Genomic DNA, 212,840 nt, shown 5'->3' with positions numbered 1-212,840 from the left:
GAGAGAAGATTTGTGGTCTAGTACTCAAAGCATCACGTGGAGAAGAAGCTAGCCATCTTCAATTATTTGGAGAATTAATTAGGTATTTATCTACTCCGTATAAAAGCATGTTTTATGTTTCATTATTCTTAAAGCATGATTAATTCAAGTTATGAGCATGATACATGTGATAATTACGCGAATAGGTTTTGTCTAAATAATCTGCTAAATAGATCTGATTATTATGTGATTGTTATTTATGCGACTGCTTCCACTGCCAGTACCATCAGTAGTACCATATTTATAGTAAATTAATATTTAACAAATCAATTTGTGGACTCTCGGATATCATGTTGTCACTATCTGCGCACGTACTAGTAATATTTTTGTTTGGATTCTAAAATCGGAAATCCTAGATACATCTACTACTATTATTATTAGATATGTTCTAAGGGCATCATGCGTGTTGCTGTATTTGTTATTAAATTTTAGCATCGGTTCTTTTCAATTTCTAGTTCTGTCCTGCTTGTGAAAAATGGATATATTGAAACATTCGACTTGAGGAGTGAGGTGTTTGGGAGGATAGAGCTTCCAACCAAACAAATGGTTGGCAATCACCTCTGGTTGAAGTACTGAACTCACTACGACCTTTGTATGGTGTACCGTGATTCCGACAAGAAAATGAGGAAAATTTTGGTGATATTGCCGCAACTTGGAGAGGAGGCGGCTTGGTTTGAACTGGATATGCGCGGTGCTTGCCTTCCTTATTTTAAATCGAAACCTTGCTACTGTTTTGAGAGTCTAGTGCCACCAGTTCAATAAGAGTTTGGTGTCACCAGTTTAATTAATTTGTGATTGGGGACCATTATTGTTTCCATGTTTAATTTTCTGATTTGTTTATGATTTGCTGCTTGATAGATAATAATGTCACCCTTATATTTATAAATTAACTGGACTGTTTATATTTTGATTTGATTTTGATATATATTTTCTTTTAATATTTAGAATGAGGTTTGATTTTGATTTATTAAGAAAGACACGTGTCATGCAATTATAACAAATTAAGCAATAAAGTATTTGCGAGAATGTTACTAACTGAACTACGCGCTATGCGGTCAACAAATATAGCAATTTCCCTATAGTAGCAATAATTTTAGAACAAGTTACTCGATGGCATGACATGATAACACATGAACCTGTCATCACGTGATAGCCACGTGATAAACATGAAAGTATACTATTTAACGACACAAGGATGTTGGTGATGTGGGGAAACAAAGAAACTCTTTATTTCTCAAACTTTTTAACTCATACAAAATGATACAACTATCCCATATTTATAGGCATTCCAGAGAATTATATATCTAGATATTTCAACTAAAATATCTAGTTATTCTCATACTTAATTCTAGAATTTTACAATATCTAGATGTTTGCATCACATATAGATAATTTAATTACAAAAATCAAGTTTATTATTCCAAACTAAATTATTTCTTGGACATATATCTTGTGCTACCCCATCCCACAATAATTGTCATTCTTTTTCATCTGATCCGTCCCACAATAATTGACCACAATAATTGTCACACTTCATTTTTATCATAAATGGTAAATAGGTCTCACATTCCACTAACTCACATCACTCACATTTTATTATAAAATTAATATAAAAAAATGGATTCCATATTCTACTAATTTTTCCATAAACTTTTCCTTACATTTTTTAAAACTCGTGCCACTATCAAGAGTGACAATTATTGCAGGACGGAGGGAGTCTTTGATCATCGGAAGTGGATCCAAAATTTTATGTTCGAGGGTGCAATAAATAATTTAGTGATTTGATCAATCCCCTTTTCCAATCCTCCTTTATACTATTATTCGTTTTCTCAATTAAAATTTATGATTTCAGAATCGAAAAGATTAATTACGTACTAGTACTCCTATATTATGGCATGAATGCATTACAATATTTAAATGGAACTGTAAAACAAAAAGATAAAAATATAAAAATGCAAAGATTTTGAAAAATAGTTTTGATTTATATAAAAATATAAGAGTCATGTTAGAGTATCTCCAAGGAGAGAGTTAAATGAAAAGATAAACTAATATAACTAACATATTTATTTATTTTTTTACTGAAAAATCATCTTCTAAGGGGAGATGTATTTGAAAAGTTATTATACCTTTTCCATTTTGAAGAGGTATCTTTACCTCTCCATCTTACTTCCCTATCAATGGTAAAATATTATAATTACCATATTTGCCGGAAAAATATATTTGAGAAGGTATTACAATTTACTACTATTATTTTATTTTTAAAAATTAATTTACCCTTCCTCCGTCCGCCATTAGGAGTCCCATTCATGGGCGGCACGAGTTTTAAGAAATATTAAGAAAAGTGGTGGAAAAAAGTTAGTGGAATATGAGTCCCACTTGTTTATATTAGTTTTAAATGAAATGTGAGTGTAATGAGTTAGTGGAAGGTGAGACCCTATTACCATTTATGGCATAAGTGAACCGGGATTCCTATTCACGGACGGACTAAAATGGAAAAACGAGACTCCTATTCGCGGACAGAGAGAATATTACATTTTAGAAGAATAGTAAACACACAGTGTACATTTTCTATATACCTTCTCGACTAAACCACACTCTCGAGCCGTACCCAAATCAAATTACCGGGTGAAAGTGCACATCTGTTTTTTAATGAATTGAGTGAATAGGGTTTTGTATGCAAAATCTCAACTTTGATAGAGAAGAAAATGGAGCACAACATATACACTGATTCACGTAGAACCGCCTAGCCTCCACCTCTCTCTTTATGTTTCTCTTTCTCCGTATATCTCTCTCTCTACTGGAAACCCTCCCTCACCCCACTCTCTCCACTTCTATAGGCGACTCCCTGTCTCTCCACACACAGTCTCATCACCTCGGTCTAATTAGGAATTTATAGTACGAGTAACTCTGAATAAGCAATGCTGTGGAATAAACAACAGTTGTTGAATGCGATTGACTTGATCAATCCCCATTGCCGTGGACACGTTGTGAATTGACGTTTTTATCTTCATATGATCGATACACACACTTCTATTTCCCGTGAATGTCTGTTTCGCAGAGATTTTTCGGCGCTTTATCCAATACACTTCATTCTCGCTCGCCCTTTTCCTATAGAATCTCAATCCCGTTTCGCTCTTTCTCTCCCACTCTCTCACGCTCATCCTTCCCCCCGCTCACAATGCCTCGCAAGCAGGTATGTCGCTCTTCATCCAATGGACTCGTGTTTTTTATCTATGCTCGGATTCTACGCTCTACTTTTTATTTGCTCTCGATAATTACTTCCAGTTTTTGTTTGTATTGGCGCTCGACTGCTAACAATATGGATTGACTGACCATCAGCGATTAACTGTCAGAATTAATCTCCTTGAAATTAATTGTATGATGATGTGAAGCATTTTTGTTCTGTCCGTTAATAATATTTTTGTTTCTGCATTCGGAGTTTGCACAATCCATGTATGTTTGATCGTTTTTCCTATTATTGTCGCAGTTAGGGCTTACCGTTTTTCTAACATAGCCGCACCTGGTTTTTTCATCTAGCATACTTGCTCATAATATAGTTGTACCTTGCTTGTGTATTTTGCTGGCTGCATTAGTGGTAATTGATATGTAATAATGAAACAACTCAGCGGCAGGGAGCCAGTAAAGAACACAGATGGGTGGAGAAGTCAAAAGTCAATGAGTTATCTGCCTCATTGTCAGCTTCGTCGTTGTCAGCCTCAGGGAGTTCCTCAAATACTGGCAAGAAAGCTGCCACGGATATGGTTGCAGAAGAGCCTGTTATGCCACTAGTAATCCCGCAGTTTGGGAGCATTGGGAGGGTAATGGACCATGTACCTGCTTGTTCACAAAAGTCTGCATCGAAGCCCAAGGCATATGGAACCATAAGTGGGTCCACAACAGTAGGACCGAGTTCAGCTCCAGCCGATCAAATGACAGTACCAGATCATGGAAACCAAACTGAATCTTCTGGGGCACCTGCTGCCGTTTCTAGTAAGCTGTTTAGTGAAAAATTACTGGAAAGCTTCACCACTGACAGCTTGACGTACTCACGAGCCCAAGTTAGAGCAACTTTTTACCCTAAATTTGAAAATGAGAAGTCTGATCAAGAGGTAAGCTATTTCATCTATTCTTTTTTTCTGGATCGAACAAAATACAGAATATGCTAAATTCTGGTGTTATGATTATTTTACCTTAAGTAACAGATGATTATCAATCGTTTCAAGTGAACTTTATGATATAAATGGCCCATATCTTGTAGTTTTAGTAAGTGTTTGGTAAAAAACAGATACTACTTCGGAGAGTGCGATATACATGCTTGGCTTTTCTTAATCTGATTCTTGCAGGTTAGGACAAGGATGATAGAGATGGTTTCCAAAGGTTTAGCTACTATGGAGGTAGGGTAATGTACTTTTTAATGTTTCTCTTGATCTTACTGATACAAGAACCTTTGTTCTTCTGTTTCTCCTTTGTTTTCCCTCAAGTTATGGCCTTACTTACTGCATCGAAGATTTATGTTAACTTTGACTTTTACAGGTTTCACTCAAGCACTCTGGCTCACTTTTCATGTATGCCGGACACGAGGGAGGAGCATATGCCAAGAATAGCTATGGGAATATGTAAGTCTATCATTGATTGTCCTTTTATCCTGCACTCCCTTTCATTATTCTTTTTGGTATCCATTTTCTCATGTACCGATTTCAGTGTAACTGTCTTGTCCAGAGGTAAAAGTTAAAATATGGTATTTTTTACTAGGATGGATTATGCAAGCCTTTTATTTACATGTTAATACATGTGATTTGTAACTGCTGGAGCTACCCAAAAAAAGGGAAGACACAGGGGCCAACTTAGTAGCACTTATTTAACTTGTAGTTAATATTGATCACGGCTTGAACTATTTGCTTAGAGAGTATCAGGCGTCTTTCATGCATTATATGTTCGGGTATTTGAAGAGCTGAGGGTATGTTTGTCGTACATGTAGTATGATCCAGAAATAAGAGAAGGCCTTCGAAATGGTTTCTATTGGTCTTGTGCTTTGCTACTTTCCTTTTATCGTTTATTTATGAAAGACTGTAATTTGATGTGTGTACTACAGTTACACTGCAGTTGGTGTTTTTGTACTTGGACGCATGTTTCGTGAAGCTTGGGGTTCACAAGCTAGCAAGAAGCAAGCCGAGTTCAATGAGTTTCTTGAGGTAAATCTGGAATGACACAGCTATTACGTATTCCAAGTAAAAAAATTAAATTTACTGACCTTGTGTTGGTGAAATGTTGATATAATTTTTTGAGATTGCCTTTAGTTTTGAGATCGAATTACCTATTAAGACTTGTTACCATTTAAGCTTCAGTATTTATATGGTTTGTAGATTTTTCATCATTTTCATTCCTAAATTTTAATGAAGATGCCCTGTCATCCGGTTGTTGCATGCATTGCTATATTAAGAATGGCTACTTGATAAGTTTTACTTAATTTATTTAAGCATGTGGTAAAATTGTATGTCACTTCATGTTCTTCTTGGTTTTCTTTGTCATCTAAATAAAGAACCACTTTTTTGTTTTTACTCAAGAGGAATCGTATGTGTGTGTCAATGGAGCTGGTAACTGCTGTATTAGGAGACCATGGGCAACGTCCCCACGAAGATTATGGTGAGTGAACCAGTGCATATTCTCTTTAATTCCTTTATATTCACTTTGAGGATAACCATGAACGATATTCTTGAAATAGACTTACTAAGCTTACTGTTCTTTCGTGCTAAAAAATCATCTTGCTGAAGATGCCAGTATTCCTTTTAAGAGCCCACTTTCCTCGTGTCCTTAATTTGCAGTTTTTCTTGCTTATCATTTTCACAAGTTTAGAAAATTGAAGGTTTATTCTTAATAATTATACACTTCAGAATGTGTATTCCTTGTTGCATCAAAACTAGTATTCCCTTATAAATGGAAACTTCATGTTTCTTCTTTCACACTATTTTCTTAAAAAAAACATGAGATTGGATTAAAGATGGGCGTCACTTGTATATCAAGCAGTTGATTTGGTCATGTGCTTTGAAGCAAACATGATTGCATAATTTCTTCATTTGTCATGCTTTTTTATGCAGATGTTTTTTCGATTTTAGTCATCTGGTTGAAGGGCATAATAACATTATTTCCTGTTTTATTTTCCGTTGCTTTTATATCTGTACTTCTTTGAAAGTATTGATGAATATCTCTCATCTTTATTCAATTTTTAATGTTCATCCAAAAAATCGAGGCTTGTATTCCCTAATTTTGCAGATACCCTTTTACCTTTTTTCCACAGTGGTTGTGACTGCAGTTACGGAGTTGGGTAATGGAAAACCAAAATTCTACTCTACCCCTGCTCTTATAGCTTTCTGTAGGAACTGGCGTCTACCTACAAATCATGTGTGGTTATTCTCAACAAGGTGAGTTTTGATCTATGATCTATCATCACGAGTTAAGACAATATTCGTTGATACGTTGAACTTTACTCTGATATTGTATTAAAAAAAAACAAATATTGACTTAAATGATTGCATTTGATGGATACATTAGTCTTCGTTTTGACATATGAAGACTTCAAATAAAATACTAAGTACTTTGTTTTGAAATATGAGGAATTTTCTATCCGTATTGCGTATCATGAAAAAATATCACTAAAGGTTCAGCGTAAAATCAGTTTGAGAAATCCCGGAAGATTATCATAGATGACAGGTTTTCTTTAGGCTTATGAGCTTATCCTGTCATTGTATGTGGATTTTCTTGTCCTTGATGCTTTGAGTTTCAATGTGAGGCTGTGAGTTTATTCCAAAATCTGTTTGTTATTGGTCCAATAGAACGATAAAAAGAATTTGATACTATTTTTTTTTCATATCCAATACAACAATAGACAAATAAGATTTTCAGAAGCCAAATCTGTAGATGACAACATGTTATGTCCTGAACTCTAAGGCCACAAGACCCAATCTGATAAGCGTAAAAGATAGGAACCTCTAACTCAATCCAAAACCATGGTCAAAGTAAAGGTTGACTCCCTCTTATATGCAATTCCACATATTTGTGTGAAGCCGATGTGGGATATGTATCACAGTCCAACTTTGTTTGTGCCTCCACATATAAGTTCAGAAACACGTTGATTTGTTGTGAACATTTGATTGGTTTAATTTGTTAGGGACCCTATGTATTATGTAAATTGGGTTTAGGGTTTGGGGTTCAAATGGTGATGAAGAAAGATACTTTATGGTTCAGGTCTCTGGCCTTTTAAGTTGGTCAAAGTTTAAAATAAACATCAGAAACCTCTTTTAAGGCATTTATTTGTATACTATCTCTCTATCTCAGGAAATCTGTAATGTCATTTTTTGCGGCTTATGATGCCCTCAGTGAGGAAGGAACTGCCACGACTGTATGCAAAACACTTGATGAAGTTGCTGATATATCAATACCTGGTAAAGTTGGATCTAGATTGAGAATGCAACTCACTAAATGTTTGTTACAATTTTGTCATTTGTCATGCTTTGATATTAGTTGCTAACGGATAATTGTGGTTTTATTCTTGCTTTGCCATACAAAGTTAAAAACTATAATTATATAGTCAGGCCTCTTCCTTTACCTCGTCCCCTTCTCTGTACTCCCTCCCTCTCATTATGCCTCCTCGTAATTCTGTTGTGCTTCTTTTCTTGCGTGATTTTCGCTCCAACTCCCTGTGCCTCCATTGTGTTATAGGTTATTCGAAAAATACTTATTTATTTACTATGCCACTATTTTAAATGTAAGTCATGCATGCCGATAGCTTCTTTCCATATGGCATGTGTATTGTTCAGGATTGTGTGATTTTGGAATCTGATAGCCGTAACTTGATGAAGAAATGAGGCTGACGATGTCTTGATGTTTCAAGTTGTATGAGTTTATTTTGTTTGTTGAGCTTCTTGCATGCTGCCAATCCCATCCTTGATGTTCACATTAGTAAAACTATACTTAGATTAGTATTATAAATGCTGATCGTTATTCTTTTCTCTTACCTGCAGGATCAAAAGATCATATAATGGTGCAGGGTGAGATCTTGGAAGGTCTAGTGGCTCGGATAGTAAGCCAGGGTAGCTCAGAACATATGAAGCAGGTTTTGAGAGACCATCCTCCACCACCAATAGAAGGAGGTAATCTGTATTTATCCAAATTAAAATCTTCTTTCATGCCATATCACCATCCTTTTATATGCTGGCTTTCTGGGTTTACTGTCAAAGCTATTAATCCTAAAAAATTGTAGTAACAAGAACCTATGATGTGTTCGAATTATCTATATTCAGGACATATTTAACAGCCAGGAAATATCATGGCCCATAGACTACAGTACTATGCATATAATTTGAAAAGTTGTACATCTAGTCTCAAACTTATTTTCTCGTTTTGTTTCTCCATGGTACTATCAATGTATGCATTTGCTAATTTACATTTTACATGGACAATTGAATAAACAAGTTAAATCTTTTTGAAGGTGGCTTTGGGCAAGAACTGTTTCCAGGGTTGAGGGTTCATAGTTACATGACAAAATAATAGCCTCTTGTAAATTTCTTATTTCATTTATTTTGCAATGGGGGAAAATTCTTGCTGCTAATTCCAAATTCTATGGCTGATGTACGTTGTTCATTCCGTGTCTTTCTGCTACATGTAGTCATGTATTGTGCACAACTTGAACTTGATTTTGTGTTGATGCATGCTCTTCTGTCCAAAAATTGCACAGGTGACCTAGGATCCAGCCTGCGTGAAATATGTGCTGCGAACAGAACCAATGAAAAGCAGGTTATCTGATATTTCTTCTATCAATAATTCAATATGCTTAATTTTGCTAAACTGTCTTTGTAGTGTACTTGGAAGGTTAATTTTCTTTATGTTATTTGGTTCTGCAGCAAATAATGGCGCTTCTTAAGAGTGTTGGTACATCTTTCTGCCCAAACTATATGGACTGGTTTGGAACTGATGCTTCCGATAGTCAATCAAGAAATGCAGATCGATCTGTGCTGTCAAAGTTTCTGCAAACCCGTCCAGCAGATTTTTCTACTACCAAATTACAGGTTTCTCTTACAACTAATTATTGACTTTGCAAACTGGGAGAAATGGTGAAATTTGAGGGAGAAATGGTGAAATTTGACAAATAAGTGTTCTATTATCTTTCATGGACAGGTGGATCGGGAGTTAGTTTATTGACTCTTCCTTGTTATCTGTTAATCATGTTGATGCTCTACTATCCTGATAGTATTATTATTAGTTCAATGTTGACAACTCTTTTCACCTTTGCTTCAGGAAATTGTTCGTCTGATGAGAGAAAAACGCTACCCTGCCGCCTTTAAGTTTTACCATAACTTTCATAAAGCAGATTCAACCACAAAGGACAGTCTTCATTTTAAGATGGTTATCCATGTCCATAGTGATTCAGCTTTCAGAAAGTACCAGAAAGAGATGAGGTTTGATGAAGTCTGTAAATCTAATGATGCTATACATAAGCTGCAAATCAATTTTGCTTCTTGTTCTACTCATTCCTATATAACTACTCTAGGTGTTATGCATTGCATATAAATCTTCCAGTAGTCTGTTTTTATTTATGAACAAATATGTCTAACTGCAGGATCAATCCTGGTTTGTGGCCATTATATCGAGGTATATAGTTCATTTTAAATTTCAGCATTTATCTTTGTTTTTATTCGCTTATTGGTCCTGAACCTGAAATTGTATCTTTAAAGTCGAGTGAGCATTGCTTATCTCATGAAACATAGACGTGGCGTCTGTTAGCCAAACTAGTGTTGCATGCTTCAGAGAGAACTATCTCTATCTTTATTTTCTATGTTCTTCCCTTTGATATTCCTTGCTCAATGTAAGTGATTCATCTTTTATTTTATGTAATGGTTGCTGATGCTGACAATTCCAGAAATTATTTTATTATTTGTTACGTTTCCAGGTTTTTTTGTCGACCTGAACTTATTCAAGGTTAATGAGGGAAGATCCGTAGAGTTCCCCAAAAAAGCTAGTTCCGGGAGTGAATTAAATGGCGAATCAGCAAAAGATGATTTAGCAGATGAAGATGCAAACCTGATGATCAAGTTGAAGTTCCTTACATATAAGGTTTGGGATGTTTGCATTCGTCAAATCACTCAGATAATTTTAGGTTGTTAGAAAAGATTTCACCTAATTGTCTTCAGTAGCTTGAAACTATGTCTAAATTTATCTCTGTCATCTTTATTCATAGTAATTTATTAGTTATAATCACTGTGGGCTTACTTGGATGTTGCTAATGGCCAATTAGGCACTTTACCCTGCCCTTGGGCATATATTTTTTATACAAATTCTGAGAAAAACCTTTGAGCATTAAACCTAAATTACCTCAGCGTCCTTAAGTTAAGTTATCAGGTTTAAATTTTATTCAATTGCTTAACTGCAGTTAATGCTTGATATTTTTGGAGGACTGCTCATTATTCTTCATTTGTTGATTTTTTCTACTGATATTTTAGATTTTTATTTACAGTGGCTCCTTTGCTGTGGATACAAGTATAGAAATATGTGATTTTCAATGTCAATGAAGTACATCTAATGCAGTGATATGATAAAATTAAGTTTAGGCTGGTTTATGGACTCAAAAGCATGACAAATGTAGGCACTTGGATATTGAAGATTGACTGCTTTATAGCTGTTTGTTTAGTTTTGACTTTCTTTTATCTAATAAAAGTGTTTTGTTCGTTTATTAAAGAAAACTTGGTGCTATTAAGGATTGTTGATTATTACTTCTATTGTTGCGCATGCTCTTATTATGTGCCAGATGATATCAGGGTCCATTGCTCTATGTTATGTTGATACAGCAAGTAATGGATGAATTTATTTTCTTTTTCCAACATACAGATACGGACCTTTTTAATTCGGAATGGCTTGTCTGTTCTCTTTAAGCAAGGTGAAACTGCGTACAAAACCTACTACATGAGGTATGTTTTCGGAATGGCTTGTCTGTACCTCTTCATCACTGAACGTATTGTATGAATAGCCATTTGCTCCAGAGTAATGTTCTGAAAGAACTTTGGCCCTTGTATTGAGTTCATGCTGGTTCTTGTTTTCATAAAGTTGTTTTGAAGATTCCTCATGATTTTGTGGAGTAAATTAGTTTTACAAGTTCCATTTTTGAATTTTGGTCAGTTTAAGTTTTACTTTTCAACTGCTAACCTATTAAATCTTGGGAAACTTGACAAGGGCCAAGAAAGGACTACTTTATTGGGATATGACAGTCTTGTATCTTCTGCAGTCCATATTAATGTCAATGGAAGTAATTCCTAGGACATAATGCCTCTTATGATTTGATTTTTACTGGCTTCCTTTGTTTATAAGATTTTCCTGAAAATCATTATACTTTAAAGGTCCAAAGATATCAAGGTCCTCTAAACAAATATATTGGCACACCTGAGTTCTAATAATAAAAATAGTGTTATTTTCTGTTGTGTCTGTAACTAATGTTTGGTCAACCTAGGCAAATGAAGATATGGAATACTTCACCTGCAAAGCAAAGGCAGCTCAGCAAGATGCTGGATGAATGGTATCTATCTACATTCTTTCAAACCTGTAATCCAGTATCTGATTCATTTTTTTGCCCCTGTTAAGGGCTGTGTATATTCGCAGAAAATGTGGACACAAACAACTGCCCTCATCCACATATCTTAGTGAAGCAGAGCCATTCCTTGAGCAATATGCAAAGCGCAGTTCCGAAAATCAAGCTTTAATTGGTTCTGCTGGTAGTTTTGTTAGAGTTGAAGATTTCATGGCCATGACTGGGGGAGGTCAAGATGAGGAGGGTGACCTTGAACCAGAGCGAGATATGACACCTTCAAGTCCATCTCCCATGGTTAAGGAAACCGTTGCTAAGGATCATGGACTTATTGTTTTCTTTCCAGGTAGTAATTATATTTAGTTTTATGGAGGTTCGTATCACTATATATTATAAAAGGGCTAATGCATGACATACTGCTTGTTATATCATGAAACAATATCCATGCCCACACAACTGTAGCTGAATTTAAAATATTAGTTCAAAACAGAAGATCATGTTGATTCATAAGGATTTTTCCAAAAGTAAGGTTCTTGTCCTCGGAACTCTATATGGTATAATATGTTATTCCAGTGTAATGCAAATTCAGCCCCAATCTTAAATTTCTAAACTGTTCTACAACATTGTGCATCGGGTTTGCTAATTCAAGGAATTTCACAAATAAAAAGGTTGAGCATAATGCATTTCCATTGATTTCTCTGTGTGTGTGTGCATGCATATTTGCACAGTGCTTATATGGTAAAGGATCTCCTACCTTATATCTGTCATGTTATACTAGTTCCTAATATTTTATTTTCTGAAGTGCACTGTCAATTTCCTATGTAGGAATCCCTGGTTGTGCTAAATCGGCACTCTGTAAAGAAATAATGAGTTCTCCTGGAAGGCTTGGTGATGATCGTCCAGTTAAAAGTTTGATGGGTGATCTTATCAAAGGTACATAGGATAGCTCAATCTCATTTGAACTGTGCAATAACTTACAGTAACCAGTTTTCGGATGATATAAAATGAATGTGTTCGATCATAACTAGAAATTTTTATTTGGAGTGCTATAAATGCCATGTTACTTGCACAACCCTGACACAATGCTAAGGAAATGGGTATTGTGTGTGTTGCCTGATGCAAATTATGTGGCCATATTGTTCCTTAGGTTAGGCCTCTCAGGTGAGGGCTCTACATGGTATTGTTACTTTGATTCTAGAGTATCATGTTGTTTACCTATATCACGATTAACCAGTTGTGACATAATTAGCGAGATACTGGGTGAAGGTTGATCAAGAGTACCGCAAGAAACCATACTCTATTATGCTTGCTGACAAAAATGCTCCCAATGAAGAAGTTTGGAGAAAGGTCATACTTTTTCTTTCCATCCCAGCTTTTCTATTTCATCCAGCAGCATGTTTCTACTGTTGTTAAGTTTTTAAGATGGCATTTATCATATAAATATAAAAGGAACTGCTAGTTATTTGAGCACTTCACAATGTTATAGTAATGCACCGTCAACTGTCATCACCACATAGTAAGCAAAAAAAACAGTATACGTGATTTCAAAAATACGGACACAGTTTTTTCTCTGTCGTGGGAAGATATGACATTGAGCCTTTTCATGCACTTTCTTATCAGTATGGTTGACCTCTCCTATAAAAGAAACTCCCCCCCCCCCCTTTTCTCATTCTTCTTCTTCTTCTTCTTCATTCCTGCTTTTGGGGTAGGGGGACTAGTTGATGGCAGGTAAAATTTTGTATTTTGTTGAGTTTTAACTTAGTTTGTATGTTATTCATTTTTTTACAGATTGAGGACATGTGTCGCAGCACAGGGGCATCTGGTGTTCCAGTCATACCCGACTCAGAAGGTCAATTTCTTTCATGGATTCTTATCAGCAATTTAGGAACCTTATTGTTCTTGTGAAAATGTTGCTTCTGTTTTATATATTTGAACTTGCTTCTGTCCTTGTGAAAACAATGCTTCTTTCTTCAATGCTCTATTCTTTACAATTTTCACTCTGATAAAGACTATCTGGTCATTATCAAAAAACTATGAGTCTACTGACCTGCAAGCATTCATGTGTTGTCTAGTTCAATTATATGCCGTAAAGTGTAAACTAAACGCCGGAGCTTATAACAACATGGGAACTCAAATTTGTGAACTGTATAGTGTTTGAAATGCCACGATCTTCTGCTCGTACGAGAGCTGATTGGTTGATGGGCTGATAGTTCATACACTTCATCACAACTAAAACTTTGATTATTTTTGTTTCTTAAGGGGTTCTAATTATTTTTCTATAGTTTATCCTTTCTTTCATATTTCTGCTTATCGGTTTGTGCATCTATTTGGTCCCCTGAAACTGTGCAGGGACTGAATCAAATCCGTTCTCGCTTGATGCTCTTGCTGTTTTTATATTTCGAGTGCTTCACCGTGCTAATCATCCGGTAATAATGATATTAGCTGTTTTCATGTTAGGTAGCCCAATTCTTCCTTCTTGGAAAAGTTACACTTGATAATTTATAGTCATTTGCGTCCTCTAGGGAAATCTTGACAATTCATCTCCAAATGTTGGTTATGTGCTGTTGATGTTCTACAATCTCTATGAGGGCAAGGTAGAGTTGTTTCAGTCTAATCTAGCAAAACTATTGCATAAAAGAATCATTGATGGTGCTATTTTCTACAATCTTCAGGATCGTAAGGAGTTTGAAACAGAGCTAATAGAACGCTTTGGCTCTATTGTGAAGATGCCTTTATTGGAACCCAAAAGGTCAGTGTTTCATATAGTATATGACTAACTGACAAACTCTTAACTATTTAGGTAATATCGATTGGTTTAAATCATTTGTCTGCTCTATCTTCCTCCTTGATCATCAGTCTCTCTCTCTCCCTCCCTCCCTCTCTCTCTCTCTCACACACACACGCACACATTTGCTTAGGACTCACAGTATTTTTTATACAAATTTGCATGTGAAAAAGACCTCCTCTACCCGAAAGTGTGAGATCTATCTTGGAGGAAGGATTAAGTTTATATAAGCTTCATTGCCGACAACATGGAAAGTAAGGTCCCAGTTCCATCTCTGTACATCTTTAAGCTGTATGTCGCTTCTTGTTGGCTCTGTTGAATTGTCCTGGTGCATCACCTATTCACCTCTCGTATCTGCAATTTAGTTAGCCTCATCCCGCATGTTGACTGTCGTCGATTTAATTTTTTAATGCTTCTGATCCGCTAGATTGGAATCCACAAAAGGCCAATATGCAAAGGAGTGGACCAAATGGGAGAAGCAGTTACGTGATACTTTGTCCACAAATGCTGATTATCTCAATTCTATTCAGGTCAGTGTTATCACTCTCTTTGAAAAGCAGAAATCTCTTTTTCATTGGTGCTTTTACTAAATCATGTACTCTTATTCATAGGTCCCATTTGGCGTCGCTGTTGAAAAAGTTATCGAGCAGCTTCAAGCAATCGCGAAGGCAGATTATAGCCCACCTAGTACTGAAAAACGGAACCTTGGCGCCATTGTCTTTGCTGCTGTCACTCTTCCTATTTCAGAAATCATCGATCTCATTCATAACGTAAGTGGTACTCCTATAATGCTAGCAGTGTTATTTTTGAGGACTGTATAAATTTGTGCTTTCTAGTTTATCATCTGGAACTAGCTTCGAAGGATTGCAGACAAGTGATCAATTGTTATCATTTGACAGTTACGTATGAAGGATCCGAGAGTCGAAGGTTTCCTCAAGGACAAGGATTTGAAGAGCAGCCTCAAAAACGCCCATTTAACTCTGGCTCATAAGAGAAGCCATGGTGTAACTGCTTTAGCCAGTTTTGCCCCGCATCTCAACCAAAACGTTCCTGTTGCTGTCAGCTCATTACTATTCAGCGACACGTTGGCAGCATTGGAAGCTGATCCTGGAGTAGTTGATGGAGAGAAAATAGATTCGAAAAACGAATGGCCACATGTGACTTTATGGACTGCTGAAGGTGTTAAGGCAAAAGAAGCGAATGCGTTGCCTCAGTTGCTTGCACAAGGAAAGGCAACTCGTGTCGAGATCAATCCACCCACCACCATAACGGGAGTTCTCCAGTTCTTCTGAGTCTTCTGTGACTCTTAATCAATTTTGTTCAAGTTGAGATTATCTTTTTGCTGCATGGATGCTCAATTAGGATACTCATGAGTCGTGATGAATGTAAAGAAACTGATTATCCTATTTAGATGTAAATTTTTATGAGAAACAAAAATTTGATCCTCTGTAAACTCTAACATCATCATCCACGAATGCCAAGATTAGCTTGAAAGCTTGAATTCAACATGGACCTTCCAATTTATTTTGCAAATTGTTTGTAAATATTTCTCAATTTAACATCAAAACTAATCAGTTTACTTTTAAAAGATACTCCCTCCGTCCACGAATAGGAGTCCCAGTTGAGTTGGGTGCGGGTTTTAAAAAAAGTTTGAGTGTAATAATTTAAGTGTGTGATAGTGGAATGTGGGATCTATTTATATTATTATTTGCAATCAAAGTGGATTAAAATTAATTACAGCTTTTAAATTAAGGGAAAAGTGGGGTCATTTTTTATACTCCCAAGATAAAATGTCTAACCGGAATTCCTAATGGCGGACGGATGAAAATGGCCAACCGGGACTCCTATTCGCGGACGGAGGGAGTAGTATTTTCCTAAACATGAAAGATAGCTTTCACGCTCAACTTGAAAATGTGTACTAGTATTTAAGTTATCTCTAATTACAAAGTTACAATGTATGGATGTACCTATGTTTCAAAGGAAGCATGTCCTATTTTATTTTATATATTTTTTTTCCTAAGTGGAGAGGAAATGTAAATATTCGAACTAAAATTAGGAATATGGCCCTCGTCTTGTAGTATAGTATTTCATTCGATCATGATTTACTTTAAAAATGTTTATATGGTAAAATTAAATTGAACATACATAAGTTAAGTAACAACCAAGTTCCACCTTCAAAAAAATACTACTACTAACATATTACTATGAATTATATTATTAAATATAAGTATATACAATATTTAGTCTAAAAACATCAATTCATTTCAAAGTTCAAACTACTTCTTTGACAATTTTTTCTACTACCTTGTAATAACTCGGTTCAGTAAGTGAGCTAGCATATGGTTGATGACGGAGTACAAAGGAGAAAAGAGAAATCGAAACCGTGGAGGTGGAGGGTGTGGGTGGGGTAGTTCCAAACAAAAGCAACCTCTGTTCTTTCCCTCTGCACCAAGGTAGATAGAGCGTATGAAATGAATAAACACAAATCTTGACAGAAGAAAAACAAACACGATAATAAAAGAATATCTATCGCCAAAGAAATGTCAATCAACGCTACTTCATGCTAATATATAACATGCGTATATGTTCCATTGATTCTCATTCATCCAACAAAATCAATAAGCAATATACTCCTATCTAGCTATGGATGCAAGTGCAGCAATCAACACCAGTACCTTTCAGCCGGCTTCCGATTTGATACAAGAGGAAGATTGCAACACTCTCCTCCTCTATCTCCCCGGTATGTCATGTGTGATTCATCAATTTATTTCAATTTAGGCAAAATTTCAGATCACCAACCTAAAATTGCACAGGATTCACGAAAGAGCAGCTGAAAGTGCAGCTAAAGACCACGAGAGTCCTGAAAATCAGCGGTCAGCGCCCGCTGCCAAACAACAGGTGGAGCAGTTTCCAGAAGGATTTCCCCGTCCCCGAAAACTGCGATACCAACAAAATAACCGCCAAATTCGAGGAAGGAATACTGTACGTGAGGCTGCCCAAAGAGGAGAAGAAACTCGCACCTGCAGAAGCTCCGCAACCGCATAAACCGGCGGCGAAACTACCGACGCCGCCGGCTCCTGCTGCGAAGATCGATACGCCTCCACCGCCAGCACGTCCACCAACGCCAATTAAAACGCCGAAAACTAGTGGTGAGATCAAGCAGAGTAGTGCTCCAAAATATTCTCCCGAAAAACCGGCTGAGAGCAGAGAAGAAACGAGATCTGATAAGAAAAGACGTGAGGCGGATGGCGGCGATCGGAAGGCGGAGAAGCGCGAGAAAGGCTCGGGAAGCGGCCGCGGCGGCGGATCTGGTAGAGTTGAATCGGATTACAACAAGCTTAGCGCGGAGAGCCCTGCGGCGAGATTGAAGGCTGCGAGGGAGCGGATTAAGAATATTGTGGTGCTTCTCTTCGTATTTGGGCTTGGGATTTATGTTAGCAACCTGCCATGGTTTTCAAAGAGAGCTCAGGACTGAATTTGTAAATGTATTTCATTTTATTTGAGTGAATAAAGGGGGGAAATGTAATTTGTTTATAGACTCATTATGTTAGAAAAGTTACTTTATTATAATTTTAATATTCATGTCATTTTACAAGATTTAACTGTCACCTAATATTGGATCATGATACAAAATTGATAATGTGGTTATTAGTTACTCTTTGTCATTAAAAACTGTTTTTTGTCCTCTTAACACCTCCACAAAAAATTTTCATCTATATAGATCAACTCATGTCATACTATCATATAAGTATAAAACTAATTTTATTGACTCATTATTTTCTTCCATTCACAATATGTTTATTGATAGTATAGGATTATTTATTCATTTATTTTAATATAGATTTTGTAATTGTTTTAAGAGTAAAGGCTAAAATTGGTCCTGAACATATGCCTATTTTATGATTTTGGTCCTAAACATTATTTTTTGAATTTTTTGGTCCTGTACATTTCAAATCGAATCACAATTGGTCCTCCGTTAACAATTCCGTTAATTTTATAACGGTCAACGGATATACCCAATTTTGACCAACTTAAGCTCTTAATTATGATTTTTAACTCACTAATTATATCTTTAATTATTTTAATAAATTATCATTTAACATATAAAATAAATAATATTAAACATAATGAGAAATTAAAAAAACAACATCAATCACATGACTTTTTTTTCATCGTCCCAAATAATTTCTGTATCCTCCACAAAATCAACATAGGATAAGCTGAAAAATTTGCTCAGAGATTCATCACCATTCACCATCAAACAATCAAAACAAAACCCCTCATACCAACCACCAAACACAAAAAAAAAAAAAAAACAACAAGAACAAGACCTAATTTACTTTTTTCCCCCTTGTATATTTACAAGTAAATCTGCATCACTAAAAAATCAAGATGCCGCCGGCAGATTAGGATGCGCCGCTGCCGCCGCTTGCGGAAAAGGGTAAAATATGTGTCTCGCCAGCGGAAACGGAATAGCCTTGGGAGATAATAGACTCTGCCTTCGCGGCAGCGGCGGGCGGAACGGAGCGGCGGCGGCGGCGGTGGTGGTGGAGGCCACGTGCTCACAAGAGGGGCACATGCTGAGAGTGGTGGCGGGGAGTTGCATGTGGATTTGAAGTCTTGAGAGCTCTCAGCTCTTGTAATTCCTTGTGAAGTCTCATGTTTTCCTCCGTCTGCTTCAGCTTCGTTCTGCAAATTCATTTTCTTTTTTTAATACTTTTATTTATTTTATATGTTAAATGATAATTTATTAAAATAATAATAATTAGGATATAATTATTAGTTAAAAATCATAATTAAGAGCTTAAGTTGGTCAAAATTAGGTTAAATCCGTTGACCGTTATAAAATTAACAGAATTATCACTTAGTAACGGAGGACTAATTGTGATCCGATTTAAAATAGACATGACCAAAACATTCAAAAAATAATGTATAGAACCAAAATTATAAAATAAACATATTTTTGGGACCAGTTTTGGCAGTTTTGGCCTTTATCCATGTTTTAACAAATAAGTTACTCCAATTGTCGAATTACATTACTCGATAAAAAGGCCCAATACCATACCAGATACCATATGGGCCTGTATAATCATTCTGGATTGGCCCAATGATGAATAAATCACAATTCAACCTTCATCAAAACTAGCTAACAACACCACTTCTTATTTTAGTTTGTGTAGATGCAATATTAACTACTTTTTCAATTTAAATTATTTCATATTTTGCTCATTATAGGGCTTTTAATCACCAAGCTTTTGAACGTTTGATTACATACATTTAGTTGGGACATATAATCCCATTGGAATAGTGAAAAAACTCAACCTTCCAAGTCCCATTTCAGATGTACATGGACAGCCAAATAAAATAAAAAGTATTTATTCCTCAATTAAACATCATCACTAATTTGTATTTGACGGAGATTATTAGAATTGTAAATTATTTAATTATTAAGAATGTCCTTAACTTCGCTTTCTCTTCAAAAAAATCTCAACTATGAATTTTTTAAATGTAAATGTAAATTGGAGACATTTTATAGGAAACGCTAGAAATTAAAAAAAATACTCCACAAAATAGGATTTCATCATAAAAATTTTGCATGTGTGTGACAAATGTATTGCAATAATGGAAGACTAGAGAGTCTAGATATGACTATGTGAACTTCATTTGGCAAATCAATTCTAACTTAGGACCTAAATTATAGATAATTTTGCATTAATTTGGTGGTGTATGATGGACTCTTGTTCCTATAATGCTCCTCTTCTTTTGATTTAATCTTCCTAGCCCTTTTCATTTGTTGGTTAGTTAAAATAGGGAAATTTAGATTTTGAGAAAACTACGTGATAACAATATATAACCAAAACCTATTCATTTATCATTTACATTATAGTATTTTTTTTACTAACTGAGTATACGAGGAATTAAAATATGAAGAGAGAGAGAGAGAGAGTTAGAGAATACAAAGAGAGGGAGAGAATCAGAGAATACATCCATTTTTGTGCATATATCTATCACGTATATTTGTGCATTTAACGTTCGATCTAATTGGCATAGAATATTGAAATTCTGTTTTTCTTTCCACTTTTCATAATTGATATACATAAATTTTCTATTGTTTTACTATTTTAGTACTACTGTAGTATTCAAGTAGTATATTTAATACGGAGTAGTACATTTTTGGTTATTTAACAAATTGGGAATGGAAGGACAATCGTTTCATAACTTCATTCATATGTTAGATCGAAAACTAAAATAACTTAATGCCTGTTTTCATTTAATTTTACTATCGTATTAATGCCTGTTTTGGTGTACCGCTACTATTTGATGGCTTTAAGTAAAGGAGCTAATAAATTTTGATTAGTTGATGATTATTTTATTGATGACCTTTAGTCTTTATAGTTGTTAGGAGTTAATAAATTTTGACTGGTTGATGAATATTTTATTGATGACCTTTAGTCGTTATAGTTGTTAGGAGTACTTTTTAAAATAAATATAGTTGAATTAATGCGCGTATGTAGAGAAAGTTAATGAATTCAATAAATATTTTCAAAGTAATTAAATATAGTCAGAGAGATTTTATTCTCAGTTCTCTTGTCTCTTGCTCTTTTCATCCGCGAATAGGAGTCCCGGTTCACATTTACTATAAATAGTAAAAGGACCCACCTTCTACTAACTCAATTCACTCACATTTCACGTAAAACTAATATATTAAAGTGAGACCCCTATTCCACTAACTTTTCTACGCTCACTTTTCTTAACATTTCTTAGAACTCGTGTCGCCAACAAATGGAACTCCTAACGCGGACGGAGGGAGTATATATATTGCCAGACAATTTCCTTTGTGTGAACACAAGTATTTATTTTTGGACTATCATTTCTCTTTGAATTTTTTTTACTACAGCTGAAAAAAAGGTGAATACTTTTGATTAATATTCACGTCGACAAATTATTAAAAGACTCTCTAAGCTAGTGAATGTCTGTTTCGCGTCAGTTTCGCAGGGATTTTCAGCGCTTTGTCCAATAAACTTTATTCTCGCTCGCCCTTTTTATATAGAATCTCAATCCCGTTTCGCTCTTTCTCTCCCTCATCCTTCTCCCCGCTCACAATGCCTCGCAAGCAGGTATGTCGCTCTTCATCCAATGGACTCGTGTTTTGTTATCCATGCTCGGATTCTACGCGCTACTTTTTATTTGGTGCTTGATTTTGTGTTGGAGATTCCTTAATCGGGATTACTTCCAGTTTTTGTTTGTATCAGCGATTAACTGTCAGAATTAGTCTCGTTTTCCATCCGTTAATGGTATTTTTGTATCTGCATTCGGAGTTTGGCGCAGAAAAATGCATGTTTGATCGTGTTTCCTATCATCGTACGCAGTTAGGGTTTACCGTTTTTCTAACATAGCCGCACCTGGTTTCTTCATCTAGCATACTTGCTCATAATATAGTTTTACCTTGCTTTTGTGTATTTTGCTGCGGCAGGGAGACAGTAAAGAACACAGATGGGTGGAGAAGTCAAATGTCAACAAGTCAGCTTCGTCGTTGTCAGCTTCAGGGAGTTCCTCAAATGCTGGAAAGGAAGCTGCCATGGATAGGGTTGCAGAAGAGCTAGTTCTGCCACCATTAGCGATCCAGTTTGGGAGCATTGGGGAAATGGACTTTTTGCCTGCTTGTTCACAAAAGTCTGTACTGAATCCCGAGGCATATGGAACCATAAGTGGCGCATCAACAGTAGGACCGAGTTCAGCTCCAGCCGATCAAATGATAGTACCAGATCATGGAAACCAAACTGAATCTTCTGGGGCACCTGCTGCCCTTTCTAGCAAGCTATTTAGTGAAAATTTACTGCAAAGCTTCACCACTGACAGCTTGACGTACTCACGAGCACAAGTTAGAGCAACTTTTTACCCTAAATTTGAAAATGACAAGTCTGATCAACAGGTAAGCTATTTCATCTATTCTTTTTTTCTGGATCGAACAAAATACAAAATATGCTAGATTCTGGCGTTATGATTATTTTACCTTAAATAACAGATGATTATTAAACGTTTCAAGTGAACTTTAGGATATAAATGGCCCATATTCTTGTAGTTTTAATAAGTGTTGGGAAAAACTCAGATACTCTTCGGAGAGTGCGATATACATGTATGACGTTTCTTAATGTGATTCTTGCAGGTTAAGACAAGGATGATAGAGATGGTTTCCAAAGGTTTAGCTACTATGGAGGTAGGATAATGTACTTTTTAATGTTTCTCTTGATATTACTGATACAAGAACCTTTGTTCTACTGCTACTCCTTTGTTTTCCCTCAATTTATGGCCTTACTGCATCAAAGATTTATGTTAACTTTGACTTTTACAGGTTTCACTCAAGCACTCTGGCTCACTTTTCATGTACGCCGGACATGAGGGAGGAGCATATGCCAAGAATAGCTATGGGAATATGTAAGTCTACCATTGATTGTCCTTTTATCCTTTCATTAGTCTTTTTGGTATCCATTTTCTCATGTACCGATTTCAGTGTAACCGTCTTGTCTAGAGGTAAAAATTAAAATGTTTTTTACTAGGATGAATTATGCAATCCTTTTAATTTACATGTTAATACATGCTACCCAAAAAAAGGGAAGAAACAAGGCCAATTCAGTAGCATTTTATTGTAGTCAATATTGTTCATGGCTTGAACTATTTGCTTAGAGAGTATGATAGGAGTAAAGGTTGAGGAACAAGAATATAAACTAGAAAGAAGCTCAAAGATTTAATGAACACACACTGACACCATTAGAATTAATTGAACAGAAGAAATTCAAGAAAATAATCCTCACGTCGGAGCCCAATCCTCACGCCGGAGGTCACGGTCTACATACCGTTCTATTTCTGATCTTTTCCCAAGATAGCTTTTCAATGTCCAGGGTCCTCTCTATTTATGATAAAACTAATGCAACAAAATAGGAATAATAAAGTTGAAATAACAACCTAACAATCCACTGATTTGTCTCCCCCATATCTCTCCATTGGTTAGCATAGCTGACCAAGTCAATGCATGTTTGTCGTACGCGTAATATGATCTAGAAATAAGAGAAGGCCTTCGAAATGGTTTCTATTGGTCTTGTGCTTTGCTGCTATCCTTTTATTGTTTGTTTATGAAAGACTGTAATTTGATGTGTACTACAGTTACACTGCAGTTGGTGTTTTTGTACTTGGACGCATGTTTTGTGAAGCTTGGGGTTCACTAGCTAGCAAGAAGCAAGCCGAGTTCAATGAGTTTCTTGAGGTAAATCTGGAATGACACAGTTATTACGTAGTCCATGTAAAAATGAAATTTACTGCCCTTGTGTTGGGTGAAAAGTTGATATAATTTTTTGAGATTGCCTTTAGTTTTGAGATTGAATTACCTGTTAAGACTTGTTAACATTTAAGCTTCAGTATTTATATGGCTTGTAGATTTTTCATCATTTTCATTCCTAATTTTTAATGAAGATACCCTGTCATCCAGTTCTTTCATGCATTGCTATATTAAGAATGGCTACTTGATAAGTTTTACTTAATGTATTTAAGCATGTGGTAAGATTGTAGTATGCCTCTGTTCTTCTTGGTTTTCTGTGTCATCTAAATAAAGAACCACTTTTTTGTTTTACTCAAGAGGAATCGTATGTGTGTGTCAATGGAGCTGGTAACTGCTGTATTAGGAGACCATGGGCAACGTCCCCACAAAGATTATGGTGAGTGAACCAGTATATATTCTCATTAATTCCTTGATATTCACTTTGAGGATAACCATGAACTATATTCTTGAAATGGACTTACTAAACTTACTGTTGTTCAGTGCTAAAGAATCATCTTGCTGAAGATGCCAGTATTCCTTTTAAGAGCCCACTTTTCTCGTGTCCTTAATTTGCAGTTTTCGAATTCGTTTTCATGCTTATCTTTTTCACAAGTTTAGTAAATTGAAGGTTTATTCTGAATAATTATACACTTCAGAATTTGTATTTCTTGATTTCCTTAAAACGAACATGAGATTGGATTAAAGATGGGCGTCACTTGTAGATCAAGCAGTTGATTTGGTCATGTGCTTTGAAGCAAACTTGGTTGCATAATTTCTTCATTTGCAGATGTTTTTTTTTTCGATTTTAGCCATCTGGTTGAAGGGCATGATAACATTATTTGCTGTTTTATTTTCCGTTGCTTTTACATCTGTACTTCTTTGAAAGTATTGATGAATACTCTCATCTGTATTCAATTTTTAATGTTCATCCAAAAAATCGAGGCTTGTATTCCCTAATTTTGCAGATACCCTTTTACCTTTTTTCCACAGTGGTTGTGACTGCAGTCACGGAGTTGGGTAATGGAAAACCAAAATTCTACTCTACCCCTGATCTTATAGCTTTCTGTAGGAACTGGCGTCTACCTACAAATCATGTGTGGTTATTCTCAACAAGGTGAGCTTTGATCTATGATCTATCATCACGAGTTAAGACAATATTCGGTTGATACGTTGAACTTTACTTTGATATTGTATTATAAAAAAAAACAAATATTGACTTGAATGATTGCATTTGATGGATACATTAGTCTTTGTTTTGACATATGGAGACTTCAAATAAAATACTAAGTACTTTGTTTTGAAATATGAGGAATTTTCTATCTGTATTGCATATGAGAAATCCCGGAAGATTATCATAGATGACAGGTTTTCTTTAGGCTTATGAGCTTATCCTGTCATTGTATATGGATTTTCTTGTCCTTGATGCTTTGATTTTCAATGTGAGGCTGTGAGTTTATTCCAAAATCTGTTTGTTATTGGTCCAATAGAACGATAAAAAGAATTTGATACTAATTTTTTTCATATCCAATACAACAATAGACAAATAAGATTTTCAGAAGCCAAATCTGTAGATGATAACATGTTGTGTCCTGAACTTTAAGGTCACAAGACCCAATCTGATAAGCCTAAAAGATAGGAAGCCCTAACCCAATCCAAAACCATGGTCAAAGTAAAGGGTTGACTCCCTCTTATATGCAATTCCATATATTCGTGTGAAACCGATGTGGGATATGTATCACAGTCCAACTTTGTTCGTCCACATATAAGTTCAGAAACACGTTGATTTGTTGTTAACATTTGATTGGTTTAATTTATTAGGGAGCCTATGCATTATGAATATTGGGTTTAGGTTCAAAAAGATAGTTTATGGTTCAGGTCACTGGCCTTTTAAGTTGATCAAAGTTTAAAATAAAGATCAGAAACCTCTTTTAATGCATCTATTTGTATACCATCTCTCTATTTCAGGAAATCTGTAATGTTATTTTTTAAGGCTTATGATGACCTCAGTGAGGAAGGAACAGCCACGACTGTATGCAAAAAACTTGATGAAGTTGCTGATATATCAATACCTGGTAAAGTTAGATCTAGATTGAGAATGCAACTTACTAAATGTCTGTTGCAATTTTGTCATGTTATCATGGTTTGATATTAGTTGTTAACGGATAGTTGCGGTTTTTGTAGCTCAGAACATATGAAGCAGGTTTTGAGAGACCATCCTCCACTACCAACAGAAGGAGGTAATCTGTATTTATCCGAATTAAAATCTTCTTTAATACCATTTCACCATCCTTTATATATGATAGCTTTCTAGGTTCACTGTCAAAGCTATTAATCCTAAAAAAGTGTAGTAACAAGAACCTATGATGAGTTCCAATTATCTATATTCAGGACATATTTAACAGTAAATATCATGGCCCCAGTACTGTGCATATAATTTGAAAAGTTATACATCTAGTCTCAAACTTATTTTCTCATTATGTTTCCTCAATGGTACTATCAATGTATGTTCTTTATTTGCTAATCACATTTTACATTCTCAAGTGAATAAACAACTTAAATCTTTTTGAAGGTGGCTTTGGGCAAGAACTGTTTAGACTTAAGAGGGTTGAGGGTTCATAGTTACATATCAAAATAATAGCCTCTTGTCAATTTCTTATTTCATTTATTTTGTAATCGGGGAAAACTTTTGCTGCTAATTCCAAATTCTATGGCTGATGTATGTTAGTTCATTTCGTGTCTTCCTGCTACATGATATCATGTATTGTGCACAACTTGAACTTGATTTTTGTGTTGATGCATGCTCTTCTGTCTAAAAATTGCACTGCAGTTGACCTAGGAACTAGCCTGCGTGACATATGCGCTGAAAACAGAACCAATGAAAAGCAGGTTATCTGATATTTCTTCTATCAATTATCCAATATGCTTAATTTTACTAAACTGTCTTTGTAGTGTACTTGGAAGGTTAATTTTCTTTATGTTATTTGGTTCTGCAGCAAATCATGGTGCTTCTTGAGAGTGTTGGTACATCTTTCTGCCCAAACTATAAGGACTGGTTTGGAACTGAAGCTTCTGATAGTCAATCAAGATATGCAGATCGATCTGTGCTTTCAAAGTTTCTGCAATCCCGTCCAGCAGATGTTTCTACTACCAAATTACAGGTTTCTCTTGCAACTAATCATTGACTTTGCAAACTGAGAGAAATGGTGAAATTTGACAAATAAGTGTTCTATTATCTTTCATGGACAGGTGGATCGAGAGTTAGTTTATTGACTCTTCATTTTTATCTCTTAATCATGTTGATGCTCTACTATCCTGATATGTATTATTAGTTCAATGTCGTCAACTATTTTCACCTTTGCTTCAGGAAACTGTTCGTCTGATGATAGAAAAAAACTACCCTGCTGCCTTTAAGTTTTACCGTAACTTTCATAAAGCGGGTTCAACCACAAATGACAGTCTTCATTTTAAGATGGTTATCCATGTCCATCGTGATTCATATTTCAGAAAGTACCAGAAAGAGATGAGGTGTGATGAAATCTGTAAATACATAAGCTGCAAATCAATTTTGCTTCTTGTTATACTCATTCCTATATAACTACTCTAGGTGTTATGCATTGCATATAAATCTTCCCATACTCTGTTTTTATTTATGAACAAATATGTCTAACTGCAGGATCAATCCTGGTTTGTGGCCATTATATCGAGGTATATAGTTCACTTTAAATATCAGCATTTATCTTTGTTTTTATTTGCTTATTGTTCCTGAACCTGAAATAATATCTTTAAAAGTCGAGTGAGCATTACTTATATCTCATGAAACATAGACGTGGCCCCCCGTTAGCCAAACTAGCGTTGCATGCTTTGGAGAGAACTATCATCTTTATTTTTTGTGTTGTCCCTTTTGATATTCTTTGCTTAATTCTGTAGGTGATTCTTCTTTTGTGAATAGTTGCTGATGCTGACAATTCCAGAAATTATTGTATTATTTGTTACTTTTCCAGGTTTTTTCGTCGACCTGAACTTATTCAAGGTTGATGAGGGAAGATCCGCAGAGTTCGCCAAAAAAGCTAGTTCCGAGAGTGAGTTAACTGGCGAATCAACAAAGGATGATTTAGCAGATGAAGATGCAAACCTGATGATCAAGTTGAAGTTCCTTACATATAAGGTTTGGGATCTTTGCATTTGTCAAAATCACTCAGATAATTTTAGGTTGTTTGATTAGATTTCACCTAATTGTCTCCAGTAGCTTGAAACTATGTCTAAATTAATCTCAGTGATCTTCTAATGTTGCACATGCTCTTATTATGTGCTAGGATGATATCAGGGTCCATTGCTCTATGTGATGTTGATACAACAAGTAATTGATGAATTTATTTTTCTTTTTCCAACATATAGATACGGACCTTTTTAATTCGGAATGGCTTGTCTGTTCTTTTTAAGCAAGGTGAAACTGCATACAAAAACTACTACATGAGGTATGTTTTCGTAAACCTCACTTATTGATTGTAAGCGTAAATTGAAAATAAGAATAAGAACTAAACTTTACCTCTTCATCAGTGAACGTATTGTATGAATAGCCATTTGCTCCAGAGTAATGTTCTGAGAGAACTTTGGCCTTTGTATTGAGTTCATGCTGGTTCTTGTTTTCATAAAGTAGTTTTGAAGACTCCTCATGATTTTGTGGAGTAAATTAGTTTTACAAGTTTCATTTTTTAATTTTGTTAAGTTCAATTTTTACTTTTCAACTGTTAACCTATTAAATCTTGGGAAACTTGACAATGGCCAACAAAGGACTACTTTATTGGGATATAACAGTCTTGCATCATCTGCAGTCCATTCACTGGCTTCCTTTGTTTATAAGATTTTCCTGAAAATCATTGTACTTTCAAGGTCCTCCAAACAAATATATTGGCACACCTGAGTTCTAATAATAAAAATAGTGTTATTTTCTGTTGTGTCTATAACTAATGTTTGGTCAACCTAGGCAAATGGAGATATGGAATACTTCACTTGAAAAGCAAAGGCAGCTCAGCAAGATGCTGGATGCATGGTATATCTTGATGTCTATCTACATTCTTTCAAACCTGTAATCCAGTATCTGATTCGTTTTTTTGCCCCTGTTAAGGGCTGTATATATTCGCATAATATGTGGGCACAAACAACTGCCCTCGTCCACATATCTTAGTGAAGCAGAGCCATTCCTTGAGAAATGTGCAATGTGCAGTTCCGAAAATCAAGCTTTAATTGAGGAGGGTGACCTTGAACCAGAGCGAGATATGACACCTTCAAGTCCATCTCCCATGGCTAAGGAAACCGTTGCTAAGGATCATGGACTTATTGTTTTCTTTCCAGGTAGGAATTATATTCAGTTTTATGGACGTTCTGTGTATCACTGTATATTATAAAAGGGCTAATGCATGAGATAGTGCTTGTTATATAGTATCATGGAACAAGGTGAGTGATCAATTGCTAACTCATCATTTAACTGCCAACCACAACTAATTTAAGACTATAGGATTTTAGAAAACTTGTGGTCTACAATTTGCCACGTGTAATTTTTGTTTTTATTAATTAAATCGAAAAAGATAAAAAAAACTATCAAATTAGGGTTTTGGATGAAAATGTTAATATAGTGTTTCGTAAATATCAACATATTGCTTTGAGAATGTCAACACAATGCTTTGAGAATATTAACCCATTGCTTATATTGACATTCTACATGTATTATATTGACATATTTTATATACTATGTTGACATTTGTGTTGTACGAAAAAATTAAAAAATTTTGAATTTTTTTTCAAATTTTGACGTCGGAACATATGCAAGTGAGATCTCGTTAGAATCCTTACGAAATTATCTTTAAGTATTGAGTTAGCAATATAACACTCCCTCATGAAATAATATTCATGCCCACACAACTGTAGCTGAAATTAAAATATTACTCCAAAAGTAATGTCCTTGTCCTCAGAACTCTTTATGGAATAATATGTTTTTCCAGTGATGCAAATTCAGCCTCAATCTTAAATTTCTAAACTTTTCTACAACATTGGTGCATCGGGTTTGCTAAATCAAGGAATTTCACAAATAAAAGGGTTGAGCATAATGCATTTCCATTTATTTCGATGCGTGTGTGTGTGTGCATGCATATTTGCACAGTGCTTATCTGGTAAAGGATCTCCCACTTTCTTAATGCACTGTCAATTTCCTATGTAGGGATCCATGGTTGTGGTAAATCGGCACTCTGTAAGGAAATAATGAGTTCTCCTGGAAGGCTTGGTGATGATCGTCCAGTTAAAAGTTTGATGGGTGATCGTATCAAAGGTATATAGGATAGCTCAATCTCATTTAAACTGTGCAATAACTTACAGTAACCAGTTTTCGGATGATATAAAATGAATGTGTTTGATCATAAATAGAATTTTTTATTTGGAGTGCTATAAATGCCATGTTACTTGCACAACCCTGACACAATGCTAAGGAAATTGGTTTTGTGTGTGTTGCATGATGCAATTTATGTGGCCATTATTGTTCCTTAGGTTAGGCCACTCGGGTGAGGGCTCTACATGGTATTGTTACTTTGATTCTGGATTATCATGTTGTTTACCTATATCACGATTAACCAATTGTGACATAATTAGAGGGATACTGGTTTGAGGTTGATCAAGAGCACCGCAAGGAACCGTACTCCATTATCCTTGCTGACAAAAATGCTCCCAATGAAGAAGTTTGGAGAAAGGTCATACTTTTTCTTTCCATCCCAGCTTTTGTATTTCATCCAGCAGCATGTTTCAAACGTTGTTAAGTTTTTGAGATGGCATTTATCATATAAAAGGAACTGCTAGTTTTTTGCTCACTTCACAATGTTATGGTAGTGCACCATCAACTGTCATCATCACATAGTAAGCAAAAAAGACTGTATACGTGATTTCCAAAATACTGACACAGTTTTCTCTGTCGTGCGAAGATATGACATTGAGCCTTCTTATGCCTTCTTCTTCATTCCTTCTCATGACTAGTTGATGGCAGGTAAAATTTTGTATTTTGTTGAGTTTAACTTAATTTGTATGTTATTCATTTTTTGCAGATTGAGCGCATGTGTCACAGCACAGGGGCACCTGGTGTTCCAGTCATACCCGACTCAGAAGGTCAATTTCTTTCATGGATTCTTATCATGAGTTTAGGAACCTTACTGTTCTTGTGAAAACATTGCTTCTGTTTTTATCTATTTGAACTTGCTTCTGTTCTTGTGAAAACAATGCTTCACTCTTCAATGCTGTATTCTTTACAATTTTTACTCTATTAAAGACTATCTGGTCATTGTCAGAAACCTATGAGTGTACTGACCTATAAGCATTCTTGTGTTGTCTAGTTCAATTCTTGCACCCTCCAGAAACTGTAAAGGTTATGCTAATAGATGTTATGTTGCGAAAATGAGTTGCTTGACTTGCATCACTGATTTGTTTTCCGGAGTATCATAAATATCATTATTGATCTTGAGGTCATTCGTGCGATCTTTAGTTAAAAAAAAAGGCGTTACTGCCTAGCAGTAATTTTAATATGCATATTCTGGTTTATATGCTACAACGTGGTTTGTAAGATCGGGGGCTTATATTTGGTAGGAAAATTTTATTTTTAATTCAAGATATAAGCTCCAGAGATGAGTTCGACTCATCCTCGAGGCCATCAGTTGGCACCAAGGTCAAGCATCTCTTTATAGAAGGTCAGAATATGACATTTAATCACTTGTGCACTTTGTATATATATGCCTGTAAGGTGTAAAGTAAACACCAGAGCTTATAAACATGGAAACTCAAATTTGTGAACTGTACAGAGTTTGAAATGCCACGATCTTCTGCTCGTACGAGAGCTGATTGGTTGATGTGCTGATAGTTCATACACTTCATCACAACTTTACTTCGAACATTTTTGTTTCTTAAGGGTTCTAATTTATTTTTATATAGTTTATCCTTTATTCATATTTTCCGCTTATCGGATTGTTCATCATCTATTTGGTCCGCTGAAACTGTGCAGGGACTGAATCAAATCCGTTCTCGCTTGATGCTCTTGCTGTTTTTATATTTCGAGTGCTTAACCGTGCTAATCATCCGGTAATAATGATATTAGCTGTTTTCATGTTGGGTAGCCCAATTCTTCCTTCTTGGAAAAGTTACACCTGATAATTAATATTCATTTGACCATTCATCTCAGAATGCTGGTTATGTGCTGAAGTTCTACAATCTTTATGAGGGCAAGGTAGAGTTGTTTCAGTCTAATATGGCAAAACTATTGCATAAAAAATCATGAATGGTGCTATTTTCTACAATCTTCAGGATCGTAAGGAGTTTGAAACAGAGCTATTCGAACGCTTTGGCTCTATTGTGAAGATGCCTTTATTGGAACCCAAAAGGTCAGTGTTTCATATAGTTATATGACTAACTGGAAAACTCTTAACTATTTAGGTTATATCGACTGGTTTAAATCATTTGTCTGCTCTATCTTCCTCCTTGATCATCAGTCTCTCTCCCTCTACCTCTCTCTCTCTCTCTCACACACACACAAACACACACACACATTTGCTTAGGACTCACAAGTCTTTTTTATACAAATTTGCATGTGAAAAAGACCTCCTCTACCCGAAAGTGTGAGATCTATCTTGCAGGAAGGATTAAGGTTATATAAGCTTCATTGCCGACAACATGGAATGTAAGGTCCCAGTTCCATCTCTGTACATCTTTAAGCTGTATGTCTCTTCTTGTTGGCTCTGTTGAATTGTGCTGGTGCATCACCTATTCACCTCTCGTATCTGCAATTTAGTTAGCCTCATCCCGCATGTTGACTGTCGTCGATTTAATTTTTTATGCTTCTGATCCGCTAGATTGGATTCCACAAAAGGCCAATATGCAGAGGAGTGGACCAAATGGGAGAAGCAGTTACGTGATACTTTGTCCGCACATGCTGATTATCTCAATTCTATTCAGGTCAGTGTTATCACTCTCTTTGAAAAGCAGAAATCTCTTTTTCATTGGTGCTTTTACTATATCATGTACTCTTATCCATAGGTCCCATTTGGCGTCGCTGTTGACAAAGTTATCGAGCAGCTTCAAGCAATCGCAAAGGCAGATTATAGCCCACCTAAGGCCATGGTCTTTGCTGCTGTCACTCTGCCTATTTCAAAAATCATTGATATCATTCATAATGTAAGTGGTACTATAATCTACGATAAGAAATTATTTAAATGGCCACTATATATAGTATCCTCACCGGGCTCACCGTCATCCGTCTCATCCAAATGCTCATGATAAAACGCTATTATTTTTTAGGACTGTATAAATCTGTGCTTTTGAGGTATTGCGGACATGTGATCAATTGTTATCATTTAACAGTTACGTATGAAGGATCCGAGAGTCGAAGGTTTCCTCAAGGACAAGGATCTGAAGAGCAGCCTCAAAAACGCCCGTTTAACTCTGGCTCATAGAGGAAGCCATGGTGTAACTGCTTTAGCCAGTTTTGCTCTGCATCTCAACCAAAGCGTTCCTGTTGCTGTCAGCTCATTACTATTCAGCGACAAGTTGGCAGCATTGGGAGCTGATCCCGGAGTAGTTGATGGAGAGAAAATAGATTCGAAAAACGAATGGCCACATGTGACTTTATGGACTGCTCAAGGTGTTGCGGCTAAAGAAGCGAATGAATTGCCTCAGTTGCTTGCACAAGGAAAGGCAACTCGTGTCGAGATCAATCCACCCACCACCGTAACGGGAGTTGTCCAATTCTTCTGAGTCTTTTGTGGCGTTTAATCAATTTTGTGCAAGTTGAGATTATCTTTTCGTTGCATGAATTCTCAATTAGGATACTCATGAGTCATGATGAAGGTAAAGAAACTAATGATCCTAGTTAGATGTGTAATTTTTATGAGAAACAAAAATTTGATCTTCTGTAAGCCAAGATCAGCAACTACCAACATGAATTTATATTTTTGGCCTATAGTATTATTTTAACTTGAAAGCTTGAATTTAATATGACCTTTCCAATTTATTTTGCAAATTGTTTGTAAATATTTCTCAATTTATACACAGGTACACAACACCCAACACACTATACAACTTTGGAAGGACACACCCGACACACTTGACCTATTCTAGATTAATCTCTAATCATTACATGATTTAACTGTCACCTAATATTTGATTAGGATACAAAATTTATAATGTGGTTATTAGTTAATCTTTGTCATTAAAACTGTTTTTTGTCCTCTTAACACCTCCACAAAATTTAGTCAATTTTCATTTATATAGATCAACTCATGTTGTACTCTAAATCTAATTTTTTTATTGACTCATTATTTTCTTCATTCACAATATTATTCATTAATCATAATCTTGATAATGTGGGATCATTTATTCATTTATTTTTATATAGAGTTTGTAATTGTACATTACTTTGTTATATATTTCACTATTTGCTATATGCCTATTTTAACATTTAATATTATAAGCTAAATTACTTCAATTGTCGAATTACATTACTCGATAAAAAGGCCCAATACCATATCATATGGGCCTGTTAATCATTCGGGATTGGCCCAGTGATGAATAAATCGCAATTCAACCTTCATCAAAACTAGCGAACAACACTTCTAATTTTAGATTGTGTAGATGCAATATTAACTACTTTTTCAATTTAAATTATTTCATATTTTTGCTAAATATCGGGCTTTTAATCACCAAGCCTTTGAACGTTTGATTACATACATTTAGTTGGGACATATAATCCCTTGGAATAGTGAAAAACCTCAACCTTCCAAGTCCCATTCAGATGTACATGGACAGCCAGATAAAATGAAATAGAAAAAGTATTCATTTCTCAATTAAACGTCATCACTAATTTCTATTTGACGGAGATTATTAGAATTGTAAATTGTTTAATCATTAAGAATGTCCTTAACTTCGATTTCTCTTCAAAAAAATCTCAACTATGAATTTTTCAAAAGAAAAAGTAAATTGGAGACATTTTATAGGAAACGCTAGAAATTAAAAAATACTCCACAAAATAGGATTTCATCATAAAAATTTTGCATGCGTGTAAAATATATCGCAATAATGGAAGACTAGAGAGTCTGGACATTACAATGTGAACTTCATTTGGCAAACCAATTCTAACTTAGGACCTAAATTATAGATAGTTTTGCATTAATTTGGTGGTGTATGATGGACTCTTGTTCCTATAATGCTCCTCTTCTTTTGATTTAATCTTCCTAGCCTTTTTCATTTGGTTAGTTAAAATAGGGAAATTTAGATGCTGAGAAAACTACGTGATAACAATATACAACCAAAACCCATTCATTTATTATTTACATTATATTTTTTACTAACTGAGTAAAATATAAAGAGAGAGGTAGAATTAGAGAATACAAAGAGAGGGAGAGGATCACAGAATACATCTATTTTTGTGCATGTATCTTTCACGTATATTTGTGCATTTATCGTTCGATCTTGGCATTGGATATATTTTTTTTTTATACGAAAGAAAAGGCTCAAACCGCTTAGAGATCGGTGAGCAAAGGAACCAAAGTTCAGTTTCAACAAACTAGTCCAAGACAATATTTTTGGCATTGAATATTTTTGGCATTGAATATTTTAATTATGATTTTCTTTCCACTTTTCATAATTGATATACATAAATTTTCTATTGTTTTACTATTTTAATACTACTAGTGTAGTATTCAAGTAGATCTTGTGTCATTGTTGAACTTAATAGTAGTATATTTTTGGTTATTTAACAAATTGGGAATGGAAGGACAATCGTTTCATAACTTCATTCATATGTTAGATCGAAAACTAAAATAACTTAGTGCCTGTTTTCATTTACTTTTGTTATCGTATTAATGCCTGTTTTTGGTGTACCGCTACTATTTGTTGGCTTTAAAGTAAAGGAGTTAATAAATTTTGATTAGTTGATGATTATTTTATTGACGCCCTTTAGTCTTTATAGTTGTTACTTTTAAAAGTAAATATAGTTGAATTAATGCGCGTATGTAGAGAAAGTTAATCAATTCAATAAATATTTTTAAAGTAATTAAATATAGTCAGAGAGATTTGATTCCCGTTCTCTTTATCTCTTATATATATTCCTAGACAATTTCTTTTATGTGACACAAGTATTTATTTTTGGACTATCATTTCTCTTTGATTTTTTTGTACTACAACTGAAAAAAGGGTGAATACTCTGTGTATAATCACGTCGACAAATTATTCAAAGATTGTAAATTTGTAGTAATTTATTAGATGGAACTTCCAAGGAAGATTTTCTTTGAAAAAATAAGATATACTCCAATATATTTGAAGTTGAAATATTTAACTTGTCACAGTGTGTAAATTTCCATGTGGCACGTGATCTACATTTAACCCAAAAAAATTATTGACTATCCATGTGAACTTTTTATCAACATGTGGTGTTCTTGTTATCCCATATGCTTCCCTTGTTCATTCATATTTCTCAAATATATATTGAATTTACATAAATAGATGGCATAAAGTGAGAGTATTATTATGGTTTTAGAGGTTAAGAAGTCGCTGCAGTTTGATTAAAAAACTAAGAGAATTAATAACATTAGGTGATGTGTATGGTTTAGCAATAAACTACACTATGCACTCTGCAGTCTTTCTATAAACAAAAGAAAGATAAAGAAAAGAAATTAAAATATACAGCTACACATATTGGAGTGATAAAATTAAAGAAATAAATGAAATGTGATTCTAACATCAAAGTCAAACTAGCAGTTTGCAATATTTTCTTCATTGCTTCATAGCTTGTCCTACTTTGATTGATTGCATAATTTTAAAATATCTTGGTTTGATCCAAATTAGAGTAGATACTAATATTAATAGGAATTAAAAAAGAGTTGCAAATTTAATATCGACTCAATGCCAGATCATCGCCCATATGATGTGGTCGGGAGAAGTTCGAATATTGTTTTTCATATTTTGCAAATTTAATCTCTTTGAAATTTTGAATATAACTCAAAACACTTAACTTATTAATCGGTGAGAAAACATTAAAACATTCACAACGCTCCACACTTATAGAAGTAATCATGGATTTCACATATTTTTCTATTTTATTATTATTTTTAATTATGTAGTCAAAATAAATATTTTTAATAAAAATTACTAATTTTATTAAAAAATAACTAAAAAATATATATAAATGAATTAAAGTGGGTAAAATTGAGGTGTTAATAAATGAAAAATTAGAATAAAAAGGGGGAAGTTTCGCACAGTGCAGAAGCTGTTGGGCGATAATTTTCTTTTATCTTATTTTAGATTTAGTGAAAAATTAGTGTCATGTGACGCCCGTGTGAATGTGCAAAGCAGAATGATTGATGCTCAAGCCTTCTCAAGCATGCAACAACGTGTTTCCCAACGTGATTAACGTTGTGCTTCAGCGTTTGGGCACGCCGACTCCTGCTCACTATACACATGGTAGTACACATGCTCTTGCCACTAAGTTTCGATTTGTCATATTCTCATATTATGCCTACGTTGGTGCTATGTGAATGGTACCCATGACAATGTAGCATTGTCGCACGTCAAATTTTCTCATCTTTTAAAAAAAAAAAGGATTATGGTTGAAAATAAAATTTTAGGAGAACCATCTCTAACCATACATCAAAAATGAATTTTGGTGTAGCAATTTCTCCAATCACACATCAAACTCAAACCTATTTTTAGATGTTTCTATGAAACAACACCAAGTATGGTGCTACTGCAAAAATTTTGTAAGACATATACTAAAAGATATGCAAATAGTTGGAGTAAAACTATTTTCTGGTGTGACATATACACAAAATTGAGTTTGAATACCGTGCAAATGGTTGAATGTGGTTAGTACGTAGTTAGCCATACTTTGTTTCTTATTTCACATGCCAAGAATTTGATAAGCTTAGTGGACTAAGTAAGGTATATTCGTGTCGTTAAATCCTTATTTATTTCTTTATTTTTTTTCTTATTTATTTATACTTAGGATAGGCGAGTATATTTCAACCCTGGACCTTGCTCCATGTAAGCTACACCCTTTAAATGTTCATTTACAGACTACTATATTCTTTAAATATTTTGTCTTGTTCAGTTTGTAAAATCTAAAATATTGGAGTAGATGAATGAAAACCTAATGTATGTAGACATGATTAGAATAAATTGTATGATATGAACTTGTTTATTTCAGTGGATAAGGGTGGATGCTAAAAAAGTGTATATAATTTTGTCCATTGCCTCTTATTGGTAGATAATCATTATATGAGGACGTCTATTTTGAGTGAGATAATCGATAATCATTATATGAGGACGTTTATAATCAATAGATAAAAACAACGAAAATGCATTTACCATTTATATTTATAAAATGATTAATTTTGAAGTTGTTATACTTTTTACTCTTCAAATAATCAATTTGTGTGTTTTATCTACTATTTTATCACTCAAAATAAATAATTTTAAGTAATTGGCTTAGTTTCGAGCCATTATATGACTGATATGTGAGTATCATTTAAAAAAAAAAAGTAAGATTTCTCAATTATCATTTCATTATATATATCCTTTTAGTTTCTTTCTCGATTATAAATAGGCCCACAATCAACTCATATTTTATTAAGTATAAAAGTGATGTATAATAGTAAAATTTACATTCTATCAATTTTTTTAACTCATAGGAGTATTTCTTAACATTCTGTTCACAAGCGATAAAGTTTTATTGCTGAACGAAATTTACTTCTTATGTCCTCTTAAATTATGTCCTACTTAAAGTGACTGTTTTTTTCTTTTTAAAATATTCCATTTAAAATGATATATTTTCTAAAATATTTTTTTTATTATTCTATTATCATTTAACTCGAAAATAGTGCAAGCAGTCTTACAAAATTTTGTGTCAAAAAGAAAAATGTTTTGCTTTAATGATTAGATGACAAAAAAGAAGATAGATGACAATTAAAGTTTAATATCTGATATTTGACTTTTTTGTGGGGTCCAATTGATATAACTTTGGGATTAGGTGCGCTTCAATTCGTTGATATAAAGATTGTAAAGCAAACGCGTATATAAAGAAAAAGAATCATTATCACAGCAAAAGTATTATTCTATAATAATAATAAAAATCATAATAAATAAGTGTGATTCATAGGATAATTTGCAAGTGACAAGTTTTCTCTAACAATTGTATAATCTAACCACAAAAAATTCCTTACTTGAAATGGAAAAAAAATATTTGAACTCTAATATCACAAACTTTGATCGAATTTTGATATTTTTTATTAATTTTAAAATTTGCCTAAAATATAATAAATTTTACATTTTGTTTGTTATTCCATAACAAACCAATCACTATATCTTACTAGTAATAGATATGTGTTTTTATCCCACTTGGCACTACTAAGTCAACACTGCTTTCTACGTGCCTTTTATCCTAGGAGTACTTGCCAAGAATTTAAAAATTAGTTTCAAATATCATAAATATTTCATGTTGTTGACGTAAACTAAGTTTTCGCTGAATATATCTTATTTTTAGTTGTTGGGAAATAACAAAGAAAACGTGAAGTTTATGATATTGTATACTACCAATTTTAAACTCAATAAAAAATACTCTTTCTGTCCATTAGTATTGACACATTTATTTTTCGCATTCGTTTTGAAAAATTAATACAGTAACAAATAGTGAAAGTGGAGAGAGAGTACTATGTAATAGAGAGAATAATGTTGTGAAAATTCTTCTTAACACTATCTTCTCTCTTACTTTACTTTGTCTCTACTTTAACAATTTATTAGTATAATTTTTCAAAAAAAATGTGTCTTAACACTGATGGAATGGAGGGAGTATCATATTTTTCTAATTTAGTTAAAATTTATGATTTTAATTATTAATTTTTTTAAATAATTAGCAGTATTTAGTTATAGCAAGATCATCTGGAAATCAGGGCCACACATTGTTAATCTGGATGTTCACCATTTTCATATCAGGCTACCACATATCATCTTATCTCAATTCTATTATCAAATCCAATTTTTGACCATATTCCAAACCACGGGCAACATATTTCAAGATGAGGCTAGATAAGGCATTTTATAATTTTCTTGATAAATTTATTTTGAATTAAATATAAATTTAATTTAATTTATAAAAAATAATAAATTGTTAAATTATTACTCCTATAACTTATTGATATTAATCTTAAATCAAACAGGGTGCAAAGAGATGTAAATTATATAGTCAGAATTCGTAACATTTAAAACATATAATTGTATCATAAAATTATTAAATATCATTAGAAAATTTATTTTAGGATCATAAAATTCATTGATATACATAATAGCCGATTAGCATATATTTTTTTCTAAAATGATTCATAGTTTCACATGTTACCTTTGCTTAAAAATGAAATTACTAGTTTTGACAGGTGCTCATAATTATGAGTTATGACAGATTGTTGGTAATTACATGGATTGAGTGCTAAAAACTAACCAGTTCGTTGATACTATATCATACTGTATTAATCATAACAACACATTAATAATGTGGATTTATAGAAAAATTATGTCGTCCGTATAATTTACAAAAGTTTCATTTTTTTTCAATACCAGTCAACAACCTTTAATATTTTTCACAATCTAATTAATGGAATAACTACATAGTATTTTAAAGTGGCAACGCCATGTTTGAGGAATATTTTGTTTATTAAAATTTTCCTCATAAATAATGTGTCAAGTTTCAATCGTGTACAAATTTAATGCTTTTGTTCATAGTTGTTATGAGGCAAATATCAAGTAACACAATTTTAAAACTTAAACCCCAATTATTTGTGTACTAACTACAAGAAACCCAGGACGATGCAAATTTTTGTTAAGCTATACAGTTAATAGGCTCTATTTATTTATTTATTATTCTTATTCTTTTTTGGTTTTACGTGATAAATCAACCGATAAATAAAACGACCCCATTTTATAGTCTTATGAAAACGACGGCACTTTCATGGATTAAGTCTTGATAATTGATGTGTAATATTAGGATTTCAATTGGATTACAAATAGGCTTTAGCATGCCAAAAAGAGTGGCAATCAAATTTTTTAAAAACAGACGCTAGGCTTTCTTAAATAATCAAAATCATTAATACAGTAATGACTAATGACCAATGATTAAGACTATTAAACATATACCTTTGAAATATTTGGACATAGCTTCAAAGTTTTACGAGGACAATCACATTTGTTCAAAAATAAAACGCTAGGCTTTATTTAAGCCTTGAGCCTGATAATGTTATTTGACATTCTTATACTAGTATTTAATTTGAAAATTTAACGATTTTCTGAAATACTCCTATGATCTTATCTTTTAATAACTTTGGACTCTTTCGGCTTGACATTAGCTTTTCCCGTTTGATATTTGAGCGTTCTTTGGATCACTGTTGAGATCTTTGTGCTTTATTTTAGACTTTATAGCACAAATAAATATGAAGGATTTTCAATTTACGAATCTAACTTTGACTGATATATCAAACACTGTATAGTACTCCTATTACTTATCTTTGAGCTTTATAATGTCAATTGATGAACAATTGCTTTTGAACACTAATATTCGATAATAATGCATTGCTTCCATGACAGTTTCGACTCCTTCAATTTTAGAGTTCTCCTTTGATCATTGAGCTTTCAAATTGAGTTTTTTCAATTGTGATTAGGTATACATCTTGTAGCAAATTTATCAATGTTTGATCTTAGCATGTTAATAAATTGGCATAATACGATACTACTATTATTTACTTTGCGAAACAAGAGAATAAAATTTGATAGAAAAGATTGCATATCAACAATAAAAATACAAAATCATTTATTTGTGCCACAGTTGTAGAGTATAAAAATAGATAATATTTACAAATCAACAACTGAAATACATCTTTGGACGCTAATTATATCAAAATTTTAAGAAGGTCAATGATCTAGTTTCTCCATTTCATATATTCCCACACATATGTAAAGAACTAATTAAATTAAAATTTAAAAATGTTAATAATATGGTAAATATGAAATTACTCCATTTATTCATAAAAGTAGTTTTATTTATAAATGATTTTAATGTACAATTACAAGAATAAAGAGAAGAAATAAATAAAACAGGTAAAGAGAAAAAAATCGGCAAGAAAGTTTCAATAAGAAAATATAACTAGTTTTAGTAATATACCAAAACAAAAAATATGACCATTTTTGTGGAATTATTTAAGAAATGAGGTACTATATGTAATTAGCGAGATGTAATGTAATTAGATCATTACCGCATCTTTGGGTTTGAGCCTAATAATGTTAATTGATATTTAATTTGATATTTTAATAATATTTTTAACTAATTTTAATATTTTCGGACACTTCCGGTTTGAAATTATCTTCTCCAGTTTCACCTTTAAATGATCTCCGGACAACCGTTGAGATCTTTGTTTTTAGCTTAGACTTTATAACATTGATGAGAAGGATTCGCCTATTTCGTATCCGACACTAACCGACATATTTAACACTATACTTTGATTCTCTGATCTTTATAACGCCAATTAATGAATACTTGCTTTAGGTTTTACACACGTTATCTAAATTGAGTATTGACATTCAATAACAATCATTGCTTTCATGAGAATTTTGGCTCCTTCAATATTGGATTTGTGTTCTATTCAGTTTTACACGCGTCGTCTAAATTGAACATTGACATTCGACATCAGTAATAACTTTCATGACACTTTCGGCTCCTTCAATATTGGAGTTATCTTCTAATCGGGTTTACAAGCGTCATCTAAATTGAACAGTGGCATTAAGCAAGAGTAATTACTTTCATGACACTTTCGGCTCCTTCAATATTGGAGCTCTCTTCTAATCAGTTTTACACGCGTCGTCTAAATTGAACACTGACATTCGACAACAGTAATAACTTTCATGGTGCTTTCGGCTCCTTCAATATTGGAGTTATCTTCTAATCGGGTTTACACGCGTCATCTAAATTGAACACTGACATTCAGCAAGAGTAATTACTTTCATGAAACTTTCGGCTCCTTCAATACTGAAGCTCTCTTCTAATCGGTTTTACACGCGTCGTCTAAATTGAACACTGACATTCAGCAAAAGTAATTGCTTTCATGACACTTTCGGCTCCTTCAATATTGGAGTTCTCTTCTTGTCGTTGCACTTTTAGTTCGAGCTTTTCCGTTATGATTCGGTAAAAATTTATACCAAATTTGCCCTCAAACATTTAATCTTAGCATGTTCCTAATTTATCATAACACACTATTTATTACTCCTATTTTGTGAAATACTTATAAAGGAACTAAAATTTGTCAAGGATTACAAATCAAAACAAAATCAATTATTTTGTGCTATTATTTTAGAGTATAAAATTAGATAAAGATAGCAAATCTACAACTGAAAATAGACCTTATAGAAAATATTTACCTTAAAGTTTTAAGAAGGTCAATGACCTTGTTTAACCCTGTTTCATAGAATCTCATCCATTAGTAAGAACTAAATCAAAACGTAAGAAAAATTTGCAAAATAATAAAAGTATGAAATTATTATTTAGAAAATAAGGGTTAGGTGTAATGAAATTAGTGAGATGTGAAGAAATGATTAACGCCGTTAATCAGAATATTGACCGTAATTACCCGACAAAGCGGACGTCGTTAGCGAAGAGGACTAGGGCATTGAAGGGCATTCGTGTCAATTGAAGAGGCGGAGGGGTAAAGTGGTCATAATGGAAAGCATAAATTGGTGGTCAGTGCGATGCAATTAATCCTCCAATGCTCTTTCATCATCTACGCATTTCTTCTCTCTCCTCTTCTCCGAAAGGCGAAGAAATATTCCAGAAGCCAAGAGATATCATCCGACGGCTTCTCGGCGGTTGAAGATCTGGAAGACCTCGTTCGCCGGTTCAATTGTCGCTGCGGCGCCGGCGCATTCGGTTGTGTGAATAAGACTTGGAGCGGAGGGGGATTTTTGCCAGGATTTCTGGTGGAGTTATACGTGTGCGCCAGTTTTTGTGAGATTTCACCATCGGAGGGAGGTTAATCGGTTGAAAGGTGGAGATTTAGGTTTTTTTGGAGCGTTGATATACAGGTATAGCGAAACCCTAAGTTTTTTGATAATCTGCGTGATTTGTGCTTTGGTTGTTTTTCTCTTGTTGTCTTCACCGGCGTGTGGCGAGTAATCTGCTTCTCGGTAGCAAGATCTGTGGTCTCCGACACACTCTCTAGCTTTTTCTCATCCGGATTTGAGTTGTTCAAGATCTGAATCTGTTTGTTTCTTCGGCAAAGTCTTCGTTCGGCTGAGCATATGAAGTTGCAACTTAATGAGATTTCGGTTGAAGGATTTGCGATGGACATGTTGAATTCAAGGATGGATTTCCACATGTTCTCCTGCTTTTTCCCGTTAATTGCTTGTCGCATCCTGGTTAAATGCATAATGTACGCCTGGAAATGTGGCCCAGATCGGGATCTGGCTGAAGGAAATCATTTTTAAACTAACCACGGAGGAGTTGTTGTCTGATTTGCTCGGCGTTCTGTTGTCGCAAGATTTATTTGCAAAAAAAACTCTCCGGTTGAAGATTGATGTATGCTGGAGATTTCTTCAAATTTCAGAAAACTTGCTACAGAAACTTGGAACTTTTTCCTTGTTTTTTCTTGCGTGTCTTACCCCTTAGATCTAGATCATAACAAAATGCTGCCATCCTTCTGCTAAGTCTTGCTTTAAGATGGATTAATTCTTTAATCCGTTCCTTTTATACTGGGCACTGCATATGATTTGAAGACTCTCTGATGATAATTTCGGATTAGATCTTGTGTTCATTATCTATGCTCACCTGAAGGTTGCAAGCTATCAATTTAATGGGCGAGAGGCCATTCAAACCCTTTCTATCGTCATGATTTAATGGTTCACCTAAGCATCTAGACATTCTACTTTTGATCTGCCATGTAAATAAGCAAAAAAGAACCGAGAGCTATATATCAGGAATTTTATGTGGAACTAAAATATACTACAAGAATGATGTGCTTATGTGTATGAGAGCTATATATGTTTTACAGTATCGCCTTTTGCTAGGTGAAATTAATGAATCTTAATCACTGTACTTGTGCATTGCTTCTTGGTTGCGTGCCTGATGCAATTTTTTGCTTTGTTGCAGTGAGCTCGTTTTTGTGAAGGTTCAAAGAGATTACTGTTTATGACCTATGGTAAGATCTAAGTTTTAATCATCAAATGATTAATCGACAGGGTTGCTATTGGTATTCACATTTATAATACAATGCTTTAGTTATACCAAGCCGTTTTATGTTTTTAATTGTTAAAAAATTATCCTAAAAATGTGTTCTTGTTGACAACTTATGAATCTATCCTAGTGAGTTAAAGGAGAGGGTACAGTTTGTTTCATGGAATATAAATTTTGTGGTGACTGACAGATGATTTTTTTCGAAAACACAGAATTGTACCTTAATTTCTATCCTCGTATGCATTTTTAATCAAGAACTTTATATTCACTTTTTCCTGAATTTACTGCATGTCCGGCAGAATTGTTCTTCCAGTTGATCCGGGACTGTGCAAGTTTGTTGAATCAGAAAGCAGGGAGTGAATTTGGTGGATTCATCGTGTATGGGATAGAGCCCACATCTGCAAAATATTGCTAAGTGCGGGTAAGTTATGAACTCCACCAATCCAGAATTAAGTTGGAAACCAGTGACGAAAGGGCGACGCACACAGAAGTCAGTTGCCAGAAGCTTGAATAGTGTTGTAAAAGCAGGAAATTCTATAAGCCCCAAAAGAGTTGGAGATTTCTCAGGGTCTGATTCTGACAAGGTAATATTGTAAAAGCTGGTTACTACAGCTATATTTTTTGTGTTATTCTTCAAGACCTGAGCATACTTTTGTTACTATTGCAGTTCGGCGAAGTGATTATTGGACAGGCAACCTCTGGAAAATCAGAAAATGTTCCTCTCAAGAAAAGAAGGCATTTACTTCAATCACCATCACCTCATCCCTGGACATCCTCTCTACACAATCAAGATTCTGCTCCCAAGAGAACACGCTCTTGTTCACCACTTTTGGAAGATCACGTGCAACTTCAGTATCCTAACTGTTCCTCAGGTCAGAGGCTCTCTAACTAGCATTTAAGAGTATAAAAATTTGTGAACCTGCTAATATATATCGGTTATGGCTTTGGTGACGTGTCTCTATGTTTACTAAAGCAGAGTGTAAAAATTGATTGTGCAGGGGACTTCTCGGGAATTGAACTTCTTGCAGCGGCTGCTAGCATGGATGCTGACATCGATGATGCAGATAAAAAGGATATTGTTCCAAATGACACTACAATCCAAAAGAACTCTGATGCATCAAGTCCTGCCACTCTGTCTGAACAAGGTTTAAAAAATAACAAGCCATCTTTGAGTAACATTGATGTCCTTGGAGCTAAGGTCGAGTCCCAAGGTGACAATTCTGCTGCTGCTTCACGGAGCTTGCTAACTGGCTGCCTAGAGGATGACACCATGCCAAAGGTAAGCCGAGAGTATTGGGATTTGAATACTCCAATGGATGCTTGGGGCGAACCATGTGATGATTCAATTGCTGGGGGCACTGTAAAGGATGTCAATGAAGGCATGCATGAGGAAGAGAGTGAGAACCATTTTTCAGATCAGTTACTAGCTAAGCCGACTGGCACTCCTGTTCAGACATCAAGTCTAAAAGTAGTAGAAGATAAGTCAACAGCAGTTTCAGAAGATGGAATTTGCAGTGTGCCTCCTCTCGATCAAAATTTGCATGAACCACCAAATGTGATCTGTCCTCATATTGTCAGAGATACTTCCCATCAATCTTGTGAAGAGGATCCTAGTTATAGAAACTCATTTCAGGCTTCTAATTGTGCATCTGAAATGAAAACATTGAAACAAGTAACAAGCTCGGATGTCATTGTCGGCAGTTCTCCTTTCAGTATGCTAGTATCTGAAGATAAAAACAATGCTACTATGTTACGGGATGAAGATTCTTCTTGTAACATCAGTGAATGCGAGAGAAGTGCAGCTCTAGATGTAAGTCATGCTGGGACTCTTGAAGTCAATACTCATGACACAACCGCTTCTGAATCTGCGATTGTTGTCCAGCCTAAAGATATGGAAGTTTTCAAGAGGACGTCTGAATTACCTGGTATTATTACAATCTAAATTAGTTATTTACTCTTTGATATGCTATTTATTAAGTCATTTAGGTATGGTAAACTCTTAATTCCAATGTGTTAAATCTTTTTCCTGCAGGCACCTTTACTATAGATGCTCAACCTATTGCAAGTACTGATTCAAATAAACAAATTGATGGGTCCCTTCTTTCGAGTTCTACAAAAGCTGATTGCAAGCAGTACTCAGAAGTAGCTGAACATGTTATTGAGCATGACGAGGATAGTAATCTTCCCAAATCACAATCGAAGAGAGCTGTGGTCGAGGATACTAGCAAGAGTTGTAGTGCTGGAACAAGAAGTAAAGGACCCACTACTGTTGAAACTATTGGACTTGGGCTTGAAGGCCAACACAATTCAGATGTTTTTGGGGGCAACCATGTTGATGCTGTTGATGGAGATGACTCGACTGGTTTCAAGGAAGGGTATGATTCTCCATATGAGGATGGGGAACTGAGGGGTTCTTGTTTGTACTCATGGGAGGAAAATGAGATGGAAAATGAGTCTGTTGACTATGAATCTGATGGCAGGAATGGAGCTGGTTCTGATACTGCTGACTACTACCATGGGTCTGAGATAGTTGAAGGTGGTTCTGAGGGTTCCCATGGAACTCAGAGAAATTTGTCCCTGAAATTATCTCCAGAAGATAAAAGTAAGAGTGGACCAGTTAATCATTCCTTGAATGGCCATATTGCTAAAAATGAGTCTGACAATAATGAGATAGTTGGAAAGGGATCCAATGCTGGGTCTGGTTCTACAGTTGAACAGGGCGTGGAAATGACAATGGAGTCAAATGATGGCATGCGAAGATTACAGTTGCTTGATCACAAAGATGCTGTAAAGGATAAGAAGGCAGCATTGAAGATCTGACTTGACATATTTTCTGTGGTAGAGAGTTTAGATTATGTGCATCATCAGCGAAGAGAAATGAGGTTTCCTTTCCTCTTGATGGCCCTTTTTAGGTAGTAGTTTCATACCAGTTTCAACTTCTATAGCACCCCAAGAAGCTAGTCTTTATTTTGCTGATTATTTTTATTGTTTTTTACATTTTGGGAATGGCCCCGTTTGATTTTAGAACGCAGCCCCCTTTTGTTTGATTTTCCATTGTACATCCTTTGGAAGAAAAAAAAGATGTCTGCAATTTTCCTTTCTTTTTGCATTTTAATAAAAATTACGGTTTCGTAATGTTGTGTTGTTTTTACAGTTACGTTTATTGACACCATGATTGATGGTTTCTTGCAACTGTAATGATGAAATAAAAAAGTGGTGAATAATCGATGGTTGCAGTGTATATTCATGCTGCAATCGATTGGTAGTATGCAGGATTGGTTAACCAGGCTTATACTGTTTGAGCCTGACCCTACTAACTGGTGCCCACTAAACCAGATGAGAAACGTCAACAAAGGAGTAGATTCAGCATTGCGACTTGCTGATCGCAGCCACAAGAACATAGAGGGCGTGTTTATGAGGAAAATTAACAGAGCTCCTTCACTTTTCATGACAATGAGTGGGATGACATTGTAGTTTAGATGTGCTGCTCTTCTCATTGATGGATTATTTCAAAGCACATAAATTAATGTACAATCAAGACATACCTATCAAGGAAACAAACTCTAGATCAGAGAGTTGTTTGGAAGAACCAAACAAACTAAATTCTGATACTTAATTGGGTAGGGGCTGCGCGAACGCATGCCCCCTCTATCACAAATTATGACGCAGGCTCGACCACTTGAGCCGACCTTAGGCAGGCACCCCTCCATAGTGCAATGGAGGTCACAAGCCTAGGCCATGGGCCTTATGGATCGCCCATCGACCCCGTCCAGGTAAGTATGGATCAAAATGTCCCTGGCTTTCCTTTTATATGCAATTCCTTCCACATCTAATTACTACTCTCCATTATGGGATCACAAATTCATCAAATATTAAGTTATATATAAATGTATCCCCACTCACCAACATCATTCAATCCAGAATCCAAGTATTTATAAGTGAAAGAGCTGTATGTTTCTTCGTCTAACCTTAGAAACAAGGTGGACGCGCATAGGGTCCTTCGATAGACACTTGAAGGCGATCTCCAGTGGATGACAGCTTTGATAGAAGCTCCTGAGACAACCTTCCTTCACTTCTCATGACAATGCTGAGCTGGTCTGTATCCATAATTTCATATTCTTGTTGTAGGTTACTGTGAGTGATCTTCACATTACACTTCATCAGTATGTATGATTCAGCCCTCAATGCACAGAAATATTGAAAAAGATTCCTGTTGAATGATCAGTGTTCGCCACACCATCTATATAGCGCTTACATGGATTTATACGAGCAGAGGCGATCCCCAAATTTTTTGTTGGGATCGCAATAATCTTAGAAACTGATCAACCAAGAAAACTACTTTGTTCAGAAAACTATTGAATGCCTGTATCTCCCTTTGCTCTGGAGATCCTTACCCCTCCTATCTTCATTTCACCTATTTATGGGATAAAAGATATCATGAACAACCAAGTCAAATTGTAAATTAACACAGCCTCATTTTTTGGAATAATAGATGTAGTAATAATACTACATCTATTGTTCTTAAAATTCTTTATTTTGATACTCTGTTGTTCTTAAAATTCTTTCTTGTGCTGAACTTAACCCAATCTGACGTGATGCAAACATGTTCAGTGCTTGCTCCTATACATTTTGAGATCATGAACAAACTACTATACCTCTTTAGATTTTATCTAGTTTAAACTAGAAATATACATCTATTAATATTTGAAGTTGAAATGGGGCAGGGGCCGCGCGAACGCAGGCCCCCTCTATCACAAATTATGACGTAGGCTCGACCACTTGGGCCGACCTTAGGCTGGCACCCCTCCGTAGTGCAATGGAGGTCACCAACCTAGGCCATGGGTCTTATGGATCGCCCATTGACCCCGTCCAGGTAAGTATGGATCAATGTGACCCTTGCTATTCTTTTATATTCAATTTCCCCAACATCTAATTACAATTTCCCGATGTGGGAACCACAAATTCCCAATTTTATTTCTAGTATAAAACTTCAATTCAGTTGGGTTGTGTGCATACTTTGATAACAAGGCTTCAAACTTCATAGCATTTTCTTACCTTTATTTAAACATCACTTGGTAAACAGACATTTTTTCAAATACAACATTATATTACATCATGACCAAATATATCAGCAAAAAACAGAGATCAAACATCTTTAGTGAGCAATCTGAGAAACAAATAAAACAGAGAAGTAATCAGCATCGCATTCATCACCAATCGAAGCTCATGGCCTCGAAATGCAGGTTTTTAGCTAGACCAGAGGCGCATATTTTGGCAACTGCGTGTCTCATAGTCTTAGGACCGGAAACGAGAACCCCAACATCTGATCCTTTGCAATCAAACAGTATCCCTGCATACATATTTGCACACACAAAATCAAGTTCAGATTCTCTGTCTTAACATAAGAGAAGAGACCAAGGAAATAACTCACTCTTGAGATCAGGCCTTGCACCATAGTGCACTTTTGTGGATTGGACAAGAGACTGATGAGGCAGGCTCTCCAGTTCCCTATCCGGAGGGGTTAGCCACGAAGATGGCGACATTGTTGGAGATTGCAGTTCGACATTCTGGACTTGATTCCCTTCTGATGAACCTTTCCTCTTCTGCAAGAGGAAAATGGCACTAGTAGCTACAAAGATGCTAGCACAAACAAGAAACATGTCCCACATGATTTTGTAGCTGTAATGGTAGTTCCCTCCCCTTTTCTCGACAGGGTATATGTGGTAACGAGTAACAAGCCCGAGAAGCAGCAGAAACATGAGGAAGGATGATGAGATTATTGCACCAAGCCACAGCCAGCTGTTCTTCCCAAGCACTGCAGATATCGGAGAGTCTGATGAATTTGGCCTAAACAGTTTTATCTCTATTTGGTTTTTGGCATCCTCAATAGGCTTTTCTGTCTCTTGAGTAACATAGGCTTCTATCTGCAGCTGCAGTTTCGAGAGGTCTAGAGAAGCTCCGGAGAGAGGGAGCAAGAGATCGAGCGTGGTCAGATCACTTGTGTTCTTGAACGCAGCTACTAGGAGGAGTTTTGGAACCTTGGTGTCTGATTCTGCAGTAGTACTTTTGTGTATGATTTCGCGGATAATGGAGATGAAAGGGGCGATTCCGCTTCCTCCACTTATCATCACCAACGACTCGTGGCTGCAAACAAGTTGTGATTATGAGCAAGTTGTATATTGTTCAAAAAGAATGAGCAAGTTGTGTATATGTAGAAATAGTGGAATTTGTGTGAGGTTTACCTTAGATAATGAGAGGAAGCCGGTTCATAAGGGCCCTCGGTCGATACTTGAAGATGATCTAAAGACATAGAGAGGTGTTTATAGAGCTTCTGTGTCCAACCTCCATGAGATTTGATTGCAACACTCAGTTTATCTTTCTCCATATTGGAGTTGGAGATGACTGTAAACGGATGCCACTGCAATTTGCATATGCTCGGAACACGCACGAACAGCGTACTAGCAGTATTATACGACAGTCCTAAAAGGAAATCAAACTCCATAAACATTAATATTGCTAAAAGGTGAGACAGCTGCTTCTGTGTATAAAGACTCACTTGGATTCTTGGCAAAGGTGAGTTCCATTGTTCCATTAGGCAACATGCGCGCGGAATCCAGCCTAGTCCTCTCTCTGGATTGGAGGAATCTCAAGTAACGATCGATGAGGAAGAGGAATATTCCGGGGAGGATCATACAGAGATAGGCAACTCCAACATGGAACATGTAGAAGAATAAGTAGATGGTGTAGAGATGGTGGGCGTAGAAGAAGAGCTCGAACATTTTTCGCCTAACGCGTTGCAAGCTCGTCACCCAGATCACCAGCAGCAGCACGAACGCGATCACTCCAGCTACATTAGAGAGGTAGGTGCTGCTCCACTCAAGCATCTACATGAATTTAAACAGAAGATGTGATGAAATCATCTTATTATTTATGCACATTCTTAGGTTTTGAATATTACCAGGTACATTTGATCACTCATCGCCCACCAATATATAACGAATCCCACGCTATGAAGGGTGAAGAGCACCGAGGAGAGGTGGCCGAGCCAGATGTGGTACTTGATGCTGGAATCAGAGGTGAGGCCCACCAGAGGCAGCAGAGACGAGCCTCGTGTGACGGGGAAAAAGAGGAAAGCATAGCAAGTGTTTCCGATGTATCCCAGCCTCAGTGACACGCTACGGAACTTGGCTTCCCATCTTGATTAATTAACCCCCATCCACCCACACACCAAAAAAAGTCTTACGTCAAGAAATGTTAATGCAACTATAGACGAGGAAACGCAACTTAGTTGGTATGGAGACATACACTTTTACTCCGGGGGTGTGCATGTGGAGATGCCCAAAGCTGACATGCAAGTAGTTAGCCAAAGACCAGATCATGAGTACTATAAACATGGCTGCGAAGGTCAGCTCGACCGCATTCACTATGCCTAGTGGCGCCGCAACCATTGCCGGCCGCTTCAAGGAGAGGTACAACCTCTTGCGACTGCAGTGCAACAACCCAAGTTAACTACTAATTCATTTTTCAGCCATTAGAGATGAATGAATGAGCTAATGAGGATAACAAAAGACCACCTCTTAGAATCCGATTTCGTCTTCTTTAGATGCAGATAAACACATCCCATTGCAGCCACCAGCATAGGAGGATAACTAAAGAGAAGAAGATTAACACCTGCATCAAAGTAAACATAGTCAAGGAAATATAAAATAATATTAGAACTTAAACACAGACAGCAATACAAAGCTGAGTAAAACCTTGTTCTCTGAAGTATGTGGAGTTGAGTTTCTCCTTCAATTTGGGAGTCCATGAATACTTGTAAGTGTTTGTAGGCAGCAAAATCCATACTAGCATATACCCTACAAACACCAAAACAAAGAAAGACTGCCATGCTGCACCATATCTCATCTTTCCTTAATTTCCCAAGTTCAGTAATCACAATGTGTTATTACTTTTGTGGAATTACATGTATATATATAAAGGTGGAGATTGCAATTTGCAAGAGCATGTTACGTAACCGAATAGCATGAAACAAACTGCATGAATCATGCACAAGTACTAACACTACACTACTAATATCCATTATTCAGGCTTCCCAATCTGTGTAAGCTACTTGTTGCATATATAATCTTTCTTTTCTTTTTTTCAATATAATATGAAAGTCAAAGGCTCGGATGTCTGTTATACACTGCCTTTTAATGCCAAGGGGAGTCAAATTCATTTATGAAGTACTGTAATTTGCATTATTCCCATCATTTGTCGTACAAGAGACAAAGTGTATGAGCATGGTCATAGGCAGTCTCTTTGCCTAACTACCTTTGATTCCAAACCTAAACTAATATGAGTTGTGACAGATGATTGTTTTGTAACATACGCCAACAAAGTATATTCTTGTACAAGTACGATTAGAAGTACGCACGGTTGACTTTTAGAACTTTCACATTTTGATGCTGTAAGTGAAATATTTTATGCCATATAGACTATTGATATACTACTGTACTTCCATTTAATTTGTTATACACATAATAATTCAACTTGGTAATATTTGCATTTTCAACTTTCACAAGATATATTTGATTATTTATTAGACGTAAATCCCATTGGCATCGATACTCGCAGCAGGATAATACACCCTTCCATTGCTGTTGTAGTATTAATCTGTTTCGCGATGCACGTGGTTTCGGAGTTTCAAGTCATCTTGATGGAATAGTTGAAGTCATTAGTCATACTTTCCATCTGAAAATTCATGTCTAGTATAGGCTGGAGTTTCGAGTCATCTTTTGATGAATTAGTTGAGGTTAAATTCCAAGTTTCGAACCACCTAGCCAGGTTTTATGCCTGTTTAAGAGCAAAGATATTTGGACGAATTGAAATAAGTGCAAGGCCCAATCCAGGAACTCTTTTAAGGCAAGCTAAAGCCAGGCCAACCGACAACACGAGTCCATGTTACTATAAAACGAAAATTTAAAATAAATTGGGCAGGGGCCGCGCGAACGCAGGCACCCTCTGTCACAAATTATGACGCAGGCTCGACCACTTGGGCCGACCTTAGGCAGGCACCCCTCCAAAGTGCAATGGAGGTCACAAGCCTAGGCCATGGGCCTTATGGATCACCCATCGACCCCGTCCAGGTAAGTATGGATCAACATGTCCCTTGGTTTCATTTTATATGCAATTCCCTCAACATCTAATTACTATTTTCCGATGTGGGAGAACAAATTAATCAAGTTATAACCCCACTCATCAACAACATTCCATCCAAGCTTTGAGAAGTGACTGATGATACAAATCTTTTGTTGGGATTGCAAGGATCTTTGAAACTGATGCAAGAATATGAGGATCCCACATGACTATCCCACAAAGCATAGCTACTTCTCCAGCCAGATGCAACAACTTCAAGCTCAGCAAAGTCACTGCTAAAATTTGTTGCTTCTATGTTGAATAAACTCTAGAAAGCACAGTTTATATATATACATAGAAGATCTGATCAGTATTAGCCAAGAAAGTCACATAGCATGCACAGGCCATGTGAGAGGAAGAGTTTTAGAACTCCGTAGATAAGAATAAAAGCATTCTTCTTGATGAACAAACATGGAACAAAACAAATATTTGTAGTTGAATTGGAGAGGGGCCGCGCGAACGCAGGCCCCTTCAATCACAAATTATGACATAGGTTCGACCGCGTGGGCCGACCTTAGGTGGGCACCCCTCCAAAGTGCTATGGATGTCACCAACCTAGGTAGGCCATGGGCCTTTTGGATCGCCCATTCACCCCGTCCAGGTAAGTATGAAGCAGCATGTCCCTTAGTTTTATTTTATATGCAATTCATTCCACATCCAATTACTATTTTCCATTGTGGGAACACAAAATCATCAAGCGTTGTTTTCTATTCCCACTCAACAACATTCAATCCAGAATCAACTCTTACAAGTGAATGAGCTTTGTATGCCTCTTCTTCAATCCTTAGAAACAAGGTGATTGCACCTTCCACAGATACTTGAAGTAGCATAGACCATATGAGAGGAAGAGTGTGGCCAAGCCAAATGTGATACTTGATGGAGGACTCTGAGGTGAGTCTAATGAGGCTAACTGGCTAAAGATTTGTTACCCACTTACCCTCATGCCACCGCGAAGACGAGGAGTGACAAACATATGTTGCCAACGAGTCCCAGCAGAAGAGCTAGTCTAGAGATCATCAGCGGACCATTAAAACTTTAAAAGACACAATTGTGATTGTCTGCTGTTCTTGGGCTAAATAGTTCTGAACGATATGACTTCACCACAAACCCTATGATTAGTACCTTCACTATGCTTCCACAAAAGAAAACATAGGTAGTATCTGTTTAAGAAAGGAACTAAACAAATGAAAATTTGAAGATGAATTGGGCAGGGGCCGCGCGAACGCAGGCCCCCTCTGTCACAAATTATGACGTAGGCTCGACCACTTGGGCCGACCTTAGGAGGGCACCCCTCCAAAGTGCAATGGAGGTCACCACCCTAGGCCATGGGCCTTATGGATCACCCATCGACCCCGTCCAGGTAAGTATGGATCAACATGCCCCTTGGTATTCTTTTATATGCAACTCCCCCAACATCTAATTACTATTTCCCGATGTGGGAAGCAAAAATTATAGTATTCCCAATTTTACTTGTGCGAAGCTTCAAATGTGCAACAGTCTTACAAATGAAACAGATTGAATATGATCCAAAATTTTCAAACCATAACTTAGTAAATACATTTATCAAGTATAGCATGTACACTACTTTACAGCATCACCAAATCTATATATACATGGGAAAGCAAACAATAGGAATAAGCAAGGCCTAAAGACCTCGATGAGAAATCTGAGAATAGAGACGGTCGTTCTAATTAATCAGCAAAACATTCATCACCAGTCGAAGCTCATGGACTCAAAATGCAGGTTTTTGGCCAAACCAGAGGCACATATTCTGGCAACTTCATGCCTCATAGTTTTAGGCCCACAGACAAGGACTCCAACATCTGAACCTTTGCAATCAAACAGTATCCCTACAGATATATTGCAAACATAAAATCAAGCTCAGATTCTATGACTTAACATGAGAGAGAAAAGCAAGAACAAAAAAAAAAACTCACTCTTGAGATCAGGCCTTGCACCATATTGCACTTTTGTGGATTGGACAAGAGACTGCTGAGGCAGGCTCTCCAGTTCCCTATCCGAAGGGGTTAACCACGAAGATGGCGACATGGTTGGAGTTTGCAGCTCGATATTCTTAATTTGATTCCCGTCTGCAGAAACACTCCTCTTCTGGAAGATGAAAATGGCACTAGTTGCTACAAAGATGCTTGCACAAACAAGAAACATGTCCCAGAGAAGTTTGTAGCTGTAATGGTAATTCTCTCCCCTCTTCTCGACAGGGTATATGTGGTAACGAGTAACAAGCCCAAGAAGCAGCAGAAACATGAGGAAGGATGATGAGATTATTGCACCAAGCCACAGCCAGCTGTTCTTCCCTAGCACTGCAGATATTGGTGAGTCTGATGGATTTGGCCTAAAAAGTTTGATCTCGATTTGGTTTTTATCATCCCCAACAGGCCTCTCGTGCTCTTGAGTTATGTATGCTTCTATCTGCAGCTCCAGTTTGGAGAGGTCTACAGAAGCTTCGGAGAGAGGAAGCAAGAGATCTAGCATTGCCAAATCAGCTGTGTGCTTAAAGGCTGTGACTAGGAGGACTCTTGGGACCTTGGTGCCTGATTCTGATGTGCTTTTGTGGATGATTTCGCGGATTATGGAGATGAAAGGGGTGATGCCGCTTCCTCCACTTATCATCACCAAAGACTCATGGCTGCAAACAAATTGTGAAGATCATGTGAAATGAATAAGTTGTGAGTGGAAATAGAGGAATTTGTGAGGTTTTACCTTAGAAAATGAGATGATGCAGGTTCATAAGGGCCTTCAGTTGATACTTGAAGATGATCCAAAGGTGTAGAAAGGTGTTTGTAGAGCTTCTGTGTCCAACCTCCATAAGGTTTGATTGCAACACTCAGCTTGTCTTTCTCCATGTTGGAGTTGGAAATCACTGTAAATGGATGCCACTGCAGTTTGCATATGCTCGGGACACGAATGAACAACGTGCTAGTTGTGTTATACGACAGCTCTGAAAGATAGTAGCGTTTGCATAAGCTTTTTACCGGAGCTATGTATTGTCTCATTTGTTCAAACGTATTTGATGTTTTTTACCTGGATTCTTTGCAAAGGTGAGTTCCATTGCTCCATTGGGTAAAAGACGGGCAGAGTGGAGGCGGGCGCTCCCTCTGGATTGGAGGAATCTCAAGTAACGGTCGATGAGGAAGAGGAAGATTCCGGGGAGGATCATGCAGAGATAAGCGACTCCAACATGGAACATATAGAAGAAAATATAGATGGAGTAGAGATGGTGTGTGTAGTAGAAGACTTCGAACATTTTCCGCCTCACACGGTCGAAGCTCGTCGCCCAAATGGCCAGCAGCAGCGCAAAGGCGATCACTCCGGCGAAATTAGAGAGGTAAGTGCTGCTCCACTCAAGCATCTGCATATACATAGACATTATTAATTACTTAATTTACACTTATTGAATAATTCATTGATCAAACTTGTTATCATGTTACCAGATACATTTGATCAGTCATGGTCCACCAATATATGATGAATCCCACACTGTGTAGAGTGAATAGCAACGAGGAGAGATGGCCGAGCCAGATGTGATACTTGATGCTGGAATCGGAGGTCAGCCCGATCAGAGGCAGCAACGACGAGCCTCGTGTCACAGGAAAGAAGAGGAAAGCCCAGCACGTGTGTCCGATGTATCCCAGTCTCAGCGAAACGCTACGGAACTTGGCTTGCCATCTTTGTTAATTAAACCCCCACCCACGCCACCAAAAAAAAGTCAAAGTCAATAAATATAAATATCAACAATGAAGCGCAACTCAGTTTGTAAATAGAAGGCATACATACACTTTTTCTCCAGGAGTGTGCATGTGGAGATGGCCAAAGCTGACATACAAGTAGTTAGCCAAAGACCAGATCATAAGTAATACAAACATGGCCGCGAAGGCCAGCTCAACCGCATTCACTATGCCTAGCGGCGCCGCCACCATCGCCGGCCGTTTCATCAAGAGGTAAGACCTTTTACTACTCGCGGAACTGGATTTTTTGTGCAGATGTAGATATACGCATCCGAGGGCGGCGACGAGCATCGGAGGGAAGCTTAGCAAAAGAAGATTAACCCCTACAGATTAATGTGTTACTACTTTTTAGCTAAGAAAAATGTGCAAATCAAATCAAAATAGTCCATTACCTTGTTCACGGAAGTAAGTGGAGTTGAGGTTTTTCTGCATTTTGGGAGTCCATGAATTCTTGTAAGTCTTTGTAGGAAGCAGAATCCATACCAACATATATCCCACCAAAAACACTAGGAAGAAAGACTGCCATGCTGATCGATATCTCATCTTCTTTGATTTCTAGAAGCTTCACAAGTTGATTATTTGTTGGGTGTGCTGAGACATCATTTAATATCTGTGTTTATATATATATATATATATATATATATATATGTGTGTGTGTGTGTGTGTGTGTGTGTGTGTATTGGAAGCTATGAGAGAAACGGCATGTTTCATGCGCAAGTACAAACATTACCGTACAAAAATTCATTATGCAGGCTTGTCAACCTTACAGATATTATCTGTAATAGTTTTATAATTTTTTAAAATATTAATGAAAGTCAGAGACATGTTGGGTGCTATGGTGACTCTTGTGGCCAATGAAAAGTCAGAGATGTGATCAATTTATCTCTTTAATCATATAGGAGTACTGTATTTGGTTCATTGTAGATTCAGGATATTTGAAGTGAATGTATTAATAAATATTTAATAATAGTATAATAATACTATATGAAAGTGGGGATTTTTTAATTGATTTTGGGAGTGCATAATAAGATATGTAATACTAATAATTAGTAATTGTAGTAGTAATTAATAACACATTGATCTGAGATGGATTAATAAGATTTTGCATTTGTGTTTTATAATTATAGGTCAATTTTCTTCAGCCATATACTAATATCTTTCCAGTTGTTTTGGTAGTGGAGTAATATAAATGGCATAATATTATTCTACTGTCTCTATCTCTAATTTCAACTTCATTGATTCCTTCTGTTTTTTTTTTCATTTTAAAGTACAATTCCCTCGCGTGTATTGATATCTATCCAACTAATATTAGTGGCGACAAATATATTTATGTAATAGATCTTCAATTGGAGTACCATTTTTAGGCAAAATTATGTACTATGTGATAGTACCATTTGGGAGTACAGTTGACATTTTGGATATTCAAATTCAATCGATGGCCAATTCTAATTAGGTGATGATCAATGAATTGTTTTTCCTCTTCTAATTAGTTTGCGACAGTTGAAATCATTCAGGTCAAATGCAATATTTAATTAATTGAAAAGAAGGGGTAATTGTATAATGTACGTACTATGTGCATTGCTCTATCTTTTATTAACAAATTATAAGATATGGTGGTGGTCATATCATGATGATTTTTGTTTAAGTCTATAGCTATTTATGAGGTTCGATTATTGGTAGTTACGTTTACTGTGCTCGACTCCATACCATTGGGCATTGGGTATTCGGTTCATCAAATTTAATGTGTTGAATAATTGTTTTAGATGAGATTTAGTGCCTCATTCATAGTGTCAGTGTGTCACGTCCCTAAATAATTATGTTGTTCGTGTTTATTATAAAATAAATTTATTATTATACATCATAATTAGGAATATATATTTTAAAAAATGGAAACTATAAAATTATTTACGACACTTTTGGATTTATCAACTCTACCTAATAGTAATTTTTATTTCACAAAAGTGACAATAATTTAGTAAAAAATAATTATATGTCCTAATTATGTAGTAGTAAACTCTCGATAATAAGTACTACTACTAATAAAATTCAACTAAACATCAAATTGATATAAAAAAAATGTGAATAAATTCAAAGTATAGTGCATTAAGTAGGACACAAAAAGGACTAATGAATCCCATAGAAAAGAATAACTAGTAGTACTATATTTGAGACTAAACTTTTCCAAAAACATTTCCAATTTATTCTCTTCATGTTGATACATAAAATGTTTGACGTGTATCATTAATAGGAGAAGTTTAGGTTAATTCTATATTTCTTCGAGTAAAGAAGGTCAAAATTATTAATTTTCCTAATTAACTAGAAGGCAAGATGCCTTAGCAAATTGCAAAAATTGATGCAACTTCAATTTTAATCAAGCATAAACTGTATACACACATTGCTGATTATAACATACAAACAAGCAAAACCACAATCTCAATCCTTTCCTTCTTTACAAACAATAAAATAGGTTTCTGCAGCAGATGCACATTTATCACCAGTTGAAGCTGATGGACTCAAAAAAGAGGTTTTTGGCTGAAGCAGAAGCACATGTTCTTGCAACTTCATGTCTCATGCTTTTAGGCCCGGAAACTACAACTCCAACGTCTGATCCTTTGCAACCAAGGAGTATCCCTGCAATTGTATACAGCACAAAATATCAACATTTTTGAAACCCAGAAAAGGAAAGAGCTCAAAAAAAAAGAAACTCACTCTTGAGATCGGGTCGTGCTCCATAGTGTATATTTGTGGATTGAACAAGAGACTGTTGAGGCAGGCTCTCAAGTTCTCTATCTGAAACGCTCAACCAAGAAGAAGGTGATCTCGTTGGAGTTGGCAGATCGACATTTTCAATCTGATTCTTCCCTTCTCCAGATATACCGTTCTTTTGCCAGAGGAAAATGGCACTAGTTGCTACAAAGATGCTTGCACAAACAAGAAACATGTCCCACAGAATTTTGTAGCTGTAATGGTAATTCTCCCCCCTTTTCTCCACGGGATATATATGGTAACGTGTTACAAATCCGAGAAGTAGTAGAAACATGACAAAGGAGGATGAGATTATCGCACCAAGCCACAGCCAGCTGTTCTTCCCCAGTACAGCAGATATGGGTAAATCTGATGGACCTGGTTTGTACACCTTCGTCTCAATTTGATTCTTGGCTTCCTCGACAGGCCTTTCGTGTTCCTGAGTAACATAAGCTTCTATCTGCAGCTGAATCTTTGAAATGTCTAATAGAGAGCCAGACAGGGGAAGCAAGAGATCAAGCATAGTTAGATCGGTTGTGTGCTTAAAGGCTGCGATGAGGAGGATGTTCGGAACCTTTCTGTTGGATTCTGTACTTCTGAAAATGATTTCGCGTATGATGGAGATGACAGGAGCGATGCCACTTCCTCCGCTTATCATCACCAAAGACTCATGGCTGAACAAGTACAAACTTTGTGAGCACAAAGAACTTTAAACTGGAAAACCTAATCATTTATGCAGTTATTACCTTAGAAAATCAGACGAAGCAGGTCCGTAAGGTCCTTCAGTGGACACTTCAAGATGATCCAAAGACGAAGAAAGCTGTTTGTAGAGCTTCTGAGTCCAGCTTCCCTCGATCTTGATCATGATGCTTAGCTTATTCGTCTCCAAGTTGCTGTTTGACATCACTGTAAAAGGATGCCACTGCAGTTTGCAGATGCTCGGAACATGCATGAACAAGACGCTTGTGGGAGTATAAGAAAGCCCTAAAAGGAGTGGATGAGGTTTTATCAGCATTTAGTTTTTCCAGAGAATGGTTAACAGTTATTGACACTTCACCTGGATCCTTGCTGAAGGTCAGTTCCATGGTGCCATTAGGTAAAAGGCGTGTTGAATCCAGCCTAGCGCGCCGTCTAGATTGTAGGAACCGCAAGTGTCGGTCAATAAGGAAGAGGAAGATCCCAGGAAGAATCATGCAGAGATAGGCCACTCCAACATGAAGCATGTAGAAGAAGAGATAGGGAAGATAGAGTTGGTGAGCATAATAGAATACTTCAAACATTTTTCGCCTAACACGATCCAAGCTCGTCGCCCAAATCACTAGAGACAGCACAAATGCAATGACTCCAGCAAAATTGGACAGATAAGTACTGCTCCACTCGAGCATCTGCATTGGGATTTACTTCATTCTTTATCAAGATTCGGATCAATTGTGATGGATTAGCATATTTGAAACTGAGAAAAGTACAAGAATGTTACCAAGATCATTTCATGAGACATTGCCCACCAATAGATAACGAACCCTATGCTGTGGAGAGCAAAAAGAACATTTGAAAGATGGCCAAGCCAGATGTGATACTTGATACTAGACTCTGATGTGAGGCCAAGGAGAGGCAAGACTGATGATGCTCTTGTCACAGGGAAAAATAGGAAGGCCCAAGTTGTGTTTCCAATATAGCCAAGCCTCAGGGATACGCCACGGAAGATAGTTTGCCACCTTCAGAAAACAAAGACAGAAGCTCATAATGGCATATCACGGAACAAAGAGTTTTAGCAGTATTCAGAAAACAAAAACAGAAGCCCAGAATGGCATATTCACAGAAAAAAGAGTTTTAGGAGCTTTCTAATACTTACTGGGCCACTCCATGCCTCATCATGAAGGGGTACTTTATGCTGACATACATATAATTTGCTAGAGACCAAATCATAAGTACTATAAACATGGCGGAAAATATAAGCTCCATATAGTTGACTATTCCAAGTGGCGCCATTACCAATGCTGGTCGTCTCAGGAAATCAAAGTAACTCTTACTACTGCAACAACAAGAATAATTTATTTGATATGTTTGGTGGGTGTGGGGGAAATGAGTAGTCCAGAAAGGCCATACCTCTCAGCATTCGACTTCTTAAGGAGATGTAGATAAGCACATCCCAAAAGAGCAGTGAGCATAAGAGGAAAACTGAATAAAACAAGATTCGTCCCTGCATATATAAGAATGGGAGTGAAGTGAAGAAAGTATCGAATATGTTAATAAGCAAATGGATGTACATTAGCGCAGAAAACTTACCTTGTTCCCTGAAGTATGTGGAACTGAGTCTTTTATTCAATTCGAGAGACCATGACCTTTTGTAAGTTTTTGTAGGAAGCATGACCCATATAAACATATATCCTATAAACACTAAAAGAAAGAAAATCTGCCATGCTGCACGATATTTCATCTTCGCTCTTGAAGTTTCTGCAAAGCTATGATCTTTTGGAGTTCAAAGTAAACACATCAAAATTGCTTGGCTTGCACATGTATTAAATGTACTCTGTCTATATATATGTGAGTGTGTGTGGAGATGCAAGTTTTATGCGTCATCATATCAAATCAAAGAAATGGCATGTTTCATGCACAAATACAGACATAGTAGTGCTGAAGATTGCTTGATTGTGCTTCTTAAACTGCAAACAAGTGGATAATAAAGTATAAATGTCTTTGTAGATTGAAAGTCAAAAGCTCTTTATATGAGTCGCCATTTATGCAAATTCCAAAGGTATAAATTAATAAGTTATTCTCGAGAACCTAACCGTTAGTTTTTAGTCAGCAATTGAACTTTTGAATCTTCTTCTACACAAATACTCCTGAGGTAACAACTTATTATGAATGCATATTGTGATGCTCCTGCGCTAGATTAATAAATGGAGGTTCTTTCTATGTCATGATATTATCTGCTATTTAGCAATGTGAATAATCACTATTTCAAATAAAAAATGGAACATTTCCCATACTATTGGTTTTAACACTGAAAAAGACTGATCTAAACAATTTGTATATTATATTCAACATTATAGATAATCATGCTATATTATCTTTACACCAAACAGGGCAGCATAACAAGTTGATAATATCAAGTAAGTTTGCAATATAAAGTCTTCCCAAGGCAAGGAAAGACAGTACCACAAAGATTTTAAGTACCAATGAAGTACAGTTGACTTCTGGGTTTTCAATTTATGGCAGTACATATTGGCTAATTTATCATATGATTGTGGCCTATGATATTTCATGTCAACGCCAACGGTAATAAGAATTAGCATTTTTAAAAATTAAACAGCCAGGCATATCCAGAGCACAAGACGATCATAATGCGGAGACTCTCGATATAATGGTTGAAATTAGATTTATTTAATGTATTTGCAGTGATACATTACTGTTCTAAACTAACATGACAACATCCGATGCACTCTGACTTTTAACTCAACGATATTTGCTTCTACAACTAAATTTTTCTTCCTACATAATGATGCAGACTTTATTAATATTAAGTTATCATATAACACATCTGAAATTTAATGCCATTGACATGTGACTCTAGTAGAAGTACTAACACATGGTATTTAGCAGAAAACTTTAACAAAAATTTTTTGGGGTTATATAGATAGATAGATAGCTCTCTCTCATTATTGAAATTGCTCAGCTTCATCTTTCTCAGCCTCTATATGAAATAAAAAGTATTTGTAAAAAGTGAGTGACATAAATTAAATTTTAACCTACTTAAAAGATCCTGACCGTGAAACTGGATATGCATGGATAAGATAAGATCTTGAATTGTTCTTCGTAAATAAGATATTTGCCAAAAAAAAATTCCTTTAATCTCTTCATGACAACAAGCATGCAAAACGTGAACTGAATGCAGACTGATTAAGTAGGATCTTTTTACGATATAAGACTGGTTTCCATTTCTAGAAACTAATTGTCCCTTTAAAAAACTTCAAAATGGACAGACTGTTTAGAAAATAAAATGGAAACAATCAAAACGTATTACCTGCATAGCATGCTTTTATTCCAGACTGGAGTAGACATGAAGTTGGGGATTTCAGTAGTGATGTATCCAACTCCATAAGCGAAGTATTAGACTCAGATTCAAGTCAGTCTGTAAATTCTAGAAAACCAATTATACTCAGGCAATCAAATTTCCACATAAACACACAGAAAAGAAACAGAGAGAAGTAAGATGATAGAGTAGAGTGCTATTATTAATTTTTGATTCTCAACTAACAGTTACAGCAGGTGCAAAGAAGAAGAAGAAGACAGCTAAACTGGAAAGTGTTACACATATGATAAAAAACACATTCAGTCTTTTGCTTCACATGTATCTGAGAACCATCTTTCCAAAACCAATTCCTAAAAATGTTGCAATTGATATTCCAAAAATCCCTACGAGAATGCCAGGTACAACTAAAGTGCTCCACCCTTTCGCTGTGGCCATTCCACCTGCTGTAGTTGGACCGCCAATGTTTGCATTTGACGCAAGTAGTAATAGTTTTTTATCGATTCTAAATAATTTTCCCAGCCCAAGTATCACAACAAGATGAACAGCCACTTGGACAAAGGCAAAAACAAAGATACTCGGAGCTGTGTTGATTACATTCGACACACTCCCACTTGCACCAAGAACAGCAAAAAATATCTGTATAAAAAAGAAGATATAATCACCAAACTGTAGTATGTAATATTGGATGACTGTGAATCCTCAATACACAACAATCTTCATAAAAAAAAGGATTCGAAATTAACATAGGAAAATTGTAGTAGTAGTTAATTAGTGACCTGTATGAGTACGAGAGAAAAAGCATCACCAGCAGGAGCCAGGTAGCGAAAGAAACTCGGAAGCAAGGTTGCTAAAAGGACAACAATTGCTGTAACTGCAGGAAGTTCACCTCCTTGAATTCCAAAAGTTTTGGAAAAAGAGTTGGCTGCTTTACAGATAGCAAAGGAAACAGCAAGTGATGTAGCCATTTGGGACACTGAAACTTTGCTCTCATCCATCGCCGGATATGAAGCATCTGTACATGGGTCGAACCAAAACTTTACAGATTTTAATGAGAACTATGTCTAAAGTAGAACAGAAACAGCTTCATAAAGCATGGCAGACATGGTAATTCATTGAAAATGTCCAACAGATCGTGGAGTAACTGACGCATGCTGAGCATTCCAGGATATGAACTTAACAAAGTCTACATACCATCAGGCACTTTTGCAACATCTGCGGGTATTTTGGAGGCCAACGCAAATAAGAGAAAAAAGTACACAGCACATAAGACATTGTCTGCTGCTACACCTGCAGCAACAACCGAAGGAGAAACAGCGAGTGCCTCACATATTGCTATGTAATTTATTGCTGCATTCATAGATACAAACTGACGTTACATGAATGACGAGGAAAAAACATTTACTGAACCAACAATAAGTAAATGTTAAGATGGAGAGACGGTCTGAAAAGGTGAATTTTTGGAGGCCAGAGCAGTCCTAACAAGAAACTGAGGGACTGATATTCTTTTCTTGCTAATGCTAACAATATTTGGTGTTTATAACAGAGGATATACACCTTTTGGGTATACAGGGAATAAAGAGGGATCATCTGGGGAAGTCTAATGGAAGTAGATATCATGTACAGTTTCTTTCTCATTGCCTCACGTTTGGGAGATGCAACAGTGATTAAATTTGCAAATAAGTATTCTGTCAACCTGAGCTATGTGTATGTCTGCCTTACTTGTTGTCTACATCCATTATTGATTGCTCTTAATTTATCAAAAGAAAAGGTCTGCTTGAATATCATCTCAAGGTGTCTGCTTTATTCTGGAACAAAAATGAATAGGGGACCATAAATTCTATTTGTATTTGAAACTACAAGAAAAAACAGCATTAATAAAGTCAAATAACTAAAAATGTTTTGTACGACTAAATATACAACCACATAATAAGATATTAACAAAATGTCACCGAACACTACATATTTTCCAGCTCAGCATATCGACCACATTGGATTAGCCAGAGTACATTCTCCAATAGTACAATTTCCAGAAATCCGAAACAAAAACAATCAAGATTAATGTGTATTTGAGACTTAGTGCTGCTATTCAAGAAGGTTGTAAGACTGCAATGTAAGTTTTAAATTACTTGCCTCCACCAATATAACTGCCCATCAGAGCAGAAGCTATTTTCCAGCTATCCTGACCAAGGGACCGCATGGGCACAATCAAGAAAGCAACTGCTGTCCCAACAACTGTTGCAACTGAAGCATCAAAGAAGCAATTAAATGTTTAATGGCTTCCAACACAATATATAGCCCTGGAATATCTGTATGAGAATTAATAAACCATAATCAATTGATAAAGCTTAGCAAAAAAATATAATTCTACAACTTCATGTGCTTTAAAGAAAAATTTCTCATTTAAAAACTCAAATACAGTTTTAAATAGTTTATCTCTATTCCCTTGATCCATATTTCTGTCTAAATCCAATAAGAAGGCAATTTGACTCAAATGATGGCAATGAATTTGGTCCTATAAGTACAACACAATGACCGGCATCAAGACCAGCCATAAAACAAAGAAACTTAGAAGCGTGGTCTAAGTGGTACATATAAAAGCTCCAATCATATGTAACAGTCTCGCTGTAGATATCCCATCCTATGCAACCTTAGCGGCCATTGAATCAACCATGCATAGCTCTTGGATTCGTAAAGGTGCAAGGAGAAGAAAGCATCTATGTCCATTGACCCTTATCGCTTGTATTAGACTGCTACTCAAGAATCATGTTCCATAAACTCTTTAGTAGTGCTGGCCTCAATATGTCACTAACTAATGGAATTCGTGAGATGCTAAGCTTACTTTTGGCAACAATTAAACAAGTTTGGTATAAAAATAAGCAAATGGGGATATGAATAATAAAAGTATAAATAAAGGAAGCACCTGATCCTAGCAAGAAAGCCAAGAATAAAGTCCCTGTAGTCCGTACGACTTGGCGTAAATCAGCTCTAAACAGCAGCAATGGTATCGTTAGTGGCAATAAATACTGAAACACAGCAGAATAAGCTGGCGCATCGTGCGGAATAATCCCCAGATTACTGGCTGCAAGCCCAACCAAAATACTCACTAATGCACCACTAATCATGCTCCCGATCTTCGTCTTCTCCGACCTAAACGCACCATTTTAAGCATCTATTTTTGCATCGAAAGAAAAGCGGACGAATTCATATTACCAGAGACCGAAAGCGCCGGTGGCGAAGAGAGCAGTCCAGACGCCCCAATTGTCGTCAGCGGAGACCACGGGAGAGTTATTCGAAAGGGAATTGGCGGTTAAAGGATTGGTAGGAGCTGTGAGATTGCGACAAGTCCTGATTGATAAATTGGAAGTGGAATTAGTGTTTGAATGGTGATGGTACGGAAATTTGGCGGCATTGCAGAATGAGTGGTGTGTTCGAGAGGGTTGTGAGAGAGGCGTTAGACTTAGCGGCATCGGTGAGGAAGCCATAGCCGGCGATTGAGCGACGTTGCCGGCCACGCTTTGAAATTCTACTGCTATCTTTTCTCTTATCGGATGCCTGTCCACGTGGCATATACTTGCAATAATAAATGTGTTTCGAAATTATGACGTCATGAATCACATTTAATAATTTAATATACTTCAATCCATAAATTAGGAATTCAAATCACTATGCTGTAAAAAGTTGCCCCTGGATTAGGAGTTGGATTTATAACCAATTTATTACCTTCAACATAGTGCTAGTATTTTATATTGATGTACAACATGGAGTATTATTTTCTCCATTCATAAATAACCGTCTCACTTGTAGTATAACATTTAGATTCACATTAATACTATGTCTTAATCTAAATTGAGTAAATTGATTCACATGTCAATCACATTATCACATACTATTATCACATTCTACTCACTTATTTTTTTCATATAAAACTTACTGCCCAAAAAACAAATAACATTTCCAACTTTGAACGGAAGAAATTCAAAATTTCAACAATGATGATAAAGTTTACAGAATCAGTCCTTTACAGTCTGCTTCACTTTAATGTCCAAACTAATGGCATATTCACATGAATCTGAGAACAGCTTGTCCAAAACCTATACCAAGAAAAGTGGCGATTGCAATGCCGAAGATGCCAGCAAGAATGCCAGGAACAACTAGAGAAGTCCACCCTTTTGCTGTCGCCATCCCACAGGCCGTTGTGGGACCGCCCACATTCGCATTAGATGCTATCAGCAACGACTTGAGCTCAAACCGCAGCAGCTTCCCCACCCCGAGGATGATAGCTAGGTGCACCCCGATCTGGACTAGACAGAACAAGAAGATGCTGGGCGCCGTGTTCATAACACTCATGATGCTTCCTTTCGCCCCAATAACCGCAAAGAACACCTAATACAGGATCACATTACAAATCACTTTCTCAACTTGTGTTTCTCAGCTTAAAATGGGACTAGCAATGCTGACCTGCATCAGTATCAACGCCATAGCTTCACCAGAAGGCGCGAGGTAAGCAAATAGTTTCGGGAATATAGTTGCTAGAACAACCACAATAGCTGTAATGGCTGGAAGGCTGCCTCCTTGGATCCCAAAATACTTTGTCAAAAAACTGCCACTTTTGCATATAATAAACGATACAGCAAGGGACGTAGCAGTCTGAAGCACAGGTAGCTTGTTCCCAGATTCTTTTTCTTCATTAAGTTCAGCATCTACCACAAAGAATTAAGTGGCTATGAAACAAACAATAATTTTTTTGGCCATGTATCTATATGATCTCATATTCATACATACATAAACCTCCACTGATTCAGAAGATATTCCGACTCACCAGCTGTTGATTCTGATGACTCTGCAGGTATCTTAGATGCCAATGCGAATAATGAGGCAAAATATAAAGCACAGATCACATTATCTGCAGCAAGTCCGGCAGTCACAACTGACGATGACGTCTCAAGAAATTCAGATATGGCCACGTAGTTGACAGCTGCAACAGAATAGAACGCGCGCACCATGAGTTACAAGATATGGAAATCATCAGTGAACATATAACAAAAGCATACGACTAGTTGAATTTTTTATACAAACAGCAACCCTTTAGTCTGCAGGCAAAAAATATCGAAAAATGGTTCTTAGATTGCGTAGCACTAGCACTACGACAAACAATGCCGATACCATCAGAGAACCAGCAGAAATCACTTGGCCATAGAAAAGTATCCAAATAAATGCACTAAAATATTTAGTCATTGTCTTGCAGTTGGGAAATTAATAGTCCTTGATTTCAATTCATGAACAAAGTCATCAACACAAGGCAATAAATGCTGCATTATATTGGAAATATGTTACTTATACAAGCAATCAACATCATATCAAGAAAGCAATCAACAATACCTCCACCAATATGCCTTCCCATTAGAGCAGCTGCAATCTTCCAACCATCTCCACCAAGAGATCGCATCGGCACCAACAGGAATGCCACTGTCGTCCCCACCGTCGTCGCCACTGCCTCACAATCAAGATAAATAACAGCTCAAAGGGCTAACTTGCATCTCGAATCCCCACAAAAAGGTCAAAATTTACTACCTGATCCAAGCAAGAAAGCGAGCAGAAGCGTTCCAGTAGAGCGAAGAACACGGCGCATGTCAGCTCTGAAAAGCAGCAGAGGAACCGCTAATGGCAGAAGGAACTCCAAAACGACGTCGTAAGCAGCCGCTTCACTCGCTATGATTCCCAAATTACTCGCCGCCAAACCCACCAGAGTGCTCACCAATGCGCCGCTCAGCGCGCTCCCAATCTTGGTCTTCTCCGACCTTGAATAATTCATTCACAAAATCAAGGGGAAAACATCAAATTAATTACTCCCATTTTGTGAAAATCGATTTACCATATGCCGAAAGCGCCGGTGGCGAACAGAGCGGTCCAGGTGCCCCATTGGTCCTGCGGCGAGATGATCGGGAAGTTCAACTGTGATCTGATTGCTGAACTCTTGCGACTTCTTTCCCGAGGTGAGCTTAAAAATGCGAAATTTAGAGATGGGGTTTTGTTATTTGGAAGTGAGAAGGCGTTACGGTGGGTTGGGAGACGAGGCCGCCTCGCCGGCGGCGGAGGGAGGTAAGTTGGGTGTGTGAGAAGATGCGTCGCCGTCATTCTTACAAAATTATCAGGAAAGTTTTATTTGTTAGATGAGGAGAGCTTGGAGATGGAAACTAACTGTGTCGGCGGCGGTGGCGATGGGTGGCTCCGCCGTGAAACACTTATCTTTCAGCTGAAATTTCAGTTATTTTCTGATGCAGTTTACTTCAAGGTCAATTATTGCTCTCTTTTGACGTTATTATATCAATGGTAGTAAAATATTTATATGAACGTAAATATTTTTAACATGTTTCTAAAATAATGGAGTACTAATTGATCATATAAATAATTAAGTATAAAAATTAAAGAATGCCAAAATCCTTAATAATTAAACATAAAAGGTAGTACTAGTATTTAATTTTATCAATATTAATATGTTGTTTCATTATTCAATTGTAAATACAGATTACAAAAGAAGAATGAATGCATGCATGTCTAATTTATTTTTGAAGAATCATCACTAGTTGAGAGCTACTGACATTTGACAATGTCGCTATTAAAAACTTTTAAAAATGAATTATCACACTCAATGAAAGTGACCAAATAATTGTTGAAAATTGATCACAAAATATATCTCTTAACTTAGACATTCATAAACTCAGTCCCTATAATCAGGGACGGAGAAAAAAAATTATATATAGGTGAGCCAAAAAAGAAGGGACATAAATAAGGATATTTAAAAAAAAATAAAACTAACAAACAAAAGTAGCCTAAATAATTTTCTTAGGTGGGGCATTTGCCCCTTTTGGCAACCGTATAGATCAGCCCTGCCTATAACTCTGATGCGATCGATTTTCGCATCAAATTTCCATGGCGAAAAACCTAATACTTCGGGAAGTGGCAATTTTTTTTGGATAGATTAAACGAAAATTGTGATAATTTATTTTTAAATAAGAAATAAAAAAAAAATCATGGTACAATAGTATCCGACCTTCATTTATTAGATTCGTCGTGAATTCGTTGACCTGCTCTATAAATATGAGAAATATGAATCGGCATCCCAATACATAATGATCTTGATAAGATTGTGGGATGCATTGAGGTTACATTTATAAATCAGTTGGAGACAACTAAGCACCCGCGTATAGACGTTGAGATACAGACAGCAGTTGTAAAAATATTTGTTAAGTTTAATAGAGCTTTGTTTAATTATATGGTTTCTAATATTGTGGATGTTCAAGTAAAATTTATCCTACTTCCTCCTCCTCATAAATATATCCATTATTCAAGGAGGCAAAATAGTGTCGGCACGGCTCACGTGCTTTTAGATTTTAAGTTATTTTTCTATTGTTGCATACATTGTTTTCCCCTTTTTATAAGATAGAAGTTGCTGTTCAACCTGATTTTTTATATACATCAAATCCTATTTTTAAATTGATTGTTCACCTGCAGGAATTGTATCATACTACTATTGTATAGCTTACTGTACCTTCACAATAAGATAAACAGTAAACAGAATAGTTCAATCTGCTACTGATTAATTAAGAATACTATTTTTGACAAAATTCAGTTAACTACTGGTGCTGATCACGCTGGCAATTTTGTCACTACATCAAATAGAAAAAATCATCCATGCTAAACTTATACAACTAAGAAAGAGATCTAGTAAACTCACTCTTTACTTCATTTTTTTTTTCCTATTAATAGATTGAGGGTTCGAAAAAAGTTTTTTTTTTTTTTGAGAATTTGGACTAAAATTTAATGCCACATTAAAACTCCACATGCAAAGCTACCTAAGTCAAACTTAAGCTGCTCACTCTTCACTTCTCAAGCATTTTCACCCATGTTTTATGGTTCGGTTCTGCACAAACAAATGGTCGTGTAGTAGCATTCTTGATTATGACCCCATCATCAAAATCTTGAATTTTTTTATGGAAATTCTCAAAATCTTGAATTAGCAAAACCCTCCACCTTTTCAAGAACTTGTAGTAATCATATCTACTGTATTCATTATATTCCCACCAATTCGTAAATTTCAGTGCAAAAAGATTCAATTTTTGGCTAAGCAATCATGGCTGCAAGAGTCTTTCCACTTCTTCTATTTCTAACTACTTCATATGCTTTCACACCCCAAGACAATTTTCTCATCAGCTGTGGATCCGATTCCACTACAGAGATGGTTTACAACAGACACTTTGTTGGGGATTCTTCACACAAGGGTTCAACTTATCTGTCGGAAGGTACTTCATCTTCTCTCACAAACCCAAATTCATCTTCCAATTCAACTGTTATTTACACCACAGCTCGAGTTTTCACTTCTTCCTCGACCTACACTTTTGATATCAAGAATCTTGGCACTCATTTAGTTCGTCTGCATTTCTCTCCCTTCACCTCTCTGAATTATGATCTCAAAAATGGGAAATTTAGTGTTTCCTCAAATGGGGTTTCTCTTTTAACTAGCTTTAGTGCTAATGCTACTGTTGTGAAAGAGTTCTTTGTCATGGTGGATAGAGATGAGCTTGAGATTGTGTTCACACCTGATTCCAATTTTGCATTTGTGAGTGCAATTGAGGTTTTCTCAGCACCCAGAGATTTCTTCATTGATGCTGGTGGGATAGCCTTGATTAGCCCTGGGGAGATTAGTGAGTTTAAGCAGAATGTTTCAAGCCAAGTTTTGGAGACTGTTCATAGAGTTAATGTTGGGGGTTTGTTGATAACACCTTTCAATGACACTCTTTGGAGGAGTTGGATTCCTGATGAGGATTTTCTTGTGATCAAATCTGCTGCTAAGGTTGCTAGGACTAGTGATCCTCCGAACTACCAGCAGGGCGGGGCAACGAGGGAGGTTGCCCCCGACAATGTGTACATGACTGCACAGCAGATGAATGTGTATAACGGGAGTTTGATTAACCATTTCAACATCACATGGGATTTCCCGGTTGGCTCGGAGGGTGCTATGCATTTGGTCCGTCTCCATTTCTGTGATATCGTGAGCGTTGCCCTCAACACGCTGTACTTCAACATATATATAAATGGTGTTACTTCATACAAGGATGTGGATCTCTCTGTGCTTTCACTTCACAGGCTTGCATCTCCTTATTACATTGACTTTGTGGTGAAGAATATGAGGGGCTCTGGTGTTGTTTCGGTCAGTGTTGGCCCCTCGGACTTGAACATCGCGATGAAAAAGAATGCTATTCTCAATGGGGTGGAGATTATGAGAATGGTGAACTATGTGGCTCCATCTCCCCTGAGGTCCAAGAAGGATGGCAAGTGGATCGTGTTAGGTTGTGTCGTTGGTGGAGTTTTCATGCTGATTTTGGCAGTTGTGATGGTTTTAGCCATACTGGGATGCAGGAGGAGGAAGCCCAAGCCAAAGACGAAGCGTGCAGAGAGCGCAGGCTGGACTTCTCTGCGTGTGTTTGGTGGTGGCAGCTCCCATGCCACGATATCTCAGGGCACGGTCCTTGCCACTCCCAGCCCCTATGGCCTCTATGATTTGAAGATCCTATTTGCTGATCTACAGCTTGCTACCGATAATTTTGACAAGAGTTTGGTAGTTGGCTCGGGTGGTTTTGGCACCGTGTACAAAGGTGTACTCAAAGACAGCGTAAAAGTTGCTGTGAAACGAGGCGTGCCTGGCTCAAGGCAGGGGCTCCCGGAGTTTCACACTGAGATCACTGTACTATCCAAGATTCGCCACCGCCATCTTGTCTCACTTGTTGGCTACTGTGAGGAGCAATCCGAGATGATACTTGTCTACGAGTACATGGAGAAGGGGCCGTTGAGAAACCATCTCTATGGTAGCGACGCACCACCTTTGTCTTGGAAGCAACGCCTTGAGATATGCATCGGGGCAGCCAGAGGGCTTCACTACCTGCACACCGGCTCAGCTCAAGGCATCATCCATCGCGACATCAAATCAACCAACATCTTACTCGATGAAAACTGTGTTGCTAAGGTTGCTGATTTCGGCCTCTCAAAGTCCGGGCCGTGCCTAGACGAGACTCATGTCAGCACTGGCGTGAAAGGCAGCTTCGGCTACTTGGATCCTGAATATTTCAGGAGACAGCAGCTCACTGACAAGTCAGACGTCTACTCATTTGGGGTCGTGCTCTTTGAGGTTCTCTGTGCTCGGCCTGCAGTCGATCCATTGCTGAACCGCGAGCAAGTGAACTTAGCTGAATGGGCGATGGAATGGCACAAGAAAGGAATGATCAACGAGATCATAGATCCTCACCTCAGTGGTCAGATCAAGCCAAGTGCCCTCAAGAAATTTGGGGAGACTGCTGAGAAGTGTTTGGCTGAATATGGCGTGGATAGGCCGACCATGGGCGACGTGCTGTGGAATTTGGAGTATGCGTATCAGCTACAGACTAACGATAGGCCAAGGGAAGAAGTGCAACGGGCAACAGATGGTGATGGTGGCGATGGTGAAGCACCTGTTGCTGTTCCATCGAGGCGTGTAGATGTTGGTGGGGATGGTGGCTCGAACATGTCAACGAGCCGTGTTTTCTCGCAGCTCATAACCAATGACGGCCGCTAGATCACCACATCAAATAACAAGATGCAAGCATATATATACAAACGAGAAACGAAACGATGTCTCTCTTCGAAAACGATCAAACCTACTTCAAGTTCATTGACAATATGGACATAAGTACGCTTCTGCTTTTTATCGCTCGTATTCGACATGTATTATGTGTGAATCGTTAATTCGTGATTAACATTCTCTACTTTATTATACTCAATAATAATGGTTTGCTTAATTACCTGTTATTTTGTGCAAAGATTATAATCGAAAGAATGTTGATATGATTAAACTAGAAAAATTACAATTTACCCTTTGATGGTTTGCAAAGAAAGAAATTGATACATCAACCAATTAAGATACATGTCATTTTATCAACCAATCAAAATCAAATTAAGGAAGGGTCTTTGTCTAATAATCCACTCGTTTATTAAATTAGTTAAACACTGATATTTCTTAACAAGTCACTGATGCAATCAGTCACTCTAAAGTCTTATCCAAGAATGAAGTCGTCATGAATTAATTGAATCAACGTACGTAACATTTTTTGGATGATGCCAAATAAAATGAATGAGATCATAATAATGTTTCGTTATGATTGTACAAGTTTTCACATAATATGATATGTATATATTCTAATCCTATCTGAATGACACCAACCCAATTGTAACAACCACACAACTTCAATTATTGAAGGCTCTTAATAATTAAATTTTAATATGCACTGATGTTGGATATTGCGATAGAACTGTCAAAATACAGAACATAGCCCACCATTTTGTCTACCTGCATTCCATTTAAGGCAACACTAATGTGGCCAAAATTAACATTTAATTAAATAAATACGAAGAATAATAATAATAATAATAATAATAATAATAATAATAATAATAATAATAATAATAATAATAATAATAATAATAATAATAATAGTTCATCGTTTAGTCACCATAATTATTTAAATCAGTGACGTAGCCTGAATTTTGAAGTTGGAACCACCAAGAAAAATCCATGGGTTGCAACTGCTAATAACAATAAGAAATTTAGTTGACGCCCCACCATTATCGGAAGCGGATCTGTCATAAGCAATAGAAGAAATTATATAAAGAGAGTGAAATCAAGTAGGAGTAACTCAATATAGACAATTACGTACTCCATAATTTATGATGATAAAAAAAATTGATTCTAAAAAGAAAAATCACAATAAAAAAATATTAAATTATTTATACATAGTATATCCATCAATTTATTTCCTAATTCTAAGGATTTTCACTCGCCTCACAACGAATTTTCAATTTTGGGTCAGAAATTCAATGAGACAATAAAAATTACTAATAATGCTCAATAAAAATTCAAAATACTTTCAAATTTCAAATTCCAAATTCAGACACTCGGTTAAAAGTTTAAGACAAGGCAGGTTTATAAAGTAGTTAATGAAAAATGCAAAGGATATGGTGCACACAGATTCTACAGTAGTAACTCACATCTCTTAAATTCATAGTCACACCGCCATCTGCTCCCAAATCTCATCACTCTCTTAAATTACTTTCACCTAATCTGATTTGTTTCAAGTGCCCATCCTCAATCATTCCTCCTGATTCAACTTTGAAGTGGAGATACCATACAATTCGTGGACGAGAGGGGTTTTTTGAATTGAATCGAAATTGTGAAGGGGAAAGGGAAGCGCTGAATTTGAGATGACGGAAGTCATACTCCATGTCTACGACGTCACCAACAGCGGCAGCGACAAAACCAACAACACCATAATGCAGATCAACAAGATTTTCAAAGACGGAATTGGCCTCGGCGGCATCTTCCACAGCGCCGTTCAGGTTTTGCACTCCCACTCTGCTTCCTGTGTGGGGTTTTGGTGGTTAATTTTAGTATTGTTGTAGCTACTTTTGGGCTGATGCTGTTTTAGGTACTTGCATACTCTAATTTGTTCTCAATTTGGGAATTTGATTTTTGGGGATTCCTCTGTTCAAATACTTTTCTAGGACGAAGCAGTTCTATGCTAGGTGGGGCTGGATTTGGACTTGTTTTGGAGAAAAGTCCCAAAAGGATGCCCTGATTTGGGTTTTTCTTAAAAATGTTTGTACTTGAATAAGGGCTCTATATATAGGTTCTATATATATATTAGTTTTATGGATTGAGCTTTCACCTTAGGGGGTATAATTAATTACCTGTGTTAACATCAAGTTAGTGTTAATAGCTTAGGGAGTACTCCATAAGTTATCATGAAACATTTGGTTGGCATTGAGAAAATGCATCAATTTTGTTGGATGGATTGGGGTTTGACACAAAGATGAGTGTAATTCTTTGGTGGGAAATCCCCAATGGCTTCTTGAAAAACCACTCAACAAGTTTTCTCAGTCGTCAACGGAAATGGAGTGTAAAACGAAACAGCATGTAGCGGGTGTTAGTTTTTCTACCAAACAGATAATAGCCCCTCCTGACCTCATTTTAATCTCCACCTTTCTTAAGATGTTAAGGCTGTTTACCTTAATGTTTCCATGTTATGCACACACTGTAGATTTAAACAGTTTTGTGTCTATGACTCTTTGCATAACCTTTTGGTATTAGTCAACCAAAACATGTCAGAGGTTCTAATCCAGTTAATTTTGATGAACTTACAAGTTTTTTATATATCTGGATGTGATATGTATGAAGCAATATTATTAGGAACTAGCTCTTCTTCATCATCTATAGAGTTGTTCGTTTGTTTTCACTATTTGGTTATGAGCTTTATGGCAAGCCAATGTATCTAATGTGTTACAATCAGTAGTGGATGTTTTGACTGTACCGTATTCGTAGTTCCTGTAGTTAAGTATGTGCGCCGAGTGGATGTTTTGACTGGTGTTACAAGAACACCGTGTGTAAAAGGATACTGATTTTGCCATCTGCGGATCCCTTATAACAAGGTTGCATATTGTGTATCTCATAAATCTTTTGGGTCTTGCAGTTTTCACCATTTTGATGCTTACTCATTTTCTTCTATATCTACATTGTCTCATAAATTTCAGATTTTTTTTTTGCTCGAGCAGGTTATGGGGGATCTTTCTGTGTTTTCACTTGATATGTACTCCATATCTTTTGCCTACCTGACTTTCAGTTCACTCTTGGATACAGCTGAGTTATGATCATGCTATTGCTACTGAATTTTCAATTGCTCGACAGGTTTATGGTGATGAAGAATGGTCTTTTGGGTTCTGTGAGCAGGGTACTGGTGTCTTCCACTGTCCTTCAAAGCAGAATCCAATGTATACATACCGTGAAAGCATCAAACTTGGACAAACCACAAATTCTGTCACTGAGATTAACCAAATTCTCATGGAACTGAGCAGAGAGTGGCCTGGAGAATCATATGATTTGCTAGCAAAAAATTGCAATCATTTCTGTGATGAATTTTGTGAAAGACTGGGTGTTTCTAAGTTACCTGGTAAGGCAGTCCCTCTTACTGACTAATGTTCTTTTTTTATTGCAAACATTTCATTTTGATAATTGTAGCTCTCCTTTGTTTGTCAGATTCTGGTTAGAAGTTATATTTGGAAAATGGGCATTATATAGTATCAGCTTATGTAATAACTTGGCAGTGTTTTTGCTCATATATGCTTCCTTGAACTTCGACAAAGATTCCCTAGGTGTAATTATGTGGGACTATTTGTGTGAAATATATACTTTTCTATGACTTATCAGTTATCAGACTAGCTGTGGACATAATTTTTTCACTTGGGAACAATTGAAAATCATAGATTCTCAGGGTCTTCGGCTCTATCGTATGCCTCTCTTATTTTTCTTGATTAAGTTTGTTTACTTCTTATAACAGCTTGGTTCTTTTCTTTAGTCTGCACAAGGTTTTACATGTGTGTTTAATTGCTAAGTAACTTTTTGCTTCTCCTGGATTAAGGAACTCCCATCTAATGATTCTTGGTTCGCATGACCAATGTCATTCTGTAATTAGGTGTATCGAAATGGCATGTTGTACTGAGTAATTGTAGGCAGCATTTTCACTTCTTTACTCTTGGCCTATCGTATAACCCCTTTTCCACTTCTTGGAATCGTAGTAATCTTTTCACCTCCATAACAGGTTGGGTGAACAGGTTTGCAAATGCTGGAGACACTGCTGTAGAAATAGCCGGAAACACAGCATATAGAGTAAGGCTCCAATCTCCATTTGCTGATTCCAACAGACTCATATACATAACTGTTTTCCACAGCCTCATTTATGTTGAAATTTCTGAAGCCCCTTAATTTGATTGTGGTTGCAGTTTAGGCAAGCCAAAACTGAAATCGTCACTGCCAGTAAAGTCGCATATCGATTTTTAGCTGGAATTGCATCCAACAACATGATTACAGGCCCAGATTCCCCCAGCAACTCTAATGGTGGAACCCCCCGATTCCAACCTACCTGGTTCAAGAACCTCGTTGCACCCGGCGAGAAACCTTCTAGTAGTTCGGAGCTGGAAGATGAGGATCAGCGACTTAGACAAGACGCCAAAACACCTCTATGATCGGACTCTCTACCTGACCGCAATGTTCAGCATCATTACCTGTGAACTTGTATGCCAGAATACCAAAACATTTGGGACTCTTGATCTTGCAAATTGTTGTAATATGTGTCGCAACTTATATAACATTTGGAAATGAATAGATTGTCGAACTTTTATGTCAACCTAATTTTCTGTGTCAGTAAGTCGCAAAATTCTTTTATCTTAAAAGATGGTTTCTTATCATATCACCCACGAAATAGACTTCTTAGCCTGGAACTTTTATCAAGAGATCACAACTCTTTTAGGTACCTCCTGCTGTCACAAACAAATACTACCAGATTAACTCGTATCAAGCTAATTACAGTGAATTTGTTTGCTTGGGAAATTTTCAGGTATAACAGAAACAGTAAAATATGAAAGCCGAAAGTATGAAAATGTGACGATACAAAATATGATATCTTATAAAAAGGACAGCCGAGCTCACTCCACATGTATGTACAGAAAATTATTGAAAAAACAGAACCTAGTGCTTGCACAACTTGACCGATCCTCTCGGATCTTTTTTGCACCTTTTCACCCTCTTAGCATCTGGTTGAACATATAAGCATCCACATGTGCATCGTCAGCTATTTTAAGTGACGAAACGGCCTGAGCAGCAAGATGACCAGCAGATAAACCCACGGAGCCCCATCCCTGTTCAGCAAAATATTGAGGGTAGACGTCTCTTCCAAAACGATGATCAGATGAGACCATCAGGTTAGAGTTACCCCAGTGACTCCACACGCGCCCATATCTATGAGCATCAGAAACCAATCCAATATTTTCAAGGGAACACTTAGGGAGATCTTGGTAAGGAACCAAAGAGTGTCTCCCAACAATGATGTCCATGTTATTAGCATGATCCCACGAGGCCAGCCCCTCATCCTTCTCCAACATTAGTTTACTCGAATCATCTGAGTCTTCGCCAAGTAGGACATGCAGAGCAACCGCCTCTGCTATGGCAGCACCTTCTTCGTCAAGTCTTTCCTGTTCTTCTTTCTTTCTCTGTTTCTTCTTTTCTAGCTCAGAACGGATGGCTGCAGAAGTAGCTAATGCCTTCTCCAAGCGTCTCTTTTTCTTCTCAGCCTGTTTAATTCGGTCAATCTCATCTTTCACCTGCTTCTTCTTGCCTTTCCTTACACCAGCTGTGGCTTTAGCACCTTCCATGATGTCCAATCACACACAACTCAAACCCTATTGCTACACTGTCCTAACAGCCTAATTTCTTTCGAGAATTTCCTCTTTTGTATTCCCTAGTAAACTTCCCTATGACGTATACATTATCTAAGCAATATATGCTTCATCTCCTTTTGAAACATGTTATTGAATACTTAATAAACTGAAATTAAAAACCTGAAAACAATAAAGCAGTATAAAACTTACACCTACACCCACTCAGGTCTGAATGAGTACCTCATCTTGCGCACACTACATTCCCAAAAAGAAATAATAGGAGATAAAAGAAGTGAAAAGTGGTAAGCACTCATTAATCCTGACTTCATCATTGTTCTCAACCTTTCCCTTTGCCACCCACTAACAGAACACTTAGAAAGAGTAACTCAATTAATACCAAATCTTTTCCGTTTCAAACAACTCACATGGCCTTCCCCCCTGCAATAAACAAGAATAACCTTAGCATTTACACAACCGCTAACAAAAAGAAATGTACAATTCAAGGGAAAACACACAAATATATTTAAATACTGTAATACTCAAATAACTACCAAATGAGAGTCATAAATCTTGCACATACCTAGTTACTAAATGCCATGGAATCAATCAAGAGAAACATGCCAAGGAAAATATTGACAGTATAGAGACACAAAACAACATCAGGAAAGAAGAAACATTACAAAGCATACTGATTCTAGCATAAGTAACCCTACAGATTGACTGGATAAAGGAAACACAACACACAGTTAAGTGATACTGAAATCTAAGATAAAACGTTTCAGGATTGTGCAATTTACACACAATTTGGTATTCGAAACGACGCCGATACAAAAATGATCCTTCATGCAAACAAATAAACGATGATAAACAACTAATGTCCAACTAAGCTAGGATGAGTAACCAACTTTAATCGAATAGATAACTTTGAGTAATAATTAAGCAATTGATTCACACATTGTTTCTGCATTCTATGCAATTGTTCGAGTTTCGCCTAACAGAAACATATGCCCAAATCTCAGATCCCTAAAACAGGAATATATGCCGCTCATTAGGCAACTCCGAAGGATCGGCAGATCTGAATACACCTAACTCAATAATAAACCCTAACTCAATTCCACAATTCAATAAGAAAAAACTCATCAATTTGACATACGATCCGATCCAGTCAGCCCTAATGCCGGAAATTCAATCAATTGCTCAATAAATCATTCAGGCCCAGATCAACATACCCACATGACATATTACCAAACTTCAGAGATCAATCTGAAAAAAACGACAATTCTCTTCAAAACTATTAGTAACAAATAAAGCGGACCTGGTGGAATCAAGGAGAATGAAGAAGGCCTCCCGACAAAGCAATTGGAAATAAAAATTGAATAAAAAGCCGTAGATAAAATTAAAGATTGAAGTGTGTCTGGATCTGCAATCAGTCGCGTTTTGAGAGAGAGAGAAAAAGATATTGATAAAATAACTGATCACATGAGATTGCCGGTGAGAAGAGACGGGGATGAGTAGGAGAAGGAAGGGTATTTTTGGAACAACAGATGGAAACTGCCACGTGTCGGTCAAGGAGAGTGATCCAGAATTTCTGACTTTTCAATATTTTAATCGGGCCCACTATCCTCTTCATTCTAGTCGACGATCTTCAGCCGTTCAATCCTTTGTCAATTGATGGATTAACGGCCACGATGCGCACCGGATATGTGACGTCATACTAAACTTTCTTGCTTGGCTCATTAAATTGACGTGAAAAGCGAAACGAAATTATAGTCTTGGATATCTTCACTCGATTAGAATGTCGATTGCTGAAAATATAAATATTTGATTTTCTCTAATTGCATTTAATAGTAAGAGCATCCACTATAGGAGCGGCGTGCCGGCCGCCCCGATCGCGGCTAAGTCGCGGCGGCCTATTACGGTGGACGCGTCCGCTCCGGAGGCAGACGGATTTGGTGGGGCGGAAGGGCAATCGCCCCGAATGCGGCGAGGACGAGCCGGAGGAGAGAGAAGCGCGGCGGCCGCCGCGCCTATCTATTGCGCGGCGGTCGCCGGTTCCTATTTTTTATTTTTTTTTTAAAAATTTGATTTTTTAATTATTTTTTGGCTTATTTTAATAAATACCCCACCAATTTGTTTTTCACTCCACACCCATTTTCACTCCACCTCCAATTTCACTCTACAGAATTTTATACCAAATGCACGGGAGAGAAGAAGATCCACCCGGCACGGAAGAATCGAGATACAGATACTATCCTTTTTTTATAAAATGATCGTTGTATAATTTTCCGGTATCCATTAATACAACGAATATTTGGTCTCATCGCACTTCTTAATTTTATTATTATCTCGTTTTCTAATTATTTTTAGTCCGATAATTTTAATTCTAATTGAATTAAAATATACAAAGAATAAAAATAAAGTGAAATGTGGCTAACAAAAGTGTCCACTATTGTTGCGGAAACTTTTTTTGTGGCCGTGGACAAATAAAAAGTGGCTACGGACAAAAAAAAAGTGTCCACCAAAAAGTGTCCTCCTATAGTGGATGCTCTAACAAATTCCAACCTTCAGAATAATTATACATATAAATATCTAAAATATGACTCAATTTAGTTGAGACCGAGGAAAGATTAGTTATGGGTTATTTTGTCCCACAACTTTTTTTGACCATCAAAATTTAACGTTACATCTTCAAATCTCATCGGATCTAACAAGCTTACATCACCTTCTGATACATCTTTGGATTCGGATAATGCCCTTTATGTCCTCTATCCAGCAATTTGATTAAACTCCATCATTTATGCATCACCCCGCACAACATGTCAAAACTCGATGGTCAGAAATTTGTTATGCAATTATCCTAAAAACTAGGATATTCTGGTTAAAAGAGTATAATGGTACAAAATCGAATATTTACCTAACTAAATCTTTTGTCACAATCATTGAATTTAGTACCATCAAAGTATGTTCAGAGCCCAATTTCATTTTGAATGTTTAACTAAATCTTTTGTCACAATCATTGAATTTAGTACCATCAAAGTATGTTCAGAGCCCAATTTCATTTTGAATGTTGTTCCTCTTCGTACAATCGTAATTTGATGATAATTTAATTGTAGTACCCAATAGTAATTGATAACACTTGTTAGCATAAATAAAACACTTGTTAGCATAAATAAATAATTGTGATCTCCATGTTACTTTTTTTTTGTTACCATGAAATAATCTGTATAAAAAAAAATCAAGGTTATTCTTCAAATTTAAATTTTAGATGATCCTATCTTCCATATTTAAAATAATTACAAACATAATTTTAATTTATCTACACTGTTCATTTTATAGGTCGAACTAAACTTCTGTCCCAATTTGTGATAGTCCCACCATATGCATGGCCTATTATTGTCAATGATAGATGAGGCACTTTTTGTTCGACAACTAAAAGTGTCATTTCGCTAGACATCGAAATTACAAATCTTGGATAGCAAATACGAAATTTAGACTTTTATCCAAACATTATCTTAACTTAATATTGGCTAGCACACAAAGACTTAAAAACTAGACCTACAACATAGGTAAGTTATCCTTTTTGGAATAATAATACTAGCATGTGTAGCTAAAAATAGGAGTAGAACGTGTGGGGTAGGTTAGGTTAAACTTTTCAAAATTTAGTAAATCTAGCAACAATTTACTAGGCACCAAATTGACATACTAGCAATTTACGGGGGTCATATTATAAATTTAGGAACAAAATTTTGGCACCAAATTAGCATATTAGCAATTTATGGGGTCATATTATAGTTTTAGGAACATAATTACCTAGATTTAGTTATCTCTTGCAGAGCTCTCACTGCAGCAGATTTCCACTTTAGCTCAATCGTCACTCTCCCACCATTTCCGATTTAGAATAAACACACTCACACCCACACATTGTGGCGGCGGCCGTCGGAATATTTTCCGGCGATAGCCAATCGTAACAATGATATCCATCCACACAATCACCAAGCCCTCGACCCTCCAATTCCGCCCCAAAAGGCCCTCCAGAAAACCGCCCAAAACCCTAGCTCCGATCCACGCCCTCCTCCAGTACAACCGGAAGCCTCAGCTCGCCGGCGACACCCCGCGAGTGGTGGTCATCACCTCCGGGAAGGGCGGTGTCGGCAAGACGACCACCACCGCCAACATCGGCCTCTCCCTCGCCCGCCTCGGCTTCTCCGCCGTCGCCATCGACGCCGACGTCGGCCTCCGAAACCTCGACCTCCTCCTCGGTCTCGAGAATCGCGTCAACTACACCGTGGTGGAGGTCCTCAACGGCGACTGCCGCCTCGATCAAGCCCTAGTCCGTGACAAGCGGTGGTCCAATTTCGAGCTCCTCTGCATCTCCAAGCCCCGCTCCAAACTCCCCCTAGGGTTTGGCGGAAAAGCCCTAATTTGGCTTGTAGACGCCCTCAAAAACCGGGAAGAAGGCCCGCCCGATTTCATCCTCATCGATTGCCCCGCGGGGATCGACGCAGGGTTCATCACCGCCATCACGCCGGCCAATGAGGCAGTGCTGGTGACGACGCCGGACATCACGAGCCTCCGCGACGCGGATAGGGTGACGGGGCTGCTGGAATGCGATGGGATTAGGGATATAAAGATGATTGTGAACAGGGTGAGGACGGATATGATCAAAGGGGAGGATATGATGTCGGTTTTAGACGTGCAGGAAATGCTCGGGTTGCCGTTGCTGGGGGTGATCCCGGAGGATACAGAGGTGATCAGGAGCACGAACCGAGGATATCCGTTGGTTTTGAACAAGCCACCTGCGTTGGCTGGGTTGGCCTTCGAGCAGGCGGCCTGGAGGCTGGTGGAGCAAGACAGTATGAAGGCTGTGATGGTGGAGGAGGAGCCCAAGAAGAGAGGTTTCTTCTCTTTCTTCGGAGGCTAAACCGAATTCAGTGATTGCAGAATGTGTACAGTGTAGGTTTGCCTCGTTTTCGTTGTTTGTGAGTTTTGGTTAGGATTTAGAGTGATCAATGGGGTGTATCTTGATCAAAAGGTGAGAGAGATCGCTTTGGATTTTGATTTCTTTATACATGTGCTTCATTCTTTCGCTCTCACATTTATTTCAAGACATCATTTTTGTTGAGTTGAGAACTTGGTTTTGTGTTTCTGCTATATGGTTTTCGTTTTGTGTTTCTGCTATATGGTTTTCTGCCTTGGTATGTTATGTTTGATTCTTAGGGAAGTCGTGTGTTACCATCTTGATCAACTCCATACTAGTATTATTTTCATCCATTAGCCAAATTAGAGTTTCCATCTTAATTGGATAATGGTTTTGTAGTATCATAGCATCATAAGCCACTTACATTTAACTGTTAGCACAAAGCTATAGAGAACAACAAATATAATGACAGTTGGAGGCAAATCTCAAACATGTACGTATTTTATAGCAGCTAGAGTATTCATCTTATCTTGTGAATTGCAAAGGCAATCAACAAAACCTGTGGGAAAATTCGAATATCAGCAACAGTAAGTCATAGAAGGGCATCTTCATTCTACAGAAATTGCAGGCTTGACTCCTGATTGAACTTTTGTTCCAATTCTCGGAGCACCTTCCGTCCAACCAGAGTTATATCACCTGTTAAAGCACACGAACATTATGGAGCCTTATATTCTTCATAGAGTTTAGTCACGTAAAATAGCCTACTCACCCGCTCCTAGTGTCAAGATCACAAGCTGACGATGGCGGTTCTCAGATACCATATTCACCAGCTCACTGATTACATTCTCCTGATAAATATTATATTGATCAGTTTTCAGCACTTATTTTCTCCAGTAATGTAGTTGGAAATTTTTGACATGATTTCAAATGCCCTTTTACAACACCACTTAAACGTGGATAAGGGTGTCACAAATGTTCATCATCCTCAACATATGATTAGACTTAAACTCTAAGCCATGCACTGACAACTAGTAGTATTTTTTGCTCAACACTCATTACCTCAGACTAAAGATAATGCTGTACGAAATTCCACAATCTTGAGCACTTGCCCAATTGTCAAATTGTGCTTTGTAGATGAAGATTAGTTGCAGGAAATTATGCTTCAGAGCCATAGGCTCATGAATGTGCTAAAAAGAAAAGCTTACTCATACCAGGCATGGGATAAAATCGCATGTTGGACTAGTTACAAACATAGCCAGATTCTCTCCGCCAATTTTCCAAACGTTAGTTTCCCTGGCAGCATAGACCTGTTGTGGATCAGATGAGTTGTCAGACCTGTTGATAATAGTAACTGCAGAATTTGCACTTAATTACCTCAGTAACTATGACTTGATCTGCTTCTCTGAATGCAGAGGCGAACTCACTCATCAATGCTGCCAGGCGACTGCAAACAACATTGTTAAGAAGAGCTCTATAACTGAAAACACAATTGGTGACTCTCATGCATCACGAAATAGAGACCTGTAAGTGTGAGGCTGGAAAACTACCAAAAGCTCCTCTGAAGGAAAAAGCCTTCTTGCTGCTTGAAGAACACAGCGGACCTCAGTGGGATGATGAGCATAGTCGTCAAATATACGACATCCATGAATTTTGCCAATATACTCAAAACGTCTGGAGATGCCTTTAAAGTTTTTCAAATGTGACTTCACTTTATCAATTGATTCATATAGTTGTCTACCGTCACCAAATAAAGCATTTAATGCAGCAATCACCTGTAGACTTGAAAATGTGAAATAAATTTCAGAAAAAAGCGGGCCATGAAAATGAGTGTAAAACTGACAAGGACAGCAACACCTAGCCTCCAGGCAATACTTGGAATTAGTAAGCAGATTAATGTTGAAATATGAATGATCTAGTTAACAGACTTGAAATCCCTAGAAAATGAACACAAAGAGGCATATTTAGAAAACAGAAAACAGAATTAATGTTACACATTGGTACTTGGAATCTCTTACCGCTAATGAATTAAGTACATTATGGTCTCCAGGTATTTGCAAGCTGATCTCAGTGACAGGATGTCCATTGTGACACTGAGAAAGACCATGACAAATGATATCATTGATACATCAAGATGTATTCAAGGTACAACTAGATACAAGATTTTAGTAAGTATTAGGAAAAAGAAAGACTGTTCCAGAACCACACATGACAAATATGGACTAATAATATGCAGAGAGAAACCCAATACCAGAAGACCTTTTTCATTTAAGCAATGGTAAGAAAATTTTCAGCAGAAAATTACGGATTGGTGCTTAGAACCATTTGCCCTCCCTCTAACAAAGTCTGTTAGAATCACGCATTAGAAGCCTACCAGTTGATAGTCACAACCACCAAGAGAGTTTGGAGAAACTGATGAAGCCTGCCAGTTATTATAACTTGACATTCCAAAAGTAGTAATATTGTATCTGTTGGCGCATAGCTGGTCAGAGAGACTCTTCACATAATTCGGAGCATCAGATTCCTCCATGGGGTGATTCAGCATAGAAAAAGCACCTAGGCTCTGGCCATGCCTACAAATGTTCATTCTCAGCAGGTTATCACTTTAGTTATGATTGCTTAAACATGAATGTGAGATCATGACAGCATGAAGAGGAAGAGCTGATATTGATGGAAGATCAGAGATGCATACTTATCCCCATAAACAATAAGGTGGCCATCAGTTCTTACTCTCTCAAGGAACTTCCTGAAAATTTCTTCGACAGCCTCCTACTTTGGAAAAAATATCATGTAAAATAATAGGGGAAAGTTAAAAATGTTGATAACTTGCATTATGTTGTCAAAATAACTGCAGTAAACCTCATCTTGATATATATCCACATGCTCCCAGTCCAAATTTGTTACTATGGCTATATGAGGTAATAATCCAAGGAAGCAACCATCATATTCATCAGCCTACATACAAAAGAGCAAAGAAGTTTAGCAGCCACAAGATTACCAAGGTGCAGACAAAGTTGTGTTTTGCAGTTCTCACAGAAATAAGAAACTAGTCTCTACTTACAGAAGATTTTTTTATATCTTACAACTAAGATCGCAAATAGAATTACATCTAGCTGGTTTCTCATGCAGATGAACTTAGGAAGGTACATTTTGTCCGAAAGGAAAGGACACAAAAGTAAACAGCATTTTTTGGCATAAACTATATATGCTAAGTTCTAACCTTTCCTAACTACATCACGTTTTACTAGAAAAACTCCACATGTACTTAATAGGAAATTGCATCTCATACCTCTAGTACGAAGTTGTGAGAATCCCCATAAATAACATTACCTCCAGAAAACTGTGGAATTATCAGATCAAGGCTCAGCCTATAAATTAGAGACCCATAAAGTATGCAACAACTATTTACTTGTAAGCTATATGAAAAGCTTGTCATCAGCAAATCACAAGTCAATGCAGGGAATGAATAGAATTAAGACGGTCATGGATATAGAAATTATAAAAGATAATCCGTGCTCTACTCATGAACCGAATACAGAACCTGCGGCACTTGTGCCCCAATGACAGCTGTCAGATCATCTCCCATGGCCTTTAATACATAAGCGAGCATACTCGCTGTGGTACTCTTGCCTACAAGTGTAACAAATGGTGTTTTATTTGTAAGAGAACACCAACTCACGCAAAAGAAAGAGGACCATGTAAGTAAGATCCACTCATAACTAAGTCAAGGCAGACAATCAGCATAGATAATCTTTATTATCCCTTGTATATTGCATATATAGAAATTCAGTGCAGAGATTCATCAAAACATTGTCAGTAGTTTAATGGTTTTTCATACTCCTCGTTAATAGAATTAAAACCAAGTATGAAACAGTATTTCATTTCCAGACTTGCCTTTTATCACTTATTGCTTCTCTACAAGTTTTGTTTTGTTCACTCTCTCACCCTTCAGAAATGAAGAATTAAATTACTGGGCATACTGCATAACAGTGCATACAACCTCAGAAACTAGATGTCGGTGTTTGATTCACAGCCCTTCAAGAACCACATATAATTCTCATCTCACTGATTTTGGCAACTATGACTTATTTTTAGGAATCTTGCCCCCATCCGATTTCATCCGATTTATCTCCTCACTATCGTGAATTCTCTAATACCAATTATCGAGGCTTTCTTAGATGTCATACACTTCAAACATACACGAAAATCCCTGCACTCATATTAACTAATTGCAGCAAGAACAAAGTTAACTACCGTGGCTCCCACTGACAGCAATCAAGTTGTAATCCTTGGTAATTTTTCCCAACCATGCACCTCGTTTGTACCTAAAACACAGGATGCAGTTCACTAACCATGCACATCATACAGCACAAAGTCCAAAAGCAATATAGTAAGTTCTTTTTCCAGATATGAAATGTCTCACATTGGTACTCCACGAGATTTGGCAATCAAAACCTCCACATTTTCAGGTGGAATCGCACTCGACACAACAACTGCCTGAGGAAAACTCGATATCTCGCCATTCCAGTGCAAATTTCTCTCAGAGTGACCCACAAACAGCGACGCGCCTGCTTCCTTTAATGCATCCATGTAGCTACTCCACGCTATATCCGAACCACTAACCATGTAGCCCTAATCAGTAATCAATTGTTTAAAACGTAAGTTTCACCCCAAATAAAACACACTATGTAACGCACACAAGTAAAATTACAAAAATACAAAATCCATATCACTTGTTTAAGCGCAAGCATAGCGAGGGCGGATAATCCACTGCCTCCAACTCCGACGAAGTGAATGCGCCCCTTCTTTCCAAAACCACGCGGTTCGAAATCGACCACCTCACTTATACAGTGGGGAGAATTAGCATAGGCCGAGATTCCGCGAGGAAGTTTCCAAACAGGAAGGTGTAGACGTGACGATGTACCGATCCTTTCCCGCCGCGGAGTGCCGCACCAGATATATGAATCCAACGGAGATAGAGATTCCAAGGAACGGCGGATCTCCGGATGGAAAGTCGACGCCGGCAGCTCCATTTGCCGCGCCAAATTTCCAGTTCTGAAACGCCGACGGAATCACAGCCCCATTGCCGCTAAAGAATTACAGTAATTAATTTGAATATTTATAATTTTTAATTGAAGTTTTTTGTACTAGTAGTATGATTAAACGACATATTGAAATTTATTTAATTGAGTATTGAAAATTCGGATGACAGACAATTCTTTTGGGCTTTTAACACATGGCCTTATTTCCAAAACAAACAATATAAAAGACACTTTTCACAGTTGTGGAAGAAAGCAATTATGAAACTCATATCATACGCACTATTAATTGTTCACTTTGGTTCCGGTGCGAGTATTTTACTCTCTTCATCTCAATAAATATGAAACATTTGCTTTTCGACATAGAATTTTATATAGTGTTGTTTTGTGAGTTAAAGAAGAGAGAGTAAAGTAAAAGAGAGAGAAAAGTAGAGATAAAATTATTTCTATTTTAAGAAACATTTCATTTTTAATGGGACAACCCAAAAACGAAAACGTTTCATTTCTATTGGGACAGAGGGAGTATAAAGGAAAGTGAATTAAAAACTAATGGAATATAAGTCTCACTTTTATATATTAGTTTTATAATAATAAAAGGTGAGTGAAATGATTTAGTGAAACGAGGGATAGACGAAAATGACAAAATGAGACAATTAATAAGAGACAGTGGAGGGAGTATATTTCAAAAATAAAATAAGAATGTTATAGGTGTTGTTTACTTAACTCGATATGCATATATACGGGTATAAAAAAAAAGAAATAGATAAAAATATTTGAAATGACTAAAAAAGATGTCATAATTATTGGGACGAGGGACTAGAATATATTATTCCATGTCACACAATTATTTGTAAATACAATTATAACTATAATATAGAGATTATAATATGCAATCAATTTTTTAACATAACTCTTTATCATAGGTATAACACTCAAGTCATTGGGTTAAACAATTAGGAGTGTGTTTCGAGTTATTATTAACAGAAAAATAAATAAAGTATCCCTAATTGTTACTTAAAAATCAGATCGTTTGTGCTCTAACAAGAAAGAGAATGATCTAATTTTCATGTCCCATTTCATTTGTTAGCCAAGTTTGAACGCAAGATTAAAAGAATACGTCAAGAAAGCAATTTCTCGACCATGAAACGCCAACAATTTATTTTGCTTGTTTGTGACAATTTTATGGATTATTTTAAATATACATTGACCAAGCCACCAACAAGGCTACAACTAATTATTAGAAATGAGCCACTAACCTCTTAAAAAGGCCTCATAAGGGGGGAGAGTTACCCATCCTTATATAGAAGAGATAGAATCATCACCAATCGATGTGGGATAAGGATTTAGAGATTTTAACACCAATCTTAAAATTGTTCACTGCGATAATTTGTTGGATTAATTAATTAAAGTATTTATTGACCAAGGAACGAGACTTTCTACCGTCTATCTTTATTTTGCTGACGTTTATGATAATTAAAATCTCAATCTTCATATTGGACATTATACAATCGCTTTTACGTCCTTAATCTTATCAAGAATGCATCCACCCAAACACAATAATGCCAAGAATGTATTGAAAGTGTTTCAAATTTCTTGCTAAGTTGTTTTCCTAAAATACTATAACTTCAAATATTTTAAGATAATTACTCCTCAAAATATTGGAGATGAGTTTCGTTTTCAATAGATATTTTAAAAGGTTATTTCTTTAATTAATTAAAAGTATCTATAATGATTTTTTATTTATCTATATGGACTTTGGTGACCCGATCCTCTGACTCATTGATTATATGAAAAGTAATTACTGCTGAGTTTAGAAGGGCGAAAGGGGACAGTCACCCCCATACCACCAAGAGGGTCTATTACTCTATTTCCCTTTAGGCTACGCAAGAAACGCCATGACCATCCTCAATCTACACGTATTTTGAAGAAAATATCATATTATAACATTGTTTCGGGACTATTATATTAATATTGTGAGATTATATTAGTATTATTTTTTTCTAAAATAAAAAAAAGACGTACCCCAATTCTTCCTTCATGTATTCATTCACTTCTAAGTTGCAAACTATTTCGACCAATGAATTCGCCCCGAATATATATTATGGGGTCTATCAATGAAGTTGAGTATTTAAGCATACAAGCAGTTGTTCCATTCATAATGTTTTTAAAGATTTTATCCGAAGTCAACACAAATATCTTCCAAAAACTCTAGAATCCCACCTTTCCCTTTACAAAACTTTATAAGACATCCTTCGCTTCTTATCCCAACAACTATAGTCGTAAAGTGGATGATCCACTCCTTTTTCTTTTCACTAAAATATGGATATCATACTTTATGTTGATGTGTGGAATCGATAGACAATAATTTAACACGTACAGCCTAAGGTGGCACATATAAATCATTGTTAGGCCAATTATATGAGGAGTTTCCACATTTGCTTTAGTTCTAGTGTCGACAAGCATGCATTATATTGGGAGGTTGAACACTATTTACATTGCAAAATTTGATGGGATTGACATTTGCCAAAAGATATTCAAATAATCTATCTATGATGCTGACCATTACGTTAATTTTTATATATTTATCGACCAAACCATCTAAAAGTCAGTCGAATGCCACCTAAAGACATTATTATTGCAAAATGCAAATGGTATTGATATTTTTACTTTTATCTTAAATGTTTTTGGACCAAATTGCGCTAAATACTGCAGAGACAATTTGACACGAAAATTTTTGGAAGGAACATTTTTAAGTTAAGATTGAAACATCGAATATTTTAAACATATATACATTGTAAAAAATGTAATGGGACAAAATTGAAGTTTTATTCTTCCAATAAAAAATGTAAGCCGAGAAACAAAAACTGTTTTAAACTTGTACAATGAAAATTGACATGTAACTAGGCATATATCACTGGATTAATTCAATTTTTTTAGTTTCTTTTATTCCTATACTTGAGACAAGTGTTCATTTTAGAAACCATGTCTCTATTTATTTTACCTTGCCATTTCCATCATCACTACTGTCTACTTCTTGGACGATTTAATTCTTCTGCCAATTTCCTTATCCAACTCCCCTAGACCTCCAACTTTCTCAAGTTCCTGCAAAATATAAATCAATAATTCAGTTCAAAAATAAATAAAAAAAGTTTATTTTTTACATTTAAAACCACCAAAAAAAAGTTAAGGTTATAGGACAACCTCTGGTCCTAAGAACAATCCAAATGGGACTCCGTCGTACTTGTCCGAGTGGTGTATCTGAAAATTGATAATAAAATGAATGAAACTAACAGTTATTAAAATATTAAATAAGGAGAAATTAAAAATATAGCTGCAACGTATTTAAATGATTTTTAATAAGCACATAATATTACCTGATGAGCTGCGGCAATTTTTCTTAAATAGGGTACATCTGCAATGGGCCCCACGGGGAATCTCTTGTGGACGAGTCCATCGTGGACGAACATGTAGGCCATCCCAAAAACAGTAATGCCGAGACCCTGCACCCAATCAAACGCCGTCTCATTCATTCGCATCGTTAATACTACTATAGTAGTAGTATTAATTTCACGTTAGCTAATATAAAAAAGTAGCACATGATTAAGCATCTTATTTTAAAGGTGGAGATGACTATCAAAATTAACATAATCAGATAATAATTGGAGGCGGCCGCGTTGAGCTTGACTTCTATTTGCTGGAGACTCGGTTATCTTCTTTGAATCAAGAAAAGTGTATTTTATATTATAAATTACAGTAGTTTGATTTAGTTAAAGACCCAATCTAATGCATATTTCAAGATGTTGGAATATACTAGTATGAATTAAACATACATGCAATGAAGAGATTTAAAGGGGGAAAAAAACTCACAGCACCAAAACAGAGGCCGGGAATGAGACCCTTATTGAAGAAACCATAATACATAAGGGAAATGGCGGGAACAGCATTTATTATAGCAAAAACATCGTTAAGTTCGAACGGGCCTTCTCTAGGCCTGTGGTGTGACTGCAATAGCAAAACAAAACATATTGTTAACATACTGATATATTTGATTCAATAAAATTTATAACTCTCAGTATTCTCGAAAAATAAGCTTAATCAAGTATGATACTACTAGTTTTAATAACATTCATTAGTATACTATGCCATTTTACTTAATAATAATTAAAAGATTGTATATTATGAATGAAAAAAAGTGTTGGATGATATATATAGAAAAAGAAATTGATATATAAATACACTAGAGTCTGAAAGTGAGCTAATTTTAATGGACATGCCAACATATTTAAAAGAAGAATTTTTAGGAAATGAAAGGAGTATATAATTTATCATGATTAAACCAACCTTGTGCATGTGCCACAACGAATCGTGCCAAAGAGCCCGGTGCGCCCATCTTGCCCACATTTCCATTCCCACCTGAAATTAAATACACCAACATCAATTAAGAAAGTCCCAACTCGTTATAAAAATTCGAAATAAATGTGAAATCATTATTTTCTTTCTAAATTAAATGTATGAAAAATAGGAAATAGTTGAATCATAGGAATACTTACAACTGCGCCAACAACGAGTGCAAACGTACCAAACATTTCTACGTAAGGTACCTCTCCACCCTGCACCATATATAATTCCACAATCAAACATCAAACACATCCCTTAATTGCTATCATTAAGTTTTGGAGAATCTTTATTAGGCGAAATAATATTCTTACTGAGATTAAATAAAGACGCAAACTCCATTCTAATCGAATTATAATTAATTAATAAAGCATGATTAAGGATGATCGGTGGATAAATTAATTGATTTACTGCGAGGTAGTAATTATTTAATTAAATTTTCACTGAGAATTTGAAGTTTTACTAGTGAGATAAAACAGGGGTAGAAAAAAGTTTACCTCCATTTGCCAAGAGAATCTCGAGTAAACGGCAGCGGCGGCCATGGATGTGATCCCTAAGCTCGACATAAGCGCCGCGATCAAATAAGTAGACCGCTCCGATTCCTTCCTCGCTAGCTTCTCCGTCAATCGCGCTGCCGAGGCGATGCGTTCCTCCTCCGCATCTCCTCCGCTTTGATTCTCCGGCGCATCTCGGATCGCCAATTCCGTCAATTTCTCATTCTTCAGCAGGAAGCGTACCGTCAAATTAGGTTTCTTCCTGGAAACAGAGGGGGGAAGCGGTGAAGGTGATGCGGCTAGTGAGGTCGATTTTGGAGCGAGAAATGACGAGTGTTTGAATTGGAAGAGTGCTAAAGAGGAGACGGGGACGGTGGTTCCGGCCGACATGGACCACGATTTCTGTATCGCCGGCGAATTTCGACGACGGTTGCAGTTTTTATTTATTTTTTATTTTGAGAGAGTTTTGTTTAAACTTTATACTCCATGTGAGTATCGTGGACTTAGTTTTCTGATTTATATAGTGACCAGGGCGGTATGCGCTGGAAATAAATTTCTATTTTAATCAAAACAATAAGATCATTTTTTAGGAAAAAAAAAACAGGACACGATTATTGTGAATATAAAATAATAAGAGTGGCTAAATTAGAAAGAAAAAATGAATTAAGATATTACAAAACGTTTACTTGTATTCTAAAATATATACAAGTATTATAGAGATAATATTAAAAGTATAGAGAATTTGAAAGTAGAAGACGACAATTTGAAATATCTAAAATATTTGTAAATGTACATGCTTCCAAAAATTATAGTTGGAGTGGCGAAAATTACATGCTGCATTTGAGGTTGGTGGTGACGCGAAAAAGGATTATGATGACAAACGTAATTGCGCTGGCTCATAAATTAGCGCCTGTTTGGATTAGCTCGAAATGATTCAAAATGCACAAAGACACAAATAAGAATAATGGGATATCTAAAAATAGAATTTGTATAGCTAGACACATTGAAATTTGAAAGGGTCATTGCGTCGGAAATCAACGTGGTGCAGTGGCCGTCACTAACAATAGACGGTGGATAAAAATGAACGTGAACTCAAATCTGAAACTATTGTGGTAGAGTTGTCGCAGGGTAGACAACAACTTTAAAAGTCAAATTTAATAATAAAAAAAATTTATACTTCATATTTGATTGAATATATTCCATATGCTAAAACTGTGGCACATAATATCATCTATGAATGATGGAGCAGTATTTATTTATTATGATCGATTATATAAATTATTAAGTATTTTTAATGATACAAATAAAATATAAATAATAAAAAAATCTTAAGATATCTCAAAATTTCATTTCATCTAAGAAAGAGTTATTACATTTTAAAATCTATTTAGACTAATTCTAAAAAGTAAATCCCTATAAAATAATAAAATTTATGACGGGATAATGAAAGCGTTATCAACACATAGGGATGTCAATGTAGCCCGCAACCCGTGGGCTAATCCGAATAGCCCGCCAAATTTATAGGGTTAGGGTTGAACTTTTGTAACTCGAAAGAAATCACAACCCGACTAGCTCGCACCCGATTAACCCGCAACACCTGAAAACTCGATGGGCTGGCCCGAAAACCCGATAAAATTTTTATAATTCCAATTTTTACTCCTAATTCGACACTTCATTGATTGATTTTATAATTATAGATAACTAAAAAAAGTAACTTTCAATTTTATATTAAATATATAAATTATATATTGAATTTTTATTAATATAATAATTGATATATAAACTAAAAACTTTAAATTCACTAAAAAATTATTTAAATTTCTAAAATATACATTAAAATTTTACGAAATATCTCAAATATTAGTATTTGATTATGTTTATGATTGAGTTTAATCATATATCTCAAATTTATCATTATTAAATATTTTACATTTAATGAATATAACTAATTTTCATCATTATTTATGGGATTGATCGCATGTTAATCCTATCGGTAGCAACCCGATTAACCCGCTGGACTAGCCCGAAACACGAGCTTTTAGGGTTAGGGTTGAACTTTTATAACCCGAAAGAAATCACAACCCAACTAGCCCGCACCCGATTAACAACCCGATAGGGCTGGCCTGAAACCCGATGGGCCGACCCGATTGACATCCCTATCAACACACATGTTCATCTTAAAACTCTCTTCAGACAATTTTCCTAGGATTACTATTAATAATAATAGCAATAATAATAATAATAATAATAATAATTATTATAATAATTATTATTATTAATTATTATTATTATTATTCTTCTTCTTCTTCTTCAATAGGGGAAAAATAATTTCAATTAACCATCAAGGTTTTGTATTGAACAATCATTAACATCCATATCAATATAGTTGAATAATTTGATTCACTTGTTTTATGTTTAGTCTTTAGATATTAAAACGATCTTGGAGGTGAAAAAATAGATAAATAGTAAATAACCTTTTATAATACATTTTAAATACATGTGAAATTGGATTTTCTTCCGATATGTTGATATTCGAAATTTATATTTACTCAAACTTATTTAAGGTTAAAAATTTGAATTCATGTCAAAATTAATATATTGTGCACACAGAGACAGATTCCACCAAATCAATTGTCACATGTAATGACGTAAATGACATATTATTGAAAAAAGGTAGGCCCTCCTTTATAAGATTGCAATGCAATATGCATTTAAGAATAATGCTCATAAATCCATCTTAAAATTTAAATTTATATTACGAACTTGTCACGTCAGTTTTTTATACTAGTATATCATAAACACTAGTACAATCTGTATGTAACAATAACCAACACATACTTTGTAACTACTCATGTTGCCCCAACTTAATTTTTTAATTCATTCTCTTAATCTTTTACACTTATATTAAAATGTCAAGAAAAAAGAGAGTAAAATTCCAAAAAACTTTATTTAAAATGTCACAATCAGAAAACTATGTATAAGTAACAAGAGTAAAAGACTTAAATGGAGTAATTTTTTTCAATAGAAAAACTTAAATGTATCACTGCATTTGATTTCTACAACACTGGCTTACATAAATACGATGCCCAAATGCAACAATATCAGCTCCATTTTCTTTTATTTGTTTGTCATTATAAAAATCATATCCACTATTTGTATTAACAAAGATATTATAGATTATAATATAATATAAATAGAAATACTAATAAATGACCAACCAATGGTGATGTATCACATGCGTATTTATTCACAATTGCACTATTTAGGAGTACTATTAATTTCTTAAACAGAAAATTCTTGATTTAATTCATGTTTTATTAATATACTAGTAAGTTGCATGGATAGTAAATTTTGTTATATATCAATACTTATTCTCTTGTTTATCAAAGATAAATTTGACATGAATTTGCAGAGCTGTAGGAAGCCTAAGGTCTTCTTTCAAAATGGGCTGCAGGCGGCATGCAGAGCCTCTTGATGTCGCCATTGAACGGCTTCTTGAACCGTTGCAGCTTTATCTCGTACAGCTTGGGCCATAACTTCCCAGTTACTGTCAAAGACAAACACCAGATTAACATTTTAGGCTATCTTGTTTGTCTGCATAAATATAAAAATGGTTGGAGGACTCACTAAAAATCCGGTTCTGCGCCTGATCCCAGGCGATACCATTCAATACATCAATTCCCTGAAAAATGGATCAATATATTTTTACAAAATGATTATCCTAAAACTAAATATCTCGATATTAGTTCAGGGAGAAGGAAGAAAAAGAACCTACCGTGTTTCCAGACGCGATTAGCTCTTCCCTGTAATAGATTCGGACAGTTGTGCAACACGGAGTTGATTATTGGGGAAGAAGAGGTATATTTGACTGATGAATATAAAACATGGAGAGAAGGCCAAACCTCAATTTTGGAAGGTATATCCATCCCAAGACAAGACCAGTTTTTCCTGAGATTCTTGCTATGCAGTTAGTCTAGCAGAATGAACTGTGTATTATCAATGCCAAGGTAAGAGGGAAAGATAAGAAATACTCGATGATAGAATCAGAGGCTTATTAACATACCTGCCAAACATTTGCCCATATTTCACCAGCAACATACTCTAGTTCATTCAGGTTATGTACTTCATCGCCTTTATACTTGACAGTATGATTTCTAATAACTGCATCATCCAAACCAACTATGTTACGAATGAAGATGACATACAAAACACCAACTGAATTTGTGGGGAGAAGACTTGACAGGTAATATAAACAATGTCTTTTGACATATGATAGATCAACACCCCATTACTTCCTCGTCATACTCCAATAGTAAAATTTAGAAGACCCCCATTTGGTTTGAACTAAGGTAGAATAGGATGAGAAACACTTAAAGGATCAGTTCACATATTGAGAATGGATGGTAGGACTAGGAAGAGTTCAGAAAGAGAAAGCTGGCAATGAATGCCTCAAAGGACCAGATATAAAAGTAGCAACTCAGATGATGCAAACCTAACATTGTCTGAGGGTCAATCTGATACAATGTTGATGTTCCATCACTTCCAAATAGAACTTGTCCATCAGCTGCCAACCCCCAACCATCTTTCATTCGATTAATAAACGTGCTAACCTGCAGTGGATGCCAGAATTCAGAGACCCAAACCAGTAATGATTAACAAACAATGCTTATCACAGTATGTATCTAAATCGAGAGCCCACATTCAGATGCAAAGCAAATAAAAGCTTGCTAACTTCACCAATTCAGATAGTGGTCACATCTTTTCTTTCTCCTGTTCTAAGTGCAATTACCCAACCCAATTGGTTGCTATAAGGATTGAACAGAATATAAAGATTCTATTGCAGTATCACTGATGTCAAGATATAGAAGTCTGAAATAGAAATCTATAACAGTATTTTACGTTGTTGTCTTGACTACACCATTAAACCTAAGTAAAAAAAAAACATAATGCTTTTACATTTAAACTTATCAATGCTGACTAAAGTGGTTAATATCAGAAGGAAAGGTTGAATGGTAGAAATATGACATTTCTTATTGAATTCTTACAACAAGGAACAAATGGAACAGGCTACCCATAACCTTTATTTTCCCTTCCAAATTACTCAAAATATTGTTGCAGTTACAGGGTTCGGTGTCTGATTGTTTATCAGACAGGTGGAATAATATCTCTAACAACCAATGCAGCTTTGGCCTTTGGAGCAGAATTGATTTCTTTAGCTTAAAGTCCATATTATAGTTTCACATGTAACTAAAAAAGTACCATTTCTAATATATCTATGGGGTACATACAAGAACTTTGTTGTAGATAATATGCAGGAATTCAGAGAAATGATGAACAAAAAATCAGATACTTGAAGTTGAAAGATGCGCTAGAGAACACTTTTTGGTAAATAGTGACAGAAATATGCTACTACTAAAATATAATTATTGCACAAGCATTATACAGAGAAGAAATGACTTTAAAAGGAGTTAAAAAGTGGAGCACAAACTTTACTCAAGTTATTTCTGTCATATATGAAACCAGTTTTTGTCATCCAATTGACTTGAAACAACCTACAAAGGTACATGATACAATACCATTAGAATATACCATAACACTAACTCTTAAATTAAAGCAACATTCAGCTTAAAGTGGTTTTAATCACCATATCTTAAAAGGAACTGGTTACGCATGAGATAGAAAAAGAAAATACTGCAGAAGGTGAGAGCAGTTTTACTTTATTAAATAGGAGCAGAACATTCAGAAAGCTTCTCCAGTTTAGACATCGTTTACTTAATTACTTCAAATAAAAGTTATACTAGTACTTTTTAAGATTTTCATCCTGTGAAAATAAAATCATAATTTGAAAACATAACCAACACATATTATCCACACAAACCTGTCATCAAGAAGGGTCAAACCCTCCCCAAAGTAAGAGTAGTCCATCTTATGGATAGCCTCAACCTGAAAACAGTAGTTATTGATATATGAGGTAAACAATTCAGATGTTCCTTAATGCTTGGAAATTCCATAAAGAAGGTTCTTCTCTTCCAATAAAACATGTTTTTAAATTATCAGAAATTGGTAAACATTTACAAATCTTTTTGATGTTATAGAAGAAAACATCCAGGAAACAATAACTCAGTTATTCCAAGCAAAACAAAGAATAGCAAGACATTATGGATCAGTAGGTGATCATTACTTTCATACCTTCCCTGTCCGAATAGCAACTTTCCGAACTGATGACTGCCATTTAACATAAGAAAATGTGAAGTTAGGACTTTGGAGAAGCTCTTCATCTATGAGACTAGCTCATACAAATAAAATGTGCATTTAACTTTAAATAAGAATAAGAGAGAAGATATCTCACACGACCGGTCACACGACTCACACCCTGGGAATTGGTCTCGCCCGAAGCATCGGACCAATGATCATCCATTATAAATTTAAAAAAAAAGGGATTGCTAGGCTATGCAAGTTACGATTCCATTGCTATATTTAGGTTACAGAAAAAAGTTGTGTAATATATAATCCAGAGGCTCTAATGAAGCCAGCTTGGCTAGTTACTGTATCTATGAGACATAAGATCACTGATCTGACAATACGACAACCATACTCATCAAATATAGCTATCATTCCTTCAGGTATATTATACCGACATGGTCACATGCAGGTTAATAGGTAATTTTCACATTTTAAAGCCAATATCTCTATCTAGCAAAAAACACCTCAGTGTGGAAGTGCATTTGTTTAACAAACATTCTTCGATAACAATACCGGCACTTGTTCTAGATAGCTATCCATCACAGGTATGTCTCAAATTATGCTACACTGGAAAATACATAGTGACTTGAAAATATATAACTTATATCTTAAATTTATCGCAAGTGAAACATGGAAAGACAGAGGAAGAGCATACTCACATGTCCATAGAGCCCAGTAGATTCAAAAAGAGCATCATTCCCTGCGTACAAGAGCCCCTGAACACCAAAGCTGTTATTGCTGAATAGAGCAATAATGTTGAACATTTCACTAACAGAATGGAAGACCATGCTACAATGACTCAAAACATTTAAAATCGATCACTCTAAACACCATAAACAGAAGAGTACATATTTTATTCCACTCGAAAGTCAATATAGTTACTCTTTGAACACAATTTCATGAATATGGAAACAAAAAATAATGCAAATATTTGTTCTTTTATTGTTACCTCTAATCCAAACCAAGAAGGAATTTAAGATAGTACCAGTGAATCAGTGATTACAGAATTATTCAAACCAATAAAAAACAGGGGACTCGAACTCGATCACAAATGACGAAGACACGCATACACATCAGCAACAACCATAGTGATCAGGAAGAAAAAAGAGGATCAATAAAATTAGAGCAGAAAATGTACATACATTCAGTAAGCGGTATCGGTACCACCTCAGTTAGGTTCACAATTAACCTTGGCAACGATTAAATAACTGATGGATCCTTTTCAACGAGCACTCCGTTGAACAATTAAACAAAACCGATCGTGAAAATTCATAAAAAAAAAACCTAGATTAAACGGAGCAAACCTGAGTGAAGGCATTTGGATCGTGAGGAAACTCATTCACAACTGTAACGTCGTAAATCCGATCAATACTCGGCTCCACACCGACGACGCTACCCATGTTCGACGAAATGCAGAGAAAAATCAGAGCAAACGCAAAAGCAACAGCTGAAATCAGCAAAACGGCCATCTTATATTTGGCAAACGACCGGGCAGAAGGCCGGGAGGGACTGGTGGTGAGATTAGTCGGGCTGGGATTTGCTGGACGCTTTTCCGATTTCTTCCTCAGAGATTTATTTGCCATAGCAGGAGAGAAGAAGTCATCGGCGGCGGCGAGTTGAGAGGAGGAGAGGTGCTCCGGCGTCGGGATCAGTTCGTCAACAGGTTTGACTCGAGAAAGATGGGAGTTTGGCTTCCGCTTTTGCCCCTCTTAACTTTATTAACAGTTTTTTCATTAATGCAAGTATACTTCGAAAATTAGATTCCAGCCTTTATATCTTTTTTAATTGTACATTGATAATCATAAATTCATAATCAGAATTGGCCTCATTTTACTTTTTCAATTCGGTTCTTTTTGCCTTATTTGTACAGGATAGTAGGTGTGATTGTGAAAAAAGAGATTTTCTATTTCATGCGTGTATTTGGTTGGGAGTACTTATTAATATTCGACTTGCTAACTAGATAAAATGGGCTTGATTCTCGTAGCCAATACATACTCATGAATCTGTTAAAAAGGGTTGGGCCTGACTTTTTGAAGTGGTAAATATTGGAGAGCTGGATGGTGTTTACCTTTGGGATTAAATACTTATTTTGAAAGGTAAGAAGGTGGAAATTCCATTTGATTTTTTTTTTTTTTTGACCATGGGTGTACTTGAACCCGAGGCCTTAGGTCATCACAACGCGCTGCCAACTACACTACGCTATAAGCCGTTGGCCATTTCTATTTATTTTGATTTCTCTTGTAACCTTGTTCAATTTTTATATACTCCCTTTGCTCCAAAAGAGCATAAACTATTTTTTTTTTCGTCCGTTCTTTGAAAGTATGAACTTTCTAATTTTGAAAAAATCAAACAACATATTATCTCTACATATCATTTTATTTACAACTTATACCATTATTTTTAACAACTTATACCATTACAATAATGTGGACCCCTCTCAATTAATATTATTTCCACTAGAGGTGCCAACGTCGTTCTTGGAGTCTCAGTAGAGAGACCTCCAACCTAGGGATAGGGAATTATACTGAAATACCGGAAAGTCAACTACAGATTCCAACGTCGTTCTTGGAGTATCAGTAGAGAGACCTCAAGGGTAGGGAATTATACTGGAATATCGGACTTAACGTAATTTTCTTATACCGGCATATACCGGTATTTAATAGCCCTCGTCTTATATACCGCTATTTAATAGCCCTCGGCTTATACCGGTCTCTGAAGAAGCCTTCTATTCTTTCTGGTTTTAGACTCCCCACCTGAGCTATTATTTAGTTCTTGATTTTTTTAAAATTGAGCTACTGCCTCTTCTCAGATTGTTGTGACAGAGATTAATTATTGCTGAAACAAAAAATTTATTTCTGAGGTTGCATAAAACATTTTCCAATTATTGAGTTGAAAAAGACAAAACTAAACGAGTAAGATATCAACCTAAGAAGTAAGAACACTAAGCAGAGGTCAACAAATCCACCATCTTCCCGAGCGCCGCAATCGAAGATCCCCCTTTGGCCATGGCTTCCCTCGCCTCCACGCTCTTCTTCTCCACCTCCCTCCTCACCTCCTCCGCCCCCTCCATCAGCTCCACCACCCGCCTCTCCACCTCCTCCGCAGACACGAACCCCTCCTCGTCCTCCACCACCCTCACAGCCACCTTCATGTCCTCCACCAACACCACCCTATTGAAGTGCTGCTCCGCGTACATCGGCCACGCCGCCATCGGCACCCCCGCGCACACCGCCTCCAGTATCGAGTTCCACCCGCAGTGCGTCACGAATCCCCCCACCGCCGCGTGCCCCAGCACCGCCACCTGCGGGGCCCACGACTTCACCACCATCCCCCTATCCCCCGTCCGCTCCACGAACCCCTCCGGCAGCAGCTCCTCCAAATCCGGCTCCGGTGGCTTCAGAAACCGCCTGCTCTTATCCTCCGTCGGCGGCGATCTCACCACCCATAAAAACCTCTTCCCGCACCTCTCCAGCCCCACCGCAAGCTCCCTCAACTGAGCCGCTGATAACAATCCTAAACTCCCAAAACATATATAAACTACACTCTTACTAGGCTGCTTGTCCAGCCATCTCATACACTCGACCTCATTGTACTCTTCGCGCTGGTTCTCAGTGTTCAAGAGTGGTCCCACGCAGAAAACCGGAGGAGTGGTTCCGCCAGGGTTGCATTTCCCTTCCCGGATTGCTTGAAGAGGCTTAGGTTCTAAGCTTTCAAATGTATTGACGATCAAACCAGCCGAGTTTGGTATCTCATTAGAGAAATTAAGGAAGTTTTGATACTCCGACCATGTCCGGTCGAGCATGGGCCTCATCATGTCTGAAGACGGGATGGGAGGGAGGCCGGGGATATGCAGAAGCCGGTTCATGTCTTTGAAGCTTTCAGTGGTGGAGTTATGGATGACGGGGAGGTATGTAAAGAAGGCGACGATGCAGGCACCGGAGGTGACGAAGAAATAGGTGGGGATATGGAATTCTGCGGCGATGGGGAGGGAGATGGTGCAGAAGAAGTCGATGATGAAGGCGGAGGCGGGGAGGGAGGCGAGGGCGGAGCGGACGTGGGGGTTGCTGAGGCGGATGAGCTCGAAGATGACGGCCTCCATGGAAGGGAAGGAGAGGAGGTCGAGGGAGACGGTGGGAAGGTGGTGGAAGGAGATGGAGGGGACGGTGGCGGAGATGTGGTGGACGTAGTCCATGGTGGAGCCGGTGTTGAAGGAGGGAGGGGAGATGAGGACGGTGATGGAGAGGGAGGGGTGGTGGTGGAGGATGAATTTGCCGAGCTCCACCATGGCTACGAGGTGGCCCATTCCTGGGGATGGGTAGAGGATTACTGTCATCTTAATTTCTTGATGTCTCCTTCTCATCTATCTTCATTAGTCTTTATATAATTGTGGAGAGAGGAAAGTATCGAATAAATAGTTCAAGCAGGCAAACTATAGGAGGTACACTAATTGACGGAGAAAAGCATTCCTAATTGATATAGTAGTAATTAATAGTACTCCGTATGTGATTATTGTCCAAACCTGTATTGATGCATGAATATATTATCCCACAAATACCCTTATTCTTCTTGGGATTATCATCCAAGACTTTATCAGAAGTATCGATAAATATCGGGTGGAGAAAACTTCATGTGGAAAGCCATCGATCAACATGAGTCGAATCTGAGAAGTGTGTTATATAGATTATAATGACGAAAATACCAAAAAAGAAAAATAAGACACAAATTGTAGAACAAAAGGAGTAGGAGAGAAAAGTTATTTGACCATAATATGCTGTGCGAGAATCAAAATATATTTACTACTCCATAAGTAATGACTAAGTACAGTACTAAATAGGATGTGGACTGCTCATCCCCCATCATAAATTATTGTGGAAGTTTGAACACCAGTAACAATTTCCACATTTCTCTTTCGTATAATATCAACCAATCAGTTTTTTGTGGCTTATCTGGAGAAGCAAACAAACCAAACCCCATGCTACTATATACGACTCCCTTCGCCAATAAATACATCATTCTATTATAGAATTATTATTATTATAAAAATAGACTCATGTTCTATTACCTTCTCTATTCAATTCTCTTCATAAAGTCAAATATCTTAAAATCAAAGTCGGTCAACTATGTACTAGTACCATTTATTCATGAGTAACTTTATAGTGTCAGTCTTGATATAGGACTTAGTCATAAAATTCAAAATAAATTTCGCTTACCATTAAAGAATTAATAGTTTCCATTCACCATCTATAAAATTTTACTCCCTTCGTCCACGAAATATTATCCAAATTTGACTTGGCACAGAATTTTAAAAAATGTGAAGAAAAGTAAGTGGAAAAAGTTAGTGGAATATATACTATTATTTTTATAATAGAATGTGAGTGTAATGTTAGTTGAAAGTGAAGTCCATTTACTAAAAATGAAAAAAAAAAAACAAAGTGAACAACATTTCGTGGAGATGAATCGAAATGGAAAAACTGAACAACATTTCACGGACGGAGGGAATATCATCTTGGAACAAATATGAGTGGAAGTATCCCGCTTATAAAATTGTGTCATAAATGTGGTGAATTTGATGATAGAAAGAAGGGAGTAATTTGCTGTGGAGGAGGGAACATAGCTTCCTTCTACCTTCATTATTTCCAGTTTGACTCAACCTATGGTTATTTTTGGCTTTGGCACCAGAACAAAATGCACTAACAATGTTCTCATGAGGCAAAGGATAAGCAGTTCTTACGAAAGAGTTGCTCATTGCTCGTGTTGTGTCTTCGTCAGCATCAAACAAGGCAAATGTCTGTGAAAAATTTGTTTAGAGCTGCATCACCGTCAACTTTCTCATCCTTTCACAATTAACCTTGCCAACGATTGAATAACTGATGGATCACAAACAAAACGTGAGTGAAGGCATTCGGATCGTGAGGAAATTCATTCACAACTGTAATGTCGTAAATCTGATGACGCTAACGAAATGCTGAGAAAAATCAGAGCACACGCAAAAGCAACAGCTGTAATCAGTAAAGCGGTTGGAAAACGATCTGCTGCTGAGATTAATCGGATTGGGATTTGCTGGACGCTTTTCCGATTTCTTCCGCAGAGATTTACTTGTCATAGCAGGAGAGGTGCTCCGGGTTAAGGCTCACTTCGTAACGATGTGGGGCTTCGTCAACAGTTTTTATTTTGTTTTATTCAAATAATTTTCATGGCAAATTTTCTCTGTAACATTATTCCAATAAGTATAGTCTTATACGTGTGAGTTTAACTTTCAGCATAAAATAAGGAATGGAAAAAAAAGAGAGATGAAAAGAAAAGGAGATAAAAAGAAATACTCCAATAATGATCAATATTCACTTTTATTAGTTTATTAATTAATTTTATATTTCACTAATTGATTTCATCTTCAACTTGCAGTCTATATAATGCATAATTAGTAATCCATTCATTTCTTAAAAATAAACTATAGTATTTATCATTTTTGAATTTCCCTTAAAAATAGATTAATTTTATTTATCAAAATTTTCTCTCTCTAATGAAGTGACTCATTCTCCACTAAGAGCGTCTCCACCGGCGGACGTCCCGGTCGCCCCTCGCCGACGTCCGCCGTACGTCCGCCGTAATGAGCGGGACGTCCGCTCACGCCAGTCCCGAGTGCCCCTCCCATGGGCTCGCCCCTCAAGCGCACGTCCGACCGGACGTCCGCCACAGTGGCGAAGGTCGGACGTCCGAGAGTTTTAATTTTTTTTTTTTAATAAACTCTATAAATAAGGCTCCCCCAACTTCATTTCATTCACACCACTTGTGTTGACAAGTTTCTCTCTCTAAATCTACAAAATTTCATTTCTACTACAATGGAGTACAATAGGAATTCCCCCACCACGAGCGGCGGAAACACACCCCTAATTCCCACCGGAACAGAGGGAAACTTTGCGGGGATGAATCCCCAAATGGCGGGGATGGGGGGGATGAATCCCCAAATGTTCTACAATATGTTCCAGTTGATGAGTCAGATGGGTGGTATGATGACCGGGGCAGCGGGGATGAGCGGTACGCCGTCAAATATGGCGGGAGTGGGTGGGATGATGCCAGGGGCAGCGGGGTTTGGCGGTATGCCGTCAAATATGGCGGGGGTGGGTGGGATGATGCCCGGGGCAGTGGGGATGGGCGGTACGCCGCCAAATATGGCGGTGGGTGGGTCGATGCAGCACAGGAGCCCGAGGACGCCTAGGGAATCTGTCTATCGCTCATATATAGATTTGTTGGCCGACTATTCCCCTAGTACTGTTCCGGAGACTCAGTACGCCGACATCGAGACTTTCTCTTTTGAGGAGTTGGGAGCGGAGTTGGGGCTATCGCCGATCCGTGAGACTCCCGATGTGGCGGAGCCTGCTGCAAGGAGCAGGAGCAAAGGCAAGGGCAAAACCAGGGGCGGAGGTAGGGGCAAGGGCAAAGTGCCGAGCTCTTCCTCGAACACGGGGGCAGAGGCAAAGGAGGAGGGTGAGGATGAGGCGGAGGAGAGGAGGACGATCTGGACCGTGTGGGAAAATGCCGCGCTTGCGAAGGCCTGGGTCGGTGTAGTAGAGGATCCCTATGTCGGGCCGAACCAGTATGTTGACCGATTGTGGCATCGCATTAATGAGGCCTACCGCGTCTGCAAACCGTCTGGGGCGAAGGCTCGCACTCCCGAGCAATGCCGGAAACAGTGGCTTCGGTTGAGGCCTAAGCTCAGTCATTTTGCCGTCCTCTACCACAACAACATGCGCATGGCAACCAGCGGCATGTCTGAGGATGATGTCCGGAGACGAGCCTTGGCCCAGTACCCCGACAAAGAATTGAAGTTCAAAGAGTTTGACCAATGGGAGGCCTTTCTCGTGGTCAAGGACTCGCAAAAGTTTGTTGTGGGTGTCGACTCGGGCTGGAAGCGGACGAAGATCAACTCTTCCGGTGAGTACAACAGCAGTGCTGGTTCGCACGAGCTCCCCGAAGCCGAGGAAGTGGCCCCGCTACCACGAACAGACTCTCGCCGTCGTCGTCGCCCGATGGGACAAAAGGCTGCACAACGGATGGTGAGGGGAGGCGGCAACGGCAGCGAGTCCTACAAGGTCGAATCGGAGGCCCCAGAAGACCCAAGTAACGACCGTCTCGCCCGCGCGCAGCTAACGAAGACCCTGATGCAGAGCACGAGTAAGCGGTATAACACCCACAATCCTGTGTTCAAAAGGCTGTGCAAGGATGTGGTCGATCAATGTCGGCGCGATTTAGGAATGCCACTCATTGATGATTATGGCGTCGAGATTGGGGGCGGGCACGTCGGAGGCGGCAGCGGCACGGGCGACGGGGACGAGGACGGGGACGAGGACGAGGTGGAGTGAGAGCCGAGGGTATTATGTAATTTTATTTTTAAATTATGTAATTTTCTTTTTTAAATTATGTAATTTTCTTTAAATTATGTAATTTTTTTTAATTATGTAATTTTTTTAATGAAGTTTTTGAATTTTTCCGTATTTCGTGTCGACATTTTAATTCCGTAAATTATAAGTCCGTAATTTGAATAATTGCGGGAATTCCTAGTGGGAAGTCCTAGTGCAGTGGGAGGGGCTAGTGATGTGGCAGTGGTGTGACGCCCTGGAATTTCGTTCCATTCTTTCGAGATGAATCAGATTTAGTAGCTTAATTAATTTCGTTTAGAAGATGTGTAATCGTACATTCCTCGTTGTATTTCGAATTTGGAGTAATGCAAGTATTTTCGTTGGAAGAAATAAAGTGCAAGGAAATTATGTGTTCAAGGATAAAAGTAAAGCTATGGTTTTTTTAGATAAATAATTGAGGAATAAATTACACAAGAATGTTGGAGATACATCTAGCACATGTTACATATGTGAGAGTGACAACACACACATCTATTCTACACAATTATCCTACTACACTAGTCAACCAAGTTAGAAGCTAGCTATTTTGGTGATGGAGCCAAAGGATCTCTAGAGGAGCATCTTCTTTCTTTCTCCCTCACTTTCCTTCTCGATTAGGGAGCAGCCACAAGACTCCAAATTTCCAGCTATGGTACCTGCAAATTAACACAAAAATGGGGTTAGAAGATGACTCACAAATAAAGAGGAAGGGAGACACAAGCTCAATTAGGAAAGGGAAGTAGTAGGCAAGGTAGAGGCTGCAGTATAGAGCCTGAGGTCAGCCATTTTTGGCACATTCTCAACTAGCATCAAAGAGGAACCAAGACAAGAGAGCTTAGTAGAATGAGCCTCTACACAAGCCCAATATAGACATGAGCAAGATTCTAGTTTTCCCATCGATCAAGGCTGAGGAAACAACCAAGAGAGAGACAGCCACACATACACCAAAGTAGTAAGAATAACATGGACATGAAGCTCAAAAGTAGTGGAGCTGGCAGCCCTAAAATAGGAGCCTTTGCCTCCAAGTCTCAAGCACAAACTGCCAAAATGGAAGCCTATATAAACAGCCTCAATCTCCTTCTTCTCCCCTCATTCTCAACACTATAAGATCACCAAATATTCAAGAGAATAGCAAGGAAGGGAGGAGGAGCAAGGAGGAGAGTTTGAGGCAGGACATCAGTCCCTTCCAAGAGGAATCATCAAAGTGAGGTAACAACCTCAACACCCAATAACCTTGCATCATATAGAGCTAGCACAGTAGGTAACCAAGAACTTAGAATCATAGCAGCTCTAAATGAAACTTAGAAACAGAACTCATAACAATAAGACTTATTCCAGTAGCTACATTCTTTCTCAAATCCCTCTCAAATGCAATTAGACTCCCCATATCAAGTGATGAATCAACAATAACAGTCTGCCCAAGATCAAAGCTTTAGTAATTCTAAACTAAAAAGGGCTAAGGGATTGGGGACTTAGCTTTGGAGTGAGGAGTATTCGGCGGAGCTGCCCGGCGACGGACGGGCAGCAACGAGCTCCAGGAGATCTGGCTGGAGCGGAGGCGCTCCCAGAGCAGCAGAGCGAGGCGGCTGGTGTCGGCGCCGTCGAGGAAAGATCGAGAGAGGGCCGGAGTCGCTGCCTCCTAGAGAACTCGACAGAGAAGAGCTTAAGAGGAGAGGCAGCTCGGCGAGGACGGAGACAACGGAGCAACAGCCGGCGAGGCGGCGAGTTACTGAGGCACGGAGTTGAGGTGACGCCTCCTCTCCACTGCTGACGTCACCGAGGGGGAAGAGAACTCGCCGGAGGGTGTTCGCTGGAGAAAGAGAACTCGATGGAGGAAGGAGTACGCGCCGACGGGACTCCGAAATCCCGTCGAGCTAGCGGCGATTTCGCCGGAGAGGAAAGGCGCGCTGCCGTGTTCTCTAATTTTAGGGATTTGAAAAAAAAAAACTTAATTGGTGAATGGAGAAGTGAATGAGAGAGAGAAGTCCGATTTGAGGGGGATTGGAGTCACCCCGGGCGCGAAATCGGCGGAGAGGCCGTGAGGTAGAAGCGATTTCGCCGGAGAAGAGGCGTGAGAAGAGGAGAACTCACCGCTGCTTTTTCTCAGTTTGGGAAAATTCTAATTGGAAATTTTGGGGAATGAGCAAATGAATGATGTTTAGAGGGAGTTGACCGATAGGAGTATATAATTGGACTAATTCCAATTTAAATTGTTGGGCCACTACTAATTTCTAGATTGGGGCCAAAGGAATTAATTCTACACATGAGCTGAAATTAAAGAATTGGGCCAAGTATCATTCTTTATTTGAAAGATTTGGAGAGTAAAGAAATTGTAATTCAGTTGAGGAAGTGGGCCGAGAATTATTTAAGCTTGGATGGACATGAATAATTGTAGATGAACCACAATTTAATCTAGCTTGGGCCTAAATGAATTAAATGGAGTGATGAGATATTACTATTTAATTAGTGGGCCAAGAGATTTATTGTTTGGGCCAAGATTTAATTATGAGAAGTTGGAATTATTTAAGAATTGAGATGGAGCTCAATTAATTAATTTCCAAATAATTTAGATTCCGGAAAAATAAAGTAGTAAGGTGGGAGACGACTTTTTCCCATTGCTCTTTTGTGAAGTGAGCATCTTAGAATCCCCCTTGGAATGATTTATTGATGTAATGTTTTTTTAGTTCAAAGGGCCCTTTGTAATGGTACTTTTGGGACCCATTCTATGATATGATGGGCTTGGCCTTTGGGCATTTTTTAAAGTTCTTTTCCCTTTTTTTTTCCCGTTTTTTAACCCCTTCTAAATTTTCGCGTTTTCCCCCTTTTCCCAATCCAGCAAAGTGCGGTCGTGACAAGTGGAAGGGGAGGGTGACTAAATTTATTTTACCCAAATTGCAAGGTACGATGTTATGGAAAAGGCAAAAAAGAGTATATGGGTACCCCGGAGAAATTTGGGTTCAAACCCAAAGTACCCGGAAAAAATTTAAACCCTTTTACCCCTCGATCGAGAATTTTGGTTTTAAACTAACCCAAATACTAAAAAAAAAATAAAATCAGAGATTAAAATAAGCACTTAAACAAGAAAACAATTAAGCAAGTTGGAAAAATGATGGAAAAATGGGAAGGGAAACGTGCCGGGTCGCCCTTTTAAAAAATTAAAACCGGTTTTCCATTTAAAGTTAGGGAAATTTTTGAATCTCCAAAAAAAATTAAACCCCCCCAAATGAAAATGAGCGATTTGTTAAATTAAATCCCCTAATTGGACCTTTTAAATCTTTTGTTGATTAGATTAAAGATCCCCTTTTAAACCTAACCCCTCTCGAGTTTTATTTTAATTAAAGGGGTGAATTATTTTTTTTTCAAAGGGTTTAAAAATTTCATCTCCCGATTAATCAAAACCCCAACCCTCAATTGGTGATCATGTTAAGGGTTTTGGGATCTTTAAAAGCGTTTCCCCGGCCCGGGTTTTTCCCAATAGAATCTTGCGATACTTAAAAAAATCTATAATCCACTTTTTAAAGATTAAATTTTTATTTGAGCGTTTTGCACGAATGGTTAAATATATTATTACATTGTGTTTGCTTTGGTTTTGAAGATGTTTTATAAACATTTGAATGTATAAGAAGCAAACAAAATCTAATCTTTTCTTGGTTGGTGGTTTCTCGTCCACTTTAAGGGAACCGATCCCCGGGTTTTATCAATCTTTGAAAAAAAAAAAGAAGAATTTAAAAAGATGGCGATATACTGAAAAGGGTTCAAAGTCGATTCCCATTTTTTAAACCTTCGAAATAAGGAAAGGCTTGGTGTGGTTTTTAGCGAATGGATCAAGGAAACGTGTCTTTATGCATCCCGGGAAAAACTAGGTCTTGATAAAATCATTTTCCCTTTAAACTACATAGTTAGCATTGGTCGGTATTGGTTATGCACACCCTTTGACTTATCAAATGGTTGGGGGTTTTTTAAACCCAAATATCCGATTATTGGGTATGGTGATTAATTCTGGCGTCTTTGGGGTTGCTATTATGTTAATGTGCGGAGTGAGTTCCCTTTGATAATGTCCTCAGAGGAGCTTGAACAAAGGTTTTATTTTGGAAAACGGCGGTCAATTGTTAGGAAAAAGCACAAGAATAATTCAAACAATTGCAAGCGCAAGATAAAAACGAAATCAATTGGATTAAAACTATAAATCAATGCATCTTCACCAAGAATTCTACATAAAAGATGTTTAGTTACTCATGTTCATGGTAGAAAACAAATAGAAACAAGGAAAAACAGTGGAAATAATGATGTGAATCGCAATTGGCGGAGGAATTGAAGCTTGAATCTTCAATCCACTTCCAAGAGTTCTTCACAAAGAGAGAGCGTGTGTTTTGTCGCTTGTCGAGAATGCCTAGAATTGACCTAATTCTTCCTTCTTATTTCCTCTTCAAAAAAATTGCGTTTCAGCTCTAAAAACGCCAAAATGACGGACCCGGCCGGGTGGGAATTCTTCGGTACTCTCTGGAGTCTCGCAGGCTTAATTACGCCACCCGGCCGGGTGGAATTATAGGGTAATAATTCACCCGGCTGGGTGAGATTTTCTGTACAGCGCAGTATTCATATAACGGCCATAACTTCTTCTACCGAACTCCGATTGAGGCGTGCAAGATACACACGCGAAGATCTTTCGAAGACGAAGAGATTGATATGCATTAGGGGATGATTGGACTTCAAAATATCTAGTAAATATTATCTCAAACCAAGGCTGCTGCACATCCACATATTTTGTATCTTTTTCTACACATTCTTAACAAAATGGTCAACATACCAACATAATAGAGAAGTAGATATAAACACGCCTAATAATGACGAAATATGCTCAAATTCATACAAAACCACCCTCTAAAACCATGTAAAATCGAAGTATGTCAAGGAGCTAGTGATGACGTGGTAGACAATTTTGTAGGAAGTCCTAGTGGGAGGGGCGCCACCGAAGACGCTCTAACAATACTTCAATTACTTTTTTTTAAATCTTTTTCTTACTTTATTAATTGTGTATTAAAACTTGTGTTGTTTCAAACATTGACTATTTTTTTAGAGACATATAGTATGTAAGTTCCAAACCTTATTGGCTTAATGTAAATAGGAACCAAAAATAAAATCAAGAACTCAAAGGGATGAAGAGACAAATGCACCAACCTATAAAAATATGGTCATTTTCCATTTTTGTCAATCCCATAAAAAATAACTTTTCATTATCCACTAACAATAGTCCAATAGCCGTCGATATCTTAAGCTATAAACAGATAAAAATATTAGTGCAAAAAGGAACAAAATAACCAGTTGGGATCACCTAATACTTTCCCTAATTCATCTCCTACTCCACCCCTCGCAAACATAAATGACCATCAGCTCATCTGCAGGGTGCTTCGGTTGTTGTGTGGATGGGGACGAGTGATCCGCGGAGTCCCAGTCTATTACTCCCCCTGAGTTATTTTTTGTTCTAAGATTTCTAACTGAGCTTCCTCTTCAAAGATTATTGTGACATAAATTGATGCTAAAATTATAAATTTATTTATTAGCTTGCATACATAAAACATTATTGCCCAATTATTTGAATAAGACGAAACAAAAACAACAACGATTGACGCACAGCTAAGAAGACAAAGCAGAGGTCCACAAATCCACCATCTTCCCGAGCGCCGCAACCGAAGATCCCCCTTTGGCCATGGCTTCCCTCGCCTCCACACTCTTCTTCTCCACCTCCCTCCTCACCTCCTCCGCCCCCTCCATCAGCTCCACCACCCGCCTCTCCACCTCCTCCGCAGACACGAACCCCTCCTCATCCTCCACCACCCTCACAGCCACCTTCATGTCCTCCACCAACACCACCCTATTGAAGTGCTGCTCCGCGTACATCGGCCACGCCGCCATCGGCACCCCCGCGCACACCGCCTCCAGTATCGAGTTCCACCCGCAGTGCGTCACGAATCCCCCCACCGCCGCGTGCCCCAGCACCGCCACCTGCGGGGCCCACGACTTCACCACCATCCCCCTATCCCCCGTCCGCTCCACGAACCCCTCCGGCAGCAGCTCCTCCAAATCCGGCTCCGGCGGCTTCAGATACCGCTTGCTCTTATCCTCCGTCGGCGGCGACCTCACCACCCACAAAAACCTCTTCCCGCTCCTCTCCAGCCCCACCGCCAGCTCCCTCAGCTGAGCCGCGGATAACAATCCTAAACTGCCAAAACATATGTATACGACGCTCTTACTAGGCTGCTTATCCAGCCATTTCATACACTCGACCTCATTATACTCTTCTCGCTGGTTCTCAGTGTTCAAGAGCGGTCCCACGCAGAACACTGGCGGTGTGTTCCCGCCAGGGTTGCACATCCCTTCCCGGATCGCTTGAAGAGGCTTAGGTTCTAAGCTTTCAAATGTATTGACGATCAAACCAGCCGAGTTGGGTATTTCAATGGAGAAATCAAGGAAGTTTTGATACTCTGACGATGTCCGGTCGAGCATCGGCCTTAACATATCCGATGAAGGGATGGGAGGGACGCCGGGGGCATGCAGAAGCTGGTTCATGTCTTTGAAGCTTTGGGTGGTGGAGTTGTGGAGAATGGGGAAGTAGAGGAAGAAGGCGAGGATGTAGGCGCCGGAGGTGACAAAGAAGTAGGTGGGGATATGGAACTCGGCGGCGATGGGGAGGGAGCTGGTGCAGAAGAAGTCGATGATGAAGGCGGAGATTGGGGTGGCGCGGGAGAGGGAGTCGAGGGCGGAGCGGACGTGTGGGGTGCTGCGGTGGAGGAGCTCGAAGATGACGGCCTCCATGGAGGGGAAGGAGAGGAGGTCGAGGGAGATGGTGGGGAGGTGGTGGAAGGAGATGGAGGGGACGGTGGCGGAGATGTGGTGGACGTAGTCCATGGTGGAGCCGGTGTTGAAGGAGGGAGGGGAGATGAGGACGGTGATGGAGAGGGAGGGGTGGTGGTGGAGGATGAATTTGCCGAGCTCCACCATGGCTACGAGGTGGCCCATTCCTGGAGATGGGTAGAGGACTATTGTTGGACTTGTCATCTCAATTTCTTGATGTTTCCTTCTCATCTAACTTCATTTCTCCTTACATAAAAGAGAGAGGAGAGAGAAAAGTGTGGAATAAAGAATGCAATCAAGTAAAATATGAAATCATACCTGCAATCAAGTAAAATATGAAATCATACCTAATTGAAGAACTTAAAAGAGATACTTTATGACCGTTGTAATGTGGTCAAGTTTTGCTACCATATTAGTAAATAGGATATGGACTACTTAACACTAATATATTGTGGAACACCAATAATGACCACAATTTCCACATTTCTTGCCTAATATAAAGTTATAAACCAATCAGTTTTTCGTGGCTTGTCTGGATAAGCGAACAAACCAAACCCATGCCAGCGCAAGCAGTGACCTGTATACTACGCACTTTGTCCTATATGTTAACTTGTAGTGTCAGACTCGTTATAGGAATTGTCAGAAAATTCAAAATAAATTTCTCTTACTCAAAAGTGTGAAAGTTCAAAACAACAAAAGTAAAGAATAGGGAGTAGTACTTTGGAACAAGTTTCCACTCGCCCATAAAATTTTTTATCATCTTCGAACAAATATGAGTGGATTAAGTATCATACTTATAAAATTGTTTGACAAATGAGGTGAATTGTGTGGTGGAAAGTGGTAATTTTTGGTGGAGGAAGGAATATTACTAAGAAGAAAACACCATTAACCAAAATATTTTTCTTTAAACAGTATATTCTTCGATTTATACAACCAACCACTTTTTTCTCACTCCAATTAAAAAATTCAACTCTCTTTCTTTCTCCATTTAAAATTACATCCACTATTTCTCTCTCTAATTAACTACATTAACCAACAACTCCTAAAATTCCGTGCCGACTAAGAAGTGTGTCATCTTAGCCGAAGGGAGTACTACACAAAGATAGCAAGAGAAATCAAGAGGAAAACATGCAAACACAGAGCGGTGCATCTTACATATATCTATAAGAAATTCACACACAACTCAAGTTTGTGAAGGCAGATCGATCTCAAGTTGGATCTGGGAAAATATATAAACAAGTTCAATCACAATCTGTAACTAAGTTATTCATGTTGTGAAAGCATGTAAGATGATCAAAGATTTTAATATTCCCATTTCTTCAACTCCATACCGTCAGGAGGGCTTCCTTCTACCTTCTTGCCGCCCACTTCTTTCCAGTTTGTCGATAGCACTGTCCCGTTTGACTCAACCTATGGTAATTTGGCACCAGAACAAAATGCATTAACGATGTTTCTGCAATATGAACAGCTGAATTTGCAGTAAGAACGTGACTACTCATGAGTAAAGGGATAGCGGTTCTTACAAAAGATTTGCTCATTGCTCGTTTTGTGTCTTCGTCAGCATCAAGGTAAATGTCTCTGAAAAATTTGTTCAGAGCTGCATCACCATCAAGTTTCTCATCCTTTTCCTGACATATAACAAGAATATAAATCATGTGTCCGAGAAACAGGGATGTATGTGAATTCATATAAGTTCAAAGCAAAAGAGACCAGCAAAAGTAGCTAATTTCTAATTTCCAACTTGCAAACCTCTTTTTTCATTTCAGCTTCCAGTTTATCCCAATCTACTCCTTTCGGTTTGGAGGAAGGATAAGAGGGTTTGCTGACTGTTGAACAGAAGAGGAAAGTAAGGCTCGAACTTAAGTTCCATGCTAACTACAAAAGGAAAGACATTTCGGGAAAGACATCTACCTGATAATACAGTAGCTTTTTGTACAACTGCGACGTCCTTGTTAAATTCAAGGGAAGTCCAATGTGTAGAGTCAGCTTTGGCAAGTCGGATTTCAATTTTTGTAGACATGACACTGTATCTACATTTCGCAGGAAATATCTGTTCGACAAGTATATTAAATCAGACGACGGGTGCATTTATAATGTTTGAAGCAGTACACTAGACTGCACAGCCCCAATAGGAAAAGTTTGTATCATCAGCCCCAAGCCTCCGGAAGATGTTCCTCTAACAATCATGTCACAAGATATTTGCCGAAGCAATCGAATAGCAGCATTTGCTGATTTACCTTTCCAAATAAGCGAGGCTGAAAACGATATGCTTCTTCACCAGGCAACTCGATGGTGACACTAAGCTGGATATCAATCAAGGACAAAAAGGAGTTGTCATGCAAGTAAAAGTTAATAAACAACTGAAATTAAGAACACAGCAAAAACTGCTAGCTCATGCAACTCGTACTATTTGTTCACCAAAGTCAATGACTATGCTGTTAGCTGGTATGCCCTTTGCAAATATAGTTACCACCACTTCTTCTGGTTTCTGATAAAATTCATGCCTGCAGAATATGTAAAGAACAATCCCAAACTGTGAAGAACGGATATAATTAAGTAAAATATTATTCAATGCCAGGACAAGCTTTTGACAACTCTCATGAGTACTTTTATTTTGAGAAAATGAGTGACAACAATGAGTTTCAAACTTCCCCTAAAAAATAACAAAAACCGAGAGCCAAAAACATAGTAGCTCAATCACATGACTGAATTACCTGTATTTTGTTTTGGAGGTTGACACTGTAATGGCTGTTCCTTCATTGGCTAAGCCAACTGACGGTAAATTATTAGGAGCAGCAACAATTGGAGCTTTGTCAACTAATCCCGTAGAAAACTCAGCAGCTTCCTCTGAAAAACAGAAAACAATTAACATGTAAATCACACAGAGTACAAATGTGCACTGAAAAATCAATAATTTACAGCCCAACAGTAAAGGAAAATAGCAAACTGCTAAAGAAATTCACGTCAACAGCATAACAAGAATACTGAACCCAAGAATTATAGGTCTAACAATGGTGTCATAAACAATAGTATTAAAAAAGCTTAACTAATTATAGCAAAAAAAGCAAAAATTTCACCGAAATCAGCTACAAGCATGTAGAAGAAACATTTCCCCTATCTGTGCTCCAAAAGCAGAGTGGTAACTCAAACTACTGCCATGAGCAAATGATAATCAAGCAAACAAGTCAACAACAAAAAATTTGTTAACGAAAAGGTACGGAGTACAATTTAAGGGCTTGAAACAGAAGCCCACAAGTGGAAATGCCTGACAAATAACAGTAAAGAACCTAATGCATGTGGCATCTTTTATTAATAAGAAATTCCTCTAAGAGGAAGCCATACCTCCAAGGTACTAGCCCACACTCAGCATTATATATAAGAAAATCAAGAAAAAAAGAAACCAAATCATGAAAATAGTGGATACACTCACATGCACTACCAACACAAAATCATAAAAAGGGGTCCATGAAGGTAGACTTCATGAGGATCTCGAGCAGGTTAGGAAAACTCAGTATTGCGTATAGCAAGTGTGTCGAATTGACAAAGATAACCAGACAGCGAACCAACGCACTTAATATTTCATGAACAAGTTGACCTCAATATATGATTGATGGCACTGTGATATTGTTTCCAGAAGCTAATTCAAGAAATTCTAGTTTAATGCAGCATGGAAACGTATTAAGAAACGAGAAAGTTCACATGCTTGATGTTCTGCGAAGCAAAAATACCTGCTATGCGCTTGTCACATTCTTTGATAAACTTAGTAAACCTGGAGTCATTAGGCGCCAAGGAAGCACCAGTTTCCAAGGCAGCCTTAGCAGTCTGATATTCTTCAAGCTCGATACATGCCAAACTATACAAAGAACACAAAATCTGCACTTAGATAGATAACTTTGGAGAGAGGAACAATAATACCTATTACATGATTACATGTACACATCTATGATTATATCAAATTTACTATCAAATAGTAGTAATCATTGATTGAGCAACATGTAGCACAAAAACTGACGAAAGTGCAGACAGTTGTTTTTAGTGACTCAAACCAAACTGGCCATATATCAAAAGAAAAGTTTAAAAGAAATTTTTTTTTGGGGAAAAAAGATCAAAAAATGTCAGGTGATTATAGTATAGTCGAACCCAATTTTCTGCATGAATAGTGCCTATGGCCATTTCAGTTTCCTTTTTCTGCATAGGAATTAAGAATGCTCACTGGAATAAGCAGCCATTTGACAATAGCTACAGAATACATCTACTCCAGAAAGGTGGTACATAAACTAATTGGTAGACTTCCAACCAGTTTTACTAGAAACAGCACACTAGAGCCAACCAAGCAGGCAGCCATAAAGGCTGCAATGCTGGCATCTAATAAATGGGCAAGGTGCATACATGCATGGAGGGGTTAGCATTTTCTGCTGCAAACAGACTGGTTGGATACCTTTTAATAACTTCCATTAAATTATTTTGAGCAAATATAAAGAAAAAATTGTCATACTGGAGTCCATTATGATGTTGCTGAAGATAAAGGAAGTCCATAATTATTGGCATTGTAATGATTAAAACCTTCCCAGATGATCTAAAATATCAAAAAGGCTATTCAGAAAGGATCTGTAGCGTGCTTAAACAGTACGTGTTTCGTGTGAAAACATTTATAAATTGAGTAGGAAAAGAAAAATTCCTAGAGGCCAATTTTTATTCAAAAGACAGAAACAAGAAAGCAACTCCAGTCATGGACTCTTGGGATAGGAGTAACTCAGAACAAACATAATCTGCACTAAGAATACCATAGAAAAAGGACCAGCAGAAGGAAGGGGGCTATAGAGTTAAATGCTAATAAAATTAAAACAAAACACATGTGCAAAGTGTTGGTAAATTGATTTACATGCAATGCACATGTATAGTAATGACACGAAGTTTTTACATTTACTTTCAACTTCATTTCATATTTTAGGAGCACTTCCTTGTTCTGAATTAACTGGAATCATGGATTCCTAATCAAACATGCATATATCAAATCCAGTGTCTTCCCGATGTATAACTTGACGAGTAATTTAGCTTCCATTAAATAGGCATTCCAAAATCATAAGTTCATAACTTTTTCAATCCTAGTCCTCTTATAGAACTCACCCTTTACGCAGATAAGCTTTAGACATTGAATGATCCAACTCAATTGCTTTATTTGCATCAGCAACAGCCTCTGCTCACCAAATAATTAAAGAACATCACTAATAACCTCAAAAAAAGCTTTGTCGAATATCAGCAATAAATATAAAAAGCAACTTGACTTCTGAATACGACAAGACACAATCTTGCGCACGCATTGAGAATAAATTTATCGCGGAATTAAAACCGTCCACGACAACACCAGAAATTCATTTGGAAGCAATAAGTCATTGCCTTAGATTAAAAACTAGAAATATCAACAGCTATCGTTAACTGATTTCAAAGTCAATTAAGTGCAAATTTAAGAACTAGAATTGCATCTTTTCAAGAGAATGACATATCTTCAAGTGCAAAACTGCCAATGCACTCAAAATCCCCAAGGCTTCAACAACCCAACTCGTTCTATCATGTTTCGGGTCAACAAACCAGAAAACATCCCAATCACATTTATATAAAATTAAACTCCAATAGAGCCGAACTACTTCCCTTTTCTATACACATTTACTGTCCACCGCAGGCAGCCCCAAACCATAAACCCCTACCGATAAAAGAGGGCGAATATAAAATGACAATTCTACAGTAATTGTTGCAATCAATAGCACAACTCAACTCCATTAAACTCGGAGAGTTCTCAGAAATAGCAGTATAAACGAAAGATTTGATAATTGCTTCTAGTATTTGAGATTACCAGTGAAGTTTCGGAGTTTGATATTGGCTTGAGCGCGGTCTGCGAAGAGCTCGGCGGCGGTAGGGCTCAGCGCAATGGCTTCAGTGTAGAGGTCAACGGCGAGCTCGAAGTGGTCATCGATGAAAGCCTCTTTCGCCTTCCTCTCCAGATCGGAAGACGCCATTGATGGGGATTATCTCCAAACTGTGGATTGATTAGTGAATGAAGAGTAGACGACGACTTGCGGAGATATGCATTTACATATAGGTATCTGTATGTCTATTAGCCACTCATTAACAGTTTTTTGTAATTAGTGCAAATTTAAAGGGGTGTAATTGGTAATTTCACACCGAAAGTGCAAATACAGTTAGATCTTGCAAAATTGGGCTGCAATAAAAATACGTAGTAGTACTAATTTATTTTGTCATTTTTGTACACCCTTTTAAGTGTAATTAAATCTTGCAAAATTAAAGAATAGTACAGTATACTAATGGGCTGCAATAAAACTAACTTATTCTGTCATTTTTGTACATTCACCCTTTTAACTTTAAGTCTAATTATACCTTTATTTATTTATTGTTTATGCTACAACAAAACGGTAGCGTTTTCTTGTTTTTTTTTTTTTAATTCTCTTAGTACACGAACTAAGATCCATTTTGCTATTTTGAGTTGTCAACAAATTAAACAACTCGCCGGTAATTGGATTTTCTTTATATTGGTTAGTGAAAATTTCTTGGATGCATACACCATACTACCATACATTGAAACAGTAACAATTTTGTTGTTGATCAAATCACACTTCCATTGGGCTAAATAAATGGGCCCTTTTAGACTACAGTACAGGCATTGTCAATGGGGAGAAGAGGCTGGATGGATGCCTACATTCTTTTTTCTCATTTAACAATTCATATTGATAATAATTCACAGTTCACAATAAATAATTGATATATTAAAGTATTGTTAATTAGTACAAATTAAAACATTAAATTCATATACAAAAATTAATTCTGTATCTTTTATGTTTTTATCAATGAAACCACAAATTAGATTAGTGTGTTGAATGCCAAATTAGTTTATAGTAGTATCAGTCCATAAATTTAAAACCAAAAAAGTTCTCCATAGTAATCTAATGTATTACAAATAATCTACAAAAGGAGGAGCAAATAATGCCAAAGAACAGGAGCTATGAGGACAAGACAAAATCTGTTAATAATGTATGATATCTTGGTAATAAAAAGTGGGCAAAATGAAAGGCTTCCACCTGCTATCTTTGGGAATAAATTAACATTAATATAAATAAATTAGTGGGGATTAGAATATTATAAACGGACAAAAGAGGGATCTTTGGATTTGAGTGGGTAAATTAGTGTTGTCTCCTTCGTGAAAACCGTGTGATTCCCCACTCTATATATTCGATTTGATGCCTGCTCCCAAAACATTCTATTAATCTATTCAATTTCGTTTGTATGAATTGTACTTTCTCTATTCAACAATTGTTAATTTTACATGGAGTATTATTTTCGTATTGTTTATGTAAAGTTATAAGTCGTCTAATTTTTTAGTTTCAAATGCCTGGATTGAGTTATGAGCACCTCTCTTTTGTAATTCGACAAACCACTTCTTGCATGTGGAGCAAAAAATCTTCTAAAATTTGAAACATCAAAAGTGGTTTGAGGACATCATCTTGTGTATGTAATTTGAGAGACAATAACTTAGTTTTGAGATCATCTCGTTAGTAGAAAAAACTGAGTTATGAACATTGCCCATATGAGTTTGATAAGCTTCTGACTTTGTCTTATCATTGTCCATAATGATTATAACACATGTTACCTCCGTCCATCAAAATTTGTCCCACTTTGACCCGGCATGAGTTTTAAGACATGTAATGGAAAGTGGATTGAAAAAGTTAGTGGACTGTGGGTCCTACTTTTATATATTAGTTTTATAATAAAATGTGAGTAAGAATGAGTTAGTGGAATATGAGGTTCACTATCAAAAATGGTAAAAGTGAAATGAAACAAATTTTGGGGGACGGACGGAAATGGAAAAATGAGACAAATTTTGATGGACGGAGGTAGTACTACATATTAAACCCCACATATATTATTAATTAAATGCTCAATTTGTATTCATATAGATTTACTACAACGGATGATTTTGCCTTGAGCAAATGAAAAAGCTATGCATAGTAGTAGAATTATTTTTAAAAAGTAGTGGAATGCTCCGTATTAAGTTAAACAATAAGAATAAAGAAGAATATATAAAATTGAATGGAGGAATTCTAATGTAAATCTCCCCATAATTTATAGCACATGTACGGAGTATATCAATATAGTTATTGAAAATGGACTATAAGAGAAACAAAAATCACAATATTTGATATCATACCCATTTATAATGTGAATACTTTTCGAGGACTTTGCTCACTTATTTAAACTATACAATGAATAATTAAAGTAGTCTAATAAATAATTTTTTGAGGTGGCGGTGGTACATGTCGTCGACAAGTCCAAAAATAATCTCAGCAAATATTAATATACAAATTAGAAACAGATATTTAATGCTAAGATACAAATTAGAATATATTATAGTAGAAATATTTATGGAAGATAGATATTCCTTGTCCTTGATTCCTATGAATGTATCTAGAAATTAAAGATCAATGACTTCCTCCGCCACCGGCGTTGAATGTGGCGGCGGCGGATCCGGTGGGCGTCCACGGCGGTGAAGACATCAAACCAGGGGAAAACAAGTCCCCTCCGCCGCTGGAGTGACCATCGGAATCCTGAAATCCAGTGAACATGTCGTCATCATCGTTCATCATATCGCTCGGGATCATGATTATATTCTCGTCGTCGTCTCCGCCGCCGTCTTCCCCCTCGCCCATCTTCACGTCCTCGCTCTGCGCCGCACCTTCGCCTTCCACCGAGGGAGTCGCCGGCGAGAAACTCGCTACCGCCGCCGGCGACGAAGAGGAAGAAGCCGCAGCCGCCGACATCGGGCCCTTTTGAGACAAAAGCGCGCCATTTCCGCCCGGTTTAGGCCGCGGAGAAGCCAGCTTGGCGCGGGTGCTTCCGGCGAGCGAGCTCCGGTGAGTCGGGCGCGGGTGCGTGTGCTCGCCCGAGTACGAGACCACGAAGATCTCCGGGTCGTTCGGGCTCCGCTCCACCTGCTTTCTTGCGGCGCAGCCTTTCGATGTGCTGCACCGGTAGTAGTTTCTGTAATAACAACATTTCAAAATATTTAAAATAAATAATAAAAAATGTCCGTTCTTATCATGTTTTGTTTATTTATCTTTTCTGCTCGAACCTCGGATATGGAGAGCCTTTGATGGGTTTTTGGCCGTATTTTCGCCACGCCCATGAATCGGCGGAGAGCTCTTCTTGTGTCATTTGACGCACCATTTTCATCTGCTGGTTTTTCCTGTTTTAAATAATAAAATCAGTCATCCTTTACTTCGTTGAGATTTCTAGAGAGAGAGAAAAGGCTACCTTCTCCGTGGCCGAACTGGCGGCGGAATCGCGGCGGGATAATTTTGATGGGAAGAGCCTATGTGAAACCGTACATTTTCATGAATTGGCATATTCAATCGGAGCGGCGGCGGCTTGAACTGCATGAAATCTTGACGCGGCAGCGGCGGAGAGGGCATTACGCTGGCGGCGGCGACGGCGGAGGTTGGCGGTGGATCCTCGCCGCAGAATTCTTGGTAGATTTCTCGCAAACCTTGGAAAGGATCGTTTCCGACATTCACAGAAAAATCGAAGGGGTTTGGGCCGTTGTCATGGAAAGGTGGAAAAGGGGCATCGGTGGCGGCGGTGGTGGAGACTGTAGTGGTTGTTGAGCTGGCGGCGCAGCCTCTCACCACGGCGTGGAGATCCCAGTCATCATCCATCAGATCACTGCGTATGTACGAGGAAAGAAATGGTCTGATTTATTTTCTTGGCGCTGACTTTTAATTGTAAATAAAAACTATACTAGTGTGAGAGTTTTACTGTGCACTTATATAATGATAATGGTGTTTAGAGAGAGAGAAGAATGAGCATTCTCTACTTTTTGCCTTTTATCAGTTTGCAGCAAGATTTGTTAATCATTCATGCACAAGAAAAATCTTAGATTTTTTGCCCAAGCATAATTTTGTTTTAAAATAAAACATGTCTATTATTTAAAATAGGGAATCTCATGTGCATGTATAGTTGCTAGGGTTTTATTAATGGTGTGGAATCTCTGGCCTTTAACATTGACTTTTGGAAATGTCAAAAAGGGGCCATTTTAAATCATGGAGTGATATTGGTGGCACCATAGCCATTTAATTATCCCATATTCTTTTTGCCCTTTTTTCATGGAATGGTGGCCATCTTTTCACAACTTGACTTAACACAACTCATAATGGGCAATAAGAATATGGGGTTGGTTTCAATCTTTAGGAACAAAGATCTTTTGTATATATGTGTGTTTTGGGTTTAATTAGTACCCCCAATCCAAATTTGTTATAATCAAGAATAGCAATTATATCAGTGAGTAGATTGATATGCCACAACTAATTATAGGGATATCACTAAAGTATTTTATTTTTTTCCCTAAAATGGATGTATTGGTGAATAGACAGTGTGTAGTGCTGGTATAGTAATCCAGATATGTAGAAGATTACAAATAATTACCCTAAAATTAGAAGGAGATCCTAGTAATATTAACAATATTATATGATAGAAATTAAAGAATAATCTTTTATGTTTGGAATCAATACATGATTCCACAATCCACAGTACCCACTATGCATGACTGGAAATAACTTTAGAATAAATAAATTTATAAAGACAACTATCTTTGCCATGCATTATAATATTGGGGATTTTGATGATTTCATTCCTCTTTTAGGTTCTTCGATCTGTACATTTATTTGCAGCCACATAGATTTAGTGAAAAGTCATTAATGAATTTTCTTATGTAGTTGTTTTACAATGCTTGGAAAATAATCACATTAACATACTATGGACAATGGCACTTAGAGCGCCAATTACATGCAAATTATATCATTAATTCATAATCATCATAGTGTTTTAATTACTAGTACTACTTTTTATATGGATAGGGATAGGATAGCTTATTCAATTTGTGTATCATTTTATTTAAGGTTTATGTCTCCAACTTTGAACAAATTATAAAAAGATCATAACTAGTAACTACCTTTCTCCCTTTTAAAAACCTCAAACTTTGGAAAAGTTCAATTACTTTGCGTGGAGAGGCATCGAAATGGTGTTGTTTTTATGCTTGAATTTGAAAAAATATGGCAATTACTTAGCCAGCATACAGACAAATCAAAACCAGATCTTACCAATTGAAAGTAAATAGTAGAGTAATTTATTGGCAAACAACCGTTATATAAAAAAACATTAATTAATGATGTTTTATAAACTAAATTTCAAGTCATGTCCTAATTAATTGCCAATAATATTTCGTTATTTAACTTGATTAAATAGTTGGATGTAAAATATTTATCAAGTAAACTAAGTCTAAGTCGGGAGATGGCGAATGTGTATGAGTAGTAAGTACTATAGAAAGGTGGGAATGGGAATGAATGTAGATTCATAGATTGTGGGTTTGGCATAATACAACTGAAAAGTGAGGCAGCTAAAATCAACAATACTTTTTGTAGGCTAAAAAGAGAGGTTCCTTTTCTATGTATACAAATTAATATAAAATAGCACCAACATTTTCATATTCTGATACACTAATTATTAAGTACAGTACTATAATATCCATGAATCATCTTTAATTCTTCACTTTGCCATCCCCATATCAACTAGAGGGACAGTGATAGCCCCCAAATTCAGAGATTGGGTTTGGAGCTCCTATTCTCATCTACATTCTCTGCCCACAACGCTAAACGAATGCCAATATATTACAAAGAAAAATTAAAAGCATTTGCAAGTTTTTGGATTAATAATTAGTTTTATTCAAATTTTCAAATCAATCATATCTTTGTCTTATTGAGTAAAATTATGAATTTATGACCAAATTCAAATTGGACATATAAACAGGTATTAAATTGTATGCCTAAGTTGAGAAGTCATGTTATGATGTTTCGGATGAATATAACTTATTATTTCATTCATAAAAAAGTTATTTAAATGGGACAAGTTAAAAAGATTTAATAGAATTATATTGTAAGTTGGTGTTGTATGGTGACTGATTTTAAAAGATTAGACATGTAGAACTAGGGATGTCAATTGGGCTAACCCATTCGGGTTCGGGTCAGCCCACTTGGATCGCCGGGCTATTTGGGTGCGGGCCATTCGGGTTATGGATTTTTCGGGTCATAAATTTTCAACCCTAACCCTAACCCGTCGGGTTTTGGGCTAACCCATCGGGCTATTCGGGCCTAAAAGCTTTCGAAAATAATCTCTTGTATCAAAATTTTCTTCTATAAAATGATTTTAAATTTTAGATACTTTTTTCTTTTTAGTTTAGAATCATATAAAATCTTCAAATTTTCATAGTTTTCTTCAATAATACTTGAAAAGAAGCTTTTCATCTCGATCAACTACAATATAAATTAAAGCTTGTGTTCGTGTCATTATTATGGCATTGTTCGTAACTAATTCTTTATGAAAATTAAAAATCATATCTTACATGAATCATTATTAAAATGATAAATATATTAAGATTTTGATGGGTTAGTTCTTACTTTTGTCTTGATTGGCTTTGGTGGTGGTAAGACACTAGTGGCAGATGATGGGACGGTGCAATAATGAGTTGAGATGGAACTTGAAAGCTGATATTGTGGGATCGAGTGGAAAAATGTAGAATGAAGATTGAATAAGACTAATAATCGTGTAGAATGAAGATTGAGGATTCAAAAATATAAAAAAAAAAACCCTAAAACTTAATATTTTATAATTAAATCCCACAACCCATCGGGCCGACCCGCAACCCGTTCGGGCCAACCCGTTTAGCCCGTTTTGTATTCGGGTAATAAAATTATAGCCCTAACCCGCTCATATTACCGGGTTGTTCGGGCCGGCCCACGGGTTTCGGGTTGAATTGACATCCCTATGTAGAACTAGCAAGTTGAAAAGATTAATTGTGATATAATTGATATAATTACTAAAATTAGAGATAAAATTGATAAATTTCAAAGATTAAGATAGAATTAATTGATAAAATCACTTAAAATTAGGAAATAATCGATCATTAATAAAAAAACTCAATCAGCACCAATGCATTGTGTATATACTGCTTTAATCATATTTTGATGTATGCCTCCTGCTATTTAGGTTAAAATTAAGTCAGTTATGGTAATGATATAATTAAAAGAATATCAAAATATTAGTGTTGTAGTAGTAACATAAATTAGGCAATAAATAAATGATTGTGGTAGTACTAATTATAATAATAAGAATTATGTTATCCAGTCTAATTATATTAACAATAAAGTATAGATCAGATACTCCATGTTTATAAAAAATAATTCATCACTCTCTATAATTTCATGGACTAATAAAACAAATTGTTGCTCAACTTGATCGCATGCACTTTTCTGAGATTTTTGCGATCACTTTATTGAAGTGGCTGTGGATGTTGCATTTACAGAGAGATGCTTGTATTAAAAATTTATTTATCTCCTTTTATTAAAAAAAATCAAGACTCGAGTCAAAGTCGCTGTACTTTGTGAGTGGAAAATATGAAAAGTCAACCAAGAAAAAGTAGCCAATCAGTAGCAATTTAAGAGCCAAAATGTTCATCACATATGCATTTCAATGGAAAGTGTCAAAATATTACTAGAATCTATCAGTGGCAAATCCTGTTTCATGCACAACTTTTTCTTCATTATATATTACTATGTCCTATTGTCCTCAAAGTTGAAATATATGGCGCCCAAAAAGGGTTTAACTTTTTGGTGCCAGATCCGAAACATAATTTTGGGAAAATACAGCCTCAAGAGATCAAGAAATGGCAAATTTAAGAAACAACTTATACTAAAGGGGGAAAAAACTTATTTCACATGATTTAAAGCTGAAAAGAAACCAAAATTTCGGCCAACTTTTGGACCGTGTTCATCAAATCACAAGTATTTCCATACTACTCTACATATAAAATCATTTAATCCTACACAACTGAAGAAAAAAAAACAGGAAAAGGAATCAGGTTCTAGAAAGATCCCCCTCGAACCCACCTGGCTGACCTAGTTTTTGATACACCAGAGTAGTAGTCCCCGACGTTCGCCACAAATAGAGGATCCCTCTCATCAGCTGTTGCCTCGTTGCCACCTTGATTTACCTGTTCCGCCTTTTCCAGTTCTTTCGTCAGATCATCCATCATCTTCTTTAAGTTGGCCTTCTGTATCTTGCCCGACTCTCCCGTTGAGACTCCAACCATTGTAATCTTGGGGAGGAATGGAGATAACTGCAACTCTTGATCTCTGTGTTGCCTGGTGCTCTTAGGATCTCTGCACGGAAATTAGATAAAGTTTATTACAAAGGGAATGCTCGAAATCACAAGAAAATAATTAAGATAGATCCTCTTGACATGGAGGCTGATGGTGAAAACCTTGCGCCTAACGGATTCTGCTGATCTTGCTGTTGCTTTGACCAAGGATTACTAGACCAATCTCCGAAAGGGAACTGGAAACTCAGCCTCTGTTGCTTATGGCGAGTACTGTCTTTTGTTTCCACTAGAGAGTTGGGTTTTGTAAGTTGAGCATCTTCCTCAGACTCAGAGTTAGAGACTAAGTGGGATGGATTTCTAGCTCTCTGAAAAGCAGCAGCACTCCTGCAGCAGGATACATGATGGAGTATGTAATATGAATATAAAGAGAGAGAGCATGAGCATAATATACTTGACATAATTATGTAATGGATCGAGAGAAACACCCTCCTCAACAAGAAGAAAGTATAATGTTATTTGCTTGTAGAGTGTCAAAATGTGACGACTTCCATCATGCAATCGTACCATCAAATAAATGTCAAACGAGGATTCCTAATAGAGCGAGGACTTTACACCTAAATCAACAGTATATTAAATATTTGCACTCCATAATACAGTTGACAAAATCCACACATCTCATAATCTTACTACTTTCATATAAAAGAAGATAGTGCATTATATTCATGTGAGTAAAAGACAATTTCTCATTTTCATAAAGCCCCTCTTTAAGCATAGTGAAAGTTGCACTTGGGTTGGAAGTTTTTGTGTGGGAAGTAACAAAATGAGAAGAGAGGAAAGAAAGAGAACAGACACACACACAAACCGACAACCAAAAAAAATATGAAAAACTGTTAAGGGGACTAGTAATGAACACACATTCATTAAAAAGGGCATATATGCTCCATTGCTTTTGGCATCTCTATTAATAAAAGATATATGGAAGGAACTAGGTGAATAAATAAAATGTGTAAATTAGCTGTTTAAATATTTCCAGAAAAAACATTGAATCAGGACAGAAGAATATAGAGCTTCGGACGTACTTTCTCTGAAAGGAGTCGATCACATAGGGAAATTTGGGCTGAATTCCAGTTGCCTTACGCAACCATCTGTTACCGAGAATAACCTTGTCAACAGCATATAGAAGCTGAATCTCAGCAGCCTTTGAGATGACACTTAAGGGTATACCAGGATGACCCATTTCGTCTAGGACTTCCTGAACCTTTCAAGCAGCAGCAACAGACAGAAGATCCATTTATTCACAGGTACTCAATAACATATGCATGATAATATTTGACTTGGGTAATTGATTTAATATATACTGGGAGTGCAATCTGACCAAAATTAACAGCAGAAGGTTGTCTTAGTGGTATAGTTTTCTCAGGTTTGGCCAATTGCGCAGCACAAGTTATGATTTTACAGAACTGGTGTATCTTGTCTAATTCCTATTTCAATATAATCTTTATTATATAGTGGCTTCTTAAAATTTTGTAGCCAACTAGAAAATGGTCAGCACTAGACAAATAGATCTGTACCTCTGGGGGATCCCACATGCTTTCATTCATCTCTTCAACAGCTTCTGCTGACAGGCTATCATCAATAACATCTCGTCGCCGTTGCGAATTTCTTGTTTCAATCAATGCATGGAAATGTTGATCTACTGACTCTTGAAGAATGTTATCTAGCATCTTTTTATCAAAAAAGTAAGGAGTATACCTGGCATAGGGTGATAATGCCAATGGGTGTCAGAATGAACTCCAAACAAAAAACAAATTACACGAATGGGTTAAAAGTTAAAACATGCAAAACAAAACCTGAATTTCCCAAAAGTCGTACTTACAGCGAGTCAACAAAACTTAGTGATACATTGAATCCTTTTAGCTGATCATAACGTATTAATTATTGAGGGATATCTCAATTTTGAAATGCAGTAACAAAATGAAACCTAATGATGTAATCATGGAAGATATTAGGAATTTTTCGGAATATGGACGAAAGAGAGATTACTGAGGCATCAAAGACAAATTATATTGTGATAGCTTCACCAATGCACAAAAGATTTATTAGTGCGCATACTAACAAAGAACTCCTTGCAGATTATTCTCATTCAAACATACATAGAAAACATTACTCACCACTTGATGCCATCCATTGTTGCAATAGCAATATCCATGTTCTGAGCACTAAAGACAGGAACACCCTCCACTTTCTTTTTACCATTGATTTGGGGAAATACTTTCAGAAGTTTGTTAGCTTCCTTAACCTGAAAGCAGCATATTGGAGTCATTAGTAACTGCATTTTTAGAACATCATAACTGAATGTTTGTGCCACTTCAATATCAAACAAGTTTTAAACAAGAGCTTGTAGGTGGGTCTAACCTGTCTTTCATTTGGAATAAATTGAAACATATCAGGTTTCTCCTGCATTGCAGATGAAAAGTTCACAAATATATCAGTTTAGAAAGCTCCATATAATTATTGTCTCCCTCTCCCCCAAAAAAAAACATCATGTACGAAGAAGAAAAATGGAAAGGTCATGATAACGCATGAATGAGTCCTTATTTATAAGTTTAAGTTGAAGGAGTTCCAAATTACACCTTGCAGGAAAACATCAGAAGCATTTAAAACTAAGAAATTGGAATAGTTTTAATAGCTTTGTTCTCTTTGATTTTGTATAAAAATCACCATTGGTAGTGATATAATACGTTTGTAGGAATTTGTAACAGAACCTAAGAACGTAAAGCATCAACTGGTTACTGGAGTTTTATACCATTAAAGAAACTAAAGTTTGGTCTTAACCAACAAAAAAGAAGGCTGGGTGAGTTCTGCAATTAGATGAATCATTTAATTAAGACTAGATCCATAAACTGATCAAGCTAGTACCTTAAAATGCTCATATGCAATATCAAGACGGCATGCACCAACCACCCCGCTGGGTATATTGAGCTTTTTTACATAAGAAACTGGACCACAGTGAAATAGAGATTTCATCAACTCAAGCTACATCTAAGGTGGAAATCACCAAGAGCGAAAACAATGATAATTAAATAATTTGAGCACCATGCTATAAGAACCAAATTACTAAACATGAAAAAAACTTGGAACAGCTAGTGTTGTTTCACTAGAAACCTTTCCATAGAGCTAATGGGTGGATAGGAGCAAATGTTTCCTGGGACAATAGAACGAGGTAAAGAGAGAGCAGTTTTCATACCCGCATCTCCGAGATCCATGAAGAAACGGAATACAGGACCATTCCTTTCGCTTTTAGTCACTGCTGCAAACATCTTCTTTAGCCACTCTGGTGTTCTGCCATAAAAGATGATAAGGATAAGATGCATATCTGCAAATGAATTTGTGAAAGGAAAAAAAGCCGTGTCTCACAATAATAATGTGATAATGGGGGTTCAGAGACTCAAGCAGGTTGACTAAAACTTTAATTTTCTCAGCAACAGCAAGTCAGCATAATCTCAGGAATCACCACGGAAAATATTCTGGAGAAGAATTGTGTATGTTTTTGTGTTCAAACGCAAGGAAAGAGGTAAGGCATAGTTACTCCCGTGGAAGTGCTTGAAATTGAAGCTGCAAGTGGAAATATGCATGCAGCTGTATAGAATAGATGAAACACTGCGTAGTAACTAAAGCCACTCCACTCCCAGTTCCAATTCCAAATGCTCTAGCAGGAAAGCACCAGGAAAAGAAGGCACTGACGCCAATCAAACCAAGTTCAAAATTACTTTGACAAACAGGAAACATTTTCACTTTTTCAGTTGTTTATGAAGCGTTTGAAAATCACAACACCTTAGTTACTTGTAAAGTGGAAAGTACATGAAGACTTCAAAAAGAAGCAATTCTAGTGCCATTAACAATAGCAGTGCTAGTGCTAGACAATTAGTGATGAGGCCAGTAATTTTCCTGCAACTGATTGTGCATGATTGGGAACACTTGCATTCTCTCAGGGACCAAAAGAAGTCATTCCTAACCTTTGTGGCTTTGCTTCCTCTTCTTTGTTCAAAAACCAATTGAAAAATAACCATACCGACATTTGTTTTCTTTTTTCAATTCTTAATTAAGAGAAACCCTTTTTAAACTCTAATCCCACATAAATTAACATTGTTGCATCATTCTAACTAGTTTATACTTATTTTGTCCACAACCGAAAGGCAACAGTATAGTAAAATATGATTGCTTACACTTTCAGTTCCATAGCTTTCATATATGAAGGAAAAATTACAGGGCAAACCAAGCAGCAGTTCAAATGGAACCATTTACTCTAGTTACCAACAAGGATTCCAACTTTGGTTCCAAAAAAAACAGGAAACCAGTCAGATTCTCATTGCTCAAGTCACTCCCACTATCCCACATCAGGATTCAATCATATCACATTAGAATTTCAATACCAGCTTCTTCAATTAAATCCAAAATTACCAACGGTGACCTAGCCCTGGTAATTTCTATATCATCAGTTCCGCAGTTATCCTTATCCCAGTGTAGAAATAGTAACTAAATTTATTCGAAAACATTCCAGCAACAACTCCAGGATATCTTTACCATGCACTAGTAAAACCACAACTCTGTCTATCAAGAAAACCTAAAAATATACTAACAAATCATTCAACGGAAGATTACTGAATGTCAACGAACTGAGACTGAGACCAATACCTTTTAGATATGAAAGGAATATCAAAATGAGTCGAAACAGCCATCAAGCCGGTGCCGGAAAGGTCGCACATGCTGAAAACCTGGCCCACAAACGCCGGGCCGCCGACTTTCCCGGTCGAAATCCGAACTGTGGAGGGGAATCCCGCGCCCGTCTCGTAAGACGGCGAGGTCTTGGCGGATGAGGAAGGCGGAGACGGCGGATTTGTCGAAGGCGAGGCTGAATCGGAGGGTGAAGTGAGTGAGAGGGGCGAGTTGGGGAAGAGAAGAGGGAGGTGGATTTTGGAAGAGGGCGGCGCAGAATATTGCCCCTTGGGAGGGAGGAAAGAGGATAGGTTGGCGGCGGCGGTGTGGAGGAATCCGGTGAAGTGAGCGGCGGGGTGGCGCCGGCGGTTGCGATTGTCGTCGGCCGAAGCCATGGGATGGGAAGGTTCGATCGTTGAGAGTTGAAATCCACACAAACTTAGTCGAGAATACTTATTTCATTATTTTGTGTATTAAAGTATAATTGATTCAGAACTAATTAAATTATAAAATTATTTTAATTGGACGAAGATATCTATAATTAATTAATATTAATTATTATATAATTATTTATTATCTGAAAATTTATTTAAGATTAGAATTACATTCTCCATTACAATTAAATTGACTCATATTTTTCTTTTTATTAAAGAAGGATGACTATGACTAATTATCATGTACTACTTGTTACTAATCTAGTGTTAAGTTAGTCAACGTGAATCAAATAGTATAATAATATATTTTATTATGTGATATTTATAATTTTGAAAACCGAATAACATGTTAATATATATTGGTATAAATAATAGTCTTTCTATATCAATCTTTTCTAAATAATTTCAATTTAAAATAATATTTTAATAATTTTGAATATGATATCAATTTTGTTTTCATTTATTCTATTCCTATATCATCAATTTTTATCTTTTACTTCATCCGTCACACTTGAAGAGATAGGAGTAGACGAGTAGTACATTTTTGTTTTTGGCTATATGACATTTCTAAATATATAATCGTCACTCTTTCTATTTTTTTTTTCATTTTTACTTTATTTATTTCACTTTACTCATATAGTAATAGTACTACATGAAATTCAATACAGTAGTAAATTATAAATGTTCTATTTAGAGTGGGATTGAGAAGTACCATCTTCTAACGATGATTCATTTGCATATGTTTATAAGTAACCGTTGTAACATCATTTTTGTATGTTAAATACATAGATACGTGTGTTGAATTGATACTTGTTGCCAACCATAATCATGTATTAATGAATGTATGAAGTATTTTATATTATTCGTGCATAATTATGATAATCCTACCGAAATTATTATGAATAAATCTGCATGGTTTTTGCAAAGATGGTTTTCGTTATGAGTATAATATAGTACTATGCATTTTCTTAATAATTTGTGGAATATTTTAACCATTTATGGGGATTGAACAAAAAATCGGTTGAAGTTAGAAGATGAAGAAGTTGATCATATATAGAGAGAGTGTGCGCGCACACGAAAGAGAAAGAAATAATCACTTTATATATAAAAGAATAACCAAATTAATATATTAATTTTATAATTAAATATATGCGCACAAAATAAATTATTTAATGCAAGATAAGTACTTAATGTTACATGTAAAGAATAGAATGAAAATGTATTCTAATTTTATATTAAAACTATGGTCAAGTATGAATAGATGCATCAAACAGTGAATGCTGAAAACCCAGTCTAATTGATAATGTTAAAATATACTATAATTCAAAAATCCACACATTTTATTGGCATTATATACACTGCACTTATGACATTACATAAATTGCATTTAGAGCGTGTAACATATTGCATTCAAACGAAAGTGCTTGCAAAAATTTGAAAAATACACTTAAACATTAAAATTTGTTTGGTATTGTACATATTGAACCTAGGACAAGGTATATAACATTAAGGTAATGCAATGAAGCATATTATTATATAAGTCATTATAGAAATATACAGATTACATTTTAATGCAATTTTTTTATAATTGAGATTTTATTAAAATTGTCATTATTTTCCTTCTAATTTAATCTTAATTTTACAATAAAAATAAGTTTTGACACTCCCTTCCCTAATCCATATAGGTAAATTTGTATAATTATATATATACGACGTATTGACTAAGAGAATACGCAATAAATTCCATAAGATCTGAATAGCTTAATAACACAGGCTAAATTCAACAGAATTCAGAAGAGGGTCCAAATTTCAATAAGAAAACAAACCAAAAACCGAACTATTGTGCTTTGCCCTCTTCTGATCTTGGCGTCATATCGTTCATATCAATTACTCGTCTGCAGCTGCATCCAGTAATCAGATATTTCTACTTCATCTCCGGCTATTGGTAATTTTACGTTTCTGTGATTGTTTTCTTTTGGCGAATCGTGCTGTAAATATTGTTTGTTGATTCTCTTTTAATGGGCTTCTTCAATTTTGTTCGTGATGGTGATTTTAATTTTGAATTGTTTTTCTATGTGGGTTTTACAGAGGTTTTGAATTTTTTTGGGGTCGTCAAGTTCGTGTCTGTGTTTGTGAGAAAGAGCGTTGTCATTTTGTCATCGCATCATTCCCATCTTCTAATTTTTAAGTAGTTAAAGATCTAGTATAGGGGTTTCATCGGCTTGTTTTCTTGGGGTTTAGATATTTATCTTTGTGATGCAATTGTATAATGAATTTGGAATTCACTGGAATGTTGTTTCTATATCTGTTTAATGCCTGGATCAATTGCAAAATTTGTTGAATCGGCTGATTTAGAATTGAGTGGAAATATGGTGTATCAAGATGGAATTGCACTGAGAAACATGAAAAGATTCTGGTTGGAAAATATTATGGGGAATTGATAAACTAGCAAATTATATCCACTGCTAATTTATGTGTTTTTTTTTGGCTTCTTAGCTCAGATTTTATTTACTTTTATATCGCCCTGTGGTTGCATTGTATTCCCTCCGTCTGAGAAAAGTATGCAACATTTGATGGACACTAGTGTAAGAAATTTGTCGATGTTTGTGTTGTGTTTTAATGGATAAAGGTATAGTTATGCCCGCCCCCCCCATTTGGAAAATCATGGTATCTTTGGTAAATAAGAGGCACTTGTAAGGTTGAAATATAAAGTGGAGGGCGGGGTGATATTCTGTATACGTTTCGTGGATGGAGGGAGTATATTATTAAAGTTTTAAGATCTGTCGAAGTTACATGTGATATGATATTAAAGTCGTCTTGTTCTTGAGTTCTTACATATATTGGCAGGTGTTCATTTTTACAAACAACACAAGGATTAAGCATCATGGCTAATTCAGAAGAAGAAAATTCGTTATTTCCAATTTTCATTTTGTCTATGATCGCCTTGCCATTGGTTCCGTATACCATACTGAAGCTAGTCCGTGCTGCATCAAAGAAAGCAAAGAGCATACACTGTGGCTGTTCTGATTGCGCTCAATCAGGGAAATATCGGAAATCTGTTTTTAAACGGGTCTGTGGCACTTTTTAGCTGCTTGACTTATATTGCTGCTGTTATGCAATTAATAGTTTTACCATTTATTTCATTATTTCAGATGGGAAATGTCTTAACATGTGGTAACTTCACTCTGGTGCTGCTATGGGTCATCACGGGATTTCTTGTTTTCTACATTAAGAACATGAGCCGTGAGGTAAACCAATTATTATGCATTTTCTCTAAGTACTCGTTCTTTTATTTTACACTGTATCATATATGCACATGCCGTTCAATGATTGAACTTCACTGTTCACTCAGAATAACACTTTCTATGTAAACTCAGATCCAAGTCTTTGAGCCGTTCAATATTCTTGGATTGGAGCCCGGAGCATCAGATTCTGCAATTAAGAAGGCATATAGGAGACTCTCCATCCAGTACCATCCTGATAAAAATCCCGACCCAGGTATTCTACGTTTTTGGTTCTGCTGTGCTAGTTTTGTGCCAAAGCTATGTTTATAAGATGTTACGTATACTCATTCTGGTTCAAACTTTTCAGCTGCCCATAAGTACTTTGTCGACTCCATATCCAAAGCTTACCAGGCTCTTACAGATCCAATCTCACGAGAGAACTTTGAAAAATATGGTCATCCTGATGGTAGGCAGGTAATATACTTTCAAATAAAAGCTTCTTGTTTTTTTCATAATGCAGAAACTTCGATGCACAGTTAGAGCTATGAACTATTGAAGTTTGAATGAGTGACTCTAGGTAACATTTAACGCTACAATATTTATGGTGCAGGGGTTTCAAATGGGAATCGCTCTTCCTGAGTTTCTTCTCAATAATGGTGGCACATCTAGTGGAATTTTACTGCTTTGGATAGTTGGTATCTGTATATTGTTGCCACTTGTTCTGGCGGTTATATATCTGTCTAAATCTTCAAAGTATACTGGAAATTATGTAAAAAATGACACACTGGCGGCCTATTACCACTTGATGAAACCTTCTTTGGCTCCTAGGTATATATTTCTTTCTACATTCGTGCATCACTTGAATCAGTCCTACACGGATATAAATAGTCTTGAATTGTGTGTTACATGACTTAAGACATGTGTTTAGCTAGTGACTTGTGGCCTACATGGATTTTGGATATTAACTATATATTGTACTTTGTCATGGAATAGATACAAATTCATGTCTGTTGAAACTTACTGGTCATGCAAAGATTATATTACTGATGAAGTCCTTCCATAAAACACATCACTCTCAAGTTCAAGTTTATATTATTGGGTACTCTATTATATTTAATGATTGAATCTTTGACCAGTGATGTGAATATTGTATGTGCAGCAAAGTCATGGAGGTCTTCGTCAGGGCTGCTGAATTCTTGGAAATTCCAGTACGCAGATCTGATGACGAACCCCTTCATAAACTCTTTATGACAGTAAGAGGTGAATTAAATCTAGACCTTAAAAATATTAAAAAGGAACAAGCAAAGTTTTGGAAGCAACACCCTGCACCTGTTAAGGTAAGAGAATCTTAGAATTGGTGAATCTCTTTGGTGTTAGGTTGAATATAAATTATCTGAACTCAACTATTATTTGGGTCCGCTAATTTCAGGCAGAACTGTTGATTCAAGCGCACTTAACTCGTGAAACGGCATCATTGACCCCAGATCTGCAACGTGATTGCAAACAGGTGCTTGAATTTACACCACGTCTCCTTGAGGAACTAATAAAGGTTAGTACCCTAACACTCTAGTAGCTATCCATTTATAGTCTTGTAAGTAGCATCCTCAAAGTTTGCTACAAAGCTTGATGCAGTTCCCATACATTACTGTCTTCTCTAAAAGGCTTCTCTGTCCCCAAAATGTAATGGATCTGCTCTAACTGTAATTAATTGTCCGAGCAGATGGCAATCATTCCACGCAATTCTAAGGGGCATGGCTGGCTTAGGCCTGCAGTTGGAGTAATTGAACTCTCACAGTGCATTGTTCAGGTATCAAAGTGGCGACTATCTATTAAGTATTTATATCATAACTACCTGGAACTAAGCTGTTAATTCCGATTATTTACTGACTGACTTCTGAACCATTGGCCCATGTTGCAGGCTGTTCCTCTTAGTGCTAGGAAAGCAGCTGGAGGATCTGCTGATGGAACTGCTCCATTTCTACAGCTTCCACATTTTAATGATGATATAATAAAAAAAATAACGCGAAAGGTATAACATGTTTCACATTTTTTCTTTTATCAAAAGCTTTTTCAGCTTAAATGAAAAAACTCTTACCTGTTTTTCCTTCTCCCTTCCCAATCTTTACTATGTAATCGCAGCCTGTTAAAACATATCAGATGCCATGTTTTGATACTAATATTCCTTGCATATTTTGCAGAAGGTGCGAACTTTTCAGGACTTTGAAGACATGTCTGCTCAAGAGCGTGCTGAGCTTCTCTCTGAAGTAGGCGGTTTATCTCAATCTCAAGTAGTGGATGTGGAGAAGGTGATGGAACTGATTCCTTCCCTGACGGTTGAAGTTACTTGTGAGACTGAAGGAGAAGAAGGTATACAAGAGGGTGATGTAGTTACAGTCAAGGCTTGGGTTACCTTAAAGCGCACAAATGGCTTGATCGGGGCCCTTCCCCATGCTCCCTATTACCCATTTCACAGGGAAGAGAACTTCTGGTTGTTGCTAGCAGATCCCAACTCAAATAGCGTGTGGTTCTCCCACAAGATCAGTTTCATGGATGAGGCGGCCGCAGTCAGCGCTGCTTCCACAGCAATTGACGAGAGAATGGAAGTTCTTGGCGCCAGTCCAAAGGAGAAAACTGCTGCCATAAGGGAAGCTGTAGAGAAAGTAAAGAGCGGCTCTCGGCTTGTAATGGGCAAGTTCATGGCCGTGGCAGAGGGCAATTACAACCTGACTTGCCACGTGCTGTGTGATTCGTGGATTGGCTGCGAACAGAAGTCGACACTAAAGCTGAAGATTCTGAAACGGACACGCGCTGGTACTCGAGGCGGGCAGTTAGGCGATGCAGGCACTCCTGAGGATGGTGTCGAAGAGGAAGAGGAGGAAATCGAGGAAGAGGAAGATGAAGATATCGAAAGTGAGTACAGTGATGAGGAGGACGATGAACCTGTAAACAAGAAAGGCGTCGCCAATGGCAAAGCTGGTAGGAAGAAGGGCAAGCAGTCTAGTTCAGAAAGTTCAGATGAGGAGTGAGCTTTTTACTAAAACATACATAGAAAAATTTCACTGGTTTTTGTTACCTCGGATTATAGACTAACATGGTCCATTTTTTCTAAGCATGTGGATTGAGTTTACGGTTGAAACTAAAAAAGATACAAACTTTTCCATAATTTTTCGCACAATTGAATTGTTATTGCTCTTATTTATCTGTAGTTTTTTTTTAATGAAATTTGTCAAAATCGACCTCCGAAAAAAAAAGGGAGATGATTTGTTGAACAATAATTTCTTGACATACAAATGCAATAAAAGATATTTTCTGTCAAAATATTTTCATTGAAGAATTTTTTAATGTTTTAAAATGTAGATATCCATAGAAATCAGTTAATTGATTCAAGTGGTAAGTTTATGAACTCATTTACGAGAAACGCTAAAATAATTTATTCAATTAAAGTTGAGACATTTATTATTGAAATGCTAAATAGTAAAACGAATATACTAAAGTATAAACAGTTTATTGAAATAAAACGGAAACAAGGGATGAAATAGAACCACACGTTCCAATGCCTTCAAAAATGCTGATGATTGAATCCGTCCCCGCCGCTGCTTTCTGCGCCGGCACCTTCCGATCTCCCGGTCGCATCCTCTCTCACTCCGCCGCCTTCTTAATTCGCAGGTGCTACTTCTACTTCAGTACCCTTTCTGTGTGCTTGAATTGCAGAAAATGCTCCCTTTTTCGCAGATAAAGTGACAGTTATTTTGCGCTATTTAATTTGGTTGTTAGTAGAAATAGCTGGAGGAGCAAGGCGAGGAGCGTGGCCGGAGTTAGGGCGACTGCGAAGGATCAGTCCGGCTCGGATTTCGGTCCGCTGAAGCCGAATGCGAAGCCGCAAAGGTATCATCCGTCTGAGGAGATTGGTGATTCAGCGTTCCTGGAGAGTGGGGGAGATGCTATACTCACGCCTGCTGAGACTACTCGGACGATAATTGAGGTAATAATTCGGTTTCCATTATAGATTGTGGATGTGTAGTTGAGGTCAAAGTTCGGTTTCTCTGGATAATTTTTTGCATTTTTCTTAGTTGCATTGCTCATCTGTCATTGAGGCATGAGTCATGATTGATTTTGCTTTCTCTGTGAATTTTTTGTTGGTATTAGGTGAATAGCAAGGCGACATTAATGTTCTCTGGTGTCATTAGTGAGGAAGTTCATGAGAATATTTTCTGGCCGGACTTACCTTATGTCACTGATGAATATGGAAGTGAGAATCATTTTTCTTGTTTTAAGTTTTATGTAGCCATTTTAAATTATTGATTGAAAGGAATATTGCCTTTATCTTGTTCCCATTTTTTATTGGTCAGATATATACTTTCAAGTGAAGAATGATGAAGACATCTTGCAAACACTTACTTCTGAAGAAACTGTTGTGGTAAGATTAACTCTTTGATTCTCATGTTTGGAAGGATCTTATGATTCACATAGAGATTTTCATCAAATCCTTTTTATGATCTGTGTGAACTCGACCAGTATTGACTGTTCAAGACCATTGTATGATTTGACATAAGTTTGGATGGGCAGAGTGAACTGTATAGGGTTCACAGCTTGTTGATTTACACGGACGGGCATTGCATCTCTTGAATATATTTCTTATCATTGCATCATCTGACTTAAATGATTGTTTTGAGGCTTACTTGATTTTAGCACAATGCAGCAAGTCATAATTGGACTAGACACTGCAGAAATGTTAAGTGAGATGGAAGCACTAGGTCATTCAGAAATTGATTTTGGAATAGATGAGTTGGATGATGAAGATAGTGAATTTGACGATGAAGATGATGAAGATGGAGATGAGGATGATGATGAAGAGAATTATGAAAAGGTAAGGATATGCTCCTCGGTTTATGCACCTTTAAGTGTTTGCATTTACCTTCCTCTAAACCTTTGTGATGTTCATTATTCAGGATTGGGTTTCCATTCTTGATGAAGAGGATCAGGGTGAGGAAAGTGATGGCTCACTGGGAGACTGGGCCAAATTGGAAACTATGCGATCTTCTCATCCCGTGTATTTTGCCAAAAAGCTAGCAGATGTAAGTGTCACACTCAAGCTTTTTGACAACCATGCAAATATTTATTCAATATGATACTGCTACTCAGACTTTGCCTACGAATGTTAAGGACTCTTTCAAGTGCTTAACATCTTCTGATTTTTTCCCTCTATGACATTCTCTCTTCTTTTCATTATTGGGTATAGGTTGTGTCAGATGATCCTGTAGATTTTATGGAACAGCCCGCTGCTGGCCTTGCAATTCAAGGTCTTCTCAGACCTGCCTTTATTGAAGAACACTCGGTCATCCAAAAGCAGATATCTGGTCCTGAATCCTATGATGTGGATGCTGAAAATAATGACCAACAATTTCAAGGACATGTGCAGATTAATTGCCAAACACATGACGAAGATGTGGCACAAGAAAACCCAAACCGGGCAGAAAACTTGGAGAAAGATGAAAATGTGGGAAATGGATTTGCATTTTATAAGCTTGAGATGATTAAGATTCAGTTAGTTTCTGCTCTTGGGCATCAGGTGAACATTTGTTTAATTTTTTGTATCAGCAATATGTGGCATTTCATATTGAATTCTACTTTCTTTACTTACTTCTTCAATCTTGAGTTCTGCAAGCGGAACTCTTTTCATACTCTTTCATTCTCAACATGACTTAATTTGCTCGTTATCCTACTCTTATGACCTGGTTTCTAGAAGCTTGTGTAGGGAACACAAATGTTATGTAAAGTGCTCAATGCTTCAATTTGGTTTGTTGAGACTTGGACTATACTAGACGCACAGCTCATTGCGTCTAGGTTGGATGCAATAAGTTGATTTGTGTTATTCCTGCAGAGTTATGTTGAAATAGAAGATTTTGGAAGAGCTCAACCTGATGCAATAGCACATTCTGCTGCAAAGATCATATCCCGCCTCAAAGCTGGTGGAGAGAAGACCACACAAGCTCTTAACTCTCTCTGTTGGAGATGCAAGGGTATTCAAGTGGAGGTAGCACTTTGCACTCTGTTTGTACAAAAAAATTACTTACTAGTAGTATTATTTTGGGCATGAGAAGTCCTCCATGTCCAATTTGTGCTACAAACGGGTTCATTACTTTCTAAATGGTTGTAGAATGTTAAAACATGCTAGTTTTTTTTAATGTAAAATGGTGGCAGGAATGTGCTCTGATTGGAGTGGACAGCCTTGGGTTCGATGTAAGAGTCTGCTCGGGGATACAAGTTCAGACATTGCGTTTTGCATTTAAGAAAAAGGTACTATAATAAAATTTCCATTGTTTACATTTAGGAATCTGATAACGTTTTTCATCATCAACCGTGTATGGGATTTGCAGGCTTCATCGGAGTATAGTGCTGAGAGGCAATTGAATGATCTGCTGTTTCCTAGAACCCAGAAATTTCAGCAAAAGAAAGAAGCTCAACAAACTGAGACTTAACTTGTACATTCTGTTTTTCTTTCTTCCCAAAGTTGTACAGAGCATCTAGTATTGAATCTCTTTCATTTATTATTCCTTAACTGCAACAAGTTCATAATGATGGAAATTTGGTCTCGTTTTTGTTCAAGATGATACACATTAGTTCTGGGTGGTTGTGTTTATTGGATGACTAAAGTCTAATCTTGGTCCCCTATATTTGCTATAAAAAAAATTTGGTTTCATACATTAGGATTGTAACCTTTTGGTCCAATACATATTATTTTGATACCTTTTGGTTCTAAACATATTATTTTAGTTCAAAATAACCATTTTCTGTTAAATTAACGTTAAAGCATTTGACAAATATTTAAGTTTGAAGTAGAGCTATGAAAAATCTTGTTTTAGGAAACAAGAGTTTTAGGATCAATTAACTATGAATGAGCAGTTTAAAAAATCAAACAATTTTTTATGTATATAAAAATTTATAATTTATATAAATGAAATTTAAATTTAAAAATATCAAATTTACTCTAATTTATTATCTATTCATTTAACACTCTAAACATTCTTTTCTTAAATTCTATACCGAAAAATTTTGTCTCAATAATGGAGAATGAAAGAAGTATTAAATTAGTTAAGTTAATTAAATTAATTAAAATAATTAAATTATTAAATTGATCAAACAAATAATTAATTTTAATAGAAAATAATTATTTTGGACTAAAACAATATATTTGAATAAAAAAATACCAAAACAATATATTAGCAATCCCAAGTTCAAATTATTTGGACCAAAAGGTGCCTTTTTAAACCAACGTAATATTAATTTATTTCGATAAAGTACTTTTGTTATTTGAATATATTAAGCAGTTATTAAAATTTTCATCCCAAAATCAATCAAAATAAAACAAAAAAGGGATATAGGGTTGATGGAAGTCATCGTCTTCCTCTTCCACACACCATTCCAGCTTAAACCACTAAAACAATGGGTTTCTCATATCTCAATTTTCTCTGATTAATTCATTTATTCATGAGAATTGAGATGGCTTTTGCTGCTGCTAACTGCTGTCGAACACTCCTCTTCGCCACCACAAGGCTCGCTTCGCCCCTCCTCCTCCGCCGCCCTCCCCTCAGCTGCAACACCCGCCTCTACTCCTCCCGCAGCAATGTCGTCCAAATCCTCGAAGAGCGAGGCCTCCTCGACTCCCTCACCGCCGACTCCCTCCGCCGCCCCGACTCCCCTCCCCTCCGCGTCTACTGCGGCTTCGACCCCACCGCCGACAGCCTCCACCTCGGCAATCTCCTCGGCCTAATCGTCCTCTCCTGGTTCCTCCGCTGCGGCCACCGTGCTGTCGCCCTAGTTGGCGGCGCCACCGGCCGCGTGGGTGACCCCTCCGGCAAGAGCCTCGAGCGCCCCCAATTGGATCTCGCATCCCTCGATAGAAACGTCGCCGCAATCTCAGCCTCGATCCTCACCATTCTCGAACGCGTCTCTCCCCCGACGGCGTCTCCATCCTCCTCCTCCGCCGCCGTCGCGATTTTGAACAATTACGATTGGTGGAAGGACGTGAAGCTCCTGGATTTCCTGCGCGACGTCGGGAGGCACGCTAGGGTGGGAGCGATGATGTCGAAGGAGAGCGTCCGCCGCCGCCTCGAATCGGAGCAGGGGATGAGCTACACGGAATTCACCTATCAATTGCTCCAGGGCTACGATTTCCTCCATCTCTTCCGCGACGAAGGCGTCAATGTCCAAATTGGGGGAAGCGATCAATGGGGAAACATCACCGCCGGCACCGACCTTATCCGCAGAATTCTCCAAACCGAAGGCGCCTACGGCCTCACATTCCCTCTCCTCCTCAAGAGTGACGGCACCAAATTCGGTAAATCCGAAGACGGCGCCGTTTGGCTCTCGCCGTCGCTGCTATCGCCCTACCAATTCTACCAGTATTTCTTCTCCATCTCCGATGCCGACGTCGTGAGATTCCTCAAGATTCTAACCTTTCTCCCCATGGATGAGATTTCAAAAATTGAAATTGAAATGCAGAGCCCTGGCTATTCCCCCAATTCCGCACAGCGCAGGCTGGCGGAGGAGGTTACGCGATTTGTCCACGGCGATGAGGGTCTCGCGGAGGCTCTCAAGGCCACAGAGGCGTTGAGGCCCGGGGCTGAGACGAAGCTGGATTCGAAGACGATAGAGAGTATTGCAGAGGATGTGCCATCGTTTTCTCTGCCGCAGGATAAGGTGTTGGACATATCTCTTGTGGATCTCTCAGTCTGCACTGGCCTTCTTGAGAGCAAATCGGCTGCTCGGCGCCTGCTCAAGCAGGGGGGACTGTATTTGAATAATAACAGAGTTGATAGTGAGGCAAAGAAGATCGAAGCGGATGACATTGTTGATGGAAAGGTTATCCTTTTGTCAGCCGGGAAGAAGAACAAGATGATTGTGAGAATATCTTGATTCGTAGAAATAGTGGTTTACATTTCATTTTTGGATGATACCTGCTCTTGCGGTGGAGAACACACCGTTGCATTTGTCCTGGTATTATCATGAATTTTTCTTAAACTTCATTCATGATTTATGCGTTTGTTTATAAGCAGAGTTGTTCTTGATGCTGAGTTATGAAAACATTTCCACCTTTTCAGAATAATGGAATAGGAAAAACCTGTAGAAGGGATTTGATATTGATAGTTACACCTTTATAGTAGTTTATGTTTCATGATTAGCCTATATAGATAAAAATAGTATAGTTCAATATGTTGTTTATAAAGATGGATTGGAACTTTGGGATATCCAAGGTGATGCGAGTTGGGTTTGTTGTCCACACAACCGCCGCCTTACACCAATCGTTTAGTCAGTTAACCAATTGGAACTGGGATGGGCGACAGAATGAGAATCGAATTTAGTGGATGCTTTGCTCTTTTTATACAATGGTGATTTCTTCTTTATTTCTCCTTTGATGTGGAACACTTTGAGATATTTGTCTAAATTCTTGAAGTAGAGGTACCAAATTGACCATATGATATCTGATTTTCCCACAACATTTTGTATCTGTGATCGAATTTTAGACCATTGTGGTGGTATTGGTTCTCCCGATACCGAGAGTTCATAACTGCAACATGAAACTCTTTTACTCGAAAGAGGATTCAGTAGTCTTTAATGAGAAGTTTCAAGGTAACACTAAGTCATTGTCCCTAGTCTGTGGAAGAAGAAGCAAGGAGTAGTATAGTAGTATATCAATAGTGTTCAAGAATCAGCTAGCTATAAGTCATTCTTTTCCTGTGGCCTGAGTGTTGTTATGATAGAAATTTCTTCTATTGATGTTCTTTTTGGCAAGATAAAAATGGCCATCTTTGTGGATGATATAATAGAATGCATCTGTTGTTCACTTGTAACGATGCTGTATTACAGTACTACTATGTGGAAGTGTAACAGAGACAATCTTTTCATGTAAATTTATGTTAATTGATTAAATTACCACTTTGGCAGCTGCCTAAGCCCCCCATCAAGGGGTTAGGCCGCCTCCTGCGTTCACTCAAAGGCCAAAGCGGCCTCGCTTAGTTTGTGGAGGTATGCATGATAATGACGCTATTATCATCAACCCAAATAACCATCTCTCTTTCCCTCTCTCTCATTTCATTATGGTTAGTATAGGTGATCCACGACTGTATTAAATTGGGAATTTTTCGTTTCTTTTGCATGATGTTCAAAATGAATTGAAAACTTGCAAATTAAGAAATAAGAAAATATGATGTATATGATTTTGGAAAACTTGGGATATCTCTATCCTATTCCATTTTTGTGTTCCTCTTACAAACATTTTTGTTCAATTTCAGCCTTTTATACCTTAGTTTAATTGGAACGGTTACTTCCTAGGTCCTACAAGAGTATGCATTATTGGTTGGACACGAATTTTAATAGTATACAATTGATAAAGTAAGAAATAAAAAAAAATTTAAAAAGTTAAGTATTGTTAGTGAAAAATCAATCCTACCTCAATTAAAAAAAATACAAAATTTTAAATTAGAAATTGTTTGTAATGAGACTGACTAAAAAAAGAATGCACTCTTATGAGATGGAGAGAGTAACAGTAGTTTTAGTTTTCCTGTTCCATAATTAAGCGTAGATAAATTCTTAGATCTGCGTACCAACTGTGAAACAGAGTTTATGAGTACTTCATAATTCATATCATACTGGTACTAATAATTTGTTGTATACAGAGAGAGTAAAAAATAATTTAATAGCGAGATATGTATAAACAATTGCTTATTTCATGAATAATTATTTCAGGAAATATATAATACTCAAACTAATAGGTTGATGACCAATAATCGTTTCTCATTATTGTCGTGGTCGCAGTAAATCAACCCCAGCCTATTAATTAAAAAACAATAACCTTCCCTCGTTCATAAACACAAAAATGTACTATACTATATTACTCCAAGATTAATTAGCCAAGTGACCTGTACTCCGCGTTTTCTGCGCGTAAAGTGCATAATAATATCTTAATACCTAAATCAAGAGAAAAACATAGAATACCTACTACATCCCTTTTGTTTCGTCATTCAGCCACATTTCCACTTACCTAATATCCCAGTTTGTGTTATGCTAGTACTTTTTTAAACTGAACTGTGCATGGCTCTATAATATATTGCATCCAAGAATAACTATGGCATTTAACATTTAGTTACTAGTACTACTATTATACCTCTGGTGCTTTTCTTGGTACCTGCCTTTGAACTCATGAAGGGAGAAAGGGTTGCCTCCTTAAATCCAGCATCCGCAAGAGCCTTGAAACTCAGGATAGCAAAAGTACTTCAGGGTGGCCTAGTTGGTCAAGTGGCGTACTCATTATCGAGATGTCATCTATTCTTGCAAATGCCTTACCGGCCGAGATAACACATGGAGCGGTTGCAAGAAACTCTACGAGAAAATATAACCATGTAGTATACATTAGCAAAAACAAACAATCTAGTCAGAATCTAGAACTAAAACTTTCGCTTGGTCGGTCAGCAACCATACTTGAAAACTGATTAGTATAATGATATAACCCAACCGGCCCATTATTCACATTTAATATCCAACAGTCCCATATTAATCATATACAGCTTTTCCCGTTTTGTTTTCCTAAATAGATATAAATTCAAAACATGGAACAGTGGTGGAAATCCATCTTGAATTCTAAGACAAACAGATGACAACAAAAAAGAAGAACGTAGAAATATAAAGTAAAGAAAGGAAGTTTAGTTCACTAATCACGCATTATGCACAAATCTTTATTGATTATTGCTTATGCTATCATCATTCCCCAATAACCATCATAATCTTACTCAAAAGCTAAGAGTTCTTGTCTGTTGTGTTCGCGATTGGTCCACTATCCTTGTCCTCCACTTATATAAGTATATCATTACTTTTCAACAGAATTTATCCATAACAGAACCAAAACCAAATCTAGTGCATACCTGTTTAGATTGCAATGGCAGCAAACGATGTCCCATGTTGTGAAACGATGTTTTGGGTGTATCTAGTGATATGCATCGCGCTTGTTTGTTTCGCAGGACTCATGTCTGGCCTTACTCTAGGACTGATGTCTCTCAGCCTAGTTGATCTCGAAGTCCTCATCAAAGCTGGCAAGCCAGAAGACAGAAAGAACGCTGGTCAGTATCTTCAATTAGCGTTAGATACAAATGTTTTCGTTCAAGAATCAAGTTGATAAACGGCTTATTAATTTATATTCTCAGAAAAGATTCTTCCTATTGTCAAGAATCAGCACTTGTTGCTCTGCACACTCCTCATATGTAACGCCCTAGCCATGGAGGTATCCATCGTTACATAAAACATCAGTACCGTTTTTCTGCATTAGAATAGTGTCTAAACATGGAAAATTATTCCTCATCAACTCAAGTTTGTCTCTGATTCATGCAAGGCACTTCCTATTTTCGTCGACTCTCTTCTCCCCGCCTGGGGTGCTGTGTTAATCTCAGTTACACTCATACTCGCATTTGGAGAGGTCTGTAGTTTCTATCAGGACACACAAAGTTGTTAACATCTTTTTTACATGAAACCAACAACATTAATTTTTATCAGATTATCCCTCAAGCTGTGTGCTCCCGATACGGATTGAACATTGGTGCCAGGCTATCAGTAGTGGTTCGACTGCTAGTCATAATTGTTTTTCCTATATCATACCCCATCAGTAAGGTAATTCATGTTTTTTTCAGTCGAACTCACAAGCTAAGAAACTAATGACTATGCATATAATCAACATATATCACATCTTCCCTTTTACAAAAATACATATATCCCATCTAATAAGCTAAGTTTGTATTGCACATACCACAAGCTTTTGGACTTGCTGCTTGGGAAGGGGCACTCTGCTCTGCTGAGGCGTGCGGAGCTGAAAACACTTGTCGATATGCATGGAAATGAGGTTAGTTAAAAGCTCACAACCTGCACAATTATCATTACTAAATACCAATGTAGATAACAGGCATCAATTTCACTGTTTTCCCTACATGTGAACAATTTTGAGCAATCAGGCAGGAAAAGGGGGTGAATTGTCCCACAATGAAACAACCATTATCTCTGGAGCACTAGACTTGACTGCAAAGACAGCGAAAGATGCAATGACACCATTATCTTCAGTATTTTCTCTAGATCTTAATGCTAAACTCGACAAGTATGATATGTCCCTGCACCTTAACTTTTTCTCCATTGCAAGCTTTTCTTGTTCCTCTGTGATTATTTGATCTCTTCCTCAGTGACACAATGGGTCTAATATTGAGCAAAGGGCATAGTCGGGTGCCTGTCTACTTGGGAAGCCCGGCTAACATTGTTGGGCTTGTACTGGTGAGTTCAACCAAATAAAACTCTCCTATGTGGTTCACAGTTACCTGTCAAGAATGCATGCAATAACAAAGTGTAAGAAGTAATCCTAAAAGAAATATGCACTCCTATGCATAACCTTAATAGATAGTTCTTTCTCAGGTTAATGCATGTATCAAAGATCTATACCTTGGTCTTAATGACGTAGCAGCAATCTAATTAATTTTATTGCATCTTTTGCCTTGCAATTTTTCACTCACCGCATACTGTTACTTCCAAACTGTCGACTTGACATAGGTAAAGAATCTAATAAAGAGCCGTCCAGAAGATGGAACTCCAATCAGAAATCTAACCATAAGAAGAATACCAAGGTATGATGATTCATACAGTGATCTTATGACTAAGAACCTCTTGGATAGTTCATCTTGAGAAAGTGATTTTTTTTGCAGAGTTCATGAGTGCCTACCACTGTACGACATACTAAACCAATTCCAGAAAGGGCAAAGCCATATGGCCGTAGTGGTTAAGAGCACTACTCCCCTGAATGATGTTATAGAGAGTGCAAGTTCAAAATCAAATTCAGCACAGAGACAAACAGACAGAACCATTAATGTCGATTGTTTAGTTTCTACCCCTCATAGAGATGAAGAAGTTCTTGGCATAATAACAATGGAGGACGTTTTAGAAGAACTACTTCAGGTCGTGTTTCAAGTGAAATATTGTTGTTTCGACTAGCACCAGATTAACTGCACTAACTCTGATATGCCTCTTTCTGCCTTCTGCAGGAACCAATATATGATGAAACTGATGATTATGTTGACTTGCATAACCAGTAAGTTATGACTATCTCAGTAAATTCCTAGTTTTCAGTACAGAGGAAGTTGGCTAAAGATTCATCTTTGTTTTACAGAATTAAAATCAATCTGATTACTAATGGGAAAATGTCATCACAATCTCCTGGAAAGCTACGTACCCCAACAGCTTCTCCCTATTCTTCAAGCCATCAAACTCCATTTTCATACCACCAGACAGCTATGACGCGCTCCCCCCTCTCTCCCTACATTCAATCGCCTATTAGCAGGCCACATATTTCATCTTCCACTGGAAACTCTGCACCGGCTTCTCCAGCTGGAATCAAGCATCCTCAGGGCTCTCCCTCTATCTACAATCAGGTTAGGCTTTCAGGAAATACTGATGTAAAATGGAGAGTTCACTATTGCAAATCTGTCCCTATATTGATCAACTCCAAAACTTTTCATTAAAAAACAACAAGTATAATGGTTTTAAGCAGCATAGCTTCTTAGAGCATTAATTTGTTCATGCAGGCTCAACGAAAATCATACGAGAAGTTTAGAAGGCTTGACCATCCATAACTTATCGTCTTCTTAAGATTGAAATAAGCAGGTTGGCATCCTGACTGTAAAATTGTGAGTGAATTGTTCCATATGTAAATGTTTAGTCAATATATATGAAATAATCTGCTTAGATCTGCTGCCAAAGCCAAACAATCAACTCTGTACAAACTAGAGAAGCATAAAGTTCAATTTCGAATTAATCATCAAACTGATCTTGTTCTAATAGAGCGGTAGAGCACAATGATTGTTGTATGTGTGTTGTGTATACAATTTTAACTATATTAGCTTATTTAATAGTAACTCGTACGACAGTATCAGTATTGTCTTAATGGATAGCTCATAACATGTTTCCAGAATCCAGAAAAGGTAATTTGAAGTAATCTGAGCCTATGACCATAAGAGTCATCCAAATCAAATTAGAAGACTCAGAGGGTGCTTGATTTTCTAGGAAATTAGCATTTAAAACACATATTGCACATAATTTCATATTAGAGGGAATTGATATGTTTCTTATGCAGCGAATTGATCATTAATTCTCCTATGACCGTCTGATTCGTCTGCAAGCCTCACTGGATGCACATGTTTTGCCCCACTTACAAATTGATCACACTCCTTGATCATCTAAACCAAATCTTCTACTTGTAAGTGGCAATGTGCTACCAGAGTAATCACTATGTGTTCCCCATCTCCATTGTATTTGTTGTATACAAGAACTACCTGTCTATGAATGGCGGAATATAGCAGAGTTTTTGCCCAAATCAATTACTTCCATCTCTATTGACATAAGACGCATCTACATAATAAATTGATCACAAATCAGATGAAATATCTACACATGATACATTTAGATATGAACATATCAAATTATAACATCCACATGTGTATGCTTCTATAATCTATACTAACTCATTTGAATCACTTCATATATATAATCAAATTCCTTCTTTCATGAAGGCAAATGAGGTGTACAACCAAGTGAGGACAGATGTTAAGTCGATGCCCAATTAACATAACTCACCACGTAAAAGCTTGCTATATATCACCAGCTACATGATTACACTAGATCAAACGTCTTTGACTCCTCTGCATAAAGTGTACAGGGCATGGTTATTTACAACATTTGTATGTACGGTCATGACTTTGTGAAGAAAAAATTATCAACTTAGATTGAATCACCCATGCCACTGGACATGTGTTAAAGTAGCACTGTAAAACTTACATACTATTATGACAAAAACTAAAGAAAAGGAGGGTAACTAAAGCAATAAGCATGCTGACTAGCACAACCATAGTTGTGGCCATCTATGTTACTGCCAGGTTTTTAGTATGGGGAAGGTTGGTTGGCTAAAGGTGTTTCTCTTTCCTTGAACAGAACTAAAAGTAATCTAATGCCATCTGTGAATAAACTGCATCATAGTGTACTTAAAATCTTTCTAACATGAACTGGCATACCTTAACAGCTTTCTCCTTACACTTAGTCACCACTATTTCCAGGCCAAGTATTTCAATTCAGCTAGATTTTGTGCCCTCATCATGTCTCTCCCTTAGTCCCTTGGCCTACACTCAGGTTGACTGTGATGCATATGGGTACTATTTAACTACTCAAAGTATGCCGAAAAAAATTAGTGATACTCAACGTTGATTCAACCGTATGCATACATTGATCATCAACTCATTAAATGCACTTTCAGAGGATAAATATATGCTTCGGCTGTCTAACATTCAATTATGCACACTCCTGTACAAACTAGAGCAGCATATGATTCAATTTTTTATAATATAATTCTCCAGTTGAACTTTTATAATGTTAGAACACAATGTTTTATTTTGTGATTTTACTGACTTGAGATAGCTTTACTTTCTTGGCTTCTTTTCATAACTCATACCACAATTTCAGTATATGGCTCAGTGTCAGTTCATCCAACTTAGAGGCAAAAAAATCAATTAAACACTTAACCTTTCCAAATAAACAATATACTACTCCATATAACACAAAAATATCCTTTGCCACCCCTAAATTAATAGGAGTATCTCATTTTCCTGCTAATAGACAAAAAATGGCGTCTAGTAATTTTAAGTTGATCGTTTACGAGACTACACAGCCATTCGTTTTTGTGGATAAGATATTTCTAATCACTAAAATCAACACACACGCACCAAAAATCCTTAAAGCAAAACACACATTTCACAGTAAAGATATGAGAACTCTTACCATTCTCCAACAGATAGCACCATCCCACATTACGAGACCAAGCCCATGGCCACAGATCCACCGACTCCTCCTCACTAATCGCCCCGAGACGCCGTTCCCGTCGCCGCGGAAGTGGCAGCTCCAGAGCGGCGCAAAAGGCTTCACCAGCAGACCAAATGGCGGCCAATCCGTCGCGAGAAAGGGCGAGAATAGCGGCAGCGGAGGAGGAGACGACGACGACGATAAGATATCGGATGAGGTGTGGGAGAGGATGATCAAGAGAATTTTGTCCTCCGTCGGGGTGCCTTTAGCGATTGGATTCGCCCTGCTGAAAGGATTCGATGTGGCGATAGAGAATGGGTCGTGGAACGTGCCGAAATGGCTGCCATTTGTGACTACTTTTTTGACATTCGGAGCTTCAGCGCTTGGAATTGCTTACGGCAGTCTGTCGACGAGCTTGAACGAGGCGGAGGAGGGATCGTTGTTAGGGTTTGAACAGCTGCAGAAGAATTGGGTTGAGATGTGGAAGGAAGAAGACGCTGCTTCATCTTAATCGTAAACTCTGTTCTTCATTCTTTCTTCTTTTCCTTTTTTCTCTTTTCTTTTTCATTTTTTTTTTAGATTAAGTTAAATTACCTACAAAACTAATTAATAGTAGTATATCTAAATACAAAAAAGTCGAAAATTATATTAAATTGTTAGTATAATAATTTCTAAGCAAATTCCGATTCGCTCATTTCTCATATGTTCTCCATCACATGAGCAAAGTTACTATGTCATGCATCTATATTTTCACATATACTTATATCGAAGTTTGTATTCCAATCATTTTTCTTTTTGGTCATCGGGCATGTATGTTATTTAATGGCAAATTTTCTTAAAAAAAATAAGATAAGTAAGTTGTTGGGAATAAGCTAAGATGAATCAGTAAAATAGATTGAGTTGCTTTGATGGACTATGTGATACTAGTCCCGGGGTGTTCGGTATCCGAGATGAAATTTGAAATGCGTGTGGTTCATCTGATTCAACCTCACAACTCAATCCTAGATGGATAATTATGGAATAATTAGTTATAGCTAATTCCTGTATGACTAAATTAATCTCACAACTCAATTCTAAATTGTATCTTGGTATTATTTTGTCTTGGAAACTGAACAACATAAAAAATATTACTCCCTCCGTCCCACTTTAGGAGTCCCGGTTGAGTTCGGCACGGGTATTAAGAAATATAAAGAAAAGTTGGTGAAAAAAAAATAGTGGAACGCGGGTACTACTTTTATATATTAGTTTTATAATAAAATGTGAGTGGAATAAGATAAATGGAATGGGGAGCCTATTACCAATTATGGAATATTCTAACTGAAACTCCTAAAGTGGAACATCCAAAAGTAGTAAATTGAGACTCCTAAAATGGGACGGAGGCAGTACTACGAAATTGTGTACGCGGATAATGCAAAACATAATGTTCTACATTTTAGTTTGAATGCCACATGCATCTAGCGTCAAACTACATATGGTGTTTAAACAACCATGCGCATATCCTTTGTACTAGTATGTTTATTATTTACACTTATTAGAAATTGGGCATCGGTTGGGCCTAGAGATGCCCAAGGCATTCGGTTCGGGCGGTTAACCGCGAAACTGCAATCGGCGGTTTCAGTTCGGAACCGGAACCGTGAGATATAAATCGAACCGAAACCGTCACTTTCGAAACCTTGGTTCGGTTCAGGTTCCAAATTTTCGGAACTGAGAAAAACCGCCAGAAAATTGTGAAACCGTGCCGAAACCGTCAAAACCGTCGGAAATCGACAGTTCAGAACCGTGAAAAATCATAAAAAAATCGCCGGAAAACCGGCAGTTCCGGAACCGTGGGCATCTCTAGTTGGGCCGTTCTGATTGAAAAGAGGGACAAAATGTCTAATTTATTAAAGACCTTGTGGATATAGATTGGCTCTTATTTAGGGGCTGTTATTGGACTGAACTACCTTATAGCATCTACTCCCGCTATTAGGAGTCTCATTTCTTAGCGACACGAATTTTAAGAAAAGTGGGTGACAAAAGTTAGTGGAATATAAGTCTCACTTGTATATATTAGTTTTAAATGAAATGTGAATTAAATGCATTAGTGAAATCGGGACTTCTATTTGCAGACGGACTAAAATGGAAAAACGGGAATCATATTCGCAGACAGAGGAGCGTTGGTTTACAATGTCTCATAATGTGTCTAGCGTTTGTATTTTGATAAATTAACGTATAATAAGTTAAAGACATAAAATTGTGATCAGACGTAATGTTGAACATAACAAATCATAATATGATTACTTTAGTAATCTGATTTTTGCTTGTGAAGTTTATGAAAAAAATAACATGAGGTCGAATAATTTATTTTTGGACTTTACAAGGCCTTTTGTTAATAGCTTATTTTGCGAAATACTTCTCGTGAAATTTATGATTTTCTAAACTATTTATAAATTTTTTTAAAACCTTGTAAGCCAGTCAAATATAATCTCAAAACCTATTTTTATATCCTATTAATCTCAAAACCTATTTTTATATCCTATTAATCTCAAAACCTATTGTCATATTGAGCGACTCTTTGCATTCCATTTTTTCTTTGCCGTATTTAAATCGAGTAAGATTGAGAGTGAGTTGAGATGTGGAGTACATAAAGACAACAAATTGCACATCCACAGTGGTCCTATAAATTGGAATGTAGTTATAAATAATTGATGCTAAAATCAAAAAAGCAAATCGATACCCTTCATGCATTATCATGCAACTACACAATTAAGTGATGAAAATGATTTTTCTCAATATAATAACACATTGATATCATTGTGGAATATGGACTATGAAGCTCTAGGATTAAATAATGAAAAGGATTTAGACAACTAGAACTCGTATTATTCAACAATTAGATATTCATCTTTAATTTAGAAAAAAATCCTAAATAGTTTTATAGTTGCATATGAGATATTTCTTCATGGGTCCTATTCAGTTTCATCTTTTCTTTGTGATTCATTACAATTTCATATAAACAAAACATAGAGGACCAAAATGCCAATCACAATTTGTGATAACTTTTCATGAATTTTGTACAAAAATAACATGGCTTGATTTGCATGTGAACAAAGTATATACAATTAAGTTTTAATTTTCTTATTTCCTTTAATAAATTTCGTATACAATTGTATATCTTGATTTCAATATTACTAATCCTAGTACCCACCTCAAAAATTCACAAGATTCACTCTTTATTAACTACAATTTCATAATAATACTCCTTGTTAAGGGTCTTTAGCAAACATAGAATTATTTGATTTGTTTGCACAAAGCTATATGACATATATTTTGATAAGATGGAGTGACAAATATGTATCTGGAGATTCTGGACTTATAATAAGATCCATATTTAATTTATTAAGTGGAATATATAATAATTCTACAATTTGAAAATTTATTTATTATTTAAAATTACATGCTTTGGAATTAAATGTACTGCCGAATATATTGACGCATGATATTCTGGCCACTCTCACCGTTAGATGTATATAATAACAGGAATACTATATAAGAATTGACAGTTATTTGATTTATTGAATATGTAGAGTTTTATAAGATAAACCAATAATGAGTGCATGCTTATTATAATGGTAATTCAGAATTTTGGACCTATCAATACAAGTTGCGGTTCATAGTTTTTTCCTGAGTTATGACACTGAAATATAGTTATGGGCTTATATATGATGTTGAAAATTCCTAGATTTGGTGTTTTGCCTTTCTTCCACTATTGTAAAGTGTAAATACATTAGACAAGTACAAAAGGTCCTTTTAATGGTGCGTTTGTTTAACGACAAAATCAAATTGCAGTATCTAAATTCCACTTGCCAAAAGGTTATTATTTTATGTGTAATCTTTATCCAGTGCTTACATCTCACATTACGTAAATCAATTCTATGAAATGTGACATTTATCATAAACATTGATGACCAATTATTTGTGTCTATTACGTAAGGAATTTGATTTTCTCAGATAAAACTTGAGCTTCTCAAAAGTCATGGCCCATTTCAATATTTTTGAAAAAAATACGGTCTTTGAAATTTTCAGCAAAAGCCGACTATTTGGAATTATTTGAAAGCTGCACCTTCAATAAGAAATGAAGCAAACACGTCAAAAATATTATTCCCTTCGTCCCACTTTAGGAGAAGTCCCGGTTAACCACTTTTGGATGTCCCACTTTAAGAGTCTCAGTTGGAATATTCCATAAATGATAATAGGTCTCACATTCGATTAACTTTTTTCCACTCATATTTTATTATATATAAAACTAATATATAAAAGTATGACTCAAATTCCACTATTTCTTTTCACCAAGTTTCCTTTATATTTCTTAAAACTCGTGCCGAACTCAACAGGACTCCTAAAATGCGACGAAGGGAGTAAGTAGTAATAGTAAAGAAAGTTCTAACTTCAATTCACTTAAATTTAATAGGACCAGATAAGATGTCACTACTTCACAAAGTTCAACTACAATTCACTGAAATTTGAAAGGACAAGATAAGATCTCACTACTTCACAAACTTTTATGTGACATATTCATCTTTTGTTACTCCCTTCGTCCCGTTTTAACAGTCCCATTAACTTTTCTGCCATCTTTTTATAAAAATAATAAAAAATAGTTAAACTGGAGAAATGGTACAGTAAGAGAGACAATAATGTAGATAAGACTCTTCTCTATATTATTCTCTCTCTTAATTTACAATTTCTCATCTTTTACTATTTTTTATCATTTTTACAAAAATAAGCAGAAAAGTCAATGGGACTGCTAAAGTGGGAAGGATGAAGTATTAATTTTTATGAAGATTATATAGTATTTCATTTATTTAAGCATATCTGATATCGAAGGAAGACCGAGGACTAATCAAAGTAGGGTCGGCTGACCCTACACGATAAGAAACCGGGGATGTATTGAGACGGGGTCGGCCAGTGTCGACCAATCCCACTGCTAGCCATGAGCATTGTTGGGATAACTTCGTAAATCGGTCTTTGACCTGACGACACACCGCCTCCATTCCAACTTTCCCTTTCTTTTCTTTAGCAGCCCGAGTTTGAATCCTGACGCTTCGTGTAAAATTTAAAAATGTCCACCACTAATTCAAACATTTTTTTATTACCTTACTTTTGTTGGTTCTCTCCCTACTTTTGCACGAGACAGAGACAGAGACATAGATAGAGAAGGATGAAGAACAACATTGAAAAGAAAAAACACTTGCTTAATCCAAATGGTGGCATATAATGTCAAAGAGTTACCGGCAAATATTGATCACAACAATGTTTTGCGGATTCGTCACTGAAGAAGACTGATTGAACCCCAAAAAATGTTTTGTCGCCAAGCCAACTAACTAATTATATTATTATCTCACCAGTTAATTTGATATGTTTACATCATGTTTTTGATACTATAAAACAAGTGTGTATGAATACGCCAACAAGTATTACCCAAAAACTGTGAAATAGTAGTAGTAAAATTAGAAACCGCTCTATTATTATGGTATCTACACACTGGATAATGGATATTCTAGTCTTACAACTACACCATCGCCGAACAAAAACAAAACAAGATAAACCAATAAATCATCCAACTAAAAAAAAAATTAACAGCACCATCATCAACAGTGGAGAAAATCAAAGCACAGATCTTAATTAATTAATAATTAATTAAGAAATAACGCAAGCATTGGGATCCTCCTCGGAGCTCCTCTGATGATAGTAAGCCGGGTACGACGGCGCCGGCGCCACGGCGGCGGGCGGATGATTCTGGTAGTAGTAGAGGTTCTGATAGTAGGCCTGCTGGGCTTTGAGCAATTGGGCCGCGGCTTCCTCGGCCTTCTTCTTGTCTTCTGCGGCTTTCTTAGGATCCTCCTTCTTCGGCTCGTCCTTCTTCTTCTCCTCCTTCGCGGGCCCCACTGATATGATCTCTGTGTAGCAAATCTTCCTCAGTTTCGCCACCACATCTATGGGATCTATGTCTCCAGTTACGGTCAGCTTTTTGTCTTTTGAATCCAGTGAGATTGACTCCAGACCTGAGGGTAGAAATGGTATTAGCACAACTTTTTAGAAAAAAGTTTTCTGAAATGGAAATTGCAAAATATTAAAGGACCAACTAAAATGAAAATAGTAGTATATGAAAAGATCTGGAGATGGTACTTACCGAAGAGGCCGGAGACTTTTTTCAGGGCTTTTTGCTTGGTTTTGTCGTCGGTGAAATCCAATTTCAGTATAACTTTCTGTTGAAAAAGTAAGGACAGAAAGAAATTAAGCATCTAACAAAAAGAAGATTCGTAATTTGTAGCTAAAATAAGCAATGAAAAAAAACAAGACTTTTTATTAGTACAAAGTTAGAAATGATGCACTTACCATCATCTTTGTTGACTTGTTTTGTTAGTGTATGTGTTTGAGTGAGTTTTAGATCAAGGAAATGAAGAGTGTTGAAATGGAGAGGAAAGAGGAAGAAACAAAAAATGAATAAAGGAATTAATTGTGAATGTGAGAGAGTGAGATGAAGAGACGATTTTGATGAGGAGTGTAAAAGAGAGAAGGGGTGTTTATATAATGCAAAAATGGAAGTGGGTGAGTCAACTAGAGTCAAGGTGTTTAGTCTGGTTAGTATTTTCCATTTTGCCACATTCATGAATGCCTCCTGGAAGATTCCTCATGAGTTGCTGGCTGCGACGAATATGCATATTCATAGTGCTTTTTTTTATCCAATCAAAATATTGTAGTACTCAGGTAAAATATAGTACTCCTATTGTTTTATTTTTCCCTAACTAAAAAGTAATACTCCAGTAGTAAATTATTACTTCACCAACGGATGTATGGGTGTTTTATATGCTGACTCATGCTCTTTCCGTCCACAAAAATTAGAGCAATTTATGTATGACATGAGTTTTAATGTAGAATTGGTAAACTAAAATAGAAGGGAAGGAGAAAAAATAAGTGAGAAGTAGTGTTAGTGGAATGATGGGTAGGATTAATATTTGTTTAAAACTTTCCGTGAATGATTGTGCTCTATTTTTTGTGGACGACCAAAAATGGTAATTGTGCTCTATTTTTTGTTGACGGAAGGAGTATTAATTAAAAAAAGTTAGTTAGGATTAACTTTTAAAAAATATCTTAAAATTTAAAATAATTATAACTATCTCAATTTAAATTATTTTTTTACACAACATAATCAAATTAAAAATAATTTTATAAGAATTCTAACGAGATCTCAGTTGCATAGCTTCCGATGTCAAAATCCTTGATTTTTCGTATTTTTCTAGAAACAACTTAATGTCAATATAGCTATATACTCTAATATGTAACATAATACATGTACAATCTAAATGCTACTCCCTCCGTCCTCGATTAAGAGTCACACTTTTCCATTTCGGTTCGTCCCCAATTAAGAGTCACACTTCATTTATACCATAAATAGTAAGTAGGTCTCACATTCAACTAACTCAATTCACTCACATTTTATTATAAAACCAATATAAAAAATGGGTCTCACATTCTACTAACTTTTTCAACCAACTTTTCTTTACATTTCTTAAAACTCGTATTCGGTTAAAGTGTGACTCTTAATCGGGGACGGGACGGAGGGAGTAAATTATATTGACATATTTAATGAATCGTATTGACATGTTTAATATATTCTATTGACATTTTGATAAAAAAAATCCTGATTTTAATAGTTTTATTAATTTTTTAAATTTAAATAATAATAATAAAATAAAATTATACAATTTATAGACTACTAGATCTCTATAAATCTTATAATTTTAAATTAGCTGTAGTTAGCAATTACTAGATCTCTATAAATCTTATAATTTTAAATTAGCTTGTAGTTAGCAATTAAAGGTTGAGTTAGTCATTGATCACATCCCAATCACCTATCTATGATATAAAATTCCTTTACAATTTTAAATATATTAAGAAATACTAAATAAAAAAAAAATCGAATTCATTGATCAATAAATACTACTAGTAAACTAGTTTTCACTGGTCAATCTAAGTAGTACCCATAGTTTCATAATTTGTGTTTAATTCTCTAGTTTGATAGTTAGCTGTGATATACTCCTATTATTTCGATAATCATCAAATGTCACATATTTTTCACCATTGAACTTCACTTTACTATTTTTATAATTGAATCATCATATGTTCTATTAATTCATTTTATTTATATTTTATCATAAAATTAATATATAACTCATTTTATTTATATTTTTTTATAAAATTAATATATAATTTTTTTTTACAATTTTACATTTCTTAAAATTCATACTTAGTGTATTTGTTCACATGGGAGTAATATATCATCTATGCTGGTTTAAAAATCAAATTTGAAACCTAAATAAGTATTACTAATATTATAAAGTTTGGATAAATAATTTTGTAAAAATCTAAAATAAGTACTCTCTCCGTTCTTTAAATTTTGTCATATTTTTCCATTTATGTCCATTCTCACAAAATTTGTTACTTTTCACTTTATATCATTTTTGGTAATAGAACTCATATTCTATTAACTTATTCTCACTCCATTTTATTATAAAACTAATATGATTACGATGTAAAAGTAGGATCTATCCTCCCCCAATTTTTTTTAACTCACTTTCATTATATTTCTTAAAATTCATGTTAAATTAAAGTGTAATAAAATTTAAAGGATAAAGAGACTACTATAAATTATGGCTCGTTCAAAACATATACTCCATCAAATAAATGAACGAAATAGAGTGTTTAAAGATAAGTGTACGGGTTCCTACCTAGAGTTGAGTTGTTTCAAATTATGAGCCACATGATTTAGACTCCATAGTCAACAGGAACAAGTCATCATTTTTTAGCGTGTTGCAGATCTACTTTATTAGACTGAAGTCTATAAAAGTGAGATCTTTAAAGTCAAACTATCTGAATAAGTCTTCTATTTTATTTTCGTCCATATTACTATAATTTTATTATAAGTAATAAGGAGATTATACATTCACTGATTTATTTTATTTACATTTTATTATAAAATTAATAGTAAAGTAGAGTATTACACAGTAATATTCATATTTTACTGACTTATTCAATGCATCTTTTACATTTTTAAAAATTCATACTTAAGGGTATCCGCAATGGTGCGGACAATCGTCCGTCGCATCGTCCGCCACTGCAGTTAACCATCATCCGCGCCCGATAGATCGTCCGCGGACGATGCGCGGAGGATACCCATCCTCCGTCGCATATTCCGCCACTGTGGACGACGCGGATGATGGTTGCGGACGATGGGCACGCGTTTCTAATTTTTTTTTTGAATTTTTTCAAAAATTTTTTCTTATTTAAACTCTACTATTCACTACCATTTCGCACACTCCAATTTCACATCTCTTCAATTTATCTTCAATTATTCTCTCTCATCGACTCAAAAATGAATCCCGACGACTACGATTTGAGTACATCGGATGGCTGCAGACGGGCCTTGACTCGAGCCTTGTTCGATGCCGTTAATGAAGCTAAGGCGGAATGCTTGGTATAAATGAAGCGGGAAGCACGAGCGGCGGAGGGCGCGGGTCCCTCGCCCGATACGACGTCGGACGTTTGTCCCCCACGAGCACGACGTAGCGCACGAACGTCTGTTCGCAGATTATTTTGCCGAGAATCCAAGGTGGGGCCCGAATGTTTTTCACCGCCGTTTTAGAATGAGCCGAGATCTTTTTCTCCGCATTGTGCACACGTTGGAGGACCGTGATGAGTACTTCTAGTATTGGGAAGACGGGATCCGCAGACCCGGCCTTACGCCGTTGGAGAAGTGCACGGTTGTGATCCGCAGTTGGCCTACGACACAACAACGGATATGTTCGACGAGTACCTTCACATCGGGATACAACTGGCCGCGAATGTCTCAAGACTTTTTGTAAGTTAGTTGTGGAGGCTTTTGGCGACACATATTTGCGACGCCCGACTGCTGACGATTGCCAGAGCCTGATGCGGATGCACGAGACGGTGCACGGCTTCCTTGGGATGCTAGGGAGCATCGATCGTATGCACTGACAGTGGAAGAACTGCCCGACGGCCTGGAGAGGCCAATTTACTAGCGGCTACAAGGGCAGCCACCCGACGATGATCCTAGAAGCCGTCGCTGACCACCGCCTCTGGATCCGGCATGCCTACTTTGGTGTAGCCGGGTCGAACAACGATATCAACGTCCTCAACTCGTCCACCCTATTCGCCGATTAGTGCAGGGGTTGCGGTCCGGCCATTCAGTTCACTGCCAACGGCCGCACACATCATATGGGATACTACTTGGTCGATGACATATACCCTAGGTGGCCTGTTTTTTTGAAGACGATCAGCTGCCCAATTGGTGAGAGGAGAGTCTTGTTTGCGGCAAAGCAGGAGTCCGCGCGGAAGGATGTGGAGCGGGCTTTTGGGGTGCTCCATCGCGGTGGGCAATCGTGAAAGGTCCGACGCGTTTCTGGTACAAGGACGTCATCGCCGACGTCATGTATGCGTGCATCATCATGCATAACATGATAGTCGAACAAGAACGTGGCCATGTCACCAATTGGGTGGATGATGAAGCCGGATCTAGCTCCAGCACGGCGACCTCGCCGGTCACTCGAGGATTACCGACTGGCTTCGGTGCGGTTCTACAGCGACAGGCCTCAATGCGCAACCAACAAGACCATACTCAGCTCATGACCGACATGATTGAAGAAGTTTGGACCCGCAACCGCCGCCGTTGAGAAATTGTAGTTTTTTTATTTCGTATTGTAATGTTTGAATTTTAATGAAATGAAGTTAGTTTTCCAAATTTTGAAGTATTTAAATATTCAAATAATAGAAAAATGTTTATGGCGTTGCTTAGGGCGGGCTATAGTCCGTCCCACTGCAGGTGGAATAGGAGGATAATAAAATGCTGACGTAGCGGTACATAGCGCATCGCTTAGGGCGTCCCATTGTGGATGCCCTAAATCAAATAGAATATTATAAAACGAATGGAGTAATAACTCCATTGAAGTCACCCCCCGCTAGTTTCATTTCTTAAAAATCACCTTATTAATTCAAGGTTCAAATCGATTATTAATCCAACTAGGATTAATAAACATTTATACAATAAATATATAATTATATCACAAATGATAAATTTAATTAATTATACTATTTCCGTCTAAATTTTGACCGTAGACTGCGACTGACTGGCAATAAAGAGATCCGCGGTGGCGGTGGTGCCGCAGAAAAGCTGGCGGTGGCAGCTGTTCGTGCAGAGAGAGAGATGTGTTCAGTTAGGGTTTCGATTTGGGGAAGAAGAAGAAAGGTAAGAGAGAGAGAGAGAGAGAGGAGAGGGGAGAAGAAATTGGAGAGTCGCTTCTGACGGAAAGAGGGGTCGAAGGAGAAGGCCGTTTCTCCTTTATTTTTGTTTTGGGCTGCTACTTTTTGTATTAGGCCAGTGAATTTATTTAAAGAATCATTGGGCTGCTACTAATTTATGAACTTTAAAGTTTTGGGCTGAAATTTTAATTGAACCCTGGGCTGAAACATATACTAGTATATTAATAATACTCTGATTGGACTGAGATTTATTTCCTAATTTGTGAATTAGACCATAATTTTACTATAATTTGAATTTTGTCCCATAATAGGACTACTAATTTATGCTGATTATGCGGCGCTAGTTTTAGGAGATAACATTCATTATGTGACCTGATGAAGATTATTAAAGCATAACTTCAACACAATTTTCACGTTTGCGGTGAATTGCGAACCATTGCTGCGAACCATTCATTAAGAGATTCAAATCAAGACACAAGGGCATCCACGATGGGGCGCTCTATACGACGCCTTAAGTCCCGCCTCTATGCACCGCCACATCAACATTTTATCATTCGCCCCTTCCACTTGCAGTGGGGCGGACTATAGCCCGCCCTAAGCGACGCCCTAAGCATTTTACTTATATTTTGTATTTATGTTTGCAAATGTAAATAAAAATAAATAAATAAAAACAACACAATTAAAGAGAAATTCTAAATTTACTGAATTAAAAAAAAGTTACAAAATAAGGAATAAAAAAAAAGCACTAAATACAAAAAAAAGGAGGCTAGTCTATAGTAGTCCCAACTTGCGGCTGAGGCCATTGATCATCCGCTGGATGGACTCGATTTGAGCCGGTTTGGTCGCCTGCATGAGAGCGGTGTGCCGGAACTCTCATCCTCGAACACCGGATTGTTGAGGTCCATTGGAGACGCGCCGCTCTCGCTACTTGTATAATCAGCGAAGGTGCGCTTCGACGCCCTCTTCCTCGCCGCCGTCGATGGGGGAATCACACCACCAACGAACTTCTGCTTCTCCTTCAAGAGCGCCCAGGACTGGTAGTGCTTGAAATCGCCGTACAATGACATGTACGATCTGCACCGCTTTGTCCCGCACATCCGCGAGACTCTCGCCACTGCCCTGCTCCCTCTCGCACTTCTCGTACTCCCCCGCGAACAAATTTACCTGCTTCTTTATTTTATCATAGTGCTTGCGGAGCCTGCTCCCTGTGGCGCTTGTAGGCGTACGCCGGCTTGGCCGCGTTGTATTTCTCGGCGATGCGCTCCCAATACGCAGTCACCTTCTGGTTGTTGGCGAACACCGGATCCTCCGAAACATCAATCCAACATCTCGTCAAGACGATGGATTCGGGATCGGAGTAGTTCGTCCTTCTCGGGGCGAACTCTTCACACACCTCCGTTGAAGGCAACTTCTGGGCTCGTGCCTTGGTCTGCTTCTCCTTGGTGGCGGACCCAGACGCGGCGGCGGCGGAGGGGAGAAGGCTCCATGTCGGACAGCCCGTACGAGTCGGTGCTGAAGTCGAGGATCGTACTCGGTGTTGGTGTCGAATGAGCGGTATTCGTCGGGTTCTGTACCCGACCATCATGCACCACCGAACATCGGACTATTCGGATTTGGGTAATCTCCGGAATCCATTTTGCTTGAAATGTAGAAAATGTAGTGTGAATTTGAGAGTGAAGAGAGTAAAAAATGAAGTGAAAATGAGAGGAATATATAAGTTTTGAAAATTTAATAAAATAACAAAAAAAAAACATAAACGCGTCGCATCATCCATCGCATCGTCCACAGTGGCGGATGATGCGATGGACGATGAGGTATCATCCGCGCATCGTCCGCGGACGATGGGTTAACCATCGTCCGCAATGCTGCAGTCCGTCGCATCTTCCGCCCCACTGCGAATGCCCTAACTGACTAAATGACCAGAATGATAACATTTCAAGTTTGTATAGATCAATTTCAATTTATTGAAAATTAGTCTTCCAAGATTAATTGTAAATTATGCTGAGTACAGCAACATTTCAAAGTTTATACAGACGCCAATGTTCAGAAAATCAGCATAAATTAGTCTTGCAAGTTGCAACTATCAATTTCAATTTCACCAAAAATTATTACTAACTATATCATCTCCAACTATTTACTTCAAACTTAAATTAATTTTTGAGCGTATGACATATAAAAAAATATAAATATCATTCCAACTATCTATACAAAATTAAATTTGACATTATTTTTTGAGTATTATGTTTCACAAAATTTTTGTAGTATATTCATATTTGATGTTTTTTAGTATAGAAAACAATGGATTTGGATTTCTAAAAATAATGAGATTTGGTTTATGACGGAGATATGTATCTAAATTGTATATCTACACCCAAACCAAACCAAACCAAACCAAACCAGTAAGAGAGAGCTGCAACATACACACAGTGAGGACACACAGCGCATGTTCTCATTGAACACGAATCAACACGAGGGCTTCTTCTTGGATCGGAACGGCATGGCGTTGCCGAACATCGGCCTATTTTCGCCTCCGGCAGCTGGACACGCCACGTCGCCGGCTGAGGACCCCAATAAAAAAATCCGAAAACCCTACACCATTACCAAGTCACGTGAGAGCTGGACCGAACCGGAGCACGACAAGTTCCTCGAAGCGCTCCAGCTGTAAGTTCGATAGAGTTAGGGTTTTTGGAGCAGTGTTGGAATGTGGATTCGAATTTCTACTTTTTTGGTCTGTTTGAATTGCGTTGTTTAGGGTTTGATGAATTATTGTTACAATTTCTATTCAATTGAGTCACAACTTTTTTTTCATTTCCTGGTCTAGTGTAGTTTACATATTTTCTGTTATCTTTGTATAGCTTCGATCGTGATTGGAAGAAGATTGAAGCATTTATTGGATCCAAAACAGTAATTCAGGTAACTTCTATCTAGTCCTATTAGTGACAAGTAGATGAGCTTGCAGATGAACACATATAGACATGTCACATTGTAAATTATGATGGAGTTGCCACAATTCAGGAATCCTTTGTACTTTTTGCTTCATTTTTAGCATTGTGTTCTAGTTAGGATGAAAAATGAATAAGGTATACAGAACCAGGTAAGACTTTCTTACTATTTAGAATGTTAAGTGTTCTATAAGATTGTGTCACCGTAGCTGATAACGGATACCTTAGTTTAATGCGATATTTTCTCTCCCATTTATTTTTAGTGTTTTCATTCTCCTACTTCACATGTTCACAAATCTGCTGAATTTTCTTGTTGTCCTTTTGCATGTAGACTTCAAATACTTGTTACTGATTGTGCGAATCAAGTAGTAGTATGCATTTTTGGGTTTTGTTGTTTCTTGTTAGTCCCTTTGACTTGCATGTGGTGACTGAAGGATACACTATTCCATTATTTTCTAGTGATGTCAACTAGTATTAGGTCTACATATCTATTATAGGTGATGTTATTGTGTTGCCCAATGCCCACAGTAGCTTGAGACAGATTGTAACATTTGTAGATACGTAGCCATGCACAGAAGTATTTTCTTAAAGTTCAAAAGAGTGGAACCAATGAGCATCTTCCGCCACCTCGGCCAAAGAGAAAAGCTGCTCATCCATATCCCCAAAAAGCTTCTAAAATTGGTATGCACTATTTCTATTGAATCATTGTCAAATTGGCGAACTTTAAAGTAACCTAAATTTTTTTTGAAGCTCCAGTTCTTTCACAAGAGAGACCATCCTATCAAGGCTCAGCTGCTGTTCCTGATAATGGATTTGGAAGGAAGCCTGATCCTTCTGCAATACTAAGAAATGAATCTGCTGCATCTATACCTGGCTGGACAGAGAAACCTTTGCAGAACACCAAAGTTTTGCATGCAACTGGAGGTTTAACCTCTTCTCCTCTCTGTCGCCAGAACATTTTATGTTCCTTGAAGGTTTTTTTTGCTAAAGTTGATTTCCTGTTGAAGGTGATACCGGACAAACGATGCCCTATATTTGCTCTTCTGGTAGCAACAACAGCACAACAAGGACAAGGCCCACAGGTAAGATAACTGCACATGAATTTTATATGCTCGTGCTTTCCAACTTAATACTAGTGATGGTATAACTCAAAAGGGACAAAAAGGCATTATGTACTCCCCCCCCCTAATCTATTGTTTAAAGTGGTATAAGGCTTTTTAATATCTATTCAGGTAATTATAATACTATATTCTAGGGGCAATATGATGGTCAATCATAGTTTATGAAATTTATGCTTCTTGCCTAAAAGTGTTTGTGAAGTTCAAATAAGTGGCGCTTTATGTGCTATAAGTTTTACTTGTGATAGTGGTCATCTTGAGATGTGTATATATTGCACTATAATTGCTTCTGCCTTCATTCATTGATTTAATCCTTTAGCTAAATTTGATGTTTGAGTTGTCTTGCTTATCTACTTCTATTTTAGCACTGTTGTTGCTTAACTCTTCCACCTAAAGTCCTGCTGGACTACTTTAGACTTTCTCTTTGTCCAAGCTATACTGTAATTTGTAGTTCTGTTTGTCCAAGCTATACATTAATCTTTAGTCTGCCCTGGTATCCTGAGCTAGTTCTCTCATATTGCCTACTAACCTCTATTTTCGTTTGAATGCAGTTCTCCCTGATTTTGTTCAAGTGTACAGTTTCATAGGCAGTGTCTTCGACCCAAATGTGACTGGCCATTTGCAGAAATTGAAGAAGATGGACCCTATCGATATTGAAACAGTATGCTTTCTAAACTTGATTTTTCTGGTCCTCTTGTTGCTGCAACATTCCTTGACATGTTAAGGATTAGCAATCTTTCAGAATTTGATTGGATTCGATCACCTAATCAAAACAAAGACTTGGTTTTTAGTCAATAAAACAAGAAACGAAAATGATATGGATCTGAAGGCTTGTAATAGTGTGTTACAAGTATGTGATATGCTTTTCCTAATAAATTGAGGGTAGGTAGTTTACCTCGTGAAGATGAAAGTTACTTTTGCATGTTCCTTTAGTGCTGTAGCCTCTTCGCTAGTATCAGACCCTGTCTTTCTTGCATGCTCTATGTTCTGTTGAAACAATGCAATGTTGCTCTGCTCTATGCTCTCAACCTGACACCGGGTTTAGTGGATATTCTAATATAGAATTATTGTTGGGGTTTCATCTAGTTCTTTTCTCTGAATTTACATTTTAAGCATCTTAAGTAAGCTCTTAGCATCTAATTGTCTCTATCTTTGTCTCTTAAACAGGTACTATTGTTGATGAGAAATCTCTCAATCAATTTGGCTAGTCGTGATTTCGAGAATCATGTAAGTGCAAAATCACCACGAGCATTAAAGTATTCATTCAGTGGCTAGTTTCCAGTTTGCCTATGCTTGTCTGTGCATCCTCTGCCTCTTATTTGCCAAATTTATATGCTACATTTGTTGATGAGAAATTATTGTACTTAATGTCATATCTGCCTGAGTTGCGTATCATATAACATATCTAATAGATTAATATGCCACTGTAGCAGAGAAGGGTGCTGTCCTCATATGAGATTGACCCCAAGAAGGACAATGCTTTCTATGTCACTGGTTCTATCCTTTGTAGCCAATCTGAGGGTGCAGGCTAACTTTGTGTGTCATTGGTGCTTTCATGCTTTGGTACTCTCTCCATCTCCCTCTCTTCATCAATCATCCTAGGATCATGTATCTATCAGGTCATTATTGCATGGATGATTATAGGCGAACTTGATTTGGATGCCTAATTTGTTTATGGCAGGCTCTGGGCAAACTTTTAATGTGTCCTAAGGAAAAGTTGCCAATTCCTATGGTTGTAAGTATCGTTCTTGTTAAATCGTCTTCTGGCTATGCAGTTAGTGTGCCTTGTACATTACATACAGGCAAATGCAATAAAAATGAGAGGGGGTATTTGCCAGAATGTAAATTCTGATTCACTATTGTCTGTAAATGCAAATTTTGATCATATAGTGCAGCTATATATTTTAGATGATGTAACGTTTTTGCTTTTTGAGTGAATTCACAAAAATAGATGATACTTCACGCAAGATAGGCAATATCGTCTAATAAAGCTCTGTCGTTAGTACTACTTTTATTGCATTTTCCTTTGATGTAAGAATGTTAGTGTGGTTAGTGCCATGTTAAGCTTGTCAAGAAGTGGTGCTGGAACAAATTTTTGTATACTTAACAAGTCTATTCACCAATGGCCAAACTGTAAAGTTAATCTCCTGTTTATGTAACCTAATCGGCTTATCGTTTCTACCTCCTTTGATGGTTTTTATGATATTAAAAGCATGTAAACTTTTTGGCAAAATAGCTTCTAATTAATACTCCCTCCGTCCCATAAAAGATGTCACACTTGTGGGACGGCACGAGATTTTAGGAGGTTTTATTTTGTGTGTTAAATGGTGAGAGAAAATATAATTTTTATATTTATGTGAGAGAATTTTTTCCAAAAAGGGAAGTGTGACATCTTTTGCAACAAAATCTGATTTATGTGGGTAACTGGATTTTTCAGCACAAAATTATACTATGTCTATGAGTTATTAAAAAATAGAGGCTATATTAATGTAAATTCGTCAAAATAGTTAGTATGTAGGACGATGTTAACAATCGATCTACAATTAAGTAACGATTCAATCCATCCTGACCTTTTTGTGAAATTATAAATTTAATCACATCATTGAAATTTGTCAATTTTATTTTTAGCCATTATGTCGACTGTACAGACCATGTCCCGCACAAGATTGAAGAGTATATTCAATGATAGCAAATGGATTATAGTTGTAAGGTATGTGATGAACCAAACTGGAATGAGATCTTTTTCAAAGACAGATCTCAAATATTTGGAATTTCTTATATTGTAAGCAGAAAGTGGAACATTAAGCACAAAATGATACTAGTATTATGGGGACTAAAAGCTAGCTATTCTCATGCAACATGAATATTCAGTTAGGAGAGAATGAGAATGGCAATATAGTAGACTAGTTCTGTCTATTTGGTTAGAAGATATATTGTCACCAGAAATACTGGAAAGCAGATGGGACACTAAGACTAAGATTGTCAAATGCTATTTACCTGCTTCCAATTTTCGAAAGACCCTCAAAGATTGGAAGTCGAGCGCAAGAACTGCATTGCATCAAATTCAAATTCACTCAGTAGGTTTGTAGGATCACCGAATGGTAGATGGTGTGGTTGCTGTGGGAGAATGTTTGGTTGGTGTGACAGTGAATACTGGGAAACAGAATTGCTAGTTTTTGTGTCCGGGTGTGGCAGATGAACATCAGACCGAGCAAGGATATTTAGACTTGGTATGTAAGAGAGAATGTCTGGGGTTGAGAACAGTGGAAAGAAACCTGCTTGATCACATAACAGATGGTGGGAGTGTAAATCTGGAACAAATATACCCATAGATGTTTGTGAGCGTGGCAGCAACACTGAGAGGTCAGGATGCCGTTTAGCTTTAAGATGACGTTTCTTAGGTCTATCATCTCTCTTGGCAACGATTTCTGACTTCGAGTTATTTCTGATGTCAACTGCAATGTTTGATGCCACCATATGATCAGCTTCCCATGAGGCTCGATTGCTATAAGGGGCTAGCATATCCTGGATCGTAATCAAGCTGTCTTCATCTGGTAAACTGATTTCAGCTTCTGCACCTTTGCTTGAATTGTTTAGGTTGTCCGGGCCTACTGAGGTCAAACTCTCTTCATCATGAAAATAGATTTTGACGTCTGAATCAGCAGGGCTGTTCTTCGGGGAGATTCTTCTTGGCTCTAGCTGCAGATGGATAGTCTCTAGTATCTCTGCCCAGAATTCATCAACTGTAGGTTGATTATCTCCAATTAACCCAACACGAAGGTTGTTGCCACCAATCACCACATTTCCGGAATTTTTCCTCCAGAAATCTTCGTAGTCATCAAGTGGTTTTGATGGCTCGATCTCATCATTTCCTTCGATGTTCTTCCTAGAACCTTCAGATTCACCAACTGGCTCTTTTGTTGAGTACTCATCAGCACCTCCAAGGGCTAAACCATAGCCAGATTGTTCATGTCCTGCAATATCATCAGCTGAACCTTTTCTATCAGAACCCCTGAAGGCTGGGGATTCTACTCCAGGTTCAGGAAAAGTGACCAGAGGTTGCCGCATCTTCTGCATAAAAGATGAAAGTCTTTTACTTATAGATACACCTCAATCACTAAAAATTCACATCCACTTTCTTTTCTTCTACAATATTGTTTTATTTTGATAGTATGTATTAACAATTCGTAAAGAGCAAAAAACAAAGAAAATTGTAGGGTTTGTAAGAGCATCTCCAAGGAAAGAAGGTATATAGAAAATGTATATTATGTATTTACCTTCTTAAAAAGTGAAATATACCCTTCTAAGTGCAAACAACAATGATACCACAATAAAAACAGAAAACATACTGTTTAATTTTGTCACATATATATGTTTGGATTATGAGGATCAATATATTTTGCTTATAGGGATTGAACAGGCACTAAAATTAAAGAATCTAACAAAGAACATCAATTTGAGAAGCACTGCCATATTGGTCATTTACTTTAGTTCTGGATTATAGAGCATTTTGATCTCAGCTTAATGATAACCTTTAGCATGTCATATCAGGGTATAGAAAATATCACAAGGTCTTTAGTTGTTAGCATTTATTCAAATGAGACACAGTGTCAGACCAAAATAATTCCATATGTCTGAAACATAAAAATCAGATCTTCTAATGTGTTTGTCTGCCTTTGAGAGGATGTACCAAAGAACGTTGATAGAATTGGTGAAACAATAATTTTAACTGATGGTGGATTCGAAGGGACATATACTCACTGCTACGAATGAAATCTGTATTTATGATGCAGCATATATACTTACCTTACTGAGATGTGGAGGGCGATAAGGGTTCTCAGTTTTGCTAAGTTGAAAGACATCACATTTTTGTATCTCATGATGCAAAACCCCAGCATCCTGTTCAGGTTTTTGAGGTAATGGCTGACACACTTCTTTTCCATCTGCATGTCAATTTAAACATCTCAAATATTGCATCAGAAGAACTTGAAGAGGTGTCTTTTGTTTGAGCTACTAAAACTACATCAAGGTTCAGATGATAGGTCATTGACTCCTTGCACACAAAACACACATTTCTTCAGGCAAATCAACCTGATGAGAATAGTCTGGGCAGTTATTTATATATTAATTTATGAACACATAGTTAAAAGAAAACAAGCGGCAAGAGTGGTAAATCAAATGTAACAACATTAACAGCTTATCTAAAGTCCAAATAGTAGTACAAAATAAGTTGCCTACTCTAAATACCCCCCTCATGAATTCAAATAAATGATCCATCAAATTTCTAAATACCCTGCACAGATTTTAAATCTAACAGTGATGGAGCAATATATATGGTATATACACAAGTTAGAAGTTAAATAAAGATTTGGCTGGACTGAATAATAGTATAAGGATGTTTTGAAACTTAAAATAGTAAAATCAATTGGTGCCATGGCTGCCAAGCTTTATAAATGTTTACACAAGGTGTGGGAAAAGAATGTACGGTTCAACAATCACCAAAGCTATTGCAACATGTTCTCCAACACGTTTGAATAGGACTATAAGCAACACCAACGCCGCAAGAGCAAAAATAACAATTCACAGTTCATCTACATTCAACAAGAAAATTAGAATGAAATGCAAAAAGCTAGTCAATATAAAACTACACATACCAGATCTACAATTTTTTTGCAAGTGACTCTCTTTACTCTGTGTATACAAATAATCATCCTGTCTTTCATCACGCAAAGGCAAATTCCTTGTAGTTCTAAGAAATGGACCATGATCAAATGGTTTCCCAAATATGCTTTTGAGTTCTACCGTAGCTTCAGATCCTACATCAAACTCTCTGCTTGAAACAAATATCATTTTTAGTTTTCCAGAAAATCAGAGTTAACTTTAGTACTCTCTCACAACTGGACAGAGAGCGACATACCAATTTTTTAATAGAAAATCATTCCACTGATTTATCAACAAAACTTCTCCTCAATGGAATAAAAGAGGCATACAAATGTAGAGCCTAATCAATGGAGCACTATCCAATATACTTCCGTGAATATCCGGCAACTTTTTTCAGCTAATTCAAAAAAAAAAAAGAAAGAAAAAAGAAAAAGAAGAAAGGATATTGAAGGAGATATTTCTCACCGCAGCACTAACAGGTTGAAATCACTCGGTAATTTGCGGCACACCTCTACTTCAGTTAATTCCAAAAGCAAAGCTCTTGTATACTTAATTCTAGACTTTCTGTACCTGCAAATTAAAAACAGATGCGAAAATCGCAGCTTCGCAGGATCAAAAAGATGAAAAAACTACAAATTGTTACGACGTTAAAAGCTAATTAACTGCAGCAAACAAGTAAACAAAGTACATGGAAAACTCATCTTCGGTTCCTTCCAGCTCCAGCGTTTCCTCCAAGCCAGTATCGTCAACTTGTTCGATCATTTCTCGGATTTCATCTGCAAATGTGGAATTTGAACCCTAGAATTATCAATTTGTTCACAAAAACGGAAGTAGGAATTAGAAAGAGAAGCGGAGCCCGAACTGGAAGCTTGAAATGTGATCGAAACTCGTTTGAGAAAGGCGGTGAGGTTGAAAGCTCAGTTTGCATATAATGTGTAGAAGGGGGAGAAAAGAGGAAAAGAAATGAAGAATTTGATTGGAATATGAGGTTTGCAGAGGAAGAAATACGGATTTAGCAAAAAAAATAAAAGCGGAGGCACATGCAGCAGCAGCTCTGTATATTTTGTGTATGCAACAACCTACTGTACGATAAAAGTTAGTGAAACTTCACATCATTATTTAAAATTCATGCCATTATTTAGTTGGTAAAATGATTATCTTATACTCCATGTTGGAGTTTGAAATACAACGACCACAAAAATAAATGGCCAAGAATCATAATCATAAATCATGCTCATTTTTTTTTTTAAAAGTTACTACAAAGTACTAACAAGTTATAAGGTTCATCAACCAAACCTACTAAATTTCCATTAATAATAATAAAATTATATTTTTAAACATTTTAACGAAACAAAGCGAAACACATAATACTCTCGTTATACATCACTAGTTTTAATATAAAATTGATAAAGTAGATAGAGATAGAACGAAAAGTGTAGTGGAAATTGGGCTCCACCTCATTAGTGAGAAAGAAATCTCCTAAAATCAAAAGGTTTTATTTTTAGGTGACGGACCAAAATTGAAGTGGTTTCTATTTGTAGAGGACGGAGGAAGTATATACTCCATCTGTCCCAAAAAAAAGAGAGGCCGAATTTCCTTTTTTCTCCGTTCCATACAAATAGTCCATATTCATTTAAGACAAATTTTTTTTCTCATTTTCTTTTATTTTATCATTTATACGTCTCACCATCTACTAGTATATTATTTCAATTACATTTTTCTCTCTTTCTTACTTTAGTAATTATACTGTAAAATTCATAACATCCCTAATTAACCTATTTCTGTGAGGAAGAGAAAATATGATAATTTAGAGAGTTGTTAAAAAAGCGAGTACAAAAAATAAGATCAATATTCGATAACAACCAAGCCTACGTACATGAAAACATTTAATAAATGTATAAATCTTTGATTATTTTATATATGAATTAAGTCACATATACCTAGCCTTTTGTAATCTAATTTAAAGTTTTATTAATGGTAACCAAATTATTAATTAATTTAAAAACATAGTACTACTACTTTGGGCTACTGGGCCCATTTTCAACTAATGGTCCTAGCTTAATTCGGCCTAAGAATTTTTCGTTGGGCCTAGTAGTTAGAACCCGAGATCTCCCTACAAAACCCTAATTCCCTTTGGTTTTAGGGATTCCTTTTTCCATTAGCTGCTGCATCTTCTGCCTTCCATTGTCGGATCTCCTTCGTCTCTCTTCCACAACCGTCTTCAACCATGGTACGAATTCCTCATCATATTAACCGTCAATTGTTTTAACGTTGAGACGTTTGGTCCATCTTTTTCTTCTAATCTAACATTGCTTGTATTGATTTTTTTAGATTATCACAGAGAAGAACCGTAGAGAGATCTCCAAATACCTTTTCCAAGGTATCATTAGCTTTTTGTTCGTCTTTTTTAAACAAATTATTCGCTGTATATTTATCTGCGGCGTCAATTTGTTGTTTTCTTATGCGCGTGGAAAATCCAGAGGGCGTATGCTATGCGAAGAAGGATTACAATTTGGCGAAGCACCCGGAAATCGATGTCCCGAACCTTCAGGTGATTAAGCTTATGCAGAGCTTCAAATCGAAGGAATACGTTCGTGAGACCTTCGCATGGATGCATTACTATTGGTACCTCACGAACGATGGAATTGAGTTCCTTCGCACATACCTCAATCTGCCTTCGGAGATTGTGCCCGCCACGCTGAAGAAGTCTGCCAAGCCCCTTGGCCGCCCCTTGGGTGGGCCTGGTGGCGATCGCCCTCGGTCAGTATATGCTGTTCATGTGCAAATTCGCTTCCTGGTTTTTGATTATTCTTAGTTTTGTTCGCGTGATAATGCAATGTATGTTAAATAGTGGAGATATATTAGGATGTGGTTTCTGTTCTTTTATGTTGTGAAGATTTGTGTGCAGGGTATTTATCTGTCTAAAATATGTGTTTTCACTTTCTGTGGAATGGAAACATGTTTACAAAGTTTTGCTGTGCATCTTTCATCTCAAATGTGTCTTCTACTTTTGCAGTGGACCTCCCAGAGATGGTGACAGGCCACGATTTGGTGACCGAGATGGCTACCGTGGTGGACCAAGAGGACCAGCTGGTGAATTTGGTGGTGAGAAGGGTGGAGCTCCTGCTGATTACCAGCCAAACTTCAGGGTAATGTCAATAAACTTGTTCTGTTTGGTTGCCACTAATCTGTTCATCAATGTGATTTGCACTAGTTTTTATTGTGTTGATATTTGTAGTTTAGTGTCTACTTTGTAGGAGTTGCATATCTTATCAGTTTCTTAATTTTACTATGTTCAACTCTATGTATTATTCTATCCATTCATTTTCAATCAAAACAAGTTCTTAGTTGTCAAACCATTGTAAATCATGGAAATTAAGCGTAGCACAGGAGTAAATTTTAGAGGTCCACTATGCCATCGGTATCAACCTAGGTAAATAAGGTATTAAACACTTTTTATTTATGTTTGTGTGATTAAAAAATATGCTCTAGTGATTTGACTATCTTAGTTGCTGGATTAAGGTTGGACTTTCTCAAGTCCTTCACAACAAGTTTGATTTTACATTTTGTGTTTCCATTGCCTGTTGAACTTCCTGCATTTTGGATCCTGTGATACGTGTCATATCCATTTGCCTTCTTCAATTGACGGAATCAGAAGCAATTGAGCTAATTTGGTATAGTAAAAATAAAACAAACATTCTTATAAATGCAGGGTACTGGAGCGCGGCCTGGTTTTGGCAGAGGAGCTGGTGGCTTTGGTGGAGCACCTTCTAGTTAAATTTGTTGTTTTGCATTTTCTTAGTTTCTGGGAATTCATATGATGAGATTGTATGGAACCTAAGTTGCATTTTGCATTCTAATGGCGTAATGAACTTGTGTCGCTCTACAATTTTGTTTTCTTTGAACCAGAATTTGTGTTGGGCTTCTTGTTACTTCTGTGAGGCTTTTTTGCCAACTATAAAATATTTTTCCTTAACGGTTATTGTTGGTTATTGAACACACTCTTCATATTTCTGCTATTTAAGTAAAACTCAGATTTTATAGTTTAAGATTTCGCATATATACAACAAACTCTTGATGCTTTATTTATCTTTTATTATTACTATTTGTCGTTTAAAATTACATTCACACAACCCATTCAAGTTGCAATAAATTTTCTCATGTTTTACGGTCACTAATTTTTCTTTCAGTCAACTTCTGTGATAATTGATTGCAACTTTGAACTGTTTTTGGTCAATTTATGTCGTCTCTAAGATTTTTCAACTCATGAGAAGTTCGATCACTTAACTAAGACTCAGCTTGTTGGTTTGAAAAAAAATAGGCACTGGTATGAAAAAAGTAGAAAAATACCACTATTAGTTGTTAAACTATCATCTTTCAGATGCAACTCACAGAAAGTACACCACCATTGAAACGACCAAACAACGAAAGAGCAAATAAAACACACACTAGGACGCACTTACACCAACAACCACCAAAAACAATGTTTTAGACTCATCATATCCACAGCTAAAACCTCAATTGTTCATTGACTTAATCAACCTCCTCCATCTTGCTCTCCTCAACACCCTCATCCTCCAGCGCAGGCATATCAGCATCCTCAGCAACTTCATCCTCCTCAATGCTCAAACCAAGCTTCAGCATCCTGTGGATTCTCGACGCAAATGTGTTGGGCTCATCTAAGCTGAAACCAGAAGTCAGTAGAGCCGTCTCAAACAACAGCATCACCAGATCCTTCACCGACTTATCATTCTTGTCTGCCTCAGCTCGCTTCCTCAGCTCCTCCATGATCCCATTATCCGGGTTGATCTCCATCGTTTTCTTGCTCGACATGTAGGAGCCCATGCTGCTGTCCCTAAGCGCCTGAGCCTTCATGATCCTCTCCATATTCGCAGTCCACCCATATTCACCTGTCACCAGGCAGCACGGGGAGTCCACAATCCTGTCAGAGACCACAACCTTCTCCACTTTGTCGCCCAAGATTTCCTTCATCACCTTGCAGAGGCTCTCGAATGACTTCTTCTTCTCCTCTTTCTTCTTCTTCTCTTCCTCTGTTTCATCATCCAGTTTCAACCCCTCCTTTGTGGCGGAGACAAGCTTCTTTCCATCGTACTCCTTGAGCTGCCCAACGGCATACTCATCAATGGCATCAACCATGTACAGCACTTCATAGCCTTTCTTCTTGAGGCGCTCAAGGAAGGGCGAGTTCTCCACGGCCTTCTTGCTCTCACCAGTAATATAGAAGATATCCTTCTGTCCCTCCTTCATTCTTGTGACATAGTCCTTCAAGCTAGTTAATTCATCGCCGCTCTTGGTAGAGTAGTATCTGAGCAAGTCAGCCAGTTTAGCTCTGTTCTGGCTGTCTTCATGGATACCCAGCTTCAAATTCTTCGAGAAGGCCTCGTAAAACTTGTTGTAATCCTCCTTGTTCTCCGCAATCTCATTGAACATCTCAATGCATTTCTTCACAAGATTCTTCCTGATAACCTTGAGAATCTTGTTCTGCTGCAACATCTCACGGGAAATGTTGAGTGGTAGATCATCAGAATCCACTACGCCTTTCACAAATCCGAGGTACTCAGGGATAAGCTCCTCACAATTGTCCATGATGAACACCCTTCTAACATAGAGCTTGATGTTGTTCATCTTCTTTCTAGTGTCAAAGAGATCAAAAGGAGCCCTCTTCGGAACAAAGAGGATGGCCTTGAACTCGAGCTGGCCCTCGACAGAGAAGTGCTTGACAGCAAGGTGATCCTCCCAGTCATTGGTCAGGCTCTTGTAGAAGGAGGCATACTCATCCTTGGTGATCTCCTCCGGCTTGCGCAGCCATATCGGTTTCTGTTTGTTAATGAGCTCCCACTCGTGAGAAACCTCCTTAATTTTCTTCTTCTTCTTTGCCTTGTCGCTATCCTTCTCCTCGTCTACCTCCTCCACGTCTCCATCCTCTTCCTTCTTCTCCTTTGGCTCATCATCTTCATCGTCACTGATCTCTTTCTCAGTCGTCTTCTCCGCCCACAGGTAAATAGGGTAGCTAATGAACTCAGAGTGCTTCTTCACAAGATCCTTGATTCTCCTCTCCTCAAGGTACTCCAACTACACATGACAATACACATTAAGACGAAGAATTCAGCCACCAATTTATCCCATAAATACCAAATACAGCTAGATACTAGAGTTCTAAAAATGTATAAACATGATCTAACAGCTCGGAATCCCTTTCATTTCTCTAATTTAAATGCTCAAATGCATCTATCAAAATTAGATTCTACTAAGATTATATCAGATTGCTGAACAATGATAGGTTAATGTGCACAAATTTCTGCCGGCAATGAATCCAAATTAGAGGTTAGCAAAGAGTGAATACCTGATCTTCCTTCAAGAAGAGAGTTATTTTAGTTCCCCTGCCAAGCTGCTCTCCGTCGACATCCCTTGTTACAGTGAAGGAACCACCAGCTTGCGATTCCCAAATGTATTGCTCATCGTCATTGTGCTTGGTAGTGACAATGACCTTCTCCGCCACAAGGTACGCCGAATAGAATCCCACACCAAACTGCCCAATCATACTCACGTCCGCACCGGCCTGCAACGCCTCCATGAATTCCTTGGTACCAGACCTCGCAATAGTCCCCAAATTGTTCACCAAATCTGCCGAATTCAACAAAAAACAAAATCAGCACAATCAAACAAACAAATCTCCCCAAAATCATCCGCATCAACCACCGATATCTACATTACCTGCTTTGGTCATTCCAATTCCGCTATCGATGATCGAAAGCGTCTTGTTCGCCTTGTCAGGGACGAGACGGATGAACAGCTCCGGCTGAGCGTCGAGCTTGCTCTTATCCGTCAAGCCTTCAAATCGGATCTTGTCCAGGGCATCGGAGGCGTTGCTGATCAGTTCTCGGAGGAAAATCTCCTTGTTACTGTAGAACGTGTTGATGATCAAGCTCAGGAGCTGGTTGATCTCCGCCTGGAAGGCGAAGGTCTCGGCATTGTCCGCCATCTGAACTTCTGCCATTGCAATCACCAGAGGGGAATTCGATTGAGATTTGGAATTAACTTCTTAGATTGCGTATGATAGCAAGAGAGAGAGATGACTGTAATTCGCTGCTTTTCTCGATTGAGGAATGCCGAATGGATGCGGAAGTTTATATAGGTGGTGAAGTATTCTAGGAGGTTCGATAGGTGATCGTGGAGAGAGAGTTCTGGTGAGGTCGAGCCAACACCGGGAAGGTTCTGGAGCCTTCTACTGGAGCCTGGATTTCTTTGTTTCCCGCGATATTTCTCGAGGCTACTGGCTACTTTAAAATATTTTATATTTTATATTTATCAGTTCATTTACAGAAAATATTTATTTGTAATAAAAATCAAAACATGATTTTTAAATTTTTATACTACTATCCGGTGGAGTGTAATTTTGATTTATCCGCCAAAATTAACCTTTTAAATTTTAATGATATGATGGAGCACGTTTTTCTCTTTCTCATATCTATTTTTCTTAGTTATTAGATTGTGCTCGCTAATTTCATAAATAAATCAATTAACCAATTTCATAAATTCTAACTTTTGAAGGTTCATGTAGTCACAATAATAGAATCATTGCTTCTTTATAAATTATAAATAAATATAATTTATGAATAAATAAACATGATCACGTAGTTGTTAAGTTTGTATAATAATTAAAGACCGTCACATAATTCATGAATATATTAAATATATGAAGACGCTGATCAAGTTATTGGAGTATAAAACTAAATCGTGATTGAGAATTAATCTCGAAGCAATTGAACATCACTAATAAATTGTGAAGCTTGTATAATTACGAAAGACAATCTCATAAACAAATCAAGACGAAATTTCCTATATACGAAATGTCGAAATTTATACCATTTGAGTTGAATTATGTGAGAGGGTGTTTTTCCAATTGAATACAACAATGAATAGTTTATATAAATCAAATTAAATTAACTCTCATATTAGAACTGACTTCGACAAATTAATGCTTCAACTAATTTAATTAGAATAATAGTCATAAACATTAAGCCATTATTCAATTAATTACTTAATAAGGCATATTTGAGAAAAAAAAAAGTTGACGGACCATACAAAGTAAAATTAACCAATAATTTAGTTCAATTATTTAATAATTAAGTCCATAAAAATAATTAATAGTAGCAGTCATCGGCCATTTCAATAAATGATTAGCTTTGGTGTCTCAACAAAATTAAAATTTAATCTAAGCCCAAAAATTTGTTTTGTAGCCCAGAAAATAAATTGATATTGGGCCCAACATCCGATGCATTTTCAACCACCATTTCAATTATGAAATCAATTTTTCACGCCGTATCATAAATTCAAAATATTAGGTGAAGTAATAGCATACACGTGTCAGATTTTAATTAGTGTATTAGCAAATGTTGTATCATATGCATTAGGATCAAGTGTATAGAAGTCTTATTCCTTCACTTATTCTACTATTGCATCTTCTAATATTACAATTGCATCCAGTGTCATTATAAATGAAATAACATTATGCTGATATTTTCAAATATCATAAAATAATACACTATCTATGTCCTTAAAAATATATACTCTATAAACTTTTGAAAGGACAAACTTTTTAATGCACAATTGTTAGTTGGTAAATAAGCGATAGTAAAAAATAAGTTATTGAAATAACATATATACTACGATATTTTCAAGCATCATAAATAATATTTTCAAGTAGTGCCCACTTAGAAACTTCGTCATCGATCGAGCAATCTACCCACCTTAATAATACCTTATCATTATCAAACGCAAAATCACACAACTTTTGAATTACAGTATAGTAGTAATTAATTTAGAAATGTCAAAATCTGAATATAGTCGTTGCCGTATCCAGGTTATAATATACTATGCGTTTGTACTTTTTAATAGTAGTAAAATTTTGTGTGTGTTTGAGTTAGTTACGTTGACTACGTCTGAAGAAGATATTGGGAGATTTCATAGTTTCTTTTTTATTTTCACTTATTTTTTTGGAATCTCGAGGAAATCTACCATGTGATGTTTATAAAGTTTAGATTATATATAGACATACATATGATAAATAAATCAATTTAAAGGTTGGAAACTTGATTAATTAAAATGAGCATAGCTCGTTGTGTATTAGTGTAATCCAATTGGCAATAGATATATGAAGTCGTGTTGATTAATATTCCCTCCGTCCCATAAAAGATGTCTCATTTTTCTTTTAAGTTTATCCCACTAAAGATGTCACATTTCCATTTATGGAAAAAGTTCTCTATAACATTAATATAAATAAACAACACCTCCTAAAATCTTGTGTCGTCCCACAAGTGTGACATCTTTTGTGGGCGGAAAGAGTATAAGCATAACTTGTTCGCGGGAAACTTGTCTTCTAAATATTGGAATACGTCAAACTTTGACTACTACTTTACTTTCTGCAGTAGTTCTACCCACTTGCAAAAATATTCACATTCCCTCACATACAAGCACATGACAAGAAATAGAAAATATTAAGGTCACATGATCATGTAATTTCTTTTTTCTCTTGGCGTTTATTGTTAGGCCTCTTGATTCTTGAATATTAATCAACATGGATAATGATATGCATTGCTCACTACCACTTAATTATATCCATCAAATCATCCCTAAATCTAAAGAGACTTCATCTCTCAAACTGGTTCAAAAACCTTTAAAAAAAGCTAAAGCATTCTACTAGACAAAACAACAAACTAGCCTCCCCTTTGCTTAAGAATATTCACTACTAAAAAATTGGCCTTTAATCACACGTAAAATTGCGACTAGAAAACTATTGTTATGGCACTTTGCCTATAATGGCACTTGATGCAAGTGTGGTGTCGGTGAATGTGATTACAGGTAACGTGTAAGGATACGTCTTGTGTTATGGCACTCAAAAAAGTGCCATGAAACATGGCGTGTGATGTCACTAGAAAGTGCCACAATATATTTTCTTAAACTACATTAACTTTTAGAAAAATTTACAATATACCCCAACGAATATATATTATTACAACTTTCCCTGCATTTTATTTAATTTACTTTTTTCACCTACAAATTTCTTTAATTTATATTTTTATCCTTCAAATATTTATAAATTAATTTTAATCCTTCAAATACTTATAATTTACGTACATTTTTTTTTCCAATGTACAAAATTCATTAAATTATTACTAATCACACAAAAAATTTAATAAACTACTCACTCAAATAAAATGACAATTATTTGAATAATATTCAAACTATCAAATGATCTCACACAAAAATGTAACGTGTTTGAACACACAAACTAAACAATATTTAAGTATTGGTCATCTTTGACTTAAACTACACAAACAATACTAGAACTAAAAATTATATAGTCCTAATCTATTTTAAAAGTGCGTGACATATTTGGAGTTGTTTCTTTAGAAGGTGAGCCTCTCATGCCTGCTGAAAGAGCGAAGTACCTCTCCCATGCCACATGACCTACAACATTTTAGTTTAAAATTTCAAGTTAATAAAATAAATAACAACAATATATATGTATTAGGATAAAATAACAAAGGTTTGAGATAATACATCACACAAAGCTCAAATTGTGAATGACTTTACCAATACCATTTTCTTTACTTTGTTTTCAATGAATTTTAAATCACCAATGCAAGAAGAAAGGAACCTTGCAAGTATTTATCCATAGACACATATAGAACCTGCTTACTCACTTTAATACTCTTCTTACCTTTCTCCTCCATAAAGTATTGTGTAATATATATAATAGATCAGGTTAAACATTAGTACTGGGTGCATTTCTCAGAAAAATTAAGTCTTCACTACCTTCTATTCATTGAATATCCGACAAATACACACACATATATAGCAACATGCATGACATAATGCAATTTGATCCGTGCTTTCACAGAAAGATAATGCAAAAAAAAAATTGTTATAAAATCCAAAATTTAAAGCAGAATAATATAGCCATTGATAATTAGAAAATATGCGTTATACAAGGCAATCATCAACAAAAAACATTATCAACTTAACAGCTTAGAGTGACAGAAGGGTGAAATGTTAACCCTCTCTATTAACGTGAGACCTATTTAAAGAGTTCATTTTCATAGTAAAAGGAATCACTAAATAAAAGAGTTTGAATCTGTTCATGAAGATGGGCTAGAGTACCTTCTCAATCCCAGGAAGCTTAGCCACAAGCGAATCAGATCTTTTAAGGCGAACACTCGAAGCATGTAAGTCTGAGGAGTGAAGCCTGCATCTGTTTGATAGATATTCTTTATACATCAAATAAAGGAGAAATCATCATATCCGTAGATAATATATATAGAAAGTCGGAAATCAATAGAAAAGCATAAACCAAGATTGATCATACGAATAATATATAAAGGTTAAGATATTAATTAACTTTTTGATTCTAACTAATATTTCCATATTTGAAATCAATTTAGCTATCTCAACACACTGTATAATTGCATTCTAACTATACACAATCAAATATAAGTTCATAACTTGACCAATGAGTCACAATCAGTACTAAGCATATATATTCATAAGGAACATTTACAAAGAAGAAATCCAGGAACATATATATATATATAAAAGCAATATCCAATTAATTGAACAGAACATATATTATATCATTGTTTTGTAATTGCGCAGAAACTTGTGAAGATCCTTATTTTGTCACTAGAACTGAAAGATCCATTTGTATATGAAGTGAGGAGTCACCTTCTTAGAAGTAGTTTCAATTTGTGGAACCTAAAAACAACAGTTCCGGGGCGGTAGCGAAAGGGATTCTTCACTTTGCCGGTGGTTGAATCTAATTTCCTTGCAGCCTTCACAAATTAAACACAATCGAAATGTTTAAACCTTAAAAAAAAATTGAGACAATCAAGCGAATATCTTTTGGAAGAACAACGGGCTTTACGTCTTGCTATTGCCATCTCTTGGAAGCAGATTGCAGTGTATAGAGAAGAGAAGAGAAGAGAAGAGAAGAGAAGAGAAGAGAAGAGGCAAATTTCTCCGCAGATGTTTGAAATTTTTGTGCAAAATGAATTGAAAAGCTGAAAAGTTTGAAATTGAAAATTTGGGGGAAGAGTGGGCGGCAGTTTCATCTCATTTAGGTTTGCAGCTAGTTTGCCGTTTATTTCTAAGTAATTTCTGAAACCAGATATATTATTAAAATATAAAAACTAGTCCACAAAGTTTTAATAAATGAAATAAAAGTCTATAAATGTGTATATTATATAATAAAATAACAATATTAGTATTTAATTTAATGCATAAAGATATCACTAGTTTACTAGTAAGTGTATGATTATATTTTACGAAATTAATAATTTTCAATTTTGAAAAAATTAAGTTTTCGATGACTTTCTTAATTATTCAAAGTTTTCTAAAAGTATTCGTATTATGATACACTACTACTTAATTCTACTATATAATATAACTATCTTGCGTATAATTTAGAAGAATTATTATTTGTGTAAAATAAAATTCATAAATGAAAAGTACCAATGCAGTTTAGGTCAATATTATTTTTTAAGAATTTTATGTTAAAATATTAAATTTTGTTTTACTAACATGTTTCTTAATAATTTCTTTTTTAAGAATTACATACGAAATTAGTGACTTTACAATGATAGATTGTAAGGGACACGATAAGTGTGAGTAAAGGAAGATTATCTTGGCATTTTACTAGAGATGTAGTATTAATATATGATATAAATGCAGCAAAAGGATGGTGTGGTGATAGAGTATTTGTCATGGCACCTTTAGTAAATTGTCATAAGTAAAGTGTGAGGATAGCCCATTTTTCTAGTAGTGATTACACCAACTTCTTCACCTGGTATAAAATTGTAATTATCGAATTGAAAGTTGTTTTTCCCCTTCTCATCTATCTCATCTCCCAAAACACCCAAATAATTCCCCAAAAAAGGAAAGCCTAAAAATGCCTCCACAAACCAATACATCAAAACGTAGACATATATAGCCCTCGCAATCATATATACTACAAACCCTAATGATAGTGGCCTTCGTCTTAATATCCATGCGTATAAAAACCCCTAAATTCCGCCTCCGCTCCATCTCCATCGACACTCTAACAAAAAACATGGCCTCGTTCAACGTTAAACTCAACGGCCAAGTGGCCACGAAACACACGAATTTCAGGCACTTCAAATATCCCGAGAGCACAATGTCGTTTCTCTAGCGGGGGAAATGCCGTCGGCACCGCCATGATTCAAAGAAGACGGTGACGACGATGGATTGCACCATGGATGTTGATACCAAGATTCGTGCGGTTCGGAATTTGGGATGCAATTGAAGATTGGAATCGTAATGATTTAGTTAATTCTTAATGCCAAATATCTTGGAATCAAGTTTACCGTTGCACAACATTTATATTTATGTTCATTTATAAAAAAAGAGTATCACACTAACTTAAGATGGTGGCAGGTAGAAAAATATATTGGCAAACAAAGATCGTTAGGATTTTTATCTCATATGGAGTATATATATATAGTATGCAAAACTATTTTCACGGTTAGTGTTTGGATTTAATAATTAATTATATTTTCGAGAAACTATGAATTCTTCTCTCTTGATTCAGTCATTTTTGGAGGGCATTTATACCAATGTTATTTAAATAGTAAAATAATTAAAAAAAACTTATGAACCGGCAATTGGCCGCTTCTTATAAATGAACTGAACTTAAACTTGACTTGAAGTCTAATTTGTTCTACGGTCCTAGGAAAGGTATGGGAGAGCTGGTCCAACCACAATTATTGTGTTGATGGTGCATTAAATAAAATAAACTAACACAAATGGGTTTTTTAGTATCTAACGACACTTTCAACTAGTTGTAAAATAATACTTCTGTCTGTTCCACCCATCCCCAACCCCGGCTCCACCAAAATAGTTCAAACCAAGTGTGTTAGACCAATTTTTACTGGCATTCACACATGATTTGATGTATGGTTGCAATAATTAATATCCAAAGTACAATAAAATTATAATTTAATAAACCAATGGAGTTTCTTTATTTCCTATGAGTTTCCTATGCAAAAGTGGAAGTGCTACAATAGACCATATAGAATAAGCATAAAAAGATTATAGAATTAGATCCTTATATCACTCCCATCTAGAAGACCATTGCGTAAATGGTATGACATGGCTACTCCACCTTACATTCCACACGTCGGACCCCTATTGGTTCATGAGTCTCTATGACATTGTCAAAAACAGGGGTCCCACCAGAAGCTTCTTCCCATTCATTATTTCACCACCCAATCCCCTTCTCCTCCCTTTCCAGTTTCCTCAAATAGTTAAATACACAAAGAAAGTCAAGATTCAAAGTAGGCCGCTTCACGCGTTACTTTCCACTAAAATATTTACTCTTACAATGTTAATGATAATTGAAATTCACAAACACTATTTTCCACTACCATTTCTTGGTCTATATATATTGGAGTCCCAAGTCCTAACCATAACCACCTCCAACACCATCAACACATATATTTTCTTACTTTTAGAAAAACAAAACACATTTAATTTAACTAACATCAAATGGCTGAGAAGCAGCAATCAGCATATCCGGCCAACGGCTACGTAAGGAGCGGCGACACAGAGGCGGCCGGTGCTCACGACGCCATGAGAGAGCAGCGCAAGAAGAAGCGCAACAAATGCATCCTCTACATCCTCCTCTTCATCGTCTTCCAAACCGCAATCATCACCGTATTCGCCTTAACGATTATGAAAGTCCGAACGCCTAGATTCCGCATCCGCGACGCTGCCATCACCAATTTCAACGCCGGCACTGGGACGAGCCCGTCGCTTCGGGCCACCATAACTCCGGAATTCACGGTGAAAAACGCCAACTTCGGGCGCTACAAATACCGCAGCACCGATGTCGAATTCTTCTACAGAGGAACCAGAGTGGGGCAGGTTACCGTCCCGAACTCGAAAGCCGGGTGGAGATCGACCAAGAGATTCACTCACTCCGCATTCGAGTTGAATCTCAGCGGCAGCGCTCAGCTTGCTGCAGATTTGACCGCCGGAGTTGTGCCGATCACGAGCACCGCGAGGATGGGAGGGAAAGTGGAGCTCATTTTCATTATGAAGAAGAACAAAGCTACTAATATGAATTGCACCATGAATATCGTCACTGCTTCGCAGAGTGTTATGAACATCGCCTGCAAATGATTTCTATTTTTTATGTAATTTAAATTTTTATTTTGGTTGACATGGTTTTAGGGGCAGTAGTATTTCACCTTTTTCGCATTCTTTTTTCACATTGTAATATATGAGGTATAATATATTCTTGTCATATATATACGTATTTTTGTTACTTTGGAATCTCTATTAAATTAAATTAATCAGGTTGGGACAAAATATTTGAACCCGCATTCTGCATATTTTTATTAAGTTAAGTTTTACTCTTTTTCTCTCTGAAAATTATAAATATTGAAAGTGCTCCTAGAGAAAAAAATGATTGAATTATTTTTAGTAGAGAATGAGTAGTATCACGTAGATAAATTTTTCTTAAATTTAAAAATTCATAATTTTAAAGGATGAATTAAAAAGGAAATAAGTTCATTTTCTAAGAGATTAGAGTAATGTCCTAACAGAATAGTCATCTGTAAATACATATATATGCATAATAAGATCATTATCTTTCGAACTCGAAGTTAAAAGTTAGTTATAACTTTCTGTTTTATTAATAAAATCATTTTCATAGTAAAACAAAAATTAGATACTAGTTATAATCAAATCTTTAATAATGCTCAACTAAGAAACAGACAACGAAAAAGTAAGAAATGTCAAACATGGGGTCCCTAGCAAGTATCAAGTGTACATTTGTTTATAAAGTCAGAAAAAGGATGCTCGGATTAATTAATTATTTAATTCATAAGCTCACCTCAAATTTTTTAGACAATTAAAGCTGACGTGTATCAAATAGTTTGTCTAAAATTCCAGCCTGGAAACGTAAAAATTTGACATTTTGTGTCGGAAATTCCAGCTTCAAACTATTATCTACATATAGATAATTAGTTATAAATACATGCTATATTTTTTTAGAATTCTGACCACAAATTTCAATATCAACCTGGAATTTGTAGTATTGTAGTATACGAGTAATTGCTAATAAATGAAGTAAGAAAATGAATTCAATATTTTGGAGGTATTGTATATATTGAAAATTTGAACTCGTGAAAATGATGGAAGACGGGACACAAAAACAAGAAAATGAGATAATATATTTATTAAGCAAGTAACGAGCCGCCTAGGTCTACCACTAATTATATCTTTCTTATCTTAAACAGTCGGAATATTAAAGCAAGTAAGTGAGTGACTGGATTCAATCAAGATATTTTCATCTTTTACAAAATTGCATATATATTGATATTCCTTTTAATTAAGTTTGAAAACAACTAGCCAACTTCAAAGTTCAAACAGTCGTAATGGAGTCGTTAGCAGGATATGTGGAAAATGAAAGCAAAAATGGTAGGAGTACCTCTTTTAATATAGAGACACCATTTTGATGTTCCTTCCACGACTTTTGATGTTCTTAGTTTTATTTATAGAGTAATTGATGGCATGGAGTATAATATTTAGCATTTAAGTTTCAGTTATTAGTTGAAGAATAATTATATGATTAATTGATTATTTCGTAGATAGGGTGCACACAATTTTTAAAAGCTTCACTTTTTTAGTCAAAATCGTTAATTAAACTTAATTTATAGTACTCCACGAGCCCGATAAAATATGATAGTACGGAGTAATTCATAAATTTCTCGAATGTTATTTTTATAGCTCGAATTTGATTCAATAATTTAAGTGCCATATTAGGTTCCTCCCTCTTGACAAAAGTTTCCAACTTTATTTAATTTTTTAATTAGATATATAATTCTAGTACTCCCTTATCATTTATGTCATGTCAAGCATAAATTCTTTCACGGTTTATTAGTCTTTTAGGGGTGGGCCGGGTGGCTCTTAATTATTTTACAAATGTCTAGATCGACCCTACATAAAAATGGAGGGTGCAATAAATTTAAACAATGGGTCATGCAATTCGTTATTATCTCCTTGGCCGAATCACATATGTAAACATAGTAATATTTCAAATAATTAGCCATCATCGAAACAACTGTGGATTCGATTTATTATTACTCCTATTACGTGGAGAGTTTTAGATGGCAAATATTTAAAGAAATTTATACGCATAAGTTTTTTCTTTATTTTGAGAATAAGAGAATCGTAGATCTCTTCAAATAAAGCGTGTAACATCTTTTTCTTCCGCCATGTCATGGGTGTATTGTTGAGATATTCGGTGACTTATCGTAAATACGAAATTAAAAACGTCAGCTTAAAACACCTAGCTATTCTACTACTATTTCTATCAAAAATTGATTCGGAATTATACACTTCTAATAAATAAATAGAACGTATCCTAACAAGTTGCATGATTGAGTCTAGGTAATTGGCTTTCATGAAAGGGCTTTAACTAGGTGACATAATTTATTATACCCGCTTTCTACAAAGAAATACGCTAGTTGGGCAAGGAATTAAATTAATCGATCACTGAAAATAAAAATCATTAAGGACATTTTTAGAGCTAATTTGTGTTTTCAAATATACCATCAACGCTTTTACAACGTCTTAATTTATTGTTGGTGTCACAACTAAAATTAGAGGACGCAAATAGAAACGTCCTAAAATAGCAAAAAAATAAGTTAATTTGTTCTTATTTTAAGAAAGCTTTCTTTTGCGTTCTAAATTGTTGTTATTTTTCAAAACTTTCCAACTCAAATAATTGAGTTTCAAAAATTTTTTTCCTTAAGAAATACGTTCAAATTAAAACGCTTCACTTGTAGTGGGTCGGGACGGAAGGAGTAATAAATTTTTTTTTAGTGGATAGTTATGTAACGTGCATCGATTATCATTATCTATTCTTATGCGTGTGAAGGATGTAATTACCGATTAAATTATGAAACTTTATAACCTCAAATATTACGCGTCCAAAAATTCGAAAATAACTGTATTGGTAAAGTCAACATTGAAGAAAAGCACCCTAAATATATCGTAAGCAGAAGCTTCTATCCATAATTATACCTGCATGTGGACGGCTTTGTTGAAAAAGCTAATATCTCAACCAATCAGTACAGCCTCTTCACGCGTAATAACTCAGCCGATTCAAGCCAAACTTTCTTGTTTGCACATTTTAGCAAATCTCCAAAAAAAATCTGAAATAAATAGGAACAAAATGATATTTAAATAATGAAAATAATACTTTGAAAAATTATAATTATAATACTCCCTTCGTCCCCAAAATTTTGTCACAGTTTGATCGAACACGAATTTTAAGAAATATAATGAAAAGTGAGTTGAAAAAGTTGGAGGTCCTACTTTTAAAGTATTAGTGTTATAATAAAACGTGAATAAGAATAAGTTAGTGGAATATGAGGTCCATTACCAAAATGGTAAAAGTGAAATATAACAAATTTTGTGGGACGGACAGAAATAGAAAAATATGACAATTTCAGGGCGGAGGGAGTAAAAAATTACAAAAATACCCCTTTATATCCTATAAATAAGCCAGCTCTTCCAGCCTTGAAGCAGAGCATACACATATTTCTCCACTACTCTTCTTCTGCATTTAGAAAAATCAATCTGAGAATATGGCCGAGAAGGATCAACAATCAGCCTACCCGGCCAACGGCTATGCACGCAGCGGCGACACGGAGGCCGCCACTGCTGCCGCCGCTCACGACGCCACGAGAGCTCAGCGGAAGAAGAAGCGCAACAAATGCATCCTCTACATCCTCCTCTTCATCGTCTTCCAGACCGCAATCATCACCGTATTCGCCCTAACTATTATGAAAGTCCGAACTCCCAAATTCCGCATCCGCGGCGCCGCCATCACTAATTTCAACGCCGGCACTGCAGAGAGTCCGTCGCTGCGGGCCACCATAACTCCGGAATTCACGGTGAAGAACGCCAACTTCGGGCGCTACAAGTACCGCAACACCACAGTCGAATTCTTCTACAGAGGAACCAGAGTGGGGCAGGTTTCCGTCCCGAACTCGAAAGCCGGGTGGAGATCGACCAAGAGATTCACTCACTCCGCATTCGAGTTGAATCTCAGCGGCAGCCCTCAGCTTGCTGCAGATTTGACCGCCGGAGTGGTGCCGATCACGAGCACGGCGAGGATGGGAGGGAAAGTGGAGCTCATTTTCATCATGAAGAAGAACAAAGCTACCAATATGAATTGCACCATGAATATCGTCACTGCCTCGCCGCAGAGTTTTAGCAACATCTTATGCAGATGATTTCTCTCTGTTATAGCCTTATAGGAGTATATTTTGATTTTCCATTTCGATTTACTTGTTTTTTTTTCTTGTTTTTTGCCCTTTACGCATTCTTTTTCACGTTGTAATATATGACACATATAGTATATATAACCTCATATTGATTTTTTTTACTTACGGAATACTCAATCATGCGTAGTAATATTCTTTGCTTTCTGATGATGAATAAGACCATTGGCGCATCCATGTGTCTCTGAAATGCGGGTCGATGAACATGAAAAACTCTTTTAAATTCGATCTTTTACATAAGCTGATACGAAGTACTTTACACCTATACCTTATACTGTTAGACCATCTCCAATGGTACACTAAAACTTAAAATGGGATAGGTATTTAGCTCCAATAGTACTCAAAAACCAATCCTATTTTTGGTTTTTGAGAAAAAATATACCTATCTTTAGGTTTACACTAAACCAAAACCTAAAAAATTCTCAAATTTTGTGAGTAAAAAAGGCATAATATAGAGAATATTCTTTTAAGTTTGAGTTTAGTGTAAATGGTTGGAGTAAAATCAATATTTAATGTGAGATTTACACTAAAATGGATTTGAGTTTAGTGGAATGGTTGGAGATGCTCTTAGTGCAATAACTCCATTTCAACCCATTAATTCATTGTTGTGATTCATGTTATTTTTGGTCCGCATTTATTTTTAGCGATGGTTGTAATATAGCATGTCTTCAATTATGTTGGCGATATAAGCTTCTTCACTAGACACTAATTCCATCATTTGAATTTGTCATTGTATATAAAACTGATTTAGATCCTGCAGTTAATTGCTTAACATACAAAATTCGGTGCCCACCACCGGGCAGGCGAATTAATAACGCCATTTATTCTGTCCCAGTAATAAATAGGAAATAGGTATACCTCAATGAGCATTACCAATAATTATGTTATTTGATAAAAAGAGTTTATAAAATTCTAATTTGGGTTTACTAGAGTAATTATCAATTTTAAATGTAATGTAACAATTTCAACCATAGTTGGAATTTTATAAAGTCATTTTATAATAAGTCAATAAATGGTTGTGAACTCCAGAAGGGAAAAAGGAGCAAGCATATATGGAAAAAAGCAACAAACGCCAAGCTTATTAATTAATTCATGTTTATAAGTCAAAGAAAGCATGCATACTCGGTATACAAACAGCAATATGTAAGAATCAATTTTCTTAGAGTCTTGTCCTCTATATATGTATATTCGATCTAACTACTACTCACTTAATTTGCTAAAATATAAAATATAATAGAATGAAATAATACTGACAAGACACAAGTCACAATTTTTGGTTGTTAAACTTACAAATATTTGAATTAGTGAAAATGAGACAACTATATTCTGCATCTGTCATATCCTAACAATAGTAGGAACCCTACATTCTTGTTACTATATCAATTTGGACATTTTCATCAATTAGTTGTATATGCTCCTTTCATGTTTGAATAATGTGTTGTAAACACGGTCTCTTGCGTTAAGGAGAAAGGTCAGTCTATTAATTATCTCATCCAAAAGGGGAAATAAAAAGCAAGACTTTATTTTCCTACCAATTACTACTAGTATTTAATAAAATATTTACACCATGCCTCTCAATCAGATATTTTTACAAATTTTGAAAGAGATGTACACCCTCTGAATTTTCTTCATTAAGGCTTGAGTTTCGTTGCAAATTACGTGTGGTTTTGCTATTAATCATAATGTGTTATTGTTGTGGTACTTCTCGACAGAGTGAAATTTATCAACTTAGTTAAATTTATCTTGCTATTAATCATAATTGATGTAAATATAACCTTTTATGATATGTTAAATGATTGTATCGATGGGCAGTTGCGCATGCCAGACGATGCGGGCACCAGCTTCTCAGTCACACAAATGATGTGGAGGCAAATCGTCGCGTCCTAGGGTTTTTTCGAAGCCCTAATTTAGAGGAGGATTAGAGCAACAGAAGAAGAAGAAAAAAAAAAAACTTAACAGTACTGCATTTCTTGAATGGTGAAGGAATACAGTAGCGCAATCTATAATTATCTAGACTTTATGTGATTCGATAAGAACTTGTAGCGATAGAGCCAGTAAAAAATAATAACATATTGGAGTCCGCGGTTCAAAATGACATGAACACGTTTGTAAAGTAATTTACTAATGCGATGGAGCACCTAAAAATATCAGCGGAAGCTTCTATCTATAATTAACTAATTATAGTATACATGGATTAATTATAAAGTAAGCTCACCAAAGAAAGTCATATTAGCCGTCTCACGCGCTATAACTCAATCAAATTCAAGTGTTAATTTATAATTTTATAAGGTACTAATAAGATCATCCAGCCCAACACTTTGACTATCTATATATTTCCAAGGCTATATATATTTGAACTCGCATCACCTCCTCCACCATCAACACCTTCAAATTGATACAACCAAAAACATATTTCTTCACAAAACTAAAATCAGAGATAATGGCTGAGAAACAACAGTCAGCATATGCCGGCAACGGCTACATACGGAGCGGCGACACCGAGGCCGCCGCGGCTCATAACATGAGAGAGCAGCGCAAGAAGAAGCGCAACAAATGCATCCTCTACATCCTCCTCTTCATCGTCTTCCAAACCGCAATCATCACCGTATTCGCCCTAACGATTATGAAAGTCCGAACGCCCAGATTCCGCATCCGCAGCGCCGCCATCACCGATTTCAACGCCGGCACTGCGGCGAGCCCGTCGCTGCGGGCCACCATAACTCCCGAATTCACGGTGAAGAATGCCAACTTCGGGCGCTACAAATACCGCAACACCACCGTCGAATTCTTCTACAGAGGAACAAGAGTTGGGCAGATTTCCGTCCCGAACTCGAAAGCCGGGTGGAGATCGACCAAGAGATTCATTCACTCCGCTGTCGAGTTGAATCTCAGCGGCAGCCCTCAGCTTGCTGAAGATTTGACCGCCGGAGTGGTGCCGATCACGAGCACGGCGAGGATGGGAGGGAAAGTGGAGCTCATCTTCATCATGAAGAAGAACAAAGCTACCAATATGAATTGCACAATGGAAATCGTCACTGCCTCGCCGCAGACCTTTAGGAACATCGCCTGCAAATGATTTCTTTCTATTTTTTCATTTTTATTTACATGTTTTCATACTATTTTCGTTTTATTTTTATATTTTGTTGTAGCGCTTTGTCATTTGTAGATCCATTATAAATTTATAATAAAATTTTAGATTATGAAATCTTACTTCCTTGTGCATTCTCTCACAAAATTATTTAGCCGCTTAACACCTTAATAACACCACGTGACGTTAATCAATATACGTAATAGAGGATTAAAACAAAATTACGGTAAATACCCAACTCTCAACTTTAGATGAAACATTTGTTTTTAATGTTGTTCTACAAAAAATAAGAATTGGATTCTGCAAATTTGTCTGAAACACTAAATTAATTATTTAGGGATGTTAGATTTAATTAAGCTCTGAATTTTTTTCAACTATGAAACCTAATTAATTATTTGATTTTGTTCAACCCTGTATATAATTTCCACAGTGCCTATAAGATACACGTCGATTTTGTGCTTTCCATGTCATAGTCCGTAAATGTGAGCCCAAACAATTTACATGATTAATTATGCGACTTTTTACATTTTCATTGAAAGGGAAAATTTAATGCCCATACTTGAATAAATAGCTTAGAAAGTGACTTTTAAGATATGGAGTATATTTCATAGCTTCAAGTACGGTACAAGACAGAGTTTTTCCCGGAAACAAATCTCGCATTGATAGTTATGTGTAGTTGAATAGTCAACGCTGGCAAGGCCATTGATCACATGGAAAATAGAAGCTTCTGCTTCTGCCTATACTTAAATCTTTAACAAATACAGTACAGTACATAATATGGATTTGTTACAAAAACGTTTTCCTCTCTATTCCACATTACCACACTAACCGATGAAAGTCAAGATTAGCCGTTAACGCGTGACATTAAAACCCTAAAATAATAATGTTAACTACTTACTCTTCACAATAATAATTAAATAATTGCTCCCCTAACACTTTTTCTAGAAGCCATTAGTTACTTCAAAACTAAAATATCAACATCTCCCTCCCTCCTCTATGGCTATATATACTCTATTAACTCCTACTATCTTACTCATCACCAGCAGCATTAACACAAACACACATTCACCATACAAAAAACCCTAGTTTTTCAATCTCCATTTCCTCTTATAACAAAAAAGAAAATGGGTGCAGAGAAGGAGCAGCAATCACCGGCCTACGCCTATCCACGAAGCAGCATCGACGCAGAGGCGGCTCACGACGGCGCTGAGCTGCGCAAGAAGAAGCGTGCGAAATGCCTCCTCTACATCGCGGTCTTCGCCATCTTCCAAATCGCAGTAATCACAGCCTTCGCCCTAACCGTGATGAAGGTCAAAACGCCCAAATTCCGCATCCGAGAGGCCACGCTCTCCGACCTCACCGCCGGAACAGCCTCGCTGCGGGCCACCCTCAGCGCCGAGCTCGCCGTGAAGAACGCCAACTTCGGGCCCTACAAGTACCGCAGCACCAGCGTGGAGTTCTTCTACCGAGGGGCGAAGATAGGCGAGGTTCTCGTCCCCGGCTCGAAGGCTAACTGGAAGACTACGAAGGAGATAAGTGCCGCCGCCGTGGAGCTGGATCTGAGCGGCGACCCTCGGCTTCCCGGCGAGGTGGTGCGGATAACGAGCTCTGCGAAGATGGAGGGGAAAGTGGAGATGCTGTTTTTTATGAACAAGGATAGATCGACGGATATGAATTGCTCTATGGATATTGTGACGGCGTCAAGGACTGTTGAGAATATTGAATGCGAATGATTTGTTTTATTTTCATTTTCATTTTTATTGTGATTGATTATTGATATTGTATTCTTTTGATATTTGTGTACGAGTTTGCAATCTAGATTGGTTTTATGTGAATTACATATCCCATGCATCATTGCAAGCTCTTTAAGTTTTGTGATAATTTTGTATTGTTTTGCAAGAAAGGCTTACTTCTTTTCAGTCCAAAGCTAGGAATTGGAAAGGACAATATGCCAGCTTATTTATTTTGTTGATAATTAAGTGATAATGGTATCTTATGGAGTAAAACTAAAATAATACGGAGTAGTATATGCCAGCTTAGGAACTTCATATGCCTATTAGTTCATTAGAGTTAACATGAAATATAGTCATGTTCATAATATTAGAAAATTAACAAAATACTAAGTACGAATCTATGATCATTTCCCAACGAAGGATTTTGTGGTCCTGGATTATAACAAAATGGGAGTGAAAATGACTAAATTATCGTACTCTTGTAATTATTAGAGCCAAACTCGAGATATATTCGATTCACGATAGCTAAAACATTGCACTCCTTGTGAATTACGGATTTTCATGAAAAGTAAATTTGTAGTATTTGTGTTATACTACTGTTTAATTAGTATTATAACTGACAATAAATTAAAAACTATATTGAGATCCTAAATATCAATAACATATAAGGAGGATTGATCGTATAAGTCTATATGAGCAAGACATTAAACGAAGTAATGAATTTATACTTTATCGATGGTGTAGAAAAGAGCAATGGAATATCATTAAATGTGACATGTGGGGGAACTTGAATTTAAATATGGGAAGTCAAACAGTACCTACCACATTGCAAGCCACGATATATGGATCAAATTAATCCTCTTGGATTATACGCGTTAGTTTTGAGTTTTTCTTTGTTCCATCACCTTGCGTATTTTTAATCTACTTATAATATTGACGACCGGACAAACAAAAGAACATTTTTGCTATTAAATTTTTCTCTCGGACTTGTATTTTATTATTTTGGTATATACATCAATAAAAGTTTTATTTCACGTTTACTAAATTGTAACGTCCCTGTGTTATCATATTTTATTACTATTAAACTAATAAACGGATCTAATATTCTAATATTTTTTTCAAATCACACTTTTTAAAAAATTTTAAAACTCATACTCAAAGTAAGACTCTTGTTAATAAATGGAGGAAGTACTACAATTTAAAGGCCATGTTTCAATATAAAATTTCTATATGAAAACATATTATTTATTAGCCAGCATGAGTAATTATAACCAGACTATCAAATGGGAATGTGGGCATGTAAACCTTTCATTTCGGCTCGTGTATGATTATTACAAGATTATTTATATACTCCCTCTGTATTAAAAAAATAAAAATATTTGAAATGACACGAGTTTTAATACACAATTGGTAAAATAAATGAGAATAATTGGTAAATTAAGAGAGATGATAAGAAAAATGAGTAAAGTAAGAGAGAAAAAGAGAAATAGTAGTGAAAGTAAAGTTAGTGGTTTGTGGGGTCCATGCCCTAAAATAGAAAGATTCTAAAATTTCTATTTTTAAGGAACGATTCAAAATGGAAATAGTTGTTATTTTTGAAAAACGGATGGATTATTTTTAGGGGCACCAATTCTCCTATGGGAAAATGAATATCATATTCATAGGGTTTGACCTCAATTTCCTAAATTCTTGTAAAGACTTTTAGTGCGGGTCCTCGTTTATTACTATTTTTGGCTGATCATCCCAAATTAATTGTCAATGTGTTCAAATCGGAGTGTGAAATATTGGAAAAATAAGCTTGCAAAGCAAATTGGAAAAACCGCAACTAAGGTAATCGTTTTCAACAACGCCATAAACAAACACGCTTTCGGTAATAATAGGGTTTTTTTCTTGGTAATAATAGTGTGTCCCAAAATGTAATGGGAAATTGGTCTCTAAAATCATGAACTTTGCCTAAAATTTGGTATTTCCCATGAACTTTGAAATTGGTATATAATATCACAAACTTTGCATTTTGTTTGGTATTTCCCAAACTCACTCAAATAAGATATTTTCATCAAAATCTTATTTAATATATGCAACCTTGATATTTTTATAATATTTGAAACCACTTTTTAAGTTCATAACACGTAGCATAAAAAGTCACGTTGAAAACTACGTTGATTTAATTGTGTCAAGTATGATAAAAAAGCCTCGTAAGTTAGTCAAATATAGCAATAAACATGCCGTGGGAAATACCAAACAAAATGCAAAGTTCGTGATATTATATACCAATTTCAAAGTTCATGGGAAATACCAAATTTTAAGCAAAGTTCATAGTTTTAGAGACCAATTTCCCAAATGTAATTGTCAATATGACACTTATTAGTTTCGAACAAGAGAAAAAGGTATATATGACATTACTTTAAAACGAATAAATTATTCTTAATGTCGAATGCGTTACGATTAACTAACCACAAAAATCAGATACCCAAATAGTCAAATCTGACGTGTGAGAACACAGCAAATGAAGCGATGCCTTTGTCCAACATAATTTAATTGAGTCACCGTCAGTTTTAGTCTGAAACCGAGTTATTTAAAGGAAGCAACATAACCCATCATTTTCCTCAGTAATCCGTAGACATTAATAACAAGTACTGTACAGCAATAAATTCAAACTACTTACCACGCTTAAAAAAAATCGATATGAACTTTTCACTAGTAAATCCCAAAAATACATTGATAATTCATTCTATGATTGCATCACCGAGCGATGTACCGGCGTCACAAATTTCAATATCAGTAACAAGTTATCAACGCTAATATTGATTGCGGGTGTCATGTCGCCCCAAAAGTCGACGTCTAAACAGGTTCACCATCGGACTAAATCGCCTTTATAAAGACGGACACAATTTATCCGTCAAAATAAGACTATTGATTGTAGACATTGTGTGATCATGCGTTGTCGGGGCATTGTATAGTAAAATCGGTTGGGACGAAATAGCTCTGATATTTTTATTTGTTCCGACTATTTTTTATTTGTTGTAAATACTACCCATAATGCAATATACTCTCTTGGAAAATCTACCCCACATTAATTAATTGTGTTGCAAGAATAAAGAAAATAAATAACACAATGTAACAAAAGTCAGACTGATCACATATTCATGTAGTAGGAGTATGTTTTTTCTACAGTTTCCAGAAAATCTCCCTCTTTATATGACTTCCACAATCTCACAACTCTCTCACAATCACTAATACAATCCCAAAATTTGCAACCTTTCAAGAAAAATTACTGGATTAGTCTCTATTTATCTCCACTAATTCGTAGTCAGTTTCAATGGCTGAAAAGGAGCAACAATCGCCACTTCCACTAGCACCGGCCCGCTACGGCCTTTCCCGGAGCGACACCGAGGCCCCAGACTGCCGCGCAGCCGAGCAGCGAAGAATAAACATAAACAAACGTAGAAAATGCTTGCTCTACGTCTTCCTCTTCGCACTTCTCCAAACCGGAGTCATACTCCTCTTCACTTTCACAGTGATGAGGATCAGAACTCCGAAGTTTCGCGTGCTTGGCGCCACGCTGGAGTTGTCCAACTCCAGCGTGGCGCTGCCGGGAAACGGCTCGCTGAGGGCCGCAATGACCGCGGAGCTCGGCGTCAAGAACTCCAACTTCGGCCGTTTCAGGTACGGAAGAACGGCCGTGTATTTCTTCTACGACGGCGCGCAGGTGGGGGAGGCGGCGGCGGGGGGCGGCCGCGCGAACTGGCGGTCGACCGAGAGGCTGAAGGTGAAGGTGGATGTGAATGTGGCTGATTCGGCGCAGCTTGAGCGTGATTTGGCGGCTGGAGTGGTGGCGCTGACGAGCCGAGCCGAGATGAGGGGCGATGTGAGGCTGGCGATGCTGTTCGAGAAGAAGAGGTCGGCTGAGATGAATTGTAGCATGGAAATTGTTACGGGAAATCTAAACATTAGGAATATTGTTTGCGATTGATAAGCTTGTTTTATTTTTTTTAATTATTCCTATTACTTAGCCTATAGGGAGTATTTGATTATGGGTCATTGGTTTTTTGTCACTTGCAGCTTTGATTTTCCACACCATTGTTTCCCTATTTGGAGTTGATTTTTTCTACGGCTTTGTCGTAAGAGTTGATTGTATTGAAGGCTTCCTTGAGTAAAGCTTTTCAATAGATGAGAATATGAGTTATGAGTAATGAGTTATGACTAATAGAGTTGTCATGGAAATTTCTATTTACGCCTCAAAAGATTCGAACACTAGACCTTTAATTAGTCAAGAATAACCTTCTATCTAATTCAAGTGTGCTCGGCAACATACAAGGTGATGGAGTATTTTTTTTATCGGATATACATAAATTGTAAAGACAGTGTCACGATTTACTCTGTACCTAAAATATTTGAAAATAAATAAAAGATCTGATACTCATTAATTAGTTTTTTAGCTATTGTCTATTATATATATTAATTGATCTGAAATTTCAATAAAATGAGTTGAAAAAAATTAATTAATAGGGAAAAACAAAATGAGTTGAAAAAAATTAATTAATAGGGAAAAACAATACTCTTTTTTAAGTAAATTGACTAATTGTAATACACTTGCATACGCCTGCTACCAATTTTTTTTATCAAAGAAATCGATTATTTAGAGTTTTAACATTTATAATATATTTCCAACATATTTCAGTATTTCACGATGAGACGCCCCAATACAATTCTCTCTCCTCCCATTTGAATTGAGCCCATTTTTATCAAACCCTTTTGTTAGAGAGACAGCAACTCAAGCCCAATCTAACCAATTGGGATGTAATAGGAGTAATAGTTTTCATTCCATATAATTTTATTAAAAAAATCTTAAGTACTAGTATATGAAATGCGATATACATTGATAATCTTTTTGGGGAATCTGGTACTCCTTAATTTGTACTCTTTATTATGCGTGGTCTAATACACATGTAAATATGTAATCATACAATATAAATATTCTCTTGATTGAACAAATATTTTTCATATATTCTCTGGAAATCTGAATACGCATTAAGAGAAAATTCGAACAAAACATATGATAAATCAATAACAATTCCGAATACAACAAAAGATAAATGTTTTGTTTTGGAAGGTGACTTGGAAACAAACAGCATTATGCTCCATTAGTCTCTACTTTGAGTATAACAGCAACTTGTTTATCAAATTTACATATATATTTCTTCATTCAAAATGATTTAGTTTAAGTAGAGTACTATTACGACAATATAGTTTTTCAAAAAAATATGTTCATATTTGTCGTGAATTCATAACTTTTAAAAGTAATTTAGTTTAACTTGACATCGTTATTCAAAAATCATATTTCTAGTCATATGAGCTGTGAACATCTGGAGCAAGTGAGATGGGAAGTCCACTTACTAATATGCACACCTTATGATATTTAATCAAAAATTACTAAAATAATTATAGTCATAACAACGTCAAATACATTTAATTTGGATGGAAGATTTCTTTTTCCGTAAGAATCTCTTAAAATAAATAGAAAAACTACATGAAGCGTTGAAGAATAAAAAATTGCTTCATGATTTAACCCAAACCACCTCCCTCAAAGGGTGGGAATATGCAATTTTGGAGACAAGAATGCGAACAAAGGGACAATGCAAAATCTATGTCACTCTTATAATGTCGAGGGATTTGTTTCTTGGTAATTTAATTTGTCCCTATTCATGGTACCTCTCTATATCTTATAAGTTCTAATAATTGATTCTTTTCATTGTCGTCTTTATTTATGCAACTATATAATACTGGGTTAATGATTGTCACTCTTCTCTAGGACTAGCTCGAACTTTAGTTTAGCCCAATGTAGGTTTTTGACAAACAAAAAAGACATTTTAAGTTGAAACTTAGTCTATATTAATCTGTACCGACACAAATTCTAGTGAAATTAAACAATTCATGTGAACTAAACAAAGTCATTTATCTTGTGGGTAATTAAAGCTTTAGATATTCATATAATAATATATGCCACATAAATTCTTACTGATGTAATAGCATTCGAAAGAAAATGAGCAATATTGTATATAACTGGTGACGGAAACGAAAATACTGACAGAACCATGATTAAATGACTACTTCACCGATAAATTTATTTGTCTGTGAGTCGATTTTCAAAAAGTGAATATTATGTACCAATTTCGTATTTTGACCATATGCTACATTAAGGATTCAAAAGGGATTTTAGTCAAAAAAAATATATATGTGAAATTTTTGTTGTAGATATTATCAATGTATGAGTTTATTTTCAAGTCATTTTTGTTATAGTACTTATTAAATTTTTTATGCAAATTTATTGGTAATTGTCAACTTTAATTAAATAAATACTAATTCTCTCGATAAATATTAAACCCATTTATATTTGGACCGAGACTATTAATTATAATATATTTTTAAAATATTTTCTTAGCTAATAGATATGTTAAATTATTAATATGCTCCTATAAGTCCACCGGCCTTGATTATAAGTAGCAGTTGTATTATCTAAAAAAATAAGGTTAGATTTTTTAAAAAGCAAAATAATGATCAAGAATATTTATAATTTAAATGTAGAAAATAATAATGTATGCAGAAGATCAACAATGGAAACAGTGAGTATCTAATATAACTAGATAAAAGAATGAAGAAATGAAATTTTTAATTGCAATAGTGTCTATCTTTAGTCCATCAATCATGGTACAATGAATCCATCATAATTTATTACTTTCTCGACATTTGACACTAGCAATCATATGTCATTACTTACATACTCTATATTGCAGTTTTGCAGATAATAAACAAAAATATCCAACTTTTGGACTTAACAATTTCCAACAGTCTCGGCGACCTGTACTTTATTATCGAATATACAGTATATTTTTCTCTCGTACGGTGTATAGGATATTAGGATAGCCAATAATTAAATAATTAAAATTTTGGAGGTTGTGCAGTAAAATAACTCCACTTTTAAATCATTCTAAGTAGGTATGTCAATCGGGCTAACCCGTTCGGGTTCGGGCCAGCCCACTCGGGTCGCCGGGCTATTTGGGTGCGGGCCATTCGGGTTATGGATTTTTCGGGTCATAAATTTTCAACCCTCACCCTAACTCGTCGGGTTTCGTATCAAAATTTTGTTCTATAAAATGATTTTAAATTTTAGATACTTTTTCCTTTTTAGTTTAGAATCATATAAAATATTCAAATTTTCATAATTTTCTTCAGTAATACTTGAAAAGAAGCCTTTCATCTCAATCAACTACAATATAAATTAAAGCTTGTGTTCGTGTCATATCTTACATGAATCATTATTAAAATGATAAATATATTAAGATTTTGATAGGTTAGTTCTTAATTTTGTCTTGATTGGCTTTGGTGGTGGTAAGACACTAGTGGCAGATGATGGGACGGTGCAATAATGAGTTGAGATGGAACTTGAAAGCTGATATTGTGGGATCGAGTGGAAAAGTGCAGAATGAAGATTGAATAAGTCTAATGATTATGTATTAAAAAATATAAAAAACCCCTAAAACTTAATATTTTATAATTAAAACTCACAACCCATTGGGCCGACCCACAACCCGTTCGGGCCAACCCGTTTAACCCGCCAACCCATTCGGGACAATCCGTTTAGCCCGTTTTGTATTCGGGTCATAAAATTACAGCCCTAACCCGCTTATATTACCGAGTTGTTCGGGCCGGCCCACAGATTTAGGGTTGAATTGATATCCCTAATTCCAAGCATTAGTACAGAAAATGAAAAGTTTTGGAAGAGGCTCCTATTATTCTATTTTTTGGACTATAAATATCCACTAACTTCTTTTTTTTCCATTATATTCTTCACTATCTTTTTCCATTACTCTCCAACAACATGGTTTAAATATGAAATCATTTTGCATGGTGTTTTCACCTTTTGTCTATTATTAAAGTTTGTTTTGCGTCCAAAATTCGCTCAGATCAGTTTATGCACTCCATTTTTTTCATGATTGTGTTAATATATTTGTTGTTGTTGAGGATTTTGATCTTACGTCTTTTGATATATATTTATTACATTAGTAAATGCCTCTTCTTTTTGGTTGTGAATCAATCATGATTACTAGTTTAAATGAAACATTTGATGGATGAAGAATGCAAAATTAGGGCTGGGGAATTATACCGAAATACCGGAATATCGGACTTACCGTACCGAAAAAATACCGAAAATACCGTTTTTTCGGTATACCGTAGTTTTCGGTACGGTATGATACCTTACCGATAGAGATCGGTACGGTAACGGTATAAGATTTCCCATACCGCGGTATACCGAAGATTCGGTATGCCGGTATATACCGGTATACCGAAGATTCGGTATATACCGATGCTTCATATATACCGAAGATTCGGTATATATATTTATATATATATATATATATAATATAAATATATATTTATATATGTTATATTTAAACTAAATTTTAAAAATAAGAATTTTTATTATACAAAAAATAAAAGAATCAAAATTGGGAACCCTATTTTTTGAAGTAGTTGAAAACTAGATTTTTTAAAATATTTTGGATATAATAGATTTTTTCACGGTATAATGGTATAACGGTATGCCGTACCGCAAAACACGGTATAACGGTATATCGGAATGCCATATCGCAGTTCGGTATACCGCAAAAGTACGATATACCGAAATGCGGTACGGTATACCAATAACACGGTATGGTAACGGTATGGAAAACTGCCATACCGAATTTCCGGTATACCGAACTCCGGTATACCGAAACTTACGGTACGGTATCGGTATGATTTTTGTCATACCGTAACTTTCGGTACGGTATACGGTATGGCACTCCCGGTACGGTATACCATACCGAACCACCCCTTTGCAAAATGAGCTAAGGTAAAGGCGACAGTATGTCAAATTATATGTTTGCTTACTTTTTTCCTATGTAAACTTTATACATCTATTTTCATTTTAGGTGAGAGAATGTAAGTCAGTTTCTTTTAGAATTAATGAAGTTTTTTCATCATACGATACAAGATTGAAAGTGATCAAGAGATAACCTCCCCAACTCATCTCCTACAATTTCAAATGAGTATTTTAAAGATTTGGTGTCTTCTTGGAAAAGTAGTGGCAATCATTTCCATTTATTTTACGTTACAGAAAATATTTTACAAAATATTTTTTTTCATTCTTTTTATTTTAGGTGAGTGAATGTAGATCAATTTCAATAAAATATTTTTTTTTGTGCTTAGCATAATTCTGATTCTATAGTAATATTATCATTTATTTTGCACCACTTTATGCACTTTATGATAATCAATCATCACTTTTAAATGAGAGTAGCCCGTGTTTATAAAATTTATGAATGTATTTATTGTAACTTTTGTTTATAATGCATGATAATCGTAGTAATTACTGTTTTTAAGTTATTTTAATTGATTAAATTTGTACTTTTGTAGCATTTTATAGTTTTTCATTCTTTTTATGTATGGATTTTTATATTTTAATTTAAAATTTTATTTAGGATTAAATCAAATATAAAAAATTAAATGGTAGTAGTATTTAACATGAAATTTTATTTAATTTTTAATATTCATCTAAATTAAATTTTAGTAGTAATAATAATAATTTAATTTGTACTTTATAAATATTAAATTTTATACAATTTTATTTGTGATTTATAAACTCTGTGTAGCTTAATATTTTACTATCATTTTATTTATTTAAATAAAATGCATTTTATAGAAACCCAAGCCCTGTGGAGGATATGAATAAATATAAATATTCTAGCAAATCTTACCATTATTTAAATTAGGATTTAAATTTATTTTCTTGTGGGATAATATATAAAATCGCCTACTTCCTATTTGATTGGGAGAAATTATTATTTTATTATGCTCCGTGATATTTTATTCTACTTCGTGAAATACCAAATTAAGTCATAGGCTAGATTTCGAAATTTCTCCTTATTTCTCCCCAAAAATCACGCCAACTCTCTCTTCCATATCTTCTCAAATCTTTCATTTATTTAATTAAAGATATTATATATTGCACTCTATAAATGCATGAGAAACCCTAAACCTAAATTACAAATCACACGCCTCCCTCACTCTCTCAATTTTTCTTAAGAATTCAAGTTGAATCCCTTGAATTCCAATTTGATTACGTCTTGTGTTGCGCCCACTTGTGGAAGTCGAACATTCCAAAGTCATAGTCAAATTGGAATTCATGGGGTCCAATTTGAACATGCATCTGCTCCGAAAAAATGGCCATGCAGTCGGTGCAGCCTGACATTGACCGCAACCCTCACACTCTGAGATGATTCGGAGTTGTTCATCTTCAGTCAGAAGCTGCCTAGAGCGGAAGGGGCGTGTAGGGGGACTTCCATATCCAATTGGTTCTTCAGTCTACTAACATATTCCTTATAAACAGTTTCATATTAAGATAAGCTACACAAAAACACATACTGTAGTCATGCAAAACACATTCCAATCATATACCCTTTTATTTTTATTTACGCCAAATAAAAATACATGTACACACTCAACTTTGATGGCTGATGAAGGTATGGAAGATTGCTGAGCACTTAGCAACAAGGACGGAGACAGCCGGCGCCGGACCCATTTATGTTTACGAAAGATTTAATTTTTTATTTGTATTATGAGATTAGAGAAAGAAAGGAGGAAGAAGATGCGGCGCTCGTTTTTAGGTTTTGATCAATTGGCCTTTTAAATGGGTTTTGAAGTTTGATTAATTTAGTCAAATGACCCCAATATTAAATGATTTGAAAAGTTAATGAACCAAATTGGTTTTGAGATTAAT

At 36.6% G+C, this 212,840-nt stretch overlaps 34 protein-coding genes, 2 long non-coding RNA genes and 5 other non-coding genes across 57 annotated transcripts; 17 read left to right on the top strand and 24 right to left on the bottom strand.

The window, feature by feature from the left end:
- The first annotated feature begins 2,724 nt into the window (after nucleotides 1-2,724).
- Nucleotides 2,725-15,899, top strand: LOC125215164 (tRNA ligase 1). 4 transcript variants are annotated; one of them, XM_048116498.1, is made up of 27 exons: nucleotides 2,739-3,232; nucleotides 3,672-4,148; nucleotides 4,383-4,433; nucleotides 4,573-4,655; nucleotides 5,132-5,231; nucleotides 5,604-5,682; nucleotides 6,335-6,458; nucleotides 7,372-7,478; nucleotides 8,058-8,186; nucleotides 8,771-8,829; nucleotides 8,937-9,101; nucleotides 9,331-9,491; nucleotides 9,653-9,684; nucleotides 9,983-10,146; nucleotides 10,918-10,997; nucleotides 11,534-11,599; nucleotides 11,665-11,954; nucleotides 12,434-12,541; nucleotides 12,858-12,955; nucleotides 13,397-13,457; nucleotides 13,958-14,034; nucleotides 14,131-14,202; nucleotides 14,281-14,357; nucleotides 14,567-14,647; nucleotides 14,821-14,923; nucleotides 15,005-15,163; nucleotides 15,293-15,899. In XM_048116498.1, exons 1-27 carry the CDS (start codon nucleotides 3,083-3,085, stop codon nucleotides 15,683-15,685), a joined length of 3,546 nt encoding a protein of 1,181 aa, XP_047972455.1. In that variant the 5' UTR covers nucleotides 2,739-3,082; the 3' UTR covers nucleotides 15,686-15,899. The 4 variants fall into 4 exon arrangements, 2 of the variants coding, with proteins under 2 accessions (XP_047972455.1, XP_047972454.1); XM_048116497.1 differs by having other exon boundaries at nucleotides 3,666-4,148; XR_007175217.1 differs by lacking the exon at nucleotides 15,293-15,899 and having other exon boundaries at nucleotides 2,725-3,232; nucleotides 3,666-4,148; nucleotides 14,567-14,652; nucleotides 15,005-15,028.
- Nucleotides 15,900-16,632: 733 nt separating this feature from the next.
- LOC125215167 lies at nucleotides 16,633-17,548 on the bottom strand. Its single transcript, XR_007175219.1, has 3 exons — nucleotides 17,414-17,548; nucleotides 17,069-17,330; nucleotides 16,633-16,836 (listed from the first exon to the last, which is right to left on the bottom strand). It is a non-coding gene; the product is annotated as an uncharacterized LOC125215167 (long non-coding RNA).
- LOC125215165 (inactive protein RESTRICTED TEV MOVEMENT 2-like) lies at nucleotides 16,892-17,988 on the top strand. The gene is made up of 2 exons (XM_048116499.1): nucleotides 16,892-17,133; nucleotides 17,207-17,988. The coding sequence occupies exons 1-2, from the start codon at nucleotides 17,037-17,039 to the stop codon at nucleotides 17,866-17,868; spliced, it is 759 nt and encodes a 252-aa protein (XP_047972456.1). The 5' UTR covers nucleotides 16,892-17,036; the 3' UTR covers nucleotides 17,869-17,988.
- A 3,480-nt stretch (nucleotides 17,989-21,468) lies between these two features.
- Nucleotides 21,469-33,702, top strand: LOC125215166 (tRNA ligase 1-like). The gene is made up of 27 exons (XM_048116500.1): nucleotides 21,469-21,511; nucleotides 21,868-22,326; nucleotides 22,561-22,611; nucleotides 22,747-22,829; nucleotides 23,556-23,655; nucleotides 24,025-24,103; nucleotides 24,697-24,820; nucleotides 25,672-25,821; nucleotides 25,873-25,943; nucleotides 26,534-26,592; nucleotides 26,700-26,864; nucleotides 27,071-27,231; nucleotides 27,380-27,411; nucleotides 27,708-27,871; nucleotides 28,102-28,181; nucleotides 28,691-28,756; nucleotides 28,832-29,058; nucleotides 29,921-30,028; nucleotides 30,346-30,443; nucleotides 30,792-30,852; nucleotides 31,739-31,815; nucleotides 31,916-31,960; nucleotides 32,038-32,114; nucleotides 32,330-32,410; nucleotides 32,583-32,685; nucleotides 32,767-32,904; nucleotides 33,091-33,702. Exons 1-27 carry the CDS (start codon nucleotides 21,497-21,499, stop codon nucleotides 33,481-33,483), a joined length of 3,267 nt encoding a protein of 1,088 aa, XP_047972457.1. The 5' UTR covers nucleotides 21,469-21,496; the 3' UTR covers nucleotides 33,484-33,702.
- A 9,827-nt stretch (nucleotides 33,703-43,529) lies between these two features.
- On the top strand, nucleotides 43,530-48,118 carry LOC125213425. Of its 4 annotated transcripts, XM_048113974.1 has the most exons (7): nucleotides 43,530-43,836; nucleotides 44,900-44,948; nucleotides 45,283-45,567; nucleotides 45,651-45,855; nucleotides 45,982-46,908; nucleotides 47,016-47,358; nucleotides 47,464-48,118. In XM_048113974.1, exons 3-7 carry the CDS (start codon nucleotides 45,412-45,414, stop codon nucleotides 47,801-47,803), a joined length of 1,971 nt encoding a protein of 656 aa, XP_047969931.1. In that variant the 5' UTR covers nucleotides 43,530-43,836; nucleotides 44,900-44,948; nucleotides 45,283-45,411; the 3' UTR covers nucleotides 47,804-48,118. The 4 variants fall into 4 exon arrangements, with proteins under 4 accessions (XP_047969931.1, XP_047969928.1, XP_047969930.1 ...); XM_048113971.1 differs by having other exon boundaries at nucleotides 47,016-48,118; XM_048113973.1 differs by having other exon boundaries at nucleotides 43,530-44,329; nucleotides 47,016-48,118.
- Nucleotides 48,119-48,603: 485 nt separating this feature from the next.
- On the bottom strand, nucleotides 48,604-48,764 carry LOC125217299. Its single transcript, XR_007175711.1, has one exon. It is a non-coding gene; the product is annotated as a U1 spliceosomal RNA (small nuclear RNA).
- Nucleotides 48,765-49,703: 939 nt separating this feature from the next.
- LOC125217277 lies at nucleotides 49,704-49,864 on the bottom strand. The gene has a single exon (XR_007175691.1). It is a non-coding gene; the product is annotated as a U1 spliceosomal RNA (small nuclear RNA).
- Nucleotides 49,865-50,020: 156 nt separating this feature from the next.
- On the bottom strand, nucleotides 50,021-52,907 carry LOC125212811 (ferric reduction oxidase 4-like). Its single transcript, XM_048113073.1, has 8 exons — nucleotides 52,738-52,907; nucleotides 52,558-52,654; nucleotides 52,289-52,468; nucleotides 51,942-52,179; nucleotides 51,540-51,867; nucleotides 51,226-51,463; nucleotides 50,415-51,127; nucleotides 50,021-50,333 (listed from the first exon to the last, which is right to left on the bottom strand). Exons 1-8 carry the CDS (start codon nucleotides 52,886-52,888, stop codon nucleotides 50,194-50,196), a joined length of 2,085 nt encoding a protein of 694 aa, XP_047969030.1. The 5' UTR covers nucleotides 52,889-52,907; the 3' UTR covers nucleotides 50,021-50,193.
- A 1,051-nt stretch (nucleotides 52,908-53,958) lies between these two features.
- LOC125217311 lies at nucleotides 53,959-54,119 on the bottom strand. The gene has a single exon (XR_007175723.1). It is a non-coding gene; the product is annotated as a U1 spliceosomal RNA (small nuclear RNA).
- Nucleotides 54,120-54,604: 485 nt separating this feature from the next.
- On the bottom strand, nucleotides 54,605-54,769 carry LOC125217181. The gene has a single exon (XR_007175601.1). It is a non-coding gene; the product is annotated as a U1 spliceosomal RNA (small nuclear RNA).
- A 598-nt stretch (nucleotides 54,770-55,367) lies between these two features.
- On the bottom strand, nucleotides 55,368-55,528 carry LOC125217287. The gene has a single exon (XR_007175701.1). It is a non-coding gene; the product is annotated as a U1 spliceosomal RNA (small nuclear RNA).
- Nucleotides 55,529-55,659: 131 nt separating this feature from the next.
- Nucleotides 55,660-58,501, bottom strand: LOC125214692 (ferric reduction oxidase 4-like). The gene is made up of 7 exons (XM_048115820.1): nucleotides 58,299-58,501; nucleotides 57,956-58,229; nucleotides 57,610-57,847; nucleotides 57,203-57,530; nucleotides 56,882-57,119; nucleotides 56,098-56,807; nucleotides 55,660-56,010 (listed from the first exon to the last, which is right to left on the bottom strand). Exons 1-7 carry the CDS (start codon nucleotides 58,447-58,449, stop codon nucleotides 55,871-55,873), a joined length of 2,079 nt encoding a protein of 692 aa, XP_047971777.1. The 5' UTR covers nucleotides 58,450-58,501; the 3' UTR covers nucleotides 55,660-55,870.
- Nucleotides 58,502-60,239: 1,738 nt separating this feature from the next.
- On the bottom strand, nucleotides 60,240-63,301 carry LOC125214691 (ferric reduction oxidase 4-like). Of its 2 annotated transcripts, none has more exons than XM_048115819.1 (8): nucleotides 62,938-63,301; nucleotides 62,758-62,851; nucleotides 62,504-62,680; nucleotides 62,129-62,366; nucleotides 61,709-62,036; nucleotides 61,398-61,635; nucleotides 60,616-61,325; nucleotides 60,240-60,537 (listed from the first exon to the last, which is right to left on the bottom strand). In XM_048115819.1, the coding sequence occupies exons 1-8, from the start codon at nucleotides 63,086-63,088 to the stop codon at nucleotides 60,398-60,400; spliced, it is 2,076 nt and encodes a 691-aa protein (XP_047971776.1). In that variant the 5' UTR covers nucleotides 63,089-63,301; the 3' UTR covers nucleotides 60,240-60,397. The 2 variants fall into 2 exon arrangements, with proteins under 2 accessions (XP_047971776.1, XP_047971775.1); XM_048115818.1 differs by having other exon boundaries at nucleotides 62,504-62,683; nucleotides 62,938-63,296.
- Nucleotides 63,302-64,860: 1,559 nt separating this feature from the next.
- Nucleotides 64,861-68,231, bottom strand: LOC125214693 (uncharacterized membrane protein YjcL-like). 2 transcript variants are annotated; one of them, XM_048115821.1, is made up of 6 exons: nucleotides 67,895-68,227; nucleotides 67,605-67,831; nucleotides 66,815-66,925; nucleotides 65,876-66,031; nucleotides 65,461-65,696; nucleotides 64,861-65,320 (listed from the first exon to the last, which is right to left on the bottom strand). In XM_048115821.1, exons 1-6 carry the CDS (start codon nucleotides 68,164-68,166, stop codon nucleotides 64,997-64,999), a joined length of 1,326 nt encoding a protein of 441 aa, XP_047971778.1. In that variant the 5' UTR covers nucleotides 68,167-68,227; the 3' UTR covers nucleotides 64,861-64,996. The 2 variants fall into 2 exon arrangements, with proteins under 2 accessions (XP_047971778.1, XP_047971779.1); XM_048115822.1 differs by lacking the exon at nucleotides 65,876-66,031 and having other exon boundaries at nucleotides 67,895-68,231.
- A 412-nt stretch (nucleotides 68,232-68,643) lies between these two features.
- LOC125214695 (uncharacterized membrane protein YjcL-like) lies at nucleotides 68,644-70,983 on the bottom strand. Its single transcript, XM_048115823.1, has 6 exons — nucleotides 70,557-70,983; nucleotides 70,256-70,482; nucleotides 70,064-70,174; nucleotides 69,504-69,659; nucleotides 69,143-69,384; nucleotides 68,644-69,067 (listed from the first exon to the last, which is right to left on the bottom strand). The coding sequence occupies exons 1-6, from the start codon at nucleotides 70,817-70,819 to the stop codon at nucleotides 68,744-68,746; spliced, it is 1,323 nt and encodes a 440-aa protein (XP_047971780.1). The 5' UTR covers nucleotides 70,820-70,983; the 3' UTR covers nucleotides 68,644-68,743.
- A 1,579-nt stretch (nucleotides 70,984-72,562) lies between these two features.
- LOC125215368 (probable receptor-like protein kinase At5g24010) lies at nucleotides 72,563-75,513 on the top strand. Its single transcript, XM_048116766.1, has one exon. It carries the CDS (start codon nucleotides 72,816-72,818, stop codon nucleotides 75,288-75,290), a length of 2,475 nt encoding a protein of 824 aa, XP_047972723.1. The 5' UTR covers nucleotides 72,563-72,815; the 3' UTR covers nucleotides 75,291-75,513.
- Nucleotides 75,514-76,721: 1,208 nt separating this feature from the next.
- LOC125215306 (deSI-like protein At4g17486) lies at nucleotides 76,722-79,947 on the top strand. Its single transcript, XM_048116688.1, has 4 exons — nucleotides 76,722-77,107; nucleotides 78,453-78,714; nucleotides 79,363-79,430; nucleotides 79,544-79,947. Exons 1-4 carry the CDS (start codon nucleotides 76,973-76,975, stop codon nucleotides 79,784-79,786), a joined length of 708 nt encoding a protein of 235 aa, XP_047972645.1. The 5' UTR covers nucleotides 76,722-76,972; the 3' UTR covers nucleotides 79,787-79,947.
- A 253-nt stretch (nucleotides 79,948-80,200) lies between these two features.
- LOC125214849 lies at nucleotides 80,201-82,450 on the bottom strand. The gene is made up of 2 exons (XM_048116036.1): nucleotides 82,293-82,450; nucleotides 80,201-81,415 (listed from the first exon to the last, which is right to left on the bottom strand). Exon 2 carries the CDS (start codon nucleotides 80,969-80,971, stop codon nucleotides 80,339-80,341), a length of 633 nt encoding a protein of 210 aa, XP_047971993.1. The 5' UTR covers nucleotides 80,972-81,415; nucleotides 82,293-82,450; the 3' UTR covers nucleotides 80,201-80,338.
- Nucleotides 82,451-84,804: 2,354 nt separating this feature from the next.
- Nucleotides 84,805-86,099, top strand: LOC125214067 (septum site-determining protein minD homolog, chloroplastic). Its single transcript, XM_048114940.1, has one exon. The coding sequence runs from the start codon at nucleotides 84,948-84,950 to the stop codon at nucleotides 85,896-85,898; it is 951 nt and encodes a 316-aa protein (XP_047970897.1). The 5' UTR covers nucleotides 84,805-84,947; the 3' UTR covers nucleotides 85,899-86,099.
- A 172-nt stretch (nucleotides 86,100-86,271) lies between these two features.
- On the bottom strand, nucleotides 86,272-90,987 carry LOC125214066 (UDP-N-acetylmuramate--L-alanine ligase-like). Of its 3 annotated transcripts, XM_048114937.1 has the most exons (14): nucleotides 90,626-90,987; nucleotides 90,316-90,524; nucleotides 90,147-90,217; nucleotides 89,434-89,522; nucleotides 89,182-89,232; nucleotides 88,752-88,847; nucleotides 88,585-88,661; nucleotides 88,267-88,465; nucleotides 87,911-87,985; nucleotides 87,417-87,667; nucleotides 87,270-87,339; nucleotides 87,107-87,202; nucleotides 86,665-86,743; nucleotides 86,272-86,591 (listed from the first exon to the last, which is right to left on the bottom strand). In XM_048114937.1, the coding sequence occupies exons 1-14, from the start codon at nucleotides 90,923-90,925 to the stop codon at nucleotides 86,509-86,511; spliced, it is 1,746 nt and encodes a 581-aa protein (XP_047970894.1). In that variant the 5' UTR covers nucleotides 90,926-90,987; the 3' UTR covers nucleotides 86,272-86,508. The 3 variants fall into 3 exon arrangements, with proteins under 3 accessions (XP_047970894.1, XP_047970895.1, XP_047970896.1); XM_048114938.1 differs by lacking the exon at nucleotides 89,182-89,232; XM_048114939.1 differs by lacking the exons at nucleotides 86,272-86,591; nucleotides 86,665-86,743 and having other exon boundaries at nucleotides 87,443-87,667.
- A 2,751-nt stretch (nucleotides 90,988-93,738) lies between these two features.
- Nucleotides 93,739-96,290, bottom strand: LOC125216193 (beta-carotene hydroxylase 2, chloroplastic-like). The gene is made up of 7 exons (XM_048117850.1): nucleotides 95,824-96,290; nucleotides 95,482-95,541; nucleotides 95,273-95,344; nucleotides 94,799-94,933; nucleotides 94,306-94,431; nucleotides 94,133-94,189; nucleotides 93,739-94,033 (listed from the first exon to the last, which is right to left on the bottom strand). The coding sequence occupies exons 1-7, from the start codon at nucleotides 96,208-96,210 to the stop codon at nucleotides 93,959-93,961; spliced, it is 912 nt and encodes a 303-aa protein (XP_047973807.1). The 5' UTR covers nucleotides 96,211-96,290; the 3' UTR covers nucleotides 93,739-93,958.
- Nucleotides 96,291-99,117: 2,827 nt separating this feature from the next.
- Nucleotides 99,118-103,806, bottom strand: LOC125210618 (glutaminyl-peptide cyclotransferase-like). Its single transcript, XM_048110157.1, has 11 exons — nucleotides 103,368-103,806; nucleotides 102,723-102,779; nucleotides 102,010-102,045; nucleotides 101,699-101,763; nucleotides 101,309-101,372; nucleotides 100,313-100,430; nucleotides 99,884-99,981; nucleotides 99,723-99,793; nucleotides 99,596-99,623; nucleotides 99,448-99,502; nucleotides 99,118-99,367 (listed from the first exon to the last, which is right to left on the bottom strand). Exons 1-11 carry the CDS (start codon nucleotides 103,644-103,646, stop codon nucleotides 99,246-99,248), a joined length of 993 nt encoding a protein of 330 aa, XP_047966114.1. The 5' UTR covers nucleotides 103,647-103,806; the 3' UTR covers nucleotides 99,118-99,245.
- A 1,089-nt stretch (nucleotides 103,807-104,895) lies between these two features.
- On the bottom strand, nucleotides 104,896-106,605 carry LOC125211758 (UDP-glycosyltransferase 88B1-like). The gene has a single exon (XM_048111678.1). The coding sequence runs from the start codon at nucleotides 106,421-106,423 to the stop codon at nucleotides 105,005-105,007; it is 1,419 nt and encodes a 472-aa protein (XP_047967635.1). The 5' UTR covers nucleotides 106,424-106,605; the 3' UTR covers nucleotides 104,896-105,004.
- A 9,384-nt stretch (nucleotides 106,606-115,989) lies between these two features.
- Nucleotides 115,990-117,947, bottom strand: LOC125213245 (UDP-glycosyltransferase 88B1-like). Of its 2 annotated transcripts, none has more exons than XM_048113676.1 (2): nucleotides 117,659-117,947; nucleotides 115,990-117,557 (listed from the first exon to the last, which is right to left on the bottom strand). In XM_048113676.1, exon 2 carries the CDS (start codon nucleotides 117,540-117,542, stop codon nucleotides 116,094-116,096), a length of 1,449 nt encoding a protein of 482 aa, XP_047969633.1. In that variant the 5' UTR covers nucleotides 117,543-117,557; nucleotides 117,659-117,947; the 3' UTR covers nucleotides 115,990-116,093. The 2 variants fall into 2 exon arrangements, with proteins under 2 accessions (XP_047969633.1, XP_047969634.1); XM_048113677.1 differs by having other exon boundaries at nucleotides 115,990-117,554.
- A 493-nt stretch (nucleotides 117,948-118,440) lies between these two features.
- On the bottom strand, nucleotides 118,441-123,394 carry LOC125213246 (protein SGT1 homolog). The gene is made up of 10 exons (XM_048113679.1): nucleotides 123,163-123,394; nucleotides 122,439-122,508; nucleotides 121,040-121,164; nucleotides 120,026-120,158; nucleotides 119,719-119,815; nucleotides 119,549-119,614; nucleotides 119,223-119,361; nucleotides 119,061-119,137; nucleotides 118,835-118,939; nucleotides 118,441-118,721 (listed from the first exon to the last, which is right to left on the bottom strand). Exons 1-10 carry the CDS (start codon nucleotides 123,323-123,325, stop codon nucleotides 118,614-118,616), a joined length of 1,083 nt encoding a protein of 360 aa, XP_047969636.1. The 5' UTR covers nucleotides 123,326-123,394; the 3' UTR covers nucleotides 118,441-118,613.
- A 2,236-nt stretch (nucleotides 123,395-125,630) lies between these two features.
- On the bottom strand, nucleotides 125,631-127,074 carry LOC125212933 (probable WRKY transcription factor 27). The gene is made up of 3 exons (XM_048113242.1): nucleotides 126,633-127,074; nucleotides 126,451-126,564; nucleotides 125,631-126,359 (listed from the first exon to the last, which is right to left on the bottom strand). Exons 1-3 carry the CDS (start codon nucleotides 127,031-127,033, stop codon nucleotides 125,801-125,803), a joined length of 1,074 nt encoding a protein of 357 aa, XP_047969199.1. The 5' UTR covers nucleotides 127,034-127,074; the 3' UTR covers nucleotides 125,631-125,800.
- Nucleotides 127,075-131,118: 4,044 nt separating this feature from the next.
- LOC125215899 lies at nucleotides 131,119-136,685 on the bottom strand. Its single transcript, XM_048117482.1, has 9 exons — nucleotides 136,222-136,685; nucleotides 134,774-134,868; nucleotides 134,446-134,525; nucleotides 133,942-133,983; nucleotides 133,698-133,825; nucleotides 133,098-133,278; nucleotides 132,606-132,784; nucleotides 131,689-131,910; nucleotides 131,119-131,587 (listed from the first exon to the last, which is right to left on the bottom strand). Exons 1-9 carry the CDS (start codon nucleotides 136,635-136,637, stop codon nucleotides 131,290-131,292), a joined length of 1,641 nt encoding a protein of 546 aa, XP_047973439.1. The 5' UTR covers nucleotides 136,638-136,685; the 3' UTR covers nucleotides 131,119-131,289.
- Nucleotides 136,686-138,447: 1,762 nt separating this feature from the next.
- Nucleotides 138,448-143,063, top strand: LOC125213661 (dnaJ protein ERDJ2A-like). Its single transcript, XM_048114322.1, has 11 exons — nucleotides 138,448-138,621; nucleotides 139,524-139,746; nucleotides 139,829-139,924; nucleotides 140,054-140,174; nucleotides 140,268-140,374; nucleotides 140,511-140,728; nucleotides 141,060-141,237; nucleotides 141,330-141,449; nucleotides 141,621-141,707; nucleotides 141,819-141,929; nucleotides 142,099-143,063. Exons 2-11 carry the CDS (start codon nucleotides 139,561-139,563, stop codon nucleotides 142,924-142,926), a joined length of 2,052 nt encoding a protein of 683 aa, XP_047970279.1. The 5' UTR covers nucleotides 138,448-138,621; nucleotides 139,524-139,560; the 3' UTR covers nucleotides 142,927-143,063.
- Nucleotides 143,064-143,411: 348 nt separating this feature from the next.
- On the top strand, nucleotides 143,412-146,506 carry LOC125213662 (uncharacterized protein At3g49140). Of its 2 annotated transcripts, none has more exons than XM_048114323.1 (10): nucleotides 143,412-143,566; nucleotides 143,675-143,882; nucleotides 144,047-144,149; nucleotides 144,250-144,317; nucleotides 144,600-144,767; nucleotides 144,850-144,975; nucleotides 145,140-145,469; nucleotides 145,782-145,934; nucleotides 146,102-146,197; nucleotides 146,278-146,506. In XM_048114323.1, the coding sequence occupies exons 1-10, from the start codon at nucleotides 143,454-143,456 to the stop codon at nucleotides 146,377-146,379; spliced, it is 1,467 nt and encodes a 488-aa protein (XP_047970280.1). In that variant the 5' UTR covers nucleotides 143,412-143,453; the 3' UTR covers nucleotides 146,380-146,506. The 2 variants fall into 2 exon arrangements, with proteins under 2 accessions (XP_047970280.1, XP_047970281.1); XM_048114324.1 differs by having other exon boundaries at nucleotides 143,413-143,566; nucleotides 143,678-143,882.
- A 763-nt stretch (nucleotides 146,507-147,269) lies between these two features.
- On the top strand, nucleotides 147,270-149,075 carry LOC125213664 (tyrosine--tRNA ligase, chloroplastic/mitochondrial). Its single transcript, XM_048114327.1, has one exon. The coding sequence runs from the start codon at nucleotides 147,389-147,391 to the stop codon at nucleotides 148,814-148,816; it is 1,428 nt and encodes a 475-aa protein (XP_047970284.1). The 5' UTR covers nucleotides 147,270-147,388; the 3' UTR covers nucleotides 148,817-149,075.
- A 1,562-nt stretch (nucleotides 149,076-150,637) lies between these two features.
- On the bottom strand, nucleotides 150,638-152,902 carry LOC125213665. Its single transcript, XR_007174978.1, has 3 exons — nucleotides 152,694-152,902; nucleotides 151,819-151,983; nucleotides 150,638-151,279 (listed from the first exon to the last, which is right to left on the bottom strand). It is a non-coding gene; the product is annotated as an uncharacterized LOC125213665 (long non-coding RNA).
- LOC125213663 (DUF21 domain-containing protein At5g52790-like) lies at nucleotides 151,833-155,293 on the top strand. Of its 2 annotated transcripts, XM_048114325.1 has the most exons (13): nucleotides 151,833-152,013; nucleotides 152,098-152,174; nucleotides 152,283-152,366; nucleotides 152,444-152,557; nucleotides 152,700-152,786; nucleotides 152,896-153,035; nucleotides 153,118-153,205; nucleotides 153,479-153,552; nucleotides 153,631-153,880; nucleotides 153,967-154,013; nucleotides 154,092-154,353; nucleotides 154,507-154,585; nucleotides 155,055-155,293. In XM_048114325.1, the coding sequence occupies exons 1-12, from the start codon at nucleotides 151,833-151,835 to the stop codon at nucleotides 154,552-154,554; spliced, it is 1,452 nt and encodes a 483-aa protein (XP_047970282.1). In that variant the 3' UTR covers nucleotides 154,555-154,585; nucleotides 155,055-155,293. The 2 variants fall into 2 exon arrangements, with proteins under 2 accessions (XP_047970282.1, XP_047970283.1); XM_048114326.1 differs by lacking the exon at nucleotides 155,055-155,293 and having other exon boundaries at nucleotides 154,507-154,786.
- Nucleotides 155,294-156,689: 1,396 nt separating this feature from the next.
- Nucleotides 156,690-157,571, top strand: LOC125215768 (uncharacterized protein PAM68-like). The gene has a single exon (XM_048117304.1). It carries the CDS (start codon nucleotides 156,735-156,737, stop codon nucleotides 157,278-157,280), a length of 546 nt encoding a protein of 181 aa, XP_047973261.1. The 5' UTR covers nucleotides 156,690-156,734; the 3' UTR covers nucleotides 157,281-157,571.
- Nucleotides 157,572-162,250: 4,679 nt separating this feature from the next.
- LOC125211710 (heavy metal-associated isoprenylated plant protein 39-like) lies at nucleotides 162,251-163,319 on the bottom strand. Its single transcript, XM_048111614.1, has 3 exons — nucleotides 163,145-163,319; nucleotides 162,939-163,014; nucleotides 162,251-162,810 (listed from the first exon to the last, which is right to left on the bottom strand). Exons 1-3 carry the CDS (start codon nucleotides 163,148-163,150, stop codon nucleotides 162,446-162,448), a joined length of 447 nt encoding a protein of 148 aa, XP_047967571.1. The 5' UTR covers nucleotides 163,151-163,319; the 3' UTR covers nucleotides 162,251-162,445.
- Nucleotides 163,320-170,453: 7,134 nt separating this feature from the next.
- Nucleotides 170,454-174,057, top strand: LOC125211397 (protein REVEILLE 6-like). 3 transcript variants are annotated; one of them, XM_048111167.1, is made up of 9 exons: nucleotides 170,454-170,746; nucleotides 170,941-170,998; nucleotides 171,585-171,708; nucleotides 171,784-171,951; nucleotides 172,035-172,109; nucleotides 172,697-172,806; nucleotides 173,313-173,372; nucleotides 173,576-173,708; nucleotides 173,827-174,057. In XM_048111167.1, the coding sequence occupies exons 1-8, from the start codon at nucleotides 170,529-170,531 to the stop codon at nucleotides 173,675-173,677; spliced, it is 915 nt and encodes a 304-aa protein (XP_047967124.1). In that variant the 5' UTR covers nucleotides 170,454-170,528; the 3' UTR covers nucleotides 173,678-173,708; nucleotides 173,827-174,057. The 3 variants fall into 3 exon arrangements, with proteins under 3 accessions (XP_047967124.1, XP_047967122.1, XP_047967123.1); XM_048111165.1 differs by having other exon boundaries at nucleotides 171,778-171,951; XM_048111166.1 differs by having other exon boundaries at nucleotides 170,455-170,746; nucleotides 171,778-171,951; nucleotides 173,579-173,708.
- An 841-nt stretch (nucleotides 174,058-174,898) lies between these two features.
- LOC125212914 lies at nucleotides 174,899-178,808 on the bottom strand. 2 transcript variants are annotated; one of them, XM_048113209.1, is made up of 6 exons: nucleotides 178,669-178,808; nucleotides 178,495-178,582; nucleotides 178,272-178,376; nucleotides 177,800-177,975; nucleotides 176,952-177,088; nucleotides 174,899-176,216 (listed from the first exon to the last, which is right to left on the bottom strand). In XM_048113209.1, the coding sequence occupies exons 2-6, from the start codon at nucleotides 178,566-178,568 to the stop codon at nucleotides 175,167-175,169; spliced, it is 1,542 nt and encodes a 513-aa protein (XP_047969166.1). In that variant the 5' UTR covers nucleotides 178,569-178,582; nucleotides 178,669-178,808; the 3' UTR covers nucleotides 174,899-175,166. The 2 variants fall into 2 exon arrangements, with proteins under 2 accessions (XP_047969166.1, XP_047969167.1); XM_048113210.1 differs by having other exon boundaries at nucleotides 174,899-176,213.
- Nucleotides 178,809-179,887: 1,079 nt separating this feature from the next.
- Nucleotides 179,888-181,782, top strand: LOC125214637 (40S ribosomal protein S10-1-like). The gene is made up of 5 exons (XM_048115744.1): nucleotides 179,888-180,036; nucleotides 180,138-180,186; nucleotides 180,287-180,566; nucleotides 180,823-180,955; nucleotides 181,519-181,782. Exons 1-5 carry the CDS (start codon nucleotides 180,034-180,036, stop codon nucleotides 181,582-181,584), a joined length of 531 nt encoding a protein of 176 aa, XP_047971701.1. The 5' UTR covers nucleotides 179,888-180,033; the 3' UTR covers nucleotides 181,585-181,782.
- Nucleotides 181,783-182,136: 354 nt separating this feature from the next.
- LOC125214636 (heat shock protein 83) lies at nucleotides 182,137-184,928 on the bottom strand. Its single transcript, XM_048115743.1, has 3 exons — nucleotides 184,542-184,928; nucleotides 184,171-184,451; nucleotides 182,137-183,899 (listed from the first exon to the last, which is right to left on the bottom strand). Exons 1-3 carry the CDS (start codon nucleotides 184,822-184,824, stop codon nucleotides 182,340-182,342), a joined length of 2,124 nt encoding a protein of 707 aa, XP_047971700.1. The 5' UTR covers nucleotides 184,825-184,928; the 3' UTR covers nucleotides 182,137-182,339.
- A 7,372-nt stretch (nucleotides 184,929-192,300) lies between these two features.
- Nucleotides 192,301-200,410, top strand: LOC125215724. Its single transcript, XM_048117250.1, has 2 exons — nucleotides 192,301-192,473; nucleotides 199,722-200,410. Exons 1-2 carry the CDS (start codon nucleotides 192,390-192,392, stop codon nucleotides 200,274-200,276), a joined length of 639 nt encoding a protein of 212 aa, XP_047973207.1. The 5' UTR covers nucleotides 192,301-192,389; the 3' UTR covers nucleotides 200,277-200,410.
- A 1,002-nt stretch (nucleotides 200,411-201,412) lies between these two features.
- LOC125215677 lies at nucleotides 201,413-202,021 on the top strand. The gene has a single exon (XM_048117173.1). It carries the CDS (start codon nucleotides 201,413-201,415, stop codon nucleotides 202,019-202,021), a length of 609 nt encoding a protein of 202 aa, XP_047973130.1.
- A 3,195-nt stretch (nucleotides 202,022-205,216) lies between these two features.
- LOC125210011 (late embryogenesis abundant protein At1g64065-like) lies at nucleotides 205,217-206,114 on the top strand. Its single transcript, XM_048109587.1, has one exon. It carries the CDS (start codon nucleotides 205,341-205,343, stop codon nucleotides 205,992-205,994), a length of 654 nt encoding a protein of 217 aa, XP_047965544.1. The 5' UTR covers nucleotides 205,217-205,340; the 3' UTR covers nucleotides 205,995-206,114.
- Nucleotides 206,115-212,840: the final 6,726 nt, after the last annotated feature.

Source organism: Salvia hispanica, chromosome 3 (assembly GCF_023119035.1).
Source record: "Salvia hispanica cultivar TCC Black 2014 chromosome 3, UniMelb_Shisp_WGS_1.0, whole genome shotgun sequence".
Lineage (NCBI taxonomy): Eukaryota > Viridiplantae > Streptophyta > Magnoliopsida > Lamiales > Lamiaceae > Salvia > Salvia hispanica.
The sequence above is the reverse complement of the archived record's forward strand: the minus strand, read 5'-3'. Positions and strand labels throughout refer to the sequence as shown.

What these genes read in the sequence shown, in the direction of transcription:
- LOC125213663 (XM_048114325.1), top strand. Translation starts at nt 151,833, where the DNA reads ATGGCAGCAAACGATGTCCCATGTTGTGAAACGATGTTTTGGGTGTAT. An exon ending in ACCATAAGAAGAATACCAAG is followed by an intron (nt 153,553 to 153,630) that starts GTATGATGATTC and finishes TTTTTTTTGCAG; the next exon opens with AGTTCATGAGTGCCTACCAC. An exon ending in TATGTTGACTTGCATAACCA is followed by an intron (nt 154,014 to 154,091) that starts GTAAGTTATGAC and finishes TTTGTTTTACAG; the next exon opens with AATTAAAATCAATCTGATTA.
- LOC125213661 (XM_048114322.1), top strand. Translation starts at nt 139,561, where the DNA reads ATGGCTAATTCAGAAGAAGAAAATTCGTTATTTCCAATTTTCATTTTG. An exon ending in TGATAAAAATCCCGACCCAG is followed by an intron (nt 140,175 to 140,267) that starts GTATTCTACGTT and finishes CAAACTTTTCAG; the next exon opens with CTGCCCATAAGTACTTTGTC. An exon ending in AAACCTTCTTTGGCTCCTAG is followed by an intron (nt 140,729 to 141,059) that starts GTATATATTTCT and finishes TTGTATGTGCAG; the next exon opens with CAAAGTCATGGAGGTCTTCG.
- LOC125215677 (XM_048117173.1), top strand. Translation starts at nt 201,413, where the DNA reads ATGGGTGCAGAGAAGGAGCAGCAATCACCGGCCTACGCCTATCCACGA.
- LOC125215166 (XM_048116500.1), top strand. An exon ending in ATGACAAGTCTGATCAACAG is followed by an intron (nt 22,327 to 22,560) that starts GTAAGCTATTTC and finishes TGATTCTTGCAG; the next exon opens with GTTAAGACAAGGATGATAGA. An exon ending in ATTATCTCAATTCTATTCAG is followed by an intron (nt 32,686 to 32,766) that starts GTCAGTGTTATC and finishes TCTTATCCATAG; the next exon opens with GTCCCATTTGGCGTCGCTGT.
- LOC125215165 (XM_048116499.1), top strand. Translation starts at nt 17,037, where the DNA reads ATGGATGCAAGTGCAGCAATCAACACCAGTACCTTTCAGCCGGCTTCC. An exon ending in TCTCCTCCTCTATCTCCCCG is followed by an intron (nt 17,134 to 17,206) that starts GTATGTCATGTG and finishes AAAATTGCACAG; the next exon opens with GATTCACGAAAGAGCAGCTG.
- LOC125213245 (XM_048113676.1), bottom strand. Translation starts at nt 117,542, where the DNA reads ATGAGAAGGAAACATCAAGAAATTGAGATGACAAGTCCAACAATAGTC.
- LOC125213662 (XM_048114323.1), top strand. Translation starts at nt 143,454, where the DNA reads ATGCCTTCAAAAATGCTGATGATTGAATCCGTCCCCGCCGCTGCTTTC. An exon ending in TGTCACTGATGAATATGGAA is followed by an intron (nt 144,150 to 144,249) that starts GTGAGAATCATT and finishes TTTATTGGTCAG; the next exon opens with ATATATACTTTCAAGTGAAG. An exon ending in TTTCTGCTCTTGGGCATCAG is followed by an intron (nt 145,470 to 145,781) that starts GTGAACATTTGT and finishes TTATTCCTGCAG; the next exon opens with AGTTATGTTGAAATAGAAGA.
- LOC125213425 (XM_048113971.1), top strand. Translation starts at nt 45,412, where the DNA reads ATGAACTCCACCAATCCAGAATTAAGTTGGAAACCAGTGACGAAAGGG. An exon ending in CAGGGTCTGATTCTGACAAG is followed by an intron (nt 45,568 to 45,650) that starts GTAATATTGTAA and finishes TTACTATTGCAG; the next exon opens with TTCGGCGAAGTGATTATTGG. An exon ending in GAGGACGTCTGAATTACCTG is followed by an intron (nt 46,909 to 47,015) that starts GTATTATTACAA and finishes TTTTTCCTGCAG; the next exon opens with GCACCTTTACTATAGATGCT.
- LOC125212811 (XM_048113073.1), bottom strand. Translation starts at nt 52,888, where the DNA reads ATGAGATATGGTGCAGCATGGCAGTCTTTCTTTGTTTTGGTGTTTGTA. An exon ending in CACCTTTGCCAAGAATCCAA is followed by an intron (nt 51,464 to 51,539) that starts GTGAGTCTTTAT and finishes ATTTCCTTTTAG; the next exon opens with GACTGTCGTATAATACTGCT. An exon ending in TGCAAGGCCTGATCTCAAGA is followed by an intron (nt 50,334 to 50,414) that starts GTGAGTTATTTC and finishes ATATGTATGCAG; the next exon opens with GGATACTGTTTGATTGCAAA.
- LOC125216193 (XM_048117850.1), bottom strand. Translation starts at nt 96,210, where the DNA reads ATGTCGGCCGGAACCACCGTCCCCGTCTCCTCTTTAGCACTCTTCCAA. An exon ending in CACTCGTTGTTGGCGCAGTT is followed by an intron (nt 95,345 to 95,481) that starts GTAAGTATTCCT and finishes ATTTAATTTCAG; the next exon opens with GTGGGAATGGAAATGTGGGC. An exon ending in AAATTGCCGCAGCTCATCAG is followed by an intron (nt 94,190 to 94,305) that starts GTAATATTATGT and finishes ATCAATTTTCAG; the next exon opens with ATACACCACTCGGACAAGTA.
- LOC125211758 (XM_048111678.1), bottom strand. Translation starts at nt 106,423, where the DNA reads ATGAGAAGGAGACATCAAGAAATTAAGATGACAGTAATCCTCTACCCA.
- LOC125214695 (XM_048115823.1), bottom strand. Translation starts at nt 70,819, where the DNA reads ATGACGGCGACGCATCTTCTCACACACCCAACTTACCTCCCTCCGCCG. An exon ending in GGGAAGGCATATTGGTGGAG is followed by an intron (nt 69,660 to 70,063) that starts GTATTGTTGATT and finishes ATTCTGTTGCAG; the next exon opens with CTGTCAACTACGTGGCCATA. An exon ending in TGGCGTTGATACTGATGCAG is followed by an intron (nt 69,068 to 69,142) that starts GTCAGCATTGCT and finishes ATCCTGTATTAG; the next exon opens with GTGTTCTTTGCGGTTATTGG.
- LOC125214849 (XM_048116036.1), bottom strand. Translation starts at nt 80,971, where the DNA reads ATGGAAGGTGCTAAAGCCACAGCTGGTGTAAGGAAAGGCAAGAAGAAG.
- LOC125212914 (XM_048113209.1), bottom strand. Translation starts at nt 178,568, where the DNA reads ATGATCGAACAAGTTGACGATACTGGCTTGGAGGAAACGCTGGAGCTG. An exon ending in TTCAACCTGTTAGTGCTGCG is followed by an intron (nt 177,976 to 178,271) that starts GTGAGAAATATC and finishes TGTTTCAAGCAG; the next exon opens with AGAGTTTGATGTAGGATCTG. An exon ending in GCAAAAAAATTGTAGATCTG is followed by an intron (nt 177,089 to 177,799) that starts GTATGTGTAGTT and finishes ATTGACATGCAG; the next exon opens with ATGGAAAAGAAGTGTGTCAG.
- LOC125210618 (XM_048110157.1), bottom strand. Translation starts at nt 103,646, where the DNA reads ATGGCAAATAAATCTCTGAGGAAGAAATCGGAAAAGCGTCCAGCAAAT. An exon ending in ACAGAAATAACTTGAGTAAA is followed by an intron (nt 100,431 to 101,308) that starts GTTTGTGCTCCA and finishes CATCCACTGCAG; the next exon opens with GTTAGCACGTTTATTAATCG. An exon ending in ATATACCTTCCAAAATTGAG is followed by an intron (nt 99,624 to 99,722) that starts GTTTGGCCTTCT and finishes AATCTATTACAG; the next exon opens with GGAAGAGCTAATCGCGTCTG.
- LOC125213664 (XM_048114327.1), top strand. Translation starts at nt 147,389, where the DNA reads ATGAGAATTGAGATGGCTTTTGCTGCTGCTAACTGCTGTCGAACACTC.
- LOC125213246 (XM_048113679.1), bottom strand. Translation starts at nt 123,325, where the DNA reads ATGGCGTCTTCCGATCTGGAGAGGAAGGCGAAAGAGGCTTTCATCGAT. An exon ending in TTGACTTTGGTGAACAAATA is followed by an intron (nt 119,615 to 119,718) that starts GTACGAGTTGCA and finishes ATTGATATCCAG; the next exon opens with CTTAGTGTCACCATCGAGTT. An exon ending in AAAAGCTACTGTATTATCAG is followed by an intron (nt 119,138 to 119,222) that starts GTAGATGTCTTT and finishes TCTGTTCAACAG; the next exon opens with TCAGCAAACCCTCTTATCCT.
- LOC125215899 (XM_048117482.1), bottom strand. Translation starts at nt 136,637, where the DNA reads ATGGCTTCGGCCGACGACAATCGCAACCGCCGGCGCCACCCCGCCGCT. An exon ending in GCATGTGGGATCCCCCAGAG is followed by an intron (nt 132,785 to 133,097) that starts GTACAGATCTAT and finishes GCTGCTTGAAAG; the next exon opens with GTTCAGGAAGTCCTAGACGA. An exon ending in ATCGACTCCTTTCAGAGAAA is followed by an intron (nt 131,911 to 132,605) that starts GTACGTCCGAAG and finishes ATCCTGCTGCAG; the next exon opens with GAGTGCTGCTGCTTTTCAGA.
- LOC125214637 (XM_048115744.1), top strand. An exon ending in CTCCAAATACCTTTTCCAAG is followed by an intron (nt 180,187 to 180,286) that starts GTATCATTAGCT and finishes TGGAAAATCCAG; the next exon opens with AGGGCGTATGCTATGCGAAG. An exon ending in ATTACCAGCCAAACTTCAGG is followed by an intron (nt 180,956 to 181,518) that starts GTAATGTCAATA and finishes TTATAAATGCAG; the next exon opens with GGTACTGGAGCGCGGCCTGG.
- LOC125211710 (XM_048111614.1), bottom strand. An exon ending in AAAAGTCTCCGGCCTCTTCG is followed by an intron (nt 162,811 to 162,938) that starts GTAAGTACCATC and finishes TTCTACCCTCAG; the next exon opens with GTCTGGAGTCAATCTCACTG.
- LOC125212933 (XM_048113242.1), bottom strand. Translation starts at nt 127,033, where the DNA reads ATGGATGATGACTGGGATCTCCACGCCGTGGTGAGAGGCTGCGCCGCC. An exon ending in CCAGTTCGGCCACGGAGAAG is followed by an intron (nt 126,565 to 126,632) that starts GTAGCCTTTTCT and finishes TATTTAAAACAG; the next exon opens with GAAAAACCAGCAGATGAAAA. An exon ending in AAAGGCTCTCCATATCCGAG is followed by an intron (nt 126,360 to 126,450) that starts GTTCGAGCAGAA and finishes TTGTTATTACAG; the next exon opens with AAACTACTACCGGTGCAGCA.
- LOC125215368 (XM_048116766.1), top strand. Translation starts at nt 72,816, where the DNA reads ATGGCTGCAAGAGTCTTTCCACTTCTTCTATTTCTAACTACTTCATAT.
- LOC125214692 (XM_048115820.1), bottom strand. Translation starts at nt 58,449, where the DNA reads ATGAGATATCGATCAGCATGGCAGTCTTTCTTCCTAGTGTTTTTGGTG. An exon ending in TGACTGATCAAATGTATCTG is followed by an intron (nt 57,531 to 57,609) that starts GTAACATGATAA and finishes ATGTATATGCAG; the next exon opens with ATGCTTGAGTGGAGCAGCAC. An exon ending in GCATCATCTCATTTTCTAAG is followed by an intron (nt 56,808 to 56,881) that starts GTAAAACCTCAC and finishes ATTTGTTTGCAG; the next exon opens with CCATGAGTCTTTGGTGATGA.
- LOC125210011 (XM_048109587.1), top strand. Translation starts at nt 205,341, where the DNA reads ATGGCTGAAAAGGAGCAACAATCGCCACTTCCACTAGCACCGGCCCGC.
- LOC125214636 (XM_048115743.1), bottom strand. Translation starts at nt 184,824, where the DNA reads ATGGCAGAAGTTCAGATGGCGGACAATGCCGAGACCTTCGCCTTCCAG. An exon ending in AATTGGAATGACCAAAGCAG is followed by an intron (nt 184,452 to 184,541) that starts GTAATGTAGATA and finishes TGAATTCGGCAG; the next exon opens with ATTTGGTGAACAATTTGGGG. An exon ending in TCTTCTTGAAGGAAGATCAG is followed by an intron (nt 183,900 to 184,170) that starts GTATTCACTCTT and finishes TGTCATGTGTAG; the next exon opens with TTGGAGTACCTTGAGGAGAG.
- LOC125215306 (XM_048116688.1), top strand. Translation starts at nt 76,973, where the DNA reads ATGACGGAAGTCATACTCCATGTCTACGACGTCACCAACAGCGGCAGC. An exon ending in TCTTCCACAGCGCCGTTCAG is followed by an intron (nt 77,108 to 78,452) that starts GTTTTGCACTCC and finishes ATTGCTCGACAG; the next exon opens with GTTTATGGTGATGAAGAATG. An exon ending in CCGGAAACACAGCATATAGA is followed by an intron (nt 79,431 to 79,543) that starts GTAAGGCTCCAA and finishes TTGTGGTTGCAG; the next exon opens with TTTAGGCAAGCCAAAACTGA.
- LOC125215164 (XM_048116497.1), top strand. Translation starts at nt 3,083, where the DNA reads ATGTCTGTTTCGCAGAGATTTTTCGGCGCTTTATCCAATACACTTCAT. An exon ending in AAGGTTTAGCTACTATGGAG is followed by an intron (nt 4,434 to 4,572) that starts GTAGGGTAATGT and finishes TGACTTTTACAG; the next exon opens with GTTTCACTCAAGCACTCTGG. An exon ending in ATGAAGAAGTTTGGAGAAAG is followed by an intron (nt 12,956 to 13,396) that starts GTCATACTTTTT and finishes ATTTTTTTACAG; the next exon opens with ATTGAGGACATGTGTCGCAG.
- LOC125214067 (XM_048114940.1), top strand. Translation starts at nt 84,948, where the DNA reads ATGATATCCATCCACACAATCACCAAGCCCTCGACCCTCCAATTCCGC.
- LOC125214691 (XM_048115818.1), bottom strand. Translation starts at nt 63,088, where the DNA reads ATGAAATATCGTGCAGCATGGCAGATTTTCTTTCTTTTAGTGTTTATA. An exon ending in ATGAGGCATGGAGTGGCCCA is followed by an intron (nt 62,367 to 62,503) that starts GTAAGTATTAGA and finishes TGTTTTCTGAAG; the next exon opens with GTGGCAAACTATCTTCCGTG. An exon ending in TGTCTCATGAAATGATCTTG is followed by an intron (nt 62,037 to 62,128) that starts GTAACATTCTTG and finishes ATCCCAATGCAG; the next exon opens with ATGCTCGAGTGGAGCAGTAC.
- LOC125214066 (XM_048114937.1), bottom strand. Translation starts at nt 90,925, where the DNA reads ATGGAGCTGCCGGCGTCGACTTTCCATCCGGAGATCCGCCGTTCCTTG. An exon ending in TGGATATATATCAAGATGAG is followed by an intron (nt 88,662 to 88,751) that starts GTTTACTGCAGT and finishes TTTCCAAAGTAG; the next exon opens with GAGGCTGTCGAAGAAATTTT. An exon ending in GCGATTTTATCCCATGCCTG is followed by an intron (nt 86,744 to 87,106) that starts GTATGAGTAAGC and finishes AATATTTATCAG; the next exon opens with GAGAATGTAATCAGTGAGCT.
- LOC125214693 (XM_048115821.1), bottom strand. Translation starts at nt 68,166, where the DNA reads ATGGCTTCCTCACCGATGCCGCTAAGTCTAACGCCTCTCTCACAACCC. An exon ending in TGTTGCAAAAGTGCCTGATG is followed by an intron (nt 65,697 to 65,875) that starts GTATGTAGACTT and finishes ACCCATGTACAG; the next exon opens with ATGCTTCATATCCGGCGATG. An exon ending in TTTCTCTCGTACTCATACAG is followed by an intron (nt 65,321 to 65,460) that starts GTCACTAATTAA and finishes TTTTTTATACAG; the next exon opens with ATATTTTTTGCTGTTCTTGG.
- LOC125215768 (XM_048117304.1), top strand. Translation starts at nt 156,735, where the DNA reads ATGAGAACTCTTACCATTCTCCAACAGATAGCACCATCCCACATTACG.
- LOC125215724 (XM_048117250.1), top strand. Translation starts at nt 192,390, where the DNA reads ATGGCTGAGAAGCAGCAATCAGCATATCCGGCCAACGGCTACGTAAGG. An exon ending in CGGCCGGTGCTCACGACGCC is followed by an intron (nt 192,474 to 199,721) that starts ATGAGAGAGCAG and finishes GCGGCTCATAAC; the next exon opens with ATGAGAGAGCAGCGCAAGAA.
- LOC125211397 (XM_048111165.1), top strand. Translation starts at nt 170,529, where the DNA reads ATGTTCTCATTGAACACGAATCAACACGAGGGCTTCTTCTTGGATCGG. An exon ending in ACCCTATCGATATTGAAACA is followed by an intron (nt 172,807 to 173,312) that starts GTATGCTTTCTA and finishes TCTCTTAAACAG; the next exon opens with GTACTATTGTTGATGAGAAA. An exon ending in GTCGTGATTTCGAGAATCAT is followed by an intron (nt 173,373 to 173,575) that starts GTAAGTGCAAAA and finishes ATGCCACTGTAG; the next exon opens with CAGAGAAGGGTGCTGTCCTC.